The following is a 288,358-nucleotide window of genomic DNA, read 5'->3' as shown; positions in this document are numbered from 1 at the left end:
GCGGGGTAGAGGTATGGAAGAAATGATAGGCTTGTCATGATCTGTACCTAAGGCTTGCTCGAGTCCACCCTTATTACTGTGGCTACCTCACTATGTAAGCATCATGAATCAAAGTCAGGATTTAGGATCCACCAGGAGGATATGAGATATAAAATGAGACCTCAGAACTATTAGGTTAAGAGCTTATGAATGAGTTTGTACAAATGATATCACATAGCCAGTATTGTCAGACAGAGAACTTATCTCATGAAGTGGTTTAGGTGCCAAAAACATATTTAGTTAAAATCTTTTTTTGGCAGCCATGTGATTCTTCACATCATCTTGATGTGAGTAAGAATAACTTTCTAAACCATCAAATATTCCCTTTACACCTGCCCCCTCCTAGAATAGAAGCATCTGATCCAATCTGCAATATAAGTGTTGAGCCAATGTCACCAAAAAAGGCTATGGCTTTTGTTTACAAAACATCTGATAAGAGGGGTGACAGAGTTCAGTTATTTCTCTAACTGAAACAAATCATTTCTTTTTAAAAGGTGACAAATAGATTTGATTTGAAATAAATATAGGTTATTTTTATGTTGCTTATTTTTGACATGATGTTTAATAAATACATCCAGCTAATAATACAATAATACAGATAAATAGGGAACCACACTGCTAATATGGACCTGCTCTCTAAGAGCAATTACTCTCTCTCAGATTGCACCTGAAAGGTGAGTGTAGTTAGGTACCGTGTTTCATTTTAATGTTTATTTCTGTTGACCTGGAAAAGATGACATCATAAGAGATCGAGAGACAATACAGTATGAACAACACTCTTGTTTCCTATTATTCCTCATATTGTTGCCACAAAAAATAAACCTGAACATTTGTGGCATGTTATTGGAACAAGTGGAAGAAAGCTGTGACTTTCTTCATTCAGAGGTGCTATATTGATTGAATTAAGCCTGGAGTTCTCTGTAATTTCATCGTAGTTTGGAGTTTCAATTCAGTGGCTGAAGTTTAAAATGCAGAGCTGATACGCAAATGATCCCTAACAAATTTTGGCATCTTAAATCATCTTCACAGTTCTAATATACCATGAAACCCAATTTACATATGTCGTAGGCACAGGAGCTGAAAAGCAGAGGAGACTTCTGTTTCAAAAGGCATCAGGCACTCTACTTTATTTTCTTGAAGCACTATTAACTTCCACAAATCTGTTGCTGGAAACAGTTATTAGCTTCCAGGTCTTTCTTCTTTCTCTTCAACCTTTACTTTCCTTCCTCTTTCCACACACCATCCAGCTAAAAACCACTTTTTTTCTCTACTTCTCATCTCTTATTTTCTCATTTTTTATTTCATAGCTCTTTTCCTATGAACTAAGCCCTTCAGAATCATAGGCCATATGATTTGGATTTTTCACCTTTGTTTCTTTCTCTTGGTGGCAGCTGTGAGACAGTAACGGAAGATATAATGAACCAGGAGGCAGTCTGCTTGGATTCTAGATTAGACCATACCAATGTCACACCTGGATAATAACCAGGGTGTAACCCTCAGTATGACGTGCTATTATAAAATAAAACTAGTATCTATTGTCAGTACATATAATGGACTCTCAATCTACTATCCAGTTATTATTAGCTATGTAGTTTACAACCAAAGATTTCACAGTATGGACAGATTTCACACGTTGGCTCTTACCATCTCAGAATATATAAATTCTTTGAATTAAGCCAGTAAATAGTAAAACAGTACCTAATCATGTTCCTCAGACCAAAAAAAAAAAATGAGAATTTTTATGTTATATTAGCATTAAAAGAAATGCCCTCAAACATCAGTGCCAGTTGCTTGGCACCAGATAAAAAAAAAGACATTGTGCAAACCGAGGTTTTCCTTTTCTCCAGGGTCCCTAGATGAAGATTTCTCAACCTTGGCATAACTCACATTTTGGTCCAGATAACTCAGTATCGTGGAGGATTGCCTTGTGATTGCAGGACAGTTAACAGCACTGCTAGTCTCTACCCCATACTTTCCGTATTTGCAATTCTCAAAAATATGTCCTGGGGGACAAAGTCAATCACAGTTGAGAACCATAACCCTAAACCCAAAAGATTTGGATCTCTCTTTTCGTATTTCTTCTTCCTTCTTTATTTCATACTCAAGTACCATCCCTTCATTTTAGCACTGCCCCTACCCAGCCCCACATTCCCCACATACTTTCTCTTTGAAACTGATTCTTAGTTACATGCTAATGTCTTTGTAAATCATAGCAGAATATCTTCAGCCTCAAATATTACATATAATGATTCAGTAGGAAAACCTGAAGCAATGCAGAAGCAAAGTGTCAGAAATTTTAAGAAATTCATATCGAGCTCTTTAGGTCTCAATAGTGGAGAATCAAGCATGCATTGACTGCTTAGCGCTTTGGGGTGTCTATCTGAGACAATTTGAAAGTAATATTATTGGGTTACCTTGAAATTCCCCTGAAGTATAAAAAGGACTTACTTTTAAATTCTACACTTCTTTTTTCCCTGTGGAAGTTTATACCTCTTATTGATTTTCTGTGTAAGTTATTCACCATGAATTTTCCATAACTTTAATAAATTTGCTAAGTCTCACTCTACTTGACCGACGATATCCCTGACTCTAAACTATGGAAATATATGAGAAGACTGTAAGTCATCTTGATGTAATTTTTCTCATCTAATCTCTGTCCTCCTCTCTTTCTTAAAATTATCTTCTCCTCACACTTTAACCAAACTGATCACTTCTTAATTTATTCTCCCTTAATTCTTCCTATTCCTCTTTGTAAGCTTTTTATTTTTGCCTCTGGTCTCAATGGATCAGATAGTCTTCCTTTATAAACTAGTCCCTCCAACTCTGTTTGTGAATTTGAGCGTCTTACTACCTAATTTTCTTTGTATGTTACTTTCTATTGAAGTGTTTTACTCTGTCTACAAATACCGGTGCCCGTTCTGCCACTGTCCTTTCCATTACAAGAGAAGTTGTTCTCTTGTCCTCTTCCACTGCTCTGCTGTCTTCTCTTTTTTTCTCTCAACAGAATCAAAAGTATAACCTGCTTCCACTGCACTTCTTGCAGGTCTGTTTCCCTCTTCACAACTCTGTCAAAAATACTCTTGCTAACAGTGGCAATTTAGTCATTAAATATGCTGGATTTTTGAACTATCGCTATTAAGAATTGGACACTGTGGTCACTCTCTGGATGTTCAGACTTTTAGTTTTCATATTACTGAATTCTCCTGATTTTCTATCTGTTACCTTTGCTGCTTCTTTTTCCTGGTCCATGTCTTCCAGGAGAATGAACTCAACTCAGATGCTCTTCACTGTCTAATGTACTGGTCAACAGCAGTTCATTGAGTCAGGGAGTCAGGGAGTCCCTTTTGCATTAGGAATGGTTTCATTCTCCTCTGGGGAACTCCTTTTTTTAAAATCAGTACCAGGGATTGAACTCACGACTGCCTGCTTGCCAGGCAGGCACTTATGCCTCTGAGCTAAATCCCCAGCCCCTTGGTGAATTCCTCTTTATGGGACTGTTCATTGCAATTTCTTTAATCACCCTGAGTGGAACCTTTTGTGTTTAGAGACCTGTTTGGCCCCGGCAAAGGGCTATGGCTTTGTAATCCTGCCAGGCAGTTCACTATAAATACAGATGTCAAAGCTGAAGGAAGGAAGTGATGAAAGAGGACACAACAACAGCAACTCTTTTTTCCAGTAGAAGTCCACTATTTGGATCTAAGGAAAAGAAATTTGGTAAGAAATGGAGGCAAATTGGCAAGTCATAAATCATACTTAAAAGTCAAAATTAATTAATGTATAATATGTAAAACTATGTTTATCAGTATAAAAATTCACCTGGGAGATTGCAAGTATCTGGATAAATGGAAATACAAGGGTACAATGAAGGTTTGTTTAATTGTAGTAAGTGTTTAGGAATTGTTTGTTCCTTTCAACTATGTATGAGTAAATGAAACCTACATATATACATAATAAACAATCTGTCAACATAAACAGTTAACCATGAGGACTAAAGAAGAATGCAAGATCTAACATAAGGAAAGTTTCCTGCTATATGGAATCTTCCTGGACTACTTAGAAGAATGTGAGAATAGAGAAAGAACAAATGAGATGAGATGTGTGTGTGGTGCTGATTCTCTGACTTGGTCTATAAATTGTAAATCCATAAGGACAGGCAGAGACCATTAGATGGCTGGAGCATCTTGACAATAAAGAAGAATATGCTCCGTTTTCCCCTGGGAATTTTGAGTGTCTCCCTCTAACTTGGCTTCCAAGCAGAAAGAGTGCATTAGATGTCTTGAGATATCTTCCCTACTGTGTCAGTTTTCCTGATCGTTAGTTGGATAGAGGAGGCAATACTACCCTCAGATCTCTGTTTTAGGGATTATTCATTAAAAGATTTTATAGTACACCGGTCTTTCTCTGACTAGGTTCTGTCTTATACAAGTAAAAGTCCTTAAACCAAACGAACTTGCTTATTCAGAGATCAACCCACTCCTACCATTCTGGATCATGCTCCAGATACCTTGGGCCCCAGAAATTCTGCCATGAGTACCCCAGCCTGCATTCAGTCATGTGTCACTTCCCGTGCTAGCAGCTGGATGATAATCCATGCCACCGGTGTGTGAATCTCCAAGCCTGAGGGATGGCCAAGAAGTGGTTAGTTGTGTATGTATGTTTGTGCTTTTATGTCAAGTGGTTAGATGGGAGCTTAAATATGTAGTTTGGGATTTTCACACAGGTGTGCTAAAGGCCATTGGGAGAGGAGCCAAGGGTTAGAGAGAATGGAAAGTGGGCCATAAATGGGGACTTCCTTCTCTGTGCCAGTCCTTCTCATCATAAAACTATAAATAATCTAACAATTCTAAATTCAAATGAATTAAGCCATTGTAAAAGTATATTTGTCAAAATTAAAGAACATAATTCATTTTATTTCTTTAATTCACAATATGCAAATAAGTGAATTGTGATAGGTGAGCCTCTCCTTAAACCCTGGCCCCAAGCCAGAACACTGTTACACAGTAGGACTGGAAAAAATTTAAAAGTAGCTCTAGAAGTTAGCGGGGAAAGTCTATGTGCTGAGAGGGCCAGGGGGATGCAAATGCTGGAATCACAGTAAAGAAGGAACAGTGGTTAGGCCTTTATGACCGGAGGCCAAAACCCGGGCAGTTTTTAGTTGTGAAGGTCAAGAAGGACCAGTTATAGCTACAGTTGTAAACAAGGCAAAGACAAAGGCCAATGATCAGCTACTAGAGGCCACACAGCAGGAGATTGCTTAGATTTGTAGTAAAAATCTGGACAAAGAAGTGATGGCCAGAATCTTTCACATACACACACACACACACACACACACACACACACACACACACACACACAAACTAGGATATTGGATGAGCTTGTTTTAGACTTAAAAAAGGAGAAAGCAGAAAGAGATCTTTTTAGAGGCTACATTAGCCTTACTAAGTAGATTAGCTTTAAATTGAATACATTTATACCTTTAATATGAATAAATTGTTACCTCAAAGAGAATATTTAAAAGAGGGTGTCACTGTATAGACTACCTTAAAGATACATGATTTGTTTTCTTTTTTGTACTAAATCAAAGACAGATTTATGGGTAGGCTGAAGTCAACTATAGAAAAGGTAGCATTGTTGCTTTTCTGTTCATGTAAATTGTTAATGCTTTGAAATGTGAACTTATGATTGAACTTTGAATAAGTTCCTGAAGAAATGCACTGGGTCCTTATCTTAACAATAAGTCACTCGTTTTATCTAAGTTGTCAGTAAAGTTTAACTTAAAAGGTTCAGAAACTCTAGTTGATGGGCACAGGATCATTTTGAAGTTCAAATGTTTTGGAATACCTTCGTTAACAGAGTAAAGTTGAACGTTAAAGGCTTCCAAATAGGATTTTGTGACTTAATTACAAGGTTTCATGCAATCTCTACTATATCCAGATATGTTCTAAACCAAGGAACGATAGAAAGACATAGAGTTTCTAGATAGGGAGAACAAAGCCTGATACAAGCAGAACAATTACATCGCTTGAACTGGATATAATCAACAACTCAACTACACCCGACTATATCATATTAGGGCATTAGAAACATCTAAAATTTATACCATAAAGAAATGGAAAGTAACCTACAATTATGATTACTTGGTGTTTCCTCTTAAGATAACTGAGGATAGCAAGAATAAATATACTACTTGATTTTTTAGTATTTCCTGAAAAATGCTCAATATTAAAAATAGCGTTAGAAACTACATAGCTTTAAACTCTAGGGCAAGTATAAAAATACTAATAAAAGACAAGACAAAAATCCTGGCCGCTTTGTCTTTCACCCTCCAGTGGGAACAGCATATATTAAGTACTTAATAGGTATTTGTCAGATGCATTTGTTAAATATGTATGTAATAAGCATACAACATATCACATATATTATATATAACATATGTTGGATATTATTTACATTTTTATTTTGAAATCTACTATATATGGTAGATTTTTAAACTAATTATATATATGTATATATATATATATATATGAATATGATTTTTAAAACCTTGGAGGATACATTTGGGAAAAAAGAAGCTCAGCTGTTGGGACTCTGACAACTTTCACAATTGCTCAGACACTGTGTTGAAAATACTTTTCTTTATATATATTTTTTTATATGGCATCATTTTGGTCACAGAAATATGCTTATTTCTTTTTAGTTCACCAGTATATAAAATCTCAGAAGACTCAGAGAGTGGTGGTGCCTGCTACCTCTAGCTTCAACATTCTGGGAAGCCATAGAAGGATAAAGATTTCAAGCCAGTGTTGGCTACTTAGTGACTTAGTGAGACCTTGTCTGAAAATAAAGCTAAACAAAGGGCTGGGAATGTAGCTCAGTGTGAAGGCTCTAATTTCAATTTCTACTATAGAAGAAGAAGGAGGATGAGGAAGAAGAGAAGAAGGAGGAGGAGGAGAAGGAAGAAGAAGAAAATAATCTCAGAAGATCAGTTCATGATGACACCATTATAGGAAGCACTTTTCCTGAAAGTGGTGTGGTTATTGCAACATTTTGTTTTCATTTGAAGAGAAAAAGAAAGGCAACAACATGATGGTTGAGGGAGAGTTGTGAAAGCTTGAAGCACATTTGTGGAGTGTTGCATCCATTGGTGGAATTATCCCTGCAGCAGCACTGAGGCTCAGTCAGGATGTGGCCCCAGATCAATGTTGGCACCATTTCACAGTGCTATGGTGTGATTTTCCCTCAGCAGCTGGTGTTTAGCTGGTGTTTAGTGGAGGTGAGTCACTAATTTGAGCTAGAGTTGGGGCTTCACTAAATGAATTCATTGCATCAGAAGTTCTAGCGAGTATAAGGTCTGGCTCACGGTCTGACTTTATAGGAAGCTACTGACCAATGGAGGAGAAAATAGAACCATTAAATCAGTACAGACCCACATGAAGTTAAAAGGAGGCACAGTGGCCTTAAAGGATGGAGAAGGGTGAACTGGTAAGAAGGTATAGTTCAGTAGTGGCAAATGCATAGTGTGTATGCCACAGCTGGTTACCAGCTATTCAAAAGTTCTAAAAGGTTCACCATCATTGGTGCAGTCTATGAGTAGGATGCTGGCACTTAAGATTTCAGACATGAAGTGTTTCAGAATGATTTCAAGGACTATTACACAGCCATGTATGAGAGGTGGTTCAAGTAGACTGGAAATGAAAGATTTAAGTTAAAGATACCATCGGACTATGAAGAAAATAGATTAAAAATAGTATAGAAATGGCTGGAGTAATTCAGAGTGATATTAGAAATTATGCAGTTGACAAATTGGAAGAAAACCTTTGATGTAGGTTCCCAAAGGGGAAGTTAGGAAAAGGTAGCAACAAGGCATATGGCTACTGACATCATTCCAAAGAGCAGATTATGACACACAGAGAGGAAGAGTACTTTTCTGTAAACATTTCAGAGAAGAAACAAGGATACCAGCAATGCCCCTCTTCGTTGGAGAGGTTTCTATGGGAAATGAGCCTTCGATTAAGCCAGAGGTTGCAAAAAGCACTGTACACAGAAGTTTATGATGATAAGTTTTTACCGTGGAATGGAGTTTGCAGATGGTCTAACTGGCCAAGGCTGGGAGAAATGGACCGGCAGAAGTGAAGTTTGGGACTGAGGGTAGGGGAGAGGGCAGTTGGTCAAAGGTACTTCAAACTGAGAATAAACATGGGTGTGAGGTCTGGTAGGATTAACTGCTCTCCAGTTTCCAAGTAGAGTAGAGATACAAAGTGTTTTTGGTATGAAGATTGACTCAGGCCTTGAGGCTGTTGCCAGAGGATTTGTGACATGACTAAATTGTAATTTTCCTCAACTACTCAAGCAGAATCCTGATGAGAAAGAGTTAGAAGGTACCTCTAAAGGGATTCTAGTTCAGATCTGTGCTGATAAATTGTGAGGTCTCATGAAAATGGAGCATTCAGAACCTTCTCAGGAATTGGCTGTAGCCTGACTTAGCAGTTCTTCTGAAAACAATTCTAGCCGAGCATGAAGAGACAAATTGGGTCTTTCAACTTCCTTTTAAATCTAGTCATCATGAATGCTCAGAGTTATGACCAGAGCTGTCCCCAAAAGCACTTTAAACACTATGGTTAATCCTGCTCAGTTCTGAAGTTTGAGCTAAAATTTTGGCTTCTTGGTTGAACTATCACTCATTGAGTCATTTTAACTCAAGTCAAAGGCTAAACCAGTGGAAAAATATCCATGATAAGACAGGGTGGTACCTATCTAAGTTCAAGTCTAAGTAGGCCAGCTCTTGGCAGCAAAAATGGAATCTTAGACATTTGCTTTGTGTGTGTGTATGAAAAATATGACCTTGTCCTCTGTTCTTAAGCAGAGCTACAGAGAGGCAACTATATGACTAACGTAGAGTAGAACTCCTGAAAGACTTTTCAGCCCTGCACCTAAAAACCATGAGCATGTTTTACAAAAAATGACTCCTTTGTTCTGCAGGATAACTCAATTTGAAATAAATATAGATGGATTTAAAATAATACATTAATTTAAATTCTCCAGGTGGAAGTACTTTGATGGAAATTTCCCTTAAAAAAATAACAAATGATTTGCTCTGCATCTAATCAGCCAATCAGACATCCCCATGCTGATTACTTAATGAACTGGAATTTTAATGCAAAAATTTGTGACTATTCACAATTCTTCTCTGTCCTCTCCAAACCCAAACACTGTGTACTTATAATTCTTAACAAATTAATCTTTTCTTCAGCCATATAATAGAATTTGCTAATCAAAACTGAATTCCTGACCAAATTTCTCTGAGCAGCTTGCAAAGCATGAAGATAAGCACAAGTTGATAATGAAACAAATGATTCTTTTTAATACCAAGGTGAAATAATGCAAATAGCTATATGAAAAGGAAATAAAGGGTCCTGACCTATAAGAGAAGTCTCAGAGCAAAGTCAAAAGAAAGATCAGGATGATATGCATGGAGTTCACCTCATGCTATTTTGCCTGCTTAGTGTGAGGACCCACTGAGTTAATGGATATTAAGCATGTGAAACTGTATTTAGTGTCCAGATATATATGACAAACATTTGGTATTATCATTAGCACTGGTAAAAGAAGAGCTTGAATTTCAGAGCATTTTAGTGACTTCTGGAAGCTACAACTTAAATCATCGCATGGAGAGTGCTACTAATTACACTGAAATGATCTGAATTACTGATCTACTCCTAAATCTATGTGCAAACTCTCAAATTCAAATGCATGATTCAAATAGACTCTTAGGAGGGTTGTCTTAAATCACACTGAGCAAACTATTCTCAAATCATCTTTTATGGTAAGCATTACTATAGAAGAAAAAATTTGAGGTGTACATGTTCATGTTGACAACTCAGACTTCTGTTGATATCTGAAAACTTTACAAAAAGTACTCTTCAAGGGTCAGTTAGTATGAGTAGCCAAACCAGCCAAGGGAGGAACTCACTATGAGAAAACAAAGATTCAAGACATGAAACTGGTTCCCTAATCAGGTGCTGTCAGGTGAGGCAGAAACATTTGAATACTTTGGTGAATAATCTTTGTTTATCCCACAGCTCTAACCATCCCAAGCTATAATGTACCTCAGCAAAGTAAAGAAAGGAACCAGAAAACTCTAGAGACAGAAAAATCACTGTGCCATATTGAAAATTATGAATATTTGATAATGAAACAGTATTTACAGTGTGTACTCAAAGATGTGAGGAGATACTTTTCCAGTGGAAAAGGTAGCTGTAGAAAATGTTGGCATTCATAAAAAAGAAAAAGTTTAGAAAATGGAAAGAACATCAGAAGAGATCCTAGAAGTACTTGATGTGAGCCACAACTATTTTCACATCAGGGTAACAATGTAGCAGCCCAGTGTCTTGAAGCTCAAGACAGAGTGGAAGGGGTAGATATCCCATGCTAAGCAGGAAGAATGCATTCGTTGTACACAGAAAGTGGGAACTTCCTTAACAAATTAGAGGTGTTTGAGCTGGACTTCCAGTCTCTACAGTTCAGCAGGTGGAGGATGAACCAAATTTTGTTGGAACATTATTACAATTCCATTTTTCCCATAGGCTGTGGATATAAAAATCTGTCTTTATGTTGGCTTAATAAACAGAACTGTGCTAGTAGGGAGTGTGATAGAATAAAATAGTTACAGCTATTATTCTCAAGGAATTAAATATATGCAGAGGAAAGTAAAGTTCCATAAAGACAGGAATTTTACCAATTTTGGTCACTTGTTTATGCTGTAACTTCACACTTGAATGGCAAATGTATTAATATTTATTGAAATATTTATTGAATTTATTGAAAAATTTAGGTATCATAAGTTAAAGAACTTTAAAGATTAATATTTACTGTTCTTGGGAATATATACCCAAAAGAAGTGAAGATGTTCATGTAGAATTGTGTATACAAATGTTCCTAATATATATATTCGTAATAGTTGAAAAGTAGAAACAATCCAAATGTTCACCTATTGATGATTAGACAAATTAGATAGATGATTAGACAAATGTGTAACTATAGAACAGAATACTGTAGAGTCACAATAAAAAAGGCTGTAAGTGTAGTCCAGGAGAACATTTGCCTGACATGCCTGAGGCCTGGACTTAACTGGCAGCATTGTGTAAGAGAAAGAAAAATTGAACGAAATACCAATTCATGCCACAACAGGATACACCTTGAAAACACGATGGGTGAAAGAAGCCAGTCACAATTAACCCCTATATAACATCATTCTGTTTATATGAAATGCTTAGAATAGGGGAATCCTTAATGACACAATGTAGATTAGTATTAGTTATTAGCGATTGAAGGGAGGGGACTGGAAAACACAAATGACAGCTGATAGGTGTAGCGTTTCTTTTTTGGGGTGATGGAAATATTTTAAAATTTACTGTTGAATATCTAATAAACCAATGAAGTGTACATTTTAAATTAATGAATTCATCATGTGAAATATTACATTAAACCCTTAAATTAAGTGAAATAAAAAGTAGGGGGAGATATCTTTAGAGTACTACAAGGACATGGGAGAGATACTTCTATACACTAAAAGCAAAAGCAAAACAAATTATTCCCATTTTATACTTCATTTATTTTCTCAATAAAAGAATGTAGAAATGATGCTTTAAGAGGTTTGCTGAAGATGCTAAATGAAAGAAAAATCTCATTCAAAATCAATATGTTCTCTCAAATCTTCCTTCCTTGCATACGGGGTCATGTGGTCTCTGTCTGCAGACCAGGTCCTACCTCAGAAGCGAAGATCAATCTTGACCTTGACCAGGGGAACATTTATTGAACCTTAAGTTCAATATTCCAAGGTCTTAGAATCATTTCTACCTTCCTGTTAGCCTGGTTTTGATCTACTATTTGTACATCAGCTTTGTTAGTGAGTCTATTATGTCCTAGTAATTCTAGGTCTACAGATTTTCTTCTGATGGCTAAGCCATTGAACAGACTGAGCCTGTTTAGAGAGAGACTTTTTCTAGGCTCCTCCAAGAATGAGGATCTGTTTCCTCACTATAATTCAGTTGTGATCAGGATTCAGAGATGTAAGTCCCCTGTAGCCTTCGCTCTTTCATGCCTTAGCATTATTGGCTTTTGAGGATGCCTAATACTTGTTCAAGGGCCATGATGTATTTATATGTCTACCAACATTCCAGGGATCTGACTAGATTTATTTTCATATTCATGGATCCAACTTTTCTACCCAATTTCCTCACTATCATAGACTCATAGATTCTCAGAACACCTTGGTAAAACCAGCCCTTGAACAATTAACCTTTTTATATCTGTTATTCATCAAAGTAATTTTGGTTTTGATAAAAAATGCTTTTCATTCAATGTTTCTTTTTTTGTAAATTCACCAGATATAAATTTATTAATTCAGGAGTGAATACTTATGACAGGTGTTACCATAGACACTGTGCATACAAAGCTAAAATAAAGTGATGATTATCATAATTAATATATTGAGTATTCTCCAAGTGCAGTCACTAACATTGATTGATACAGATTTATCTCTATTTATTTTTCACAACCTTATATTTTAGATCATAATAATACATGCATTTTAAAGATGTTAAAACCAAAACCTGTAGATTAACATGCTCAAGATTAAAATCAATGAATAAATATTTATACTAATTTCTTTTAAAAAATTATTGTATATATTTGAGGCTTACAACATTTTGTTATTGAATAGATAGTAAAATGGTTATTATAATGAACCAAATAAACACCTCTACAGTCCCATAGTTACTTTTATTTATTTTCATGAATAGCTAAAATCTAGTTTAGAAAAATCCCTAGTACAATACAGTTTTATTACCTATAGTTCTCAGGTTGTATGATGTCCTTAGGTTTCTAGATGTATACATTCCACATATCTGCACCTTGTACCCCTTCACCCATTCATTCCTATTTCTACTCACCTAACCATTATTTTATTCTCTCTGTACATTTGACATTTTTAACATTTAACTTTATAAGTTAGAGCACATAATATTTTTTTAGTGTGTTTGGGTCATTTTGCTTGGCATAAAGTCCATCCATCCATGTTGTGGAAAATGTCAGGATTCCATTATTTTTATGGCTATATGATATTTCATTGCTTTTAATCTGTTAGTCTGTCTAGAGAAGTTAGATTCTGATAAGAACTTAGATTCTAGTTAAACACAATCACTGCTATCACAAAACAAAGATGACATGCAATCTTGAAATGCCTATCAAAAGAACTATGATTGGGCTTCTTACTCCTGATCCTAAGATGATTCATCTAGTTTCATCCAAGATCATAAAGTACAGTTTCACAAAATAGAGACAGAAATTAAAGGTCAAGTCCAAAGGTCTCATTAAAGTGAGGAGAATCCAATGATTCCTACATGTCCAAATAGGTTCACAGGTGAAGGATCTGGCATTTTAGAAACTTTGGAAACTTCAAAGGAGAAATCAGAAGTCAATCCAAGGTACAGTATTTCTGGATCACTAAGTAACAGACATGCGATTCAAGAATAATGATGAGCATGTTGAGGAACCAGGAATGGGGCAATGTGAAGATCCCTCAGAATTCCTTCTCAGGCCCAGTGAGAGGCAAGTTTCAGGTAAATATGAGCAGGGATCCTCCTTGCATAAGGGTATGAAAGAAACAAGTATTTTGAGAATATTTGTTATCTGTCTGTTACAGTGTAATACTATAACCTGACTTAAAGACTAACCTATATCTGAAACCACTGATTTTGATTCCATTAAATGATCCAAGAGAGAGACACAGAGAGACAGAGAGACAGAGAGAAAGACAGGGACAGGGAGGGAGACAGAAAAAGACAGAGAGACAGGGAGACAGAAAGAGAGACAGAGAAGGCCAGGGGTTTAGCTCAGTGGCATAAGCGCCTATCTGGCAAGCATGAGGTCATGAATTGGATCCCTGGTACCAAAAAAAAAGAAAAGAGAGACAGAGACAACAAGGAGAGAGAGAGAGAGAGAGAGAGAGAGAGAGAGAGAGAGAGAGAGAGAGAAAGAGAGAGAGAGAGAGAGAGAGAGAGAGTGTAAAACAACTGGAAAAATTGAAAAAAACCAGTCAAGTGACCATTAGAGATAATGGAATATTCTATTGGAGCAAAAATGAAGTAACCTTGGAATGCATGAAACAGTAATTCACCATTTTAGTACACTGTACTATTGAAAGGTGACCACAGCAGAATCTCCAAACATTCTCCTAGAACTTGCCACTCCTCCATCAAGAGGTATTAAGTCCTCTAAGTGAGCATCTTAATTATTCAGGACCAGCAAATCTTGAAAGAAATATTATCATGTAATTCCTTAAGCTAGGTCATAAAAGGCCGTGTACGTTTTATTGTTTGGTGAGAACATTCACCTTTAAAGCCCTGAGATGTTATTTAAGACTAAAAATGTCCTGAGGCTGCCATACTGGAAGCTACCTTTAAGCAGTGTGACTGAGAATTCAGCTGAGTTCCCAGATAACAACCTCCTTCAACTCCATTCCTGTGAGTCTACTATCTTGGACACTCTGTCCAGATGTTTTCTTTAGATAACTGCCAATGCCAACATACGATGCAGCTTCATGAGAGCTTTAAGTGACAAAGAGATTGCAAATTTTTGACTCACAAATTTGCGAGCAGAACAATGAGATCATTTAAAAACGCAGCAATAGTAATCTGAAACCCACATAAGAGAAAATCATCATGTTTCCAAGACAAATGGTTCCTCTCTTCCCATTTCAGCTTCAGGGATTATTGCTCAAACAGAGGGAAAGAGACAGCACTATGTGGAGAAAGTACAAGGTGCCAAAAAAACTTAATTTAAGTTCACCACTATGATAATCTGTCCATAAAAGTCCATTTGGTATTCATGCCACAGATTAAGTTTTATGTGCTCTCCAGAATAATGATTTAAAAATTTTTCTTAAGTAAGCTTTTCATCTAAGGAGGTATTTACTGTTCAACTTCAGTCATAGAAGATAAATAAACCTCCAGGATAACTGCATGGAATTTTCCTTAGTGTTAATGATCAGGGAGTCAAGTGAAATACATGTTTAGTACATTTATTTTTAACAGTACAGCCACATGTTAATGGAGATGGCAGGAATGAATGTCCATAGAAATGTTCTATTCCTTCTATGTTGATAAAAAGACTACTAATTATAAAAAGACATATTTGTAGTACTTGTTTTGAAACTCTAAGTGGTTATTCAGCAATCTATAAATCAAGATGCTTGAATTATCGTACTGCTTCCCTTTCACCTACTTTCATGATTAGAATTTTTGCAAATGATGCAACTTTTCCCTGCCTCAACTTCTCTTCCAGATAGACTCCCATAAACATGCCATCTGCAGAATTCTCTGGAGAAGAGAGAAGAACAATTTCAGCCATAACCTCCTAACCTATTCAGCATACCCTCAGCCAGCAACCTCATTCTCCTTCTGGCATTCAGAGGACTCTTGTACCCCTTGCCCTCAAAAATGCTATCAACCTAATGAAAATTGAGATGAAAATTAATCATTTAGCAAGCCTCCTCTTGAATCTGTTTTAAAACCTCCTGAGGGTAGGAGGAATCTGTAGGACCATTAAATTCTTTACTGGGCTTCACACTGACTGTATATAGTTGAATCTCCCTCTTCACACATTCTGCATCTGTGGAAATCAACTAACCAGGAAGTAATAAAAAATTGGGAAAATTTTTATCTGGGCTGGACTGGACAGATCAGTTTGTCATTATTCTCTAAGCAATATATTGTAACAACCATTTACATTGCATTTGATGTTATAAATAATTTAGAGATGATTTAAGCTACACTGAACTACATGTATAGGTTATATTCAGATAGTACCTCATTTATGAGAATCTGTGATTTTCAGTATCAAAGGAGTTACTGGAATCAATCACCCATGGGTACTATGGGATGGCTGTGTTACCCTGGGAAACCTGGAAAAGTCCATAATAAGTGGTCATTAAGGAGTGGAAAGGAGCCAGGATGTAGCTCAGCAGAGCAACTGCCTAGCTGGCAAGTGCAAGGTCATGAGTTTGATCCCTGTGTTTTGAATATCGCCCCTCAAAAAAGAAAGAAAGAAAGAAAGAAAGAAAGAAAGAAAGAAAAAAAGAAAGAAAGAAAAAGGAAATTATATTATTCTTCCACATGTAAGATTAAGAACTTCACTTTTTTACAGTCTTCCTCTAACTTTCCAGAGCTCTCTCTTCATGTGTCTCTCTTCCACTTACTATATTGGATTATCTAGTTGAGTTCTTTCCAACACTAGATTTTAAGCTTCTCCTATAAGCCATATATACTGTATCTATGTCGTAGTCGGTTATAATAAGAACTTAATGATTTTTGATGAATTAATAACACTTTAACTTAAGACAAAAATAGAGGTCATGGGTATAATAATGTTTGTAAATAAACATCCAAGTGTCTTTGCATCAAGGTTTGGAGCCTCAGCATTCATTTGATAATGAAATCAATTTAGCTATGTCCTCAAATCTCCTTCCAAATAAGGGGTGAAATAAATACAGTGATATTTTATCGTTTGTGTTTCTTATATTGATTTCATGGCACTAATTTGAGAAACTATTTAGAAAACTTGCTATTGTCACTTTAAATATTAAGAAACTAAAGCTTAAAGAAGTACAAATTATTAGCCACATTACATGACTAGAAAGTGATAGGCACCGGCCAGGGATCTAGAGTCCACAGGTTCTGACTCCTAATCCAGTGCTCTTTCCAAATAGAACCCACAATGCGATTCTGGAAAGAGTGGAAATGACTGTTTATATTAGAAGAAATTTAATCTTGGATCCTGGTCAAAATTTGATATTTTAGATTTCTGCTATTCACCTTAGTTAGGAGGGAGTCATTTTTCATCCAGGGGCCAGCACTGTTAGAGCTAAAAGCCTTCCACGTATTCATGTGAAATGAAAGATGGGAAGTTCCCTGAAAAGGTTTGAAGACTTAATTCAATTGATGTTGGCACAATAAACTCTAGGACTCATCCAAATCCATTACGAAGGCTTCTCGTGCCAACACATTTGCAAACCTAGATGTGGAGTTGCAACACGTTCTTTGTGCTATGCGTTTCACTGTAAAGTGATATAATCTCCTTTTCTTTACATGCGAGCTCAAGGGTACACTTCCTAGGAGTCTCTCTGTGTGGGAGACAATTTAAAGAAAAGCAAAAAATAAGTTCTTGGCTTCTCCTTTCTATGCATACAGCAAGGCTTCTTGATCCTCCTCACTGTAAAAATACATAGATGGATTTAGCAGTATGCAGTGGGGCCCAGAAGATTCCATTATTCCACATTCCCGTGGTCTTTGATCTGGAGTTATAAACCTCAAAGAGAAAATAAAACAAACAAAAAAAAAAACCTAGAATTATTTGTTGCTTCTTCCTAAAGTCAATCTTTGAGAATTGTGTGGACATTATAAGCTAAATATTTTGGCATTTCTGTTTTTGCTACAATTTTGCAAATAAACCCACCTGTGAATCAATCTCTTACTACTTATTTTTCATAACTTTCCACGAGACTTATGATCCTGAGGACTGAATATACTACTCAAAGTCTTGTTTTTAGACATTTCAGAAAAAAAGTAATATGGAATATTTTTTATTAGGATGATTACAATTGCAAGTAACAGAAAATGAAATCTATGTCCTCAAATCTCTTAAGTAATAAGAAAATTATTTATCCCTAGTGACAAGCTGTGCAGAGATGGAACAGCTCGAAGGCATGGCACAGTAGGGTCTAGCTGTTAGTTGGTCTGTGCCTTAGATTCTCTTATGTCAGAGTGCGACATAGATGGATCAGTCGTAATATCATACTTACCTAGTTCCAACATGGACCAAGGTCAGAATAATGCCACAGTTTTCATGTACTAAGTTCAGAAGCAAAGAAAAATTTTTCTAGATGTCATTTTATAGATCATTAGCCAGTCATATCTCACATTGCTGTGCTTACATGATTATTGGATCACCATATTTTGCTTAAACCAATTAAATCCCATTTGAGACTGTGATAGAATTTGTTTACTTCAGGTATGATACAGAGAAAGGTAGATATTTGAGAATGGAAGAAAGTGGAGTAATAGGAAATGTAAAAATGAATTGACCAACAGTGTTAGGTAAAAATTTTCTTATGTTTTACATTTTTAATTCTCACAAATTCCAACTTTATCATTTCCTTTGTCTCTATTACTATTGGGTATTTAGTATAAACTATATTAAGTGTGAACTGTATTTGAGAACTCTGTTAGCTTGTGCTGCTGCTGTAACAAAGTACCATAGACTAAGTACCTTCTAAACAGCAGAAGTTTATTTTTCACAGTTCTGCCCTCATGATCTAATCACCTAACAATGTTCTATCCCTATCCACATGGCTCTTATTTTCAACATGTGGATTTTGAGCCAATATATAACCAAGGATATTTGTACCACAGCATGTATACTACAATTTTGAAAGTCACTACACACAGAAGAAGGTAGCCATTTTTTATGTTAATGAGGAAAGACAATTAAAAGAAAAAAGTTAAACAGGAAGAAGAAACTAAGACTGTCTGTCTTTCAAAATGAAGAAAAGACTTCAGAACCTGCTGTTCTGCTAATTACTAAAAGTGAGATGCAGGACTTCCACTCAAAATAATAAGGGAACAAGAGAGTAGTTTTTAACCTATTTTCATAAGCACATCATTTACGACAAGTACAGATCAATAAAAAAGGGTGGAAGTTAACAGTAAGATTTCACTGGCCCCATATGGGGCCTATAGTATTACAGGACTAAAGAGAGCTGAGTTTTTAATTGAAAACAGGATAAGTAATTATCTTCAACTTTTGTTCTAAGAAGGTAGTAATTAGAATGGATCCCCAACTCCTGGGTCAATACTCCCAGCTCACCACCTGATAGAAATCCCCAACTTGGTGTTAACAGAGTAAATAGAACAATATATCTCCAAGCCTGTGGGGAAGGGGAGAACATGACTGGGAATCTTACTCCTATAATCACTGTCTTCAGAGGATAGGAATTACAGGTAATTTTAATAAGAGATTCCCACTCTTGAAAAATATAGCACCATGGAGAGTCCTTAAGAGGGAACAAAATATCTTATTAGTGGCTCAGTCCCATATTCCTTTAAAAATTTTCAAACTTCAAGATGCAAAATAATGGCAAATCACTCCCTATTCATGTAATTTTGGTCCTGAAGAAATACATTATTTAAAAACAGAAATTCCCACTGATGTTATGATGTGGAAACGACTTAGAATATTGAACAACATGAAAGAATAAGAAAAAAGAAAGGAAACTGGACATCAAACACATTTCTGAAAGTCAGATACAAGAAAGAATTCTCTGGATTAGTCAGGGTCTTAAATTTTTATTGTTGATAAATAACAATGTTTAAAGGAAAGAACTCACTTTTTCTGCAGGGAAGCACAGTTTTCATATTCAAGACCAACATAAATGCGCTGACTATATTTCTAATATAAGGAGTAGAATATAAATTGATCTTTCATCATGTCTTTTAACCATTATGAAACATTACTCATGTTGAGAGAGCTGAGAAGCAGGAGAAAATCTGATTTTCAGTGCGAAAGTGGATATGTAGTTTAAAAAGTTAAACTTTGAGACTTACAGAACATTGGGTATAAGGAGACTTTAAAAGTCATCTTATTCAACTAAAATTCTTAATTCTGTGACTTCACAATGACAAGTGACCTAGTTTATAGGTAACTTTGGTTCACTATTTGTAAAATTTCCTGTGAAGGTCAGTGTGAGATTCCAAGTAACAAAGATAGGAAGAAATAAAATGAGAAACTGGTCCTGAGAAACACCATTGCATATCAGTAACATTTTCTATGATTTTATTAGGAATGTTTAACACATGCACACAAGGTCATAAATGCTCAACCTTTCTTGATAACTGTTTTAAGACTATATAAATGGCTAGTATTTTTTAAAAGATGACAGCATCTGAATAGGAAAGCCTGTTGAATCTTGATAAAAACACCTATTCATTTCCATTTTTATTCTTTTTCTAATTTTATATGAAAGGCACATTTTCATTAAAGGAATTAGGCACTAATTCTCCTGGAAAGAGTCAGCTGTCAGTGAGTAACATAATCTTTTCCTTCCCTCCTCACCCAGGCTGGCAGGGATTTTGACTCAGTGGAGAGCAGCTCTGGTTTGCAGCAACTCCTCAGGCTGTGGTGACAGCTGGGGAGAGAGGAACAACAGCTAAGGTGTCAAGCCATGCCTTCCCAATCTCATTTGCTCTGGGAAGGTGCTAAATTGAAAGTCCCTAAGAGTGATTTAAAAACACACTTTATTAGTAGGTCCTAGAGGTTTCTGTTGCTCTTTACCACCCACTTAAAGAGAAAAATAATTTTTCTATTTCTTTTCTATTTAAGAGATTTTATCATTGATACAAATATCTTGGAAAAAAAATGCCCCAGTACATAGTTATCTAGATGTTCAAAAATAAAAAAAGAAAAAAAAAGAAAATCAATTTGCAAATTTTTTTAGCACTGTACCAAATAGATAATTTTTTCTTCACTAAAGGATCACAAAATTATTTGATATCTGATGTAAGAATAAAACAGATTAGGTTTTCAGCACTTGTAAGACTACATTTTCTGAGGACTGAAAAAAAATCATCCAGCAAGATTCTATTTTGATCATAGATGTGATGAGATGTATAGGAGGCTTAGGTAAAATTAAACGAGATGCAAAGAATCAGAATTGAGTTAAATTGAGTAGGGAATTATAATCCTATACAATATATTTTTTGCTTTCAAGGATTACCCTGAAAGAAAAAACAATTTTATGTGAGGGTCATGATGTTGAAATATCACCTCAGCAGACAACAATTTTTCCCTAAAGAATGCTTTGGTGATTTCAGAGGTAGCAGGGTTTACTAAAATGGTCCTCAGTTTGGAGTGAAATGCCAGAATATATGTTCCCATACTGGAGTTTATTAGACATTAAACATTCTGCATTCACTGTCCTCATCCCTAAGAAGATTGAACTAGTTTATTCCAAATTCAAACATTCAGTGATTTATGAGATCTTAAAAATATGTGCCATGCTCTTACTGTGGTTTACCATGCAACTACTAGATCAGATTAGCAAATTATTTAAGGTTTAATTAAATTGAGATTAATCAGAAAAGTTTTACATTCTAACAATGCTTTAACAATAATATGAAATAAAAACATCTGCTCCATGTGCTTCCCCACTGATTAAACATTTATAAATGAGTATGTTTTTATTATTTTTAAATGAGGCAAACTGAAATCATATATAAGGCCACTATTTACACACAAAGTGTTTGCTTTTTAGTTTATCTTATTGACTTGTGCCAATGCCCAAGTAGTTTGAACTGAAGGCAAGGTTATCTTGCCATCCTTGATTTGGGGCAATCAACCATCACAAAACAATTCTTGGTAATAAACATTAGAAGGAAAGACCTTCAAAGAGCTCCAGAATGATAAACAAGGATATCCTTTTCCAAATAGGAAGCAGGAGGAGGTTATTTTAAAATGAACCACTCTATGAGGTTTCTTACAGAGTTAGCATCACCTGCCTTTCAAAGTAGGAGTAATCCTCACGTATGAGGGCAATTGTTCATCTGAACATCTTGTTTCTGTCTCTGATTGTTCTCCCCAGGAAGAATACTTTTCAATAGGCCAATCAGTGGCTTTAAGCAGCTCTTCAAGACTATTTAACAGGATAATTTTGTCAAAGTGCACATGTTATAAATCGCCCTCCCGTCATTCTCCCTATCATTGTATGCATGTATGCATTCAAGAGTTTCACACAGGCCTATCTTTACATTCTGAGTTTCCCACTTTTCTCTAAACTTGTACAAATTGAATATGAATGAGTGACATTACATCTACTGTACTTGATAACTTCATATATATGACAATAGTGTTCATATGTATACAAAACCAGCATCATAACGAGAACATAGCAGGCACCAAATAAATGGTAGTCACTATTTTTCTAAACTTACAAAAGAATTTAGGACTTTACTTAACTTGAAAAGGCACTGATGGATCTTGTAATGCACATCTGTGCTCTTCTTAAAGAACATCATATTGGCGTTTTATACAGAAATGTATGTATTCCTGAAAAATGAGGACCACACAAATTTCTTTCTATATCTGGATTTTATTGCTAAATTATATTATATAATTGTAAAATTATTCCTGAGAAGTGAGAAAATGTCATTTTATTCATTACCCCATTGGCAGAACAATTCTACCTGGTAGCTGTGAGCCATGAAAATTGATTAAGATATTTGTTAAGCCCAATGAATTCAGTGAAGGGAAAATATAGGGTAATATCTGTGGGTAGGTGGTATATTTTTTGCAGCAGAAAAAAAAAAAAAAAAAACAAGACAGTCAGTCACTAGGAGCTCGAGATCTTTGAGGACCTCCTGTAAATGTCCACTGTGGCCAGGGCTGGCTAGCTGAACGCTGGAATACAATTGCTCAAGGTCAATGAAGGTAAGCATGCATTATTTTAACGGAGAGTAATACAATGCTTTAGATGCCAAGTTATCCCAAACCACATAATATTAATTACAAATTTATTTATACTTTCAAAGACCGATACCATTTTCTGAATGTTATTAAATTGTTTTTACACAAAGCAATGAAATCATTCACCAATATGTTTTTGTAGTATAGCAAGTTTTATATGAAACTTAAAATTTTCAGATTCATTTAAATAATACCACAAGTCTTCTGCTAAATAAAAAGAAAGGCAGGAAATATAACTGTTTTCAAGATGTGGAAGTCCATATAGATACTAAATAAATAATCTCTTCAACGACCTGTTATTAAGGTTGAAGCAAACCAGGCTGCCAAACCACTTGCCCAGTGAGAGTCTGTAGTAAGTCCTGCATGGTACTACAAAGATGCTGGCTTAATAAGACTACAGATATTCATCCGTTAGCATGGATTTTTAGAGTGACTCCATAAATATTGGTGAAAATAACAACTCTTTTCAATTAACCAGCTCACGAATCCTTGATATTCTTAGCTTATCTTTGTATTCTTTATTAATTCCATCACTTGTTAATGAATAGATAAAAATTCAAATAGAAAAAGGGAGATAAGGCCATATTAAACATCTGGAAATGTTATTATTTATAAGCAATCCCTTACAGAAAAAGACACTAAAGATTAATATCTTGGCTGAAAGTTTTTTCTTTTTTCAGTAACTCCAAAAACTCAAGTAACTCAAGAACTGATTGAAGTGGCATTTTTTTGAGATTAAGAAATAAGAAGAAAGTACAAGATGTGTGCATGTGTGGTTTTCTGCTTGACTTGGTAGCTAGGAAACACAATAACATCATTTAAAATCAAGAAATGGAGCAGTAGGCGCCACTCTGAAGAACATGGCATTTTAATGTTTCCTGAGATTTATGAATCACAGGAACAGCTTTCCAAGGAAGACTAAGAAATTATAGACAAAAGGAACTAGAAAAACGAAAGTACTGAGACCATTTATCCTGCTATCATGGCTAGATTTTACACTCCTTTCTGTTAGGGCTCTAAAACGGTGTTCCTGGACCTTGAATGTGTGCTCAGATCACCTGGAGTCCATGGTAAAACGCACATTCTGATTGTGTAATTCTGGACTGTGGCCTGAGACTGTAGTTTTAACCACCTGCCAAGTTATGTTGTTAGTCCTCAGACTTCTGTTTGGGTAGCAGGAATCTATATTCCTCGCATTTTAATGTTGCTTATAGTCTAGTGACTGTGCAATCTGTACTTTTCAGCACATATATTTGTTAGTATTTCATTATACTTAGCAAAGTAAATTAGTTAAATAAATGTATTTTTTATACCATTGGGAAGGTGGTCATATAAAAGATTTCCCTTAGTAGAAGATATCAAGTCAAACTAGATATCCTGACTTGGGATTTAGAAAATACATGAGCCTTAGCATAAGTGACCTAGGAAGAGTTTCTCTTTCTCTTTGAGGCTTCCAGTCTTGTTTCACTCTCTCTTTTTGCACCTGCACATTAACATGGCGGAAACAAAGTAACCAATATTTTCTACCAATCAGGGCAAAAATGAGTTATCCGTGACTCAAGACTGCTAGAATGGGATGGAGCCCTGCGCTGGGTGTTAGGACCACAAATAAGGAAGAATTTGACTTAGAAATTTTCTTGATGGTTAGAGAGATTTCATTCTTTTTAATCAAAAATAAATTGAAGAAAAGTCTTTTTCTGGTCCTTAGAGTCCAAGCTCTAAATCTTTATCTCATGTGTTAATGAAGTTATCCTACACTCAAAAGAATTATCTCCCAGGTCTGTCCCTCACTAATAGTTTAACCTTGTTCAAGCCACTTTATTTCACCTTTTTAAACTTCTGTTTTTATGTTGTTCTTTAAGCAGGAGAACAAAATTAGGGAAGTAATTAAATGACCTCTAAGCTCTGCTCCAACTTCTAAAAGAAAATATGAGGATATGCGCAAATTTGAGTGCCTACTGAATTCCTAAATGCTTGATAGTCTGATTAGGGTATGATGCTTATGATTAAGGTTTTACAAGTAATCCAAAGCAGCCACTTCAAAACTTTTTGTGCCCTCAAAGATGATAGAAAACCAGGATTATTGTCTTTGGTACCAGGAATTGAACTCAGGACCTCACGTTTGCCAGGCAGGCACTGTGCCACTGAGCTGTATCACAGCCCAAACCAGGATTGTTGGCCATATTTTAATTTTCAATAGTAATATCTTAAAATGCAGTAATACATTTCTTTTCCAATAATTTTTTTTGGCTGAATGCTACTTTTGAAACTCACTTTAGCACTCTTGTTCTAAAAACTCATCTCAGTAATGAGAACAAGCATTTTAAAGTGTGATGCTTAAAGTCTACTTTTCTAAATCCTAAATCACTGAGATAGCAACATGAAATAAAATAGTACATGTCATCTCATTAAAAGAAGAGGACAGAATGTGCTTGGTTATACATGCTAGTTTGGTTTCCTTAGGATATAATGAACTTCTCATCAGTCAATCAATGAGTCAACAAACCATACACAAGTCTGGGAGGACTTTGACAGAAGATAAAGTCTTTGGAACCTAAACTAAACCAGAAGTATCAGAATATTTGTTCAGCATTTGAAATCCTTTGAATTTAAATTTTTTAAGGTGAAAATGTAGCTGAATTTTAGAAAAATTGAAGTTCTGGGCAATAGCATAAAACAAACTACCATGTAGAAGGTAAAAATTAAGCCTTGAAAATTACCGCAGAAAGGGATCTTTTGTGAAAATGTATTTAAAATATACATTGAAAAGGAGAAATATTGATGGAAAGTGTCCCACTGAGCCACAAACATACCTGAATCCCTTAGCTCCATTATTCACGCAGGTGGCAAAATTATTAGCCTGCATGCCAAACACCCCCAACCCCCAAATTCGCATAGATGATTTCAGGTATCTAGAATGTGAGATACTTTTATAGGAACCTGTCACAGTGGCTTTCCCACTCACCACGAATTGGACCTCTGTATATTTGATTACAGGTTAAACTTTTCTTCCAGGAAGCAATTAAAAACTGTTTAAAGTATTTGAAATGTAAAAGAAAATCCAAGAATAAAAGTTGCTTGATGATTACATTGCTTTGTTTTCTAATTCTAATTTCTAGATGAATAATACCTGCATCTTCAAGATACCAAGAAATATGGTAGAGCTATTAAGCTCTCTTTATATATATTCTATATGTTATATGCTTTATATATTCTATACATTATAGAATATATATATATATATATATATATATATATATATTTTATATATTCTATATATGAGTGTTGGATTTGGTGCCTAAATGGAGATACAAGTTTCAATCAAGTAGGCTTACCTACATTTTATATTTGAGGAGTTTTTCAACTGAAATTGCCTGAATTGTGGTCAATTTCCTATGGTTTCCTAGGTTATTTTCCTATGGTTTTTTAAACCTATAAATCAGTCCCTAGATAAGAAACAAAATACTCCTTTAAAAATTATGGTAATAAGAAGGGCTGCATAACACATGTCTGTAATCCCAGTTACTCAGGAGACAGAAGTCTGGAGTTCAAGGGCAACCTGGGAAATAATATGAAGATCTTCTCCGAGAGAGAAAAAGACTGAGAGAGAGAGAGAGAGAGAGAGAGAGAGACAGAGAGAGAGAGAGAGACAGAGAGAGAGAGAGAGACAGAGAGAGAGAGAGAGACAGAGAGAGAGAGAGACAGAGAGAGAGAGAGAGAGAGAGAGAGAAACAGAGACAGAGACAGAGACAGAGACAGAGAGACAGAGAGACAGAGAGGGAGAATTAATTATGGGTAGAACTTGCAGACCAACTACAGGGTGCAAGAATGGATTCTTGAAACACAAACTTTCTTATTAAAGTTCTTCTAGTCACCTAAAGTGTTCTAAAATCAGTTCATGCAGCAATCTTTTTCATACAATGTCACACACTTAATCTTAGTAATAGAATAACATTACTGGATAGAAGGAATATGTAAAGAGAATTTAATTATTCTTTGACTGTCCATGAATTAATAATAGAAGCATTATTTTTCACATTGAATTTCTAATGAGTAGGGACTGACAATTGCTACTGAGCACAAATTCCAGGAACCCAGACTCACAATGAGTCTGTGAAAAGTTCTAAACATTTCCTACGCTTGAGAACAACTCAGTCCAAAAGGCTGCCACTGTTGATAAAGTTGGAAGGCCATAAATGGGAATAGAATCAAAGGGCTTAAAATTCATTTTAAAAAGTTTTGTGAAGAATATAATAAATTGTCTAATGGTTTGCCATATAGTTGTAATTTTCCTCTTACTACTTTAAATGTCCTGCTATTCAGAATTGTATTGGTAAAAACTCTTTTAGCTCAAACTTACCTAATCTGCTTCCTCATTCACTATTTTAGATCTGTTCTAGTACAAAACTTAATAATTATCTTTTTAAAATGAAAATGATGGTCTGAAAGATTATTTGGAATTATTTTATGAGGCATCAAGAGATTACCTCACAGAGTATTTTCCTGACTTTGAGTAACTCTCAGCTGGCTAAATTATTTGAAAAACAAAATATCCAGTTCTCAGTCATACAAACAGAATTTGCCCCAAATGTAGCTAATACCTAAACACTATAAGGAAAATGTCACAGAATTTTAGAAAAGGTATCTAAAGTCAAGTGGAAAGATAACAATATCCAGGTTAACAAGACTCTGAAGCATCTGCCAATTTAGATAGTAATGAATTGTTGAGTCCCTGAAATGAAAAAGGAGATTTAAAAGTTAAAAAATAGTGGTAGATGAGATCTGACCAGTGAATGAGTCTAAAACTCTCAGTTTCCAGATAAAAAACCAAAACGTAGATATTAAATGATTGATCTGGGACCAATATCCAATCCCATTCAATGTATTTTCCATGGAAAACATTTCTACAAGAGACAAAACATTGGCTAAAGGTCAGGGGAGAGCACAGGTGGGCAGGGATAGAAGTTATGAGCCTTTGGCAGCCTCTTGCTAGGTGTCAAGGATTGCTTCAGACACTTTTATGTGTTTATTGCATTTTGCACCACGCTTAGTTTAGAGATTAAGAAAAAAAAAAAAAACCCTGAAACTAGAAAGGTCATCATGACCTCAAGATCGATGTAGTTCCACTATATTCAAAATACCCAGACAACATAATCCTATTTCTTTGTTCATTGGTTGACTTTTAACCAGTTTATTTGCTCATACAACCATTCAACAAAGGTACATAGAACCTCTCCTTTGTGACAAATCCATTCGGAGTTGAGTGAGCAGTAATGAACAAAAGAGGATTGACCCTTGCCCTCAGAGAACTCTTAGGTAAAAGGACAGCTCTAGTATTTCCTATGCTGGTAGTGTCTCTCATCACCAGAGTAGGAAATCCTCACTTCACACTACTTTTTGAAAACTCTGATATTCATCAGATCTTCAAGAAAATCACTCAAAAACTGACTGTCAGTGTTCTATGCTTACATGGTCTCTAAAAGACTGTTAATGCAAAAGATTTCAATAACCATTGTCAAATATATTTTGCTTAGTGATTTTTTTTTAATTTTTGTATGGAAATATCAAATTTCAGAAATGTTCCAGAATTAAATATGTTCTTAAAGTTTATACTTGCATGTGATCCATTAATTTAAATGCACTAATATTTGAACATGTTAATATATTTTGTAACTATGTTGCATTCATTTTAGATTCTCTTCCACATGCATCAATTAGGAAAAAATATGATTGCAAAGCATTGACCTTAAGAATTGCATTGCAACAAACTGGCAGTATAAAACTAACTCTGAAAATGTTAATATCCTTATTTCATGTGCAGCATATACCCTAGAAACGAGAGACTTTCCAGAAGAATGAGTAGGGGTAGTGTACCATTTTCCCAGACATTTTACTAAAACTCATGTACCTCATTGGGTTTTGTGTTTTAGAACGGTGCTAACCATTCTGTCTTCAACCAGGCATGTATGTATGCAGCTCAGATAAGAATGATGCATGTCAGAGAGGCCTGTCTGCACCGCCTAGATGACATGGGTCCTTGATTTGCAGCCACAGCTGCTAATGGCAAAGCATGCTGCTATTTTCAAACACCGTACTTAGATTCACATTCTTCTCCACTCTAGAGCTTTAAAAAGCACGGAGATTCTTGCCTGACTCCACTGTGTCCTGGCAGGCCGTCATTCTATGGACCGATTTTAGTCTGAGCTTAGGCATGTCATCACAAGTTTGTGCGAGAGTCATCTAAAATCTTCTGAAATGTAATGACTATGTTCTTGAACCACACGTGCAGGATGTAAAAGATTATAGATCACTGTGAAGAGTTAACACTGTGTCTTAGAAGGGTGATGATGATACATCCCAAGAAGATATACCCCTCCACAGAGCAAAGATTCTCCATGGCATAGTAGGGGTAAAAAGTGCCACCCATCAACACTGACAAGGAAGCCAAATGATATCTCAATTCACAAATCTCCTGGAAAAAATACATTTTGTGCAAAGTTGGCCTGGGGGCAAGGGTAAAGGATACTTGACTTTTTAGTCTTTCAGTGGCAGTGGAGCCAGTATAAGAATTGCTTCTGTAAAGTCTCCTCTAACTGACCAAGAAGAGTTGGTCTCTTCTTCACCTGCTCCTTGGTTGGCCCTTACACATGTCTCTATGATTGTGTTAGTTTACATTCTCCTTCCCTACTAGATTTTTACTTATTGAAAGCAAGACCTTTCAATATATAGCACATCTCATAGAACTTGGTATAAAACTATTATTGATTAAATAAACACGGATGAGTGGGTAGGTAAGTGGGTACATGGATGGATACATGGATGCCTGGGAAAAGAAAAACTCAGACTCAAATGAAGGCTATTTGTGATTGACTGTACCTGTGATAGTATGGGGACTATTCCTCTCCTAATATGAGGGTCATTACTCTGTAGATATCCAGTGTGATATGTAAATAGATATGGTATTGAAAATAATCTCTGAAATTTGACACACTTAGGAACAAACTAGAATCTTGGCAGTTTCTATTTAATTGGTTGATTTTGGAAAAGTTTCTTGGTCTCACTGAGTATCTAGCTCTTCATCTCTAAATTCAAAAATCACAATATCATACCTAACATCATAGTTGAAAGAATTCTGAAGAGTCTGTGTGGTCTGACTGGCATAGAAATGAATATTCTCAATAAATATTTTTTATTTACAGTGATAATGCATATTATATTATTTTGAACTTATACAGTGGCCATTCATTTTATGAAATCTGATGTTAATGTTACTGGGAAGTGTTACTTTTGTTAACTCAGATTTACTTATGGAAAAAGAATTCTGTTCCTCTTTAAATGAGATAGGTATCCACATCGTATCTATCATTAGGCAAAATTCTGCAAAGAAGATTCGTGTGTCATTTGGAAAATGTCTAATAAAAAGAGTTGCCACAAAATAGGTCTGCACATGGAGAATTGAGCCGCATAGGCTCCGAAAAAGAAAGCTAGATTTGATAAGCATGGGAAACAAGCATGTAATAGATTCATATAGTCATAAACGGAATGTTTGTGACTCTCTGAAATTCATATGCTGAAGTAATAACACCAGTGTGCTGATGTTTGGAGGTGGAGTCTTGGGGACATAATCAGTTTATGAAAATGGAGCATGCATGATAGAATTAGTGCCAGTATAAAAGAGGACCCAGGAAATTCTCTCTTTTATTCTGACAAGTCTGCAACCTGGAAAGAGGCCAACCCATAGGTTGGATATGGAGTGATGTGACCTCCATGGGTTCATGTGTGGAAGCTCCTCACAACAGCAGCAATAAGAGGAGGTGGAACTTTAACAGTTGGGGTCAGAGGGAAGATCATCAGATCTCTGTGGGTGCTGGCATCATGGCTGGTTAATGTAGTATTTATGGAACCCTGGTTAGTTCCTGTGAAGAGAGAATTATTAAAAAAGAGCAAGACTGCTCCATCTTTGTATCAGGCTTTCTGAGTTCTTGTTTGTTTGTTTGCTTGTTTTTGATACCAGAATCAAACTCACAACCTCACACTTGCCAGACAGGTGCTGAGTGGCTGGGCTATCCCTGACCCAATCGCAGACTTTCTGTCTGACTATGTAATCTCTTTTGTGCATTAACTACCACCACTGTAAGGCCACCTGTCATGAAGTCCTCACCAAAGCCAAGCAGAAACCCATAGCTGTTGAGCTAACAGGATTGTGAGCAAAATAAGTCTTTTTCTTTACAAATTACCTACCTTCAGGCATTTGAGCATAGCAATTAAAAACAGATGAATACATTGATCAAACTGGAATGCTAACGTCAGCCTCCAGAACTGTGGAAATAAATTTCTGTTATTTATAAGCTACCCAATTTATATTTTGTTGAAACATTCTGAATTCACTAAGATATCCATACATAGGAAGGAGGCTGGAGTTGTTGTGGTCTTCACTAATAATATTTATGTATTCCACTCATGTTATTCTATAATTATATAAGGCTAAGTGTATATGAAGAATGTCTCTGAATCGGTTAATACTGTCTGAATCCTAGTACTTGATCTTTAGATATTAATCTTTCCTTTCTTCAGAACAAGTAAAATTAGTTATAAGGATAAATGAGTTGCCTAAAAGAAGTGAGCCTGATGAGTCACTCTGAATGTTGCTGAACAACTTACAGGTTGTTATAGTGACCAGGGCTCCACATCTCAATCTCAGCTATGTGACCTTGACTTTCACCCTCCTTCCCATTTACGCCTTCAGATGACCTTCTTCCTATGAGACAACAGATGCAAACACAGCCCAGCCCTGACTCTCCTTGTCATAGAAAGAACACTCCTCCCAAATCCACCGCCTTTCCGCAAAGTGACTTGTTCTCCACAACGACTTAATAACCAGTGTTAAAACCTGTTGTTTTTCCAGAAATCTAATGTCAGTCAGATACTAGATTTTATGACTTAAATGATTTAAAAGAAGGTCTAGAGGAAACAATACACTTGTATGATTTAAGGAGTCTTTTTAAATTGTATAAGTACTTAATTGCTTAAGTAAGATACATACTCAGGTCTGGTAAATTTTCCTTTCCTGGTCCATAAAAGGAGAAGGACCAGTAGATTGTTTCATGCTTTTAGATCTACATTAAATGAATTTAGAAGAAATAAAGATAAGATTTTGACTATTTCGCAAATTATCTTTGGAAGGATCATATAAAACTCAATTCTTTAGTAATTGAAAAAAGCCATCCATAAAACAGAACCATTAACTAAATAATTAAATCAATTGTCTCAAGGTTTTTTAATCACGAGATGAGCAAGCAACAGATATGTAAAATAATAAAAGATATTATAATTTTTTTAAGATGTATTATACAGTCCATCCCTCAAGAAGGTTTGTGCTAACTGATGAAGGCAACCAGAATTGGTTTGGAATTAAACCAGGGAAAGAAACGAAAACTTCTATGAGAGAACTGAGTGTGGTTCCAAAGAGTAGCTTAGAAGATTACCAGTAATTTTCAGACCACACCGAATAAACTCTGTAATCTTAAAATCTGCTGAATTGGTTGCAGAATTGAAGTTAGGGTATGGAAGAACATACATTTAAAAAAAAAACAAAAAACATTGCTTTACGTTCTTAAGACATAATAATCAGAATACAAATCGCCCATTGCACAAATAGTAGGGAGACACACACTTATGTAGACTGTTCTTAAGGAGCTCAGAATTTAGTGCTGGTGTCATTTATTTTTCATAAATACTCATAATAAATCTTGAAAAATGTGAAAATGGCAAATAAAACTATAGCACTTCACTTTCATGTTGATACTATGGGAACTATTACATAAAACTTAAATCATATTTTATATGTTAGTCCACGTAGCATGTTCATATTTTACTCAAAAGACTCAGGTTTCTTTGGCTGTGCTGAGGATTAAATTCAGGTTCTGCACAAACACTCTTTGTTTCTGTCTTGGAAACCATTTTATTTACCCTACCAAACAATTTTTTAAATGGAGAAAATATTCACCCAAAGAATACATCAAAGAGCAAAGAAAAGAAAGATACTGTTGATAAACTTAAGAAACCTTAAAAATATCATTTACAACAATTTCTAGTAGCAGTTTGTTTCCTTGTGTTCATGATTAGGCCTAGGATGAAGGGAAGATCTACACAATACTGGAGATTTGAGATGAGCACTGACCTCCATCCAGCTCAGAGAAGGGATAAAGGCCTAGCACCTCCAGATTCTATCTACAGCAGCAACTGATGTACTTTGCCCTGTGGGTCTTTGCTGTTCTTTTCCAAATTGCTTTTCCTGAAGATGTTGACCTGAAGGAGCTGCATCCACAATCTCTCTTTGCTCTAAAGTTTTCAGCTGGGTTCCACCAATGGGAGGCACCATCAGGAGATGCAAATTGGCAGGAGAGGGAAATTAAGACACTTATTTCCTCAAGTCTTGGCCTGCTGAGCTGTGAGTTGTCTGGGTGCCACAGCGAAAGTGTGCAGAAACCATAGGAGCCTTTTCTTACATCTGCATCTCTAGCTGCCCTGTTTTGCTCTTTTAACGATAAGAGTAATAAAACTGGCACCCTCAGTGTTTCACTGATTTTATTGCCTTCACTTTATGCTAAGGTGTGGTTTGAATATCTCCCCAAATCTCCTATGTTGGACATTTAATGTCCAATGCAACAGTATTTGGAAGTGAGGCGTAACATGAAGGGTTTAGGTCCTCAGAACTGTAGCTTCATGAATGATTTATGTTGTGGATTATTTACTGAGCGAGTGATTCCTGATAAAAGGAAGTTTGTCTGCCTCTCTGTATTCTCTCTCTCTCTTTCTCTCCTTCCCCTTTCCTCTCCATGTGATGATTTTTGCCGCACTAGGATGCCACAACATCCTCTCTAGATTCAGTCTCTCGATCTTAGATTTCCCAGCCTCCAGAATCATTAGTCAAGTAAATCTCTATTGTTTATAAAGTGATATTCTGTTACAGAAGCACAAAATCAATGTCTTTTACCCAGTTGATGTGTTCATCAATCACCTCATTGTTAGGGTCTTCTCAGTTACCCTGTTTGAAGGTATCACTAACAACATTACATGACACCATGGGTCTCAAACTGAGTATGTTTTTCCTTACACTGCTGAGTTGGAGAGAAAAGAATTGCTTTCATGGAAATGGATTTTACTCCTTTATTAAAAAATCGTTATTTTTTAGAAGCACTTTGATAGTTAAGAAGTGACCACAATCTCAGTCCCTTTTGTGACAAGATTGCATTTTCTTTGCACAACAATTCAGAAGTTATTAGAATTTTTCCTAGATGAATTGCTACATTCTTATCTTTCCTCTGATTATTCTTTGCAATATTACATCTGAACAACTAGATAAACTTAGAAATATCGAAAAACCAATAAACAAAATGTTACAAATATTACAAATACTGAAAACTTAAAAATAAAACAAGAGTTCAAAAATATAATATTTCAGTTAGAAATATTGAGTATAAGAGTATAATATTTCAGTTAGAAATGAAGAAATGGCAAGCTAAAAGAGAAATAGCCAATAAGGAACATATTTTACAAATGCTATACAAATTTTTCTTTTATAAAATTAACGAAATAATAGGTGAGGTGTGGGAAGAGGGAGAACAGGTGGGAAGATACGACATGCATGCCTGGTACTAAAGCAAAACCTCTTTGTATCTATTTTATTGTAGAAATTGTTCAAAAATTGTTCAACCGTGTAGAAATACAACCCTGTAATACTGCCAAGGTCAAGAGACCCATACTGATTGACTTAAAAATAGCTGGTCTTTTGAAATACCATTGCCCAAAGCCTGTTAGAGCTTATAACTCAAGTTGTTAGCAATTGGAAGACTTTTTGAAGCAAAGAAATTCTGATGTACAGATACTCTAATATAAAACTCATATTTTTCCCTGGGGAAATAAGACAAACTACCGTAAAATCCAAGTAGTCAGTCAGACATTTTAATCAACAAATTTTCATGATTTGTTTATCAATTGTCACTGATATTTTATTATGTATTTGTTTGGTTTTATTTTCCTAATAGATTTTAAGCTGTCTATAAACAGATGTCATATTTTTATTCACTGAGGGTTGAAAAATTTATTAAATATTGATGCATAAATAATCTACAAAGTGTCATCTGTCAGTCATGAAATGTATATATAGCAAAATGAACAATCATTAATTTCCATGTTAGAGTAACAATAAAGACTATGCATAAAGTAGGTTTAATATTATCTCATTTGTACAAAGAATAATCTTAAAACAAAACCATTTTATATTTTGTGTTAGATGCTGAAGAAATACGCACACAAATAAAAAAATTGCAAATCTAAAATAATTATCAATTTTTAATTAATTTTCTTTTCAAGAAATTCAATTTTCAGGATTTCACATTATTTAGGCTTCTGTATTATTTGATTTTTGCTACAAGGGACAGGAATTAAGTGTATAGTTTATAAAACAAAACATAAAACCAGGAGATAAAATATTGTACCATAGTGGCTCTGGAAACAACTTACTAGACTACCTTAGAATGTAAATTTAGAATGAATGTGATTTTATTTTCTGTCTCTTGATTTGTGCTTCTGTTATCAGGATAATGGAATTCCTCCATTATTTCAGTTCCAATCCCCATTCCATTCCTATCATTTGCAACCATTTTTACCCACGACCATATATCCTAGGATTTTTCTGTCTGGTATTACATCTAACCTAAGCCAACTTTCAATTCATAGTGGGTAATATGGAGAAGAAGGAATAATCCAGAGGCACAAGACAGATTTAAATAGAAAGAAAATATTTTGAGGAAATACAGGCTGCAAAAAAGGTAAAAAACTTTTTAAAAATCTCTTTCATTTTCCAGTTTTCCCCAAATCAGAGCACTTAAGTGTCTTTTTTATAGAAATCAAGGCAATATTTATTACAGTCATTTATTACTTGATACTGGAATATCAAATATTCCCCAATCCTGGGCTGGCATTTTGCCTACTAGTCTATGAACTCTTGGGTAAATCCTGAAATTTTCTTGGAGATTACAGGTCATAAATGTGCATGATTAATTGCATATGTTGAAACAAAAAATGTTTCCAGAACATCAGACTAGAGAATGGAGCAAGGTCCTGATGAGCATCAGTAAAATCTATGCTTGGGATCCTGGCAACAGAGGCTGAAAGAAGACTGAACACCCTGCAGCAAACTAATAAAAGTTTCCAGTAGATGGAATAACAAAAAAGGGTGAAACTAGACAATAAGAATTGTGCAGATTGTTATAGTACTCACATAGCTTATTAACCAGCTAGAAATCTAATATATTCCTCTTGAAGTGTTCTGCCTTTTTCCTACCTCACAGCTCCTTTCCTCCTGCAGGCTCTTCAGATGCAAGGAGAGGAGAGTTGACTCCCACCGAGTGCACAGAGACACAGAGGCAGATCAAAGCTCCGATGTGCTGCTACTTCTGGAAGATTAGGCCTACAGAGGGGGAGCAATGATTGCTGGCCCGAATGCTAAATCCATTCCACCTCAGTCCTAAAATAATTGGTATTTGGAGACCAAACAATTGCTAGTATACACAGATAGCCAGTTTCTAAACTGCAGTGTGGCGCTCACGGGCTGGGGCAGGTCCACTCTAAATCCTGGGCCACGGACCCCATGCCTTTTCCTCCTCGGTGGCATACCCAAGGGAAAAATGGCCAAGCTTTCAGATTTCCCCTGTGCCTACATTTCTCAGGGGAGCAAGCCGCAGTGATTTAGTCACCTAACACGATGTATCCATCTAAGGAAGCTTCCTATATTTCTATGGTTTCATATTTCTACTTTGGTGAGGTCTAAATGATGTCTTTGCTACTTCTCTCTCTGAAGAAGAGGAAAACACACATGTTTTTCTTTCCTGATTGTCACTGCTAGGTAGAGCAAGCCTGTACATGTGTAACTGGAGCTTTCAAAATGACAAAAGTTGTATCAAGGTGCAAATCACCAGTTATTGATATTTTAAAACCTTTCATGGTGCTCTGCAAAGTGCAACTTTGTACTCTTAGGGATTCTTTTGGATGGAAATGATAGAAATCTAACAACATCTACCAAAAGCAAACAAACACACAAATAAATATATAAAATTTGTAGGATACCTAACCGGATTTCAAGGAGGCCGATGTATTACATTACTGTCAGGGCTTTCTCTATCTCTCTGTCTCTCAGTCTCTGTCTCTGTTTCTGTCTCTGTCTCTGTCTCTTGTCTCTCTGTCTCTCTGTCTCTGTCTGTCTCTCTCTCTGTCTCTCGCTGTCTCTGTCTCTGTCTCTCTCTCTTAAATCAGTATGACTTGATTTCTCTTTAAGTATTGACTTAAAAGTTGTCATCAGTGTTGTTGGCAGGAAAGGCTGCCAAATTTTATACCCTGCAGTGTACAATACAAAAGAAATTTTATTCCCAGTTCCCATACGTCAAATTCCACGAGGATTCTTGGCGCTTATGCAGCTGAGCTGAATCCCCAGCCCCTTCCACGAGGATTCTAATTGGCCTTGCTTGTGCTGTACATGTGCTCTTGTAAGCCATCTGAGTGTGGGGTTGAGGTCCATGATTAGCCAAGAGGTCGTGTTTACAATTCAGGTGTAGACAAGACATAATTGTCAGTTTCACCAGAGGCTCATAAAAAGCAGAGAGGTATTTCCCCACTGGCCAGAGAAGAATTGACTTTAGAAAGAGATTGGTAAGAAGACATTAATCTACGTCTTCTTAAAACTGTTAGGAGTTGAGTTTAGGGGTTTCTAAGTGAAAGAGTATATCCTATTCTGTACATGGCTTTATCAGACATACAGATGGGCATGAGAGACCTGCAACACATCTTTGACCTCATATCCACAGATTTGTTAGGTTTTGTGGTTTGCCTGTAAACTAATTTAATAGAGTGTTTTGTCACAGATGTAAATTGGAATGTCAGGAATAGGTTTATTTGCTTTGGTGCCAGAGCACAAAATCCGAAAAGCCATTAATTCTGCAATCTTTCAGAAGGATGGTAGCCATGTAATATGATCTTCTACTGTGTCATTACTGGAAAAAGAACTGAATTTTTGTTCTGGTTCCATTCTCTGCTAATATGTAGCTGTGACCTGGGCAATTTAACTTCTTTGGATCTTGGTTTTTCTAATGTGTTAAATGAAGTGGCTGGAAAAGAGGAGAGCATGGCAAGAAGCAGGCCAAAACCACTAAACTAACAGTACAGAAACAATATCTACAAGATGTAAGACAGATAGTATCTTTTATTCATTTTAATTTCCTTTAAAAGGTAGCAATTCTAATTTTCATTTTTTTCTTTAAATTGAAAATACTACTTTGCTAATTTTAAGGATTTTTAAGAAGGCTTTTGTAGAAGTCTAATGAAGCAATTTCAAAAATACTAGAAAAAGAGATTTAAGAGTTAGAATAGACAAATAAAATAAGTTCATTTGATTTAACCCTAACTTGAACAAAATAATTTCAAAATAGGTATTACATACAACTGGGAGAATTTGAGTATGACTTGCCTATGAAGTGGTACCAAGGAAATACCAGAATTTTCTTAGATTCAGTGACAACACTGTAAGTATTACTGCAATGTGTAAGAAGTAGGAAATTGTTCTTATTTTCCAGTGATGTATATTAAATGTGCAATATGTCATGATATCTGTGATCTGCTTTCAGATACATGGGCAAAATTAGAAAATATGTACATATTAAATGTGGGGAAATATTGGCAACAATAAATTTAAGTGAAAGTTCTATGGCTTTTCCTTAAACTAAGCTTTCAGCTTTTCTGAGAATTTTAAAAATGTATTAGAAACAATTAATTATCCTTCAAAATTTCAAGTTGTATCTACCATATATCTTTATTGCAAGAAAGATTCTTATTTTTGGCTTTGCCAGGTGAAATGGAGCTTAAATGACTTTAAGCCAGCTAAAATGTGGCACCTAGACTTTTAGTTTTAGCAATGATAGTACTAATAGAGTAAGTCAGGCTGTTTTCCATACAAATAAGCTTAAATAGAATCCTTAATGTTAAGCATGTGCACACACACATTTAAATCCTTACAATTGAAGGATGAGTCTTAATAAATAGTAGCCATACATTCAGATTCTGAAGTCCATTATCTGAATTGGAATCCTCTTTGCCTGACCTGATCTGTTCCAAGTTGAATAACTTATTAATACACTGTATTTCAGTTTTCTTACCTGTAAAATGGGAGGAAATATTATCAGCCATATGATGGGAAATATAAATAGGAGTGTATAGATTCTGGCACTTGGCATTAAGTGTTGTACCCTAAGAAAATAGCTTTGTTATATGTGTATTATAGCAAACCTGTATAGGGGCTTACTAAATGTGTTTGTTTTATCTTTTTTCCCTAACTGATATGTTAAGGGACCTAATTGATCTGTTGAGCAACACTCTCCTCTGTAAAGAATTGCAAAAATCTCACCTAATTGATATGTTAACCATTGTTGCTCTCTACAAACTACAAAAGCTGTGCTAAAACAAGCTAACAAGGGTTGTTAATCACTGCTAGGAGCCTCTATTCTCCGCTAAAGAGCTAAGAAAAACTAGAATGGCAATTAATTTACATTTGTTTAAAGTAACCTGCTTGTGTGCAGAGAGATTTGCGTGTGAGTTTAACCCTTTACCCTGACCTTGACACATTACCGCCGTTTTCTGTTCTGTATGGCGCCTTATTGCCTCCCTCTCCCCTCACCTATCTATCTAGGCCATAAAGAATTTGGGTTTCTGGTGACCTCCCCCTGACCCGGTGATGATCTGTTGTAAAATGAGCCTGCCCCAATTTTAAGAACTGCTTAGCTTAAAACAAATTACCGGGTAATACTATGGCCCAAACCCCAATCGGTGCTTTCCTTTTGTTCTGTATATATCAAATGAGTTAGATATCAGGTCTTCGTAAAACTTAAGTTCCAGCGTCTCATAACTTGTGACCCCTTCGCACTCACTAGCGAAGACAAGCTGTCCTGAGATAATTAACTGTCCACTTTCTTCTCCAAATATTGCTGCAGACGTGCCACTCTGAGATAATGTCAGTCTGCAGGATGAAAATAATTTTTAAAAAACACCAGAAACTCCCTAGATTGTCAGAGCTAAATAGACAGCAATACAGTTTCCAGACTCGGCTCAACAAGTTTGATGGCTCTACAGGTTTCTTTGTTTCTCTCCCCCCGCCCTTTCCTCCAGCCCCTTTTTAAAGTCCTCCCTGCAGCTTCTAGGGGAGGGTCTCCAAATTGGCTCCCGGAGACTGGTCGCCAGGCCTGAAAATAAAGCCTTTGCCACTAAATTTTCGGTCTCTTGCCTCCTTGGATTTTATACCGGGGCTCAAGTTATAACATTTGGGGGCTCGCCCTGGATGGAAGCAAGACCCCAGACTCATTTCTAAACATTTGAAAGTAAGTGCTCTGGAGGATTTGTTTGGGCCGCGGTCAATTTGTAATTTTGAGGGGACGCCCTCAATTTGGGAGCGGGAACCACCCAAGGACAGAGTCAGTTGGTTTGTAGGACAAATTCTGTCCATTTGTGACTCTGCCCCGGGTGGGGAACAGCTCCGTTTGGAAGGGTACGCCCTTAATTTGGGAAGTGAAACCTCCTGAGGACAGAGTCAATTGGTTTTTGCCATTTGTGACTCTGCACCGGGTGAGGAACCACTCTGTTGGTTAATTTGTTAATTCCTCCAGATCCCAAAATTTGACTAATTTTTGGGCAAAGGCCATTTTTGCTGCAGCTTGTCTCGTCTTGTATGTCTGTTTGTTTGTCCATTTGTTCTAATTGTTCTCCTTTTGGTTACCCTAAATCTAACAGAACATTCTCTCCTAGGAACCCCTTCTATGAGCCCAGAATGGACAAAGGGATTTAGATATTGATGTGCAGTGTTTTTGTTCTTTAAAATTGTTTGCCTGTTTGGATTTGTTACTAACTTAGGGGCTTGTTGCCCATTTCTGTTGCAGGATCCATATGGCTTATTAGATTCAAGCTTCATAATAAGAAAAATTATTTCCTTTAGCTCACCAAACTGTGCAAAAAGCACCCTTTGTTTATGTCTTTAATGTTGTGGCGCCTTGTTTAATATGTAAGTCTTCAACTGATTGCTTGCAACCTTGGCATGCCTTTTAAAAGGAATATTTTTCTTTCTGGTTAAAAAGTAAATATATGTGCACATATATGTGTATATTTATGGTTTTTAAAAATCATATCAACTTTACCAAGTAAAAACCAGGTCATACTGTAATTGAGCCAGTTAAAAGGTTATAGCTTTAAAAAAAACCCAGCATTTTAATGTGGTAAAAAGACATAAAATTAATTAAATATGTTTTAGACTACTAGAAGGTAACTTCAAGGGTTTTGTTGAGAGTTTTAATGTTGTCTGAGAAGCGAAAAAAAAAAAAGATAATTGACTGGTGATAGTAAAAAGGAGGGACAAAAAAGGTGGTTTGTCTTCAAGTAAAATGTCTGCTGTGCCAAAATGTAAAAAAAGATAAAACTTAGAGGTATATTATAAGTTATAAAAAGCTTGAGATGATATAAATTTTGTCTTGGTTTATAGTACTGAAGACAACAGGTTTGACAAGAAGTAAATGTGTTCAAAGTTTGACAGTATTAGATCAGTTTTGATAGATTTATTTATAAGATTCTAAACCTTTGCTGCAAAGTGTTTCCATTAATATGAGATTATAGATGATAATAGAGATAAGATATAAGTTTTCACATGTGCTGTGGACCTCTGGGAGATTATATGGCACAATTTTGTTACCTATGAAAAAGCTTCTTTTTGTTAAGTATGTAATTTCAGTAAAATGATGGCCTGCCAGGTGGCACCCTGGGACAAAAGGTGGTGTGCCATCCAGATAAAGCCTGCTCTCTGATATGGAATGCCAAAACCATGTTGTCCTTTTGTCCCAAGCCGATTGGACATCCAGAGGTAAGGGGGTTTCCCTAGTATCGCCAGTTGGTCTCTTTGCAACTCAGTCGGCCCCACATGTTAAAAAAAAGATTACAAAGGTTTGAGAGTTTAAAAAAAAAAATGCCCCTCAGCCAGTTGATAGAGATAGCACAAAAGGTCTTTTAAAACTAAAAAAATTACCGTCTACTGGGAAATTTGTCCAGCGTACCTGAGTCCTCACAACTGACTTAGAGTTAAAACTGTTGGGCAAATGGAATCAGGAGATTCCAAAAGTCTGGGCAGAAGACAATCCTCCAGGGCTAGCAGTCAGCCAAGTCCCCCTTCTGATGGAGCTCTTACCCCAAGCATGCCCCTTCTGCTTGTGACAATGCCCGATAAGCCTGCAGGCCCGGAAAGGGATTTAAAGTCCACATGCAGAGGCTAAGAGACAATGATATTCTCATTCCTTGTGTCTCTCCCTGGAACATGCCCTTGCTTCTAGTCACTGAAGCCAGGGACAAATAACTATCGCTCTGTACAGGATCTCGGAGAGTTAATACATGAGTTCTGAGTCTATACCCAACAGTGCCAAATCCTGAGAACACCTGGTACTCTGTTCTGAACCTGAAAGATGCTTTCTTCACTTTGCCACTTACTCTGGTGAGTCAACTCCTTTTTGCCTTTGAATGGACTGACCCAGATACGGGGGTAAAAAAACAGCTGACCCGGACACATTTACCTCAGGGTTACAAGAACTCTCCCACTCTTTTTGATGAGACATTAACAAGAGATCTTTTAAAATTAAAAAAAAAAACCACCCTGAGATAGTGCTCCTCCAGCACATAGATGACTTGTTAATAGCCTCGACCCCCACAGAAGCTTGTAAGCTTGTCAAGAGACAACTGAGAAACTGTTAAAGACTTTGGGGCAATTAGGCTATAAAGTCTCGACTAAAAGGGCACAATTGCGCTGTCAGGCTGTGACTCATCTGGACTACAAATTGCAAAAAAAAAAAAAAAAAAAGGAGGATTTTGTCCAAAAAAAGTGTCCAGGCTATATTACAGATCCCATTCCCAGAAACTAAAAAACAGGTGCGCGAATTTCTGGGAGCTGTCAGATACTCCAGGCTGTAGATTCTAAATTTTACTGAAACAGCTCACCCCCTGTAGGGCTCCCTTAAGGAAAAAACTCACTAAACTGGACTGATAAATATAAACTGGACCTTGCGACAGCTCAAGTGGGCCTTGACAGAGGCCCCAGCCCTGGGACTCCCTGATGTTACCAAGCCATTCACCTTGTTCGTAGATGAACTCAGGGGCATTGCCAAAGGAGTCCTAACCCAGGACATTGGCTCTTAAAAGAGGCCTATAGCCTATCTTTCCAAAAGGCTCAATCCAGTATCAAGAGGGTGGCCTCCATGCCTAAAATTCTGGCCGCTGTGGCAATGCTACTTAAAAGAGGCAAAAAAAAAAAAAAAAAAAAAAAAAACCTCACTTTTGGACGGAAGATTTCTGTAGTGACCTCCCACAGTTTAGAGACTCTTATCAAAACCCCTCCTGAAAATGTGAGTGCTAAAATCTCACACTATTAGGCCCTGCTCCTAGACCCAAAATTGATAGTTTTCAAGACTTCTTCAGTTTTAAACCCAGCCACCCTTATGCCTGACAACGACCTGAGAAATTTCACAGATGGAAGCAGCTTCATCCAGAACGGCAGAGGCAGATGAGTGGCTGGGGCAGCAGTGACCACCAAAAGGAGGTACTCTGGGTTAAGCGGTTAGAGCCTAGCATCTCTGTCCAAAAGGTGGAGCTCATTGCTTTGACTGAGGTACTAAAACTAGCCACGAAAAAGAGGGTAAACATCTATACAGATAGTAGATATGCTTTTGCTACTATACATGTACATGGAGCAATCTATTAAGAGCGAGGTCTCTTAACCTCGGCCAGGGCAAAGATTTAAAAAAAGGGGGGGTGGCTCCACAGATCCTAGATTTGCTGGCAACAGTCTGGCTGTCGGCAGATTGCTGCTATTCACCTGAGGAAACAATTTGGCAGATCAGGCCTCTCAAAGAGTAGCAATCACATCAGAGGGGCCAGCCGAGAAAGTAACTGCTCTGATGCGAGTCCCCCCGACCTTGTCAAAACCAGTCTACACAAAGAAAGACTGCACTGGTTGTTGTGAGCCATCTAACAGATTCCAGTCCCTGTGACTAAAAGACAAGTGCAAAATTTCTAGGAGCCACAGGACTGATCCAGAGTTTGGGACCCTGGCAGAGGTCTGTTGTCTACCTTTCCAAGACACTTGATTCTGTAACAACCAGATGACCACCCTGTCTGTGGTGATTTCCTCAGTGGCCCCCTCATAAAGGAAGCTTAAAAATTGACTTTTGGACACAAACTCTTGTTTCTTCCTGTTCCCTGGAGACTCTCATCAAGGCCCCATCAGACTGCGGATGTCTAATTCCTGAGCCATACATTATCAGGCACTATTTCTGGAAACAGCGGCTTCAAACTCTGGCTACTTTGCTGCCTGAGGATGACCCCTCGTTGCCTCACTACAATTGTACTGAGGTCATTGATCACCTCACGGGACTTCGACCTTATCTAGTGGATAAGCCATTATCTAGAGTTCCATCCTACTTCTCTGATGGAAGCAGCTACGTCTATCAAGGTAAGTGGGTCTTGGGAGCTGCCGTTACACAAAATCTTAGGTTCTATGGGAACAAATCTTAGAGCCAGAGACATCAGCATAGTGGGCTAAACCCATTGCCCACACTGAGGCCTCAAGTTGTCTTTATCAAAAATGGGGTTTATTGTCTTCTGGAGTCAAAGGATTAAATTGCTCCCCAAATTTAGACTTGTTGGCTGCCATTTAGATGCCAAAGAGAATGGCTACTATCCGCTGTATAAGCCATTGGGCAGAAGATGATCTTGTTATAAAAAAAAATAATTTGACAAATGCCACCTTCCAAAAGATAGCCAGAAAGCCCCAAAATCAGTGGGGATTGAGATAAGCTTGACATTACTGCTGATCCCACCTATTTTCTTTGTCAGAGCCCATTTACACTTAAAAAGACCAGCATCTGGCAGCTCAACTTCCAAGAGATTCCCGGGGGCTAATATCAAGCTAGCCCAGTCTGTGAGCTTCAGATGCCCTCAGTGCCAATTGGTAAATCTAAAAGTACTACAACAAATAAAAACCACTGGTTATCGTGAGACTATGCCTAAAAACACTAAAAAATAGATTTTACAAAAATAAAAAGCCTAAAACTTCAAGGATATAAATGTTATAATGGTTGATACTTTCATTAGATGAATAAAAGCGTTTTCTACTTAGTCTGAGTCAGCTCTGATAGCAGTTTCCCTGATTTGGTCTCCCTTTTTATCCATGGGGTCCGACAATGGCCTGGCTTTTATAGCCTAATAACTCAAATTAACCTAAGCTTTGCAGATCAATTAAAAACTCGATTGGGCTTACCAGCCTCAGAGTTCAGGAGAGATAAAAAGATAAGTTAGATTTTAAAGACTATAATTACTAATGGCCTTAAAAACTGGCGAAAACTGGGTAAGTCTCTTTTCCTTCTGCCCCTTTGTGTGCGTGATGCATCCCCTATGTTGCAGATATTTCCTCTTTTGAGGTTTTATATAAGAGATCTTCCTCTTATCATTAAAGGTTTCTAAAAATTAGCTGATTTAACTAATCAAGATCTTATTAAGTCTCCCCCAGACTCGTTAGCCAGCTCTGACTTCCATCCACTGGTTATTTCGCTGCTGCCCACTGCGAGCTAAAGAGCCTAGACACCTGGACAAGCGACCTCACCATAAATCACTTGAGCTGCAATGGACTGTCAAAGTAGCTGAAAGCCTGCCTGGATTCAACGTTCCCACTGCAGACAGGTCCCAGCTTCAAAAGACCATTAGCCTGCGGATAAATAAACTGTCATTTCTTCCAAGGACACTTTAAAGCTTAAGATTGTCTAATATAACTGATAATTTTGTGTTCTCCTCTTTTGTAGAGACCCCTAAGATGCCTCTGTCTGACTTAAAAATTGTTACTTGCATGATAAAACAGAGTAAATTTAAATGTTGGTTTTCTTTCTCCTTTTGGTTAACAGCTTTAATGACAGCTACAAGACCTTTGTTAATCCTCCTACTGGGCCTTGTGTTGTAAACAAGTTGATAAACTATGTCAAAGTTCTTAAAAACTTATAATTTTAAAGACACATACAAGGTTATAAACAGATGCTAAAGAGTCAATGATTTGACACACTGACTAAAATCAGTGGGGAATGTTGTACCCTAAGAAAATAGCTTTGTTATATGTGTATTATAGCAAACCTGTATAGGGGCTTACTAAATGTGTTTGTTTTATCTTTTTTCCCTAACTGATATGTTAAGGGACCTAATTGATCTGTTGAGCAACACTCTCCTCTGTAAAGAATTGCAAAAATCTCACCTAATTGATATGTTAACCATTGTTGCTCTCTACAAACTACAAAAGCTGTGCTAAAACAAGCTAACAAGGGTTGTTAATCACTGCTAGGAGCCTCTATTCTCCGCTAAAGAGCTAAGAAAAACTAGAATGGCAATTAATTTACATTTGTTTAAAGTAACCTGCTTGTGTGCAGAGAGATTTGCGTGTGAGTTTAACCCTTTACCCTGACCTTGACACATTACCGCCGTTTTCTGTTCTGTATGGCGCCTTATTGCCTCCCTCTCCCCTCACCTATCTATCTAGGCCATAAAAAATTTGGGTTTCTGGTGACCTCCCCCTGACCCGGTGATGATCTGTTGTAAAATGAGCCTGCCCCAATTTTAAGAACTGCTTAGCTTAAAACAAATTACCGGGTAATACTATGGCCCAAACCCCAATCGGTGCTTTCCTTTTGTTCTGTATATATCAAATGAGTTAGATATCAGGTCTTCGTAAAACTTAAGTTCCAGCGTCTCATAACTTGTGACCCCTTCGCACTCACTAGCGAAGACAAGCTGTCCTGAGATAATTAACTGTCCACTTTCTTCTCCAAATATTGCTGCAGACGTGCCACTCTGAGATAATGTCAGTCTGCAGGATGAAAATAATTTTTAAAAAACACCAGAAACTCCCTAGATTGTCAGAGCTAAATAGACAGCAATACAGTTTCCAGACTCGGCTCAACAAGTTTGATGGCTCTACAGGTTTCTTTGTTTCTCTCCCCCCGCCCTTTCCTCCAGCCCCTTTTTAAAGTCCTCCCTGCAGCTTCTAGGGGAGGGTCTCCAAATTGGCTCCCGGAGACTGGTCGCCAGGCCTGAAAATAAAGCCTTTGCCACTAAATTTTCGGTCTCTTGCCTCCTTGGATTTTATACCGGGGCTCAAGTTATAACATTAAGTATTATTTATATATTTATTGTGTTATAGGGAAGCTTGTTGAAGTTTGAGTCAGTGTTCCAGAAGGAAACTATTTTTACATTTGAAGTGATAAAATGTGTTCAAGAGACGCAACCTGCCATGATGTGAATAGCACTGGGTGCCAGGGAGTCTTTAAGACAGAAAGGGCAACATGGTACTGTGGAGTCTCTCCCATTGTAGTAATTTTATCAAGTAGTTTTAGTTGAAGTCTTTCACAAAGTGCTAGAAAACCAGCATCTGAGGAAAAAAAAAATTTCTCAAGATGCTCTAAAAATACATTTTCTCAATAACTTCAGGCTAGAAATATATTTGATAGCTATTTCATTGTACTTGGCAAGCATATTAAAATTATGTGGCTGTTATTACAAAATACCCTGAAATCATTTTTAACAAAATAAGACTCCTTCATTATCCTATGTAACTATTTTAAGTGATTATTAAAAATCAAGGTTTTGGTCTCTTCGTCATATGTATGTTTCCTATTATCTATCTTGTAAAATTAAATATGGCTGAAGCACATGAAGAAAGGGAATACACAAATAATTTTATTCTTACCAGATCTTATTATAAAAATTCAAAGTTACTCAAATTTATCTGATAAAACTTTAGAGAAAACTATCCAAGACTTGAGTTTCATTTTTGTTGTCAGTCTTTATTTAATAAGGGCTCTTGAATTTTACCCTAAGTAAATCTTTTCTTTTCTTGCTAAGTAGTGGTTGACTTCTCTATTGAAGTTCCCTGGGGCCCTAAAAGTTCTCTGCCAGGCCAAACACATCACAAAGAACCATTTAAAATAATTTGTGTAAATGAAATCATCATACTGCTAGACTTGAGTAAAGAAATCTTTTAGTGCCTTGGAGCAGCTGCAAGAAGCTAACCTCTAAACCAGTCTACAAATTCTGTTGTCAAGGAGAAGCCGGATAAAGAAGACTCAATGACTTAGACTTGAGTCTCTTATCACTCTGAATTCAACTTAAATCAGAAAAATTTGGTCCCGTTGGGAAGCTGTGCATGTCCCTGTGGAAATGAGGCCATCTCTATTCAGATCCTGTCACTTTCTTTGCAGAACAATTCTCCTGCATTATGGTATGAGGTCAAAGCTGTTGAGGTAGGACAGCAGAGGAAAAAATGGATAATGGCTTCCCTCTGCTCTAGGGACTCAGTGATGGCTGGTATGGAGGTGGCAACCATTCAACACTGTGTTCCCAGCTTTGCTAAGGGGAAAAAAGAACACCATCTTCAGAACTGTCAACTTGAGCATTCCTTAAAAATAATGCCTCCCTATGTGAATATACATACTGAAACTTTTTAGTAAATGAATGTTCATTTGACAAAATGACCAATAAGTTTTATTTACCCTTTTCAGGTATCACTACTACTCTGTTTAATGAATTTTATGGTTTTAATTTTCTGCCTGTTTTAATATTAAGAAAAATATCCAAGTGTCTGTCACCACAAATATACTGTATAAACTAGTAAGTCATAGGGAATGCCCAGTTCCCAAATTATTGGATAGTTTCAGTTCCTTGAAATACTATCATTTTGAACTATTGATATATGCAATTTCTACTGATAGTCTTATAAAGTTAGCTATAAACTACTAACCATAAATTCATATATTTTCAAAAATACTATGAGCAGACTGCAACTTTGTGCCATTCTCTTAATTTCTCTAGGTTCATTGCTTTTACTAAACATTTTTCTAATTGTCTTTGACTACATTCCTTGATTCTGGTCCCAGATGGCTGCAGATAGATTTACAAACCTAATATAAAGGGGAAATAGCCCTGGTTCCAAGTCAGCACCTACTCGTAGCTATCTGTCCCTTTGAGGTCACATTCTCACAACCCTTGGCCACCGAGAGCCCTACAAAGAGTGTGAGTCTGATTTCTGACTCGCCAGTGGTGAAGCAGGGAAATTTGGACACAGCAGCTGCCTGCTCCTGAAGACAGCTGGAAATAACCATGTCTGATAGGATCAGCTATCAGAGGCAGGGCGACACTGTTGTGTGTAAACAGCATGCTATCTCTGAGACTCCGAGACAGTGACATAAGCAGCACCAGGCTCAACCTGCCTCAAAATAGCAAGAGAGACAGTTTACATCCACATTTACCCAAGTAGAATAAAGATCACAGGATTTTAAGAATAAAAAGCACATAGCTGATCATGTTTCAGCCCTGTTACTCTGCAGATTTAAAGCCAGCACCAAAACCCGAGGGCACAGGAAATACAGAGATGTGTGATATTTGTAATTGTCACATTTGCGTATGTGGATATACAACCAAGCACATCAGTGATTCATACAAATTCCTGTGTCATTCTGCTGTATTTAAGGTAGCACATTTGTTTTGTTTTACATAGATGACTGCACAACCAAAGACATTTGGATTTGCATATAGAGGTAAGTATCCTCAACCCAAATATGCCCTTGGGTTGAAAGACTTCAACAATCTTGTAATTACTATATGCCAGTCTTTGTCTGGGACCAGGCACTGGTGCTACAAAAGACAAATATCATTCATAGTCTTCAAGTGTTCATTCCACTGTGGAAAACAAATATATGAACAAATAACTAAGAGATATAAGTGCCATATGGGAGATTTATATAAAGTGCAATCAATATTAGCATATGAAAAAGGTGCTACTTAGGAGTTGGGGAGAGAGTGCAGAAAAACACATATTTAAGTTAAATCTCTAGTAACATTTGAATTCTGGAGAAAGCTGTGAGGAAGATGAAGTAAGGACAAAAAAGGGGTCTGTGCAGAGGGAAAATTTCAAGCAAAAAACAGTGTTTTATTAACTATTAATTGGCTTCTAAGAGAAAACTTTTTTCTGAGTTTTCTAGTCTATTAAACTACTGTACTTAAAATTTGTATAAGCAAACCCTGTTATTAAAAAAATCTCCTTTGGAGCAGTATATATGAATTTCACGATTTCCCATTTCTTCATTCTTAGAGATCATTGACATATTCTGGATCATGTTTTGGTTCTGTTTGATTAAGATGATCAGAAATAAGATCCTAGCACATATTAAAAGGCATTCTGGATTACAGGTGACCAAGTAAGGAATAAATATTAGCAATTCTTAAACTAGGAGGGATTTAGGGAAATTGGAGAATTATAAAAATAACCCAAAAGAAACAAATTCTTCACTGTGACCTCAGATTCTAAAGAAAACAAAGAAACAAATATTCACAAAGAAATAGAAAGAAAGGACTAAAGGACACAACTACTTTCAGAGTTCAGATTTATCAGGAATCAACAACATCCATATTACGACAAGAAAGTATTGCTTGAAAATTGAGTAGATTTTTTAAAAATCTTGAGAAAAATAGTAAGTTTGATTTTCATTTATTTCTCGTGATAATAAAAACTGTTATAAATACTCTGGAAGGTAATCGATTTCATTCTCTCTATATGCATGTATGTATGTATAATATATGCTGTTAAACAAAATATATTCTATAAATGTGTATTTTTTACATTTGTATGTAACTAATAAATGATAACCCACAGGTCTTTATTTCAAAAATATAATATATATGCTATAGGAGAATGAAATGCCCAACCAACTATATATCCAGTACTGGTTTGTGTTCTCTAAAATCAAAGAATGAATTTTAGGAACAACAGAGGTTAAGAACAGAAATATTTATTAAGAGAAAGAAAGCTTCTGTCTGAGAGAGACATAAGAGGTCCCAAGCGGGTTGCCAAAGACACTGTATACATAGATGTTCATGATATAGATGTTTATTAAACAAAAATGAGCTCATATCTTATAAATATTTCTTAATAAGATATACATCAATCATGAAATATCCATAGAATAGAATTCTATACAGATGGTAAAGTTTATGTTCTTTTAGATATTACAAAGTTTAAAATATTAAATATAAACTTCTCAAAACAGTACTTGGTAAAATACCAATTAAATATGTGTACATGCATGTGTGTGTGTGTGCGTGTGTAGGTTTAGCAAAAAGATACTGAATGTATTAGTTCCAAGTTCTGCTGTAACAGTACTACAGACTGAAAGTTTAAAAGAAAAAAAAAAAATACCGTCTCACTGTCCTGGAAGTCCAGGGTTAAGATGTCAGTGGGGCTGAATTTTTCCAAAGGCTCTCTCCTTGGCTTGAAGATAATTATCTCCTTCCTATGTCTTCATATTGTGTACTCAGGTCCCCATGGGTATCTCTCTGTACAACTTTCCTCTTTTTATAAGGACACTAGTCTTGTTAGACTATAGCCTAGTGAAACAATCTCACTTTAACTTCACTGCTCCTATAAAAGCCTATCTCCAAATAACATTGCATTTAGAAATACTAAATAGAATTCAACATTTGAATTTGGGGATAAAGGCATTTAAATCCATAATAGACTGTATGTGTATTGGTAATTTTGGTGTTATGGGTGATATTTGTTTTACTCTTTATCTGTTATTTTCTGTAGCTTAGTATTATTTTTACTAGTATTTTTGAAGTTATTCCATGCCTTAGAAAGCGAGGTAGCCTTTTAAAATTTCAGTGAAAATACTTTTAATTTCTCCACTGTTTCATTGCTCATTTTTAATTTTACCTCGCATTTTTCTTTCTGAGATTAGGTATGAGACTTGAAATGTTTCATATTCTTTATGCAAAAGGAAAGTTTGGAGGATGTCATATAAATTATATGATATAAATTGTATGATATAATTATATATTATGTGTGCTATAGAGTTCATGCATATTTCCCTTTGGAGTTTGTGTTTCACTGTGAATCTTGAATTACATTAGGGTAAAAAAGAATGATTATGTAATTTCAAAGTACAGGGGCCGGGGATTTAGCTCAGTGGCATAAGCACTTGCCTGGCAAGCGTGAGCTCGTGAGTTCAAGCCCCAGTACCGCAAAAAAAAAAAAAAAAAAAAAAGTAATTTCAAAGTACAGTTGATGTGGAAGCATGCTTATTATCTGTCCAACTTTTTTTTTCTTTTTTTTTTTTTTGATACTGGGGATCAAACTCATGACCTCACGCTTGCTAGGCAGGCCCTTACGTCACTGAGCTAAATCGCCAGCCCTATCTGTCCAGTTTTCAAACTGGTCAAATTTAAAGTTAGTATTACACATTTTTCATGAATATCACATAATTTTTTTTATTTTAAAGAGAAGAAAAGAGAAAAAGCAAGAAGTAAACTATTAAGAAACAATAACAAAAGCAAAATGACACACAAAAATATCTTGCATTCCTGAATCTGATAACCTGAGCAATTACTTTGAGTATAACAATATACAATATAGCAACTATTGTCAAATTTTTATTATCTTGTTTTTAAATCCTGTAGCACATGACAGTTAAGTTAGAAATCTGAGTGTTAAAAAAAATACACCAGAATTAAAACTTGCTTTATACAATGGATAGAGTTCCAGGTGATCAATGATCATTGTAGAAATCAGATATAGTAAAACGCCCTAGGATAGTTTTTCCTTTTGTACAATAAAGAATACATTTATAAGTGGGAAAAATAATAACTCATATAGTTTTAAACTTTACTACTCAACTGAACTTTGTTAAAACTTAGGTTTGTCTGATCTACGGGTCAGCTTTCCCTTTGCTAGACACAATAACCATACCCATGATTTAAAGGAAGAGAGCTTTGGCTTCGCTCACAGATTCAGTCCATGATCAGTTGGTTGCAAGGCAAGCATCATGATGGAAGGGTGTGGTGGAGCAAAGATGCTTAGTACGTGGAAGGTGGAAAGGAGAACCAAGGAACAGTGCCAGAGAAAAAGGAGAAAAACTAGACACAGACTAGACGCAAAGCTACACCTTCATTACACAGTCACACTGAGAATTACACCACAGATCCTGGGCTGGATCCCAAAGCCAGTCACAGTGAAACTCTACCTTACCCACTACACTTTGCTTACAATAATAGAATTCCTGAAATTTAGACATCCAGCGTAAAGATGAAATGTTTATATCGGAAAAGCTTAAACACAAACAGTGTTTACAAATCTATCGTTTGAAAATGCTAATCATTTGATCTCAAGCTTCGCAACTCATTCATGCACAGGTTGTTCGATAAAATCAATTCATTCTGTGTTAATACATAGCATCCACCTATTGTGTTAGGCGACTTATAATGTTATTGCTTTACCAAACATAATTATTGATTTGTTTTCATAAAATAAATCAGATACAAAAATCAGATTCTTTACTAATGTGCTTAATGATGTTATAGAACTCCAAAAATAAATTATTGAAGGTTTGGTGGCTAATTCCCTGGAGGGATACAAAAGTGTTACTTGTTATATTAAGGCATGTCTTACATCAGCATATAAATAACTTTAGTGATTGCTTGGAAAGAAAAATATTGCACATGGCAAATTAATATACCTGATTCTGAATTTATTCATGCAATTTAAGACTGAAAGTTTTGGGGGGCTAATAATAGATATACAAGTATGTTACTGAAGTTTATTGATTCTCAGCTGGGGACTATACTTGCAAATACAGCTTTACAGATTTAAATAGTCGCATGGTTGGTTATATCTGATAAGTTAAATCAGATAAGATCTTTAATACATAATTCTTCATGGTATGGTTGGAGAGAGTCTACCTATCTCTCTGTTTCTGTCCGTTGTAGCTTGGGTGAGAAATCAAAAAGTTAATTTTGTCTTTGTCCTTTTGTCTTTTTCTTATCAGCAGTGCCTGGGAGGCATGGTTAAGTATGCTGAAAGTGACCTTCAGTTAACACAGATCATCTAGACACAAGTGAGCCAGGCTCTATGCTTGTAATTTTCATTACAAGAATAAAGGCTTCTCACAGTAGGAAACACACATCATCTAAAGATACAGGTATTTTTACATCTTAGGTGGGGTTGTTTAAAGAAGGCCACAAGGGAAAACAATCAATAGAGAAGGTATTACAAGGAATCGAAATTATAGGCAAAACTTGTACCATGCAGAGGATGAAGTGATTTACCCAAGGTTAGCAGCAGACCTTCTGTTTAAGGACGCAGCGCAAGCAGGAGTCCTGGTTTGGGGGGCAGAATACATTCCCTTAAATCTTGTTGGACTCTATGGTCAAGCAAAGGATGTGCCCTTCTCTGAGGGGTTAGATATCTGGTGTAGGCACCACATAGCCATGTCAACATGGAGTAGTGTTCCTTTACCTCTGCCCTATTCATGTTTTTATTCCTCTTAACCAAAGTCTGAAACTCAGACTTCTGGGCACGAAGTGATTCCAGGTCAACTTTCCCCCTCTAAATGATTTTTATGAGCATACCAACCAAGGCATATCTAAAGCACGTGATTGCTGATTGCCTTTGGCATCTAAGCAACCCTTCTCCTGGCCACTACCTTGCTATTTCATGGATAAAAAGTGTTCATCCTTCTCCAATAGGGTTTTTGAAACTTCTGTAATGTATAATGCTCATACACCAAAACTAGGAAAGAAAAAATAAGTAGCCAGATGAAAGCAGGCATTTGAGATTTCAGGCTCCTGAAATTCACTCCCATTTTCTAGATATATGGAACACATGGTCTCAGGCTATTACTACATCATTTTTCTCCTTTCAGTAAAATGCTGATTTTAAGTGAATGTACTGTTTTGAAGTTATGCATTAAAAATGTTAGAACTTCAAGTTTCTATGGCTGAAGAGATAGGTGGATCTGCGAAGGATTCTGCTGAGTGTTCCAGCAAAGGTACTGTGTAAAGATCTTGACTGAGATTTACTGAGAAACCACTCATGTTCAGTAAACACAGCACAGGACATCTGAATTCAGCAAAGGACATGGAGCTGCAGTCTGTGCCCTTGGGAGTCTTCTTTATAAACATGCCAGAGCAGAAATGGTGACCTCATGCTTCACAGGGAACATCTTCACTGGGTTGTCCTGAAGTTACCTCAAACTCAACATGTCCAGAATAGAACACAATCCTCCTCACACGTTCAAAGGGTCATATCAGTTCCCTATTTGCTAGGACTGGAAATTTCATTTTCATGCCAATGACAGATTGATTTGGGGGTCAGCACAGACTCTTTTACCTAGACCTTCCCTTTCTCTCCCAACTGTACTATTTAATAGAAGCTCATCTTTAGCTCTCTCATCAACTTTTGCAATAAGCTTCCTCTATAGGCTCTGTAAAGGCAGATTCTCCTTCATGGGCTACTTTCTCTATTGCTAAAGGGATAGCATCTCTGTTGCTAAAACACCTACTCAGCTTAACCACTTTTCCCAAAGACTTCTGTTATTCCTCACTGTCTGCAAAATAAATCTGAAAATCATGAACCTTGAAGGCAAAATTCTTTCATAAGTTAGGCCAAACATTCCCCTTTCCAGCTCATCTGAGACTAAAATATTGTCTCATCTGAGACAAAATATAATCTGAATGTTTGTATCTGCCCCAATTCATGTCTAATAAGCAATGTGACAGTACTTAGAGGTAGGCTCGTGGGGAACTGATTATGTCATTAGTGTTCCATCAGCACAGAGTCGGCCTTGCCTTTTCTTCAATGTGAGGTTGCAGACAGCAAGTTCTTGCCAAACAGGGAATCAGCTTGTGCCTTGATCCTGGTCTCCTTACCCTCCAGAATTCTGAGTACTACATTTATGTTGTTTATAAATTACCCATTCTAAGGTATTTTATTACAACATTTAGCCTGAACTAAAGTAGTCACTAATGAAATAAATTTATTTTCTCCAAATGTGACCATTAGAACTCTCTTTAAGAGCCTTCCAAATTTCTGTATCCTGTGGATACAGAGTAATTGACAACATTTGGGGTACTTTGGCTCAGTCCAGGATGGAACCCTAGAGGATGCCCCTCGTTTCTATATATATAAAATCAAATCATATAAGCTTAAACATTCAAGGAAATATGATAACAGAATGATCTGCTACGTGGAGTGACATATTCTAGAAAGAATCAAACCATAAGTATGACTCAGGCATCAGTGCTCTTACAGACAGACCTTACAACATCTGATTGCACTTAAGGATGAAAGAAAGATAGAGGATGAAGTGAAAATTTGCATAATCTTTATATTTCAGTTAACCTAAAAAATTGGCTGGCTTTTAAATGATAGTTTAAGACTCAACATTCACACTGAAGCCTCGGAAGAGGAGACTTAGAGAAAAAACTAAACTTTCAGTGTCTTTATCCTTTTTATTGTTTCTTCCAAATATATTTATCACAGCCTGTTTTAAAGGAGGGGTGGGAATGCCGTTTCACAAGAAGAGCTATCCTCTGCCCGACTGAAGAAACTGTTCAAGCAGAGTGCATTCTTTCATAAGCAATGCTTCCTAACGTAGCCAGGGTCACTAAAGGCTTAGGTTATTAGTTATGTAATCTTCAGTTCCTCAAACTGCAGTTTTGATTTGAACACACAGTTTCAATTAGTTACTTTAGATTTTGCCTTGAGGGCTATTTCATTTTTAGAAGAAAGAGAAGCTCACATAATCGCAGCATTTTGGAGCCACTCTTGATTGCACAAATAACACATCTGACCCCTGAGACATAATTTTATCACAACTTTGAACCTCATGCTCTTTCCCAGACACTACCAATAGGTTGAAGTATTTTCCCCAAAAATATAGATTGAAGCTCTTGACTCCCGAATCTGTGAATGTGACATTATTTGAAAATAGTTTTTTTTTTTCTCCAATACAATAAAAACAGAAGATGCGAAGGGATTGTGTTAGAGAAGGATAGGGCCTTAGTCCAATTGGATTGGTAAAAGAAAGAAAGACACCAAGACAGACATAGAGGGAAGTGCCATGTGACAACAGATGGAAGTCAAGCAACACCAAGGACTGATGACCCCACAGAAAACAGAAAGGGCAAGCTCCACCCAGAGTGTTGGTGGCAGCTTGGCCCCCTTCACTCTGGCCTTTGCCCTTCTAGCCTCCAGAATAGCGAGGAGAATTCCTTATTTAGTTGTACTTCATTCAATTTGTGGGATTTTGTGACAGCACTCTAGTATACACTATTTTACCTCTTTTGATGGTTTCTTTTAATTTGCACCATGCGCTCTCAGGGAATCTCAGCACAATATGCATCAGGTAAGATCAGGATGCAGAGTCACCTGTTCTCCTTAGTGAGAGTGTCACAGCCTCAGCCCTGAACATTGTTTCTGACATTCCTCTCCTTGGACTTTAGAGCCTTCATTATCTAGGGTGTCTCACTGAATCTTATGTCTACCTATGTGTTTATGTTAAGAGCACTTAAATTTTGAGACCTTGATGTCCCTGTAAGTCATAGAATGACAGACACAGAGGCCTGCCAGGCCTGCTTCAGCTGTGGTTACAGTACAATGTTTATTAACACTATTTGGTCAGTAGCATACAAATGCTTTATATATGTCACATCCTAAGTTCACACACAAGCTCATAAACAGATATGATCATCATCTTTTGCCTATTTTATGGTTAACAGAAACTGAGACACAAAGAAGTAAAGTAACTTGCCCACAATCACATGGCAAAAAAATAAAAATACCAACAGGTTTGGGATTTCAGGCAACATTCAACAGCCTCCAAAGTCCACTGGATTCCCCTCAATCAGAAGCCATGTGACTATACACAACTGTTTAGTTTAAAAAATCACCTTAGAAACTTGCCAAATTTTCTAAGTCCCTTCAGAATTCAGCGTGGAGCTGTTCTTGGCCTTCTTCCTTGCCATTTCTGCCCCTTTCTCACCCTATACCTTAACCGTAGCCAAAACTCCTCATTTCCTGGAATCAACAGACTTTTCTCTGTTTTCCACAGTCTGCTGTTTAACGTCAGATGTGTAACCTTTGCCCTCTGTACACTGTACACATCTTCATGTTCCACGCTTCAGAGGAATCATCTGTTCTGTGTCTTACATTCCTCAGCACATAGCTGCTTCCTTTCTATGGCACCTTATGAAACTTGTAGCACTTGATACTGGGTGGGGGAAAGGGAGTTACTCAAGATATAACAGTTATGGAGGCTTGTACTCCAAGGGTCAAGTGATACTAATTTGCATTTGATCCCAGAAAGTATGATATCTTGGAGCCAATTTTGCTGGACTGTGGTGAAAGAAATAAAGAATAGAAGAAATGAAATGATTATTGTTTCAAGCTGGTAAGAGTTTGAGTGGGTGCTTTGAATAGCAGGGCCCAGGAAGGGTCTTTTCCTTGACAGAGCCCTGAAAGATGCAGACTACAAGATGAAATGGTTATTTATTTATCTCAAAAATTGTCCCTAGACTCCAAGCTCCTCGGGCCTCAAATTTCAATGACCCATGAATATCGTAGATGTAGTGGGGCTTCCAGATCTGAAACAATCCATCACAGTTAAAGCATGAACCACTGGGAATACGCACTGAGATTCAAGTTGAAAGGGGGTTCCTCACATGCTCTTGGCTGTGAAAAATCATGAGAACTTTGTATAACAGGCACAAAGAGGGAATGACTCAATAATTACTGTGATCAAATTTCCCAGATGTTCATAGAATGGGAGCTTAAAGTAGCATTTCCACTCCTTTAAAGAAAATAAAGGCACATGACACATATTGCACACAGTCTTCAACTTGCAAGTCATGATTCATAACCAAGACATAAGATTCCCTGTCTCTTTCCCCCAAGAGCATCTCCAGGGCAGTGACCTATACCTTTCATCTTTGTATGGTGACTATTGCAATGCAAATCCTCAACTAATGCCTCCTAAATGGATAAATGAAAATGTATCTATCAAGTAAAATTCTTATTGCTCTTCATGCAATTACATTTTATGAAGGATGTGGGTAAAATGCTAATCTTCCAATTCAATTTGTTGTATTTCCTTTCATTTTAATGCAGCTAAAATAAATCCCTCCTTACCAACAAAGCCTAAGTTTGAAGGAAGAGAAGGAAAGAAAGAAGGTTGCTAACTTATAAGGGCTTCTGTTTGGTTTTCTGATTCAAGAGACTAAATAAGTGAATGTTTTTCTCTTGTGTTTGGTGTGGCACTAAATTCATCTATACATTATGCAAAATCAAAGAATTAGGCAGGTCCTACATCCGAGTTCTTCCAGTCTGTTGGAAGCCATCAAAAAGTGTCCCTTTGGGAAATACTGTCAGGGACACAGTACTACTTCACTATGTTTCTTTATACCTACTAATGACTGGGGGCTTCAGTAGCTGCTTCGTTCAGTGGTATCAATTCTCAAACGACCATGACTGGGAGAAATGGGGTAATTTAGCTGAGAGATTTCACTCAGGAAGGTGCAGTTTCTGGAATTTTAGGCAACCAAGCCAGTAAGACACAAAATAATATTCTTTGATAGGTCATACACATTTGCAAGGTTTCATGTGATTTCTTTTATATGCAATTGTGGAGTTCCCTTCCACACACTGGAAAAAATATATTAATCTAATACTTAAACATCTGGAGAATACTTTCAAAGATAATTAGAAGAAAATTTCCGTGTAATTTAGTAAGCTAGAAGACTGCTGCCCTGTATTAGAGATCCTTACAATTCATGGTCCCCAACTCCCTGCAGCTCCCAAGCCCTTGGGAGAGTGGTGGAGTGCAGTGGGTGAGGATAGAAATCTTGTAAACACAAGTCTCTATCTCAAGGAACTCTGACTTATAGAAAATCTCATACAAATGGTGGTGAAAGGGTTTTGGCCCAGACAGGACACTGTAGCCAGGAAAGCCTCAACCGGAAGCAGGAAGCCCCTATCTCCCCTGCCCCTAGGAAGTTACCTCTGCCGCCATCTTCCTGCCCCTGGAAATTTACATATAGCGCCAAACCTAGGACCAATGGGCTGCCTGTGCATCCCTGATGCCTGCCTTAGGTTCCACCCCAAACAGAGGCTATTTACATACCCCCAGCCAAGTATCCCCTAGAGAGATCACCGGTAGCCAGCGGTGGGGGATGTGGCCATCTCTCTATGTTCTCAGAATAAAGGTCGCTTTTTATTTTATACTTCTCATCTTTTGGAAATACTTTTCATCTTTTGGAAATAATCCTAGCAGGTGGAATTTTACAATTCCTCTCTTCCTAAATAATGCTCATGAGATCCCCTTTCCTCTTCTATCCAGAGTGGTTTAGCTCCCAAATAAATTATTTTCTTTTAGACAAACTAGTAGAATGCTCTGTTAGTTTGGGATTTTCAGAGTTTCTGTTGAGCTAGCAATCTGTAAAGAGCTAGTCCTTTGACTTTTCTAAGAGGAACCCGCGGAGGCCTCCATTACCCTAGGGCTATTTGGCGGACTTCCCTTTCCTCCTCTTCACACCCTTTTTTGAGGTAAGAGTCATCCTACTGCTTCTTTCTAAATTCTGCCAGAGTCACAGGGATTAGGCAATGGGTGTGGACTGCAATAATCCAACCCCACCCATGGGTCAGGGCTCAGGGTCAGGTTACTCACCCAGAGGTTACTGTGGCTGTCTTTTGCTGCACAGCCCAAGCTGAAGCCACCAGCTACAGATTTCAGACATGCAAGGATAAAGACCCTTTGTCTGGCTTTTATTGGTCATAGGACCAGTTTGACGTGTGACTACAAATTCCAGTGGCTGAGTAAACCTCCTCTCAGGTTCAAGTACAGAGATACACATTTTAAAGGCAAGAAAAAGATCCTAGAAACCATAAGATCAAAGTGAAATACACTGTGAAATTTACAGACTAAGAAAAGCAATTTTCCCTCGAAAAGAGTGTTTTCAATTTCTGATAGGAATATAGTGTATATATTATATTAGCAAGCTAAATATTGCCTGACCATGGCTTTTTAAATAGTAGTGTTAGAATAAACATGTAATTCTTATATCAGTGATTGAGGTTAAATGACATTATATATAAACCATATAAAGTCATTAGCCTTAAAAATTTGCTGCATGCTTAAGGTTCACTTTAGAGTTTTGAGAGCAGTTTTTCTACCTTCTCATTCTCGTCCAATAAGACCTTGCTCTCCCTAAAGTCATACCAATTGTGACATTTTAAATTTGTTTCCAGCCAGCCACAGTTGTGCTCTCCTGAAATCCCAGCACTTGGGAGGCTGAGGCAGGAAGATGGGCAAGTCTGAACCACAGAGAAAGAGTCTTTCTCAAAGAAACAAAACAAAAATATTTTCCTAGGTTTTTCAGTTATGTCTAACTGATAATTTTTTAAAAACTTTTTTTTCATAAAACTGGATATGGATCTCTATTTTATGATTCTTGAATTACCCTTAGTATTTAAAAAGACACTTCGAAAATGTAAGATTTAGTTTACAACATTGTAGATTTGGGCAATCATCATTACATTTGTTGAAGAATTAGAAGTTGTTAATGATCTGACTTCCATCACTTCCACAGTTCCTTAAAATTTTTTGACTATAAGTTGTTTTGGACTCAAATTGCACTTTATTTTGTGAAACATTCTTTGGTGTTAATAGATTTCCTCAGTATTATTTATAGTAAGATACTCACCAATATCCTGACAGAAATGTGCTTCCAGATAACCTAGACTTGCATGATTTTACTTTATTTTATTTTATTTTAATTTTATTTATGTGTCATTGGCTCGTGGAATCCATTTCAAGCAAAAGAATGAAAATAATCACAAAAATAGCCTACATAAGGGAGAAGGAAGACAGAAATGCTTGCAGGCTGCAACCAGGAAAAAGAAATTAGGGCAAGAGAACTTTGGGAAGACTGCAAATACACCGGTAAGCATAGGCTGCCCTGGAACAGCCCCCTGTTTGGCATTGCTGTCATGATGCAATGGGGCCTAGTGGTTGGACCAGCTGGGAACCCAGGCCCTGAATTCTCAGCTTTGCCTTAGACATGCTGTTCTGGACTGAATGGCCTTGGCCTGAACAACCTTGAACAGGTTCCTGATCAAAGCCAGGTTTCCTGACTGGAAAGTTCGGAGTTTATAAATGGAAAGGATGCAAATGGTGAAGGGCATTATTACAGCAAGAGCCAGGTCTATGCTGTGGGAACAATCAATGCAAGGGGTTTTGTTTTCATTGCAGTATGACAGGCAATCACCAATCTTCCGTGCCCTGACGTTTGTTTGTTTGTTTGTTTAGCTATGTACTCATATCTATATTTTGTTGAGGTCTCTTGATATTGAAGGGCATTTGGAAAGGAGTGGAAAGAGGTGTGAATACCAAAAGGAATCATCATCTTTTGACAACTTTTTTATAGCTTCTTGTATTTCATGCATCCTCTTTCCTTGGAACCAATCTCTCGATTGTCTCTGTCACTGACTTTGTCTCTGTCTCTGACTTTGTCTCTGTCTCTCTCTTTTCTTTTTTCTCTCTCTTTCTGTTTGTCTTTCCTTAAAAATTTGTATTATAATGTGTGTCTGAGATTTTACAATAAGCATAATTAGCTATTCGCATTTTTCCCAAAATATGACTTTTGCACATTATAAAGCAAGATATTCAAACACATCTTTAAATGAAATTATTATTAAAGAAAGCTCCAGTTGTGTTAAAATACACTCATACTGGGTGAAGTTCAGATTAGTCATGCTTGTTGATGAGTGAAATCCATAAATAGTTAAGAGCCTCCAGTCCATGGTGAAGAAAAAGTCAAACAGACTGATTTCTTGACCCAAAAATACATCCAAAGTCGCAAAACAATTAACTTTTATTTGATATTTAAACAAAATATTATATAATAAGAATCTGGTTAATTTCTAATTTCAGATTTGAGTCAAATAAACTTGAAAATATTTCCTTTGATTTCAAGTTGCAGATTTTAATAATATCATTGCTTTTTAAAAAATTGTATCATCCCTGAAGAGAATCCATATCAAAGTTATTACTATTAAGTTTCATGAACATATTACAAAATATAAAGTTAATTCATTTTATTTATATTCCATGTTTAGTAGATATATTTAAACTTTTTTATTTTAAACATTAGTAGATATTGAACACTGTTTTCTATTTAGAGCCAGAGGTCATGAATCTAAATAGTAACAGCCTCTGTTGATTTGGCTGCTGCAGAAGGAAAAAAAAAAGCTATTCAGGCCCCTTGCTTATCCCAAACTTTGAGACTGAAGAAGTCAAATTTATTCTGGTCTCTGATTTACCAGAAGAATGGTCTGGCCCAGTAACATCCATTTTTCTTTCTTTCTTTCTTTCTTTCTTTCTTTCTTTCTTTCTTTCTTTCTTTTCTTTTCTTTCTTTCTTTCTCTCTCTCTTTCTCTCTCTTTCTTTCTTTCTTTCTTCCTTTCTCTTTGTCTATCCCCCATTTATTTTCTCCAGTATGTTTGAGTACCCAGCGTGTATCCATCACTCTGATGATAATGCTTTGAAATTAAAAGTGAGAAAGACCCAGAGTCTTCAGAGAACAGACTAGTAAAACAGAAGACAGGAAACCTACACCAGAAGGCACTGAGAATTTTAGGGACACAGAGAGAAGCCAGGCTGCAGAAGTTGTATTTTGGGGAGAACTTCATATAGAAGTAGAGCTTTACATTGAATGATATTAACAGATACTAAAAGAAAAATAGCCATTAGCCAGGAACATGAAGAGAAGTAAGTCAAGAAACAAAACAGCAAGAAAAGGCAAATCAAGGTATTTGTTTTCTTTGAGAGCAAGAGCAGAGGCCAGTGAGAGCGGGAGGTGCAGTTCCAGTCTGAGGTAGGGGCAAGAGCTTTTGGTTCTTGCTGTGGAATCAGGTGGACTCCTGTGGGCAAATGGGAGCCCTGGAAGGTGATCAGATGTAAGAACTATGTAACCAGTTTTGCATTTTAAAAAGCTCATATTGGTATTTTAGAAGTCTAGAGGAATTGAAATTAAGAGCTTCTAGGAAATACTATGTCAAAGGAAGGTACATTTTCTTTGGAAATGAACCTGGACCTATGCTTTCTTTATCCCCCAAAACCTTCTTAAACTCCTTTGTTATTCGAGGCACCTTAACACTCCGCACTATAATGAATATAAAAAGGGATAAAATACAATCACCAGATTCTCAGCATCCCATCAAAAATATCACCTTTTTGTCAGGCAGGCAGGCTTGCTTTCCTGACCTCACTACTCCAGTCCCATGCATCGTCTGCCCTAGTAGTGTACTGCTTAATTCCACTATTCTAAAACTCCTCTGTTTTTATTTTAAAATGCAACAGCTCCAGGAAGATTAGCAGCACCTATTCTTCCAGTTTCTTAAGGAATATTCTCAGCATCAGGTAACTCTCCTAATACTAACAATTAACACAAACTATTAAAAAACCGGAGTAAAATTTCAGTCTTCTAAATCCCTTGTCTAGGCAGATGAATTGTCTTCATTTCTAAGAATGTTCAAAGTGCTGAAAGTTAATTTGAAAGAAAAAAAAAGTGGTTGAACAATTCCACCCTAATTCCACTTGTAGGACATAAGGAAGGGTAGAAATTAGGACCTATTTCAGTGGAGTGTCCTGAGAAATCACTGTGTGAAAAGACAAGAGTGTGATCTCAATCACAGCTATTGCAATGAGCTTTGGAACAAATATAGCCCCCAAAACTTACTTGGTGCATAAGTGGAAACAATCAATTTTATGATTAAATTTCTGAGACTGTTAGATGAAAGAAAATCCAAAATAATCTTCATTCATATCTTATGCCAATTTTTTTAGGCTTTAGGGATTATGACACTTGACTATTATGCAATCTTTTTCTGAGAGCACTTATGCAAAACAATTCCATTTTCCAAAAATTCAAAAAATCTTTTATAATAAAATAGTTTGCAGAAAAACAAGTTTAAAAAAAATTCTACTCATGTGTCACTAGAAATAAGACCACAAGTTGAAAAAAATATTTATCATACAAGACAGTAAGAGAAAGCCAAATGGTGACCTTGCAGTTCTTGTATCAATAACGCAAGAACCACATACATTTTTTTCATAATAATTGACTGAAGATAATTTGCGGTGGAATAATTGAACCAGAGCTAATTCTTGTTCTCTGCTTTTTGTTTTATTGCTATAACCTGATATTATAAGGATTTTCATACTGAAATTTAATGCTGTCAAAATTCAATGCAGTATTAACGCATGAGTTTTATCTATATCTACAAAATACATTTGTCATACAGTTTATGAATAAACTGAACATAGGTACTGTTTAAAACACTAGGAAGTTTTCTCTTTAATTAAAATAAATATAACGTAATTACATAACAAATAGCCAAGTCATTTTTAATCATCAGTTATTAGTACACTTTTATTCCATTGGGAGAAAAATAATTCTGTTTATTTCTTTACAGAAATCCTCAAGATAATAATAGAAGATGGAGAAGCTATAAAAATAATAAGAAAGAGGAGATTATCAGGTTTAACAAATGTTTCAAACTACTCAAAATTGATTTACTTTGTCTAGCCCTACAGTAGGAATCCTTCATTGCCTTCTAGATTCTTCTCCACTGGTGATTTGGTGCCACAGAACAAATGGGATGCAAGGAAAGGCTAAAAATATAAATGGAAATCAAGACAACAGTCAGAAACATAAAACCACTGGGGCAGCTCTTGGTACACAAAGACTTTTGAATCTCATCTTCATCCTTAACTAGTTTTGAGAACTTGACTACATCAGTCACTTACACTGTTTCCTCTCCTCCTACCTGTAGACAATATTTATCCTGTATATCTCACTAATTGACAAAGAGATCAGTGCATAAGCACTTCTGAAATTGCAAGGTACTCAAACCTGCGAAAATGACAAGCACAGTTCTTCTTGAAAAGACTTTGCTCACTTCCAGTGGTTTCTTTTCTTAGCTTCTGAAAATACACAGGTTTTCCAAGAACAATTTGGCCAGAACATTTTGAAATAAGTATTTTTTTCAAATCCTTTATTCATCAAAGGAGTCATTTATCTTAAAGATACATCTTTGATATTAAGCTATTTGCGTAGTAGTTGCTTTTGGCATTCAAAGGTACCTGTGGACCACTTCCACCTTCTAGAAAGCTCAAAGTTCTAGTCCTGGTCATCTGTAGCGCAGCATTGACTGCCTATGTCATAGGCTCCTTGCCCATACCCTTTCTGTTAGAACAGGTTTTCCAATGTGCCACTACAGTTAGGTTAAAGCAGAGAACTGATGAGATGCCATCCTACATAACAGCTGTCACTCAATTCAATTTAGGGCAGTTAAGTATCTGTCTGAGGTTAAGTTAGTGTTAGGCATTATGCTTGACACAGACAAATCTGACAAAGACATAGACATGGTCTGTGCCCTCCAGGAACCTCCACTGAGTACATAATTTCCTTGAACTCCTTGGGATGACATTTGGTTGTCAGAAAATCTGTCTCTAGTGTAATAAACCAACCTTGTAAAAAGCAGTTTTGAAAAACTGGGGGAAATTTTATGAGTCAATTAATATTGAGAAGTATTAATTTTGCTTGCTATAGTGGCATGATAATTATATAAGAAATGGCCATCTTTTTTAGAGATACCTATTGGAGCAGAGAGGTGAACTAAGAGATGTCTGAAATGCATGTTTTAAAAAAGGACTTCTGAAAAAGGAAAAAGAAAACAACAAAATCAATGGAAAATAGATAAAAATTTAAGTAATTGTTAAATCTACTTGTTTAGGCTTTGAGGGATCATTCATTGCTTGAATACAATTCATAAAAACCAGATTTTAAGTAATAGGTTGCTCATACTACTGGCTTGCTTTTCTTTCCTTTCTTTCTTTCTTTCTTTCTTTCTTTCTTTCTTTCTTTCTTTCTTTCATCTAGAATAAGCTCCAGGGTTAGGGTTAGGGGTTCTTTCTTTCTTTCATCTAGAATAAGCTTCAGGGTTTTGTACCCCAAAAAGGGGTTACACACTACACCCTTGTCCCAGTTTCTATGCAGTGTGCACTATCTCTAGCACTATATCTGATACAGTCCTTGAAGGCCTCAGTGTCACCTCAGTTAGGAAGTGTTTGCTTAGTTTTTCCAATAGTACCATGTACCCATCTTTAGGTACTTAGCAAATGTGGTTCATATTTCTATTATACTTTTAAGTACAATTTTATTATATAGAATTGCACTTGTCTTTTTTTGCTTTCAAAGTAGAAACTCCTTTAGATTGGGCATCACATTTTAATTAGTTCTTTTTTAAAATGCCTTTATACAGTGGCTGATGCAGTCACAAGGTCCTGGAAAATGTCTATGAGACAGATGGTAGAGTGACCACAGTATTCACAGTGCACAGCATAGAGCACTTTTGTAACATTGGTAAGAATCAGTATGATTTTATAATTTCAGTAAGGACCACCTCAAAAGCATATTTTGACCAATACACTATGTAAACTGTATTTCGATTGTAAGAATATGGTACTATGCAAAACTTTGGTGTATTTTTTTAACCTAGTTACTTTCTGAGACTTCCTCATTCATTTCAGGTCGTGGGTATTTAATTCACCAGAGCCAGCAGGAACTCATTTTGGAGAGTACCACAAAACTAGGTCTCATTCTGGTATAGCGCACACTATTCCTAGCCGCAAAGTTGCTTTTGATATACTGGGGAAATTTCTGACTAAAGCGCTTTCCCTTTAGAGGAGTGTGGGTGATGGTTGTGAAATAGGACCAAGGAGAAAAAAAAAAAAAAAAGAAAAGAAAAATGCTTCAAACAAAGTACTAAAGTTCTCCTGTGCTGTGATGATACAATCTGCTTAGACAGAGCAGAGATGCCTTTTATTTGTGCTTCACAGGAATGAATTCTACAAATCTTTGTAAAGAGGGTTTTTAGGGGCAAAACAAACATGTGACAGTTTCTAAGAGGCGAGCTATATAAAATTTTGACCTTTAAAAATAACTAGTTATCGTGTGATGCGATCTTAACAGACACTTTAAAATCAGCAAGGACATACATTTTATTGGTTTAGTGTGCATGTCAGAACCAACTTGCAATACATAATTTACTTGGGCACGTGGTAAGTGTTTTGAAAAAGCAGCCTCCTTTGGGAATTGAATTTTTAATGTATTTGTTTACAGATATTTAAGCTTTCAAGTAGAAGATTCTGAGGCTCAAAACAGGAAAATGTGGATAAAGTACAGTTGTCCTGCAGTCTTTCTGTATGTGCATGTTTGACAGTTGTGATCAGATATAAAGGTGTCATTCCTCTCATTTGACCATCTGTTGCCTCTGCTCATCTTAGGGCCCATAACTCTACTGTCTTTCTTAGGAGCATAATGCTAATCTTCACATGGAATTGATAGCAGGCTTTTTCTTTCTTTTTTGCATTATCCAAAACCTTTACTGTTCAAAGAACAAAGCGCACTGTTTTGTGCAGTGTTTGAACACAGAGAGCCATTCCAGTCTTCCTGTGTCCTTACTCCAACTAGAAACTGCATCACTTTTGTCCTATGAACTAAGGTGGTGGCTCATGACATTTGATAAAGAGGCATCTTTTCTAGAGCAATTATTTAATAAGCTCTTTAGCATAACTAAGTTATAATAAAGCTATGATTATAGCAAAGTTCTGTATATAAAATTTTTCCAGGCAAAATTCATTCATCATGATCAAGAGTTCTTCAGTCCTAAAAGACTATGCATGCATAATAAATATATTTGGGGCAAATTAGCTTTAGGGTAAACAAAAAGCTTCTAGCACCTTGATGGAATGATGTGTCACTGAGTAAGAGCACTTTAGCATCATTATAAATTTAAGCCAAATGTATTGTTATATTCAAGATTCATTTTATTGGGGTATGAACTGTATATTTATTATGGAAATTATTTATAGGTTTGCATTGTCTGTAATAGGCTAACATTTATTATACAAATACTCTTGCTTTCATGAAAATACTGTTGTGGTACAGTCTACATGGTTATATAAGTTATGTGATTTAAAGGTAGAGTTAGCTTGCAGTTTTTCAACTTATAAATAATACCATTCTCTTAATAGCAATGCATTTTGACATGCAGAAAAAAGGTATTTAAATGATTAATCAAGATTCTTCTATTGAGCAGAATATGAATGAAGTGGGTGTTTGGAAATACAATAAAATGTTAGGAAGTATACTTTTAATCCAAAATATACATACTACGCACTGTGTATAAGGTATCCTTGGGGCTATACAATAAAAATAGTGACAAGTAAATGATGAAAAAAAGGAAATCAATTTACCAGACTCAGAAAGGTGAAAGCCTTTGATGAAACACAACTCCACAAAGAAACGTGACATGCCGATAGAACTGTTATATAACCTTCAATTTATTTTAATAACTCTGGAAGGGCAGATGTCATAGCAGTTCCTGGAAATCTTTTAGAGGGTTCCAGGATGTGTTCCCATTCTTGAAAAAAAAAAAGAAAAAAAAAAAAAAAAACACCTATTGTATTGTGCAACCCATAACCAACATTGACTAATTTGTATTAGATGGTCTCTTGAGGCTGACTCAGGTCCAGTTCTCTAAAAGGGTTTTGCCTGAGCAGTGCAGGAGTCATATGCAAAGAGGCTCCTCCAGGCAGGACCGAACACCACCTCAGGAAGGTCACAGGGTCAAGCTGATTACCTCCTCCAGCTCAGGAAAGCTCAGGGCTCAGCTGGGTTACCCAAGGTCACGGAGAGCTATTGACATTCAGCTGCAGCTCTCACTCATTACCGGATCAGCAGGGAACTGTCTGGGGCTCCTGTTAACTCTTCTGTGTCCTGTTTCCAGATTTCCATGAGGCCAAATAGGAAGCTGTAAGGTAGCTTCACTGCAACTGGTTCATGGCTGTCACTGAAGAAATAAACTTTTCAGCCAAGCCTAGAGGCACACCCCTGTAACTACTGCTTCTGCAGAAAGCTGAGGCATGAGGGACGAAGCTCCAAGCTCAAGGCCTGCCTGGACAACTTAGTGAGAGCCTGTTTTAAAATAAAATTAAAAATGGCTTAGAAGTATAAACCAGTGATACAGCACTTGCCTAGCATCCATGATCCTGAGTGCATCCTTCTCATATACATGCAAACAACCCAGCACAAAAACAAAAAAAAAAGGAGCAGAGGAAATCAATAAACCTTTTAAATCAATAGCTAATAAGGCTTTTACATAGGAAAGCAGCAATCATTTCAAAAGCACTGGATTAAAACACAAGTAAATATGTATGTACCATGTCTGTTCAAGATACAATGTAAGTTTATTTCTGAGGTGGTGAACCTCTTAATCTTCTAAAAATCTCACTTAATCTTTAATAAAGAGGGACACATGTGATTTTTAAAATGATAACCGCATTTGTAGTTCTTTGTCACTTAAAAGTGCACTTTCCACAGAGTTGCTGCTCCCATGAAACTAACCCCAGGGGAAAACTGACCAACTTAACATTTAATCATGAAGTCACAGTGCTGAGGAAGTCTTGTGCCCTCTATCCGGTAATGACACGGAGCTCTAGATAGGTAAGCCTGTTTCTTCAGACTTTCATCTCCTGCTGACACATGATCTTCCAGAAGTGACTTAACCTGTCTGACTCTGTCAACTCATTTGTAAGTTGAGAATAATAGTTAATGAAACCACAAAACATGTCTCTGTGGTCACAATGGGAAAAGTGACTCACTATTTAATCCAGGAGGCTCTAAATTACATCTATCACCACTAGATCATCCTTCTGGCCCTAAAACACACATTATACTGAAACTTGGTCTTCTTTTATTCCTAATTACTCCCACAAATGGTTGAGGGTCTACACATTGCTGGCTTGTTTTTATTCATTTACTATATTTAAAAAGTATTAAGCTTCTTTTGAGGGCCAAGCACTTGTAAGACCAAAGCCTTACCCTTAAGAAGCTTAGAGTTTAGTTTAGAACACATGGAGTCATAAGCAACATAGTCAGTTCTAGAAAACCCAAATAAATTACTCATAGTCCAGGTGGATTTGGGAGTTAAGAGTTATCGAGTTTGATTTTCAGCTTTGTCAGATGAACTAGCTAACTGCCAAATCTACACTTGACCTGAAAAAAATAAAAATAAAAAGACTTCTTGTAAAGAGTCTCTCAGTCATGACTTTGATCACAAATGCTAACAGAAACCTCCAGATCAGCTCCTTTCTGCAACATTAGACACACATGACCACTTTCTCTATTATGGATGTTCTCAGAACTGTGCCTGCCTCACTGCTTTAATTTAGTATAAGTAAACTAGGTAATGCTACTTTGGAATAATTTTTGGCTTTCTATGACAGTGCTTTTCCACTTGACGATTGCTATCAGTTCTACTTCCACCCAAAGCTTTAACCATTTCCCGAGTCTCTGGCATTAACTCTCCTCACCCCTTTTAAGTTTCAGTTGTATTCTTAATATATCTACTCTGAGTACTGTGTACTACATCATATTGGGGCCTTTAATTTAACAAGTCTGTAATAACATCTTTCCTCACACAAGCTATTCTGATTGTCTTTCTTTCTTTCCTTTCTCTCTCTCTCTTTCTTTATTTCTTTTCTTCCTTCTGGTACTGGGAATTGAACCCAGGACTTCATGCATGCTAGGCAAGTGCTCCACCTAGCCAAATCTCCAGTGGACCCTTTTTAATTTCCTGTTTTAAGACAGGATCTTGCTAAGTTGACCAAATTGGTCTTGATCTACCAGTCCTCCTGCCTCAATTTCTCAGACTAGCTGAGAGTACATACACAGGCTATCATGACTGGTTTGACTTCTTTTTTTCTGTGTACAGATTCATCTTTTACCCAGTTAATCAGGCTGTCAATTTTAGATTCATCTTTCATTTCTTCCTTTACTTTTCTCTCATCAGTGAGTCACCAATTCTGTTTTCAGACGGCCTTTTATTTAATATATGTCGTACATAGCTATCATCTTACTATCAATCTACTTGAGACAAAACTATAATTTTCTCACTTCTCAGTCACTCCCTCAGAGACCACAGGGCGAATTCCAAAGTCTTGAGAATTCCATTTAACTTCTATTTACTGTTTGTCAACTTTCTGACTAATGAGACGCTGTGTAGTTTTTCAGCCGTCTTCCTAAGGTAGTTGCCATTCCTAAGTATACTCTACATACTTCCATCTGATGTGCTTTCTTTACAGTCAGAATCCTATAATTCCTCCAGAACTCTTTTGAATGTCAATAAAACATCATTGATTACAAATACCTTTTTCTGATATCTTGCTTTCATTATTTTACTCTTCTTAAAGAACACAATATTTGTTACAGTACCAAGGTTGCTTATGCATTTACCTTACTTCTAAGTTTTATGAAAGGAGAGGAGATTGTGTTTATGGATATTGAATCCTTCCTGATGCAAAGCAGAATGCTTCAAAGATAGTGAATGGTTAATAGTATTTATTACAAGAATATGAAATGAAATACAATAAAGGCTATCTTTTCTGAACAGTGTGAAATTCTACAAGATCAAACTTTAAGGGAATCCTTTTTAGTTAATCATTTACATTATCCAAATTTCCTCCAAAGGACAAAGAAAATGCAAATTTAAAAAATGTATATTTAAGGACAGCATAGGACTACTAACTGAGGATAACAATTTAAATATAAAGAGTTAACAACATCAAGAGTGAAAATCCCATTGGATTGCAAATAGAATGGAAAAATCAAATAGTGTAATCAAACCATTCTCATTAGAATTTCAATTAATAAGTTGCAGGTACAAAGTTCTCCTCGGAAATATTAACAGTAATGTCCAAGTAGGATTGCTTCTGTGATCAGATTTATGCAGGACCCAAGAGAAGAAAATGAAATAGTGAAGTAGTTTCTAGAAAACAAGGATAAGTTACTATCATATTACTGTGAGATAGTTAACAAATTAAATATTAGAAAGCCAAATCCTAAAAGGACAATAAATTTTATATCTTTATGTATAAAAAGAAAGACTCATTTTTCAAACTTGTCACAGAAGATATTGGGAAAGTTAGATTAAAAGTGAAAAAATTCTCATCAACCCTTCAAGGATTCCTGGGTAAATCTAAAATAGGAATTAACAAAGATGGGTTAACTTAGGAGAAAATCATACCAAGTTTATTCAAGAAAAGTTTATTTGACACAGTTAGAAATGAAGACTCGAAGATTCAGGGGAAATTGACTATTTCTGTCCTTAAGTTCAATAAAGAATAAAAGTGGTGCAGAAAGACATTTGAACTAAAGGATGTGATCTAATGGTGGTAGACTAGAGGGGATGCTCAGTGTGGGCTGTGTGTTTAGATCCTCCTTGGTCTTTCTATGTTATGTTTCTTCCAAGTTTAGGTTGAGGCCTCTTTTTGGGAGGAGGGTCTTAAGATTCACTATCAGACAGTGTAGGTCAGTGAACTGTATTATGGCCAGTTATTACATAGAAAAGTGAGGGGTGGTTAAAGTAACATGTTCACAACGTCTTATAGGTGGTTTCAGGGAAGAGGGGATTCTAGTTTCTATGACCTACCTACGGGTGAAAAATTGTAGTTGTGATGGTCTGCTGTAGGGGACAGAGAGCAGCAGGAAGAAGAAAGAGGAAAGATCTTGTTTCTAAGAGTCTGTTCTTCAGTTCAAGGTATTCATCCTGCAAAGGCACCGTACTTTGAGGTATCTTACTGCAATTCCTTTCACAAATTTAGCATGATGATAAAATCACTGTTTGGAAAAATATTATAGAAAGCCTCAACTACTTCAGAAATATACATCTTTCATAATTGGATAAAGAAAAGAAGGAAATTTAGTTTTCTCTAATGGCTGCTTTTAACCTCTAAGGTTGACTCTGTCATTCCTGAATCACTAGAAACACATTCATTTTCTTCCAGGATTCTTGACAGAATATTGTGAGATTATTGGACATTTTCCTTCTGACAATCTTCTCATGGATTCTATTCAGAAATGAAGAACTGTTCCATTTGGGCAGATAGATGTGCGATTTGGAAGAGGTCTTGAGTCCAATGTGTGACTTCTTCACAATATCACTGACTTGTTGTTTGTAGTGTTTGTTTCTGTGTCGATGTCCGCTCCCGGCCGGCAGGAAGGACACACGACAAAGTCTGGTAGTGGACAACCTTTTCTTTTTATTTTCCTTCTCCGTACAGCCTGCCCTGGGTTCTCCCAGCTGAAGCCTCCTCTGGTCCGCTCCCCGCGGCTCCTTTTGTGCTTCAGTCTGCCCCAAAGCCTCTACCGGTCCGCTCTCCGCGGCTCCTTTTGGGCTTTTACTTCTGGGCTTCTACCTGGCTTCTTCTTCCGCCCAGGGGTGGCACCGGTATATATACGGGTACAGTGTCCAATCATGTTAAAGTAAGCAAGGCAAGCTGATTGGCTAACATCATCAGTTGCCAGGCAGACTATATTGTTGAGCGGGTTGTTTACGCGGTAAGCAGGAAACTAACATATTCGATGGGAGGGGTAATCTACCTCAGGCTTTGCTCTTTACCACAGGCCGCACGTCCGCCGCGCAAGGCGAGCTATCACAGACGCGGCTCCCAACATTTCTGCCCTGTTTTGTTCATGTGAAACTGCATTCTGACCAGGCTTTCATTCATAGCAGTGATCTCAAAGGAAGCTCGTTCACCTGCCTTTTGGTTCCCAGAAAACCATAATCATGCTACAGCTGAAATAGTTCAGAGAAGCAAAGCTTCCTCTGAGGACCTGGAAGTCCAGCATCACCCATTCCTATGTCTTCATTTCAGTTCAATTTAGTTGCAGTTAAGCACACAACAGTCGATCACCTCTGAACAATCTGTGTTTTAGTAAGCCCTCCTCATGATTTCAAAAAAGCTAAATATGAACTGTTGCTTTAGGTAATTAACAAAAACTGATATAACAGACTAACCCCCAAATTTCATTAGCTGCACAAAACAAAGATTTATTTTTGTCTTATCAATGTCATCCTTTAAGGCCCTTCTGTCTTCTAGCCGAGACATTAAGAACACTGGCCTCCAAGTTGCTGAGGAAAACAGAAAGTTTGGCAGGAGAGGTTGGGAAGAGCATCTAGCCCGGTTTTGTAGTGGCTTACATTCTATATGCTAGATTAGAATTCAGTACTAATTGTATCATGCAGTTAGGAAGGCTGAAAAATGTACAAGAGCATATGTGTCAGAGTTTATATTCAACTGCATTCATGTCAGAGAAATACTGTTTTCATCAGTCAGATAAGGTGTTCTGATTCTGGCTTTTTCATTTTTTATAAGACTCATGGACCCATCACTGAACTCCTGCCTTGAAAGTCATCTTTCACCTTTCAGCTAGCAGAAACTGTCTTTCATTCGTTCTCAAACTTCCTCTGAGTAAGTCTGTGGCAAAGACGAGGCTCAGACATGAAATAAACGTAGACACACACAAATAGTAATAAAATGGTTGGTTTAAACTCTGTTGAAGGGTAGAAATGAAAGATTGTTATCTCTCAAACCACATGCTTCCCACCTTTGATCCCATTTCCCGCAAGGTCCCAACCTTGAACCATGTGGAGCGCTCCTGGTGTTTAGCTCATAACCCTCAATCAGCAGTCGTAAACTCCACTCTCATAAAGGCCAGGTGGGTAACGTATGCAGCAGCGGCTTGATAAGAGTCACGTCGGCGGCGGGAGGTGCAGGGAGCACACTCAGCGGACCCACAGCATGTCTTCCGGCTGAGGAAGGCCATTTGCCACTGCAGCCAGTTGTTTCTAAACAGGAATGCAATCTTTCTTCCATGCTCCTCTCAAGGAAAGATGAAAATTTAAGTGATTTTTTTCAATTTTTATAAACATTGCATGGAAAAATAAAAATCAAAAGTGAATTTTTTTTTTACAGAGTTCACCTAGGGGCTACCACCTTGCAACCCCTATGCTAAAGTATACATTTATACCTCTATTTTAGATTTAATGAGTTGAAATTTTATAACAATCATAAACTCCCAATGTACAATTTGAATGATCTCTTTATTTGTTCAGATAGATGACGAATTTGCGGACACTTTTTTTACATCATTTTACCTCCTTCCTGAAATTTTTGCTTATTACGTTACAGTTAAACTTCACTTTTATTCATTCAAATTGACATTAACTCATGTCTCATTAAGATAAGAAAATTAGCATCTCTATACACCTTTTTTCTCGTCCTTTATAACCTCTTTATATTTGTTAGTTTTGCAATCATTTATTTTCACCAAGTTTATTTTTGAACTTTGTACTAAAATAATTTCATGTTTAATGCTTTATCTATATTTTATAATTTAAAATTCAAAAGCTATAAATATTTTCAATGTTATAATTGTGGTAATTAGTAATCCTCATAGGACCATGAAGGAGGTGCAAATTCGCTTTACGAAACCTGACCCACTGGACAAGCAATAGTCCAAAAATGAAGGTGAAATGGATTTCTTTCTTTACACTCCATAAGTTACTGGAAAACATTCCAAGTTGCATTTTTCTTCATATCTGGCTCAGTTTCTTTATATCGGTCTTTGTTCTTCCATGAGTTTCCAATTTACTTTTTCATTTCCTTATTGACATTTCCTAATCCTTCATTTCAGCACTGTGAACAATTCTTCCTTTTCACTACAATACGTGTTGGGGTTAAACCATTTGTTCTTGGAAACCTATAATCACTACCCTCCAAACTCATGTTCCAGCTTTGATGATTATTTTCTTACGTGCTTTAGAATCCACACCGAAAGAACATCTTTTCACCATAGTTTTGTATTAAGCATACATTTTAGGTACTTTTCTCATTGCTGGGACAAAATGCCTGACATGAACAAGTTAAAGAAAAAAGGTTTATTTTGGGCCACGGTTTGCAGAGATTTCAGTCCATAGTCAGCCTGTCACAAGGTCAGGGAGGCTAGCATAGGAGCAAGAGGGAAGAGAAACAGTTCACATCCTGGCAGGCAGAGGCATCAACAATCGGGGAGCTTTCCTTTCTCTCTTGTCCCAGGCCAATTAGATGGAGCTACCTGCACTTAGGGCAGACCTTCCTATTATCCACACCCAGGACCATGCTACACCAATTGGTGGATTGATCCAATACCACATCCTTAATCCACACACTCCCTAGATCCAGCCATCTCCCAAAAGCCCCATCTATGTGAGTGCATGAGGCTTTGGGGAGCATCTATATACAGATCCTAACAGCATACATACTATTAGTTCCATCCAGTGGTTTCTTTCTTCAATTCTTTTTTGCATTATTTCATAAAGAAATCACAACCTACTGTGCTTGAGGCCTTGGACTTGATTCTCACTACTGCAAAAAAGAAAGAACTAGAGGGAGAGAAAGGGGTGGCCAGAAGGAAGAGAGGGAGGGAAAAGAAGAGAGACAGAGGCTTTAAAGAAACTACAGTGACTTTTTTTTATTAAAACAAAAGAACAAAAATAAGTGAAGATGCCTTCTTGTGTATTCGAAAATAGCTATTGTATATACCCACATACACACGTTTTATTGATCTTGAGACTGAGAACTCTGATGGTAACTAAATAGGTATCTTTCACCCCGCAACCCACTTATAAATTGGGCCTTTCTTCAGCACTGATGGATTTGCTCCTCCTCTTCCTTTGACTCTCCTTCTTTCCCATTTTGTTCTGTATAGTTTTCTTTTCCTCTGTTTTTGCAGTTCTCTTTTTTTCTAGAAATTTCTTTTAGATAGAAACATTGGACCTCCTTACTCAAATTTCTTAGTCTCTTAATGTTTCCTTTATATATCTTGGGACTGTGGATGTATGTTCTATATTAAGATTTCTTGATTTTGATCCAGCACTTTAATGAATTTTTGAAAATTCCAAGTTATATATGTAATTTCTGAGAACTCTCATGTTCTGATTATTCCCTTTGCGTAGTAGTCTCTTTTTTAATGAGATGTTTTTCTGATAACCTATTATTGAAATCTGAACCCTCTGACAAGACTAACTATAGTTTCAGTCAGTGGACTGTTTCTCTCAGATCATTTGTTCTATTTGTACATGTTCTCTGCTGATCTTTTCTTTCCCCCTTTTCATGCTGGGACTGGAATCAAGCATCTTGTTCTTGCTAGCCAAGCAGACTATCTCTAATTAACACCCCCAGTCTGGTCCTTTTTATGAGCCATTGTTTTATTCAAATGAATGGTCTTGCTTACTTGTCTATTTAGTGTTGCGCATAGAAGATTTAATTGGTGGAAGTAAATAACAGAGGTTGGTTTCTTCTGCCAAAAATTTTGTCTATAAATGAGAGCAGGTAGATGTTCACATTCATTTATTACCTAGTCATAGAAGCTTTGATTTGCTAATTTTGAGTTGTTTATCATAAGGAAACTGAAAACTTTGCAAATTTTAACAGTGTCTTTATTCTTCTAAATAAGTCTATGTATATTAAGAACAAGATTCAATGTAATAGCTAATTCTGTCATTAATGGCTGGTGGATTATTTTGAAAAAGGCATATTAGGTATGAATTTGGGTGAGGATTTCCTGCTCTACTCCTTCATTCCTGTGAAATTCTTGAGATCAGAGGCTCTTGCTATGTGACAGTTTTGTGTATTAGAGCTTGCCTCTCTTGAGGTTACATGGTTTAATCGGTTATTCTGTGAACACACCAAAACTATTTAATTTGCTAATTTGGTCCGGCAGTGATTTGGGTACGTCCGTTTCATTTAGCCACTCTGTTATGACATAAACATGATTATAATATAATAAGAAAAGGCATTTCCTCTGCAGATTTTCTTTTGTTCTAGTTATATCGATCTGAAAATGTCAACCTATTTAGGGAAGTACAATACAGAAAAAATTACATGAATACCAGATAAAGTATAGATTCAGTTCTCATTAATGACTTCATAGTGGGTAAAAACTAGTGACTCACACTCTTTGAACTGAATCTACTACAAACTCATTGGGAACTGGATTCTTGTCAACACTGAGTATTTAAACTCCTAATGGAATTACAACATACAGAAATGTATTTATCACTTTTAAAAAATTTATTGTTACATTTTGGATATACATAATGATAACATTCATCATATGTAACTTGTGCCCGTATATGCCATGTCTTGTTTCATCTTTAAAAAAAAAAAAAAAAAAAAAACAAAAAACTATTTTTATGTAATGAAAAGACAAGATAAATCATGTGTGTAAATATAAAACTGTTGTGGATGTTTATTGCATTGACACTAACCTCCTTTCTGTGAGAAATTCACACTACATGTTTATATCTATTGTTGTTTCATTTGTTTTGGTTTTTGCTACTGACTGGTTGGAGATGTAACATAATTGTCCTGAAAAAATCAGATTCTTTCCCAAGGAACTAATACTCAGAATCATCTAGACAGTTTCTAAAAAAGTCTGTAGGTGAGCAACAAATAAAAAGCTCATGGATGATGCACAGTCACCTGCTCATCCCTCAACCCAATGAAAGAGAAACAGAAATGACAAAGGAGAATGACAGAGAGCAACAAAGAAAAGAGACTGTGGGGCTTGGAGGTAGACAGTGAGAGAAACACAGACCTGGTTCTTAATAGTTTTTATTACTGACTTCAACTCCTTTAATTATCTAGGGTTTGTAAGGCTCACTTGAATTTTTATAATGAAATCTCCTTTTTTGCTTAAGTTCAGTTCAAGTACCCTCTTATTTACAATCAAAATATCTAAAATACACAAAAAATGGAGAAACTTTTTCTTCTAGTACATGAATAAAAAATTTACATATTCCTTAAATTTACATCTGTGTGTAAATTGGAGCAAACTGTTGAAAAACTGGATGATTCTACAATGGTCTCCAATGACTTTTTTTCTTTATAACTACATAAGAAATACATATATTTTCAAGAATTTGTACAATAAGTCTTCCTGATCACTTAGATTTACTTAATTTACTCTTTTTGGTTAGTCTTATACATTTATATTTATGTACATTCAGGGAGTACATTAATAAAATTCACTAGAGAGCTGAATGAGCTTTGTAGAATGTATCACTATGTCTTGCACACAGTACAGGTATTCATTATGCACTAATTCATATTCTCTTTCCTTCTTAAATTCTAAACAAAATAAATATTTTGTTAATTGATTTCTTAACTTATTCAGAAAATACTTGAATGACAAGAAGCCTACTAAGTTCTAGGGCTATTGATGTCTTAATTTTGGAAAGGAAACCAGATAGACGTGTAGAGAAGATTCATATTGACAAATATTTTCGTTACTGTCTGGTAAGGACGAGTTACAGAAGAATGACAGGAGCATAGATAAGGATCAACGACTTCACTGTGATAGCAAGGTGGCAAATTTGCCAGTCTGCCCACAAGCAAAGGTTTTAACTCTGTAAGTCTCAATTTACTATTTGTAAAATGAAAGTAATAAAGATTTCCTCTTTGGCTTTTGTCATGGTTAAAGGAAGACATTTTGTCAAATGAAATAGGTGAGACTCAGAAAGACAAATACTACAGGTGCTCCCTCATATGTAGAAGCTTAACAAGTTAATCTCATAGTGGTTACCAGAAGTGAGCAGGGCGGGTGGCACAGGGAGCATGAATGGAGGCGGTCAATTGTAATGGGTGCAGTTGAACCGAAGGAATGACTTCTGATGTTTTGTACCTCAGTAGGGTAATTGTGGTTGAGAGCAATTAATTGTAACTTCAAAAGAATTATTAGAGAGAATTTTGTATGTTCCCAACACAAAGGCGTAAAAGTGATAACTGTTTAAAGTGATGGAGATGCCATTTACCCTGATGTATTCATTACACATCATCATGCCTTTATTGAAACATCACACTACTCCACATGAAAATGTACAATTATTATGCATTTTGAAATAAATAAAAATCACTCACTCTCTCTTATCACAATTTCTTAAAGTACACACACACACGCACACACACACACACACACACACACACACACACACGCACACACAGCCCTATGAAGAAGTTGAAGAAAAAGCTATAACCGAGAAGTGACTGTTGAACTGAGTCAAGTAGTGGTTCGGTTTCCCCTGCAAAATTCTGCAAAGAGAAAACGGCATGGACAGCTGGCTCTTGGCAGTCAAGGCAGCAGGCAACATGTATTCCACAGTTAGAGGAGCATTTGTATGGCCCCTGTAGCCTGTGAGGCCTACTACAGACAATGTTAGGGCCGAGTAGTTGAGAAAACAGGGAAGGAAGTTTTCCTCAACAGTCTGAGGGACAGTGGCTGGAACTGAAGGTAAAACCGATGAAGATGGATTAACAGGAGAAAAGCACACACAGGAGAATTCTCATTAGGAAAAGAAGACTCCAAAAATGATTCAAGTCACATAGTTTATGCTAAGTTTGATAGAGAAGTGGACAGTCACAGAGAAGCCTGACTAGATGAAAGGATGAGGATCCAGTGGTCCTAAACTGAGAGGAGGAAGGCCAGTGTGTTCAGACCCCTTCCTGGGATCTGTGTCTACAGGGGTAAAGATGTTCCTTCCCTCCTGATACAGGAAGGGTACTACTCACGCGAGGATCTCATAATCTGCTTTAGAGGTGGTTACAACAATTTTTGTGCCTTTCAGGCTTGTTTTACAGGAGAGGGTGGGAGAAGAATGTATAGTTTTGTTAAATCTCTTCAGGTTAAAATCTTCAATATGCCAAGGTATATATTTTGGCATTGTGTGTTTTGAGTACTGTTATGGCTCATTTGGAAAGGAATATTTATGAAGGCAGGGTTTTATTCCATCAATATTAAGAAAACAGCAGAGGTTTTATAACACAAGAATGATAATCAAGTCTGATTCTAAGAAAATAATTTGATTTTTGGAGAAAACACTAGAGAGGAAAGGAGGGAAGATCAGTCTAGAATTCTTTTAAGATAATAAAGCATCTATTCTCTGTTTTTTTTTCTTTCTTTTTTTTACTTAGAGAAAAAAACAAAACAGAAAAAGGGTAGAGATAATACGTAATTTCAAAAAAATAAACAGAAATCACTAGTTGATTATTACATATTGTCTTCTTAGAAATAGTCGTTTCTGTTTCTTAAAGACTATTCATTTTTGAGATTCAAAAGCCAAATAAAAAGTGTTATGCAAAATTAATACCTTCTTCCCAAAAGCTTATAAATCTAAAAATCATCCTGAAGATATGAAAGCAAAATTATATGGGCTACAACATAAAATAGGGAAGAGAAATCTTAATTATTTTAAAAACTTTTAGGGAAAACATGTAATGAGTAATATGACACCTTGAATGTAGTATGTAAGGATGGTTGAATGAATTCATTGATTGTTGCTTGACAGAGTCCAAGGCTGAACATGACCCATCCAACATGATATGTTCAGTTTACTATGACAACTGTTTGTAGCTCTGTCTTCTTCATTACTTTATGATGAAACTAAGCCATAACTTCTACTCGAATACTAATTATAAATCCTGTAATGATGTCGTACTATAGTTAAAGAAAACTCCAAAACCAAAAAGGCACTTCACAGCAATTAAAATTCTTTACCTGAATTTTTAAACATTAATTTTATTGGTATACTTTTGATGTAAAGATGATATTCATTCTGAAGAGTTAGTACCTGTTTATAATATAGCTTGATCCTTCTTTTCTCCGCACCCCTCCCTTTAAACCTTCTTCCCTTCCTTTTTTACAGAAGTTTTGTTTCTATTTTTTCTTCAATTCTCTTTTTTATTTTCCCTCCCCCTCTCCTGTTCTTCTTTGCATTTGAACATTTTCCTCCTTTTTCCCAGTATCTATCATCCATTTTGGTTCTTATTTGTGCTTTCTGTTTCTCACATAAGGGAAGCAATCTGGTATTTAAATATGTGTATCTGATTTATTTCACTTGAAATTATGGTCTCAAGGTGCATCCATTTACCTCAAAATATCTCGAGTTTATCCTTTATGGCAGAGTAGTACTCTATCAGATATAACAACCACATTTTGTTTATCCATCCACTTGATGATGGGCACCTGGGCTGTTTCCAAGATTTAGCTACTTCAGATTGTGCTGCTATAAACATAAGTTTGCATTATGTCCTTTTTCACTCTTTAGGTCACAGTATATAATCTTCATGATGATTTGGTCTACCCTGTTTACCAATATCTTATTGAGGATTTTTACATCTTTGTTCATTAGGGAGATTGGCCCATAATTCTCTTTTTTGGTTAGGTATTTCTCTCTTTTAGTATCAGGGTAATGGTTGCTTCCAGGAATGAGTTTGAAAGTATGACTTTCTTTTCGATTTCATTGACTGTTGTTGGGTTATTTACAATTTTTATATCTTCTTGATTCAGCGTTGGTAATTCATATATATGAAGAAATTTGCCATTTCTGCTCTGTTTTCTATCTTTTTTAGAATGCATTGATCTAGATTTCTTCAGTATCTGGTGTGATTTTTCCTGTTTCATTCCCAATTGCATAGATTTAAATCCTTTTCTCCTCTTTCTGGATAAGTTTGGCTAAGGGTTTGTCTATTTTATTTAATCTTTCAGAAAATGAGCTCTGATTCATTGCTTCTTTGTACTGCTCTTTTAGTTTCAATTGTATTAATTTGTAATCTGATCTTTATAATTTCTTCCCTTATATTCATTTTGGGTGTAATTTTTTTCAACAATAGGTTGCTTATTTTATATCACCTTGTTTTTCTGACTTGAGGCTTCACTGCTATAAATTTCCCTTTACTAACTAATATTGATTTCTTACTTTGTTTTGAAAGTCTGTATTATTGCTATTTTTTTAAAAAATTGTCTGATAGGACTCCTTTCATTGTATCCCATTAGTTTCATTATATTGTATAGGCATTATTGTTTAATTGTAGAAGCTGATTTCTTCTTTATTTCATCTGTAACACATTGGTAGTTCAGGAGGGTGTTATTTAATTTCCATGTATTTATGTAGTTTTTGTGGTTTCCTTTGCCATTGATTTCCAGTTTTATTGCATTATGATCTGATAATATACATGGAATAATTTCAATTGTTTGGAATTTCCTTAAACATGTTCTGTGGGCTTGTATGCAGTCTATACAGAATATCCTGTGTGTAGCTGAGAAGAATGTGTATTCTGTTTTGTGCCATAGAATACTGTAGATTTCTACTAAATCAATTAGTTCAAAGTTTTGATTAAGCATTGGTATTTCATTGATGATTTTTCTGTCTAGTTGTTCTGTCTATTTATGACACTATATTATTTAGATTCCCCATTATAATTGTACTGGTGGGAATTTGAATTTTCAAGTCCATTAATCTTTGTTTTATATAGTTTGTAAACTGGTATTTGGTGCATATGTATTTATAATTGTTATTTCTTCCTCTTGGATTGTACACAAGGATGTAATGACTTTTTGTCCCTCTCTTAATCAGTTCTGGCTTGGAATCTAATTTGTCTGCAAATAAAATAGCTGCTCCTGCTTTTTTCTGGGTTCTTGTTGCATGGAATGTTGTTCTCCATCCTTTGACTTTCAGTCCATGAATGCCTTTTGATTTAAATGTGTTTCTTGTGTCCAACATACTATATCTTGTTTTTTGATCCATTCTGTGAAACTATTTCTTTTGATTGGTGAATTGAGACCATTTACGCTGATAGTCAAAACTGATATGTATTGTCTTATCCTTGTCATACTGTTTTCTTGTGGTTTGTTCCCATTTTTCCCTTCTGCTTAATTGCTTGCCGTTATGGTTGATGCATCGTGTCAACTTGAGAAGTTTAGAAATTAAAGAGACTCAGCAGCAAGCTAGGGTTCTTATTTTATAAATATCTGTACAAGAGGAGGACAAGAAGATTTTGTGAATGCTACACCCATCATAGAGGGGGGTGGTCTGTGTAAAATATAAAGGAGGAAAAGAGGCTTATTCCTCATCTTTTGCTCTGCTTGCTTTTTCTGACTGTTGCCTTGAAGTATTGCCATGCCACCCTGCCTTGGAACCAATTAATTATGAACCAAAACTTCCAAAAAACAATGAGTTAAATAAACTTTTCCCTCCTCAATTTTGGTTGTCACATGTTTTGTCCCAGCACTGAGAGAAAAGTAACCAAGACAGAATTTGGTACCAGAGAAGTAGGATCATTTCTGTGAATGTATCTGACCATGTGGCTCAAGAGTCTTTGGAGATGGCCTGTTGGAAGAACTGGGAAAGGATCAGAGATGTCACCTGAAAAAGTAGAGCTGGAATGCCTTTAGCTATTCTATATGGGAGATTCTAGTCAGAGCAAAGAAAACCAGAAAACCAGTAATGATCAGGCTCAAGAGGTTTCTGCTGGGAAGGACTGCACCTGTTGTTGAATTCCAAGATGATGTGTGCTATGGATTGGCAGAAGGTTTATCTGAGTTTTGCTCATGTCCAGAGACTTTGCTGAGATTGAAATTAAGTGTGGTAGACTATTAATCTGGTAGAAGAAATTTCCAGGGAGTCAAATGTTGAGGCAGTGGCATGGCTACGTTGGGGGTTTTTAGCCAGATCTCTGTTGAGAATCAAGAGCAAGAGCCCAGCAGGATGAGTTAAAACATTGGAGTTTGGCCATAAAGAAAACTCCAATAAAGGTTTGGACTGCAAAGATAGAGCTAAAGAAATCCCAATTGTTGAAAAGGAATAGGAGAATAAAAACAATGGCTTAAAGGCATCACAAAAAGTAGCAAGTCTCAAACCTTTGCACCCTTAAAGCTGTAAAAGTAAAAGACTTTGTGACAAAACCTGAAGAATTCTATGTTTCTAGGATGGCAGTGACCACACCATGTTCCAGATCCATATGGTACTGTTTTTAGGTGCTACAGAATGCAAGAGTTCTGAAGTTTAAAAGACTTCCACCCCAATTTCAGAAGGCCTGGGAGGTCATGCAATGTGCCCATGAGAAGCCAGTATGTGAACCTGTGAGTGTGGAGCTGGAGGTGCAGTAGAGACATCAGAAGTTTGGAAGACCCAGGAATATGGATCATGTAAGGAAAGCTTCAAAAAAAGAGCAAAACAGGCCTAAGAGAGAAGCTGTGGGAACTACAACCACCAGAAGCACCACAGTGGCGGGTTCATGCAAGCCTTTTAGAACTCACAGTTTGCTACAGATTACTTCAGATGTTGAACATACAACTACAGGACTTAATGTTTTCCCTGCTGGATTTTGGACTTGCATTGGTCCCAATGCTTTGAAACCCCCTATTTGTAACTTTTGGAATGAAAATGTTTATATTATACCATTGAATGTTGGAAGTGTTTAACTTGGTTTTTCACTTGTACAAGAGATTGAAGCTAAGAAATTGCCTTACATCTCAGAGGAGACTTGAGACTTGAACTTTGAAGCAATGGTGAAACTGGTAGGACTTTTAACTCTTACAGATAGACTATATACCTTTTGTATAAAGGGATATGCATGAGTCATTGGGGGGGCAATGACAAAATGCTGGCTTCTAACGGGTAACATAATATTGATAGACTTAATGTTTGTTCTTAAGGATTGTTAAACCTGTGTTATAATAGTCAAGCTGTGAAATGATAAAAATAGGCATGCCTTTGTGTCTGGAGAGCTGTTTCTTAAAAAAAAGGTATGTTTGCCAAGTTGACAAGGGGTGGATTGTTATGGTTGATATATTGTGTCAATTTGAGAAGTTTAGAAGTTTAACTAAGAGATTCAGCAGGGAGCCAGAGTTCTTACTGTGTAAATATCCTTGTTCTGTGCAAGAGGAGGGCAAAGAGATTTTGTGAGTGCTACACCCATTGTGGAGGGAGGGTGGTCTGTATACAATATAAAGGAGGAAAAGAGGCTTGATCTCCACCTCCACCCCCCTCCCTTTTTGCTCTGGCTGCTTTTTCTGGCTGCTGCCTTGAAGTGTTGCCATGCCACCCTGCCTTGGAGCCAACTGATTATGGACTGAAAGCTCCACAAACAAGTGAGCGAAATAAACCTTTCCTTCCTTCATTTTGGGTGTCAGATATTTTGTCCTAGCAATGAGAGAAAAGTAACAAAGACACTTGCCTTGCCTAGTGAATTCATTCCAATCTCATCACCAAAAGAGGGGAAAAGAAAAGATTAGCAGAAAATAGAACAAATGATGGCAGAGAAAATGGTCCACTTATTGAAATTATAATTAGTCTTTTCAGAGAACTCAAATTTCAATCATATGTCTTCTAGGTGTAACTGGTTTTTGACTTTTGATTCTGTCCTAAGATCTTCACTTTTTAAGTTATTAGAGATGATAAGTTGCTGCTGCCTATGTGGCCTAGTACCCAGTTCTCTGGTGTTGGAGCATACTTTGGTACTGTTTATGACTCCCAGATAATCTTGATAATGGTATACTGGGAAGAACAACTGATTGCAACAGCTACGCTACCTTGGCTAAAGAAGTACAATCAATAATAACAATAGCATCAAGTATAGTCTAGAAAATGACAAACTATAATAGTTGTGAACTTGCTACCACGAACTATGGGTACAAGATTTATAGTTATACAATAAAACCTAAAACAAACAAGAAAGTTGTACATAGTAATGATCCCCTCACTAGAGTGATTTTACCCTCATGAAAGAAAATTTAAAAGACTTAAGCCAAAAACAGAGAAATAATAGAAGCAAAAGAGATTACAAGCGAGGATGAAGGACACAGGATGGTTACTCTAGGTCTGGAAACCTGGTGAGAAGACAGGAAGTCAAGAAAGAAGGAAAAGACAAAGACAAGAACTCAGTATAATCCCTCCCCCAAACCTCCCAAAACTAAACACACTGTTCACGCTCATGAAATAAAAATGATCAAGAGGGAAAAAAGACAAAAACTAAAAACCAAGGCAGAGAGAAAGCCAGAGTGATTTCAAGCCTGAGGTTATCTTCTGGAGTCCACAATTTTATGGCAGTGTCCAATTCAGGCATGTCTTTGGTGTCTCTGGTAAACAAAGGAGGCAGACAGATCCCCTGATCCATCCTGGATGACTTCAGCAAGTCTGCAATTAGATTAGGGCAGGATGCAGAATTATCTCAGCAAGCCTGCCATAGGGATAGGGCTGGGTAAAGACTCTGTTGCTTTCAACTTCACAGAAGTTCAGGCTGATATTGGCTTCTGACTGTGGAGTTCCAGCCTGAGTTGTGCAGCCTACAATACTCTGGGTGTCTCTTGTTGGCTTGACTTTCGCTCTCAGACCCTGTGTGTCTTCCATGGTTGTGCTCACCCAGTTTCTGGGAGACCGAAGAGCAAGCCAACCCCATATTTCTCTGAGTTCTGGGTTCAACTATCTCTTCCCTGATATGGCTGGCACCTGCTCAAATTCCCCCTCCAGGGGACACTGGGACTAGAGTTACTCACCAGACATCGCAGTTCACAGTTCACAGTTCACTGATACTTTTCTCCATGGTGACCTCTGAGATCACCCGCCTTTACTGTATCTATAGATATGAGCGTGAACCACATCACTTTCTTACATCGTGAATCGAGTCAGGGAGAAAGTGTAATTTGCCATCTCCTGTTCCTGCCTTGAGTCTGTCTCTTCACTTTCCCCATGAGCCCTGATTCTCCTTTCAGATCCTTCCTGAGTACTAGAAACCCACCTCCCTCCTTCTCTTCTTCCACAAATTACTATATTCCAATGTTTAGATTCGAATCTCAGAGAGTCCAACACGCTCCTGCTTACAGCTCTGCCATCTTCCCAGAGGTCTACTTGCATTTTTAGAATATAGTGAAAAAGACAAAGCATTGTCTTTCAAAACTGCAAAATTACCTCTTAAATCTCTCTCTGCTCTTGATTTTACACAACACAGTTGTCTCAATGCTTCGCACTTTCTAAACTCCTTGAGAGATTTTTCCCCAACCCAACCTAAGTACTGCGGTTGTTTTTATTTGCCTTACTACCACTTTCCTTCTGAAATTACATCACAGAGGCTCAGAAGAATCAGTGTGTTAGGGGCTGGGAAGAAATGAGAGCAACAGGAGAACCTCTTGAGCAAGAAAGGGAGAGAAATGACTGGAATTATTCATAAGTGAGCCATTTGTCTCTAATAGCAAATTTGACCACAGTGAATAAAGTTTTAGAAAAGGGTTACATGAAACCAATTAGCACATACTAAGAAAAGTTCTAAAAAAGGAAAAGGGTTACATTAGAAAAGAAGAAAAAGATGAGGTAAGAGAAAGTTGGCATATGTAAGTCTGTTTTTGTACAATAAACTGTGCCCCACTTTAGTCTGCACACTTGATTATTGACAAACTATAGGCCAAGATGTCCATTACATTCTCCTAGTTATTTGAGCAGGCTGTGATTTTACTTTTCTTGAATCTTAAGAAATTGAGGAAATACGAAGAACAGTTTTAAGTGAAATAAAAACTAAATAATAGTTACTATTTACTGAATGTTTATTAAAGGTCAACCATTTTGTTGAACACTTAGAAAAAGCCAATCATTTTGTAAGCAGCCTCTTGTTTAATTGTCACAGATATTTTTGAGATGTACTTTTTCAAGTTAGTAGAGCCATAGTTTGAACCCTGCCATTTTTAGGGTGGTGCCAACAATTGTAAAAGACAACGTGCTATAACATTTTCCTTCTATGTTAGTCTTAGGAATAATGAAAGAGAGAGTAAAAGACTTTATATAACATATTAAATTAAAATCATTGTTACCTCATGATACTGTCCTCTGAATTATTAGCATTCATAAAAATGACACTAAAAGTCTCAGGAATGTAAAAATTGGATAATCTTGGAAAAAAGCCTTACTAGTGGCTAACAGAATTAACAAACCATAATCATATCTATGGGACAAAATGGCTTTAAATATTATTTTTCTCAAATAAACAAGCATTTTGAACACCAAATGTGCCCTGCATTTTGGAAGTAATATAAGATTTGTAAAACATATATCCTGAGCATTAAGTGATCCCTGGGATAGTGCATAGAAAATAAAGAATACATTCTATGACTCACAGGCAGATCACTTGGTATTTCTTTCCATGTTGTCCTTCCTGAATTTAAGATCTAGTTGGAGAAATAAGACTAACACATCTGAGATGCACATAAACCAGTTGCCTTTGTTACTTTTTTCTCATTGCTGGGATAAAATACCCAACACCCAAAGTTAAACAGGAAATGTTTATTTAGCTCACAGTTTGTGGAAGTTTCAGTTCATATTCAGCTGGCTCCAAGGCAGGTTGGCATGAGAAGAGCAACAGTTCAAAGCAGCAAAAGACAGCAAAAGGGACAAGAGAAAAAGCGGAGAAGAGCAGGCTCTTTTTCTTCCTTGTAGTGTAAGCAGGCTATACCTACCTCTACCCCCCCCCCCACCCTATCCCCTGTTCCCTGGGAAAGGTATAGCACTCACATCATTCCTGTGCCCTCCTCTTGCACAGGTTGAGGATGCTTACAAAGTGAGCACCCTGGCCCCCTGCTAACACTTAGTTAATCTTATAAATATCTCAGCTTGACACAGTGAATCAGCCATTGCAACATCCAACAGCCACTGGACATGTCCTCTACACCCTAGGATGCAGAACTGCTGAATTACTTAGTTAAGCTTCTAAACTTCTCAAGTTGACATATTATTTATACCAACCATTACACCAATGAAATGTAGTTATATAGGTGATTTTTGCTAGATTTTCAGTAGAAGTAATTATTTAGGTAAGCTATCCCAAGAGAAATTAGACCTGCATTGAGATTTTGCTGCTTGCTAAGATTTGCTTCAATGAGGATAGATAAGTTGGGACCTTATTGAAGAAAGATAAATAATTAGAATGTATACTAGGTTGGAAACATTAAATATATTCATATATATTTAGACTTCTCTAAAGCTGAACAGAAATCATATAATTCTAGAAAATAATATTATTTTAAGTTTTTTGGGTTTGTGTGTTTTTCTGATACTGGGAATTCAACTTAAGGACTTGGTTTTTGTTAAGCTGGTTAGTGCTATTATTTTATTATGAGTTAGTGCTATTTTATTTTATTTTATGACAGAGTCTCGCCAAGTTTCCCAGGCTGATTTTGAACTTGCTAAAGATTCTAAATCTTTTGACTAAATTGGATTACACAGTATGATTATGATGGATGCTTTTGTGGCACTTTGTTCCAAGTGAATTAGTCATTGTGAGAAGAAACATCTGAGCCCAGAAGCTTTTGAAATGAAATAAAGGTACCTATCAGATGTCTAGTTTCACTTCAAAAAAAGCTTAGTCTGACTAAGAGGAAGTATTTTAGATATCGTTCTTAGGATAATAGCCCTAGTTTTAGGGCTCTTCTGAGTTATTCGGGGAATGACTTCTACAATATGAATATCATCATTAGGACTCTTAATGAAATACTTTATTAATATATCTTCACAATTGTAAACCATTGTTTTACTACTTTTCTTGTTTCTAAGATGAAATACCTGACACCTAAAGTTAAAGGAGGAAAGATTTGTTTACTTCATAGTTTGTAAAGATTTCAGTCCATAATCAATGGGCTGTAGGAGGAGTAGCATGGCAGGTAAGCATCACAGAGGAGAAAGAGTTCATGGCATACAGAAAGTAGCAAAGCAAGGAAGGACAACCACTGCTCTTTCTATGCCTTACATCTTGTCTAGGCCACTTATGGTAAGTAGTACCCACATCCTTATCCTAGTGCCCTTGATCCTAACATTGCACCACATCAATTCCAGCAGGACACACTTTAGATCCAGCCGCCCCTGCAAAAGCCCCATCTATGATCGTATGAGGCTTTGGGAAGGCATTTAAACACAAGCCATGAAAACCATTTTCCTTATTGTGAACATGGTAAGTTAATCATTGCATGTAGCTTTTACTACTCATTATATTACACCGAAAGTCACATACACCTTAGAATGTACAATTTTAACGGTGATGAATGCAACATTATTATACAGGACAACAGTTGTTTTATACTATACTCTCACTTTTTTTTGTTGTTGTTGTTGGTACACTCTTGGCATATCTTGTGGACTTTAAAGGGAATAATTTTATAAAATGAAAGCCTAAATCTTGAGAGTGACTTTATTTTAGAGGAGAAAATTGGATCTAGCTGAATTTGAGATGTACTGGCATTAGTATTACAGAAGCATATTGTGAAAAGACAAGAGAGTCACATCTCAAAAATTTATTGCTATTCTGTACTATGTGAATTTGAAATGTTCTGCACAGTGCTTAGTAGGTTCTAGAGGATGGAAAGGCTAAATATTATAACACATTAATAATATTAGATCATATGAATTTATCTTTGATACAGTAAACATGAGATAAAATACATAATCTTATCAGACTTAATTAAATTATATGCCAAAAATGCAAATATGTTTCAATTTTTCTAAATTGACCAAGTGCCTTTTAATGTCCAAAACATTTCACAATTAACTTCATTATTGATATATTGGATACTGTTTCTAGTTGGCATCAAATGAGGTAAATGTTCTGTAAATTGTAATATATCATGAAATACAAGGCTTTTACAATAATAGCTGTATTTGACCTGTGTATTTTTAAAAGAAGCTTGTGACATGTGCTCAGTATTTTTCATTATAAATTGCCATTTGATTATTTTGCTAATTAATTATTCCAAATTATTATCTTTGTCATGGTCCTATAACTTTTGAAATGAAAATTTAAAATGAAATAAAATAGGCCTAAGATTACAATAAGTTTTTCTCTAAACATTTTTAAAAGAAAAATAGAAGTTAATGTTTGTAATAAAACTAAAGTACAGATTTAAAGTATTTAAAGATGTTATCTTAATTTAATTAATGTCATATTCTGGATCTCTGCAAATACTATATGTAACATAATTTAAGGAAATTGTTGGCATCTGTGCCTTAATGTCACCCCTTACCAGGTCCAACTAATAGAATCACTGCTAGTCTCAAGACTGAAAAATGTCACTAGTGGGCCAGGTCATGATTATATGCAACGATAATAAAATTAACAGTTGATATTTCAATGGATAAAAGCATACTATTCTTCCTCAGAATACTTCTAAGCACAACTGAGTTTAACATTATATTTCCAAATGTGCTTCTGGTTTTCCAGATACTTCTTCAAACCTGTAGATAAACTTATTCACTTTCTTTTGTTTCACTTATGCCCATGGGTTTCTTTCCCACTCTGGTCTGTTTTTTTTGGAAGGGTGTGCTGACCTTTATGACCCACTTCTGAGCACTCTGACCTTAGTGATCTGATCTTTCCCTGAACAGACTTTTGACCTTTGCATCCTAATCTTTTAGGGTAGGTCTCTGGTTACTTCACATTTGAATTCTGATATCTGGAAATTTACAACTCTCAGGGGGAAGGTCACTAGGGCCTCCAGGTTGGACAGTATTTTTGTTCAATTAAAAACACTCCAGCTGCATCATATTCTATTAGGAAGAACAGCTATGTTAGAGGGAATGCAATGTTCGCCTTCACCATTCTCTATTTACAGGAACTTTTATCCTCAAAAATCAAGGACTAAGTTAAAGGGGTAAGCAAACCCAGCAGGAAATCCCCTTTGATGTGCAGGAGCTCAGATATGCAAACGTCTTGATCAGCAAAAGCTTGAAAAGTGCTTACTCTCCTCTCCTTTGGGACTGGGCATTAACTTACTTCTGGGCATTCTCAAGTAAAGCTGTTTTTCTGGTTGCTTCAACTTCAGAATCATTGAGTGGCTTTTCGTCTGCAAGTGTTAGTAACAGAGCTTCCCAAAATGGCCAAAATGAGCTCAATAGCATGTAGATATTAATATTTGGAAGAGGCATGCTTATAGCTACCCACATGGAGTTCCTGGTATACTGTAGTCCTTAGTACGTGTTCTCCCTGCCTTTAAATCACTTTCTACATTAAAAGATTATAACTGCAGTGAAACATCTTCCATATTTAGTTCTATCCCTTAATAGCTTTCACAGGAGTTCATGTTCCATCTTGAGAATGCTGCCTGCTGTTCAGTATCTCTCAATCCCTCTCAGCATCATCACGTTCCCATCTATCTACCCCTCTGCCATTATTTCTATTTGCATTACAACTTTATATTTTAAAATCTATTTTCCCCAGAATTTCTGCTGCCATTTACTTATTTTTGAACCCTACTTTTTCTATTCATTATATCAATATAGGTGTGTGAAACCTTTCCTTTTATACATAAATTATTCTTTAATAATAATGACAGTATTGATACCATTTTCCAGGAGTTATTGATTTCTTTCACATATCTCTTTTTATCAGAGCAATGATATCTCTACTGATTTTGATACTGAATTTGCCTCCCTCCATACAGAATGATCCATCCTGAGGCCATGGATTCCTGGTGTTCTTATCAGTGCAGTAATGGCACCATCAAGAAGTTGGATCCCTTATTCTGAAGCATGAGCGGGCCCCTGAAGACAAAGAGGTCTAACTCAAGAAGAAGTCAGTGGCTATTGATCAAGAGGTTTGATGCTTATAGAAACTGTACAGAAGTCATGACAAGGTTTGAAAATGCAGAGAGGCCCAATTGTGGTGTAAAAACAGAGAAGTGAAAAGATGAAACAGACATATATCATAAAAATTAGAATAGGGAAAGCATGAAAACCAGCAATTTCACTTTGGTGGGGAGTTTTTATTACTATTAAAATAAAATCACTTCTATGGATCACACCAGTGTGAATAGAAAAGCTTCAAGAGGCAGGTGATCTAAGTTTAAATGCACTATTATGAGAGGAAACTCAGGAAAATTTCAAGGAGCTTGGTTTGCAATTCTGTGAAAGGAGGCATAATTACATCTGTAATAGAGACATCAACCTTTCTTACTAGGAAATGATGAGTGGTTTTAAGATGCTTATAACCATGTAGTTTGGGGCTTGGGGTGTTTTAATTGTAAGAAGAAATGCTTTACTGCTTTCTGCTCTGTAGTGAATTATGGAAAAAGCTGGATAAAATGAACTTATATTCTAGAACATATGCTGGTCACCCACCACATGGGACACAGGTGTCTGGAACTCTAGGTCCTAGAAGGCTTGAGCGTAGAAAATGTGTTTATGGTTGCCTCTTAACTTTCTGAATAGTTCTGTTTAGTGATCTCAACTTAATAGTTCAGAAAAAGAAGGAATCATACTAAATCCAACTCTGTCTACTATATGACTGAAAATAGTTGTATAGAATTTCTTTAATAATGAAAATTACATACAAAGGTTTAAAATTCAATAAATGATGGAAAGAAAAAATTTAAAAGAGTCATTATATTATTTTAGAATTGTGTGGCAGGATGCTTCGGTATAAATACTTATATGGCTCACGACAGGGTGACCATGAGAAACTGATCAAACTCTTTTCTGTTTATTCATCTATTAGAGCAGGAAAAGGTATGATCTACCTCATGACATTGTGAGGATTAAACATGTTATTATGTGTAAAGTATTTGTTGACACAGGAAGTCCTCGCCAAATGTTAACAAATATTTCTTTTGAGTTTTAGCCTATAAAGCTCTCTTAGGATTGTAAAGATTAATAAAACACATGTCATTTGAATATATAATTACTTCCAAAATGATTAATATATTCAGTTGTTTAATAAATGCTTTGGTCTTTGAATGTAAATGTCTCTAAAAATTCCTATGTTGAGACTTATTCTTCATTACAAGTGTAAGGAGGACTTTAGTTGATAGTTAGATCTTCAGAGTGGAATCTTGATTAATGCGATTGGTAACCTCATATGAAATCCCTAAGGGAGCTTGTTTGCCTTTTCTATGTGACACATAAAAGGCACCACTCATAAAGCACAGAGTGAACTCTTGGCAGATACACAGCTGCTGGCACCTTGATCTTGGACTTCTCTGGTTCCAGAACTGTGAGCAATACATTTCTGTTGTTTATATGTTACCTGGTCAAATATAGAAACATAAAGCTGAATGCTATTCATATTTTACATGCACATGCTGAAATATTTGCTAACCTATCATCTCCCCTGTCAACCATAGGGCCTCTGTACAAAGGCAGAAAAGCTGGAGATGCCCAGTAACTTCACTTGTAATTTACACCCTTGGTTACTCTCATGCACACTAACGCTCATAAATAAATGCCATAGGGTTTTAAGTGAGGCTTAACTAATGCTGAGTAACCAAAATTTTATTATGCTCTGCTGTATAATATCTATCTATTTGGCACTTACACATATAAAGTCCAATTTCTAATTCTTTACGTTACATTAATTTTTAAAAATAAATTGTACTCTTTCAGTAGTACATGGAATGAGAGAGACAAAACAAACAATGAGAAATGTTTACAGGGTGAGTTCTTCCTTCACCAATGTGATTGAGTTTTGTTTAATAACGTTGATGCAATGGAATATTCATTTCCCCGTCACAGGCCAAAATAAAATATTTCTTGTATCCCATAGGGGAGAATTCCTGTGCTGAGTTTAATTTTTATGACTGCATGATTTTGTGGTTAGGTCAGCTCCTCTTGAAACACTCCCAAGATGAATATTTGCCTTCAAGGTTTTCCTCTGACATGTTGTCCAGTTTGAACCTCTGCACTCTAAAACAAGATCTTTGCCACAAAAGGGTTCAACTTCAGAAAAATCTGCCTTTTATGCATCTCATGAATATGAGACTGCTTCAAGCTTTCCTTTCTGACCTCTGCCCTATTTACTGCAGTTCAATTGTCTCACACATTTATTTAAGCTAATGATAGAAGCATTAAGCAAAAGTTGAAAAAAAGGACAAATGGATTCATCATGAAAATGCACTATGCCATAAAAAAGTCTACACACTAAGATGCTATTCATAGAGGGTAATAAATTTATGAATCCCATTGCCTCAAGATATTATATAGGCTATTATACATAACTAGGCTCAAGAAGTACAACAGTAAGCTAGTAAATAAGATTGGGATGGAAGTGGCAGGCTTATCGCTTACCTTTGGGGACTTTGTGGAGGTGAGTAGCACATTGCATCACTCAGAGAGGTGCTCAGCTGGGGCATATTAGCTTCTTGTGGCTGCTATAACAAATCACCACATATTTGGTTAAAGGAAATTATTTTCAGTTTTGGAGGAAAGAAGTCTGAAATCACACTGTTGAGAGTATACATGCTCTCTGGAGCGCTAGGGAAAAATTCACACAGCTTCTGATGCCTGCCTGGTTATGTCGATCTCTACCTCTGCATTCATGTTGTCTTTTCTCTTCTGTATTATAACAAATGATTGTACTTAGGGCGTGCTCTTAAGATCCCTCCCTACTGTAATCACATTTCGTGCCATATTAAGTAGTATCTTCCTTTCCATATAATGCCATTTTCACAGGTTCTAGGAATTAAGATCTTGTATATATCATTTTGATGCCATGCGTCAACTCCCAGAGAGGGATTTTCATTATAGGGTTGCTTTGTGTCCATTTTCTTTATAGTCAGAGGATGATACTACCCTCATCTAGGCCTTCATTCCTTTCATAGCCCTCTAAACTTGAGCTTTCTCTTGCCTCCCTCTCCATTCCATACATTAGTAATGAGCACTAGCTCTGCTGGATGATAAGAGAAACAAATATATTTGAGAACCACTGGCTGTAGGATAACACTAACACTTAACAGAACTTCTCAGAGGCTTACCATGCCAACTGTCTTTCAGATGCTCCCAGAAGACTTTTTCCAGATTCTTTTAACCATGAGCTCCCTAGATAGTATTTTATAGTAGGTATTTCGGGAAACCAGGCTCTAAGACAAATGTCTATAACATCAAGCACCATTTTATTTTTCCTCAAAAAAACAAATATGAGCCTATGTCTCTCCTCATTGCCTTTGCAGGTTATGATTTCCTCATAATTATTTGAATTAATATGAGGAACCTCGTTGCTTTTCAATTTAATGAGTTCTCTTTGGATTTGAGTAGAGTTTCTTACTTTTGGGTTTGTGTGAGAGTCAATAGCTTTCCCTAGAGCCATCTAGCTACTATAATCTAAACATACACATTGTCCAAGAAAAGCTGTATTAGGCTTCTGCAATTGTGCTGGCTCACTCTGGGTAGAGAGCCAAAGCTTCCTGTAAAAAACTTGTGTGTTCTCAGCTTGACACTTCCAAGTCAGGCTGCCAAGTTTATATCTTTTAGAGACTGAGCAGATCGAAAAAAGAATGCTATACCAACTCCCTTACATCTTTTATTTCTTTCTTTTGGAGTCAGGTAAGGAAAGAAGAGTATTATTTTATCATAACAGGTTGTTATATTTTTAAACTTGAATTCTCTTTCATTATAACAGGCTCTTTATAATCTTTTTATGTTTTCTTCATCTGGCTATTCAGTATGTATCTAATGAAACTTTCTAGTGTGCCAACTCCTGTGGTTGGTTTTGGAGGAGAAAAAGTTCTTAAATCTGGATGAGATTCTGTTTATTTTTAAGAACATTCTCTCTTTAGGACAGCATGAAAAATGTGTACATTATGAAGCACTTGAACAGCACTGTGAGGAATACATTTTAGTAATGAAGTATAGTAAAAGATAAACTATGCTAGGGAAAATTTGCAAAAACAATATTTAAATTGAATCTTGGAAAATGAATAGACGTTCATTAACTAAGGAAGTATAATCCATGATGGGAAAATAGCACACACAGAACACAGGCTAGCACAGTGTGTCTGAGGAGTGGTGAGAAGTTCATAGTTATTACACGGAGGTAAGAATGAACTGAAAAGAGAGGGTGAAAAATTTAAACTAATCTCTAATTCAGAGGGTTCTGCTGAGATGCTTAGGCACTGTATCGCAGAAATCCAGTCTTTGGAGAGCTTTACATAAAGAGTTGACGTTACATTTATTTTGAAAGATAACTACAGAAGACAAGACATGTGAAGATATGTTTTAAAGATTACTACTAAAGAAATTTAATATTAGTTTGTTTTAAAAGTTTGAGAACCTAATCCTAAACAGTGAAATCTGAGTCAAAACTAACAAGATTAAATAACTGAGTGACAATATTGCTGACTCTAACGTTTTGTTTGGCTTCACCCCCTAGAGATTGGGGGTGAATGTAGTAAACAGTGTGGCAAGAAAAGAAATTGCCTGAGAGTGGTTTGTGGATGAGCCTCGGTAGAGAACTACTTACTGCTTTGTGAGTAGGAACATAATGTAAGGTATTCATTGGTGGCCGACTACAGCATCTTAGCCGGTTTCCTGATGCTGTAACTAAGTATCACAGACTAATTTTTAAAAATAGGCTGTTATTTAACTCAACATTCTTGCACCTGAGAAATGCAAGAGCATGCTATCAGCATCAGGTAAGGACCTTCTTTTTGCCTGACATAAGGTAATGCCTGACAATAATTACATGATGCAAAGTAAACAACCACAGAGAATTTTTTTTTAAATAACAAAGCTATTGTTGTGATAAAGAACCTACAGCTATGATAGCAACATCATCCATTCATGAGAACAAAGGAATATGTTTCTAATGCACGAAGTTTGGGAGGAGACATTTAAGCCATAGCCAATAGACTTTTAGTCAACCTCCATTCCACTCCCCTGTAGTACATCTTGATATTTTATAGTGCACCACTATGTGATACTGCTAAAATCTACCTTTCCTCGACCCATTTGTCCCTACCCATCAATGTGTGCTCTTGACTGCTGAAAGCTAGAAGTAGACATCCTAGGTAGGGTCCGTGCTCTTCTGCCTTCCACAGTTTCCACTGGCAAATATGCCTTTGCGGGTACTTGTATCTTCCATGAAAGTTAGAGTAGCATTTCCTATGTTCAGTTTTAGTGTTGAAAGCGGATGGGGTTATTCATTTTGTGGGTAGAAGTTGTGGGAGGATTCAGATAATAGTTCTGGAGCTGGCAACCTGCTGCTTCTAACCCTGTAATCATGGTGGAGGCAGTGTTTCTCACAGAGGCTGGTTCTAGATGTTTGTAGGAATTGCTCCTGGTAGCTCTACTTAAAGTCTCTTCCTCAAGTGACTCTACAAATCATAAAATGTCAAAAAATTTTTTTCTTGCCTAACTAGAATGATTTCCATCATCTGTATCTGATTTGTGGCCAATTTACCTTCAAATAAAATATGTTATCAGGAAATTATTTAAAGATTGTTCTCTTTATAGGATATGTTTGGCATTATGTAAATTTGATGGCTACAGAAAGCATGCTAATCCTCTCAGTCATGAGATTATGGAGGACATGACCTTGTCTTAGAGATCTTTGAGTGCCTACTCCCTAGAGCACTGGCTTGTACTTGTTGTTCAATGAATTTTTAGGTTTCTTGGAATTAATTGAATTGCCTGAACAATTTGTGCTCTTCCTAATAGTGTCAGATAATATAGTTGGCAATCTCCCTAACTCTGATAGTTGTTTTATATGATAAATTGCCCATGTTGTTAGTATCTAAAATGCTTTGATCTCAATTCTTGAGAATTCTCAAATGCACACCATCTGGCTCCAATGACTCATGGAAATTTAATGTCTTGAGCTGTATTCACCACCTGTTGTTTCTTTTTTGTTTTGTTTTGTTTTAATGCTGGTAGATCACTTGCTTTCAATGAAAAGTAATTCTTTAGTAAAAATTCCACATTTATCCCATCACAGATGATCGCTGATTGAGTGATACAGAAAAACAATTCTACCTTCGCTAATTCTCAAATGCTCCTGTTCTCCTCAATGAGTACATCACTGCAGTTTTTACCTTGTCACCTACTACCTTTGAACTCTTCCACTATTCTTGTAAGAGAATGGCTTTTGTGCAATGGATTTTATTGGATTTGGTTGTTAGGATCCCTCTCACATTTCAGCGGTATTCATATCTGGTGTTTTATGTCAATATTGTTACCTCTACCATATGTTGTGTATCTTATTGTAAATGTTTGTAATGTCAGTTCTTTATAGGGTGAGCGCCCTTGAAAAGGCTTCCTACCCATTTCTGTGCAACAGAACAACTAACAGAACAACTATAGGACACATGGGATAGGGACATAAGTGCCCCTTCTGTACCACCAAGATGCTTTTTCTAGCAAGCTGAACTCAAACCAGAGAAGGGATAGAGGGTTATTGGTTCCCAGAACTGAGAAGAAAGGCTTCATATCCAGGTAAAATGGAAGGTTTACTCTATTTCTTCTTGAGTTTCTTAGTTTGCTTCTATGTGTCTTAGCTTCATCCTGAAGTTGGCTTCTGCATATTTGCAAGACAACTGTCAATAGTGGCATACAGACTTGCCATCCACTGCACAGAATTCAGAAGCTTTGCTGTGATTGGGACATTCTCTGACTAGAAGCATATGTACATTCCTGGAGCAACTTCATGCACTTTGTTCATGAATGTTACCCAAGGAAACAGATTTGAATGGAAGCTGGGAAAGAATTTATGATATCTCTTCATACTATGACCCAGTTTTGTTGTGGTTTGCCCTGGACTCCCAAAGGCCAGTTAGGCATACTTTCCACTATACTTAGTTCCAATATATATTATTGCTTCATTTGGACATTTTCCTACTTATTCCATTAACAATGATAATCTCAGAGAAGGCTTTATTTATTTTATACCTCTGTTATTGATGATCTTTATATGCTTTTGAAGTCTTGTCACTGTAGAAAATCAATAAATATTGGTTCTCTATCTATATGTCACTATGATTATGTGGCTTTGGAATAATTTAATTTATACATTTTTATATATCCCTGATGTGGTTTAGAGATAGTTTGTCTCCAGAAATCATGATGAAACTTAATTCCCATTGTGAAGTGTGAAGAGAGCATAAACTTAATTTAGTTGTGACATTTAGAGGTGGCATCTTTGGGAAATGATTAGGATTAGATAGGTTTTCTTAGGGTAAAATCCCATGATTCAATAATAGTGGCGTTATGAAAAGAGAGAGAGGGATCAGAAACAGAGGTACATATATTACCATGTAATGTTCTTCAATGCTTTAGAACTCAGCTAGAAAGAGAGGCACTTCCAGATTGACCTAAAAAAGCCTCTTTTCTTTATGTGTTACCCACCTTTGTGGAGTGCACGATGGTAACAAAGACAGACAAATACATGATTGATCTTTTGGGTTGTATTAGGCACAAATAAACAATCAATCTATCAGTCAGTAAACACATATTAGTCTGCCTGCATGAAAGGCATTTGGTTGAAGTTTGAGGGGAAATAACAAGGAGTATGATACATGCAGTGTCACATTAAAATATTTCAAAATAAATATAAATGTGTGATGTCTATCTGCAGGTCTGTACCCTCCTTCTTAGAATTCTCTCTGGTGTTTTTTGTGGTTCTTAGTGGTATTGTGCCTACTGCTCCCTTTCTGTGGCTCCATTTCTTCTATGGTGCTGGGGAGGCTGGTTCATCTTCTCACACAACTTTTGAGGATTTCAAGAAGAATGAAGCTCGTGGTTCATCTTGGGACCAGTGAAAGGTTGCACACAAATGATATCACAGTGCTGCAAAATAGCAATCAGCATCAGAAGCAACGAAAGCACTCAGAACAATAGAGTCAAACAAAAATGGATAAAAGTCAGCCAGGTGACAAATACTGTTAACAGAGGGAACAGTATAAGTAGTGTGAGTATTATACTGAGCTATTATGGAAGTCTGAGTACATCACCATAGCTGGATTTAAATATCTGAAAACTTACTGGGAAAAGCCTCATTTTCCATTTTCTCATTAAACTGGTAGGGCTAAAGCTTCTGGTGATCCTTAAATCAATATTTGACACTAAAAGGCACAATTTTCTTCATGAATACAAGATGAAGCTATAGCCAGAAGAGACCTTTTAGTACCTTCTTTGCTAAATAGTTAGAAAAATTCTGTCTCTAGAGCCAGGACTACATAAGAGGAAGAGGGTTAAAACAACTCTCTGCCTGGAGTGATTTCAGAGGGTCTCTTCACAAAACATCTTCCCAGTGGGGTTTCCCTCCTCTCCTACCTGCCCCCCAATTCTCCACAGCTAATGCACTGACTACCAAGGTCGATAAAAGTGGGGCATCCCTTCAATAGAAATTCTAAGTGATGATGCAGGCCTGCCGAAAGAACTCATTATCCTAGATTAGCTCATTATCTTTGAGATGAACTTCAGAAAAATTTCCTGTTCTCGGTGAAAAAAAGGATGAGATCACAGGGTGCAGAGGGAGGCAGGCTGGGCAGGGAAGGGGCAGCTAGGGTTCCATGTGAGAAATTCATTTAACAGTGTTAGTTTAGCTGTCTCTCTGTTTCTTGTGGGTCAAGATTTATTTTTTTCCATTTTATGGCAGATAGAAAAAATGTCCCACCCCATCACTCGAAGATGTCTATATCCTAGTTCTTAGAACATGGGAATTATGTTGCCTTCCATAGCTAAGGGGCTTTCTTGATGCATTTGAGAATTATGCAATGGAAAAGTTACGTTGGATTCTCTGGGTAGGTTCAACATATGTTATAATCACAAAGGTGCTTATAAGTGGAAGAGAAGTCAGAGAGTCCAAAAAGGAAGTATAATAATAGAAACAGGTCTCTGACACAAGCAGAACCCAAGAAATGTGGGAAGCCTCTAGAGACTGGGAAAGATTCCTTCGGAATCTTCAGAAGGCCTCCAGTTCTTCCAAGCCCTGACTCTTACTCCTATGAGGCTTATTTTGCAATTCTTACCTTGAGAACTATCACATAAAAAGCTTACTATAAGAAATAAAGTTTTGGTAATTTTTCACAGAATGCTATGGTTCGAATTTGCCTTCAAAATCTCATATATAGGAAACATAACCCTCAAACTTATATGCAAATAGTATGTGGGTAGGAGACTTTAGTGTCATGAAGACTCTGCCTTTGCAAATGATTAATCTTTTGTGGATTAATGGATTAATGAGTTATTGAGACAGTGGTTTTGCTATAAAAAAACCTCTCTCTAGCTTGATTGCTCTACTGCACCATTTGATACCCTCTACCACATATTAAGATAATGCCCTGACCAGATGCTGGCTCCTTGCTACTGGACTTTCTAACCTCCAGAACCATAAGATAGTTAAGTCATTTTTCTTTGTAAATCACCCAATCCACTGTGGCATTTAATTACAGTGTCAGAAATGGACTAAGGAAAGCAGCCATAGTAGATTATTACATCTCTATTCACCTGTGGCTCATTATCCATGAAGTTGTCACCTCCTCATATACCATTCTCTTCCAGCACCAAGTCTGTTTGATGGTTTTGGCTCTGTGGGTTAATTTCAGAACAATGTCTCTGGATCAACCTTTTAGCAGAACTAGAAGTTCAGTACAAGCTACAACTCTGGGGAAACCCAAGTTGGTGTATGGGACTCCAGCACCCAAGACTGAGTATGACACCACCAAAGTGCTGTGATGTAGAGCAGAGGCAAAGCATAACATGAAGCAGGTACACACAGGATTGGAGGAACCAGGATAGGCATGAGACAGGGAAAGTCAAGGACAGCTTCACATTTGACTGAAAGACGTGTGTTGGAATCCACACACTGAAGGACCCAGTGACTCAGGTGTAAGATATATGGATCTTGGCCAGCTGGCCTAGGATATTTTTGGTCAGAAACAGGGAGCAAAAGATTCCATTAATAGGTAGTTACTCTCTGGGTTAACACAACTCATACTAAACAAAAATAGAGTTTAAGACATCAGCTGTCCCTCAATGAAACCTACTGTGTGTCCATGGAACAAAATGAGCACGTACTTAGGAGTTTCTCAAGTGGATCCCTCCAGAGCACTCGTCCTGCCCTGCAGTTTATGAAAGAAAATCCTGTGATAAAGTAACTTTAACAGTACTGCCAATGTTATCTCACCTCAGAGGTTCCCAAATGTACATGAATATATTGAAAGCTTCTTAAGATAAACTCTTTCCTGAAGTTGGATTCCATCATGGAAACCTGTTTCTCTTCCCTCATGTAAATCAAAAGATAAATACAGGACATTCTACTCTGGTTCATCATATTAAGATTTTTCTGCCTAAAACTTTTTTTGTATATTTCAAAAGAAATATGCCAAAACAGAAAGGAGCCAAGGTGAGAGTGCTTACATCCTATTCCTGAGTGGGACTTTAGCAATGTCTAATATTTTGCAAAATTAACAGATTACATGGAAGTAATATTCATGTTTTCTTCAAATCTTAGGTAGAACATAAAGAATTTATCACCATTTGGTAGGTTGCATATGAAATTTACAGACAGCCAGTATTTTATTATAGCTAAAAAAAGAGAAGTCCTCTGAAAGATGAATGATGTAAAAACCGTGAGAATATAGACAGTTTACTTTCTCACAATCTAAATACACTGAGTTATTTTTCAAAGAGTGTTCTCATGAGAGAGGTAAAAATGTATTTGTTTAACAGCTATATATAGGATAACATGGAAAATACATTTCTGGGTTTACTGAACTTCCTTCATATATCTACTGACAATCAAATTACCTTAAAAACACACAGCTTAGAGCAGCGAGTCATTCAGTAACACAGAATAGCAAGTAATAAAGTCAGTTTTGATATTTTTTTTATCTCATTCCATTGCTAAGGGGGAAAGAAATGTGAAAAAAGATGTGTCTAGATCTAGAGTGTGTGGTGCTGGAACTGATTCATGGTACAGTTCTAGGACTGAGGGAATTATAATTCAAGGTGTGCTATTCACACAAAGTAGCTTGGATAAATATAAGGAATAGAAAGGGCTGTGATTGTCCCTTATTGCTTTTCTACCTCCTACCCACCTATGAACCCCTCTGCAGTGCCTGTGTGCTGTGCCACCCTGACTTGGAGCCAGCCAATTATGGACTGAAACATCTGCACACTGTGAGCTAAATAAACCTTTCTTCCCTTAACCTGTGGGTGCTGGGAATTTTGACTCAGCAATGAGAATAGTAACTGAGACATCTCTCCAGCCAGCATTCTTTGGATATAACATTCCTCCCGTCTCTACTTGTGTGGTGCTTCTGTTCTCCAAATTCACCTCTATCTAAATCTATCACACTATCATTAAAGATTTAATCATTTTCTCCAGGTCACAGAATGAGAAGCCACTATTTAAATCCAGGCATTTGGCTCCTAGACCCTGCAGGGTTAACTACTCCACTGAAATTATAAAATACTGCAATGATGGTATTGAAAAGGATGGACTTGAATCTTGGCTCTCTGGTTCTCAGCTGGGTGACTAGAGGATAGATATCTGAGCTCTCTCATCATCAATTTTCTCATCTGGAAGATGGGAATAATAATAGACCTTTTCTTCATGGTTTCTGAGAGGGATTAAATAAGACAATTCCTATAAAGTAGTTGGTCTAGTGCCTCATCTATAATGAAATCCCAGTAAATGCTAGATGTTCTATTTACACTTTTGTCATACAAGATAACTGTATGTATCTCTTTGTGTGTGGCAAGAGTGTATATTTCCCCACACTCATCTCCTGAATGTTTAAATTTTGAAGATGGAAAAAATGCTTGCTTAGTCATTTTCTAAAAATTCCTAGCACATCAGCAAGAGTTTTTGAACTTAAAAATTTTGATTGATTGACCATTATTTGACATCTATTCTTTGTGTTAAAAATTTCCAATTGCTTATTAAAAATACTACTATTAAATATTATGCAAATAATAGCTATAAGCTGTTACAGAATGGATATCTATTATTTGTTTAAATATTTTAAATGATCTTCTGGTATTTACTTAATTTAGTAAATATTTTATGCACTTTTCTTTGACAAATTGCATAGCTTAAGAACATTTATGTTTTCAATCTTTGATCTTTTCTCATGACATAGGAAATGTTTTGTGAATATCTCACAATAGCTGGGTTATATGATGAGTTAGTTTAGTATTCTTGGATAGATATCATGTGTGCTTTTCGAGGTATTTCATTATCATTTAGTTTTAGCTAATGGACACTTAAAGTCTTGCTGATTTTTCCCCTAAGACTTATAGCCATCTATAACATTTTTGAATAATTGGACTTTAAGTGAAAGTTTAACAAGGTAGACTATTTCTAAGATTATACAGAAATATTCTTGTTTAAAGTTGAAATTTTTATAAACTTCATGATATTCAAGTTTTTGAAAAGTCTCTGCAAAAGCAAAAAGATAAATAATGCATGAAAGAGTAAATTGGGATTTTTATTATTAGCTGCTATGTAGAGAAGTCAAGTTTGCAAAAGCACCAGTCATCATCATAGTAGATTTAACATCAAAACTACAACTGGAACCTAGAAATTCACACTGGAATAAATAAAATGTAACTTTAAAGGTTTTCAGGAAGTATTTATTTTTGGGCCATTCTCATTTCTGCCAGCTGTTACTTTATCCTTTATCCAGAAAGGCTGTGCTGCTTTCTTTAGGTCAGGATAAACATATTAACATTGACTGACAGTCTAAGAGCTGCTTCTCAGTCAAAGTAAAATATAATCTTTCATGCATTCAACTCTTTTGGAACTAAGGTAATAATTCCTACAATTGTGATCAGGTAAGGGAAGAGATGGATGGGAATATTCCCCCATCACTATCCCTTCCTTGCCTTTGGGTGATTTCAGTAGGAACAGGATGTGGAAAGAGAGAAGAAAGCAAGAGAATGTTTTCAACTGATACCCATCTACTCCCGCGACATATATTTTTCTTTCTTTTGGCTGGGGGAATGCCCTATCATGCTTCAAGAGCAAAATATCAGTAACTTCATATTTTTCCTCTCATATCATCTTTTCTAATGCCCCCAGTAACCCTGTGAATTTAGTAGGTTATTTTTTTTACAGCTAAAAAACTAAAGCTAAAATAATTAATTTAGGAAGATTACACATAATTCAGTGAAAGAATCAGGATTTTAATAGAGTCTTCTGACTTAACAGGAATGCACTTATTTTTCTGCATATTGACTGAGTAGTCCACAGAAAACAGACAATAAAATCACTGGCAAGTTAATGCATGCAATTTTCATGGTATTAAAATTATAATTATGCTACATGATATTATTGGCATAACAGACAAGCAATGCACATAAACAGCTGAAATTAGCATGGTTTTTAACCATAGCCATACTTAGTGTTTTTGGCTTCTAGGGGGAAGGAGAAAAAGAACGGGGCAGGGGAAGAAATCACTAAGATTTTTTTTCAGGATCTGTCACCCTCAGTTTAGTTTTGAAAAGAGAAGCTGCAAAATTTCATTTTCCTCACCTTCCTGTTAAAAATACTGATAATCAAGCCCATGCACTGATAAGATAGAACATGGGTTTAAATCAAATCTGCTGTTCTTACAGGGCAGGGTAGCTACCTGCACCGATCACTGAGTTATTTTCTAAGTAGGAGTCTTTCCTTTTAGTATTTAGTGTTTTTCTTTTAATCCTGAAAGAGAGAAGTAATGTTTAGCATTTGTGAAGAACAAGTCAACCAAGGCTGTTACTAGGTATGTTATTCAGTTTTCTCTTGGTACAACAGAATAACATGAATTAAGTCACAAATTCATAAAGAAAACATGTCTTTGGTCCATGACCTGGAAATCTGGGAAGTCCAAGGGCCTGGCAGCAGCAGCCAGCCAGGGATTCACAGCGTTACCATGGTGGAAAAATGAATAGCAAGTGGGCACACGAGTACAGTGGAGAAACACCACCAGGAACAGAATTAATTAACAGTCTGGTTTCTCAGTCAGTAATCCATGATAACTACATTAATCCATAAGGGCTTCACCCCTGCAATACAAAGACCTCAGCACTGCTGAAACCAAGTTTTCAACACCTGCATTTGAGGACAGCTACTAAAACCGCAGCACTAGTTTAGATCAGAAAGGTTTACCTTGACAATCGTTCGTCTCACTTTTCATGTCTATCACTTCTTTCCCGCTCTCCTTACTCTGCCTTTTTTTTTAAAGAAGAAAATGTCTTAAAAGTTCTGTTTTCTTCCTGTTCTAAGCTCTGCCTTGAGACAGCCTCAAATTTTTCTGATTCCCAAATTATTTTCACCACAAAGAAATCTCCTGATCCCTTAATATAGACAAAGATTCAGCAAACTTTTTTGGTACAGGGCCAGATAGTAAATATTTTCAGCTCTACAGGCCAGATGGTCTCTGTGGCAACTACTCAGCTGTGCAAGTTGTAGTGTGAAAGCAGCCACAGGCAATAAATAACCAAATAAGCATGGCTGTGTTTCAATAAAACTTTATTTACAAAAACAGATGGCAGGCTAGATTTGCCCCAAAAGTTGCACTTTAACAATCAGTGATATGAATTATCTCTTTCATCATCCTGTGCTCTATCATCACATTTTAAAAAAAAGAAAGAAGATAAACCAATGTTCATATTCATTCAGTTACATAGCAATGAGGTATCAGAGTACTCAGAGTCTGCCAAGACCTGTGCCCATGCTTCAGATTTGTTAGTGAATCATTTAGACTTGGATTCTGGATTCAGCTTCTTCTCTTCTTTTTCCCAGTAGGAAAAGGGAAGGACTACATTGGCAAAGATGACAATATTCCAAATTAGTACCTTTTCTTGGCAAAAAAAAAAAAAAAAAAAAAGCATTCTCTGTCAACAAATCCTTTCGTAAACTTGCAAAATTGATTTTTTTTATCTACCTTTTTAGAGTATTGTCATGACCCTTATCTTTAATCCCTTTGGAAGTCCAGACCTCATTCTATTTGTTGAAAGTTTTTTTTTTCTCTTTGCTTTCTATTCCTTTCATTCCTCCTGCAACACAGAGCAAAATATCTTCTTGCTTTATTCAATGCCAAAAGGTTTGAACTTTAGAAATGAAACTTATTAACACCATGTTATGAGTGACACAGGTTTTCTTGTTTAAATGGCAAGCTTTTGAACTTAAATTATACTGCAGTTGGTGGTACATAAATATTGTCAAGTGTGGCTCTCCATACCCTGCCCAAGCTGTCAAAGACTAAGCCTTTCTTTTCTAAGCATAATACAAGTTAAGCTGGGTCAAGAATAAATAGGGTCCTGGAAGTTTTTCTCGGTTTTCTGAAAGAAGAAATAAAAGAAAGCAGAGGTTCTTTTGATGGGAGCCCAGGCAGCTCAAGGTCTACCTGATTGCGCCAGCTTAAATGGAAGGTGTGTGACAGATTAATTTAGGCCAGCGCATATCATTCTGGGAAGTATGTACTAATATAGAAAAGTGAAATTAAATATTTAAATATCTCAAAACACAAATTTGCATCATCTCTATTCCTTTCTCATTTCTTCTCTCCTGATTTTCCACGGATAGCTTTTGCTTAGAGATCTAGGTCATCAACTCTGACTTCATTATAAATTCAAATGCCTTTTAGACTATAGTTATTGGGCAACTGATGACTGGGTATTTTGCATGAGAGATAAAATTTCAAGTGAATGCTTAATGAACACAAAAATATAACAAGCAGGTTTTGTTCACAGAAAAGAGATGAGTAGCTTCAATATCATGAAGAGAGAAGCCAGTGGTTACAGTATAAAAGGATGAGAAAGATAATATATATAACAAGAAAGGAAGTCTATAACCATCTGTATATTTGTTTGGTATCAAAAGAGAAATAAATACATGGTCTAATTCTACACTCACAAAACATAATGGATCTTGGCCTTCAGCCTACTCTGGCGAATTTGTTTTCTCTAGAGAGTTGTTTTAAAGTCCAGAAAATGGGTCTAAAAGGAGTTGGTGTTACTTAAGAAGTATTGATTTACTACTTAGTCCTGGAAAAGGTCATAATGGCTTAGAAGGCTAACCTGTATCTGGTTTACCTCAATGCACTTAATTCTCTTTCTTGATTAAAAAGATCTTCAGACAACAATGGCATTATTGGGCTAATTGTTTTATGAACTGACAGTGCTGATGTAAGGGCATCTTAAATTTGGACTCAGTCGAGCACAATTGAGATAGGAACTGTGTTAGTGAGCTTTCTGTCCTGTAACAAAATACCTTAGAAAAACAATTTATAGGAGGAAAGATTCATTTGGCTCATGGTTCCTGTGGTTTTAGTCATTAATCTCTGGGCCTGCAGTGAGGCAGAGAATCATGGTTAAAGAATTTAATAGAGCAGAGCTGCTTACCTCATGATGATCAGGAACCAAAGAGAAGGAAAGAGTGAGGACCAGATATAATCACCAAGTTTGTGGACCCATGACCTAATTCTTTCAACTAGGTACCACCCCCTTCACATTCTAACAATGCCATCAACCTCCATGATTTAATCACTTCTAAACAACCATCTGTAACCAAGTTTTCAAACATGAGATTTTAAAGGACATTTTGGATCCCAACTACAACACAAGTGCTATTAAAAATTTAAAGGTAGATATTCATCAGGATTGTGTCAGTTACCCGTACTTGTCAACTTGTCTGAATTAGGAAATTCCTAGGGAGGTGGCTGGACAGTGATGACATTCTCTACTGATGTTCACAGCTGAATATGCTATTAGCAAGTTAGATGCAGCTGGAGGGGAGATGGGTCCCTGAGCACATGCCTTCGAGGGGGTATCTTTTGCAGGCCCTCTTTCTCTGCACTCTGTTGTGTCAGGGTTTTTTTTTTGCCCAAGAAACAAGAAAGCTGACTACCACAGGGATCTTCTCTTCCGGATCTTATCTTCTTTATAGGGATTTGCTCCTTTCTTTTACTTACCTCATCTTTCCTTTTCCTCAGCTAAAGGGGTAATTGTTATTAGCCACACAGTTGTTCTTAGGATGGCCTTGGCTTTTTGATGAAACCATGTAACACATCTCAGAAAATACTTGCCATGCATAAAATACACACCAATGTACTAAACCCAAAAGTATTAAGAAAAGCCCAAATGCATTAAAACAGAATTTGAAAATATTTAAAAAATGAAGTTGTTGTATAATAAAAATATTTTAAAAATATTTAAAAAACTAGTATATTTGCTTAAAAATAATAAAAAATTAATAGTAGTTATTGTCACTATTAATGTAGTTTTGCCTAGATTCATAATGTGCCTAGTGGGTGGTGAAAGAAATTTAAATTATTAATCTATTTTTGCTCCTCAGGCAGAGACTAGAAAATTTTCAAGTTATTTCATAAGTTCTTGGAAAAATGCTAAGTCATCCTTGATGTGGCTTTGTCTGGTGAGTCAGATATCAAGACAAAAGACAATCTAGAGAAAAAATATATTCATTTAGAGAGAGGAACCACCAGTAAGAAAACTGGGCTATGGTGGAATTGATAGAGAATCATTTCTACTGTACAGTGAACACGTTAGATTCAAAAAAAGTTAAAATGAAGACTTAGACTATTGAAGCAACAATGCCTATGTGGTGGCAATTTAGTGATGCACTTTTAGGAAAAGTGTTAGCATTTTTTCAACAATAATCCAACCTTAACAATAATGTGAATTATGTGCTTAAAACACTTTGCTTAATCTTTTTAATAATTATTTCACTTACTACTTATGATGATTTTAAAATGTGCTATTTCTATGACCCTTATTTTATAGAGCAATAAATTGAGGCAAGATAACTTGCTCACAAACAGGAGAAGGGTCAGAACTGAGATTCAAAATTAGTTATAGTGCTTAGAGCACCTGTGTTCTTAACTATTATGCTACAATTCACATAATATTACACTATTATGGTTGAATGCATTGATACAGCAACTTAGTTTTCCTTAAATTTAAGTAGTTTATTAAACTTCTTATAAAGAAAAAAGATGTGTGTAAATCCTCATTTTGAGAAACAGTGACTTCATAACCTGAAGTGATGTTGTATAAAAAAAAATTAAACAATATTTTTGCCCCTCTGCCAAATTCATATCTTGAAACCCTAATCCTTGGAGTGGCTGTATTTGGAGATGGACCTTCCTAGGAAAAAATTACAGTTAAGTGAATCACAAGAGTGGGTTTCTTATCTAATCTGATTAGTGTTCTTTTAAGAAGAGATACTACATCCACCCCCATCATGTCCCTGCTTCTGCTCGGCTTCTGAGGACACGGTGTGGAGGCAGCCATCTGTAAGACAGGAAGATAGCACTCACCCTGGACCAAATTAGCTGGAGTGTTTATCCTGGCTTTGTAGCCTCCAGAACTGAGAGAAAATAAATCTCTCTTATTGAAGCCACGCAACCGAGGGCATTTTGTTCTGGCAACCCAAGCCAACAGAGACAGAAAGTTTGTTAGAATTTTTTTTAATACATGAACTTACATATTTATAATCTGAAAAAATGATTTTTAAAGATAGCCTTTAAAATGAAAATACATAATTAAAAATTTTCATGAAATTCATACCCTATTCTCCACTTAAAATTACATCCTCAGTTCCCGGTATTTACAAATTTTTCGCAGGTAAAAAGCTGAGCTGAACTATTCCTAGAAATCTGTTCAATAAATGTTGTATATTATTATACCTACATTACAATTTAATTTAGACAAATTATTTGTAAATAGAGAAAAATGCATGCATAGACTACTCCCATCATTTCTGAATGTTTGAGGTAAGGACTATTTCTCTTCTTTAAACAAAACAAAGCAAAATATAGGACAAAATTTGTAACAAGAATAGAATATTACATATAGTTAAAATATAGATAAGTCCAGCATAACTCAGAGTAATTTTTGAAGTATATTTCTCTTTCAGTTTACATGGGTTGGTTAATGTATAATTACTGTGTAACCCACTAGAGTATTAGTATTCATTTTATATAGAGGTGATGTTAGTATTATACATAAGTGGCCATTAAAATAATCAAAGGAGATAATACTGATAAAACCTTCAAAATTGCAAGTTCTATTAAAATGTTAAGTGGATCATTATTATTGGGTTGTTTACATGCCCAATATCACATTTTTAACTTAAATGATGCAGTTCTTTATCTAAAGAAGATAGTAAGCTTATAAATTTAAAAAATAAATTTAGCATTTTCTGAATAACCATGACCATTATTTTTATGAAACAAAGAAGTACTATGCAGTACGTAGTATAGTTTAGTGACAAAGTATACATAATAAATACAAGTTTTGATAAGGCTAATAGAATATTATGAAGCAGACTGATAAAGAATCTATTCCATGGGTAAAGTGATGCCTAGAATTCATGACAAACTTTTTTTTTTTGTCTTTTTCCTTTTTTTATCGGTACTGGGGATCGAACTCACAACTGCCTGCTTGCAAGGCAGGCGCTTATGCCTGCTGAACTAAATCTCCATCCCTGATCATGACAAACTTTTACAGAAAGATAATATTTAATTTCAATTCAGCCTGCATCTGGCAAATACCTGCCAGGTATAAGACACTGTGTTGGCTCCAAAACAAAAGGAGAAAATGCCTGTGCTTTGATTCAAAATAATGATCCTTTTCCTTAAAAGTTAATGTACTGAAAACTTCATAGTGGTTGAAAGGCAGTGTAGATTATGTGGTTTTGCCCATGAAAGAGATTAATGTTGGTCTCACAAAGTGAGTAACTTTACTTTGAGCTGTTATAAAAAGAGAAAGTTTGTTCCCTGGCTTCCTGATTGTCCTGTGATCTTTTCTGAACATATTTCTATCATGAATCCTGCCCTGTCACAAGCAGGTGAAGTGGTCTAGTTTTGGACATCCGTTTTCAAAATCTACACACTGAATCAACTTCTTTTCATTATGGAGTGCCCAAGCATTTTGTTATAGAAACAGAATGAACCAATGCAAGTTTGTATATCTATGTTTGGTTTGTATCATATGATGAGACTTGCTGATAACAGAGAGAAAGGCATGTTTCTGGAACTTTTTGTTAAAATATGCTAGGTGGTTAATCTACAAGAGTACATTTGGAGAACAAAACATAGTATTTTATGAGAAAATCATAGAATATTAACAATATATACATATTTCAATTGAACTGTCAGTCCATAGGTCAACTCTTCAAATATGTAGTCATGAAACAAGCAGTATTTTTCTTTTTGATTCTTGATACACAGAGCAACCAGTATCAATAATGCTAGACTAATAATGGAAAAGACATATATGACATTTTTCATTTCTTTATTCTGAGTCTCAGGAGTATATTAAATCTGGCTCTTCTGAAACAACTCTGAATTTTATGCATCAATGAAAGGAAATTTGTCTCAGTAATGAGAAAAAATTTTGAAATGATTTTTGCTTATATATATATATATATAATATGTATATTGTCACATGTATTTTGCATTCAGATTTTCTTCTCTTTGTTTTCAATATCTAATCACCAGTGAGGTGTTTTTAGGGTCTGTAGAGCCTGTAAAGCTCTGACCACTATTGTTTGCGTATTTTTACTTGCAGCATGTTTGGGTGGGTTGGTCCTTGCACAGTTCCCCTAGGTTTGACATTGTACTTGATATTCCACTAAAGCATGTCAATGAAATGTAAGTGGATACAATCAGTCTCCAAACAACAAACTCATATGATGGGTCAGTTTCAAAATGCTGAATACCCTAAATCTACAATTACAATTAAAAATTTCAGATTCCTTAACCGAAGGAGCTGATTATGTAGGATTCTTATGCCAAGAGGGAAATAAAAATAATTTTTTTTTGCACATCTGTCAAAAGAAAATATGCAGTGTTGCAGCTGAAACATGAATATTGTAAAGTAGTAGCAAATGCCTGTAATTCTTCTTGGCCAGCCGTTCCAGGCGTGTCCTTTACTGGCAGGGAAACACAGGGAGAGTCTAATTCTCAGTGCCAAGGAGTTAATTATGCTTTCCTTAGACTCTCAGGATTTGAGTGCCTTTATGACACTTCTTTCTTCTCTTTAGCATACAGCAGTCCAAATCACTTCTCATTTCTCCATCAAATTGTCTCATTTTAGCCAGGCATAATTTATATTTTTCTCTTGGTGTTCATGAGTAATGTTTGCAAAATTGAATCAAACAATACTTTAAAGACTCTTTACCCTCTATTTTCACATTTTTTCTAGGATAGATAAAGTGAACCAAGCCTCCAAACCAGAATGGACTATTCTCAGCGGTGTTGTAGTTAAGCACCATGCTTTTCAAACTACCGTTAGTTTGTGTTGTTTATACATTAAGGAAAATAAATGCAATTGAAAATGCCTAATGGAGCTGTCTGGCACATGTTACTGCAGGGTACTTAAATATAGTCTGATAAAAAATTAAAACCAATTTATCAAAATGGCAAAACATTTGGTAATTTGGAACACTCCTAATATACATTTAAAGTGCAATAGTCAGTAATTTATTTCATTTTGGAGATTTCAAGTTATCAGCATTAGTACAATTTATAGCCCTTTCTTAATTTTGCTATTATTTACTTTAGCAAATAAGAGAGTCTTACTCTGCACAAAATGTGCTGATTCTCTCTGCAGAGTATCTCAGTGTAACGGATTCAGTGTGGAAAACAAATTGACAGTTCCCTACCACCAAGCAAGAGTTTTAAACTTATTTTATGTCAGCCTTTAGATAAGTGGCTCCTACTCTTCAGCATATTCCAGAACCAACCTGGGAGCTTGTTAAAATGTAAATTCTTGGCTTCTAGCCCCAGGGATTCTGATCAGAAGGTCTGAGACAGGGCCAAATAATCTATGCTGATTTTTAATAATCACTCTTAAGTGAGTCTGGTCCTAAGATACATTTTGAGGCCTCCTCATAGTGGTGGAAAAATCTACAGTTTTTATACAGTTTTTTACATGTAAATTATCGATGAATAGGTTTAAAGATCCTAAAATTGATCACAATGTTTATTATATTCACCTATGAGGGTTTATATGATTTTTTGAAGATTTACCTTGGGAAATTACACTACTATAATGTAACATAACAAGTTATGTCATTAAGATCAAATCAAATCCATCAGATCAATTATTAATTTAGTAGACTGTGGTATGCACTCAAAGCTTTAAGTATTTAAATGTGTAAAGTCTCTTTAGTCCTCTTAACAGAATTCATGTGGAAATAATTATGCTTCACATAGTAAAACATATCACCAAAAAAACAAACATAACAAATAGCTAACATTCATAGACACTGGAAAGAGCAGGATGATTTAGTGCAAGTAATTCTGTTGCACTACAAAGACTTCTAAAAAAAGTGATTTTAGGAAATGTACTTAATGTTGAAATACTGATGTAATAATGTTTGTTAGATTCTAAAAAAATGTATGTGTCTTCAGAGACAGACAGACAGAGAATTTCTAACGTTAGAGAAACCATGCAATATTTAACCTTGTCTGATTTATTTCATGTAACATGGTCTCACATTAGATTCATATACCTACAAAATCCTCGAGTTTATCTTTCTTAATGGTACAGTTGTGCTGCATTAGATATAAATACCATATTTTCTTTACCATTCATCAGTTGATGGACATATAAGGTTTTTCCAATATTAGCTATTACACATTTTGCTGCTACAAATATTGGCAGGTATGTATCCCAGTGAGATGAAGTCTTTCCCTCTTTCAAAAAGATGCATAGAAGAGAAATAGCTAAGTTGAATGGAATTCTACTTTTAGTGTTTTGAGAAAGCTCCACACTGGATCTTTCCACACATTCCCATCAACAATGTAAAAGAGTTTCCTTTCCCCACAGCCTCACCAGCCTCTGATAGAGATAACGCCATTTTTTCCATTGAGCTAGAGATGGTACCAATATAAAAGAATGGCGTGCAAAGTGAAAGAAATAATCTTCGCCCTTATTGTGGAAAAGAGTGGGTCTCTAGAGAGCTTCCTGGAAATGTTTGTTAAATCTTGAGATATTTCTCCAAACAAAAAGGTGGTTATAGAGGAATGTTGTGTTAACCAGGAGATATGTCCAGTTTGAAGTGAAAGTTTAAGTAGAAATAACTAAACTTCTCCATGGTTTTGTATGCAGCTGCTTGTCAACTCATGATGAGGTTGTCATTAATAAATGCATTGCAAACTGGAAGGGTTATAAGTTAGGATTCATTAATACAAGCAAGCTGTCAAACAGTATTTATTAGCAACACAATATACTACAGAATATTGTGGTTTGCTCTCATGATGGTATGGTTGACGAGAGCTGTGGCCTGCTGCTAGTACCCCCACATCATGGAAGGGGATCCTATTGCATATTTCTAGCTTTAGACAAGATCAAAATTTGAAATACAGTTTCTACAGAATGTTTATCTTTTTCACATTATAGTAAAGTAAAAAAAAAATAGTAAGTAAAACTATTGAATAAACCTAATTCAAAGCACAAATGGAAACTCCATATAAGTCCTCAAGGACATGACAATGTAAATAGGCTAGTTACAGGTGAACACACACATCCTAGGTTTCAGGAAGAGCAAGGCAGAGAGGATGTAAATTTATGCATCAGCAAGGGTTTAAGCCTTAGAAGTTTAACTCTTTTGCCCCTAACTCTTGGTAGATTTTGGCAGATGAACACAGTTCCTGGGTGTTGAGTGACAAGTTGGAGAAAAAAAAAAAAAAAAGACAGTGACAGAAGAGTTTCTAAGGAATCTGGGGCCTAGGGCATTCTTGATCTCTAAAGATGATACTCTGACAGGCACTTTCACAGTTCCATTATTTTTCTGATACGCTATCTGAATTTTAAAAACCCAGAACACAAGAACAAGAAAATCCAGCTAGGACCTAGTTGTACATCCATTATCCAGGCAAAAGGCCACAGAATCAAATCTATTGGTGCTGTTTATGTTTGCCAAATGAACCATTTCAAATATTAAAATGACATCAATACAAGTTTCTGGAGAAGCTCACTGACATTAACAACACTGCCAAAAATGAAATGCAAACTTCTGAACATTTGTCATATATAGAAAGCTCTATTTTTTCAGTTCTTTTCCACAGGGTTGGAGAAAGAAAACATAAACTGATGTGGTAGAAGGGGAAGGAAACCAAGATTTAACGAGATCTTACTATGGGCTTCATGCTGTGCATATTCTTCAAATACCATCTCATTTGCTAAGTTTATGATACATGTGAAATGTGTTGAAGATGCAAAAGAAGTAATTCTGTGTTTTACAGACTTTAGAGTTTAATAATGAACATGCCACTTAAATTACTTTGCCAGCTCTATTTATTAATTTTTGAATTGAATGCCACTTTTGAACCAATCAACTCTTTGAGAGGTCTACAAATACATCCATATTCACATACATAATGCCCAAAGTTGGGAAAGGAAAGGTTTATTTCTTACAGTTTTTGGAGGTTTCAGTCCATACTCAGTGGCTTCAAGGCAGGATGGCATGGCAGGGCCACAGTTCATGGTGGCTGCAAACAGCAAGGCGGAAACTGGCAAGAGAGAGAGACATGTCTTCTTCCTGCCATTACATTGTATGCTGGCTCCACCACTATGTGGGTGTAGCACTGACACCATCAATCCAAGCACTAGGCAATGAACCAATCACAAATGCACAATGCAAACGCATGAGGCCTGGGGGCGACACGTAAACCATGACTTGCTTCTTAACATTTTTATCTATGTAACTTCTTAGAGACTTAAACAATTTTAATTACTAGCATTGGAAAAAAAATGGGAGCCGGGGATTTAGCTTAGCCTTGTAAACCTCTGCTTGGCAAGTGCAAGGTTGTGAGTTTGATCCCTGGTACGGAAAAAAAAAAAATGGAATTTGTCTCTAAATGTCTTCCTGACAACATGAGTAGGTCAGAGAGATGCTTACAACTCAGAGGTTGGTGAGAGCTGCTGGGTGTAGTGTTCTTATTTTCTCAGCACTCCGTAGGGAAGCATGCTGTTTCCAGGGTATGCCTTTTTCATTTGAGTTCTCATAGGATGCACACAGAATGACATTCCTGTGTTGGCTTAGATTCCCCTAAATGCAAGTCCTTGGACTTGGATGAAGATTATTTCAGTAGTGTCTAAAGAGTGTTATTTTTATGGAGACAGAAATAAAGGACAGGCAAAGAAATATCTAAAAGGAGGGAAAATGGCCCTAGATGCAATACCTCTTTGGTCAATCAACATTGTGGATCAACCTGAACTACATGCAACATATCTCAAGATCATCAGCTCAGAAAAGGAGAAAACATTTACCCATTGGCTTCTGTCTCTTAACGACCAGGAATTGTTCCAAATGGCATTAATTTGTCATGCACTTCTTAATCAATTTTCTTCAATATGTGTCAAAGAAACTCTACAATAGGCTCAAAGTTCTGAAGTTCAGTGCCTGAGAAGAGGCACAATTAAATTCCCTCTATAAAAAACTGACCAAAATCCACTGCTGGAATAACAAGTAATGTTTTGGTAATTTTATGAGATGCAATTTTCTCTTAAGATTGAAAAGTAAATAGTTTGGATTCAGTTACTAATAGGTTAGGTGCCAGCTGTTAGAGACCTTGGGAAACCATAAGAGATTGCAACATTTCCTGTTGGTGGGAAGCCACCTATTCCATGGGAATTCCGGTTTGCAATGGAGCTGGAGTAAATTTGAGGCTCTAGTACTATTGCCACATATTGAAAAAGGGGTCTCAGGGTTACATTTGGAATTCTAGATGATTATGGTCAGATATAGATATTTGAGATGTAAATTTTTCTTATACAAAATCACAAGCATTTTTTTTTTGTAATTAGCCACTTTTAGGCACAGATAGATTAAAAAATATATGTATACTGTTTCAATGATAAGCATTACATGTGTTGAGTCTAACAGAAGTCACAAAAAGAAGCCTCCTTTCATCTATTTCTTCCTTCAAAAAGTATTTATTGAATCCCACTGTACACAGAACACTGTTCTCTGTGCTGCGGGATATTGTAGAATGTAAAAGACCTGGGCCTCAAGAGCATGCAAACTAATGTTGCTAACTCCATTTTGTCAAGTAATTTTGGTGTGGGAAATAAGCAGTGGGAAGGCAAGTGGGGAAAGAAAAATAAGTAGAAAGTCTCTGAACAGATGTTCAACACAGCAGGAGATGGCATTGGAGACCTGGGATCCAACTTGTAAAAAGAAAAGTACAGACTAGCTTGCATTTTGAAAAGAACCCCAGACAAGAAAAGATTATAGTCTGTGGCAAAGACACTACAGGGAGACCTAAATGAGATCATGAGTACTTTCCTTGTGAAACCGTGGAGAAGAATTTGGGGTTATGAAGCCCATTAGCAGTGACATGCCCAGGAGCCATACTTAGCCAATGCCTCAGCATTTGTGGAGGACCGTGTTCATGTAGGTAGTTTATAAATCTCTGAATACCCAACTGCTTGCCTTTTTATTTGGCATTTTGTGTAGAAAATGATTTACACTTAAGTTTGTGTTATCCGTTTTAGAAAACTAGCTGCTTATTACATTATAGTAATTATATAAAAACATAAAATTAACAACTCACAAGATTTTTTTAGGGATTCTTCTCTTTTAATTATATCTAATATCAGTGTTCCAAGTCCACAGGAGTAAAATGAGATTCATTTTGCTGGCAAACTGGATTTTTGAATGCATTCAATTTCTTTGGGGACTAAAATTCAGTAAGAAGTCATGACACGCTGCATGAAGGGAAGGGCTGACCCACAGGAGAAGACTTTTGAGTGTTCTATCCTAGTGAAGAGAATAAGTAAAAAACAAATATCTACTTGCAATAAAAGCACCATTAGGGTGATCATTCAGAGTCTTTTTGCTGCCGCACAGAATCACAGGTCTAGGTCATTAGATAAATTGAATTCCAAAACGAATTTTGCAAGAATCGTATAACATGTGAGCTGAGTCAAAAGTCAGGAGGTTTTTCTCCAGGTGAATGAAAATAAGTTGAGAGCCTGATGTTCCAACTCTCGGAGGAGAATGTCCAGAGACTAGGCCAAGAAATGCAAGTGTTGGACCATGGGGGGAAATGATGATTTGTTGCATAGTTTATAGATGAAACAAAATAAAACAAAGCAGAAACTTACTTTCTTTAGTCAAGGTTATGTGACCTACCGGAGGAATTACCAGATCAAGTGATGTTGCTGGACAGCCCATTATTCTGAGTATTTTCTTGCTCTGGTGCATTTAAAGTAACATTTTCATTTTCTTGTGTGTGTTGTTTTATGGCTTATCTTTTGTTGAAGGGTTTTTTGTTGTAATTGCTGCTGTTTGCAGGACCTCGCACACGGTAGGCAAGTCCTTTACTACTAAAGGACATGTCCAGCCCTTCGAAGATTTTTTGTTGACTTGTTCATTATTCATTCCTTGTATTTTGAATGTGAGCTGAATAAGAGCAAGGAGTCTGTCCTGATCATCAAGGATCTCCCATTTATGGATAGTGTTGGATGCATCTCAGTGCTCAGCTGTTAAAAGAACGAATAAGTGAAATGAAAAATTTTTTTAATTTTTTTTTTGTCTTTTTCTTTTTTATCGGTACCAGGCATCGAACTCATGATCACACACTTGCAAGGCAGGCGCTTATGCCACTGAGCTAAATCCCCAGCCCCGAAAATTTTTCAATAACAATTTTGCCACACCATCACTGACGTATATTGTGTGCAAATGAATGGCAGTGTGATGACATTGCTGATTAAAGCTCAGATGATTTTAGTAGGCAGACATAGGAAATAGAGGCTTTCTGATAACACTCGCTCCTCGTGGGGACATGTAGTAAATTTTAATACACCTTCTTCATATAGGAGTATAGTCCTAAGTCAACGTTAACCTCACATTTAAAACACAGCAGCCTTAATCTACTGAGACATTTGTACGTTTCATTGTTGTCTCTTTTTTCCTAACACAGAATTCAATCAGGTTTAGGGTCTGATTGTTCCACAGTATTTCACAGAACAGTCTTTGAATTTCATGTCCAAATTTTTAGAAACAGAAGCTTGAGTTTTTCTTTTCTTCCCTGCCACAATTACTATGTAGATGTTTTAAAACAAAACTGAAATATTTCTGCATTATGCATTTTTAAAATGTGCTCAATTTTGCTCTCTCTCTCTCTCTCTCTCTCTCTCTATCTATCTCTCTCTGTCTCTCTCTCTCATTCGTAGCTTTACACACTTGGTAGTATGTCTTCTTAATCTGGAGATATGTATCCTTCAAATAAGTAACATTATGATTTTCTCCCTTTCCCACTGGTTATGACTTTACATTCTGATCTTTCAACTATGTTGTTGAGTTTTCATCAATTTTTCTCTTTATGCATTATGGCTTTCTTCATGGGTTCAACACCTTTCTTATGTTTCCAAAGATACTTAATTAGAGTGTTTCTCTATTCCCTGAATTTGTTATGATTCTTTTCTCACTTTAATTTTAGAGGTTTTTCTATGATCTTTGCAATTTTTTTATCTTTGCATTTTTTTATTTAATTGAGATCAAGAGCTTAATAAATAGGAAGTTTAGTGTGATCTACATTTTAAGGGTGACTGACTGGTCAGTTAGCTTCTGTATCTATTTCCTACTGGAGTTTTCTTTAAGGCTGTGCATTCATTCTTACAACTGCCCTGCAGGGCATTAGCTAAGCTGTCAGCTTTCTGGAATTTGGTGGAAAAGGAAACCCTAGTGTCCATGGTTCCATACATGTTAGCTTAGTGTCATTTCTGTCTGTGTGGTATTCTGCAGACCTCCATGCTTATTGCTTGTGGGACAGTAGAAGGGGCTGAGCATCTGAAGGTGTTCAGAATGAGTGGAGAGCAAAACTCAGGGTTAACTCTACAGTTTTTCAAATGCTTTCCTTGATATCTTAAAACAGTTTCTTATAATCTGAATTCCTGGGTCTTTCCAAAGTTTTGAGGGGACTAAAATGTTAGTATATTCACATGCATGATCTTGTTTTTCCCTAAGTTGTTTAGCATGCCTCTGTTTATTTAAGGTTTTAAGCACTGGGGCTTCTGATTATCAATGTGCACTAATATTTTTAAAAAGGTATTCAATTTATTTTTATTTGTTTTTGGTCTATATTTTTCAATTTTAAGGAATTAAATTTGGAGAGAAAAATGCATTGAAAGCTTTGACTCTATGTACCTAAAATCACATCTTTAGCGATCAGATTTTAAGGGAAATATTCTCATTTTAAAACAAAACAAACAAGTAAAAACAACTCCTCAAAATATTTTAAAATGTAGTAATTTATAAATTAGCACTTGAGAATATTATTATTAAATAAGTTAGATTATCTTGTTCTACTAGGAAACACTATTAAAGAAAATAAAGATCTAAATCATTCTGGTAAGTGTTGGAGTAGACATAGTTCAATTTTTTTTGTATATTGGAGATTGAACCAAAAGCCTGCACATGCTATACTCTATCATTGGGCTACATTTCCAGCTGTTTTTATTTTATTTTACACAGAATCTTGCTAAATTGCACAGGTAGAGTTCAAACTTGCTTTCCTCTTACCTTAGGTGGCCAAGTAGCTGGGGATTATAAACAAGCACCACCATTCCAGATCCACGCTCTTATGGAGAATGTTATCACATTGTTTTAGCCTAACGGCACATTTCTGTGTAATGAAGTGATTGTCAAAATAAACAGAATATTGGGCAACCAAGAGACTTTCATCATCAGGCATTTCTGAAAATGCAGATAATTTTTTTATCCTTCTTCTCTGCTTCATGAAGATTATAGATATCTATTATTACACCAACACATATAAAAACTTTTGTATGAGAAAAGTGCTTATGCTGTACCTTGTATATTTTTGTGTACTTTACACCATTATTTCATTATTATTTATCAGATAGTAAATACATTTTAAATGTGAGTCTTTGTAATGAAATTTCACAGAAATACCTGCTTTCTTGAAATTTACAGGATTCCCATCATTTACTTGAATCATTTCCTGGGAAGAGTTTCAATATGGCTAAGTCTAATTTTATAATGATTTCTAGCTATTACGTTAATTGTTGACTTTTCCTGGCATTTTTCACAATTCTATCCATAAACCTTTTATTTATCCATTTACTTTAAGTACATGTTCAACATTATTCAAACTATCTATTATTTCCCACAAAAGTAAGGAATACATGTCTTTGGGTTTGAAAAAGGCAAATTAGAATCAAAACTTAACCCAAGCTTTCATCTCATTTGATGAAAAGTCCCAAACAAAATGAAACAACCAAGCACACACACACACACACACACACACACACACACACATGCACGTATGTACACACACACAAACAATATGAACAACAAAGCCATACGTGTACAATCACTGCACACTCCATGTTCTTTTATTCTTTAGGAAGAACTACAGCAGAGGTGAAGACTTTTTTAGAGGCTGGATGCTCCAGGACTTTTTGCACCTGCTCCTGAGTTGAGCCAGGCTGGAAGAAAGAGAAGATAGGACAGATTCCAAAGTACTTTTCCTCAGTCAGTCCCCAGCATGACTGACCCTCAGGCAGAGCTCAAAACACAGATGACTATTAGATGTTCAGCCTAGCATTAAAAATGTTTAATGAATATGGTGGCTGATTCTGAGCCCAGAAAGTATGGAGAAGAAGAACAATAAGTTATCCATCTCTAAAAGTTTTATAAATATAGGAGCTGCTTAACACTGACTGCCGACTTTGAATTCTCTTCATAAGAATATGTCTACAGTTCTAAATTCAGCCACAGAAGCCTGAAAAACTAGTCATAAAGTGGCTATTAATAAATGATAGTATAAAAGTTACAAAAGTCCAAAATATGGAGACAGGTGTTTCAGTTGAATACTTCATTTCTTTATGTGGAAATGCCAAAGAAGTGCAGGTGCTTTGCATGCATAGCTCAGTCTGACAATGTGGCAGGTGAGTGTCTGTGTCAGTGTGAGCATACACGCTTGGGTTTTATGTACAACTTATGCCCATGTAATTTGAAAGTGTTCACTTGTGTGCATTCAGTGGTATATTAATGGTTATTAATAGTGATGATGAACTTTTTAGAGTTTTCAATAATACAAACAACCTGCTGTAGCATTCGAACCAAGGGTTCGCCACTGCTGGTTATTAAGTGGATCAACTTAGATTAGTCTATCAATGTAGCAATGACTTTTGATTCTAAAATCACCACCATATGCCTGGGCTTTCAGCAAAATGAAAAATTATCTTAACAAGACACTTAATAAAATAATATTGTATCATACATTTTAATTTTTAGCATGATGTTAATGGGCTAAAGGCTGGGTTGTTGTATGGGGGAGCATTTAGATTGACTTTATCTCAAAAGAAAGGAAAAATAATATACAACCAGTCTATATCTTAAAGATAGTTGGTCAATAGCACCTTCATATACAGGAAGTGGTTTTTCAATATTTAAAAACCAGTTACCTGGAGCACACATGTCCAAGAAGTTAATAAAATTAGAAGACCAAATGTGAATGTCCGCAGTAAAAATACTTTGATGAGTTTTCCTGTTCAATCTCAGTTTCATGACTGGATTTGTAACATTACCTTCCATTTTATTTTTTCATTTGTTTTCTTCATCCTTCATGTCTCTGGGCTGCCACCTGCTCACAGTCATTTTATAGAATAAACTGTAATGCAAAGAGCATCTTCAAGAAATTATATCCTATGGCCTCTCTTAAGGTAATTCAAACTTGTACTTGGCCAAAAAAGAACTGTATGCTAAATTTATGTATGTTCCCAGAGACACAGAGAAACTATTTTTTCTTGGTCCCCTTCATGAGACATTTAAATAAGTAAGTAACAGGTGTTCCATGCCTGGAACACACTGTACTCTGAATATTCTCCTAAGGAGCTCTTCACTCTTGGAAAAGCATTTCATTCCTAAGTCCTATTGAAAAACACCTGTGCTTGGTCATCACAGGAAGGATACAGCGTTAGCAAGGAGAAAAACTTTTATTGGACTGTGGATAGAATTGTTTCTCCAAATACTCAGGCAGGAAGATGATAAGTGCTTTAAGTATAACATGTTGGGTAGTAATTGTGGGACAAGTTATTTCACCTGTGTTTTGAATAGAAGAGTTAATGCAAGATAGAGCAGTACACTAAAATACAGTGGTTTAGTCTTACTCGGAAAACAGTTACTTTTTCTAATATGAAATGTAAAATCTTGTTAGGCTAAGTGGTGGTATTCATGTAGAAAATGGAAATTTATGATAGAAAAAAGAAATATTGGTAGTCAAATTAATGCAAATCTTCATGTGTTTTGTATTAACCTCAGAATTAGCAGACATAGCTCATGGACTTGACCTAATAAAAACAATTTGCACAGTGATATAAGTAAGAAAAGAGCCCTAGAGAAAATATTTGTCAGCCATAAATTACTAATACATATGTACTTATGATGAATAAATTATTTTGCAATATGTTGAGCTTGATCTTGCTTTGAAGGGAAGGATTAATTCCATCAAGTCCTTGGAGCATTTATATTTTCAAGTCATTTTATTGCCGAGAGCTTTAAGTATACAAATGTTTAGAAATTATGTGCTTGCTGTAGAGAGCATCCTCCTAAGTCATGTAGGAAGATCAGAACTGTTTTAAACTAATGCTGGATGAGTTTCATAAGCACAACAAGGAGTTCTTCTTCCCTCCAACAATCTTACCCCTCCCCAAGCACAGTGTGTGAGAAACACTATCCAGGTCCAAAAATACAATATTGTTGGTTATCAATTTACAGGTCACATAATTTGACAAAAGTGATAATTACACTGAATTTCATCTGTAGCTTTGTGCTTTAGTTTGTCTCTATGTCAGTATTTTAGGTTTCATTTATTTGTGTCACCACAGAACAGTAGTATAGTTTTTGAGTTGACAATTATTGGGGAAAACTAGATAGTACTGGGGGGTTTGTCCTACCCACAACAGGCCAATCTACAAGACCAGAGGCTGCTAAAAACAGAAGCCCTGACTCAATGGCATTTAGTTTTCTATTTTAAAATGTGTACTTTCATTAGTATAGAGAGAAGTTCACTTTCGTGTCTAATAATAACCAACTCTAAATTCAGATTGAAAACGGTTTTCTTGCTGCTCTGTTCCATTGTCATTTTCAAGGTAAGAAGCTAGGAATCTAGGCATCATCTTTGCTGCTTCTCTTCACCTTTCTCTATGTCTGACCTCCTAGTGAGCTTTACAGTCTTGCCTTTCATGATTACTTTATATTTACCCCATCCCTCTTTGCTTACAGTGAGCTTCTTGACACCACTAGGCTCTCACAGTTTACCTGGCCGCTGCATTCCCCATCTTATGCTCTCTGCCTTTGCTGATCTCTCCTCAATGACATTATGCTCATGAAAGATTGTCCTGCCTCTGGAGATTTCTGTATACTCTTTTTCTTATTTGATGTTTCCTTCAGGTTGCTGAATCTGACCATTCATTTTTTGTATCAACTACTTTCCAATTCAGCCTAGACATTGTGGTTCAATTTTCTAAACATGCTTTCACCAGCACTCTCTATTTTTTTGTATTTTTAGAAAAGCACATCCACTACTATCTACCGTGGCAGTAAAACACAGCTAAAGAGAAACTTATCCATCTTTTACATTTATAACCATCTCTTCTCTTTACTATTTGTCTTTGATACTGTAAATGTGTTTTAAAATTTATAAGTGTGTGTAACAATACCACCCCAGCTAATCAACTGATCCTTTAATACAATTGTACAATTCTTTTTCTTGTGTGTGATTATGGTCTTTTTCTATTTCTTGTTGTTGCTCTTTATATTTTTGTATTCCTCTTGATACTACTTACTTTGCATTTCTAATCCCACCTGTCTGACTTCTAGCAGTTGATTCCATCTGATTTTACAAACAAAGAAAGGTCTCTGGGTGTATGATATCATTCTCCCTAGCCATCTGCCACCAATCACAGAATGCATTATCCATCTCCTCTTGTCTTGTCTTCTGGAATATCTGGGATGGTCAATTCTGCATGTCAAATTGTCCAGGCCAAATGTTGCCTAGATTAGACTCTGATTCAGAATGTGTCTATAAGCGTTTGCAGGTGAGTTTAGTGCTTGAATTATCTGACTCAGTTAAAGAAGCCTCCCCAGTCACTTGACAACTTGGGTAGAGTGAAAATTAAAGGAAGCAGGGTTCCACTCCTTTTGTTTCCTGCTTACCTGCTTGAGCTAGGTTCATCTTCTCTGGCCCTTGGGATTTATCTCCCCCTCCCCCACACTCCACTAGCTCTCTGGGCTCTCAGGCCTTCATCCTTAGACTAGAATTATGCCACTGACTCACTCCATACCCCAGCTCATAGATGGCAGAGACAGATAGAGGGACTTCCTAGCTTCATCAAGTAAGCTAACTCTTCATAATGTATGTCTTCCTATGTCTCCATATCAACATCCATTTGTTTCTGTTTTTCTGAAGACCCGTAATACAAATATCCCTCCTACACTTTAACATCTTGATGTTATTTTAATTGTCTTTTTTTCCTGCATCTTTCCTTCAGAGGATATCAATAGATCCAAGTCTTTCTCTCCCTCAAATATAATTTATTTCATATTGATGTTCTCTTCAAATGAATTACTATTGCCTTTTCAATTTGAGTTTAACCTGATTGTGAGAGCATTTTTAAAAAAGAAAAGGCCATCCTTCCTGGCACTACTTTTTCAAATTTCGCACAGTCCTTAATTTATTACAATCTAGCTTTTCCTCTCATTGCTAAGATTATTTTCCCATTAGTCCCAAATGATATTTCCATCACCAAATCCTTTCATTTTATTCAATTGGTCTATATAGTTTCAGATTCAGTATTATGTCCTCATGAGTTTGAGGATATCAGTGTCTCAAGGTAGCATTTTCTAGATGAGTTTGGCACTTGAATAAGTGGATTATGTTAAGTAAGTAAACCTTCTGATGTGGGTGTATCACCCAGTGCACTGGGAGTTCCAACACATCCAAATGCATTCTGTGGTATGTTCTGTCAATATGTAAAGCCAATGTTTTTTTTTTACCTATTTGTTTTCTTCACCAAGACCCTAAATGATCACATCTCTATCCAGAGCTTTGTGTTCAAGCTGTATCTCCTGGTGCAGATGATTTATCTATTTATATTGCCCTTCCTCATTTCATTCTCTTCAGTTTATGATGGTTTTATCTTTTTTGAGTGTGTGCATGTGTTTTTTTTGTTTGTTTCAAAATGCATCACTTCTTATTATTATCTTGTTTAAATATACATGGTGCCTGTAAAGTTCCAGCTCATTAGTGGGGGATATATAAAGTCCACCTATTTTCTAGTCATAGTGGCATTGCTATGTTTGTGTACCATTGTTTTCTGCCCATTATCCCAGCCCAAGCTCTGCAAAGAATTTCTATGAGTAAAATTAGATAAACATAATTTTGAAAAATATTAATGTCAGTCTATTTTGAGATTACCTTATTATCATTTTGGGGCAAGAGAACACATTGAAAACATCAGTTATGCTTTTTCTCCTGAAAAACAAAAATATGATCATATCAACTATCCTGCGAACTTCCTCAATGTGTGGAAAGTAATAAGGTATGTCCTATTGGCTTGGAGATGGGAGAAATATTTCACTTCTTTAGTACTAGAAACTTCCAGGTATGATATTAATCTGATATCCTAGGTTGGGTTACCACAATACAAATTCTGATGTGAGAAGACTGACAAATAGTTTACTGAGAGAAAGTTGGAAAGGACACAGAAAAACAGGTTGGCTAAGGAGAAAAAGGCAAATGAGGGTGTAGTTTTAGATGAAGTCCCAGCCTTCCATTCTGGGAGGAGCATAAAGTGCATACAGGGCCGGAATTGAATCTTCCCTTAAAAGCAGTTAGTCATTGGCTACTGTTGGGAAGAAGGGCATGAGAGGGCATTTGTAAACTCCAGATATTTCTGGCTGTGTACCAGCAGTTCTCTGAGAAAGTTGCAGGCATGAGGAGTCTGGAGTAGACCTCAGAATTGGGCATGTGCAATAGACACGTGAGGGAACATGAACAGCATCCAGTATAGCTTCCTGGCTGTGGAGAAGGACGCTAGAATGTCTACAGAGCCTACCTTTCTGTTGTCAGCAGCAACAGAAGCAAGAACATCAGCAGAGCAGAGAAATGATAGTTTCCTAATCAACTTTGTTGTAGGGTGGAATGGGGGTTCTCTGGCCTCAACTAGCCATGCCTAGCCTGATTAACAAGTGATGATACACACAGAACCTGCACCCCTAGGGCTCCAAAACAAAGGAATCCCCAGCAGTCCCCACCACCCAGATGCATACAGTAGTGCACAGACTTTCTAAGAGTTTTTAGCAGCAGAGCAAAAGCATAGACACAAAAGGAGTAAGTCACAGAGAAATGCTCAGAAAAAGTATTTCAGCATGACACACAACACTATCATATGAAAGTTAGAAAAAAAGAACCCTGAGAAATATTGGAGACAAGCCAGGGAAATCTCTAAAGCCAGTTCAAGTGTGGGTTAGACTCCCTTTCAGACTAGGATTATTGGGCCCTAACAGGTTCTCACAGTTAATCTACTCATGAGCCAAGGAGATGAAGTTATAATGGGCCATCTTTTCCAGCTTCAAGGCCAATTACCAACATCCCATCTTGGATAAACTCTTTCCTTATGCTGTCTAGACTGTTTGTGCCTCTTTCTGTGCTTAAAGATTACTCAGCCACTTCTATTGCAGACTTTGTTGCACTATACTGTGGTGCTCTGTTTAGATGCTTGTCTGACACTATAAACTCTTTCAGGAAAGGGAAAACTACTCATCTATGCTTCTCAGTAGTTAGCATAATATTTGACAAATAGTAAGGTCCTAATAAATATTAGTTGAGTGAAGGAGTCACTGCAAATGTGATTTTCATCCTTTTTGGGAGACAAAAGCATTTCTAGGAGTGTGATGCAAGCTATGAAACTTCTCAGAACATACAACATCTTGTGTACATTGGCACAGAATTTCTCAAAACGGGGGGAGGGAGAAATAAAGTAATCCACATTATCTCCAAGATAGAACATAGTTTTCAAATTCAAGACCCATTCTAGAGATCTTCAAAAGTTATGAAATTCTGATGCATTCTCAACTCTTACAGTAAATTAATGAGGAATTTATAATCAATCCAAATATAGAAATTTAGGAGCTGGCTTCCAAATTACATGCACCAACTGTTTTGGAGGAAGTTCATGAGAATTACAATTAGCGTGAAGTGAAGCACTGATGGGAACCAAGCAAGAAAACAGAAGAGAAGGGAATCAAAAGAACCTTAATGATCAGGGAAACATAGGCAGGAGCAGGCAAGTCTGGTCCTGAAAATGAATGATGAGAGAGGCACTATTTCCCTTCAGAGTAGTATTACGTTCTATGCACTTCATTTGACCGCTGAATGAGTCATGTGTTAAGGCACTTCAGTCACGTAAAGGCAGAGTCTCCTCCTTCACAGATGTTGTCTTTTCCAAATGCCCCCCAGGACCCTCACGTTCTTACTCCATTCCTCCACACCGAAACACTTTTACTTTCCAGATGTTAGATGCTCAGTGAGAGATATTAATGTCATTTATCTAAGTGAAAGAAGTGTTCACGTTCAAGATGTTAATATTGCCAGAGTTACATGATGGTCTGCTGTGCTTCTACCTTTGAAGGAGGTGTAATGAAATAGTTTGCATATATTAAGGTTTGCATGTATTAAGTGTTCGTTGACTAGTTGAGTCTAAGTCAGGACAGATTTAATGAAAGAGAGATCAGTTTAGGAACTTTGATTCTAGTTTTGTGACTTTCAAAATCTATTTTCTTAGACTTTCTGGATAAGTTGCACACACAAAAGAGTTCATCATGATCTTTAAATGGACCCTAAAGTAAATGAGTCAGGGAGATAGGCAGAATTTACATACAGTAAGCAATTATTTAAAAGTAAATTAACAATATAATTGACTAAATAATATCCATACTTCTGGCTGATGAAGTACCCAGGTTATTGTGCCATAGCCATAAAATTTCTAAATGTGTGGGAAAAACTGAAAATAAATAAATTCAAGTGTGGAATAGTATGTTTGGAAGTTTATTTAAATTTATCTGCTGAAATGATTTGAATCAAAGCTGCCTTTTTAGCTTCAAGGTGTGTACACACACACACACACACACACACACATACATATACTGCTATGTATTAAAACTTTAACATTGAAGACAACAGCGTGCAATATATTAACCGTTGTTCACTTCTTATTATCCTGTTTTGAAACTCTCTATCATTGCTTTAACTTTTACATATTTTTCTCTCTTCAAAATAAAAGAAAAAGCCCAGGGATATAGCTCAGCAGCACAGTGCCTGAGGTGCCCCAGTACAAAACAACAACAACAACAACAAAAAAAAAACAAACAAAAAACCTTTTAACCTTTTGATTATAATTAATTCTCATGACTCAAAGAGTCAAATTTTGCTGAAATTGGGTGTCTCTTACAAATCCTATGAACAGTGAAAAGAAAAAAATATGTCTTACACTGATAGTACATTGCGTAGTCCTTGGAGCCTTAAAATGAAGGAAATATTCTAAAATACAATTTGGTTTAGCTTTCCAAGGTATTTCTCAGAGGTGGGGACATATGACTGATAATGTACAGATTCTAAAGTTTTTGGCCATTTTCTTTTTTTATCTTTCAAAGGCTAGTGTGTGTGCAGAACAACTAGGCAAGGACTTCAAAAATAATATAAAGTATTTTGTTAGAAAGATCTCAGTATCATCAGTAAATTAATAATAGATTCTCTATTATCACTAATTTACAAGTCATCTTCAGCAAGTCACTCCAGTTCCGTACAAGGTGTCATACAAATTTTGGCTTACACATTCAAATAAGTTGGTGCGTGATCTCAGACCAGAGAACTTCATTTTAATACCTGCCTGTACTTCCCCCCAATATAAATTTATTTGTGTTAGAATTGACTAAAGGGCTTGTCTCATTAGAGTGCATTCAACTGAAAGTATTTTATTAGTAATGAAAAAGAAAATGTTATGTCAAACTTACTTAAAAGGTGATGGGGGATGAAAGTTATTTCATGAAACAATGTGAGGAATGAAAAAGCTCTCTTTGATCATAGTTCATAATTGAAGGTTATTTCCATTTCCTAGGTAGTTATTTTGGCAATTAAATCTACTCAAAAGTTTTATCTCTAAAATATTAATTGTATGTTGGAAAAGTGAATTGGGACAATGTACTTTGCAAAGGTTAAAAGAGGTTATTCCAAATGTTATTTCAGTAACATTAGATTTGATATCATCTGCTGAAAATTTAAGATATTAGAAAGTATAAGGTTCCACTGAAAAGTTTAAGATAGCAAAAAAGAAAAGAGCAAAAATATTCTTTTCATGGGAAAATATTATTAATTGTATTAGTAAGAATTACTCTGTGCATATATTTATTAGCTCAATCTTCTAAGTTTCTGTCTGTAAGATAATACCAGTCTATGATGCTATGCATCATGTTCTTTGGATTTAGTGACTAGACTGTGAATTTCTTTAAGGTACTGGGCATATTTCATGTTCTAAAACAGCTTCATTGATGTATAACTGATTTGCAATGGACTTGTTTTATTAAAAATATAATTAAATATAATTAAAAATATATTAAAATTTGGTAAGTTGCCTCAAATTCCCTGATATCCTGTTTATTTTTTCCACTATGTGTTTTGTCCACTATGTGTTTCAGTTTGAAAGATTTTTATTGTGATGTCACAAATTTTTCTTCTGTGGCATTTCATCAGCTGTATGTCCATCACATCCAGTGTATTCTTCCCTCACATACTATAGTTTTCTAAAGTGGAGAAGTGAATTTCCTTTGGTAGAGATACCTAGAGCATCTCTAGATATTCAGGTTAGGTCTTTTAGAAATGTTTTCTGTGTCTTCACTTAACACTTGCATGTATAGAATACAATCATATTTGTCTAATACCCTTCTCCACCAATTCTAAGAACTGCAACAATTGTGGGTCAGTTTCATTGACTGGTTAAAACCTCCCTGGTGATTGTATTTTTCCACTTTTGATTATGCTGATAATTTTTCTTTGGATTCCAAGTATCGTGGACTTTACATGTTGGAGATATGTTTAGTGGGAGGCTACCATGTGCAAACACTTGACTTGTGTGGAGTCATTTTGCATTTACAATGACTGCATGAAGTAGTCATTTACTTATTTCAGCAGTAAAGAAACAAGCATTGAAGTCTGAGGTCACACAACAGGTAGGTGGTAAAGTAGGGATTTAAACCTAAGTGATTTTTACTACCATAACGTGCTTGAGTTCCGTTTTGGGATATAGTGTAGATTGATGGAAACAGTTTGGTGCTTTTGGGTCTCACTAATGAGAGTTGTTAAGTGGGACTACAGTAATATTTACCAGGAGTAATCATGTCCTTACTAATGAGGAAAGATTGTTCTGAGTTTTCTACCCAATGCAAATTATGAGGTTTTCCAGTTGGCCTGATGGGAACAGGCATAACTCCAGTTCCTGTGTGAGCTCCAGGCTCAATTCCAGCTAATCTTTTCCAAAAGTTCTTTCCATAGTAGCTTCCATTTCATTTGTTCCTCACAATTTGTGGTAATCAGTATTGTGCTGAATGCTCTTTGAGAGGAACTCTCAGCAGATTTCTGGTCTATCACTCTGCGCCTCTATCCTCTCCAGTATTCTGTCTAATGATGCCTTGGTCTTCTCAGACTCTCAACTCTTTTTCTGTATCTCAGGAAATCTGCCAGGCTCTCCAGGGTCCCTCTTCCCTGTGCTATAGCTGGGAACCCTCTCAAAGCAATAAACTGGGTGCAATCAAAGGCTTATCTCTTTAGGGTCACTTCTTTAATTGTCTGATGCCCAATACTTTGAAAGTCATTGTTTGAAGTATTTGTATTTTTTTTAGACATGAAGGTAAATTCAGTCTTTGTTACTCTGTTTCAGTCAGAGATTGAAAATCTGCATTTTCAGAAACAGAGAGATAGAGAGAAAGGCAGGGAGACAGAGATGGAGAAATAGGGAGAGACAGAGAGACAGAGACAGAGATAGAGACAGAGACAGAGAGAGTTACAGCCCAGTCCTTATCCCAGTGTGGCCTGTGCAAGACGAAAATTGACTTTTCCCCCTCTGTATTGGAGATTGAACACAGGCTCTCACATTTTTTAATTTTCTAAGACAGAGTTTTGCTAAGTTACCTCATCTGGGCTCAAATTTAAGATCTCTCTCCCTTAGCCATTCACAGTGCCAGAAATACAGGCCTGTGCCCACTATACCTGACTGAGAAATTGATACACTATTTTGTCCAGAAGAAATTTAGTAACATTGACACATGGTGAGAATTTTTCTCCCATCTTCTCAATCATATTTTTCCTTAATTCTCTACTTGAGGGTACCAAATTTCCTTTATAAAAAACAGCATAAGAATGTATTAAACCATTCCCATGTTAGGTCATGGTTTCATAAGTCATCAATTGACTTTTTCTAAGACTTTGAGGACCACTGGAAGGAAAAAGATAGTGAAAATAAATTGGAAAAGATTTCAGTTGCCTTAAAAATTGTCTTTTAATGCAAGTCATTATCCTGTGCCATATTCAAAACACATTTTTAATAAGGGGCTTGCTCTTAGGAATCACTGTTAAAGGCTACAAAAAGGATGTTTTCTCAAGAGTGGTTAAGTGTGGCTTCTAGGGTTTCATAATAAAAGCAGGGCTGTTCATGCATAATAGAATCAGCACATAAGAGAACTCAGACTTTTTTTCAGCCTGCCTTCTTTTGCTATTCTGGACAGGTGTTTCTATAGTGCAATTTAAACTACAAAAATGGCTCATAATTGCCAACACCTAATTTAACATTCTGAAGCTAATCATAAAACAAGCCCCTTTTCACAGCAGAGACAAAGTCTCAGCTGGGCTTTAAATCCTGATTATATGACAAGGTTCCAATTGAAATTTTAGCTATCAACCAAGTGACCTTCAATGACCACAAGCTGGGGAGCTAGGTAACTAATCTAAACAGATCTCTAGGCAAACTCCCACCCGGCATTAGTTTCTAGCCTCTTGCATTATTCACTTCATGAAAAAAGACCAGCCCAGCAGAATATGAAAAGCAAATGATTGTAGCAACCTTCAACCCTTGATTCTTAAAAGGCCAAAGGCAAGCTGTGAAAATATTCCCATGACCCTACTTCCTGTGTAGGCTCTCAGGATGCTGATAACGTCTTTATACTGTCAGCCCACACATAACAGTTAGTAATTTCTTCTGCCTCCATGAAAGTGTTATTTTTAAGAAACATTGCTCACATCAAAATTTTTAAAAAATCTTATCTTGATAGCTACTCGCAGATCATGCTAAAGGTATGCCTTCATTTTTTACTTCCTATGCCCCTTTGCAACAAGTAACTCAGTTTGAGGGAAGCTCATCTGTTAATCATCTTTTGGAGTTATCCTTCTCTTTATAACAAAATTTTCCCATAACAAAATTTTATTTTGTCTTTACAGGACTTCTTTTCCAACTTTTTTTTTTTTTTTTTTTTTAAAGAGGATAAAACAAACCACAACAAAACAGAATAAAAGCAGACCAGAAAAAAACAATGTAAGTGACAGGTTTCAAAGCAGACAACAGGAGATCAACATTGGCTACCATAATGTCTCTCTCTCTCTTTTTTTTTTTTAATAGTTGTCTATACTTTCACACGCAATGAATTCATACAAAACAAAATAGCATAAAACTTATCAAAACAGGCAAAACATTGAAATCAGATAATGAAGACAATGGCTTCATTTTTAAAAATCCTGGCATAATTCACAGCTACATAGAATGCTGCCGAATTGGAAAAAAAACCTCATTCCGTCTTTATGTAAGATGGGCGAACACCTTGGTTCTTAATTGCTAAACAAAAAAATTCCTTTATGTTGATCCATTTTTTGGTACAAGTTTATATTCTCCACAACAATCAACATGCTGCCTTACACAAATTTGGGTTGACTTGTACAATGAATGATCAAGTTGATATTCTCTATGACTATGGTGACTTTATGACTATAAAAATTCACCAAATGCATCTCATTAAATTGCAGGTACTTATACATTTAACAAGAAGCTAATTCTATATTAAATTCAACAGTAATTGTATGAAGCAAAACAAAAAATATATTGTTAAAATCTATATCATGTAAAGCAACATATTTGTAAATTTGACCTGAGTATATTCAACTACTTTCAAATACAAGTTTTAGCTCACTTAAATAAAAATTATTCAGTAACATTATTAGAATAAATTCAGAGAAAGAATGAAACAAGCATGCCAAACCACTGAACATAAAAATATGCATACTTATCTTTCAAACCAGAGAGAGAAAGAGAGAGAGAGAGAGAGACAGAGACAGAGACAGAGAGACAGAGAGAGAGAGAGAGAGAGAGAGAGAGAGAGAGAGAGCACAAGCAGATAATGGGGTTAAGTAATCACTAATAGAAAAAAGAGAAGAATTCACTAGTTTCAAGGGAGGCACATTTTTCCCCCCTGGTACTAAACTCAGTATAAGTTCTCATGTGGGTCTCAGGTAAGGAACATTGAGTAATTTAATGGGCAATGTCCTTACACTAATTTCACAGTAGATGCAGAAATGGGCCTCATGTGGCCTCTTTCTTGTAAGGGCCTTCAATAAAAGTTGAAAGCATAATATTAAAACACCAGGGAGGAAGCTGGTTCGGGGAGAACCCAGTGAACGTGGTGTTCCTGTTGTTCAATCCTGAGCCTAGGTTAGAACTCAAACCGCTGGAAGGAATGAAGTACTGAGATTGCTTCTTGGTTGATGCCTCCTGTTTCAGGAGCAGGATTGCAGCGGATTGCTCAAAGTTATTCTCATGATATAGGGAAAGAAACTCCTGACCTGCTAGATGTCTGGTACAATTTTGTGTTCTTTTAAATCAAAAAATGAATTTTAGAACAACAAAATATATTTATCCAGCGGAAAGAAAGCTTCTGTCCGAGGGAGAGACAGAAGGGGTCCAAAGTGAGTTGCCAAGGACCCTGCCTTTTCTAGGGATTTTGTAGAGCAAAACCATAAGGTGAGGTAGGTCCAAGGTAGGGAAAAATGGGAAATCATAAGCTGGGCAGGGGGCAGGACAAAACTGTGGTCAAGCAATAAGATTACAAGTGTGATTGTTCAGGTAAAATTGATTAGACTGGAACAAATGGGGACACAAGTTAAAGTGGGATCAAATGGGGACTTGGGTCACACAGCAAGTGGGTGTGAATCAGAACAGGGGCTTTGCCTGTATGTGCCTCTTCCTGCTTCCTCAAGGTGATTGATACCTATTCACATATCAATGCCTGATGTTTATCCTTAGGAAGTTATGTAGGTGCATTTGTTTTATCTTTTATCTTGAGGTCTGGCCCATAGCCAGTGTGTATCTTCCCAACAGTTGCAAGGCATCTTCAGCACTCTCTTCTTGGAGGCCCTAGCCCTGTTTAACTCTCTATAATATTTTATCTAACATAGTTGCCCGTAGCACTCAGATGAGGGTCATATCTGAAGTTTTATGTCTAGGACTACAAATAGGTAAATGAGGTTTAGAATCTCTATGAACTGGTGAGAAGCCAATCTATAACTAGAAAGCTCAGAACCCTAAGTAGGTTGTGGGCAGAATATTGTGTTTTCACAGATAAAAACGGTTCTACCCAGAATAGCTGAGCTTCTTGAACTTTTCTACAAAGGTACTTCTAGTAGTAGAGTCAAATTAATATGTTACTACTGGGATTTGGGATAAATTCTAAAATATGCCATAAATTCAACTGGAGATTTAAAACTACACATACATTCCATAAGATAGTTATATTTGTTTTAATATAGATAAAAATATTCTTAAATAAGCTTTAGGAAAAAGAGCTTTGTTTATTGGTTAGCCTTGAGTACGTCCTGGTATGTTTCTCTCAAAGGTAAATGCAATCTTGTACTTATATCTTTTCAGCCACTGAAATTGGCAGCAGTGGTTGTAACCTGAAAAATTGTTGGTGTTGGTATCAACTATGAATCACAGCTTTGAGCAAACAGAGTTGATGTTCTTATGGAAAGCTAAATTCTACATAACATCATTACCGAGAGTTTTCGAATCACCACTATCAGAACAGCTTAAACTATTGACCCCAATATAGATACTTTTATGAGTCTCACAGCTCCATTGTCCATCAAGGAAAATAGTTTCCTGTTTTCAGAGACAATACTGAATCATTCCTTTAGATAATAGATAAAACACTCAGACTTGGTCTTTTGAGACCAAAACAAAACAAAACTTATGGTAAAGATTTTGTCACTTGAAACTAATAAAATAACCAAAACCAATGAAGCTCTTGGTTTTGAACTCTCTCATTTAGTCTTCAGAGTCATCTATGAGATGGATACCGATGTAATACTCATTTTACAATAGTAGAAGTTGAGGCACGGAGAAAACAAGCAACATCATGGATTACATAGCTAGGTAGGGAATAAACAGGGATTTGAACCAGGTAGCATGACCCCAGGGTTTTAGTTTTAATGACTGTGCAAAATTGACTTGAGATTGTCCTTTTCAGAGTCTTTTGATTCTATGCACTCAAGTTGCTTCAAGCCCACTTGTAACCCAGATCTATCTCTGAAAATGCAGCAAACCTTCAACAGTGCCAATAGCAGGCTATAGATAAGCAGTCACTTTGATCTTTTCTTTTTTTTTTCTTGGCTTTCTGCTTTCTCCATGTCACTGATTTTCTCTGCCTTTTCATAGTTCTCTGTGACACTTGCATCTTGAACAAATCTTGTCGCACCCTCTGATATGTGTCCGTGTCTCCAAAATATCTTTTCTGTTTTAACTTCTATTTTAGCTGCTTTTCTTAATTAATGTCTCACAGTGCATATTCTGAAAATAATATAGGGTCAGCCCAAGATTTAATTCTATTTATTTATTTAACCTCAGGCCGTATCATAGTGTCCGGCCAGTCTTGTGTTTGGTGTCTCGGTCTGGTCTGGTCTGGTCTGGTCTGGTCTGGTCTGGTCAGAAGTGGCTGGAAGAATTGGTCTCTAGGGGATGGAAAACAAGGCTACTTAAGCAGCAGGGATTGTGGCTTAGCAATTGCCCTCAGCAAAGGGTGTGCATGCGGAACAGGCTTTCTTAGACTTGGCCTGACCCATACAAAGGTGAAGTTGATGCATTATTCTTTTGTCCTTACTTGAAAACTTTGCTTCTCCAGTAACAACTTCTCCTTTGTCAAATATATCATGACAGGCCACTATTAATTCATTTGTATCATAAAGCAATGTTCTGTAGTTTTTCTATTGTCCTCAATGGCCTGTCTGGGGACTCAAAGTTCTTGAGCAGTATAAAAATGACCTCTGGGTGGCCATGAATAAATCTTCTAATGCAGTTTTTAAAAGATGGAATGTTAGTGGGAATCGACGAGATCTTGATGCCAGCTCACTCTTGCAAACTTCTAGTTTATGAGCCACAACACTAGTAATAATAGTAATAAAAAACTCCAAACTTTGTTTTTGTTGTGGAAAGATACCTGCTTTCCAGGCATGACAGTTTTGCCTCCTTCCTTTCTCATAAGCTAAGTTCACAAGGACCATCCTTGTGCTATCATTTTATGTCTTTATGTTTTGCGGCATACCATTAATAACACATTAATGAATCCCCCTCCCCTCTCTCCCTCTCCTCTCCCCTTCTAGCTCTTGAACCATCACCACTGATACTGAAGGCCTGGAATCCTTATTACGCTTTGCTTTCTAAATGTTTCACATCTGCTTTGATGTATACTAATTCAATGCTGAAATAACTTTACATTTGGAGATGGACAAAACAGTCATAAGGACAAAAGGAGTGGTTTGTCTAATACCTATTAGAAAAGGCTTCTGGTTTCAGTACTAGTAACATTTTTTAAAATTTTTGTTTTTACATACGGTTATCTTAGAAGTGATTTTTCAAGATACAAAATTTAAGTATAAAAAATGAACAGACAATCAAGCAATGATAGTACAAATCATTCTTTTCGATGAACTAACAGAGAATTAGTAGTATGGTTATCTATCTTGCATATAAACATACATACAGTTATATATGTCTACCTACAAGTTGTTCTTTCCTTTTGAGCACTTTCTTTCCCTTTCATTATTACAATATATATTGTACATTTTGGGTCTTATTACTCTTTCGGTTTATTATTATTATTATTACACTAGAGAGACAATATGATATTTACAAATGTAAATCTGATTTATTGCATTTATGAATATAGTCTCAAGTTGCCTCTATTTACCTGTAAGAGGCTCAAGATCATCCTTTTTTATAGCTGAGTAATATTCAATTGTATAAAAATATATTTTTTCATCCATTCTGCAGTTGATGGGCAACAGTTGTATTCTCAGATGAATACATACAAATGGCAAATAAATACATGAAGAAATGTTCACCATCATCAGTCATTTGAGAAATGAAAATTAAAACAGCACTGAGATTCCATCTCACCCTCTAAGGAATGGCTGCCATCAAGAAATCAACCAATAACAAATTTTGACAGGACTGAGGGGAAAAAGAAACACTTCTCCACTGTTGTGGGAGTGTAGACATGTGTGGCCATTGTGGAAATCTGTATGGAGAGTCCTCAAAAAACTAGGATTAGAGGTCCTATTCAATCTAGCTCTTTCCCTCCTAGGTGTTTTCTAGAAAAACTGAAAATGTCATGTCACAGTGATATATGTACACTCATGTTTATAGCAGTACAATTTGTAATAGCTACATCTTGGACAAAAACAGTTGCATTTTTATGGATGCTTTGCTTTTGAGTTTGAAATTTTAGTTGCAAACAATGCAAAATACAATAAAGGTTGATACTTACCTCTACAATAGCTTTTCAAAGGATGATTTGCAATTCTTTACCAAATCCTATAAAAAGAGGATTATCTTTTATAAATTTTTTTGGATAAATCTCTAGAAGATACTGACTTAAGCAAATGCTGCTGGTTTAGATAGAAAGAACATAAGAGATGATGTCAAATTTCCAGCAAGAGCAAAAGTCATCTTCCTAATGCATTAGGAATAAAATACTGCCCAGGAATACTGTATTTCTTGAAAAATTTCATTTTCCTAGCTTCTATAAAAATGTTCTTTGCCTTGCCTTTTAGACAACTTTTTAACGTTAAAGATTTTAAGTAGTGTAGGTTTATTAAATAGCAAGTGATAAGAAAATAACTAGCATGGTACCTTGTGATACTCACTTTATCAATCATCTTGTGTTACTTTCTTGCTCTTTTTGAAACATTATGAACTGTCTTTATAATCTCAAGATTTTAAAAACCCCTGTATTTTTTAAAGCAGGGGTTTAAACTATGCATTTATATATATATTTAAAAATATTTATATAACTATATGTAATTATAATACTAGATATATGCATAAATAATTATAACTAGTATCTACATTTTCTCTCTTTTTTGGTATTAAATATTTCTTGTTTTGACTATTTTTATTTTAATATTAACTAGCTTATACAATTTAATTACTATTTACCAAAATACTGCAACTTCATGGCCTTTCTGATATTTCATGTGACCAAGGAAAAATTACATTTGAAATCAAAACCATGTTGGAATTTCTGATATATAATAAATTTTTACAATGCATTAAAAATAATTTTAAAAATACATGTACTATTTTTGAAGTGGGAGACTGTGAGACTTCACACATCACATTATTAGCTTTATAATTGGTGACCTCATTTTAATTTTTTTCAGCATACAAATGAAGCCATTATAGGTGATCTTTTAAAGAGAGGGTCTATGAAAGTTGGAAAATGCTTACATTGCCTTAGAATAAAAGCATGTGGTCATTTGGAAACACCCACTAAAGATTTAATCCCAGCCACAATATGAGAAAGGCGATTCCACGGACCTTTCCAAGAGTTGTGAGGTCAAGAAGGAGGAGTAAAAGAGGTTAAAGTGAGGCACATCTGGGATTGTTCAGAACAATCAGAGGCCATAACATCAAAAAGACAAAAGGTGAATGTGCCTTTCTTGCTCCATAGCCATCTGGCTCAACAGACTAAGTGTTGAGCTCTCATTTCAAAGATTTTATTTCCCCTCCCTCATTCTCCCACTGACCTAAAGTACTAGAAAACTACAGTTAGACAAAGTTAACCTTTTCATGAAATCCCCATTACTTCACGGATGGCATATATTTGAAGAATTTCCAGTTCATGATAATTTTACCTTCCTACTTACTGGATTCTCAGTGCCTAAGACAACTTTGAGTTCACTAAAATTACACTTGAATTGTCATCGTGTTGTGTGCTTGACTAAAAAAAACATAGTGATATAAAGTAAGAAAAAAAGGAGTAGTCATTTTGAACTCTGAATAAATCTCAAAAACAAATACACATTCAATGATTTTAAGATTTATGATGAAAACAGAAATTTTTTTTTTAATTTGTTAAGGAAAAAAAATTCATTTTCCTTGGAGAAAATTGGTTCTTTTTTTTTTTCTTTTTTTGTAGTGTAACAGTACAAGCTGTCTTTTAAAAATCAATACTGGTTAATTTTAGTGCAGTTTTATATTCATAAAGTAGATATTATATATAATTCCACATGTCCATCCCATTCCCAAAATTTCCCCTATTTTTAACATATTGTTTTAATGTAGTACTGGTGTTACAATAACTAAATGAATATTGACATATTATTATTAACCATAGTTCAGAGTTTAACTTAAAGTTCATATTTTCTGTTGTTCAGTCCTATGATTTTAGCAAATGCATGACATTTATTCACCATTAATTACAATTTCCTACCAAATTATTTTACCACCCTAGAAATCTGTGCTCTACCTGTTCATCCTTTCCTTTACCTTCCTTAATCCTTTAGCAACCATATACCTTTCTGCTTATTCTGGGGTTTTGCTTTTTCCAGAATGTTATAAGATTGCAATCATATAGTATATAGCATTTCAGAAAGGGTTCTTTCACTTAGTAGTATTCATGTAAGACTCCTTTACATCCGTTTATGAATTAATCACTCACATCTTTTTTGTCACCGAATAATTTTAAAGAAAGGCACAATTTCTATGACCTAAATCTCTATATCCCTGCAAAATAAAGAAATTTAAACTATATCTGAGTAAAATTGAATATCAAATTTTCTTGTTGCAAATGCACAAAAGGTTTTCAAGGAACATTAGGCTCAAATAAATTCATTTTAATTTGCAGAATCCATGTTATTTATGCTTTTCCAGTACCACTAACATGGCTCTGAGTAATGCTCAATTCCTTTCATCACCCATCTGGAGTTCTTGGCCATCTGCTAGTGCTCAACAGAGCAGTATACTCCCATTAACGAGAGCTGACCGATAATCAATATCCCATATATCACCGAAGATGTGAGACCAGATCCTCCTCCTAGCTGTCCTCCCAAATTGCTAGTTTACCTGCATACTCCGCACTTAGATGTTCATAATTTATCTGTTTAGAGATTTTGGAGACACCATGACCATGAAACTCTGGATGTTTATAGTATCTATGTTCTTTGCCTCTCATCTTACTGTAATTGATAATTAGCTGTTTCTAGAGTCTCCCAAACACATACATTTCCTTATAATGAAAAATACATGTAGCTAACAAGCAAAAAGAATTAAGAAAACTGAATTTTACTTTGGATCAGATGTTTCCTATTTATATTTTTCTAATATGTACTTAACTGTGGCTACTTAAATGAGCAATTTTAAAGTTATTTGACCAATAATACAAACTAATCTTTAAAGTAATCTGCTATTCATATGTTTAGGATCAGACTACACACTGTAGTAATTTTTATTTATATTAACAGGAATTGGTTAGTTTTGCAACTATTTCTTGAGCATCTTTTTAATTTTAAACAGAATAAAAGTAAGAAATAATAAAACAGAGATTCATAACAGGCTAGGAGAGTAACTTGAGCATATGTTTGAGAAACCCATTGGAATGATCCAGGCAAGACTGCATTATAGCTACAAAAGGCTGACATAAATTTAGCATACTGAAAACCATAATTAAATAGTACAATTAAAAGTTGATCTTTCTTGATAAATAATATGCTTGAAACAGCTTGTAAAATGGCTCACATCCAATATATATTTTTTTTGGTCTATTTTCTTTTTCTAGGAACCATATTGATTGCAGTTTTGGAAATAAAGCTATTTAAACAAAATCAATTAAAATGTTATTAAGAAGACCATGCACATATTTATAAAAATCAAATAATCTGTTAATTAAAAAGCACAATCCATTAGTAATGTTGCAGTTGAAATTTCCATAGCAACAGTCAAAAAAATTTAGCAGCACATATTTTATTTACTTCACAAAAAAGACAGACCCAGGAAAACAGGCTGATGACCTAATACAGGGTGAATTTATAGTTACATGTTTGATCGCATAAATCCAGAAGAAGTGTCAGCAAGATTGGCAGCAAAATACAGATTTAAAGTCACAGCAAAAATGGTACTGCATTGGAAAATAGACATAATACTAAAAAATTACTGACATACGTTTTTTAATGTCCACAAATACCTATATGCTGCAAATGCTAACATTTGTTACTTTTACAAAAATGGAATTGTCTCCAGAGTATCATCTCATTTTTACAATTTCCTTTGGGTTGACTGCTTGGAATATGGATTGTGTCGCATCTTTGGCATTGTTTTAGCAACAAAATCCCCCTGGCCCTCATAAACCACTTAAAAATCTTCCTCAAACTCTTCCTGTTTAATTTCATTGTATGTATTAGAAACAGTAAAAAGATAGCTCTTCTACTTATTTATCTTTTTTTCCTGTTCTTTGCTATGCTAAGTTCTAAATTTTTTCCAGTCTATATTTCTGGTTGTATCCAGATTTCATCTGACCATGAATGGAAAATGTACATGTAATTCAATGCATGCATGTTTATAACACATTTTTAAGTATTTATGTTTAACAAAAATATATGTAAATATCAGTATTTAATGTAGAAAACTCATAAACGTAAAGATATAGAAATTACTTGATAGTTCTCGAGAAGTACATGAGTTATTGGGGAAAATAATGTGACTATAAATGAAATTTTAACAAACATATGACTATGAATAAGTAGTGCTTAGAAAGTGGTCTAAACCAAAGGCCCAGGAAGAAGGCAAAGAAGGAAAAGGACAGTTAGTAATGAATGATCAGTAGAAAGCCTAAGAATGAGGATGGTGTAGTCTGTGAGCCTGAGGAATGCATGAAATTTAACTATTTGAAAATAAGAGCCAAAAGGAGTTCCCAGTGATGAGAACCTGTTGAACTAAGGCAAAGAGAGGTTTGAAAGTTCAAGGTGCCTTGCACACTCTGCGTAGAAAGGAGTAGAGAGTACACGCCTAAAAGTCCAGGGTGAGAGAAGGTTGCAAAGACAAAATCAGACCAAATTTCAGGCTTTTTGTGTCCTGCTGAAGGATACTGGTTGCAGACTCCGGATACTCATTTTGTGGATTTTCAGCATTTCATACTCGGTAGGCAGACTGATGTGCCTGCAGTCCACAAACTGCTTTGCCAGGGAGAGTTTGAGGCAGGGAGATAAATCTGTAGAACAATGCGAGTTGGCAAGAGGTGTCTGAGCTATGTTGATGGGTGTGGGGAGGTGGGGGATGGATGGGGCCTCGCAATGATTCCTTTTAGCAATATTGTATTAATGGTGGACGTCAAAATCAGTTGAAAAGAAAAATCTGTTTGAAAATAATTTTAGGAGGGAAAATTTAGATGTTGGAGATGTTCCAATAGGAAAGTTTGACTGAACTCCTACTGTTTCTTTAGAACTGTTATACCACTGAGACCACTGAAGGTAACCACCATTCCAACAGGTACCTGTACATACTTTGAGACAGGTAGTGCGTAAAGAACAAAAGGTGGAGATGACTGAAGTGGATGAAAAAGGAGTTCTTAGAGCAGGAGGAGAACCAGGAGAGTGTATGTAGCCTTCTAGAAGTCAAGGAGAGAGGTTGATCAATCCAAAAATACTTATGTCTACATTTCATAGACCAAAACAGCACATTTATTTAGTCATGATTTTTCACTGCATATTTCACACATCACTAAGAAATGCTCCATGTAACTCAATATTCTCCTTCTCAGCCAAGAAGTATCAACATCCCCGGTAAATTGTTACGGAGTGATTTACTATGTGAATAAGACCTAGAAAACTTGTTTTCCCTAGCTTGTGTATGCATGTCAGTCACAACGTTTAAAAGCCTTTCTGCAATCACATGGAGAACTCGAGGATCAAGTTTGCTCTTTACTTCCCTGTGTTGCTACTGCTTCTGGAAATTGCCTGCTAACCACAGAGAATACAGTCAAACAAATATCATCAGCGTGTTTTTGTTTGTGTTTTTGGTGATGGTTGTGGTACTGATAATGAAACCATGTCCTTAACACTGAATTATATCTCTGGGTCTTTTCTCAGTTTTTATTTTGAGACAGAGTCCACTTAGATCACTTAGTTGCCCAGACAGGGTTCAAATTGTGGCTTTCCTGTCTCAGCCTCAGGGCATGCTAAGATTACATGTGCCACCATATCCAACTCAGCAGGTCTTTTTAATCTTTATTCTAAACTGACCAGAAGTTTACTGAGGTGACTTACAGTGTGTGTCCAGATGTGGGTGTTGCTTCTGATAAAAGAGTAAGAAATCTCTTTGGATCCACATACAGAGCATGATTTTAGCATGCAGGATTAAAGCCCCTGAGCCGAAGAGCTGAGAGGGCAAAGCCAGGAAAAGACAGCAGAGGTGGAGTCAGCTGTCCAGAGAAGCTGTGCAGTGTGATTCCTGGGGTTGAGGCCATTTGTGGGGCCCAGAATAGCAACCACTGTAATAACCCATCAGCCTTTAGAGTGTAATGTACGACACTAGCCAAGGGACAGTGGCTTCTTGGAATTATATATTCATCCCTTGGGTTAAAGGTAAGAGGGAAGAAATTGCTGAGGTTAAATTATCATCACCTTGCCCTGATGACTTAGAAGATCAAGTGAGGGTTGCTACAGGCATCTTCCTGCTAAAGTTGTTGAATCAAGAGGAGAGCTTGGGAAGCTGGTTACGTAAATGACGCTGGCCCTGCTGGAGGAATCCTGGGCCAGTTCCAGTCCTGCCTCTGGCTCAACCGTGTGATCCCGAACCAGTCACTGATCCTGTTTTGTCTTTGTCTTTCTTGCGAAAGAAAGAGATCTGCTTTGTCTAAGAGTCTGATGAAATACGGGAATTTTTTCTTTAAGTAGAGAGCGCTGTGGGTGCGAACAGTTTTAAAAAGTGTTCTGATTTAAGAAATGCATACTTACTTTTCTCTAGATTTATTTCAAGTTACTAATTAAGAATAGCATATAAAAATTTTTGTAAGAATCCTTCAAGCAGAAATTTGCATTTCTGGAAAAAGGAAAGTTGTTCCAAGCTTGACATCACATTTTTAAACAGTGCAATCTGGTTTCTCAACAAATTCCTGTAGCTTTCTATAAGGCCTTATCTTACTTTCCTGTTTTTTATTATTGTGCTGTCCTTTCTCCTTCTTTTCCAGTCTGTTGTTCTCTCTGTCTTTGTCTCTCACTCTGCCCCTCTCTTTCTCTCTGTTGTGTAATGGTTTCATCTTTCAAACTACAGAGGTTCATTGTTTTGTTTAAATGACCTAAAAAAATTACTCTTTAAAATAAATTCTGAGGGCCAGAGGTTGCTGTGTAATTTTGCTAAAGGCAGGGCCAGGCAAGGCCGGGTTGTGTCCTGTTTACCTCGGGGTAGAATAACCCTGAGATTTAATTTGGGGGGTGATAACAGGTAGTAGGGGCTGGGCTGTGTACTACAGCAGTTTAGGTGTGGAAATATTTTTTTCATTAGTTGATAGTAATAATGTTTCTAATAGAAACTGAAAATACTAGCTCAGATCATAACAATAAGAAGGTAAACAAAATTTTAAGAAATGTATATAATCCTGTTAACTTCAGAGAACCCATCAAAACTAACAGGAACTCAGAAAATCTGAAAAAGGTATATTTATTCTTAAGTAGCAGGAGTATGTTCATATTGACTAGAAAGATTTAAAATTATATGATTACTGGACATCGAATGAACTGGAATATGAGGTAACCCCACCCCATTTCTAAAAGAAAATATTATATAAGGGATTTTATTTTATGTAGTGTTTTTTTGTCAATTTGAATATATATATTCTTCAGAATGTAACTTGAAGATCTATAAAACATATACACATATAAAAACATATATATTTAAAACCATAGGCAAGTGTTAAATTGCATGTTGCTTTAAATGATATGGTAATGGATACATGGTGATATTTTCCATATTCCCTTTCTAAGAAGCAACTGTATGAAAACTTACCACTTGCATAAACACAATGCCTTGATATGACTGGGACACTTTGAGCCATCAAACCCAGATAATTTCCATCTTCCAAGGCGCAGCAATTTTGTAATTTGTGGATGAGGTGGTGACTGGAAATTTTATCCCAAGTCACAAATATCCATTCAGTAGTTATTATTTTGACACTTTAGTCACTACTACTTTACTTTTCAAAGTGACATTTAAAAAACCCATGTTTATCCATACCTTGTGATTATTAGACATAGGTCAGGAAAATGCAATCCCATCATTGTTTGGGGTTAGTAAAAGTTTCACTATTAACATTTTATTATTAAAACAAAAGGATGCTATTTAATGAGATAGATTTGATGAGTTTCTAAAAGAATTCTGAGTAAAAATTTGAAAGCACATCTTGTATTCAACTGTATAAGGTATTTATTTTTAATGACTATTTTCAGAGTACTGTAATAAGACAAATACTTTCAAAATACAAATTACTTTTCTCAAGTACATATTGTCTTCCTGGTATTCACTTCTTTAAAGTTTATTTAAGTTTATTGGTACAATTTAGGTATAACTAATAATCACATTCATTATAAGGAATTTGTATCTGTACATGTTATAGCTTGATTCATCTTTTCCCCCCATTCCTGTCCTTTCACAGAGCTCAGTCTTCATTTTATCCTTCTTTTCTCACTTTTTCTTTCCTTTCCTCCCTTCCTTATCCATCGTACTTAGTTCCCTTTTTCTTTTGAACAGTTTCTTCCTATTTCACAATATCTATTGCATGTTTTTGTTCTTATTTACATTTTCAGTTTCTCACACAAGAAAGATTATGTGATATTGACATGTGTGTCCTATGTATTTAATTTATGGTTATGGTCTTAAGATACATACATTTAGAGCTGGAGGAGTAACGATGGTGGATAGATAATAACTGGCTACAGAGATAGTCAACTGGCTCCCTGAGATAGTCAACTTAAAAATTCAACATAATACAGGGTGGGGAGCCCCAAACAGAGGGAGATGAATTCGCTCGTCCCAAGAAGAAATTAAGGTGACATGCCGACCATCCGAGGTCCCACTGTGACTGGTTGACACCATGACTTGACAAGGTCGCGCTGCAACTTGCTGAGGTCCCACCGCACCTTGCCGGGTCCCTCTGTGAGTGGCCGGGTTCCTGCTACAACTTGCTGAGCTGTCAGAGGTCCAGCCTCGACTCACTGGAGACACAGTTATATTGAATGAGGGTCAGCGAGCCAAATGGAGAGCTGAGTTGGCAGGGAGCCTACATCGACCTGTGGTGAGTGACAGGCATGGGGCCATTCCATAAATAGGGGGCTTTGGCGGATGACATTCTGCAACTGGGCAGGATTAGCAAGTACAAGGGGCAGCAGTGACTTCAATCAGTTGTTCCCTTGCTGAATGGGATTGGTAGAGTGAGCTAGGCTTGGGTCATGTGACCCAGCTGAGACCCAATAAGTTATCTGAGGTCAAGTCCCTGCAGCAGTGGTGCACTCAGAGGTTTGGCTAGTCCATAGGGGAGGCTGCACAAAGTAATACATTAGTGCAGGCGACAGCAGCTTGACTGATCTGGAGGGGAGGAGCCGGCATACACTGTCCCTGTTTGCAACTCACTAGCACACTGCAGTGTGAAGGGTCATCTAGCCAGTGTGCTTCAGGAGAATTGTAACCAACAAAGAAAGAAACTGGGGCCTCCTGGAAGAAGCAAAAAAATATGGGAAGAGGAAGCAACAACAAAAAGTCCCCAGGCCCCAACCCTGAGATCACTGACCCAGGACAGGTAAATACAAAGGAGAATGAGAACAGCAAACATGCAATATCAGACACAGCACCAGTGGACATAAAAAGATATATTCGGGACTTCATAGATGAGTTCAAAAGTGAAATATTTAGCCAAGTAAAGCAAGATATAAGAAGATTAATAAAAGAGATGCTAAGCACCACTCAAGCAGACACAGAGGGAAGAAGGGAGAAACTCAATTACAGGAGCGAACCATTTGGTGAAGAATATTAAAAAAATATATAGAATACATGAAGCAGATTCAAAGAGATCACTAGGTGTCTTAGTTACTTTTTACTCATTGCTGAGGCAAAATACCTGAAGCCCAAGTTGGGAAAGGAAAGGTTTATTTCTTACAGTTTTTGGAGGTTTCAGTTCACACTCAGTTGTCTCCAAGGCAGGCAGGCATGGCTGGGCCGCAGTTCATGGCGGCTGCAAAAAGCAAGCAAGAACCTGCAAAAAGTAAGACACACCTTCTTCCTGCCATTACATCACATCCTGGCTCCACCCCTATGTGAGTGTAGCACTGACACCATCAGTCCAAGCACTAGACAATGAACCAATTACAAATGCACAATGCAAAATCATGAGGCCTGGGGGCCACAGACATAAACCATGACACCAGGAAATTAAAAACTCTATGGAAAGATGGCAAATCAGCTTGAGAGAAACTAAGGGTAGATTATCCAAACTGGAAGACAATTTTGCAATGTGGGAGTATGAAAGGGAAAATTTTTAAAAAATAATAAGGAAACAAGCAGTAACAATACAAAGGCTAGAAGATGACAAAAGGATCTATAACTTGAGAATAAAGAATGTAAATGAAGAAGCTGAAGTATAAACAAAGGAACTACAAAGGTTATTCACAGAAATAATTAAGGAAAACTTCCCAAACACAGGAAAAGGAAATGATATTCTGATATATGAGGCATACAGAACTCCAGCCACCTACAACCAAAACAGAGCTACACCTAGGCATATAATAATCAAGATCCCAGAAATTCAATGTAAGAACAGAATATTGAAAGCTGTTAGAGTCAAGAAACATATAACCTACAGAGGAAGGCCCACAGAATAACGACAGACTTCTCAACATAAACCATCAAACCAAGAAGAGCCTGGAGTGAAATATTCCAAGCCCTGAAAGAAAATAATCTCCATCCCAGACTGATATACCCTGATAAACTGTCTCTAGAAATTAATGGAAAAACAACATACTTCCAAGACAAAGAGGAACTTGGGAAATTTGCAACCACCAATCCAATTCTACAGAGAATACTCCAGGGCATTCTAGAGAGAGAGAAAAATACTAGGAACCCAGGAACAGTGGCAGAGAGGCCTCAATGAATAGAGCAGAAAACAGAATGAAGAAGATAAGCAAACAACTGATGGTAAAAAAAAAAGCATAACACTAATGAGGCAGAGAAGATTTTATTCAAAACTGATAGTATCAAGTCTGAGAGTATAGGCAACTACACTGAAGATGACAAGACTCAATGATACACATTCTGGTTTGATAACTGCTGGTTTTTGAAGTTCTGCACTATATACAAAATTGTGTTTTTATTAATACTGTTATGTACTGACATATTCAATTATACTATGTCTGATGATATAGCCAATTATATTGGAGATAACAAGAGACAACACAGGAACTATGGTAGAATGATTTGTACAACAGTCATATGTTTGTTTCATTTCATGTATTTATAGGAATATGTTTTGTTTTTCCTTGCTTTGTTTTGTTTTTCCCTCTAATATAGAAAGGATAGACATACATGTTAAGACTCATGCATGTATAGAATTGATAAACAGTTTATGAGAACTGATCATATGACACATGATGAAATGAACAGATACTTTGAAGAAAAAGAGACACTAAAATACCCAGTGTTGATCCTGGAGTGTCATAATGTGAAACCCAGCATTAGTATTATTCTTTGTACAGTTTTTGTTGGATAGTTGAACAGAACTGGTTACAATCTCACTGTTTGAATTCCCACTTTATAAGCCCCACTTTAATGTCTTGAATAGCTATTTATAAGATGACAATCTGTAATCATCAACTAGTGATTTCATACTGTTTATTTTTTTCTTTGAACTTACGTATTATTTCTACCCATTTTCTGTTTTGTTTAGTCTTTCTTTAAATTAAATTTTTTTAAAAAGACACTACAGTACCCAGTGCTAATCATGGAGTGTCATGATGTGAAATTCAGCAATACTATTATTCTTTATTCAGAATGATTTTAATCTGCTTTAGTTTGTTTAACCTAAACATAAATGAAAATATGGATAACTGCATGCATGTTTAAGTGTATAGGACTGACAAATATGTTACTAAGTTTTTGTTAGACAGTTGAACATAAATATTTGCAGTTTCACTGTTTGAATTCCCACTTTACATGTTCCATTTTTGTATCTTGAACAACTATTTGTAAAATGACAATATATAAACATCAACTAGTTATTTCTTGATGTTTATTTTTTCTCTGAATGTATGTATTATTTATACTCATTTTAAGTTTTGTTTAGTCTTTCTTTAAATAAAAATTTAAAAGAAGATACATCCATTTAGCTGTAAATGTTTCAATTTCATCTTTCTTTATGGCTCAGCAATACTCCAGTATATCAAAAATAAATTTTTTTTATCCATTCAATTGTTGATAGGCATTTGGGTTGCTTCAAAGATTTATTTATTATAAACTGTGATGCTCTACAAATGGGTGTGATTATACTGTCATGGTATGGTATTTTTAATTCTAGGAAAATACTCAAAAAAGGAATAATTAGATCAAATGGGACCTGCAATGCTTACTTTTTGAGGAATCTCCACTCTGATTTCCACAATGCTTGCACCAGCCTATACTCCACCAATGGTGGAGATGGGTTCTTTTTTTTCTCACAGCCACAGTAGCATTTGATATTTGTTGTTTTCTTGACAATAGTCATTCTTGCTGGAGTGAAATGGGATCTCAGCATTTTTAATTTGCACTTTTTGAATGACCAGTGATGTTGAACATTTTTTCATATATTTATTTGCCATTTGTATTTCTTCTTCTGAGAGTTGTCTACTCATCTCAGATGCCCATTTTTGGATTGGGTCTTTGAATTTGGAGGGTCTGATATTTTTTTCAATTCTTTATATGTTCTAGATAATAGTCCTTTGTCTGAAGAATATCTGGCATAATTTTTTTCCCTCTCTGTGGGTTGTCTTGTTGCTCTGTTAGTGATTTCTTTGCCGTGCAAAAGATTTTTAATGAAATGTGCCTTGTGACCCTTCAGGTAAAGTTGCCCTTGGGAAGCAGAGGAGGAATACCTAGCACGATAGAAGAAGGAGGACAAGGAAACTCTTGAAAGCAGGGAAAGGCAAAGACCTCTGACAGGAAGTTGGTGGGGAAGTTGTAAGACATAAAATTTCACAGCAGGAGTAATACACGAGGCCTTTCTTGTTCCATACTTTGGCTAAAAACCAATGGGAGAAAAGCATAGAAGTATTCCTATAGGCTTTAGGGGATGGTAAACAAGTCTTATGGGTACAGTAATTCTTTCAAAATAAGCTGACATGGTAAGTTTACATTCAACATGGCACGTGGAAGTGGATTAGAAAAAAATCAAGGTGACCATGGAGAAACCTTTGCCAAGCTCCATGTACTCCAGGTGAGAGTGGGAGCAAGCAATTGAAGGTTCAACATGGAGATGAGAGAGAGTCAAATGAAAAAAAAATCTGGCTTCTGGATGAAGAGATCTTAGCACACAGCGATCTCACAACTCTTCCTGTACTTTAGTAGTAGGCACCAGCATCGTGTCCAGGGATACAACCAGACCAGCCATTCCCAAGACATTGCTATGGTAGGTGCCCAAGAAAAAGACTAGATGACATTGGAATTAGTAGAAGCAAAAAACTTTGAGAAGAACACAAACATGAGCACCCCATCAGTTCTGCTACATATCTTAGAAAACTCCTTTCACTTATGTACAGGCTTATCCAAGAAGGTGGAAATACATCTCTTGAAAGCAGTTTAAATTTTTAGAGGTTTAAAATCCTCCAGATAATTATTCAAAACAGAAATCTAGTTAATGCAAAAAAAAATGAGTTTCAAACAAGCAGCAATAACAAAGTAAAAACTACTCATCACTGTTAGGTTTTCGGATTTTCCCCATTAACTGTGGGAATGGGATTTTCTAGTCATAATGTATTCTAGTTTAAAAAATGGAAAGAGCACATTTATATTTTGTGTTCCTGATTTACATGGTTTACACACTTTGAAACAATTTATATTGTGAGGTGTCAATCATGGTAATCTAGGCCATGAGGCAGTAAATCTAACTTCAATGTTTGTCGTTTGCCACACATGTGAGACTTGACTGGGGCTGTTATTCATAGTAGTTACTGGGAGTAAGATCCAAGCTGATGGATCATTCACCATCTTGAAGTTGCTAGTAAATAACTGTGATGAAGAAAAAGGGAACACAGTCTTAGGTGTTGGATTCTGAACTTTTTAAAAAGTGTGATGTGTGCTCTCTGTTCAAATTTCATTAGCCAAAGCAAGCCATATAGTCATCTCCGGCATGAAGAGCATAAAGTTCAATTTTTTTCACATGCCCGTGGAAAGAAACAGAAAAACCTGGTGAACAGGGCTAATAATCTGTTAGCCATTTGTAACACCCTGGATTGTTATTTTAATAGAGAAAACTTTCTGACTTGAACTAGATATGAGAAATAAAAAAGTTATCAGAGACTTTAATTTCTTTTTTAAAAAATTTTTTAAAGAGAAAAAAACAGAAAAAGGATACAAATAATACAGAATTTCAAAAAATAAACAATAAGAAATCACTAGTTAATAGATTACATACTGTCATCTTAGAAATAGTGGTTCAAGTTACAAAATTAAAGCATACAAAGTGGACATTCAAACAGTGAGACTGCAAACAGTTGTGTTCAATGATCCAACAAAAACTTAGTAATATGGTCATCTATCTTACACACTTAAATACACATGTAGTTATATCCTTTAGAGCACTTTCTTTTCCTCTCTTTTTTACAATAACACTTACATATTTTGAGTTTTATTATTCCCACAGTTCTTATTATTTTTTTGGAAGAGAATAAAACCAAATGTGACAAAACAAAACAGAGTCAGTCAAATTAAAAGGATGGACATAGTACATGATGTAAAAAGAGAATACAAGGTGATCAACAATTGTTACCATAATGCCTCTTGCTATCTTAAAAAGAATTGCCTATATCATCAGGTCTAATAAAATTGAACAAAACAGTACAGAACAAAACCAATAAAACCGAAACACTGGAGACATTACAGGACTTCAAAAGAAGATAATATTCAAACCAGAATGGGCATCATAGTGAATCTTATTGTCTTCAAAGTAGTTGCCTCTACCCTCAAACTTGATGCTATCAAGCAAAACAGAATAGAGTAAAATCAGTCAAAACAAGATGGTGAGAGCAATACAGGGCTTCAAATCAAGTTAATAGGAAATCAAAATGGTTACTATAATGTATCCTGCTTTTTAAATTTATTTTTCCCTTAATTAAAAAATAAATAAATAAAGGAGATTGAGATAAAAGAGGAGATAACAACACAATAGCACAGGTAAGAACAGAACAATTTAAGCAACATAGTGCTTTACCGCAAAATAACGCAACCTAACAGTAGTTACTATAGTATCTTTTTCCTTGAAATATTTGAGTATAACTTCGTATACTATAGCATCAAACATATCAAGACAGTGTAAAACCATTCAAGAAAATGAAAGTATTACAGGGTATTTAAAACCAACTAACAGAAAATGAACAGTGGTTTCTATATTATCTCCTTGTCTATAAAAATTTTTTTGTACTATCACAAATAATAAAATCCAATAAGATACAACATGATAAGACCGATGGAGACAGAAGAACAAAAGCTTGATGGGAGTTAAAAACAAGATGATATTAAATCAGCATTGGCTATTATGATGTCTTGTTTCCTTCAAAATAGCTGTTCATATCATCACAGACAATAAAATCAAACAACCCAGAATGTATTGTTTACAATTTGTGTCACTATTCTTGTTCATTTCATAATACACTAGCATCTATATTACTCAGTGTTCAGTTGAAATGAGAAAAGTTATGATAGATCAAAGTTTGAGAAATGTTTTGTGTAAAAGGCCAGATAATATATGTTTTCAGTTTTGCAAGTTATATAGTCAAAATTTCCCAATTTTTCTGTTATAATGCAGCTAATATATAAATAAGAATGGTGAGCTCTAATACAACTCAATTCATTTTGGCTTTCTGAGCTCAATTTATAAGCAATGAAATTTGAATGTCACCATTTTCAATTGTCAAAATATTCTTCTTCTTTTTTTACCTGTTTAAAATGTGGAAACCATTTTTAGCCTGTAAGCTGTACTATAACAGGCAGCGGGCTAGATTTAGCCTGTGGTCTGTACTTGCTGACGCTTGCCCTTGTTAAGTGGCAAGATCTCATATAGAGAACTGAGAAGTGACAGAACTGTTGGAAGCAATGGAGGTAGTTTGAGCCTGAACAATGAGGAACAACCAGCAGCTCCCAGAAATACTCTGCTTTTGCCATGAGCAGGTGAACTGCCGCTGCAGTTGCAGGAAGCTGACAAATTATGAATCTGTTTCTAATACTGCTGACTTCAGGCCCAGGCTACTCTGCCATGATCCCGAAATATGCCTCTGCTGCTCTAGAAAGCTGCTGAATCAGGAATCCACCTACCACATTGGAAGTCACTGCTACAGCTGCCACCTCAGCCTTGATCCTTGCCAGCAAAATGTTTGCCCCAGATTTGGCTTTTTCCTGCATTTGATTCCATTTCTAAACATTCTCACAATGGTATGATGGAACCTAAATCATATTCTAGTCTCCGCGGAGTGTGAGGAATGCAATTTTAACTTCCCAGCTGCTGCACATTAGCCATGGGTTAGAATGGATGTTGAACAAAGCAATTTAGGAGTCAGACACAGTCAGATAACAAGGAAACAGATCCCAGTACGATGGCTTCTTTGGTGTTTCCAAACCTTCTGTGAGCTTTCAGGAGGGTAAAGTCCTCTGTGTAATCATCACAAAATAGTATAAGACTAAAAATAATTGTATGCATGTTCTCTTTCTATCAGTGAAACCATGGCAAAACAATATTTCATAGCATCCTACCCTTGTATCTGTGAACTTGCCACCGTTATGACAAAAGACTTGTGAACTGATGTTCACGACATCATCCTGGTGGAGAAAAAATAAAAACTGTGGTACACTCTCAGCATATAGCAATTAAAAACTTTGGGTAAAATACTTACGTGGAAAGAGATTCAGGACGTATGACAAAGCCAGTTAAAGAGTAGTTATGAAGCATAATCCTATTAAAAAATCTTAAAAGCTGTATAGATTTAAAGCTTTTTTCTGATATTAATTATAATCCAAACACAAAAGTCTATTATTTTCCATAAGTAATATAAATTACTATTTCAGTGCAAATACGGCACTTAATTAATCCTAGATAAATAGGTCATGTACTTTCCAACATTAAGACTTGCATGTATAAACATCGTATTGTCTTCCTAGTGTGAAAAACTGAAAGAATAAATAAGATGCAAATGTACAATAGATATTGTGAAAGTGAAAAGGAAAGAAACTGCCCAAATGAAAGAACAAAATATATATATATGATAGATAACTATACTACTAACTTCTGTTCATCAGAAAGAACAGTTTATGCTTTCATTGTTCGATCATTTTTTTCATGTCTGTGTTTTGTAATCTGAACAATTACTTTGAAGATAACAATATGCAGTATATTAACTATTGTAAATCTCGTATTATTTTCTTTTGAAATTCTGTATCATTGTTCTTATTTTTTATTTTAAAATTTTAAAAAATTGAAAAAATAAGTTGGTAGCATATCTTTTATTAGGCCCTCTTTCTTGAACACTTACTGGAACTCTCAAATTTTAAGGTTTTTATACTTTCAATTACTCAAAGAAAAATTTCTATGTATACAGAAGCCATTTCAGTCGCTACTAAATAAAGGAGCGCCTCCTATGTTGTTTCACATTATGCAAATGAGTTAACCATTGTTATGGTTGAAATATGCTTAAAATGTATCAGTTCTGACTCTATACTATATTTATTTGCTACATCAACAAAATGTCCATGGATGAAGGCATGTCTAGACCTGACAGTCAAGGCAAAATGCTCAGTAGCAATTTAGCCTAAAAGTAATATGGCACAGAGATTAATTAGTTAGAGTCAAACCTTACTAATTCTAAATAAAATAAAACACAAAGTGGAAAACGTAGAACTGTACAATAGTAAAAGCTATAGTTTTCAAATCATCACTTTGAAACTCCTTTGTTTGTAAACTTTGAGAATGTCAACATAGAATTGCAAAATAAAACTAAGGCTGCCCAGTTAAATTTGAATTTCAGATAAATAATTATGTCCCAATATTATATAGGATATATAGATAGTTAAAATAATTTACGTGTATTATGTAATTCACACTTTCTGTCTGCCCTACATTTTTATATGATAAGTCTGATAACTCTACCGTATTGTTTATATTGGTTATGTCCATTCATATATTTCATATTCCAAATTAAAACTGAAAAAAATTAAATACATGTATTAATTTGTTTTAAGATTATAACAGACCGATTGATAAATGCCAATTTTATAAGAATACTATATTTTCTTTAAAAATAGTAAAAGATTTGGCAATGGACAATTTTGCCAATCTCTTTAATGTCTAGCTATACATACAATACATTTTCTAATGTGCTTATGTATTGAATCTGTGGCAGCATGTTGTTTTGTTGAAAGTATATGAAAGAAATACAGCCTCAGACAAATATATCATCTAGAAAAGCAATGAATATTATAATGCTTTCCCAGATCATTTTGGATACTTTTTTATGCTATGCTGCAAAACAATACCTTTTTTTTTTTTTTTTTGGTCTTTTTCTTTTTTATCGGTTCCAGGGATTAAACTCACGACCACACACTTGCAAGGCAGGTGCTTATGCTGCTGAGCTAAATCCCCAGCCCCACAAAACAGTACTTGATAATTTCTTCAAGATTGGTTAGAATATAGAATCAGAATCTCATGGCAGTGAATTTTTCTTCTCTGTCACATTAAAATTTACTTATATGTCTTGAACTTTGAATGGATGGTTTATTCCTGCCTTATTTTATAGTGTCCAAAACATTGATCTTTTGGAAAATAAGTGCCTTATTGATTTATGGTGTTCTTTCAAATGATCTTTATGAAATGTTAAAAAAAACTCACACATTTGTTAACATCACCAACCCCTCAGCAGTGAAGTCTTTAAGTATTAAGATGTTGTCAAGCTCACGGTGATAGATAGCTTTCCAAAAATACTAATTTTTCTTGAAAGTTTAAATTTTATGACTGGTAACAACATATTCAAACAATCACATTCTTTGAAATAACTGACTTACATCATATCATTCACATTTAAGAAATTGTCTGGCAAGTGCCAAAGTCTGAATAATGTCTATCATTTTCTCAAATAAAGATAGCATTCTATCAAAAAAATGGCTAGTTCAGCTCGAAACTCAACAATTTCCTGAACACAACATCATACTTGCTTTGTGTATGCTTCTCATTTTCATCAGGAAAATGTGTACTTATAACTCGAGATTTAATTAAATTAGTGTGAAACTGGCTGTCTTGTCCCAGTGAGTGTGACCAGGGAAGACTACATTGCCACTATCACAGTGCCATTGGATTGATTCATCTCAATGTGCCAGCACAGTGCTTTACCAACACCAGTTCAAATGTCTTCAGAGTACAGAGGGGAGTTGTTTCCTAATATTATTACAAAGACAGTTTTGACTTTGTGGACATCAGAGAAAGGTCTTGGAAATTTCCAAAATTCTCTATGCAAGAGCTGAGACTTGCTCTTCTACAGATCAAAGTAACAAAATTTTACTGTTTCTAACAATAGTTTACCGTACTTATAGTTATAATTGGAACTATGAATACATATGGAATTCAGTGAACTAAATGAAAAAATATTCTCAAACACTGACCAAACTACTGTTTTCTCTTTTCTATAAAAAGGTATACTTATGTCCTATAGCATCAGTGAACCATTTCCTGAGACCACTTTTTCAGTTGTTTCTCTTCTCTTGTTCATCAGTAATTCTATCCACTGGCAGCCAAAATAAACGTGCATGAGTGCAAGACAAATTTGCAACAGTTACAGAGGATATCTTGGTTTGCTTATGGAAAAACATAAATTAATGCCAGATACATCTTAATGCCAGAGTGGCATTGCTCCAACCAATCTAGTTTTGTAAGACTAATATTTCCTAACTTAAAATCTTAACGCCTCTGCATGGCAAAGGAAACAATCACAGACTGTACCCTAAAAACTGAAAGAAACTATTTGCAAGCTGTGCTTTTCATAAGGAATAAGGACTACTGTCAAAAAGACTAAAATTAATGTCATGGTTTATGTCGGTGACCCCCAAGTCTCATAAATTACGGACTTGACCAAATCTAGCATTTCTGATTGGTTCATTGTCTAGCACTTGACTTGGTTGGGTGAGTGTACACCTGCCTACAGGTGGAGCCAGCATACAATGTCAGGGTGGGAAAAAGGTGTCTCTCGCTCTTGCAGGTTCTTGGTTTTTTTTTGCTGTTTGCAGTGGTCATGAATGGCTGCCCCACCACACCACGCTGCCTTGGAGCCAACTGAGTATGGACTGAAACCTCCAAGAACTGTGAGAAATAAACCTTTGCTTCCCTACTTTTGGGCATCAGGTATTTTTGTCTCAATGGCAAGTAAAAAGCCACTGAGATGAGTAACAAGTGTTGACAAGAATGTGGAGAAAAGGGAATCCTTGCACACTGTTCTTGAGGATTTAATTTAGTACAGTCACAATGGAAAACAGTATGAAAGTTCCTCAAAATATTAAAAGTAGAGCTACCAGAAAAACAAGAAATTCTATTAAGGATATGTAAATACATTGTATCTTCACACCCATATTCATTACCTCATAGTCACAATAGGCAAGAAATGGAAACAACCTAAGTGACCATCAGCTGATGAATGGATTTAAAAAATGTGTTATGTGTACACACAGAATACTATTAGGTCATACAAATGAAATCTGCCATTTGCAACAACATGCATTAGAACTACAGATAATTATGTCAAGTGAAATGAATTAGGCACAGTGGACAAGTATGCTATAACTTGTGGAATCTAAAAGAAGCTAATCTCATAGAAGCTAAACATGGAGGTAGGGAGGATTGGAATGATGAAATGTCTACCGGTGGGTGTTGGTTATTGTTAGGAGCAAGAAGTCTGATGTGCTACTGCTCAGTAAGCTGACTACAGCTACTAATAATGTAATGCACATCTCCAAAAGCTAGAAGAATTTTTTTTTTGTTTTTACCATAAAGAAAGTAATACATTTTGAGGAGATAAATGTGTTTAACATTATTTATGCATTACAAAATGTTCACATGTATCAAAGCATCATATTGTCCTATTAAAATGTTTACATTTTATGTATCAGTTAAAATAATGAGAAAATACAAACTTACGGGTGACTTCACTATCCCGATTGGAACTTGGTTCCTTAGCAAGCTGCAAAGGATTCATCACCTTTGGTCTCTCTCCAAACTCTTTTACCTTTCTTCTCAACTTTCCAAGTATATGTGTAAATGCACACTCACACATACACACACACTCACTTCAGCTCTAACAATTTACTATTTCATAAACATACATTGTGTTGCAAGCATCCTTGCCTTTTTATATGCCATTTCCTTTGCCTAAAATGTTTCTTCCAAATTCTCATTTACTTGGCCAACTCTGGCCCTTACATTCTTTACTTACAACTGATCTTCTCAAGGTGATGTCCATGAACAACTTAGCAAAACTGCTACCTTTTTCAGTGCTGTGTGTCTTCTCCTCTACTTTAGTTTTATTCTTACTTTTCCTTATTGTAATTAATGTTTCTCTCGCCCATTATGACTTGTATACTCTGAGGGTAGAAACGTTACCCACAGTTGTATTTTCTGTTCCTGTTGGTGCTCTCCTATTACTTGTGGGTGCTTAGTAAATATTTTTTGAATGAATGATTGCAGGTGGAACTAATCTATTAGCTTCTTTCACTTTGGTTAGACAAATTTCATCACAGTTTCCCCTTTCTATTTGCAGGCTATCTATAATCCCTCTACTATTTACCATTTTGACTTTTACTATTCTTAACGGTGGAATTCCTACTGTACAGTAGACATCTTAACATGTATGACTTGATTTATTTGTTTTCAGCTTTTGGTGTAATAACTTACACTTAATAGGTGCTTTATGAGCAGCTGTTGAGTTAAAAACTAAGAAAATATAAAAATGCAGAAAATTTTGGAGTTTGTGTAAAATGGGATCTCTATTATAAGCATCTATTTTAAGTAAAATGGATATGGATATGGATTGGCCTTTAACACAGTTCAGAACTACTATTTATATCAAAATGAATGGAATATGTGTTCAAACATGGTTGATACTAAACCAAGCTGTTTCCAGAGATGTTTTCTTTAACGCAGGTAAATACTTCCTGCCCAGCTGCCCTCCTGGTTTGTCTTGCTCTCTCTTGCTCCCTTCACGAAAGAGGTGATTATCTAAATTGGTCATAGTTTGTTTTATAGTGTTATTCTTAGTAATCTCGAACTTACTTACAGTGTATCTTTTCTCCTTAAAGAAAATTCAGGCGCCGGCTACCTAGGAGATACCAGTCAGATGTCCCTCAGCCAATGAAGTCCTACAATATGAAGGTTGTGCCTGAAAAGGAATCTCGTTTATCCAGTTGCTTGGCACTGACAAAATGGTTGCATCACGTAATGTCCTCTTCTATATTATAGTAAAAAATAGAACTGAGGATTTTACCAGAAAGGGTAAAAAATCTGCCCGGTGGTCCTCATGCTTAATTGCTGGGCACCTTCGGAATGTAAGGAATCTTTTGCATTGATGAGGTGAAAGGAGCAGGCTGGTGTGCACTCTGGGAATACAGTGAGCTCCTGGGGTCTGAGAGAGGACTGCAGAGGTCAAAGGCTGCTGGAATGGGTTCACAGACTGTCAGCCTGGGGCCAGAAATGTCAGATGTCTGACCTCTTATTCTCCCATGTGTCTGTGGGAAAGGGTTTGCAATGAAAAAGACCAAAATACATTGTTTGTTCTCCTTGATTCTAATTTATAGAAATGAGATAACAGAGAGTGAAAAAAAATGAAAAATTAAAGTATGATTATATAAACTCAATAGTCACAATAGTCATTTACATCAATGTTGTGTAGTTTGTTGACAATGTACATGCATATAATGAAATGTGATTTATTAACCATTGTATAACCATAATTTGATTGGAACTGCTCAGGCCTTCAGAGTCTACAGATAATAAGCAGTGTCATGGTCCATCTACAACTTTTACGAATAGGTACATTGTCACAAAAGGGTTCATACTTAGTCACTCATACTGCCTGGAATTCTGATGTTTTGTGGAAAATATTACAATGAAAGAGGGCATGTGTATTTCTCATAGAACTTTTATATATTGTTTGCATTTTGAGATGCTTGGTAAAGTTTTCCTAGATGACCTGACGGGTCTTGCTATTTACAAGTTTAGCAATCAGAGATTTAAGCTCTTGAAAATACATACCTCAGAAATCTAGTGTGGTGTCCAAGAGATACTCTGAAAAATCAAAATATGCTCTAAACATGATGTTTGAAATTCAGCGCCTAAATCTTAAACTGAAGATGTGAACCTTCAACTTCCAAATCTTCATGTATCTTGGATGCTGCAAATTTTACCTTTAGAAATGTGTGGGGTAAAGTTCTTCAGCACTTCTAATCTGCTATTATATGTGATACCGCTATTTAGATTCTTAATCAAGGGAGTAAATATAGACTCTTTATAACTCTTGGAAACATTGAATAAAGGAGTTCACATTTTCTGAGATAAGCTAACAACTGCAAGTACATTCTTGCCGCCATAGTGATGATGGATATCATCCAGGATAGATGTATCCTTCCATCTGAAGTGGCTTCTATTTGCCCATTGTCAAAAAAGGGTGACCTTTTGTTCTGATCTTTTAACCCCAAAGAAACTAATTCTGCCTTTATTCCAAAAATGGGAAAGAGGTAAATATCTTACTAATTCATTGTTATTCCAAATTTAATAGAGGGCCCCTCTTTTAACGAAAGTAAAGATTATTAACACAATTAATACTTTTCAATTTAAGATTCCACAAATCTCAAATTATACTAAGCTACCCAATGTACTGTTAAAAATCAATTGACATGAAAGTGCAAGAGACACGTGAACATCATTGCCCATCAAATCAATAAATAATAAAATGGAATTGTTGTACAGCAAGCCTTGCCTTTTAGTACATCAAACAAGCTGGAATTTATACCAACAGCTCTGTAAGACTGTTGAATCCAGACAGAAATTGACTAGGGATTTTACTTGTACTTTCAGAATAAAAGGTAAAAATCTCTCCCATCCATCCCTGACAACCTAACCTTTGGAACTGGTAATCTGAAATAGAACATAATGCCCCAGAAGAGCTGTATCTGGAGGTCATCTCAGCTAGAGGCTGAAGGTCATTTCCAACAAAACAATCAAATATCTAGTAAAACCTTACGATCTCTTCTTTGGCATATTGACCAGCAGAATAAAGTAGATAAGAATGAAAAGACGTACAATTTTTTTTATTTGTGATCAGAGAAACATTCACTCAGAGTCATTATGTATCAGAATGAAGTTTGACTAATGTTCCTTAGGGCTCATTTAGCTTAATATAACTAATAACAAATTAATGCATTGAGATTGTATCAATTTATAAAATGGGAAAGTAAAGTTATTTTTTACTGTGCCACTGATTTGCAAAATAAATCTTTGCAAAAGTACTTTGAACTGCTCATTGTATTTTGTTAAGTTGGCTTTCTGATTGTCTCTACAAAGATTATTGCTAAGGAAATTATGAAATAAATTTTCATCTGTTCACTTAAAACATCAACTGGGATTTATCAGAAATGATCAAAATAGGTAAAATGAATTTTAACTTATGAAACTGAACATTTCTCCGTTGTGAATAAAAAGACAGTTGCTTTTAAAAAAAGCCTACGTTGTTTCTAGATATAGATATATTTCATAAATGTAGTCTATTGTTTACGTATGTGACTAATTTAGATTTTTATTTGAAATAGTCAACTTATAAAACCTGAAAGCATTGAATAAAAGCTAGGTGAGAATATTTGTTACACATACACTGATACAAGTAAGCGCAACTGTGCTCTGCATCTGTCAGTACATTTTTGAATCATATCGTGTAGAGTGACTTTAAAGCTACAGTCATACATATTATCAAACAAATTAAACATAAACTTTAAATTCTACCTTTCTCATAACATCTTCCTTCCGTTAAAGTCATACTAAAAAAGAAAATTATTTTAGTGGCAAATGCTGACTGACCATATCTCTCTCCAAATATTGTAAAGCTAATTTATTAATATATTTTTATAGTCATTGAGAATTTACATTTTCTCATTTTTGTATTCCATTGAAATGCATTCTTGATCTTTTGAAGCACTTTAGTTATTGCTAGATATTTTCAGAGAGACAAGAGCGAATTAAGACCAATGAAATGAAATTTCCTAAATACTAGAAATGGGCCCCAAATCATAGAAATCATCAAAAAGAGAATAAAATAATTTTAGACTATAAAATTCACAAGACTGCTTTTGTTTCTGTGTTTTAGTACATGTTTGTCACTTGTGCAGTCCATAGTCATCTCAGGACGTGGTTACACACGCATATTATAGCTGTTTCAGTGTTTTTCATCCCTCTCCTCTTCCCTCCTCACTCCTCCTCTTACTCCTCCACCCCTTTTTCCTATTTGTTGACAATATTTATCTTAGCTATGGCATATACCATTCCCATTAATTGGAGCTATTAGGGTCCTGTGCATGGCATCTCTTTATTCCTCTCATTTCCCCTTTCTTGCGTCCTCATCCTTGTATTTTTTCTCTTGTATGACTTCCACCACTGCAAGAGATTGGTCCTCATTTCCCTTTCTATGGATCTTTATCATTTTCTTTGTACTATCATTTACTTTGTACTTATTCAAATGAGAGATACCATACATTGATACCAAACATTAAAGTTTCTACGTCTGATTTATTTCCTTCAACACTATATTTTCCAGGAGTATCCTCCAAGTGTCTCAAATGCATCATCCTCTACAGCTTAGCAGTGTTTCATTATATAGAGAGAGCACATTTACTTTATCCAGTTATCTGTTGATGAGCATATAGGACTTGGCTATTACAAATTACACTACTGCAAACATTGGTATTCATGAACTGCTGGAGTATGATGACTTGATCAGTGTGGGGAAGATACCTAGCAAGGATCACTGGGTCACATGGAATTTCTAATTTCAGGTTTTTGAGAGATCTCCATACTGATTTCCATAATGATTATACTAGCTTGCATTCTCATCAGCAATGCAGGAGGATCCCTTTTCATCACAGTCACGCCAGCACTTGTTATTGTTTGATTTCCTAATGATTGCCATTCTTCCAGAGAAAGAGGGAGTCTTAGGGTTGTTTTAAGTGCATTTCTGTGGCTGTTGAATGTTTTTTCATATGTTAGTTGATCATTTGTATTTCTTCCTCTGTGAAGTGTCTGTTCATTTTTGTTGCCATTTCTTGACTGGCTTTTTAATTTTAGGTGGTTTCAATTTTTTTTGAGTTCTTGTATATTTTAGATATTAGTCCTCTTTGAGGAATAGCTAGTAATTTTTTCATATTCTGTAGGTTATCTCTTCATTTTGCTGATTGATTCTTTTGGTATGCAAAAGCATTTTAGTCAAATAATCCCATGTATTGTTTTTGGCTGCTATTTCTTGTGCAATTGAAGTTCTAATTAGAAAACCCTTTCCTAAAGCTATGTCTTCAAATATTTTACCTATTTTGTCTTCCAGTAAGTTTAAAGTTTCTGTTTTCATGTTTAGACTTTTGACTGACTTTAATTTTAATTTAGTATAGGGTGAGAGATAGGGGTCAATTTTATTCTTCTGTACACAGCCAGTTTTCCCAACACTTGTTGAGTAGGCTATTTTTTCTCTAGCATATGCTTTGGACCCTTCATCAAAGATCAGATAGTTGGATATGCCTAGGGAGGCTTCTGTATCCTCAGCACTGTTTCACTGGTCCATGTGTCTGTTTTGATTCTAGGACCATCCTACTTTTATCTCTATTGCTTTGTAGTATAGCTTGAAGCCAGGCATTATTGCCAACTGCTTTGGTCATATTGCCCAAAATTACTTTTGCTACTCTGGGTCTTTTCGGATTTGATAAGAATTTTAGGGTCATTTTCTCTAGATCTGTAAAGTATGCTGTTGTCATTTCGAGTGAGATTGCATTGAATATGTATAGCAGTTTTGGAAATATCATCATTTTGACAATATTAGTTCTGCCTATCCAGGAGCAAGGGACATCTTTCCATTTTCTGATGTTCAGAATACTATACTTTTCTTCAAAGAAGTCTTTTACTTCCTTGGTTAGAATAATTCCTAGATGTTTTATTTGTCTTGAAGCTATGATTAATAGTATTATTTTCATACTGTCCCTCTCATCTTGTTCACTGTTGGTGTATACAAATGCTCGTGATTCTGTGTGTTGATCTTATATCCTACTATGTTCTGAAATTGGTTATTAATTCTAAGAGTTTTGGGGGGAGTTCTCTGGATAAAGTATCATGTAGAGTATCATTTCATCTGCATCATTTGAATTCTTTTATTTCTCTATCTTGTCTAATTGCTCTGTAATATTTCAAGTACTATGTTGAACAGAAGAGGTGATAGTGAAAATCCTTGTCTTTTTCCTGATTTTCAGGGGAATGATTTTCTCTTTTTCCCACTTAGTATGATGCTGGCTATTAGTTTGTCATGAATATCCTTTACCATCTTTAGGCATGGTCTTTCTATATCTGTTTTCTTCAGGATATTTATCATGAAGTGGTGTTGGATTTTGGAAAGCCTTTTCTGCATATATTGATAAGATTGTGTGTGTGTGTGTGTGTGTGTGCATTTAACATTTTTTTCTTTCTATATGACGTATTACATTTATTGGTTTATGTGTGTTGGACCATCCTTGTATCTCTGGGAGTAACCTACTTGATAATAGTATATCATCTTTTGGGTAACATACTGAATTTTATTTGCTAATAGCTCTTTTTATATCTATGTTCATTAAAGAGCTTATCTTATAGTTGTATATTTTAGTTGACTTTTTATCCAGTTTTGGAATCAGTGTGATACTGGTTTCCATAAGTGAATCTGAGAGCTCTCCATCCTTTTCAGTTTCTTTGAAGAGCTTGCGTAGTACTGGTCATTTAACATCCTTAAAGGTTTTGTAGAATTTGACAGTGAACCTATTATCAAGCCTTGGACTTTTTTAGTTGATACATTCTTTGCCAATTTCATTGTTTGTTATTGGGTTACTAAGCATATTTTTGTCTTGCTTTAGTTGTGCTAGCTTGCTTGTGTCTAGGAATCTGTCAGTTTCTTTGAATTTGCTAATTTGTTGGAATATAATCTTTCAAAGTTGTTACTATCTTCTGAATTTCAACAGTATCTGTTGTTATTTCACCTTTTTCATTTCTAATTGCATTCATGTGAGTCTTTTCTTTTTTTCCTGGTGAGTCTGGCAAAGGGCTTATCTATTTTATTTATTTTTTTTAAAGAATCAGCTCTTCAGTTCATTGCTTTTTAAAAAAAACAGATACTTAGTCTCAATTTCATTGATTTCTACTCACTTTCTTGCAGTTTCTCTTCTTAATTTCAGTTTGAAGCTCTTTTGGTGTTATTTTTCAAGAATCTTAAAATTTTTCTTAAGGTTATTTATTTGGACTTGCTCTATTTTCCTAATGTGAGCACTGGTTGCAATTAATTTTCTTTTAGGACTGCTTTCATAGTGTCCTGGAGGTTTTGTTGAGTCGTGAGGTCATTGTCATTAACTTACAGAAATTTTTAAATTTTTGTTTTGATTTCTTTTGTGATCCTTTGGTTGTTTAGGAGCATGTTTTAATTTTCCAGGTACTTTTATCTTTACTGAATTATCTTCTGTTGTTGATATCTATGTTCACTGCAGAGTGGTCTAAGAGTATGTGTGGGGTTCTTTCAATTATTTATATTGACTTTAGCAGCCTTTGCAGATTATTATGTAATATACTTTGGAAAAAGTATCCAGTGTGGCTGAAAAGAATGCTTACTCTCTGTATAGGGGCCACATACTGTGCATATATTCATTAAGTCTACATTTTCAAGGGTATATTTAGCTCTGAAATTTCTTTATTGGTTTTTTGTTTGATTAGTTGACCTGCCTCTTTATGAAAGTGGAGTGTTTAAATTCCCTACGATGATTGTGTTAATGTCCATTTGATCTTTTCATTTGAGCAGTTTTGTGAAGATAGGTGCCTGTCTGCAGTACACATTTATCAATGTTGTCTCTTCTTACTGGATTGTTTCTATAACTAGTACCTAGTGATCTTTGTCTCTTCTAATCAGTTTTAGCTTGAAGTGCATCATGTCTGGTACTAGAATTGTTACTCCTGCTTATTTTGGGCATCCTGGCACATTATATTTTTTCCATTGTTAATTTTTAGCCCATGAATATTTTTTTGGATTTGATGACTTTCGTGAGTGCAACAGATTATTAGAATGTGTGTGTGTGTGTGTGTGTGTGTGTGTGTGTGTGTGTGGGTTTTTTTTTTTTTTAATCCAATCTGCCAGGTTTTTTTTTTGTTTTGTGTTTTGCTTTTTTTTTTTTTTTTTTTTTGATTGGAGAGGTGAGAAGTTTAACATTGAAAAACATTATTGAAATGTATTGACTAGCTACTACCATTGTCTTCTTTGTCTGTGGGTGTATTGTTTGCTTGTTTGTTTTCCTTATTTTCTTGTTGCTATTTATTCATTGACCTTTTCATCTTCATTTTTAGCTGTGTCCAGTTCATTGTTCTGTCAAGAATATTCTTGAGTATTTTCTCTAGAGCTGGTTTAGAACTCATAAATCTTATGAGTGGGTCATTTTCCTGAAAATACCTTACATCTCCATCTATTATGAAGGACAGCTTTGGTGAGCAAGTTACTCTGGGTTAGAAGGTATTTGTCCTAGGTCTTGGAATACTTTACTTCAGATTCTTCTAGCTCTTGCGGTTTGTTCTGCGAAGTCTGCACAATTCTAATTGGTTTACCTTCATGTGTGATAGCTGTTCTGTTGTTCTCTGCCTGCCTTTAAAATTCTGTCTTTGTGCTAAATACCTTTGAATTTAATGAGGATATGCCTTGTAAACTTTTCTACTCATCATAATTGTTTAGTGTACTATAAGAGTTACTTACTTGTATTTTAAACTCTTTTCTTATGTTTGGGAAATTTTCTTGTACGATTTCTGTAAGCACGTTAGTGACTCCAGCTCTGCTAGCTTCCAACTTTTCTCTAACTCCCATTAGCCTTAGATTGTTCTTTTTCTCATCTAGAGGCTGCTGGATAGTCCTCTTTTGTTCTCTTATTTTCTTCTTGGCTTCTTTAAACTCTTCACCATAATTCATTATTTATCCTCAGTATCAGACACTGTCTTCACACTAGTCATTTCTGCAGTGTGTACATTTTATACTGTTTTTTATTTCAGTTATTTGTCTGACATCTTTTTGAGGGTTTCATGCCCTAATTGAATCTGTTGCTCTCATTTTGATCTTTTTTTGGTTAGGTCATCCAGTATTTTTACCTGTTTCCCTAAAATTCACCAGAAGCATATTTAGTGAAATTGCTGTGAACTTTTGGTTCATTTCCTCTTTGAACATATTTATTTTCTTCATTCCTTCTGTCATATTTACTGTTGTCATCACTGAGACACAATACCCAACACCCAAAGTTAAAGGAGGAAAGGGTTGTTTGGCTTGCGGTTCCTAGAGGATTCAGTCCATAGTTGGCTTGTTCAAGGAAGGGTGCCATGGCAGAGTGGCATCACAGATGAGAAGCAGTTTATGGCAGACAGAAAATGATGAATGCAACAAGAAAGCAAGTCCAAGCAACCTTAGCAACTTCTTTTCTTTTTATATTCAGTGTAGGCTACTGAGCTTAAAGCAAGTGCCAAATCAGTCAGTGGACTGATTTAGTTATCATACACATTTAATCCAGCATCACATGTTATATCTAGCCAGCTCTGCAAAAACCACCATCTATGACTACATAAGTCTCTGAGGAGGCATCTTGATTCCAGAGCGTTCCACCTCTGGTCCTTCAAAAACACACGCACATTCCTTCATGCAAAGGCATTTAGTCAGTCTCCAAGAGTTGCCAAAGTCCTGACCGTTTCAGCATTGCTGAACAGTCCAAGTCCAAAGTCTCCTGAGATTTAAAGCGATGTCTTTGCTGTGAGCCCCTATAAAAGTGAAAAGAAAATTAAACACTGCCAAATTTCAGTGGCTCCCAACAGACATTGCTATTCCCAAAGGTGTAAATAGGGCAATAAAAAAAATGAAACCAAGTCAAGTCAAAATCCAACAGGGCAAACATCAAGTGCTGTCCAACATTCTTGGCAACTTATGGCAAATTGTGAACTGCAAAGGGTTTGGGTGGCTCCAACAATTCTGAAAGAATTGTTTCTATTTGTAATAGCATCCACAGATTCAATGTTACCACTCTTCTGTGTGTTAGTCCTTGCAATTGCCCTTCCCCATTCTGTCTATTGTCTAGTACACTGTAACAGTTTATTATCTGTGGCTGCTCTCAGTGAGGCAGGTGAGGTGGGGTGGAGAGAATGGTAGGCTATTGTGTAAGTGGTGTCAGGCGTTAAGGAGGAAGTCTGAAGGGGAGAGTAGTGGTAGATGAGAAGAAAATATTGATGTAGGGTCTGAGTTTTTTGGAGTATTTTTAGTTGAAATGAAAAGTTTAATACTGAGAGTTTTCAGAGGATGTTTTGTGGGGGTAAGGAGGAGGTATGGGAAAAAGGAGCTGCACTTTGTGATTGAGGAAAGCTATGTGGTTATCAAAACTTGCTTGTAAGCAGAACAATAAGCTAGGTAAGATAGGCTGGGATGGGGAGGATGAAGGAATTATACTTGCTAAAATAGGAGTGACTGTGTGGGAACTAGGTATGGTGAAGTTTGTGTGTGGAAAAAGAATAAAGAAATACTTAATAATATTATCTCAGGGGTTTGAGATGAAGAAAACACATAAAAAGCTGTGACAAGGGAGAGAATCTAGACACCTATTAAAGCAGAGCCAATGAAAGAACACACATACAAGAGTAACAGTTGCTAAACACATGAAACCATAAAGAATATGACATAACTCCAGGCTACTAAGTAACCCAAAAAGCATACAAAAACTTAAACCAGTAAGATGTCTGATGGGAACACAGATTAGATATTCCTGTAAGACATTGCTATTGTGATTCCCTAGCAGCTTCTTTGCTGGAGTCTGAGTGCTCGCACCCCAGTAATTCCTGTGATCCCTCTGTTACAATAATTAACTCAGACCAGGTTGCAGGCATTCTTGCAAAGCTGGATCCAATCCAAGTTCTTGGTTAGGGATTCTTGCTAACCTCTTCTTGGATGTGTTGGTGGACTGGGTAAACAAGTTCAATGGCACCGTATTGTCCCCTGAGTCAGGATATTCCCATGCAATCAATTCAACTATGGACAAATCCATTACAATGGTATCTGTCTTAGTTACTTTTTACTCATTGCTGAGACAAAATACCTGAAGCCCAAGTTGGGAAAAGAAAGGCTTATTTCTTACAGTTTTTGGAGGTTTCAGTCAGCACTCAGTTGGCTCCAAGGCAGGCAGGCATGGCTGGGCCGCAGTTCATGGTGGCTGCAAACAGCAAGCAGGAACCAGCGAAGAGCAAGACACACCTTCTTCCTGCCATTACATCACATCCTGGCTCCACCCCTATGTGGGTGGAACACTGACACTGTCAATCCAAGCACTACACAATAAATCATGACAAATGCACAATGCAAACTCATGAGGCCTGGGGGCCACAGACATAAACCATGATAGTATCTATCAGGACTAGTTGAGAAATACCATACCATAACACCCTGTTTTGGTTCTCTCTTTAGGAGTGGAAATATAATGCCAAAGTGCACGTCAAATCCTATGCAGCTCAAGTTGAATCTGGCCTCCAACAGCAGGAATGAGTTTGTTATCAGCTGTCCTTGTGTCTCAGTGAGACTCCCCTTAGTCTGTGCTCCGGCTTGTCTCCCGTAACTGTCTTCCCCATCCACTCTGGGAACTTGGCAGTGTGAAGCAACCCACAGGGCTCCACATTTCTTCCTGTGTCTCCAATTGCACACCATTCTCCTGGTCCTGGTGTATGTCTCCGTTTCTCCATGAGCAGCCAAGTTGTCAGTTTCACTTTGCTTCTGAGCTGGTAGATGGTCAGTCACTCTGGGAGGCAGCACTGGTGTCTCTCCTGCAGCGTGGTGCACCTCTTCTGTCTCACTTCATCCTATTTTCTTCTTTCTGTCGGTTCCCTCATGGTTCACATGCATTCTCCTCTTACTTTGGTTTCATTCTAAGCTGCTGTTTTCTAAATTCTAAACAGTTTTTCCCGGACATGCCAAGTTGCTGCCTCTCACCTTTCTGCCATTTTGTTTCCTATCACAGGATTTTGATTATTGCCACTCTAAAGTTGACAATTAACTAGTTCATCTTTATTCTAGAATTTTCTAGAAAGTAGATGAGTGCAATGAACTTTTATCTATTTTAATACTCTAAGTTACCACATAGTACCATCATGAAAAGAGAGCATTTTTACATTGATAACTATGTTCATATATCTTTGAATCGTCTTTGGGAAATAAAGCAAGCATTTTATATGGATATTATATTTGTTCAAATACTGGAATTTGAGCAGAATAAAACTGTGAAATATACTAATTTATATTGAAAAAAATTCATTATAATACTAATAATGAAAAACTAGGAGTCTTTGATATTCTTGCTAAAATTTTGAGAATTCTATTCAATGCATCAGTTGCTGTGTTGTTAGAAACTGTGACTACTGGAGAGCTTAAGCCGAAAGCAAGACATTTATAACGTGAACAGCAATAGGTATTGTGTGTAGCCTGACTTATTTTGATTCTAATCATTCTGAGCAGAGGGTTGCATAAGAAACAAATGGATTGAGAAATCCATACCCTAATGCTGTAAAAACTAAATCACATCCATGTAAAATAGAGATGGTCCAAGAATTTAATGACTAGTGATATTCGGATCCAGCTTGAATTGTTAGCAGAGGAGGGCAGATTAGAACAGAACGGCAGATAGTTCATCTCTCTGTAGAATCCACTGTCATTACTGGAATACTATTAGTTGGAGGATGATAAAACCTGATTTTGACATATCTGAGGCTATTTCTTTCAGCATATTTTGGCCTTTTCAGAAATCTTTTTCAAAAATGTCTTCCAGGGGATCCAGGTGAAATAGTATTAGTATTTCATGTAAAGCAAGAAAGATTGTGTTTTATTGTATCAAAATACACTGCAGTTTTCAGAACAGAAATATGGCTCTTGGAATAATAGTTCTAGTTACTTAATATATGAAGTTTGAAAATCAATAGAAAACAAATTAAGTCACATTCCAAGTGTATTAAAATTTCTTTTTTGATATCATAATTTCAAACAATAAGTTCTCATTATTAAAAATTTAGACCATGCAAAGAAGGAGCAAGAATAATATGATATATGTATATATCATCTCATTGTCACAGCTTTGCAATATTAACAGGGACATTTTTCATCATTTACTTTTTTGTACAGTGCATTATGAGAAATGTCAAATATATACAGAATTACATTGGATTACCCATTAACCACCATCTAGTTGCTGAAATTAACATTTTTTTCTCTCTCTCTGCTCTCTCTCTCTTTCTCCCTCTCTCTTCTCTTTCCTCTCTCTTTCTCTTCTTGTTGTTTCTGAATTTGCAGTGTAGCCCAGGCTGCCATCAAATTCTCTACAATCCACCTGCCTCTGTCTCCATAGTACTAGGATTACGGGGCATTTGTTACCATGCCCAGATAGCATTTTCTTTCAGATGTCTTAGTACTTGTCTACCCACATATCTTCCTTCTCTGAATTCTTTATGCTATTTTATGCACTGCACATATCACACATTTTCCCACGCACCCAGTCAGTACATATTTCACTAATTACAATTCAATGTTTATCTACTATTTTACCCTACTGATACAACATTTGCATTCAATAAAATACCTAAATCTTAACTTTGCTATTCAATAAATTCATTCATTCTGACAAATTCATATACCTTTTGTCTTAGTTACTTTTTACTCATTGCAGAGACAAAATACCTGATGCCCAAAGTTGGGAAAGGAAAGATTTATTTTTTATAGTTTTTGGAGGTTTTAGTTTATATTTAATTGGCTCTAAGGCAGGGTGTCATGGCAGGGCCACAGTTTATGGCGGCTGCAAACAGCAAGGTGGAAACCGGCAAGGGAGAGAGAGACAGGCCTTCTTCCAGCCCTTAGGTTGTATGCTGGCTCCACCCCTAGGCAAGTGTAGCACCAACCCATCAATCTAAGGTCTAGAGAATGAACCAATCACAAATGCACAATGCAAATGCATGAGGCCTGGGAGCCATTGACATAAACCATGACCCCTGTATAACTTAATCTCTTACCAGTGCTTTCTACAGAAAATTGTCATCCTTCTAGAAGGTCCACTCATGTCTGTTCCAGGCATTGTCTTCCAGTCTCTGAGAGGCAACCATACTTTTTAAATTTTTTTCCACCACAGATTTGTTTTATCTGTTTTAGAACTTCACATAAATGTGCTTATAAAATATATACTCTTTTAAATCTCTCTTGGAATTATTCTTTTTTATTGGCAGTTTATTTTTACAAACTCTTGAGTATTAGCTCATTTTATGAATGCATCCATTTGTCCATTATTCTGTCAACAGGTACATCATCCAACCTGGGTTTAGTTATACAATAAAGCTACCACAGATGGTCCTGTACAGACATTTTGTGGTTCTGAGCTTTTGCTTATCTTGGTAAATATCTAAGAATTTAACTGCTAGATGATAAAGCTCAGTGTTGTAAGAAGCTGCCAGATTTTTTAAAAAGTAGTTGTAATATTTAGTGTCCCTATTTACGTACATGAGAATTCTGTTTATATAGTATCCTTGATGATATTTCCTGTTGTCAGCCTTTTTTCATCTAGTGATTCAGGTTACTATAATGTTTACAAAGCTATTTAAAAAGTTAATATAAAGTATGTAGTTTGTGTGCTATTTCCCAGAATAACTAGGCCTAATAGCATTTTTAGAATTGTTTTGATATAATGGAGTCAAGTTGGACATTCTTGTTCAAATACTTTTTATTCCTTAGCACTCTTTGGAATATATTTTTCCAGTTATACATTTCATGGTAGTTTTACTTGTCTCAGTTTGGATTTTTTGTGTCTTTTTTTTCTCTCAGTAAATTTAATCGTTCTTATACCTAGTAAAGTTAATGTGTTAATTTTCCTTTCATTTGATACAGTTAATGTTTTAAATTTCTTTAGAATTTTACTTTAAAAATATTTATGTTTATTTTTAAATCTTTGTTTTCTGCTTTGTTGGCATCTGACAAAGTACATTCAAAATCTTTGATGTGATGATTTGAAATATGAGTACATTGTGAAATTATTATCATTGTCAACTGACAAATCCATTATTACATATTTCCTTTTGTGTGTGAGAGAGAAAATGTTTAAAATCTGCTTTCCAAGCAAATCTCCAATATACAATATACTATTATTATCTGTAGTTATCATGCTGCAGTCTGTAAATTCTCAGAATTTATTCAACTTATAACTGACAGTTTGTATCCTTTGATAGACATTTCCTTTATTTCCTTTGTAAGCACAAGTCAACCACAGCTCAATGCTCTACTTCTATGAATCTGGTATTGAATTTGTGTTTTTAAAATTTCATATATAAATGATAACAGAACTATCTGCCCTTTTTTCTTACTTATTTCATTCAGTGCAATACCCTCCAGTTTCATCCATGCTGAAACAAATTGCATTAGATCTTCCTTATGACTCATTACATGAATATGAATTAATCACATCACATTTTTCTTATCCATTGTTCCTTCAGCGGACATCTCAGTTCATTTTCTGTGCTATCACAGAATACCTGGGTCTGCATGATTTGTAAGGAAGGGGATGTGTTTTAGCTCATGATTCTGGAAACTGCAAAATCCAAGTGTATATTTTTGGCATCTGGCTGGCTTCTGGTGAGGGCCTTTGGCTGGTTCATAACATGGTATAAAGGCAAGCAGGAATAGGAAGAAACAGAACAGATTGGACACTATAATACTGCTTTTGATATTCCCCATGGAAATTACATGAATGCACTCATGAGGAAAGCAACACCATAACCTGAAACATTTTCCATCAGGTCCCATTTCTCAACAATGCCATATTGAAGACAATGCTTTGTATACATTCGTATGATTCAAATCACAAGAATGAAAATTCAGTTTATTTCTATAACTTGGCTATTGTAATGTGCAGTGAACATGGGAATGCAAACATGCCTTTGAGGTTTTGATTTCACTGCTTTTGAAAACACACACAGACATATATTAGTTCAAATTTAGCAACTATTAACTTCTATATTTTTTCTATAGGTGCTATATCAATTTACATCTCCACTGAAAGCATACAGGAGTTTCTTTTAGGTTATTCAATTTGTTGACACATAATTCTCATACTAGTTTATTATGATGCTATGTGTTTCTACAGTATAAATTATAATCTCTTTTCTTTCAGTTTTAAAATCTCTTTTATATCTAATTAAAAGTTTGTAAATTTTGCTTATATTTTCAAAAGTCTAACTCAATTTTATTGTTTTCCTCTATTATTTTTCCTGCATTCTATTTTATTTTTTCCACTCATATGTTCTACCTTTCACATTGGATTAAAATTTTTCTAGTTCTTTTTGTGTAAACTTGCTTTTTCATTGAGCTCTTTGTTTTTAATGTAAGCATCTATTAATATAGACATTTGTCATAGAACTACCATTATAACTTCTTGTAAGTTTTGATATGTTATATTTCAAATTTTGTTTGTCTTAAAATATTTTTGTATACCCCTCTTGATACTTTTATCATTATATACTTACCTTATTTGGTTTTTGTGAGAGGTTTTCACATTTTGTTTTATTTGACATTAGCATAGCTACCCTTATTCTATTTTAGTTTTGACTTATACAGAATATCTTTTTCAGTCTCTTGACTTTGACTCTGTGTGTTTCTCTAAAATTGAACAGAGTCTCTTGCAACACAATTTAATTAATTTATTTATTTACCGATTTATTTATTTTTGAGATGTAGTCTCACTGTGTTTCTCAGGCTAGTATTGAACTCAAAGACTGTAGCAATCCTCCTGCCTCAGCCTGGGTCGGTTGGGACTACAGGCACATATCACCAAGCATAGCTCTGAATATTATTTTACACTTATTAAACTAACTAATAAATTATTTTAGTTAGAACTACCTTTAACATTTTTGTCTTAATTTTTATACTGGAGCTATAGATGATTTTTATACTACCTTTATGTTATTAAAATAATTTAACTTGACTACATATGTCTCAAATGTTTTCATATTATTAGTATCACTCTTTCTGCTAGAAGAATCTGCTTTAGCATTTCTTACAAGACAGGTCTAATGTGGAAGAATTCTATCTGCTTTTGTTTGTCTAGAGTATCTTTTGCTCATATCAGAAAGAAAGTGTTGGCAGGTAAACTATCTTCTTTCATCATTGTAATTATAAAATATAATTTAAAAAGAAGAAAATAGAAAGAAGTAAAAGTTGAACTACTTCCCTGTCTCACTTAATTCAGAGATTTGCTATTGCTACAATTTAAAGGTTAAATGTTCTCCAAAGACGCAGGTAATAAGGCTTAGTTATCAGTTTCATGCTATTGGGAGGTTGTACAAATTTTAACAGATGAAACCTACCAGAAGGAATAGGAGACCTCAGCCCTTTCATTTAGCTCTCTCTCTCTCTCTGTCTCTCTGTCTCTCTGTCTCTCTCTCTCTGTCTCTGTCTCTCTCTCTGTCTCTCTGTCTCTCTCTGTCTCTCTCTCTCTCTCTCTCTCTCTCTCTCTCTCTCTCTCTCTCTTAACTTTCCAGCAGGAGAGAAGTCACTTTCCTCCACTATACATGTCCTCTCATCATGAGTTGCCTCACCACAGATTCAAAATCAACTGCTGACCAACTGAAATCCCTACTAGAACTGTGAGTCAAAATGAACTTTTACAGTTGTAAGTAGATTGTTACAAGTATTTGTCACAGTAACAGAAAGTTGAATAGCACGGCTACATGTCTTGTGAATGTTTTAGCTATGAATTCCTAAGTGAGGTATATCAATATCACTTCACAAAATAAATCTGACTCAAATTTATTAAAACTGAAATATTTTTCCACAAGATCAGGAAAAAGACATGAATTTCTCTCTTTGTCACTTGTTTTGAATATTGTACTAAGATTCTAGTCAGGATAATAAGACAATAGAAATAAATACGAAATTAGAGAAATTGGAGAAAAAAAGATAAAATTGTATCTGTGTGAAGATGATACTCTCCTATATAGAGAAAGCCCTAAAAATTACGTGCAAAACTGTTAAAGCTAATACACTAATTCAGTAGAATTACAGTATGCATAATCAGTGTGTAAATACTAATGTTATATCTACACATCAAAGGTAAAAAACAGATAATTCTAGATAAGCAAAACAGATAATTCCATGTATAATGCAACCAAAAGAATAAATAATATAAAAACAAATATATCCAAAGAAATACCATATTTTTAGCCTGACAACTGTTTAACATTGTTGAAAGAAATTAAATATCTAGATAAACAGAACAAAATCTTGTGCCATGGACTAGAAGACTTAGTATTTTTTAAGTGACTACATTCCTCAAAATATTCTGAAGATTCTAAATAGTGTTGTGCAATCAAGGTTCTTTTCAGAACATCCTTATCAATACCTACTACTTTAAGAGTTTTACCTATTTTTCCTTTTAGAAAGCTGTTACTGCTTTAACATTTAGTTCTCTGTTCTATTTTTATTTTTGTTTAGTAAATAGTGAGAGATACGGGTCTAGATTCAATTTTCTGCATATGGATAACCAGTCCTTCTGGCACCACTTATTAAAGATGCTGTCTGTGCTGTGTTACTATGCATTATAATACAGAATAAACATTTTAAAGAAAACATGACATAAATGAGTAGTTAAACATTAAAAGCCCAGAATCCTGAAGATTCTCATCATCACATCAGGAAATATCCTCATGTCATACTCTCTCTCCTTATCCAGTACATACTAATCAGGAAATAACTTATCCCTCCTAAGAAGAAACTACAGCCTCTTGGCTCGCCATTGCTGGCTTCAGAGTCAGGGCAAAGGAGGTAAGAGCAATCGAGGAAGAAACAAGGATGAACAGAGGGAGGGTACGGGATAGCTCTGGAAGGGATCAAGCCATCACTACTCTCAAGTGGCTGTTCACAGCACTATCAATAGCACCCCAGGTAATGTCAAAGGGAGGTACCAGGAAATAGTGTAGATTAAAAACCCACGGACCAAAAACTCTTGGAATGATTAGAAACCAAGATCACAACAATCTGCAGAAACAAATAGGAGCCACAGCACAGAAGGTGGCATTCTGCCAGTGAGGAACATGCAGACGACAGAACTGGAGTAACCTAAAACGGAGAATATCAGACCTATGTCAGTGCTCCAGCAGGCTAACAGAGAGATTTCTATAGCTGTTATCTGTTACATTTGCATATCTTAACTGTATAAAATAGTCAAGATTGATGGAGCACCCACTATGTGCCAGACACCGTTCTAAGAATTTAACTTGGCAATTTCAGGCTCAGTGGGGCACCTGGGGGTATAGGGATTTGATATAACTTAAAGAAAATCTTCATTCATAGCAATCAAAAGAACCTAATAAGACATCAATTACTACAACTGTTCAGTTTTTGAACAATGCCATCTATAAGTAATTTTTTAATTGTGTAATTGACACAATAAAAATGTAATAATGCAAAAATTGTGTAATGTTACAGTTAGGATAAATATATCTATCTTAAATAATTATGTTTATTTGTCATATAAGCATTAAAAATCCTGTCTTCTGGCCTTCTTGAAATATACAGAACAGTATCTCTACCAGTAGTCGTATACTCTGCAATAGAGCATCACAAGTTATTTCTACTTTGTGCCTATAACAGTACCAGTTGACCCCTCTTCTCCTGTTCTTTCCTCACACACTGTCTTTACTTTCTGGTAATCACTATTTGACCCTCACTTTTTGCAACACCAACATTTTTATATTTCAAATACGACTGAGATTGTTCAGTTCATGTCTTTCTTTGCCTGGCTTATTTCACACAGCACCGTGTCATCCAGGCTATTCAGGCTGTGGCAAATGACAAGTTCTCAGAATAAATAATATTCCATTATGTATCTGTACCACATTTACTTTATTCATTCATCAGTTGATGAACATTTGGGTTATTTCCATTTTTTGGTCTCTCATAAATGATGCTACAAGGATGAGAGTGTTTCATTCCTCTTATCCCTCCAGAAAAAACCTGAACTCCGTCACATTTCCAGCATTTCTCATCACAGGAAGTAACATACCATATTTATCACTTATGTATTTTATGCATTCATTACCTGCCATATCTAACCCAGCTCTGTAGAGTTCATGCTTTGCAATTGGATTGTTATGCACCCTTGCAATATGGGTAATGCCTTAGGAGAGGCACAGATTATCATCTCTTTATAAAAGAACAAGTATTTGCACTCCTGCATGTGCCTAAAGGCTTTCCACACCAGCTCCCTGAAGTAGATGGTCGAATTAGGGTTTTAATTACTAGGATGTAAAGATGCAAAGATACAGGAGAAGTTAATGATTGCCATAGTGGTCACAATAGAAGTGAGATACCTTAGCAGTCTATTCCTATGACAAGTCTTTGCTTTTGTGGTTAGCAACTCACCTTTCTTTTGCTCTAAACTATGTTCCAATTTTCCACATTTCTAATTTCCCATCAACTTTGCTAGAGACTTGATTTCTTTTGAATAATTCTTTTACTTTTAAGGCTGCTTTCTCTTGCTCTCAACAAAACATTTGATCAGCACAATGTTACTTTCATTTTTTTTCCTAATGGTCTTTGGAACTTTCCACTCAATCTCCATCACTACTACTATCCAACTCCAAGCTACAGCATCATTTTTTTCCTTGTAACAAGGCAGTCACTTCCTATACCTGTTATCCATATCCATATCCATTTGTTAGAGTTCATCTTCTGCACTGCAGCTGGAGGGAAACCTAACATGGACTTATCACACTGACACAATCTTTCAAAGGGTTCTTATTTTTTTAAACGAATACCAAATCTTGCATGGCATTGTTTCTACTCATTTCTGTTCTGTTAATTGTTTCTGTTCTATGCTACAATCTCACAGACTTTTACTTAGGTTCTTTCAGATGAATCATGTTGCCTGTTGCCACAGGACAATTATCTGCAATTTATTCCGATCATTCAACAACTCTCATTTGAGAATGCCTTTCACCTAGTTAATTTTGATTCAGCTGTAATACAAAAATCTCTGGGTCCATTATGAAAGCCAGGTTTCATTTTGATAACCCGGTTCCCTTTCTTAACCCCGCTGGTATCATTTGTAACTGCACACTCACTGACATTGTCTTAGGAGTGTCAGCTTCACTGGCCTGCAAACTCCAGGTGACCAGGAATCTAACAGATCTTTTTACTTCCTTGCTGTTACCTGGTTTGGTGCCTCAAAATTGATAAATATTCTATTAATATTTCTTAAATAAAAAATTCATGAGATAATTCACAGAATACGATTTAGATTTAGTGAGCTATTATTACTCAAACACTCTTAAGTTAAATATTTATAGTATGATTCCTTTATGTTATTCTATCTTGTTCAACTTTGTGATTTATCCATTGATTTCTAGAAATAAATATTTTCCAGTCATCTATGTCTTTATTCATGTTTTTGCTACATTAATTCTTGCACAGTTTTTGCAAAAGCAAAGCTGGAGATAACATACAGGGATTTTATTGAGATTGCTCAATGTAAAAGCAATCATCTTATATCCTTCTAAAGGCTCCCAGGATGACCTACAACTAAAGGAAAGAAAATGTTTTTCTGAAGAAAAAGTGGCAGCAATTCATGTTGAAGATTCTTTATCTAAGCTTGACATATAGAAGTATTCTCTCATCCCCTGAATTTTACTTAGTCATAAGTTTTTCCTGCAAGTTTCAATTATAATAGCTGACAAACATTGAATGCTGAAAAGAATGAATGGCTGCTTCCAAATAACACACTGTTCTTTCAGAAAGATCACTTAAAATATCAAATTCATCTAAGCTCTATTATTGGTTGTTCTGAAAACCTCCTTTGGGTCATATATCTCTGTGATCACTGTTTTGATCCATATATCGACATTTAGACAGGTAGGACAGATGGACAGTATCTAAAAAAGTACACATGTATAAAATGCACCCATTGTACCCAGGCTAAAATATTTATGATAAAGGAGCCAAACTCATTGCGTTCATTTTTAAATAACTTTAAAGAATTCATGTTTAATTAAAAGTGATATATAAATCATGATGTTTGCTAGCACTATTGACTGTGCCGATCCCATTCTGCCAACCTTAATATAAAATTAATTGTTAATTTTCAGGCCAGCAATCTGCTCTGCATCAAGACATGTGCTGGTTGTACAGATATGAGTCAGTGAAATATCAAACTTTATAACTGGCGACTTTTTTGATGTCTTAAAGTCATTCTCATATTTGACACTACTCCCAGTGTAGAAGTTTGCCTCTTTCCTATACTGAGACAAATGTTTTGTAATGTATCTTTCAAGACCTGTCTGTGTAGAAAGTCTATTTTACAGTCAGTTGAATGGTTACTATTTCAGTAAAGTGCACTTAGCATTAAGAGTACTGTGACCTTGCATGGTGGCAAAGAATGACTTAATCTTCTTCACAATCACACACTACGGTGAACTAATCTAAACTTTTTCCCATTCTGCAATACTTAAAGACCTCTGGGTTAGCCTGACCTTCCATAAACAAATACGGCATTTCAGCATCCTGTTATGAACAAAACTTGGAGCTGAAATAGCCGCCAACTTGAGGGAGTGATGATTAACCTAGGGAGTACTTGGCTCCATCCTGAAGAGGGTTAACGTGACCTCAAAGTGACAAAATGACATACCCTACTTATATTGTATGCATTTCATGTGCTGTTAGAATAACAGTTACTCTACTTTTTGGATACTGGTCTGAAAAATAAATACATATATACATACATACATACATACATACTTGACCAGTAAGTGTTTCTGTGGCATCTCCAACTGTACTAAATGCCTGTTTATTTATCTTTTTTATTTTTATTGTGGACTGAATAGTAAGATATATTGACTACTTCCTTAAAAATGCATCAATGTCTTCAGGTGAAGGCAAAGCATCATTTCCCAGTATTTTCACAGCAGGCATGCCAATGATGAGACCTCACCTTTTTATTTCTCTACACCATTCGCCCAGGGCATTCCTTTCAATCAAACAATGCCAACGTATGTCATCACTTAAACTAAGCTCATTCCAGCCTCTGTGCTGTCATATTTCCTAGGACCTGGGATAACTTCTTTGCACCTAATATCTCCCCTCCCCACCTCTAGTTACCCTGATTCTGAAAGTCTCTCTCTCTTTCTTTTTTTTCTTTTTAAAAAAATTCTTTAATTTATTTAAGAATTTTACAAAAAAAATAAAGAAGACCCTAAGCAAAAATAAAATGAAAAACAATAAAAATCTAAGTGCAGAATGTGCTATGCTTCATGGGTGATGATTTTTCTCGCTGAGTGCAGTCCATACCCTTGTATTGCATGAGAGCAGTCTTAGAGCAAAGTTCCTGTGAACGCGATGAGGACACGTGCTCCGGACACTCACACTGTTCAGGAGCAGAGGAGAAAGACAGCAGTGTGACAGAGGACGTGGAGGGTGCATCTTACAGCGGTGAAAGAGAGGGAGGCTGAAGGGGCGGGAACACAACACCCCAAGAGTCTGCATTCTCTCTGCTTCCAGTAGTCTTTGTGTTCCCTCCACAGATGACTGGAGATGCACCATGTCAGGTTAGTCAGGGAACAAGGTGTTCATAGAAGATCATGAACACCTATCATGAAAGACAAGATCACCCTGGAAACATCAGCATACTGCATGCAATCATGGGGTCTCCCATGTTTCTTAGAAATTCCATTCTTTCCACTGATTATTCATTCAGGAAATCAAGTCAGACCCAGAGGATGAACGTAGTTATTATATGACATTAATTCAAACCATTTTGGATGAAACAATTGGCAAATTTTATTGAATTATTTTAGCTGCAAATTGTTTGTGCTCTAGCCCACAGATATTGTGTCATAACTTTGGCTGAATTGCATTAATCCAGTCAAAGTGAATCCTGTTTATTTATCAAGCTGCATCTAAAATCCACTGTAACTGGCTACAATCATCTGTGGGTTAATTCATTCACTCAGCAGTTATTCATTGCCTAGACCAGACATTGCATAAGGTGTGGAGACTACAAAGACAGAAAATCCCTATGAGGGTTAATCTAGATTGTCAACTGGTTTGGCTGGAGAGACACCTTCTGCTAGGAAATTAGTAAAGCACACTTCCAAGTGGTCTAAGTGGGTCATGGGAATGTGACCTTTGGGGCTATGCTTAGTCTCTGGCCCTTTCCTCTCTGGAACTCTTCTCTGATGTGCTTCTTCCTGTTCTTCTTGAAGTGAACAGGTCTGTTCCACCGCATTCTTCTACCATAATAGTCCTATTTTGGATTCTTCCTGCTATGACCGAAACCTCTGAAACCATGGGTCAAATAGACTTCTCATCCTTTACTTGGGGGTGTCTAGCACTTGTCCTAACAGCCAAAAAATGGACCAGTACAGTCCCTGATTTCAAAATGAGTATGGTGCATTCCCCAGATATTTATGGAAGGTACTCCTGTACTTTTAAATTGAGCTGATACACAATCTCAGAATCCTTCTGAATGAAGCTCTCCAAGCAATGGCAACCAATATCTTCAAATAGGTGTCCCCATTATAGTGAAACAGACATGTAAATTAATTATCAGTAAAATATATTTTTTAGACTGAACTTCATATTGTAAGAGAAAAACTTATACATCAATTTAAAATGTATGCCTTCTGTAGAACACCTTTAAGTGAGGGTCAAATAAAACGTCTAAATAGAAAAAACAGCTAAGAAGGTGAGTAAAATATACTCCCAAATAATGAGAGTACAGTCCAGTGCCGTTTTAAATATAGTCTCCATGAATTATTTCTTAATCATTTTTAACCTACTGAACCCTGATTTCTGATCTATGTCCCAATTTTAGGTCTTACTCTCATCAGTAATCATTTCCTAGTTTCCAGGTACAAAAGAAAAAGCATTTTAAATTCTGAATTTTATTTGACCATTTCATGGAATTTAATAATGATTATTATGGCTCATGATTGCAAGCATAGTAGTTCTGATTTTTCTTTTACCTCTCTGAAAATTTCTATTCGTATGGTTATTATTTTTTCCTTTGGTCCCTTAAACTTGGCATTTTCTTTATAGCTCTTTGATTGCTTTTCTTTACATAGTCTGTTTATTTTCTCCAATCTCACGGTAGTCATTGAGTAACTCCCTTATATACCACTGACTTCACAGTCTAAGTGAATGGTGTTCCTGGAGCGGCACTGGGCATAATTTGCATGGCTAAATGTATACATAATTCCTTTCAAATCTATTTCTAGTGCAGAGACTTGGCTCTACTTTCTCGATTTCTCTATGGTGGTAAGAATTACCATCATTTATAATTGTACCTAGACATTCATAACCAAATTTATATTTCAGCTCTGAATACTTCAAAACCCTAGGTTCATGTTTCTAACTATCCCACTGGACGTTATAAAGGTTTCTCTCCATATTATGTTCCAAGGTGCACCTGTCATTCCCTTCGTTTGACCTGATACCCCTACTCTGTTCATTATTTTAGTATGTTGCACGCATTCTCTTTCCTAAGCTAAGAATATCATAGCCAACTTTAAAATACATTTCAAATCTGTCACTTTTATCCATCCTTACATAATTTCATATATAGCATATTTTCTGTTCTCACAATTTTTTGCACAACTCACTATATTCTTACTATGCTTAAGTACACAAATTGTTTTTGCCTACTTTTTTTTTTTTTTTTTTTTTTTTTGTCTTTTCTCACTGTTTCCTGGAATCAGGCCTTTGCTTTTGATTTTCTTTCTGTCTTTCTTTCTATGCTTCTTTCTTTCTTTCTTTCTTTCTTTCCTTCCTTCCTTCCTTCCTTCCTTCCTTCCTTCCTTCCTTCCTTCCTTCTTTGCAGTGCTGGTGTTTGAACATAGGGCTCTACACTGAAGTATATGCCTAGCCCTATTTATTTATTTTTGAGACAGAGCTTCTCTAAATCACCCAGGTTTACCTTGAACTTGTGATTTTCCTGCCTTAGTCCCTAGACCTCCCATAGATGGATTATGTGCAAGTACTATCTTGCCCAAGTTTCTGATGTTTTCTTTTTGGTATCAGGACGTATGCAACTCCCTTTATTCCAGTTACCTGTGTTTGTACTCAGTTTCCTCTGAGAAACTCCAGTGTGGTCCTCCTTTATTTATCCCTGTTGAATACCCCCCACCGTGTTTTTATACAAGTGACATTTATTATAAGATTTTTATGATAAAATAATTGCCAAGTTCAACTCAAATGTTGCTCCCTTTAAAACTTTCACTAATGTTTTCTTAGTTTGATTCTCCTTCATAAAATTTTACCATCTTTCATATTACTCATAAAACACATTTGCTAATAATGACCTTTTGCAAATGCTTTTGTCTTTTATTAGACTGTAAATTCCTTCAGGTCAGAAACCAGGAGTCTTATTCATTTATGTATCTTTATAACACTAATAAATGATTAATATATAGAAAATACTCAAATTAAATTTGAGAGGTATTAAATTTTGCTCACTTTCATGAGTTAAACATCTAAACATATTTTTAATATGTACAGCACTTGATACTAGATGATTCTCATCTCAAAGTCATACATATTTTAATGTAAAGTATTAAGTTGTTCTATTTAGATAATTAATAGGAAATTGACAAAAACATATAATATGTCTACTAATCAGTGAAACTTGCAATTATCATTAAGCCACTCAGTGATTTGAGGTGGTATTATTTACTACTTCAGCTTGCAATTCTTAAAAATTATTTTAGAAAGTAAAGGTGTGTATTTCTTTGTTTGTTCATTTGTTTGGTGCTGGTGATTGAATTTAGGGCCTCAAACATACTAAATAGACACTCTACCTGAGCTGTACTGACAGTCATTGATGTGATTGATGATCTTGTGAAAACTGTAAAGGAACAGAAATAGAGCTGACTACATTTTTCGGTGATTAAACATAATCTTAGTCACATTATTTATAACATATATATTATTTATAACATATATTTTCTTGAAGTTGGTTGTTAGATTAATCAACCCTTTAATCTACTTCTTCCAAAAACAAACTGGTGCATATTTTGAAACTACTTTCTAACTTACTTATTTTCATATTACCTCATTGACATTAAATATAATGACTTTGGAGGACTATGGCAAATTCTATAATTACCTGAGTGTACTGTAAACATAAGATCAAAAAGACAGAGATATTTTTGAAGTAACATAGTATTTATAAGATTCTGCATCTCACCAGAATATGTTGGGCAGAATAGTGGCCCCCCAATATATCCATGTCCTCCTCTCAGGAATCTGTGAATATGTTCTAACCTTAATAAGCAAAAGAAACTGCAAATGTAGCTAAGTCAAGGATTCTGAGAGGGAAACAGTCCTGAATCATCCAGGAGAACTCAAGTAGTTGCATAGGTTCTTAGAGTCAGAGAATGTTCTTGTCTGTTCCTGTCCTTGACTTAAGCCTAGGAGGTCAATGTCAAATTTTTAAACTAGAAAAGCATGAGATAATTAGTTTTTGTTCCTTTAAGACACAAATTTGTGGCAATTTGTAATGGTAGCAATAAAAGGCCAATATGCAGTTTCAAGAATTTTTTTAAATGATAATTTAATTTGAATGCAGATCAAAACAACCCTGAGATTCCATCCTACCCCAGAAACAATGGCATCATCAAGAAACCAAGTAACAACAAATACTGAGAAGACTGCAGATGAAAAAGAAACCCTTCTACCCTGTTGGTGACAATGTAAACCAGTACAGCCACTAAGGAAATCAGTATAGAGACTCCTCAAAACACTAAAAATGGAAAACCATTTGACCCAGCTACTCTCCTTCTAGATATCTTCCCAAAAGAGTTAAAGAGATGATATTGCAGAGCTACATGAGTACCCATATTAACAGCAGCATAGTTCACAGTAGCTAAATCTTGGAAGAGCCTATATGTCCATCAAGAGATGAATAGGTAAAGAAAATGTGGTATTTACACATGACAGAGCACTACTCTGCCAAAAAGAAAGATAAACTCGAGTTATTTGTAGGAAATTAGATGCACCTAGAGACCATAATGTTAGGTGAAATAAATCAGACAAGTAGGCTTCAATATCACATTTCTTTTATATTATACATGAAAAGCATAATTAAAGGCAGAAAATAGGAAACAGAGACACAGATCTCTCTTAAAGGAGAAGGGGATTAAGAGAAGAAAGAATGAAAGGGAAGGAAGGAAAGGGAGCTAAAAAATTAATTATGATGTGTACGTATACATATACATATGTACATATACATTTGTGTATACATATGATGTATATGTACTAACTCCACACATGTAAACATCATGTTCTGCAAATATGTACAAAAGATGAAGACTATCAAGAGATAGGGGCTAGGGAGGGGAGTGATGGGATGAAAAAAAAAAGGAATTAAGGTGCATTGTATATTTGTACCAATTCCTCACAAGGAATAGTAAACATTATGTACCACAAACATGTACTAATAAAAAATAAAAATGTTAGAATGAAACTTGTAATATCTTCAATGAAAAACAGTTTTTGTTGTTGTTTTGTTTTTGTTTCTGTTTTGTCCTTTTAGGACAGGGTCTTGCTATGCAGTTCATGCTGGCCTTGAGTTTACTTTGTGGCCCAGGCTGGTCTCAAACTTGCAATGATCTGCCTCAGCCTCTCAAGTGCTGGAATTACAGGAGTGCACTACCATGCCTAGCTGAAAAGCAGTTTCTTTCTCTTGCATTTAAATGTCTATGGTGCAGTACTCTAGACATGCCTGTCTCCACATCCTAATGTACTGAGAAGGAAGTATTTTTCCCCCTGTTGCAAATTAAAGAGCAGAAACCGAGAGATTAAATACATTGCTAAGACTATCCAAATAATCAGAAGAGTCCTGGCACCAAAGTCCACCGTTTTTTCCACCAGCACATTGGGTCAAAGGCTTTTCAGCTTTTCCTTGCCTTGTATGCTTATGAAATCCAAACAAAATTGAAGAGGATGATTGCAAACAATTTCCTTTGGCCTTCACAGTTAGGAAGTAGGTGCATTTGCATGGTCATCTTAACGTGTGAAAGGAACACACTAATATAATCTAATCATCAAAGCCTGCTGGAGTCACAACAGAATTGTCTGCCCTCTGAGACTCTCCTTTTTACCTAAGAGCAAAACCAATCATTTGCTTTAAAAAAAAAAAAAACACATACATTGGCTGCACTGAAAGATAATAGTTGGCACTCTCCTTTGACCTTCCTGTCTCCAATGTTTGGCTGGTAGGGAGACAAAATAATCAGTAGCATCAGGTGTAAGTTGTCCTTTGAGCTAATTAACAGCACTTGAGAAACCTTCACTATCCTCTCTCTTTTGTCTGGTTATTGGCAAGAAATTGAATGGCCAGGTGGTTTTGCAGTGCTGTAGCTTTGCTAAGGAGTGCAAAGATTGGAAAAAGGTTCTAACTTCTTGTAGATGCTTGGGTTCAGATAGCTTAAGCTTTCAGGGCAGATTTCAAAAAAATTTTTTTCATTCCATCTTCATATCTGTTAAATATAAGCTGATCAATAATATCTTTTCAGTTCTAAGGTTCAAATTCAGGAAGTTATAGTGAAACTCAGCTGCCTGACTTTTGTGGGATGAAGCCGAGTTTCAGTTAGAATACAGTTGCTGTACCTCGGAGCTGTTTGAGCAATTGCAAGGATGAGCCCAGGGCATCTCTCTCCCTATTGCTTGGTTTTACTGAGTATTACCTTTGGTAGAAGTGGTTTATATCTCATTACAGACAGAGCATTGCAAGATTACTTATTTCCTGTACCTACAGAGTATGGAAAAAGTTCAATGAAGCAAGTAGCTAAGGTTGAGGCATTTAAGGGAAAGGAAATAGGAATATTTGTTTGTTTTGGCTATGAGGCAAGTTCAAAAATGGAGACTTTTGTTTTGTGAAACCATGGCGAGCAGCTCCGGTTTCATGTCAAACGTCAGGGTTTTTCATGCAGGATGTAAACATTTCCTGCTGGCCAAGTCTGTTTCTATAATGGTAACCCCATAGATTCTGTGCTACTTGCACTGTAATTGTGCCAAGAGATTCTGTATTCAACAGGGGAGGTTAAAAGTCAGTCTGGTTTCACAGCTGTTTTTTAGCAAAAACTGGCTTTCCAACAGCTCAGGAAACATACAGTTACCCTCCTCAGGCAAACATTAATCAGTAGCTTTCGCCTCACAGGAGCCGAAGCAATGAGGAGCTGTCAGGAATGCAACTAGCAATCTGCCTGGGTGTGTTTGTCACCGTGATGTGTGTGTGCTGGGGAGCAGTGCTGGTGGGAATCAATTCTAAGAGGGCAATTGATGAATATAGATGACTTTAGAGTTTTATTTCATAATTTGTTCTGGCATATTTTAAGGTAAAAATGAGCATAGCTGAGAGTTTCAATGGTGAATCTTAATTTTCTTTTGACTTACAGTAAATTTCAAGATAGTTTATCTTCATTTTTGATTCATCTCAGTTTGGCAACAACTCACAGCACTTTAGATTTCATTTTGTTTTTCTCTGGTTTCTCTGTAAAGTAGTTACGGATTTATAAACAAATACTTAAGTGATAGGAAGATGGAGAGACTTTGATTTAAAACAAAGTCTTGATTTGATTTTAAAACAAAGTTTTGATGTAAAACCACAACCTGTGGTTGAAAAGAAAAATAACTTTAAAACATGGAGCAACCCCTTTTAATGACCAATTTATGAATCCTTTTTTTACATTTCAGATTTTGTTAAATTGGGCAATCCTATTTCCTTACAAGTTCTATAATGTGTGCCCTAAATGATAGCATTTGATAAGCCCATTTTAGAGCCTACTCTGTGATCTAGATCACAAAATTGACACTGAGAATTATGTTCTTTTACTTTGATAAAAGTAGCTAGAAATGGCAGAACAAGCATTAGAGATTTTTTAAAAGTACTTGAAAGAGAGGAGATCCCACGGGCTTTCTAACTAATAAGGTTTGCTGTGCACATCTCTACCGAGAGGGGAGATTAAAAAGGAAGATTGGGCACAGACATCACAAATATTTTAGAAAGACCATAATGTTCTAAGGACAGCCAAAGCTGTAATTTTTAAAACACCATAATGGAAAATACCAGCATAAATGATAAAAGCTGCAGCTTTTTCCAGCATGAGTTGTCTATAACTTTTGATTTCTCTAGGAGAATATAAATGAAAAGTTTCATGCTCAGGAGATTTTTTAGAGATGTAAGTCTTTGTCCTCTCTCATACAACCCTTACCAAACATGGATTACTGAGAAAGTACACACTAATTTCTATATAGATAAAGATTTAGGTTTTTCACAAGAGAAGGATTTAAAGTTTCTACTAAAGCACTATTTTTCAAGTTGAAAGTGTTCAACAAATACTCTAAAGTCCTTTTAACATTCTCATTGATGAAGAAAGTTTATCTAAAATGTATGCTTTCCTTGTTTAATAATAGTACTTGGCACAAAAATATTAAGTCCTTTGTGTAGACATAGTCTATCGTCTGAGGATATGGTAACCTCTAAGCACATGTGGCTTGAAGCATTTGAAATGTGGCCACTCTGAATTGAGATGCCCTATAATGTGTGAAACATACATATAACTTCAAGCCTCACCCAAAGATGCAAAATATTTCAATAATAGTTTCATATCCATATGTTGAAGTGGTAATTATACAGACATGTGTTAAATCAAAATATTATTAATTTGTCTCAGATTTCAACATTCCTATTAGAAAGTTTCAATTTATAATTTACCCTTACATTGGTAGCTGAAGGTATATTTCTGTTAACCTCTAGATGTAGACCTAAACCACTGTGGATGGCAGTGATCTGTGGATGACAGTGATCTAGAGGCCAATCAGGTTGAAAAGTTGCTTTAAACAATAAACAAAATAAGACTTGAACCCTAAGAGATGAAATAACTGTGAAGAGACTTTAACTTGGAAAGACAGGGGCTAGAGATTTAGCTCAGCGGCATAAGCGCCTGCCTTGTAAGCAGGCAGTCATGAGTTCGATCCCCGGTACCGATAAAAAGGAAAAAGACAAAAAAAAAAAAAAAAAAAAAAGGAAAGACAGAGAAGAAAGTTTGAGACAGAAAAAACAAAAGGACAGCAAAAGAATTCAAAGACTGGAGAAAGTAGGAGTAGATGAGCCAGATGATGAGACACTAATATAAAATAACGAAACTGCAGGACACAGACACACCACACATGCACTGTCTCACAGAAGATCCGGCACCCTCGTGTTTGTCACTTGGTCTGCAGGTCTCATTTAACTCATTTCAAAGAAAATATGAAATCATCAGTGACTTTGCCTATTACGTATGTAATTTCCTGCAACTTTAGGTGGACCTACTTTAATTGTGTAGGTTATTATTATTAAACATCCCCTCAGCATCATATATCTACTGAAATGTTCCTTGCTCAAATTTTTGTTATCCTTGTTGGCATTTTCCTTGTACTGTATTTCAGCCAAAAACTCTAGTTCTGAAATGCCAAAGTGATCTGATAGATCACAGGCCCATATCTTGTCCTCATCTGAACCGTGAAAAGGGTATGAAAGAAATACAAAAATCGATTCCCTAAGCACAACCTTCCTTACATGGTCCGGATAATGAAAGGATACGTACTATCCAAAAATTCACTTCCACAACTCCCTAACTCTTGGATGAATTAAAAACTGGAGTTATTAGTTTTTTGGATCTTCTAGTCTTTACTAACACCAAGGGTTTGAGAAAATTGAACAATTAATCTTTCTTTTAATTGTATAGGAATGTCAGTCAGTGAAGTAAACACGACTCTTTCCACTCTAGCTCAATGAAAGTTATCTGCTGTGAAGGATTAGCTGCCATGTTCAACAATAACAAAGCTCTTGTTTTCCAATAAAGAGGTTAATTGGCTTCAGAGAAAACACACATACAGCGCACATAGGCCTAATATTGGTTTTGCAAAGGCCCTGTGTGAAGGAAGTTAATGTTTCCTGTTTATTAGCCATTTTACAACAATCTGCCCTTGACCAATAATTATGCTTACAGAGCTGATGCTAATGTGTGTCAGCTCAACAGCTCCTTAGCATGTCCCCAGCACCTGGTGCAATTGAGTTTGTCATTGCATTCGGCCTCTCTTGGTGGGTGTTTCCTGTCTCCAATACTGTGATGCCTGCACAGTGGAAACACCAGTATCAAAAAACAGGCTGCTTTCCTGGGAGCTGGGATTTGTTGCTGTTGTTGTTGCTTTATTATTATTCAAAATATAATCAGCCATTCTGAAGTTTAAACTATGTAGTTTAAAAGTCAGAATAACAAAAGTAGAAGCTTTCTAAACCTCAGAGAATTTTAAAACATGGTTACATAAATGTCTGGCACTTGACCAGTGGGGAGGGGCTTCTTATTAATAACGTATGCATCCCTGAAAACCTGATTGAAAGGTGAATTCTGATTCTCTAAATCTGGGGCAGGCCTGGAGATCCCATAGTTACATGGTTTCACAGACTAGCAAGGTACTGTGGCTCCTGAGGACTGCAATCATCGTAATAATTACTTGCCAATGTTTACTGAGAAAAGAAGGGCAGGTTATTATTTTCTAGATAGGAGCCATTTTCTAGTCTTTTTGAAAGGGCTCCGAAGGCTGCATGTAGTGTGGCTAAGGGCAGAAACCTTCTGATGGACAGCTTTGTGATCATCAGCTGAAAACTCCCTGAGACCTATTTTTTTATGAATCTGCTCCAAGTCACTTACAGTAATATGAATTGAATAGAAATCTGGGCAAAACAAGTTAAAGAAGTATGGTAATGAAATTTCCCAATTGGAACAATTAGTATCATTAACTCCTGGAATTCCTGACTTTGACCTTCTTTACCTTCTATTCCCTGTCTCTCCCATAGATTATTTGTTCTAATCTACTCAACCTGTTTCATTCTGAAAGCTTGCTCAGTGGGTTGCAAACAGTTCTTTAAAAATCATCCTATAAAAAAAATGTAATCTACCCAATGGAAATGTTGCCCAGTTTTAGAGTAAAAATGAAATCAACAAAGATCTTCCTTTATACTAAAGAAAGAACCCCTCCCCCAATTCTATACCATAAATAAGGCACATCTTGTCTATCCGTGACAATAAGCAAGCATCAAGAACAATAATGATGCCTAAGATTTGCACTTTTTCTGTAGAAAGGAGTGGTCCCCTTGTTAGATATTTTTGATGGCTTTGGGAAATAATTCAGTTTAGTTTCTAAAAAACTGATGCCCAAGTTAGACAGGCTAAATTAAACTAGACTGAGGGACAGTCACCAGGCCAATTTTATTTCACTATACCAGTTTTCAGCTGAACTGGGACTTTTCAATTAAACCCAATCTGCCTTGGGTTGGGCTGGGGAACGGGAAATGGGGCCCACAGTGTGTGCTGGGAGACTTGGCAAGACGGTGGCCAAGTTAGCGGTTTTTAGTGAGAGCATTCTTTATTTGTATAAGTCATTGTTTAAATAGCACTAAATATTTTTATGCCTTTGTAGGCATTTATGCCATTAATTCGTACAGTATACAGCTAGGCACTGGCATGCTGGACTCTGCCTGTATCTCTCTGAGTTTGTCTTGGTGGCAGCACAGAAAATTATAAAACAATCTCTTCTCCCCATCTTGCTCTCTTTGCCACATTGGGAGGAATTTTTGTCCTTGAGAATTTTGTGTCCAAATCATTTCTGAGCCCAGTTCGTTATCAGCACTTGAAGGGAACAGTGGGACACGTGGGAGCCTCTTCAATCATCCGACCACAGGTCCACTGCCATAAAGAAGACCGGAAATAATGTGTCTCTCTCTGCTCCACACTGGATGCCATTATTGTTACTTAAAGTAACTTCTTGGACTATCCTTAAAAGTTGTGGAATTATACATTTCAAGAGACTATATTATTTGTTTTTCTTTTCATGAGTATTGGGAATTGAACTCAGGACCTCACACCTGCCAGGCCCTGGCTCTGAGACTGTGCATTATTATATAACAAGGTTTGTACCGTAAAAGAAATTGAGGATACAAATTAATGACATCAATAAATCCTGGAATGAAACATTAGCTATCTTTAGTTAGAAGCGTTCCTATTTATATTGTTCTGATAACTGGGACCTTGTTTCTTCCTGCGGTCCTGCAATTTGGAATGGCTGTATCATTAAATTCTTAGCACAAGTCTTAAAACCCAGCTTCAAGGGCATATCAGTCATTTTGTGTTTTTTCGCCTCTTCTTCTTCTGTGTCCCATCTACTTTTCTCACTTGTGCTTCTGTGTAATTATTTCATTGAGAAAGCTTGAACTTTTCTGGGAAATTAGCTTACACACACCTTTAAGCTTGCAGGTAGCATCTCACTTCTTCATTCTCACTTGCTCAGTGTAAGGTGCTCAGACATAGACAAGGTGAGCGGGCCTCCGACAGCAATATTCTAGTGAGGGCAGCTACCCCACAGTCTACAAACTGGAGGATGTTTCTTGATTTATTTCAGAAGTGAATCTGAGATTTGTAATTTCCATTTACAAACTTTCAGTTTCTGGAATAAATTTAACAACTCAAAGAGTTTTTCTTATTGTTCATGTGCTAGTTATTGTTTAAAGTTTAAATTTCCTGTTTGGGATTCTCGGCATGTTCCTTCCTCTATTGTCCTGGGGAAAAAACTGGAATTTTTATAAATAATATAGCAGTGGATGACCCATGTGGATGTGCACTGTTCTGTGGGCACGCAGTGTGATTTAGAAGTTAAGCCCATAAGTAACACTGAGGGAAGAAAGGTATCTCTGTGTTGGTGCTGCTGAATTTTGTTCAAGAACAAATTGGTCACTTTGCCAAGGCTCATTTGAGCTCCACCATAAGAACACAAAGCAAAGATATGTCATGCCTTTAGAGCACATTTTGTGAAACATCAAAAGGTTTATTTCAAGAAACTAATTTAAGAGTGGGTGATGCTAAATGCTATGCGAGGACTTGCAATATTGCACATATGGACTGACTGTGTGTCAGCATATATAAATATTTCATTAGCTAATTTCTGTTAGTTATCAGATCACACATGCACAGACCAATGTGACATATGAGAAGTTCCAAGAACACTGTGTAACAGGACATACAGCTGAGATATAGTTTTCTCACACTTGGCAAGCTTTTGAGCTCAGCAAAAACAACTCTTCTTTTATTCATTAATTAAGATTAAACTGTTTAAAAATCACCAAATCGAGAACATCATTATAGTGTCATTTTTGAGGATCAATGCCAAAAGAAAAGTAAGAAATAAGAGCCATTAAGCCACCAGCCTCACAATTTTTTAATGATACTTGGAATTGTTTGAGGGGGCTCAACATCTATTTTCTCCCAAAATTAAGTATCTAATACCTTTCTTTCTTTGGGAGTTCAATTTGTGAGGTAGTTAGAAAGGAAACATAAGAGAAAGCAGAACAATAATAAACATTACAAAATCTTTGAAAGTTGAATTCTAAATTCAACTGTTTATAATTCTTAAGACAAAATGAAAAGATTAGAAACATTCAGAACTGGAAAGGAAGAAACTATAAAATAATTTAACACATCGCCTAATCTACACAGGACTTAGCCATAAATTTCTCTTAGATTTCATAGATCTCTCCAAGATCAAAACTCTGGAATGTCAGGGATGAGACTAGAAATCCTACCTTCCGGACCATAGCTTGTTGCAACTTTTTATGCTGTCCTGATACTGGTAGCAGATTTTTGGGTTTTTTTGCTTTGTCTCTAAAATACAATTTGGGAGGTAGTAGTTTAGGGAAATGAAGCTGGGTTGTTTCATTTATGACATTTAAATCTTCATTACTCTGATTTTCTTCACTTAGAAAATATAAATAATTAGATATTGTTTGCAAAAAAGATTTGAAAATTATAGATGAAGTACTTATAAAGCACAAATCCAAGAATTTCACAATATAGTATTTCTTATGGTTATTTTTTGCATCTTTTAGCCCCAAGGTTTCTTATATGCTCAATAAATAACCAAGTGTGGTAATAAATAATAAAATAATAACTCAAGAATTCACAAGTAAATGAATGACTATAGTAAAAATTACCACTAAATGACAAATTTCTTCAGAAATTTATGAATATTTCTCTAGGTTTTGTCAATCTATTTAGGAATGCTTTTTTCCTCTCAGATTTCAACGTATTTATCAAGTTTGCTCTTTTGAGCCTCCATAGTATTTGAAAATATGACCCAGAAAATTAGAAAATCAAAATGCACTGAATCACTCAAAAATGCGTATCAGCTCAACACAGTCTAAATTGGAACATCTAATTGGACACCTATCCAAACACAGTTTTGTAAACCTTACCTGCAATGCCTATTCAAACTGAAGCAAAGAACCTCTCTTAGGAATAGGCCAATTTAATTAAGTTTGCTAAGTAGTGAGGGCAAATGGCCTTGTGCCTGAATATTCCTTTTTTATTTTTTAATTAACATACACAAAATCACCCCCTGTCCCATTTCAACAACCTGTTTAATCAGACTTCTGTAAAAGTTGGGAGTCTCCAAATTAACTTTACCAAGTGCTCTCAAGATCAGAGAGCAAGGAGATATCAGCCCCTGCATGTGTAATTACTAAAAGGAATCCCGCCCCTTCTGCTCCAAAGAGGCCAAACTCACACTGCAACACTGCAGAGGGTTCGTGATGAGACAACAGAATGATCAGAAATAATAGCTCTGTTGCGCTCTTTGGTCTCACAATTTTTTAGCAAGCAAAACATGAAGAGGAAGATATGAGAGAGATTTTTTAATTTTAATATGATCTGGCCTAAAGATAGGAAATAAGTCAGATATGTTCTTAATCTTCCTTACATATCCAAAATTTTTAAAGAAAAGAAGTAACAAAGCAAGATGAAATATAAGAAACAAAATCTGCACAGAAATTTTTAGAAAAGCTTTTTAAGATATAGATTTTTTTTGCATTAAATAAGGGATATTTGCATATAAAAAAATTAAGAATGACCAGGGGAGAGACAACAAGACCACACCAGTAAACAAGCTCAGTCTGGGAACCAGCGCCATGTGTGGGCCGATGCGGACTGGGAAAAGCCAGACCTCAGCCCCTTCTGGTGAGCAGGCTGGCATACAAGAAGTACCAATACCCACCCACATCCCACCTATGAAAGGGACTAGTTTATCCCGAGGAACACAGGCTGTGATGATTTCTGCGGAGGTGAAATTCAATTGGATGCTTGTGATGCTTTGATGTTTCACTAACATTGCAGGTCTAGGGCCAGAGGTCTGATCATAGGTTCAGAGGATAGTGGTACACAATGTAGCATGTCCAGGGAATCCCCTTTTGAGGATGGTAGCCACTGTTGATTCCCTATGGTCTTATTTTGCGGTCCTGCATTGCTTCTGTTGTTTTGTTAGGTTGGGTTTTATTCTCTTTTATTTTGTTTGCTTATGTTAAATCTGATGGCATGAACTGCTAATTCAAGATAGCAAGATATGTTACGGTAGCAATTTTGGATTGGCTATTGACTTGTTTTGAAATCCTTTATTGCATTCTTTTTTAAAAATTGTTTGTATTCTATTCCATTCTGTTTGATTCTTTTCTGTTTTTGCAGTTATCTGCAGCTATTTGAAGATATCAAAAGGCATTATGGTAGCTATTGTTGATTTCATAATGTTTTGAAGTCCTGTGTCTCTTACATTGGTTTGTTTTGATTGGTTTTATTGTTTTATCCTCTTTAAATTAAAACAATTAAGAATTAGAGGAAAAGCTATAAAACAAGGGGAGAATACAATCCCACACTCTAGTTCATAAGTATGAAGCTGATCTTGGTAAGTTTTTTTTTAAATCAGCCTTTCAGAAAAAACTCAAGTTTGATGAAGTATAATTTACATATAGTAGAAAGTATCCTTTTTAAATGTATAATTTAATGAGTTCTGACAAACATATATAACCAACAAACCACCAGCAAGGTAAAAATTTCCTGGAAGTTTACCTTTCTACTTCCATTCCTGGTTCTAGGAAGTCACTAATACACTCTCCATTCTATAGTTTTCTCTTTTGTAGAATCTCATATTATGGAATTACACGGGATGAGATCATTGCTTTATGTAGACTTCTTTTCCTCAGCATGTTTTTGAAACTCATTTATATTGCCTATCAGAAATTTGCTCCAAAGAAGTATTGAGTTGTAAGGACACATCACAATTTGTTTACCTATTTACCTCTTGATAGACATTATAAGTATCTAGATTTTGTACATTATAAACACAGTTGTGAGTGTTCACCCGAGTCCCCATGTTTTGATTGCTCTACTGTAAATACTTAAGAGTAGAATTAGTAGGTGGATACAATAGGTGGACATTCAATATTATTTTAAAACACTGCCAAAGTAATTGCAAAATTTTACATTCCAGTAGCAGTGATAAATTTTAGTTTCCTCATACTCTACGATACTCGGTCCTACCTGTTATTTCATCTTTATCTACTATATGAAGCAATGTGTCTTGTTGCTTTACCATTTTTCATTTCCCTGATGATTATTGATAGTAGCATATTTTTGTACGCTTTTTGGATAGTTTGCAATTTTTGTAAGATTTTTGTTCAAATCTTTTGCCTGTGTTTAAACTTTGTCACTGAGCTGTAAACTTTAATATACTCTGACTGTAAATAATTTGTGAGAAATATTTGTTGACATTGTTTCTCTCAGTTTGTAGCTTGGTTTCTAATGTCAAAATGAGACCTTTCAGTGAAATTTTTAGTAAGGTAACTGTAGATAACAATGCAGACTATGCATTTCAAAAACTGAAGGAAATTATGCTGTAAAGAAATGATAAATGTCTGCAAGGCTGAAACAAAAGAATAACAACTTTAAGCCCATTCTAGGCACTTTAATGATTTAATAAGATCCTTTCTAAAAAAAAACCTTAAAAGGGCTTGGGATGTAACCTAGTGCAAAGTTCTGGGGTTCAATCTCAGCCCCACAAAGAAAGGAAAAAAGAAAGTAATGATAAATATTTCAAGAGAGAAATTTTTTAAGTTGATTTAAAGATTATATAATGCATACATAAAAACATCACATTAGCTTGGCAAGTATTTGTAAACCCAGAACTCCAGAGGTGGAGGCAGGAGGATTGCCTTGACTTTTTGGCCAGCCTGGCCTACCTAAGCAGGTTCAAATACAACCTGTACTACCTAGTAAGACCCTGCCTCAAAAATCAATCAATCAATCAATAAACAAAATCACATTATCCCATTAATATGTAAAATTTTTGTGCTTTTGTCCATTAGCATAAATTTAAACTTTTAAATTTAATTTTATGAATTCCATTACATTTTCTTTTACATTTTATTTTCCATGTGCTTCAGATTTTTTGTTACCCAGTCAGGTAAAATTTTTTTCTACATTTCTTCTAGAGGTTTTAGAAAAAGGTATAAGGAATACCTTAATTATATCTCTAAAATACTGATATTTTTATTTCTATTCAAATAATGCTTTATTTTTCACTTTGATTTTTTCTTGATGCACTTTTCTTAAGCAGGGTGTTTGGGGGCATCTAATATGTAAGAACTTTCCAGAAAACTTTTCATTTAGATTTTTACTTTCATTTTATTGTGGTTGGAATACAGGTTCAACTATTGACAATATTAAGACTTTTTAAACTTGGCATAGCTATAAAGTCAGTACTCGGGAGCCTGAAGCAGGAAGATCACTGCAAATCCAAGACCAGCCTAAAATACACAGCAAGACCCTGTGTTGAAAAAAACAAAAAGAAAAATAAATACATACATACATACACACACATACACATTTCTGTATTTAAGACTTTTGGGGGGCCTGAATAAGAACTGTCTTGGTGAATGTCATCGTCAAAGTAGGAGACTAAAACAGAGAAAGCTCACTGTAGCCTTAAATTTCCAGTTGATAAACTTGTTTAAATATAAAATATCAAATATACAGTAACAGCATGAAACTGAAATTCTCCAGAAACAAGAAATAATTCTAAGAATAAGAAATTGATCTAGAAATAGCACAGTACATGATGAATATCTGGAACCTTAGCTCATCAAAATTCCAGGAAATCAACAAAACGAACTTTGCTAAGACTAGTCTCATATTCAAATTATTACTCATTTTTGTAGGATAAATAATCTTATGCCTCCATCTTTTAGTGATGTTATTTGATGTTCCTTTGTTAAGTTTAATAATCTGTCTTCCACAGAACTCTTTTCTAACAAAGTGTTCTCAACATTTGACTGTATCAGTTAGGAAGCAGTGATATTAAAAATCTTGAATGGAAAGAAGAAAATAAGAGACTAGTTTGCTTTTAAATATAAATTAGCTGCTTCAAACCACCGCAGAAAAAAGGTTAGGATCTACCTTTCAAGTCATAATGTTTTTCTCTGCAAGTTTGCTCTACCAAAGTTTTCAAGATAGCAATGAAAACACATATGCTTTACGCAGAAGACAGGATTCTGCGTTGGCACTGTGCAATGAATTTGGGATTCTTTTCATAATTTTTCAAAACTACAGGTTGATCACAAGTGTATACAGCTGGTTAATTTGCTTTGGTTTCATTCCCTTTAACTTTTTCTTCTAACTACCTATAACTTCCAGCTTTTCCTGTGACCAATATGATCATTAAATAAAATAATGCCTATAAACTAATAGTCAACATAAGTTTAATACTATCTCTTTTCTAGATACTAGGGTCTGTTCTTTACCCTCATATCACATCCGAGACTCCAATTAGCTGAGAGATACGATATTACATGCAAACCCTCAGAGTGGGTGAAAAGATCGTATCCTGGAATACGGGCTCTTACACACCAATCTGTTAAAAACAGGATGTGACTAAATCAGTCTTTCATTCATTCATTCGCTTATTCGTTTGTTTACCACACTCAGCACTGATTACATGCTTGGTATTATTTAAGATATTCACAGAATTGAATGGCATAGAAAGATTTGAAAACCTATCAAATGCCTCACAGTCTTTAGTGAGGAAAAATCTCATCGATGTTTTCCATGTGATGAAATCACTTTTTCTATTGCTTAATATTCTGGATTATATTTGTCTAACTGTACTTTTTAAAATTTTACTCTATTTCAGCTTGTCTTTCTACCTATAAGGAAAACAGTTACGTTTTAAAACTAGAGAGCTATTATATGTAATATTTTAGATAGTTTCTATGGGAATGATTTTCTACAAATTTTATTTTATTATATCCCATTAAGATACTGATGACATGGATTGAAAGAATACTTAGGGCTATTTCTCTAAAACCAAGGAAAAGATGGAGAGTCCAACAAATACCAGCTGCTGTTCTTTACAATCCACCAAACAGTGGGCTACATGAAAGCATAGGACAGGCTACACAGATCTGCAGACAAAGGTTTCCTTTGGCAACACATATGATAGTACTATAAAATGTAAATTATGCTGAAAGTTTAGCTTAGCCCCTGTGCAGGAAGGCAAACTGATAAAGTGTTCCATATTTTTAAACCAGACACAGAAAGGCAAACATTGCATGTTCTTACTTATATATAGAAGCTAATAAATTTCACTTCATAAACATAGAGAGGAAAGTGGTTTCTAGAAGTTATGAAAGATTGGAGGGGGAGGGAGAAAAGGGAAGTTGGATAACAGCTATCAAACCACAGTTAGAAAGAGCAGATACATGCGGATGTTAAACAAAACATGATGACTATGGTTCACAGCAATTTATCGTGTATTTTACAAAGAATTAAGGAATCGAGTGTTTCCTGACACACAAAAAGTAAGAAATGTTTAAGAAGATGAAAATGCTAATAATTCTAATTTGATCACTACAAATTATACATGTATATCAACATTTCACTCTATACCCTATAGGCAATTCTTTAAAAAAAAAAACAGATGAGGACAGAAACAAAACGAGACATAAAGTTTAGAAACTTTTATCCTTCTGCATGGAAGCATGAAATTTTTATTTTAGTCAAATGTTGAAAACTCAGAATTCCCCAAGCGATCAAAACATTACATCTGGATTTGGATTCCCCAGCCAATCTATTATCACAGAGATCCGAGTTGTGGGATGATTAACTGAGGAAAGACTGGATGAAGAAGAGAAAGAGAGACTCTTCTCTTTCTTCTGGATGCAGTGATGATCTTAGACATTATCTGAAGTAGATTATAGTTTAGTTTTCAGCAATTATATTGAGGTATAATTTACCTATATTGAGTGGCAATTCACCTTTATGAAATGTACAATTCTGTGGTTTTTAGCGTATTCATAGAAGTTTGCAAACATCAATACAATAAATTTTAGAACACTTTTATAACCACAGAATGAAACTCTATATTCTTTTGCTACCATTCTCAATATCTGTGTAGTCCCCAATACTAGGTAACCACTAGTATAGTTTCTATCTGTAAATTTGCCCATTCTGAACATTTTATACAAATTGTATCATGAAATATGTGGTCCTTTGTTAGTATCTTCTAAGTAGCTCAACATTTCAAGGACTCATCTACACCATGGCATGTTTCAGTACTTCATCGCTTTTAATTGCCAAATGGAATTTCTTTGTTGTGGAGATAAATATTTCATTTGTACATTCAACACTGGTGAACATTTAGGTTGTTTCCCTTTTGGGTCTCTTATGCACAATACCACGATGAACATTCATGCAGAAGACTTCTGTGTGGACATATATTTTCATTTCTGTTGCATACGTAACTAAGAGTGAAATTACTAGGTCACATAATGATGTTGTATCTAATTTTTTAAAGAAATAGAACTGCCAAACTCTTTTCCAAAATGGCTGCACAATTTGGCATTTAAAAATACTTTATATACATTATTACCATGTGCTTTTTTCTAATTGTTAGAAAAAATATAAAATACTTGACAATGCTTACATGTTTTTCTATATTCAGACACTTGTATTGGAAGATGCTTATTAAAACTAATAGTAAGAAGAAGGGCTTTTAATGCATTACCAACCAACTATATTACTAAAACATCTGTTATCAGATACTGTCCTTCTCTTTGACTAAACTTATGTGTCTGTTAAATGACTGTAATGATGTATTCTATCTGAAAACATGGTTGTTTTAAAAATAATACAGTCTCTTTGATAATATCAGTGCTTTGTGTAATTGTAGGTTACCATAACTATTACTGTTTTTAGCTATTATCTATTTAATACATTTTGCAAGCTTTTTCATTTACATTTCTTTGCATTTATACATTGTTATTTATTCTCTTCATTTTTCATGAATTTCTCTAGTATCACATCCCACCTACCTCAATGGAAGGTAGTCATGATTCATTAAGCATAGTGATGGAAGAGAGAATTTATGACTAAAAGTAGTTTTATTTAGTAATCTTACCTTGATTTACAGAAAAATGTACTGTATTTTTAGTAGAAGGGTCAACTTGGTGCAATACCTACCAACAGATTCCACAGCTCCTAGTACCCATATGTTCATATAAGCCTTGTCAATCATACTGTCTTCGTTGAAACACACTCCCAATTGATTCAATGTCAATATTTTGATTCTCTGAATGAACTCTCTTTTCTAATTAAATCTAGAGCTGGTTAAATCTAGCACTGGTTGCTTAGCATATTTTTCCAGTTTTACTTCTTTTTGCTTTAGTTTAAACTTTTAGTGACTCAAGGGTCTCATCCAGCAGTCACAGCTGCCTGTTGGGAAACTATTTCCATTTTCCCACTGCGTTCAGCAGTGCTACTGAGCCCTCTCTGGCTTGTTTTCCCCGAGACTGTTGATCATGGTTGAGAGAATCTGGGATAGAATAATACGATGATTGTGGCGTGGCCTGGATCTGACGTATGGAAGTCATTGTACTTGTCCATGATCTGGCTGGCCTTTTACATCTTCTGGAAGAACTAGACTAGGAAAACAAAAGGAGGCAGAAAGCATGAATCATATTTGTAGGTTTAGTCTTTTTTAAAACTGGCTCTTGTATCCGTTGAAGATGACAGACAGGAGAAGGCTGATCCTGGAGGAAGTGTTATTTCTGTAATTTAAATAACTCAGGATCAAAAGAGAAAAGCCATTGTTCAGGGTGTGCTTGAATTACATATGGCATATGGTACATATTTAATTATCAGTCTTTCTTCTCGGCTATTTTAACATTTTATTAATCCTGTACTCAAAATACCTCCATTAATTTACAACCACTAGAAGAATGAAATGTGACAATTTGTTTTCTTTGTGCTTAGTAGATGGCATTCCCTTAACACTATGGGTCACTGTGACCTTAACTTCAGTTTTATTATATAATATCTTCAATAATGTCTTATCAGTGCCTTCTATTCTTTTTGTGTTTTTATATTTTTAAAAAATCCCTGTGGATCAGTGGACCTTAACCCTTAGTAACAAAAATCAAAATATGAATCAGCAGCAATTATTTGCTTAGATTTCTTTTAAAGTGAAATTACATTTTAAAAAATCACTAGACAGAGAGGGGTACGAAGAAGAGAAATTAATTAGTAACTAATAAGATCAGTAAATATTCATTGCTTATCTCAACTTCAAATAACAGATGTCAATTAATACAATACTGCTAAGGCATGGAGTTGATGTTAAGATAAAAGTAAAACATGTTAAGATATTTACGAATGAGACTTACCTGTTCTGGGAGATAATTTTTAATATAAACGGATTCTGCTTTGGGGTCCTCTAAGTATGGTCCCCAGAATGGCAGCAATAACATAAAAAGTAACTTGGTAGCTATTGGATCATTCTGGATCCACGTTCTGGATCATTCACACCTACTGTGCCAGAGTCTCTGGGGATGGAATCCAGCAAGTCTTTCATGCAGAGCCTTTCCCAGCTTTTGATATTTGGAAGATTTTCCTGAGTTGATCGATTCTCAGAATGGTTTTTATAAGAATCTTCTAGAGACTTCATAAGTAGAAGAGTGCATTTATTCAACCCAAGACCACTGAAATTAGAATCTTTCAGGGCTTGAAACCACATATTGGTATTTGTATAGTTTCATCCATTAACCCCATTCAGCATTCAGGGCAGGGTACAGAAGAGTATGTCTCAACCCTGGTACACAGCACAGTAACATAGGGAGACTGCCAAGTACACTGATGCCAGGGGATCCTCTATCTCCCACGGTAACATTGAGCCAGAATCTCTAGGAATGGGGTTTTGTAGTTGGTATTTTTATAAGAACTCCTATAAAATTCACCTATCCAACCAGAGTTCAGAAACACTGCTTTAGCTGAAGCTCTTTGAATGGACTAAATGATCTTTCCGTTTCTGTTCTCTTGGGTGTAGTTCCTTTTGTAAAGGCTGTGCTAGAAAATATAATCTAATTTAGATTCCCACTTAGTACACTTTAAATTTAGTTCAATTATTTTCCTTTCCTTATAACATTTTTTGGTTTATTTTTACAGATGGGATGGGTTGTCTGAATGAGCGCCTGTTGTTAACACAGAAGGGGCTGCTCTGTAATCTACTACTAGTGAAAGAGAAAACTGTGGGGTTCGTTGGTCAACCAGAGAAGGCATTTTCAAATCACAGGGAAACTGATCTGAGGGATAGAGCCCTTTCTGGCTGCAGACGCTATGTCCTAGGCCGTATCTTTTAGGCTCTGACTTCACATGCAGAAATAGATACCAAAAAGAAAAAAAAAATTCTGCCAGATATTTTTCAGAAGACTAAACTTTTGCTTTTTTGGGTATTGGGAATGCTGGGGATCAAATCCAACGTCTTGTGCATGTAAGTTGAGTTCCACCACTAAGCCGCAGCCCAAGCCTCGAGGACTAAACTTCTAATCAATCAGTCAAACCTAATCAGTTAAAAATGGGAAAGGAAAATGAGTAGACATTTCTCAGAAGAAGTACAGATGGCCAGGAAATACATGAAAAAAAGTTCAACATCACTGGAGTTTAGAGAAATACAAACTAAAACAATGTTGAGGTACCATGTTACTTGAGAAAGAATGGCTGTATCAAGAAATCAAATGATATCACAAGCTGGTGGACTGTAGGGTAAAGGAAACCTGGTAAATTGCTGATGGAAATTGAAACTAGTACACACTGCTGAGATCACTGTGGCCATTCCTCAAAAACCTAAAAATAAACATTCTACTCAACCCAGTTATTTCTTTTCTCGGTATCTTCCTGAAAGCATTAAAGACATTTTATTACAGAGTTACATGCCTGCCCACATTTATAGTGGTGTGATTTATAATAGCTGAATCTCAGAAACAACCTATATGACCATCAAGAGATGAATGGATAAAGAAGGTGTGGCATTTATAGGCAATGGAGCACTATTCTGCCATAAAAAAGGGTAAGCAAAAGCATTTTTAAGTAAATGGGTGCACCTAGAAATCATCATGCTATGTGAAATAAATCAGAAATACATGTGTAAATAACATTTTCTCCTATATGAGAAAACTGAAATACAAATAAGGAACAAAATAAAAGATTATATAATAGGAAGTAGGGACTTCCTTTGCACGTGGAAGGAAGAAAAGAGAGCAGGAGACAAAGAAGCAAAAGAAAATGAATAAAAAGAGAAGTGATGAAAAATGGAAATGAAGCTTTCGCTAATAGGAAACAAGAATTGGAGAGACCACAGAGATGGGAGAAGAGGACAGGACATGAATTAAGATGTGGTACATACAGGTACCATCTTCCCTGATAAGTATAATTATTAGGCACTACAAACATGTACTAATAAAAATTTGAAAAATGAGGTACACTGTTGGTCTACCTCACTCATCACTCAGATTTCACAGAAGGAAAGTTTCAGATTTTCTTGGTGTGTAGGATGAGCTTTTTCAGTTTGATGCGAAAATGATCATCTAGGTCATCCATGTTTGTAACCTCCTCTTAATTTCCTGCTTTAAATGTGTCCCCAGCCTCCTTGTTTGCTTTCTTGGGAATGGCTCTCAGTATCAGCCTTGAGCAACTATTCACATGTGACATTACTCCAGGTCTTGCTCTCACACACCAGTGTTACTATTACCATCTTTTAGAATCTACTTTTCTCTATTGCTTTCTGAGTCTAACATCATCCTGCATTCTTCATGGCTCAGAAAACCCTAACCCTAACCCTAACCCTAACTGACTTAAAGGGACTCCACATTTCCTACTGATAAAGTGGAAGAAACTTGTATATTTTAAATATTCCCTAAATGGTTGCAAATCTTCTCTCCATTCTTTTTATATTAATCCGTGAGGCAAATTCTCAATTTTAGTTCATTGATCATCTCACTCCTTTTTATAGACAAAAAAAAAATCATATCCTTAGAACATAGTAGCTTGGCTACTCATCCAGCATCTCCACCTGTCCAGTGTGGTCCATACTTGAGAGTTAAAATGAAACCTGAAATCCAACAATCCAATTTGCTTTTGTTTCAAGGTGCTTTGAGAGCAAAAGTTCTCTTCACCAGGATTCACTGGCTTTTCCCTGGTCCATCTTCCCGGTGCACGTGAAATGGCTATCATGGATTAAGCCTTCAATAGCCTTTCTGTGCACAAAGGGGCTCAGTAGAGCCCAGTTCTCCAGAGCTTCTCCTCCAGCTTCACGTGTGCCCCCTCATCTCCCACCAACTTTAACTTCCATGATAACAAGGGCCTACATTTCTCTCCAGAGTTAACTGTACAGCGGTCCTGCACTCTGGGTTTTACATGGGTTGTTTATACTCTTACAGTGTTATACCCTTGCGTATTGTTGCTGTTATCTGAACTTAGCAGATGGAGCAGAAAGACAGGCAGGTTTTTTTTTTTTTTAAGCCAGACTTACACAAAATAAATAACTATCAAGTGGAGAAGCTGGAATTTAGATTCTCACCCTTGATCTTTCCCCAACACCATCAAATTTTCCAAAACATTCTTTAAATCTTTGTGACCAAGTTCAATTTTTTTAAACTTTAAAACTAAATACCATTTTTAAGGAGTGTTTTTTAAACCCTCACTAGGCAAACAACAATAGCAGCCAAACGAGAAAAAAATGAAATTTATTCAATAAAACACTTAATTTTATACTAAATAATGTTGCTATATATGTATACTATAGCTAATGTTGATGATCATGGCATATCACCAGTGTATAATGAACCTGAGAATTCAAAACCTGAAGGACCAAATCAAGCCAAGACCCTGCACTGGCTAAATGATATATTAGAAAGGATACAAGAGAAGTGAAGCTCAAGAGTGAGACTTTTATGAGATTAATTATATAATCATTTAGGAACAAAGCAGTGAGAGTTAGGAGGGCTGGCATGTGACATATGTGGAAAGGCTGTGACCAACACACGGGAGGTAGCCGGCCAGTACGGTTCATTATTTAAGAACACATTACCCTCTGAATTCTCTAAATGTCAGGGTCAACTTTATACTCAGACTTTGTTTTCGTTCTTTGTTAATGTCAAAATGGTCTCGAGAACCTAAGCTCCTCATTGTGTAGTCTATACATATTTACATGAAGTCTATAAATAGCCTGTAGACATGCTACTGTAAGTGTTCAGATTACTCAGCCAACTTTACTGAAGTGTTGGTATTTTCTTGGTATTGTGTAAGTAACATAGAAAGTGCATAAATAAAAGATATATTAGATAGATATTATTATTGAATACCATATGATAATACTGAGTACTTTTTATAACTTTATGGTAATTGTGCAATGTAGATAGTACTGGTATCCATTGTGCAGATGAGTAAACTGAGGTGTAAGATTTTTTCTGGGCTTCTCAATAGTCACATTGCCATGGACCGACAAATCCAATATTGAATTCAGGTGCACCTCCCTCCTGTGTATAATTATTAATTCTCCATCTATTGTACTACAGTGTACCTCAAGATAAAGCAGATTATGCTGTGGTAACAAACACATGTTCCCCAAATCTCCACAGCATCACCTAGTATAAGTGAATTTGAGGTCACACTGGGTGTTCCTGGGCTTGACAATACCCCAGGGCCACTGCCCTCAGTGTAGAAACTCAGCATTCAGGCTGCTTTGCAGTAAGGTATTCCCACATCTGCGTGGGCTCCCTAGCAAGGAAAGAGTGAAGGGAAATGCATGCTGGATTTTAGGTATAATCCCTCGAGTCAGAGAAACACACACACTTCATTCCTGCTCACATTTTGTTGCCTGAAATAAGTCACATGGGTGTATACTTATTTGCCTATAAGGAGAACAGAGAAAAACAGCTTAGTAATAATTACTAATTTCTCTGTCCATAATATGCACGGCATTTCAGTTCAATAGTTACTAAGGCTCTACTTCAAAGTTTTCTAAGGGCAAAGGCAATAGCTCTTGTTTCTTGCTATGAAGGAATGATATTGTTTGATATGGAAGGCAAGCTCTACCACAATATTATATTGACACAGAGAGACAAAGAATATTGACACTAAGAGAAGAAAAAGATGATTCTGATCTAGGGAAATTAAAGGATATTTAAAGCGTTTATACTGGCATTTGGAAAATGAATATGAATTTTGTTTGGACATATAAAGATGAAAGTCTTCTAAACGAATAAAGAAATGGTAAAAAGTTGTGATAATATGCTTTGTCCATAGCATAAAATAATTTCAGATACTCTAAGATACCTCCATACTGATCTCCATAGGAATTATACTAGCTTATATTTCTACCAAGAATATGGGAAGTTTCCTCTCCCCCCTCCACCCATGCTGCTGTAACCACTATAGAGATCAGTGTGGAGATTTCTGCAAAACCAAAATAGATATTCCATTTGACTCAGCTAGTCCTCTGCTAGATATCTTCCCAAAAGAGTTAAGATCTTTATGTTGCAGTAATATATGCATATCCATTGTTATAGAAACAACATTTTTTTTATTTTAAAGAGAATTTAAAAAAAACAAAGCAAAACAAAACAAAACAGAACAAAATAGAGCAGAATAAAACAATGCAAATAACACAGGATTTCAGAAAAAGACAGCAGGAAATCATCAGTGGCTACCACAATGTCTTTTTTCTTCAAAATAGTTGTCTACATCTTCACACACAGTAAGTAAATACAAATCAAAATAGTATAAAACAATCAAAACGCAAGAATGGAAGACTTAAGTACTTTCAAGATCAGACAATCAAACTAGAAACTCAATAATGCCTACCATAATGTCTCTTATTTTCTTCAAAACAGCTGTCCAAATCTTCATACATATTGGAATCAAAGAATTGAAAACAGACTAAAACTAATCAAAAGCAAGAATAAAAGCAATTAAATTAAATACAAAACCAAGAATAAAAGCAATATTAGCTTTCCAATCAAAATGATACCATGGTGTTTAATTTTCTTCAGTGTAGTTGTTCATACTATCTCATATACTAAAATCAACTCTTGTAAGGTGACATTCTAGGCATATATAAGCATATACATGTACACATACCCTCTCTGTATTAGAGAGAAAAACAAAACAACAAATAAATAACTGTATCTAAGAACCCAAAACAATAACAATGTAGGCTTTCAAAACAAGGTGGTAGGAACATAACAATTTTTGTTGTTTTGTACAGTTATCATCAGAAGTTTTATTTGAATTACTATATATGGTCATGCAAAATTTATCTAATCCTATGTTATCTGTTTTGTTCCAAGAACTAGTAGAATTAATAGTACAATCATCTTAGTAATCTTAAATGTATATATACAAATTTATATCTTATTTCATTTATCTTCCTTCTTTTCTCTTTTTCCATGTCTGAGTTATTTTTTTCTGAGTAGTTTCTTGTTGTTTTTATCTATGTCAATCTCTCTCTCTCTTAGCAGAAAATGTATTCGAATACATTGTAACTTTAATTCACACCCTCATTTTGAGTGGGTAAGACTTTTATTTTTGTTTTACTTTCCTTTTTTCTCACCACTGATCCTTGCCTTATTTCTGTACTCAAAAAATATTTACTGAGAACTCAAGTATAGTTATCAGAGTCCTAGACAAAAAGAATACTGTAGTAAGTAGCTGATTAAATTTATTTTTTAAAGCTCTAATTTTATCAAGGTCATTTTCTGTCAATGGAGAAATAGGCCATATATGAATTAATATGTTACAATAATTAAGTTAAGTGATGTTTTATGAAAAAAATAATATAAGAAACAATTAGGTTATGTCTCTGATAGAGCTTATAATTTCTAATAGATCGGAGAAGACTTAACTGAAAATAATGTTTGAAAACACTTTTAAGAGGGTGACAGGGGAAGTCCTGTGATCTTTTAGGGAAAGAACTATCTGGTTAGAGAATGAAAAACAAATGCAACTCCTGCAAAAGAAGAATGCATGTTCGTGTTTAAGGAATAGCACAGTCAGTGAGGCAGGATGAGCAAGGAGGTAAAAGAGAAAACAGTTTGGAACATTAAAGACTTTGGCATTTACTCTGGAGAAAGCATCATTTAAAACACTTTTTAAGCTACACGGGACCACAAAATGACTCATACAGTCTCACTGAGGTCATCATGTTGATATTATACAATCGATGGGCAGTTGCACAGCCACAGGGCCACAGTGGCAATGCTGCCTCCAGGTGAGAGATAATAGCGTACTGTACCAGAGAGGTAACTGCAGAGTTAATGAGAGGTGCTAAGTGAGGAAAGCTATGCCAAGAGCAAGATTTGTTGGTGGAATGAGGAGCTGCGTTTTGGAACATTCAAATAGAGATAGCTAGTACACAACTAAGTGTGTTCTGGAAAGAGGTGCCCACTTGAAATATAAAGTTAGGAGTCCTCTGGGTATGGGTAGTACTTTAAAACATGAGCATGGACTGTATCACCAAAGAGTAAATATAACTGGAAGACACGCTGTAAGGCAGAGCCTGAGCGTTCCAATATTTGGAAGTCCATCCTGTACGTGAAGTTGAGTATAGAACAATATTTTAAGAGAGAGACTGGTTTTTCTGGGCCATAGTCAGATGCTGGTTTAAGTCTTAGTTGTGTGACTGTGTCTTTATACAATTCTAGATTAAATATGCTTGATGTAAGCCCTGTCCCAAACAATCACTGTGAGCCACATTTTTAATGCCCTTCCCTGCTCTTGATTTAAGTGAGGCTGAGCTTCCTTGGGAAACCCCAGAGCACTTCAAATGAGCATTCTTAGATTTCCAGTTCAATTGTTTAAGCTACACTAATCACTTTGCATTTTTTCCATTTACATTCTTGGAAATACTTGTGAACTTGGCTATGTATTTTTCACTTTATAATTGTGTGTGTTTGACTCAGAATATTACTCTGTCTCAACCTCTTGGCTTCTACTGCATCCTTTCATGAATACTCAAAACAGTTAACTTCTCTTTCTTGCTAAACACTTCTCTGACCCTGGGACCTCTTCCACATTATCCTGATTTTTCTCCAGCTTCTCTGGTTATTTCTGGCATTTTGAAAATCTCTCCCCCTTTCCCAGAACTCTCAATGTGGAGATTTCTCAGGTCATAGTCTACAAGCCTTCTTCCCAATCTATACACTCTCTGATCAATTTCATGAGTATTTCTATTTTAAAATACCATTTATATACCAAGGACTTCAATATATACATCTTCTCCCCTGACCATTTTAAATTCTAGACTTGTGTATTTAATCTCATATAATCTTGGTTTTCTAAAACATCTGAAACTTAACTTACCCAGATCACCTCCATGTTTCTGAGTTTGGCATCCAATAATGGCTTATGCTGATACAAGTATTTGATATTTGACATTTCCTTCTTTTTGAGTTGCACATTTGTATCACTATCATATCTCACTACTTTAATCTTCAATATACATGTCAAATCCATCCTTCTGAAAATACTTAAGTATGAAAGAGTCCAATTTTTACAAAATATGAAACCAACAGGAGCCTAGGAACTTCTATAATTTTTCTTTAAATAGATGTCATTTGATCTTAGATGAGAAAAAACTAGAGGTATTATACTGAAATGCTTACTTTTAAAATTAGAATAATGAACTTTTAAAGTTAACACAGTTCTTTGTGATATTCTACCTTATTTACTGTCTTCATAACAAAGAACTGGAGCCCAGAAGATGGAGTATGTCTTATCCCAAGTTCTTACTGTTAGTAATGAAAGATAAGCTTGGGGCTTTTTTGTGTCAGTTATTTCCTGAAAAGTAAGACAAAAGTGATTTTGTGGAATTGTTTTGCTCTGTAATGGTAGTATCAGTTTAACTTTTGTGTTAGCATTAATATCATTTTATTTATGAAACACTGCTTTTCAAATAGCCTGCTTTAAATACAGCCCAAGCTAAAATAATGCAGTTACTTTTGGCTAATGTTATTTGTGTATTTATGCAAGCTCTAATATTTTTAGAAGAAAACTTCTGAGAAATCATGGCCTTTTGCCATCTCTATCCTTCGTTGTCCATCCTTGGTCTCCCTGGACTCCATTACTGCTTTCAACTCTATTCTTCTGTAAGCTTTAAAGACTTGAGATTATCATGCTTTATTTAATAAAGCAGATGATCCTATTGATGTTTCTACAATGAAGTTGTCTACAGCCCTGATCCACTTAAATAAATATGATAACAAAATTGTGCCTTTCGGTCTCCAATGAAACTGGGAGTAGAATGAACAAAATGTAATTGAGGTAATACAAGAAAAGATCAAGGCAGTTGATGAAAAAAAATATTTTCCTACAGAATAGAGCTGTATGTTTGAGTAAAAGCTCAAATTCTTTTCTCTTTTCCTAAGCTTAATACCATCATTGCTTTGATTTGGTTGGATCCGTGCAATTAAACTGCCATTAATAGAAAGCTACCAGAGTCAATTCTTTGGTTTTTAAATGCAAACAGTAAAACCTTAGACACAAAACTTTTATTATAGAAATAGTGTTAACCAACTTCTATATTAAAGAAATGAAATTAACTTTCACAAATTCTAAGAATATCAGTTTAATTTGACATCTAACGTCTTGGTTTTGCCAAAAGAAGCATTGCAGAAACTAATGCTATTCTTATTACTAAATATTTAATTTTTAACCATGTGTTTTTAAGTTATGTGCTGTGAATAGACTTTAAGAGCATAGACACTGGATTCAAGAATTAGTCTAAATTTTGTCTCACTTCCTTATAACTTTGAACATATTAAATAAGTCTCAGTCATGTCATCAGTCAAGTTATAGTAATTATTTCTCCATAAAAGAATGTGAGTATGCAAGTACCTAATATGTTTAGAGGCCTTAGCACAGTATTCAGTGAATAAGAAAAAATAAAAACTTAAATATGAATAAATAAATTATACAAATGATTCTTATATTTATAGATGGCATTAAAATGTACTTGAAGTATAATATATGAATGTTATATTGTGAGAATTTGCATTCTGCTATGGTAATCATAGTGATAGTATCTATCTTTTGGTCTCTATATTAGGCTTCTATGATTGCTGTAAAAAATATTCACCACAAACTAGGTGGTTTAAAGTGACCAAAATCTCCTCTTTCACAGTTGTGCTGATAAGAAGTCTCAAATCATGGTGTTGCCAAGGTCCTACTTCCTCTGGAAGTTCTAACAGAGAGTCTTTTCCTTGCCTCTTCCAGGTTCTGATAACTGGTCATCTGCTTTTCTCTGTCACATATACCTCTGGTTTACTCTTCTAGAGACATTTGGCATTGGATATGGAACCACTAGCTATTCTAGGATGAACTCTTCAGTTGCACAATGACATTCTCCAAAGAAGATAGCATTTACACATCCCAGAAATTAGCATTGAGATAGATGTGGGGGGAGGCACTACAAATAACCCACCCACTATTGTCTTCAAATCTGGCATACAGGTGTTTGGAACCAGTGATCACAAATTGGATATTGCTTCAATCTCACAACTCAACATTAATTGAAGTCACCACGTAGTATAATGTGTTGTTTACAATGATTTACAACATGCTATGGGAAGAGAGATAATAGTTTGACTAATATTATCAGGACATCCAGGGAGAGACCATGAAACAGTAGCATTTGAGCTGAATCCTAATGAGTTGATAGGTACCTGTCTAAAACCAAAAAGCAAAATAACCATGTAAATCTTAGGAAACTCTTCAAATTACTATTTTTAAAAAAACATAGTGGTTTATGTAATGTTGTGACTCTATAAGCTTGGCTGGACTCACCTGGATGGTGCCTTAGATGGCAATAAGAAGAATTTGAAATATATCTGTGGGCAACACAAATCTCCTGATTTTTTTTTATCAAAGGAATAATGCCTCTGGTAGAGATGGTGATGGAGAGGGGACAGCATAGAAACTAGGAGGTAACGTAGAAAACTTTTTTCATAGTGTGGATAAGACATGGGGTAATGATAGTGCGAACAGAGGCAGATGTTATATTTAATTCAGGGTTGTAACTCAGGTAAATATAAAGAAAAGCTTTTGATTTGGGTGACTGATTGATGTTAAGCTTAGAATATTAGTGATTCTGGACATATGTTCAGTGGTGCCACCATGCTAAACCACTTAGCATTATCAGAAGCCATCGCCTTCCTCCAGACGTCCACGTAATGGTACCTGATGCCTCCTCTTTCCCTCATTTGAATGCTCTTTTTCTTGTCCTGCCTTGTACAGTTAACTACTCACTTATAAAAATTTAGTTTATGTGTTGCCTCATTTGTGAAGTTGTCTCTGACTTATTAAAACTTAGTTTTTGACCTGTGATGTCTTGGTTTTCAGCCTTACTAAAGCTTCTTTTAGTAGTCTGCTCTATAGTTTTGCCGTGAGTTCCTTCAAGGCAGGGAATTGGGCATTGATTTTTGCATTTCTTAAACCTTATATTTGATGTAGCCCTCAATTCATCTCACTGTAGTTAGACAAATTGAAGAAAAAAAAAAAAGAAGGCTGGAGATTAAGATTAAGTAGAGTCAGAAAAGTTAACAAAATTTAAAACTAAAGAACTCCTGATGTGTATTTGGATCTAGAAAATGCCTATTGGTCCATGCCTATTTATGTAATGTTGTGACTCTATAAGCTTGGCTGGACTCACCTGGATGGTGCCTTAGATGGCAATAAGAAGAATTTGAAATATATCTGTGGGCAACACAAATCTCCTGATTTTTTTTTATCAAAGGAATAATGCCTCTGGTAGAGATGGTGATGGAGAGGGGACATGCCACAAGAGTTAGAACATAAGACAGACTGTGTCACTGACATGCCACAAGAGTTAGAACATAAGACAGACTAAATGATTCAAGTTGACGTTTTTCTTTGCTCCTCTTATTCTGGTCTGTTTACTGGCAAAACCAAAGTATTTGTATTTCTAATTTTGGAATCCACTTCAAGGCATGTCTTCTAGTCATCTTCTTTTCTTTTTCCAGCTGTGTTTTGGACAGACAAGAAAATAATAACAAGTTACAAAATATCATAACTTTCTAACTATTGTTCCCTCCCTTTTGCATTATAAACCACTAAAAAAAGTTTCTGCTCCATGGATAGAACCATTGAATAGATAAATGTTTGATGCCAGCATCATATTTAGAAACTCAACATCAAAAAAAGAAGCAGAGAATTTATGAGACAAGTTTAATTGGATGAACAAAGAATCTGTGAAGAGAAAGCAAGCATTAGCCCTGTTGTAGGCAACAAAAATGATTCTGACTACACTTCACCTACAAAGCCCATCTTGCTATATGAACTAGGACATGCTAATAAGGAGATATTTTGGTGGAACTTCTATCTCTTTGTAATTAAAAGAATGCCCAAGGTAAAGTTACTTCCATTTTGGCATTTAGGATATTATTTTTTAAAAGTTAAGCAAGATAAAGTAGATTGAAGGAAATCACAGTTTCAAAATGTAAATGCATGACATTTAGCATCTGCATTTTTTAATGAGTGAGAATTATGTTTTACAATGTTCTAATGCTGCTATGCAGATTAGTACAGATTTAGCGACTGAAAGAAATAAACCATACCCTAAAGAAATAAATTAGGAGTCAATTAAAGCAAACTGTTAGATTAGGTTATGATGTTCACTGCCCTCAGACATGCTGTTATTAAAAATGAAAAGGCACAGGTGAATGTGTTTTTCAAGGCTTTCTATCAACTTCAGTCTAAGACATTTATTAGATAAGATTAATTTTAATTTTAGAATAAAAACAAAATGCTGCAAGTTCAATTGTAGAATGAACTGAAATAAAGCAGCAAGTCATCCTAGGACTTAAATTAGCCCTGCTCCTCAGATTTTTAAATTGATTAGTAGAGGCCTAAAATTTTGGATCCAATCTTAAAATTATCAGCAAGGAAATAGTATTTTATATTTGGTGGGGCTTTTTTGTTATTTTATATTTCAATAGAATTATACCTTTCATCTTCTCATCTAGTTCCTATTTCTCAATAATGAAGCCACTATCTATGTTTTGTAGCTGCGTTTGAAAACACTGTCAGAGTGATGTCTTCTGGATCATAAAGCTAGGAAAAAGCCCTTTTGACACAGTCCTAGGAGAGTTTGAAAGATGCTAACTTCAGAGGCTGCGGCAATCGAGTGATCTTTTGCTCAAACTACATGTGTGTTGATTCAGGTGTAAGAGGGCTCTAAAAGGAATTTTCTCCTGAGGTTTTGAAAGTCTTAGTGTATATACTTAAGGACAAGGAGAACAATAAAGTACCTCTCTATCATATTGGCTCAATCTCCTAGAAGAAACTGAAGAAAACACTTCGTCTACAGAAGATAAGGTTCTATAGGACCATGATGCTGCCTCAACTATTTGTAGGGCTATTTAAGGAAAGGTTAAGGGAAGGGAGTGTTAACTCCTTTAAGTGAGGGCTGAAAAGGTAAGACTGGGATCATCTGGCGGCTAATAAAAGTGTTCTGTTGACAAGAATATTTTCATCTCTTTCTGAGACGTAAGCACCCCTAGGAGGTAATGATTTCATTGTCACTGAAGGTGATCAAGTATATTTCGAATAGTCACTTACTGGATACTCAGAAAAGGAAATTCAAATCCTGTCAGGAAAGGTTAACTAATCTAGTGATGACTTGCAAAAAAAAATTGTTTTCTAACTGTGATAATCTGTGAATATTTGAAGAACACAATGCTATGCAAAAAAATTACACTTTTGACTGTCATGAATAAATGAAACATTTGGCCTATATTAAACATGTAGCCAAACATCCCAAAAACTAAATCTTTCACCTTATTAAGAAACGAAACAAACAAGGTGAGACTGGTACATGGAAGGGAAATATAGTGCACAACACATGGGCCTCCCTGAATCGAAAAAACTTTGATCAGAATCTGGGGAAGATTAGATGGTTAGAATTTATGGGGCAGAACAAAAGAAAGGAATGAACAAGGAAAAATCCCCCACATCTGCAAGGAACTCTCATAACGCTTAGTAAATACTAAGCACAAAGACATAGGGTGAAACACTGCAAAGCACAAGAAGAAAGAATGCTTGGAGAAAATGCAGCGCTGGGTGATTATAAACTGAGTGACAGTATAAAGTTATGCCTGTAGAAGCAGAAGGCATTCAGGTTCTAATCTTCTCCAGTGCAGTGGGGTCGCTGAATGGGCTGGGCATCCTGTTGAGATAGCAGGAAACTTAAACAGAATTCAAAAATAAGCTAACCCCTCAGTTAAAAAAAATACTTTAAATAGCAATAAAGTCTTTTTGATCTACAAGCAAATGAATTGCTTTCTGTGATTCAAATAAATGTTTTCTTTATCTATGTATCTATCTATCTATCTATCTATCATCATCATCATTATCTATCTATCTATGATGGAAGATTTAAAAGAAACCAAAAGAGAAATGGAAGATCTAGTTAAAGATTTATGTGTATTTTACATTTGTAAAACTTGAAGCCTGCAATACCTCAAGTAAAAATGTTCTAGAGAGGCTTGAAAACAAGAGAAAAGATTCAGGAACTTGGAGTCACCGCAATAGATATTGAATAGCAAATAGAAAAAAGTACAATGGAACTCATAGAACAGAGTTTCACTGACTTGTTGGATAATATGAAGTAGTTTAGCCAACAAGTAATTGGATTTCATGGAGGATACAGGTAGGTGTCAAAAATTATATTTGAAGAAATGCTGAGCAAACATTTTTATATTCATTTAAAATATCAGCGTACGTTTCAAGAAGCTGAACAAGTTCCAAGAAAAATAAAAAGTCACAGGCATATCATAGCTAAACAATGACACAGAGAAAATCTTAAAAGAATCCAGAAAAAAAAAGACAAATTACCAGCAGAAAAAAGAAAAAAAAAAAAAATGGTTTCTCATCAGAAACAATGTAAACTAGAAAACAATGAAATATTATTTTAAAAGTACTAAAAGGAGAAAATGAACAAAATTTACTACTTTATCCAGTAAAAATATTTTCTAAAAAAGAAAAATATTTTAGGAGCCAGGGGTTTAGCTCAGTGGCATAAGTGCCTGCTTGGCAAACGTGAGGTCATGAGTTCAATCTCCATTACCAAAAAGAGAGAGAGAGATCAAGATCATTAAAAACATAATTAACCCAGGAGAAATCTAGCAAAGAAAAATATTTTAAATAAAATTTTTAAAATCAGAGATTACTGAATTCTAAATAACCTATGGATCAAAGGAAAAATAAAAATCATCCTAAACAGCACAATGATAAAAATAGAAATTACGAACTTTGAAATACAGCTAACAGGACTTACAGGTAAATTTATAGCATTAAGGCTTGTATTCACAAAGAGAAAGAGTTTAAATCATCAAACTTTTCATCTAGGCTTGAAAAAAACAGGATAAAACAAACAAAAATGAAGTGAAAATAATTTCAAAAATCATAAATCAAAGAAATAATACAATATACAATAAATAATCGAAAGAAAATTTTTTTGATTCTTTGCAAATATTGATGAGGATCCATTTCACAGCTATCAGTTGGGCAAAATTACAAGCTTTTGTGAAAATATATAATTTGAACTCACTGGTCACTGGTAGAGGTATGAATCGCAATATTTATTTTAGGAGAAAATTTTGGTGATTGCTATTGGATTTGAACAAATGTAACAAATTTGTGATTATATGTACAAAAAAAGTCTCTCAAGAAGAAATATATTTAATACAATGCAAAAAGAAAAATCTTAAGCAAAGTAAAAGGTAAAATTTGTTTGCTGAAACAAACAAAACAAAGCAAATAACTATATTAACCTTATTTGAGAAAAAAATGAAAGATATAATTAAATTGACAACTGTTACAACAAGCAAGACAGATATGTGAGAGGCAAATTAATTGCAAATAACACAGATTCAAAATAGTAAAGAGAAACTATTTGAAGAACAAGGAGAAATTTATAGAGATCTGATGGTTTTGGTTGGGAAATATTAGTAAATCTTTACTAATATATTTTGTGATCAATAAAGCTTTGTGATATGGAGCATATGATCAGTAGTATTACTAAGCATCAGTTCAAACTATTTGCTTTAAAAATTAAATATACTTTCCTTTATAGCATCCAAGAACATTTTACCAAATTTAATTATTGTACCTCAAAGAAAACCTTGATAAAATTTCAAATACAAACAAAGAAGGCTTTCAGAAAACCTAACATAAAATTTAAGTATAGCAGTGGAATATACTATTTATTTAAAAAACCCTGTAACTTCTGCATATGAAAACAATAACAATACGAAGGCGTTATGGAAACTCTCTTAGGGATCCTGATCCTTTCCTTCCAACACTCAGCGTCAAACTTAACCACAAACGGTAAAGCTTGTATGCTGGGAACTTGGTAATACTTCAGATAAAGGTAGAGGCTTAAACAAATAGAAGAGGATTCATGTTCTTGAATAACGATTCAATGTTATAAAAATATCAATTTTCTCTAGTTTAATATGTAAATTTATTGCAATTCCAATACAAATAGCAAGTTTGTTTGTTCACTACCCTAAAATAAGATCTTTTAAAATATTACATGGAAAAGATAGGCAAAAATAACTTAGAGATACCTAGAAAAGAATACATATTCAAATATACTATAAATTTCTGTTTAAGGAGTATACTAATGTCATATAAGTTAACAGATGTGTCAGAGAAATGCAGTGGAAAGCTTGAGAATAAACCGAACCACATATGAAAACCTCAAATCACCAAAGGAAGATATGGGCATTTAATAAATGAATTGGGATTCTTCGGTAGCCATTGAGAAAGCAAAAATGAGACACATCATGTTATACACCAGAAAAATTTCCAATTGTATCTGAAATATAAATACAATCAGGACCATATGCATACTCGTGAAAATCATGATTGAGATTTTTACAGTTTTAGGGTGCTGAAAAAACTTAATTAGTAGGACTCAAAACTCAGTTGCAAAAATAAGAGGTAGATGATAGGAAACAAAGAAGAAGACCTTTTGGACATGGAAAAGGAGTCTACGGATCTACAGAGAGGATAGAAAAAGGGAAAGTAAAGAGCACTAAAATGTGACCATTATGTGTATGTAGCAACTCCCCGTGACAGATGTGTTCATTCTGCATTATAAACAGGCACTAATAAAAAAGAAATTAAAATTTAAAAATATAGTTGCAATGAAAGATTAGTAAATTTTAATAAGTAGATATGCACAGCTTGACAGAGAAATCATAAAATATAAGGAAACTAGCAATGAGAAAAAACATTTGCAGTAAAATATTTCAGGACTACCTAAAGAATTCTTCACTATCAAAGGAAACAAATCTCAAAATCTGAAAGAAAAATAGTATTTAAACATAAGGAATAAACTCAAATTTATTTATAATTAGAAAAATGCTTGTTAAATTTACTATGTAATATGATTTATGCCTATTAGGTTGACAAAAAATAAAAATCTTGACAAAGCACTCTCTCAGTGAGGCTGTGAGGAAAAAGACACTCACAAATTACCAGAGTACATGCAAAAACATACAGGCTCAGGGATGGGAATTTGATAACACTTAGCAAAGCTACATGCACATTTACCCCTAGATACAACAATCTTGTTTCTAAGGGTTTTCCTAAAAAAGTATTTCCACAAAGAACAAAGCCAAAGTTACCCATATATCATTATTGATGACAGCAATACACAGAAAACAACCCAACAGCTATCAGTGGAAGACTGAATAAACCATAGTACAACCACAGAATGATGGACCAGGGAGAGGAAAAATGAGAGGCTTATTTTAAAGAACTGGCTCCCATGATTATAGAGGCGGGCAGGTCTAGCTAGACAGTCTGAAAGCAGAATTCCTTCTTCCTAGGGGACCTCAGTCTTGGTATGTTAAGACTTTTAAGTAATTGGATAAGTCCTGCCCACATTATGGATGGTAATTGCTTTCCTCAAAATCTGCTGATTTAAATGTTAATTTCATTTTAAAAATACCTTCAAGCAACATCCAGATGGGTGTTTGACCAAATATCTGGGTACTGTGGCCTAACTAAGTTGACACAATCAAATTAACTGTCACAGCATGTCTGATAAGTACTGTACAGCTATTATTATAGTCATTGTTGTTACTATTCTGATATAAATTTTTGTTTTTCTGGATTCTCAGGGACAAAAAGTTTTCACAGGAGCAAAGCAATAAATGCAAATTATTTAGGCAATATGTTTTCTGCACTACACCTTATGCTGGGCTGGTGAGATCTAGATTAAACTATAAATTTTCAAACTATGACTCAGTGGCTTGTACAGGAAATATAGATTTCCAGGTTTCCTCTCAAATAGAGAATGTGAATAGTCAGCAATGTGCAGGGGCTCCCCCCCCACGTGTCAGGTATATTTGTATGATGGGGTTTTGTTTGTTCGTTTTAAGCTACCTAGAATCAATTTGCTTTTGTCACAGCAGAATTACCTTTATTCACTTCTGAAGAACAAGACTTTAAAAGTAGCTCCAAACTGTCACCAGATGTACTCTAAGGTTGGAATGGGACTAGAGTAAATACATGAAATGGCACAGCCTGGTACACATTTGATATCAAGTTCTACATGAGGTTGATGCTATTTCTAGGTTTCCAGTTATCTACACCCATAAATTCCTCTTTTTGTTTAAATCAGATTGATTTAAGCTTTTTGATCATTTTCAAGTAAAAAAAAAGTACTAAATACATTGAGATTAATACATTAATCTGCTTAAAACATGAGCTCTGGAAAGGGAGCCTTTTAAGGTTACTGCACCTTTTTAGAGCACACTTTATTTTGGTATGTTCCAGGAGTCTGAAGATGAGTTTAGGCTCTGACCAGAAACTTTGTTTAGCAATCACCTTCCCTCAACCAATCTCACATCATAGGTTCAAGGTTTTGCAATACACCTTGCTCATTTCTTAAACAGAATTCTGTAAAAGAGAACTTCCATAGACCAGAATCGGGAGCATTGGGGAAAATGATGATGGTAATATCTCAGGGAACAATGCCAACAGATTGACTGACAAAAAGCTTACCCTGACAGACCACTGAGTCACTGGCTTTTCTGCTCATAGAATTTGATGCACATTCTGAACTGGGACTCACTGTTCATTGTTTTCAATCATGTTCATGCTTTCCACCCATTTTTTTTTCCCAAATAAGTTTGGCAGTATTTACTGGGTGTTTTTTGGGCACTGGATGTTTTTGACTTGGTTAAACTTACTTATTGGCCTTTAATCAATGGATCTGAATGACTACATTTTAATCTTCCTAGGGCTACATCTCTCAAAGATTTTATACTTAAAATGGTTATACTAACTAAGCCTGGATCCACCTCACATTAAGATTACACTTTTTGCACAAAACAAAGAGAATTCATGGAAGTTTCATCTGTTATTTCATCACTTACATATTCTTTTGTCTTATGAACATATTGTCTTCATTTCCCCACATTTGGCTCATGTGCTTGGCATGAAATGTCTCTACCTTAATCTGCAGGTCACAGTATGTGCCCAAGGTTAAATCAATCTGCTCATTCCACTTCCTGATCACAATGTTTGGATTAATGTCCGGGATGTAAGCCAAGCCCATCCAATCAGGACAACATAACTCAATTCTGGGACTATTGGATGTGGAAACAGATACTTTCTTTTGGACTTCTGATTCATTTACAGAGACTGAAAATAGAGCTAACTTTGAAAAAAGTAGAACCAAGGCATGAACCCGGTGACATTTGAACCAGGAACCAAGCTCTTATCCAAAACTCTCTTGCTACAAACAAATTTATTGCTAAATATATCAGTCATACATTACTTAAATCCTTTTGGCTTAGGTGGTCAGTCACTTGCAAACAAAAGTGTTGTAACTTATCCTATAGAGTGACTTTTGCTGGAATGGGTGAGAGAATGAAGCACGGTTGAGCAAAAGGCACTGTGACCTGATAGTTTAGCTGCCAACATTCTCTGTGATAGGAATTATTAGTTTCTGCTTTTGTAAACACCTTTCGCAAGTAAGCTTTTTCCAGCTCCTGGTATGATTTATTCCCAGACACACTAAGCTTTTCATCACCTCCACATGACAACTCATGATGGGCCTATGGGAGTGGGTGCTACAAGGCTACAAGGCCCTTTGCAGAAAAGAATTGTTTTGTTTATTCTTTTTTGACTTGTAGACTTCACAAAAGTATACCGATTAACATTAAACTATATTTAACAAAGATTTGAAACATGGTAATTTAAACAAGATGAATGAAATACAAAGATCAACTGTTTTGGGAGAGATTAAACTTTGATCAATAGTAAAATCCTACCCTGGGATTATAATAAAGTTGATGGATACAGGAGCTGATTGTCCAGCTATCAGTACCTTTGTTTCCCCCAGAATTCTACTCTGATCCATAGTCTATGGTCTCCTCAAAATGACATGAACACAGTGATGGACCCCTTCAGTCACTGAAGATGTAATTACTGTATTCTTTTTTCTAATTTTAATATGAAAAAGAATAAAGACTATGATACAGAGTTTCAAAATAAAATAATAGGATATTAATGATTAATGATTAATATATTGCATATTACTATCTTCAAATTGGTGTGCTTTCATTGTTTGATCATTTTTTCATGGCTATATCTTGTAATCTTGTATACTTTTTAGCCTCACTAATTTCAAGACAGAAAGATAAATGCAATTTAGCAGCCAAGTGTTGAGGTGGCCAGTGTGTTCTACCAGACTTGGCCCTCTGAGTGGTTTTGAGGGTCACTTGCTTTCCTCTGTGATACAGATATGAAGTTTTAACTTGTTCTAACTTATACTGAGGGACTAGTTTGTACTGAAGCATGATCTTTCTCTTTAGAATCTCAAATCCTTCAATCCTGTTGCTTTATTTTTCTCGGTTTCCATCAAAGACACTTCCTAGTCCAAAATACCTATTGAATTGCTTTCCAGAATATTTTAACTATCAAGAAAAGGAATGCAGAATGGCAAAAGAAATGGCACATTTCCTTTCTAGAAGACTTCCCACCAGCTCTGTACTACATTTTCATTTATATCTTATCAATAGTGTAGTCACTAATTTTACTGTGCCATAAGGGAACTGTAGCTTTCACTGTGTGGAAATGTGCTCACGTATAAAATTCCAAATAGTTTTATACCCAGGGAGCATAGCTAGGGAGAAACAGAGGGAACACAGCAATAATTCCAATATAAAGAGGAAATTAGTCTTCAACTTCTTATCAAAAGAAAAAAATCAACACTGAAGTTCAGTATAGACATGCAGAAACGGAGAAGTCCTCTTGGAACTGTTTCCAAGCTGAGTCATCTGAGGATCACAATAAGAAAACATGAAATCTTTATTGACATTTTTGCTACTTTGGGTCTCAAGCACCCATTCCATTTCCAATGCGTGAATATTAAAAACAGACCCAAACAGGCTATAAACCAGTGAGCAGCTCACTTAGGTCAAACCACCCCAAGAGCTTGTCCACAAGGACAGTGAAAATGAAAACCTCCTAGGAAGAGATTTTTCTGTTTGTTTGACCAAGTAAAGGTCAGCATGCAACCAACACCACCACATAGGGTCACCAACCCTATCGTCCTTCTGAGAGGTTTGATCTAATAGGACACCCTGTCCAAATTTGGCGGTAGGTTTTGTGTCCTTTTCTACTTCTCATTCTTCCTCCTTGAAAGGAGGGTTCTCTGGGGTTTCTCTTGATTAAATAAGAGAAGCCTAGCAAGGTGTTCAGGCCTTCAAGTTATCTTCTTTTCCTCATAAGCATGATCACAAATTCTGTGTTCTGATTTTCTCATCCATCAATTTTTTTCAGTTGAGAGAAATACTCTTGATCTACTCCACTACTCACCTGACTATCACACTTCATAATAAAAGGCAGAAGCATTGTAATTTGTTCTTCTAAAATATTTACAATTTTATTTATTTTCTTACTGTGAGATTCTTTGTATGTGTAGTAACTAACAAGAGGATGTCTGTAATGCTTTTACCTCTATTTCCTTGCCAATGACAATAATGATATGCTATGTGCAGACTTTCTGCAGATGTCCATACTGCTCTGGCTTTGACTTTTGCATTTTACTTAATCGTCAGTGTCTTATAAGGAATGAGTTATTGATTCCATTTTATTGATAAGAAAGCTGTGAATCAGAGAGAAAACTATTGTGATAAACTGTGTAACCAAAGTAAACTGTGTTCCTGCAGACTGTTGAGTGCTTTGAGGCAGGAAGATGGCTTGTATTGTACTATTCTGCCGAGTACCTCTAGGACTCCTCTAGTTATCCAACTGTCCTTCTCAGCCCAGGACAACTCTCAGTGCCCAGTTTTCAATTTTCTGCAGCTGCAACTTTGAAACTCAGTTCCATTTAATTCATTCCAACACTCACAATATAGTCTTCATTTTTTGGGGAAGAAAGTAAAAAAAAAATTACCAGATTATACTCTGTGATGTATAAAGCTTCAAAGTACAATAGAGACAATCTACTCAGCCAAACACAGAGCAGCTGGCAAGAGCCCTGCTCTCAGTTCCCCTGGGTCTCTGTCCCACGCTGATGCCATGTTCTAGAGCCATCCTGCTGTGAGTACCCACGAGAGCTTGTTAAACAAGACAGGTACTGATATTTTCATCCAGTATGTCCTCTTTTTGGAAATACTGAATGACTAGTTTTGACATCTCCCATAGCATACTTTTTTCTCTTTTAAGGAAATGACAATAAAATGTTTGACATTTACTTCACAGAAATTTTCAGAATATTGAGGAAAATGCTGAGTGATTTTCTAAACTTACCAGCAGGAATATGGAGTAGACATGTTCCCTAACCAGTGAGTGGTTTTGCTGAATAGTTGGTCCTGGCCACACTGTTATACTCTGAGAAGAGAGACCAAATGGGTATACTATGGAGAAAAGTAGAAAAAACTACCTGACATGGCAAGAACACACACTCCCTATTGGCCGTGAACCTCATTTCTATTACACTATCTCCAGCACTGGCCTGGATTTGCTGCCTTTTTGGGTGGGCCGGTAGACTCTTGACTGTGCTTGATTCTTATTCTCTCAAGGAAGGCACTTTTCCTGGGTAGAAAAGGGAAAATGAGGCCCTAGGAACATTTTGGATGCACTCAGTTTATCATTTTGCAATAGTTGAAGGGTTTTCTATATGGTCCGAGTGGAAAGAACTCTTGAATATTTTTTAAAATTACATGAAAACTGAGAAAATTGAATAAGAGATAGCTAGCTAGATAGTATTGAGTAGCTTAGAGGCCAGGCTATATTTTACAGTATCTGATAAGCACTAACAAGGCAAAACCAGCTTGGTATTCTTACTTAGATATTTTATATGTATTGAAAACCTAACGTGTACAATCCAACTATACCTAGGTTTGCCCATTTCCTTCTTTCTCCATGAATTTCCCTTACCATCTTTCTGCTTGCAAGCCCACATAACTGGAAATTTCTCTTGACAGCATCCTCATCCCCATTCCTAGTATTCAGGCTAGCATCACATCCTTTGCTTTGACCTCCAGGACATTGCTGGGATTTATACTCTTTTTTTTTTTTTTTTTTTCATCTCTATAGGCCACCACAGGCCAAATGTTTCCCTGGGTTTCTTCCACACTATTCTGACTCTCTTTTATCATGCTTTAAATGTGATTCATAAGGCCATGGAAATACCCTGTGAAAAATACAAGCCTTGCTACAACTGGTCTTTCATAGTCAACCAACTGTGAATGAAAAATACTTGAAAAAAATTACAATTGTCCTCCTGAACATGCAGACTTTTTCTTGCCCAAAGTTGCTAAACAATATAGTATAACAACTATTTACATTACATTTGAATTGTCTTAGGTATAAATAATGTATAAATGATTTAAAGTATGAGGAAGGATGTGGGTAAATTACATGCAAATACTGTATCATTTTACATAGGAGAGTGGAGAAACTACAGATTTTGTTTTCAGAGTAGGGGTGTATCCTAGAACCAATCCCCTAAGAATATTGAGGAGAAAACCCTATGTCTAAATGTGTTTTCTTGGTTAAAAACCATCAAAGACTTTCAACTGCTTTTAAGATAAATATCAAATCCTTTTTCATAGTCTTATGGCCCTGAGAGATTACATTTCACCTACTTCTAAAGCTTTCTCTTGGGCCCATTTTCTACTTGTACATTTGTACATTGGAATATGTGTGCTGGGGTTACTGGTGTGTGTTTTAGCACTTTACATAATTGTTATAGAAAGGATCGAGGATTATCTATTTCTTTCCCCTCCATCTGTGTTGTTGCCTTGTTGCGTTGGTGCCTTAATTCTCAAGAAGCTTTAATGTCACTGAGAATTAACAAACACTGCCTGGTGGCCTGCCAGGATCTTGCAGGTCAGTGATCCTGCACCACCAGGTTCCAGCCCAGTGACGCACAAGTCATTTTAGCTTCCACTGTCCACTGCACACCCTCCTAAGGAGCAACCTTCTTGTCTAGAGTGTTAGCTTCTGGAAAGTCTTATTAATCATCACGGTTGCAGTTCCTGGGTTGGCTCTTATTGCTAGGTGCTGAGAGCTGTTTCTCAAGTGTAATGGCCCTCAACCTGTTAAGGAGTCCCCCTCCCCCCTTTTTAATATCCTGTCATAAGATTAATAGTTCAAACGTGATGTCACATGCAAACATCCTGATAAGATCTTACTTAATGAAAAGCAAGCAGAGCCTTTCTTTTGAGAACATATGTCTTTTGAGAAATTCAAAGCAAATTGGAGATAACATGTAAAATGTCTCAGGAAAAGAAAAAGTTCTAAATGAGAACATTTATCATCATCATAGATTCATGTGGGCTGTCAGGACACAATAAAGATTTTAACTCATTTTGTCTCAGGCAGCCTTTTCCAAGAGGACCTTCATTAGCAGTACTCCCTGCTTGACCTATTTCCGCCCAGCCACATCTCCCACTGTGGAGGACAGGGTGTGAAATATATCTTTTCAAATGGATGTCATTGATTTTAATATACCTCTAATCATACTGCTCCTCCATGTTTTAATTACTCATACTTTTTTGGTACTTCCGCCCTCAAGCAATTTGATCTAATAGACCTGATAAGTGTCGTAGACATTGACACCCAGATATTAGAGATATAGATGTTGTGGGGTGCCCATTTCCTCCGTGGAGACTCAGACATGGGTGAAAGGTATGCTCTAAAGAATCCAGGGTGAGGCTTTCATGTGCTCAGCAACAGCAAGACATTCTTCCCTGCTCTGTGACAAGAGAATCCTTGATAATGTTGTTCAAATGACAGCTTCATCCTGCCACCAGCCATCCATGTCCAGTCTACCCCAGTCACAATGCTACACTGCTCCCTGTGTGTGTGCTGCTTTTTAGGCCTTATCTTTAATAATAAGCTTTTAATATTTTATTATAGTTAATTCCATTTTTAGGTTTTTCCATGGTTTTATGCTGAATTCAGCCGCCCTATAATTCATCTGTTGAATTGCTCACCCTCGACTCAGAATGTGACCATATTTAAAAATAGAGTCATTTCAGATGTAATTAGGTAAGATGAGGTAGGGTACATCCTTAAGGGAGGGTGTGACTGGACACAGACACCCAAAGAGGAAAGATGACATGAAAATTCAGGGAAATATCATCACCTCCAAGCTAAAGAATGCCTGGATTACAAGAAGCTAGGAGAGAGATACAGAACAAATTGTCTCATGGCCCTTGGAAGACATCAATCTGCTGTTACCTTGATTTTGTTTTCAAATTTCTAATCACCAGAGCTGGGACACATAAATTTATGTTAGTCTGAGTCACGCATTTTATGGTGTTTAGTTACTATAGTTCTAGGAAACTAATATGCCCACTGAAGTACAGATTCCTTAAGGGCAAAGATTTCATTTTATTCATCTTTGTATATCTGAAATAGCACCAACATGAGACAGTTACTCAATAAGTGTTCACTGAACTTAATTATATGGGAAGTGATGAATGAAAGGCAAAAAGCTGAGGTACTGGAGACTAAAGAAGAAGAAAAAAGGAGGAAAAAGAATGCTTCTATTGCTGGAAGAGATGATTAGAAGAAATGATAACCAAGAAAACAAGAATATTGTACCAAGAAAGAGGACTAGGTCTATAGCCAGAAACAGCGAAACTTTGCATACCTGGATGGAATGGCTAACAATCTCAGGGAAGCAGGCATACAAAAATCATGTAAGGCTGAGCGTTAGGTTCCAATTTACATTTATTCAGCTTGCTTAGGGTGGGACCGCAAACTCAAAAACATGGTGCCATGGCTTGAGGACTATCAGTGTTATGCCTTGAAAACACTGGAAGACAGTCACAGGCAACACAATGGGACACAGAAGACGGGACTGATATCACACTGCTGGAATTCCTGAGTGCCTCAGGTCTATGAAATGAACACGAGGAGTACGTAGGAATTATAGATGAAGTTAACTGCTTGGTGCTGAAGCCTTTGAGGGTCTGCTTAAAGATAGCTCTGTCATGAGATGATTCTTAAAGAGCACCCATATTTTTGCACTGAATTGCTACAGTGTCCCATAAAGTAACCTGATACAGACCATCTGTTCTTAGTATTAGTTCACATATAATTGAAATGAATAAATACAACTGTAAACCAGTGACTGATTGCAAAGTGGCTGTTCTTATTCCGAAAGCAGCCCACGGGTTTTTCCATTAGGCCTGTACATCTGGCCCATCTTCCTTTTTTAAAAAAACTTAGATTCATGTGGGCTGTCAGGACACAATAAAGATTTTAACTCAGTTGCAAGGTGTTGCTTTGTTGACTCGTGGCTCTGGCTCAGTCTCATCAACATTTGTGTTTCTGATGGCAAACTTACTGTGTGGCATGGGATATACAAATTAAACCGCGTTTATTTAGCAATTCAAAACTTCTTTTAAAGTAAGACACAGAATGACGTTGATCTAAACATTTTTAATTTGCCTCTATCTAAATACAAATTCTAGGATTGGATTCCAGAGAAAAATCATAACTTTCCCACTCTTAACAAATGTTTGCAATGTAAAAATGTCTAGATAGAAATAAAGCACGACTTAGCCAGATGGGCAGTAAGTAATATAGCTAATAAGCATTTAAATAAAGTGACTGGTTTCGTGGTTTTGTAGGAAACAAATGAGACAGGAAACTTTAAAAATACTTTGAAAATTATATAGAAAAAAATCACCCACAATTCTATTTTCCAGAGACAACTGTTGAGATTTTCCTTTGTTTTTCTTTTGAATGTGGAGTCTCTCATTCTTCTTTGTGTTTAAATCATATTAAATTTAAATCCCCACTATCAGGGCTGGAGGAACTCTCCATCGTTGTTAATTTCTATATTGGATGAAGTTTTAAGTGATCTTTTGTAATTGAGAATTTTCTTTAAAGGATTTTTTTTCGTTCTCTGCTCACCCACAGAGTTATCCAACATTTTATTGCCAGACGGAGGGGATTTTGATACAGGCTTCCAATCCACAGGTCTTCACATTCCCCTTGCCTCCTCCTGATACACCTGCTCTTGACTTCCAAAAGTCCTGTCACTGTTGTGGGTATCACTATGCCTGTACAATTCGGCCTCTGTTGAATGAGGACAATGATTAAAGAAAAAGTCTCAGTCACTTCCGAGTGATGAAGTAACCTCCCCAAACTTTCAATAATATGACTGTGTCCACATTTTTGCATCCAAAACCCTTGCCTCGTTGCCAGTGCTTACGTTCATTTAGTATAGTCTTTTCTATGCAGCTGTGATAGAAATGGGCAAGGTATCTTCTGAGTACCTAACAACTCCTACTTTGGTTCCTCACCAAAAATCTCCATTTAGACATGAGAATGCAAAAATTCACAAGTTTTTGAAACAATGAGATAAAAATAAATCACAGCAGTAGGAGACCAAATACACTTCTTATGAACATTTTCTCTGTATATATTTTATGTAATTAGAATCATACTATATAAGCAATTCTCAACTTATTGTGTAGTTACATTCTAATTAAGCATTACAATGTTATTAAAAACTTTAAACAAACATGATTAAAAGTTACATAGTGTTTAAAGATGGGTATTTACGAACATAATAGTGAGTGGGCAGTGTAATGTTAGTCAAGAGATAAGACAAAGCTGCAAATTCAGTTTGTCCAGGTGCTAATCCGAGCTCCACAATCATGACCATACTCTTGATACCTTACTGTCACCATTCCTAAGTTTCGTATCTTTAAAATGGGGCTGGTAACAGTCTGATCATGTTGTTGTGCATATAAAATAAGTCACTATAAGGGAAGCCCTGAGATAACTGTTTGGCACACTAGACAAATTCTAGCTATCATTTCAGCGCACTGCCCTGCTGCATTGTTAAGATAATGTACTCTAGACAGTCTGCTCTAGGGTTCGCATCTGAACTCCACCCCTAATCATTGGTGTGACAACTGGGAAATTATTTAGTTTGTTGGAGCTTCAGTTTTCTCATGTATAAAATGAAAATAGTAGCATAACTCTTTCGGGTTGTTATTACAGTTAAACACAACAGGTGAAACCCTCAGCATAATTCATGGTATAAATTAGATGTTCAGTACATTGTGACTGAATCTGTTTCTCCTGTACCTTTTAAGTAATCTGATCTGCTAAATAAATGCTTATTGATTAAAGAACTAGGGCATCATGTATTAATGTAAATACAAATGTATTAAAACATCTGAAAGTATGCACACAGACTCAGTAATAGAAAATTCTCTAAGGGATAAGATTGGGTAGATTGAAGAGTCTATCTTATCTCCGTTTAAAGTTTTGATAACAATAAATTATCTTATTTTACTATTTAAAATAAGTTTTAAAAATAATTAAGCCTAATTTTTTTTAAAAACCACAGAGCAAGGTCTTGCAGTCCTATACTCGATGGACAGTAGTAGTGCTACAGATGGTAGGATGGAATAAAATAAATATTTTAGAGCTTTTCAAGAATCTCTGGACATCACTTTCTTTTTATCTTTGCATTCAAATGTGTAGCTTACCAGACAGAAGATGTTTTCCTGAATGGGATTACATATAACATCATACAACATGTAAGATATACAAAACTCTTTTAGAAGATTATTTTTGTATCATTGTTCCAAGGGAGACAAACTCTTCTTTGAGTATTAGCTTGAGATTTGACACACTATTCTCCAGGTGAACCACTTCCATTAAAAGTTTCTTCATGCTGGAGCAAAATGGTGAAACCCCGTTTTCTGCTTCTATAGGAAAAGAGCTTAGTACAGCTGGTGAGATCTTAAGTCTTCCAGGCTCATCATCTCTTCGTGCTGTTGTTTGCCTGGGGATGGCTAACAGCCCCACTGTACAGGGGGCATGGTGAAGAAGTGATTGGTTAGCTCTACAGTAAGCCCTCTTGAATGAGCAGTGCCACCCAAACTACTGCTTCAGCAGCAGCTGTTCATGTATGAGGACACTGTTCCTGGAGCAGGGCATGATGCCCACAGGAGGGGCTGCCCATTCATATCACTTGTTAGGTCATGGGTGGAAAACCCTGGCCATTAGGTGTGCTCACATTTCTCCCACTGCAAGCTTCCAATTTAGAAAAACTCATCTCTTCTGCATTGTCACCCAGAGCTTTCTGTGGAGGGACCTGCCGTTTAGTTGCAAGTGCATTTGAAATTTTGGTCTGAGGCCTGGGAAATTCAGACGTCCCAAAGTAAAAAAGAGAGCTCCAGGTGACAAACTGATATGAAAGACCGTGTTTTTGACAATGTGACAGAAAACTCTCAAGCATTGTAGGCCCCTCAAGTTAAGACTTTGGTGAAAATGGTGCTAATCAATTTAAATACACTACCAAGTCAAAAGTAAAGAGAAAGGTGGGCTTAATGCCCTTGAGATGGTGGAGGAAGCACAAGTCTAGTGATTAAACCAAAATTGGTGCAAATGTTGGCATTGCCATTTATTAGCAGTTTGGCTTTGGCTATGTGCTTTGTCATAGACAGCACTCAGCTTGCTCAACTACAGTAGAGAGATAAAATATGAAGTGTGGTTAAAGAAACAAGGTGAATGCTTAAATTTTAAAAATTACAGCAAAAGAAACATTGCCATTAATCCTCTTCAAAACACTCAAAATATTCCCTCACTGCCAACACATTTATCCTCTCATTTTCGGTAATGTGACTTTTACTGTAATAATTTTTTTAAAGCATAAACATTCACTGTGGTTTTTCATCACCCCTTGTGTAGACCTAGAGGTGGGGTGTATCTCAGTAGTAGAGCACTGCTTGGCTGTGCACATCGGCCTTCAGTTAGTTCATCCTTGGCACAATGGGTGTAAGGGGTAATCTACCCCGGGGAACTCTGGTGTAATAATGAGGACATAAAGCACTTAGCATTTTGTAGATAGGCAACAGAGATAACTAACTGGAGGAGGTTTCATGTACCTTGAAGGACAAGACCAGTCAACTCAGTAATTTGAGGTTTGCTAAAGGTCACTCAGTTCTTTGATTTAATAACAGATTTGGGGTAATATTTTCCTACAGACATTATAGTTAATTGATGGCATTTACAAAAGTTTTTTTAAAAATATAAACATTTTAATTGGTCAGCTCTAGTAAGGTACAGTTTCATTCCCACTAGGATGGTTATACTTAACAGAAAATAGCAAATGCTGATGAGGATGTAAAGAAGTCAGAACACTTGTACATTGCTGGTAGGAACAGAAAAGACACAGAGCTATGAAAAACAGTTTGACCATTTCTCAAAGACCAAACATAGTATTACTTTATGACCCAATGATTCCAGTCTTCTGTAAATGGTCAAAAGAACTGAGAACAAGGCATGCTAGGGTTCACAACAGCATGCTCACAGGAGCCAAAAGGTAGAAATAACCCACGTGTTCACCGAAAGATGAAGAGATAAACAAACATCTACATGCGTCAATGCAGTATTAGCCAAGAAAAAGGAAGTTTTGATGTGTTCCACGACAGAGATGAACCATGAAGGCATTATGAAAAGCAGAATTAGCCAAACACGAAGTGATCAATGTTGTATGATTTCACTGACACGAAATATCTAGAATAAGCAAATTCTTAAAAACAGAAAGTACTTTGGAGGTTGCTAGGGGATAAGAAGGGAGAACAAAAAGTATTGCTTAATGGATACAGAATTTTTGTTTGGCATGATAAAAAAGTTTTGGAAATTGATTGGAGTGGAAGTTATATAATAATGTGAATGTAATGTTGCTGAGTTATACACTTCAAAATAGTTAAAAGGAAGTATATTGTAATATCTTTTAGTACAATAAAATGTTTTACAAGACAAAATAATACATGGCCTATAATTTAAAACCTTTTTGAATATATTACACTTTCACATAGCTCAAAATAAAGGCAGTATGCAGTAGGAGTTGTTCTTTTCCCCAATCATACCCATCCTGTTCCCCTCACCACTGCTACATGTAATCTCTGCTTCTTACTTTCTTTTGTGCCTTTTCAATATATCTTTATGCAAGTAGCAAGCAAGTGTAAATCTGAAATTTTTTCCTATTTTTTTAAGTCTCATCTTTTTCCTTTTAAAGGCCCAACCTAAAGACATTTCTAGTACATAAATAGCAGTCCCTTGATTTTATACTGCTGTATGATAACCCATTGGGTGGATACACCATGGTTAATGTAATCAGTTTGTCATCTTAGTGATAAGCCTTGAGCTCTTGTGAATTTCATATTTTCTATGGAGTTTCACAATAAATGAATTTACACATTTACCATTTGTAAGTGTAGTTTTTTTTTTTTTACTATAGGATCATTTCCCAAAATAAGATTGCTAAAATCAAAAGGCAATTGTATTTGTAATTTAATACCATTCCTAATGACTGTCCTCTAGATTTATAGCAACCAACTATATTATAAAGATCCTATTTTGCTCAGTTTAACACAGATAAGTGTTAAATTTTCTTTTGCCAGTGTCATTGGCAAAAAAATGCTATCTGATATTTTTCAATTTATTTAACCCTTTTTAGAGGTACAATTCATAATCTTTTCATATCTTTATAGGTCATTCATATTTCTTTTTCTATTGATCTAAAGGTTTCCAGAATCCGAAAGAACAAATCACTAATGGCAGTGTCACTGGACAAACAGAAGAGAGATCATTGGCTGATAGAACACCACCTAGACAATTCACCTTTCTAGTGGAAAAGGTACTTCTTAATATGTGATGGAGCCTTCTTTTGACTGGAAGATGGTGATAATTGGGGGAGAAGAATCTTTCCAATTTTATGTACTGGATCACAATTGTATGAAAAGTACACTACGAGTCCATACCCTAATAAAACACTTTGTCTAATACCCTACTGACCTTTTCATGCAGTTTCCAAAGGGCTGCCTATGAAAATATCCTCGAGAAAGACGATCACCTGAGCTTGCAGATTTCATACTATATGGCTTCACAATTTCTTAGCAAAAACCACAAAGCTATTCAATCATTCCCTTTGAGATGAGAATAAATAACAACAGTGCCACATAAAGAGCATAAACTGGTTGTGGGGGTAAGTTGTCATTTTCAGGAGAGAGGTGTGGTTTTCAAATCAAGGGTACAGCAAATGATTATATTTAAAAATTCCAAAGATGGCAAAATTCAAGCAGGTCGGTTTTGTCATTAAGCTGCCTGCAGGTGTTTCATTTAGATTAGTTGCCACATTTGCAAAAATTAGAAGGAAAAGAGTGGGCTTTTGCTTAATTCATTGAATCCCAGAAGAAAATGATTTTTTTCCCCATGACGAACTGGAATTTGCCTCAGATCAGCTTGACATATTACCAGCCTGTGGTCTAACTTTGCCTAAGAATGTCGCTTCACTCTTCCAAAGTCACCAGGATCAGAGGCCAAAACGAAAAAGAATGGGGCTTTTCTAGGACTGCTGGATGATATCGTCCCCACAATCCATCCTGATGTGTCACTTCACGCATCCAGGGAACTGAGGTCAGAGAGAAAACAAAGAGGTATTCTTAAGCCCAGAAGTGGCTGCTGGTAAGTTGAAATAACCGAAGGACATGATAGATTCAGGACACCTCTAACCAACCGTGGCTGGCTCAGCAGTTCTAAGTTTTTAACCAAGAAATATTGATTTATGTTTATTATGCTTTATGGCACGTTAGAGCAATTCATAACACTTACATTAGGGAATGGATGGACTGGGAGAAAAGCCAATCTGGGCAGGAAAAAAGATGAAGTGCTGTCAAGAATAGTAACTTTCAAGTATCAGGTGCAATTTCTTGCTTTTGCATTTTTATCTAAACTATTTAACATGAAATAAAGAAAATGAATATTGATTAGTCACACAAAACAAAAAAAAAACCAAACACGTAAATTGAGCAAGACGAAAATAATTTTTATAACACATACATACCTACTTAACCATAGAAATCAAAAAGCCAAAATAAAACGCTTCTGTAAAACTTACATTAAAAACACATTTTTAAAAAGCAGTTAGGTAAAATAAAGAGAAAAAATAGTATTGTACAAAACACGAGTTTTAATTTCAAATATGAATCATTTTAATAAAAACAAAATAAATGTAGCAAAATATTATAGCTGTTAGTCGAGATAGTCTTTACCTTCCCTGATGAAGCAGTAAAGGCTTCAGAGACAAGATATACTTTCTCACAAAAGTCACACAAGAACAATTCCAAAACGTTAACATTAAAAAACAATGAAAAAGTGGACGGGAACCTTGTCAAGAGACCACAGTAGTTTTACAGAAATGGAAATTGTTCGTTCTTCTCTGTTAATATCACCAGTAGTCATTATTGGCAAACAGTTTGAAAGCTAGAAAATTGCCAGATGCACTACATTAGTGTTACCACTAGTAATTTTACCCAGTTAGGCATTTGCTACAGTGTACTGTACACCTCCTCCACAGTGTAGCCCTGTGTCAGGGAAGAGTCCACCCCAAGATAAGGATAAAATATGAGAAGGTCATGGTAAAGTGAGACACACTAGAAATGTTAGAGTGATGTAATTTTCAATAATTAATTTGTTATTTTTAGGAGAGTACCTGTAAGTCTATGGAGATGCACACATTACAGAGCTATTTTAGCTTTGAAAGTCTTATGTAAAAAAATTTGATGGATGATCAAACAAGGTACATTTTTGTGAAAGCAAAAATGATATCAGAAACTTTGTGTATGGGACTTTTAATAAGAACTTTCTCAAAGCATTCATAATGGCAGCAGAAATAGAAATATTATTAGACAATGTAACACTTGCATAGGGCGCTCAAGATAAGATTAAATATGATTTAATGCATACGAAGAACCAAACGAAAATACGGAAGGGAAAGAACTGAATATAAAGTTAAAGAAAGAAGAGAAGAGAATGAAACTTAAAAGAAATTGGTCCGATTTGATTTTGCAAAAATTCCCATCTATAATAGAGAAATAGATGATAGGAAAGAAGAACACAAACTCCCACTATTAAAGACAACGATCGTTCTCAATCCTGTATACACATGGGTTTCCCTGACTGGCACTTTTCACAGAATTTAAGTTGGCATTTAGGGTCCATCAAAGTTTGGTCCTAATCTAATCCTCTAATCATAGTTCCCAAAGCTTCCCAACATTTCAGGCAATTCACTCTATCATTCATCAAAGCACAGAGGTTCTCCATAGACGGGCATTAGTTGAGCAATTACTAACTGATATTTGGCTGCTGCTTTCTGTGTTGGCTTCCTACTCCCTCCTTTCCTCCTTGACTCTAGCACTTCATCACATATGAATGCCACTACTACTGGGGCTGCTTGCTTTCTTGATTGGAGACTATTTCAGGATGACTCAAGTCCAGTCAGTTTGCCCCTTGGGGAAACTCAGCCTGTGGAGGAAAAGCCTTTTCTCCTCTTTATCTCACCTTACCTGCCGGAGGGTGAATATCCCAAGTCAGTCCTGTGATCTCCAAATTGCTTAAGCTTGTGTCTGACTGCACCCCTTATATTATGTTTCCCCTGAACTCAAGCTCTACATTCAAAGCTTAGCCTTGGCTCAAGAGGGGGAAACAGAACACTCTAGGTGCTGTTCTGCACTTCAGAGGCTTCAGATGAGGCTACCTTTCCCTCATGTGGGAATTAAGGATCATTGTTCACTCATATTCTCAGATGCTGCAGACAAACACTGAGTTTAATGTTTAGTTACATTACTATTGCACATATTATTATAAAATGTACCTCCTTTCAAAGATAATAATGTACAATAAAAGTCAGCAAATTATATATATATATATATATATATATATATATATATATATATGTATATATGTTCATTCCACTTCCACAATTTTGGAAAAGATAGCCATGTTTGTGTTTGTATAGGAAAGATGGCCACAGTCACCCAATGCAGAATTTGCAAATGAAAAAAAAAATTTTGCTAAACACTTGCGTCTGCAAAAAGTGTTTGTGAACTGAGGCACCACCATATGATATTAAATGTGTTGCTTCCTTGCTGGATACCTTGCATGGCTAGATTTTTCCTTCAGCAAAGATTTTGTTTCTCTCCCTATATTTTCCCCTATTTGTCTTAGTACTGCCTTCTGGAATATACATCAAATTTTCAGTGTTTACTCCTCGGATTGTTTCAAATACAGTGCAATGGAAAGGCAGCTGGCTAGGCAGCTGAGAGCAAATGGCAGAAATGGGAAGAAATGACTCAGCTGAGTGAACCCAAAGGAACATGGTAGCCCAGAATCGGAATTGAGGCCAACCAAAGATATAGTAATCCAGTTACAAGTAGGAATAAGTGATGATGACAATGTAGTTGAATGTGATTTTGTTTATTGTTCTGTTTATTGATAAGAGGATTCTATCATCTTTGTACCATGACATGTAAGTAGACAAGGCACATTTAAATGACTGAGTGCACGGCCTGATGATCAGCTGGTTTCACTAGGTCATTTCATTCAGTTATAGCTTAAAGTTGTTAGAAAAGAAGAATTTGTGGAATTGAATTAACCATATTGTCCCACATAGCTCACTTTCATAGACAAGGTATTTTCTTGGTTGTCTGCTTTTTAACTAACCTGATCAAAAAAAGTTAAACACTTTGAAACCTGACCCGAGGCCTTGAAATTTGTGTTATTAGGTCTACTTTAGCTATTGTTAGGGTGCCAGTCAGCTTGGCCAAATGTAATGTTGATCCTATTTAGTATTAGGCAATTGACGTCCACCTGTGTTGTGTCTTCAATATTTTGATGCTGAGAAAGAATATCCTACCTAATTTTCAAACAAGAAGTCAGTGTTTTTATTATGCAAGCTAGGAAGACCAGGACCACCGTAAATATAAACTCAGCGATAAATACTAGAACTCTACAGATAAGACAAGGCTCTAGGAAAAAAATCTTTACTCAGGGAATTTGTGTCTTCCACCAAGGTAGAAAAATAAAATGCATGCCAATAATTGACAGTGCACTCCCCAAAGGCACATCATGGGTCATCTTCAGAGGGGCTTCATCAGTATTTGGTTCAGCATCATGTCATCATGTTGGCTGGAAAAAAATGACCCAAGAACTCCATTTGGATTCTTAAAAAAATATTTCTTTGAATTGGTCCTGAGATGATGCTTTTCTGTAGGCATGAGAGTCTCAGAAAGCTGGATTCATTAAACAGATCAGGATTTTGTCTAGACAAATGATGAGGAGCCCCAGACCTAAGGCACCTTGCTAGAGAAAGGACACTACCTTAATGGCATTCAGAGTTGCTAAGGGATGTCTGAACGTCTGCTTTCCATTCAATGCCCTTGTAGACCCAGACAAGGTTGCAGGTGCCCCGAATATCCAATAATTAATTCATCAGGGAAACAAGAGGCCATTGCACCCGGATAATATGTCTTGTTTAGTTTGGTATAAATGAGTGTGGAAGACACAAGAGAAGGAAAAACTCTTCCCTCAGGAAGGGCAATCGTTTCTGTGAATGCACTGAAAACCAGGTGCAGAGAAATCACAACCAGCATCATGTGACCTCAGCATGAGACAGGCAGAGTCCCAAGAGAGCTTACTGAGTGTGTTAGCCTGGGCTCTGGTCTCTAGGGAGGGACACCCTGATGCACAGAGAACTGTGTGCAGCTGCTGCATAGATGGCTGATGGCGGATGGTAAGAAATGACTTTGAAACAACCACAGAGAAAGCATCTAATGATAAAGGAACATCCCACCAGATACAGAGAGCAGGGGCCCAGGAGGTAAGGGTGGCTGCCAAGGAGGTTGTGAAACGGAATGCGGTTCTCACAGGAGCCCCTGAGAACGGAAAGGAACTCTCATGGGATCTGGGATGCCAGCAGAGACATTACTCAAGGAGATATCAATTGAGAAGTACGATATGCTTTTCCCTCACAGATCATCTCAGTTCTTTCCTTTGTCTGTAGTTAGCTTTCTCAATCTATTGGCCTGTGAAATGATTTATTGTTTTGCAAAACAGTGTTTAATCTAAGCGAGTTAGTTATCTATCTTATTGGAATGCTTAGTTTATAGAAATAACCCTCCACACACATACCAGAATGGTACTAGTTGCTTCTCCTTATTCTCATCAGTGTACACAGAGATTCATTATATGCAAGACCTCAGTTTCTAGCAGAGTGCCAACCTGTAACTTCTTTGCCAAAGGAAATCTTGCCAAATTGAGATCAGTTTTTGAAAAACCAAAGATAAATGTATGTGTCTTAAAGGTTTAATTGTATTATTTTCCTCTTTATCCTTTGATTACTTTGACAGATGGGACTTTCACAATATACTCATTGTTCAGCTGGAAACCCCACGAAGTTGTAACCTGAGCCCCTTACCCTGAGGGCACTCAATGACCATCTCCATCCAGGGGTGTCCGTGGACTCCAGTGGAGAGTTAGGTAAAGAGTTATTAAGTCATTTGAAATAGCTTTGAGCACACTGAAAAGTGGTTGGGCCATTTCAGGCCATAGCAGTGTGGCACAAAGCCCAACTGCCTACGTCAAGCAGTGTTTATAAATTAGAAATTACCAGCCATTTGCTTCCTTGCTGATCAGTCAGAGTCCCTGGAAGACTGTGCAGACGTGCCTGGGGCAGAGTTGTTATTGGACCAAGAAAAGCATAGCTCTTGGTTAATCAGTCATGATTTGTCTACCTGGTGCTGTTATTGGAAGAGATTTGGAAGTATATGTCTCTTCAATCTCACTGCTATGTGGCTAATTATCCAACCAAAGGGAACCCTTAAAATACAAGCACACATGAACACACAAAAATGGCCATAAAATTCTGAGACAAAGATAGCCCAATATGATTCTCTCTAGATGTATTAAAATGTTTATTAAGTACCTAACATGTGTCACACTTCTTTATTGAGCCATTACTTGAAACTATTAAACCTTTTATGATGTTAGCAGATTTAATCTTCACAGCAACCTTAGGAAAATGTTATTGGTAATGATCCCATTTCACAGTTGAAACCAGGGTTCAAAGAGCTATGCATGGTTCTCAGATAGAAAAACCATGGTGCTAAAATAAGAATGCAGTAGACAGAGTTCATTTCTTCCTTCCAGCTGGTTACCACAGCTACTTTAGGATAGAGTCTTCCTTGACCAACCCTATCAATGTCCACAAGGCCAAATTTCCTTCTTCAGCTACCTTGGAATCATTATTCCTCAGTTACTTCCAACCTCTGATCAGCCCATTGCCCCTTCTAATGTGATCTCTATTCATAACCTATTCACAGGTTGAACTACCTCTCAGTTTCTTCCTCTCCTCCTGCCATCTTGAAAATAAGTTCTATTATGACTTTGCTGTCTATCTCACAGATCAGTGTTGGGCAAGGGTCAGTGTTCTGAGACACTTGGAAAACTGGGAAGAACGAAATGAGCGGAAAAGAAAACAAGTGGATTAAAAGAAAAATAGCTAGATAAAACTATAAATTAAATGTAGATGATTTATAAATCACATTCATTTCCCAAAAGATCCTGTAAGGCAAAAACAAAGAGAAGAGGGGGAGACAGAAAGCAAATGAGCCACCACCAAGTGTTAAAACTTACTTCGATGTGAGTTTTCTGGGAATTTACATGCCTAATGGAAAGAAGCCAAGAACAGACCAAAAATCTTTCTTGAAAAATCTCACAAACAGCAGGTACCCAGATTGATAACAAAGATATTTTAGGGAGTGCTTACATGTCCAGGTGCCTTGTCTCATTCCATATAGCTTATCAACTACCCCTTTAGGTTACCATTAAAGGATTTAAGATTATCATCAAAGGGAAGGTCTGGACACCAGAAAAACTTAGCAAAGACAGAAAAACAAGCTTGAAAATGAAGATACTGGATGGTCAGACACTGGATGAATAACCTGGCTCACCCTTTCTCTCCTCACTCAGGATACAAATACAGACTACTTGATTTACATTCCATTTGGAAAGATTATGCAAGACTGTTTTTAGCAAAAATCACCATTCTGATGGAAAACTGCAGTCCATGAGCTTGGCCTCTCTTATTACAGCCTTGCTGTGAAATTGAGTAATTTCCAATCATTTCAGAAAAGGTATTACCATTAAATATGGTATTCAAACCATAAGAGAAAAAAATACTTAGAGGAAACAAGGAAATGAAAAACAAATAGTGGATATAATCAAATAGCTATGAGGAAAAGTTGTGATTTCAAAAAAATTAAAAGATAATTTAGAATATTTTTGAGTGGTAGAATAAATTTTACAAATGAAAATAAGTTAGAGTTAAGAGATATAGAAATAAGAGAATGAGTAAAACAGAGCCATAAAATGAACAGATATTAGAGATTGCATAAATTAAGAAAATAGAAAATAAGGGGTAAAAAGTGAGAAATAATGAAAAATCTTAGAAACCTAGGTACAAGTTCTAAAATAGTTTCTGCATATGGCAAGAACTTGATAAACATTTGCAGCACAAATTCTAAATGATTTATTTGCATACATTGCAATGAATGAAAAAGCAACCTCATCAGAAAAATGTGAGACAAATAGAGTGCTTTAAAATTTTACCAAGAAGGTGTACCATCAATATGGTTCAGACTTCCCAATGGACTCTCTCTGGAAGGTAGAATTCACTGGAAATAGAGATCAAGTCAAATCTGAAAGAAAATGATTCACAACATAGAATTCTTTACCAACCAAAGTATGTCAGTTATGAGGGTTGCATAAAGATATCTTCAGTCATGCACCAAATCTCAGAATAATCACCCCTTAACCTTAGATTCACCACTTTCCTGGGAGGAGCCTGGTACATGAATTATGAATCAAGGAAGATGAATTATTTAGGAATTAGGATCCAACATGGGAAAAAAATCTAAGGGAATTCCCAAGATGAAGACTAAGGAAAGTCCCAGGAAATAACTTCTGGGAGTCAGCAGAACCCTTTGTCCATTCAGAAGGGGAAAACACAGCGTTCTAGAAAGGATCGTATGAATCAAATACAGAACCAGTATTCTGGCTCCCATTTATAAGAGCTTAGAGTTCAGCTGGACAGATTACAGATACACTGATATGAGCAAATAAGTGAGGCAAATTAAATTATTAAACTCAGGAAAATCAAGGAGTTATACAAGAAAGGAAATATAGCCATGTTTTCTACAAGATTTGATACGAATGAAAGTATGACTCAGGTGTAGCAATATACAAAATACAACTATTGCTTTTTTAAAGTCTCATGGAATTATCACAAACTCATGAAAGATGTGTTGCCATTAACGTGAGAGCACTAAAGGGTGGTCTCTTTAGAAAGAAGTGGACGGACAATTTATAAAATTGAAAAATGTATAGAAGTAGCAGCAAATGCATATTATTTAGAGATGTGAAGGTAAATGGCAGAAAAGACAATCAGAGAAGAGTGTTACTCTGTATTAGGGTACTAGCAGGCGGGAAGATGGAGGAAAGCACTGTTGTTTCTAGTTAAAAGATTTGTATCACTTGACTTTTAAACCCCAGTGAGCGGAAGGAAATAATGGTTTACTTAGAAAGGGGGAAAACAAGAAACAGGAAGCCAGGGAAAGAGGAAGGTAAAAGAAGTTGAAAGTAGGGAAGGGATGTAATATATGACTAGGAAAGGATCCCATGAACTTGTAGTCAGTGCTCAAATGACTATACATGGGCAGGTGGCAAGACCCCAAGAAGTAAGTGAAACTGAATATCCAGACGGTTTTAAACAAGAAGGGAGGATCACGATGCGGAGTGTGCATGGCGAACAGGCATAATGTGATCATGGCAGTGTAGTCAAGCCTCCCAGGAGCCCACAGAATAATGGCTTTGTAGGAAAAGACAAGATTTGGCCACTGTTTAAACTGAGTGATAGCATTTGGAAACTCAGTCTTTGTGATGTGGAAAAATCTCTAGTTTTAAAAGAAAGTAAGAGACACTTTCTTGAAATAGATGTAACCTCACTCCATTAAACAAACAAACAAAAAAACATTGTGAACAGATAATCATAAGCAAATTTGAATGCCACTGCTTTTTTGCTGTGGGCACGACGGAACCCAGGGCAGATAGGTCAGGGAGTAGACTATGAGCAGGATCCCACTCCCTCTGACTCTCGGGGCTGAGTAATTTTCGACTTCACACTCCAGTCCCTGACTCATACTCACAAACCCGTGCCTGGAGGAATCAGAAACCAAAGTAGTGAGCAAACAGTTATGCTTTTCCACCCTTGTCTGCTCGACTAAGTAGGCATTAAGCCTGGAGATTTGATTATGATCCGTCCTTTAAACCAGTGAATGAGATCTACTTGTAAACAAAACTCACTGGATGCATTTTTATTGTGTGAATACTTGAGATTTCATCCAAGTGGCAGGAAAGAAGAAATTTGATGGCCGGGTTTAAAAGAACACTAGACAAGAAATCAAAGTTATTTTCTCTATCCAGTTGGTGCATTAAAATCATTATAAAGCAATTTTAATATACTAGTGGAGATATATCTATAAGTATTGGTTAGAGGAATAACAGATATATCAGATGTTGCCTATTACCATTTGCTGGATATTAGGCCTTACTAAGACAGACTAATATTATCACAATCCTACACACCTACAGAGAAATTCAGATGAAACTTTAAAATTTCACGTGATAAGTAGAGAAAGTCAAACAATTTTGTAATGATACAATATCACTTTGGCAGACTTGACTTCATTCTGAGTTTATTCAATCTAGTTTCACTTAAATAGAAAAGTAGTTGGATTTATGCAATAAATTGTTCAAATGCTCATGACCTACATCTTTTTAAGAATACCTATACGTACAAAAAAATCTCAGAGATGCAATGGGCTATGAAATTTTCACCAATATTTCCTCAGGTCCTTTATAGTTTTACTAGTTTTTAAACATCCTTTATTAAAATGGAATTTATATACCACAACATTCATCAAATTAACTGTTTGTAATATATTCTAAGAATTTGGTGGCCATCTCTGTGATCTAAACTTAGGATATTTCATCATTCTCAAAAGAAATCCCTTGCCCCTAAGACACATTCCCATTTCTCACCATACAATGCCACCTCTGGGGGTCCCTTTTGCACTCTGTCAGCATAGACTTGCCTATTCTGGAATTTCACATAAATGAAATCACATAAGGTGATTGGCTGGTTTCAATTAGCATAATATTTTAAGAACTCATTTCTTTTATAATATATACCAGCATTTCATTCCTGATAGTCCCCAAATTTTATTCTCTTTTATGGACATACTACGTTTTGGGCTATTTCTGCTCACTGGGAACACTTTTGAACACATTTTCATATATTTTTGTTTCTCTTGAGCGCATGTTCAGAAGTGAAAGTGCTGGGTTATGGTGTAGTTAACTTTATGAGGAACTATCAAACTATTTTTCAAAATGGCCACCTACAAACAATGTGTAAGCATTCTAGCTTTTCTATATTTTCACCAACACTTGTTATTGTTCTTTCTTCCTTTTGTTTGTTTTAATTATAGCCATCCCAGTAGGTATGTTGTTGTTTCTTCTATTTAAATTTTCATTTTCCTAATGAATAACAATATGTAGTATTTTGTGCTTTATTGGCATTTCTACATCTTCTTGGAAAAAATGTTTATTCAAATCTTTAGTCCAGTTTGAACGGGATTTTTTGTATTCTTATTACTGAGTTGTGGGAGCTATACGCTGATGGTAAACGAAGTTATGAACTAAATGACTAATACAGGTCAAGAAATATATTTCCCACATGCATTCTCTTATCACTTCAAAAATTCATTATGAAATAATACCAGAATTAACTGTCTTAATTGATGCAGAAACTGTTGCTCCCAAATGTTAAGCAAGTTCCAAAAATTTTATATCCAATCTTTTTCTAGAACTAACATTTCAGTCCAAGGCTGACTCCAAAGCTAAGAAAGAGTTTGGTGTTACTTATATATTGATGATGAGTCAGGTGATATTTTTAAAAGAAGATAGTAAGCCTTTATATTATACATGAACTATATAATTTCTTTTCAAAAATCTTTGTGTGATTGTTCAAGATAATAAATTTATTTCATGTATAATTGATGTAACTGTGGGAAATTTTTAGGAGAATATTGGGACATATTAATGAAACTGAGACAAACATGGTCTTTAAGTTTATGTATATTCTTTTTTTTTCCATTTGTGTTAGAATTTGAAATCTCAATCTTGTGTATACTAAACAGGCACTGACTGTTGCCCTATCTATATGTATTAATAAGGAACATGCAAAGATAGAGAGGCTCACTAGTAAGAACACTTACCAGTCTTCTCAGAGGATTTGCATCAGAGAATTAAATACAGAGACTGCACATTGACGCAGCACATCCTTAAGAGGATGAGGGCTTTTATAATAGAAGGAGGGAAATATTGGGGCCTTGAATATTTCTCTAGAACTGGAATTCAAAGATAAAAAGATAAAAGATATAAAGAAGTTTTCATATTCAGCACATTTATATTTGAGAAAATCATGCATAAAACATAAAACTATAAAACATAAACTATGTTTCTTAAAAATATGAATATGAGTGGATCAGTGTCATATGCAATAAAACAAGCTATATTAGTGATGGTGGGTACTGAAAGGAAAAAGAGAGATCCATCTGCCTCATTTGGTGAGTATTTCTCTGGTGTGCCACAATGATGAAAAAGTTCCCACCACTTAAAAACTGGCTACTAGGGAGGATGAACCCCCTACATCACCTCAGCAATAAGAAAAGCCAATAATTTTTATATTCAAATTTCGCCTGCATACAGCACAAATGGTCATTATAATTCTGAGGGACAGTAATCATTATCCCTTCATACAGAATCAGAAACTGAGAGTCAGAGAAGTCACATAAGTGGTCCGAGTTCAGGGCTAGAGAGTGACAAAGTGCAGGTCAAATTGAAATCATATCTCATCACTCTGATTTTTCCAGGGTTATTCCCAAGTCTCAGATTTCTTGGTCTCCAGCCCTTCTTTTAAAACACTGCTTCAAACTGTGCCTAGATGAAAAGATAATGAGCTGAGACACTGAATGCTTACACTGAGATTTTAGTCCTCTTCAGGAAGAATCCATTTATCAAGAACTGGAGCAAACTCAAAAGCTCCATTTTTGACAATACTAATATCATCGCCCAAAGTGGGCCTCCCTTAGTAAGAACTGGCACAAAATAAAACTTGCTCTGATCGCCTATATTTCTCAGGGGTAATATTCCATCTCACCTCCACTAAAGAAGCCATATGACATCTTTTATGACCTCAAATCCAAAGTCTGATCTTTCCATGGTCATTCAGAGCACATTCCCTGACACTGAGCATTCTTTTTATTGAATCATTTCATATTCTAAACCTCTTAACCAGAAAAGATTGTGCATGTAGAAAGATCTAAGAAATGAAATGACTCTTGTTTTAACACTGGTCTAGAGTAATGTTGCTGAAGTGATAGGTGTGTGGTGACGGAAAGCCAAGCACACAAAGTTTTCCTGGGAATCTATGAAAAACTTAAATCTGGCAACAATTTACAACAATTTCAAGTTTGTAGCCATAAATGTATCTGGTCACTCATGATGCTGAGCACTTTTTGGGGAGGATCCTAAATAGAAACTTTAAACAACAGGAAGCGAGCCAGAGACTATTCTGAGCTTGACACTTCCTAAGGACCTCCCGGAAGAATCACAGCCATGATGTCACAGTCTCTTGGGACTTCCACTTTGAGGTATTTTCCACAGAAAACCTCAATGTGTCTTTGTTTTTCTGCTTTATCTGTTTCTTGCTATGGTCCATTCTTCTGTAGCACATGAGGTTTTCAAAACAGACTGTCTGCTTCCTTGTCTTTCTGTACAGCCTCTCCTCTCCTCGGGTCTGCACCATCAGGAGGTAGGGGAAAAGTTAACCTGCAGTGACAGGGCTGCTGGACCATCCTAGAGAGGGGCGCGAAGGGTGAGATGACTTTTCAGTCTCCCTTCGCCCTTCTTTGTGGCCTTGCAATTGGGCCTTTATGTTCCTGCTCACTCACCTTTGCTCATCACTGGATGCTGGTGACCTAAAGATAGCAGGAGCCCTCTAACACTGCTCTTATTGCATGGCCAGCTGGGGGCTGTAGGTTGAGCCCCTGCCCCAAAGCTAGGTGGCATCTTTTTCTCTCCTGGAAGATGGGCAGCATGCCCAAGTGATCGTTACACCTCTCATACCACTCCACAAAATATACTGCCCCTTACCACACACTAGTTTATGCCTATTAAAATTCGCAAATATTCCTGCAAAGTAATCTTTTATGCTAAAACCTGTTAATTTCTTAGTGAAACAATGTCCTCCCATTTACAAGAGAAGACTTAAAGATGATCCTCATAAATAGAGAAAAAATGTAGAGCAGTGTGGCATTGTGCGGGGAACACAAATAAATAGGGCCATCCCTTGGCTTTTAGAGGAGGAGACCAGTGACAGAGATGTGAGTAGGCTTATACAGCACCCTCCACTGGTGAGATTAAACACAGCTGCCTCGTGTAAACTCTTCCCTCCCCTTAGCCAATACTATGGGGAAAAGTAGGGACTTTATCAGCACAGGTTGAGTATTTCGCTTTGATGTGTAAATGATTCCTGTACTTTGCAAGAGTCATTTGGGTTTCACTGCTCCTTTTGTAAACAGAATCAGAATCAAGCTGTAATATCGGGACGAACACATTGCTATGCATATGCAGACAGTAAGGAGTTAATGGTTTAGCAGTGTGGGAAAGCCACAAAAACAAGAGCTCTGCAACCTCTCTTCTTTATTGCTCTGGTGTGGATGATCAATCTTGCTTGCTTATTTTTCAGAGTGGCTATGAAATTTTAAGGAGGAGTAGTGAGCGTAGAATATATTATTATTTAACAGCAGACAAGCATTTATTTTAGGAATTCCAGTGACAATTAAAATATTAAAGAACTGCCTGCGTTCCAAACAATTTCAGGGAAGCCCAGCAGGAAAGCCTCCTCCAGCTACACCATTAGTGACTGCTGGGAAAAACTAGACTTACGTTTAGGGTTAAGATCCCAAATCCCCCACACGTACAACCCTCACCACTGTGATACTTCCTGGAGTGTTTATCTAAATGAGATCCACAGGGCTGAGAACTTATTTTGTACTGCTGTGCAGCAACCTTTGTATTTGCAGCAACCTCACTTTACGAAGGGTAATTCCTAAGGATTTGGTTTTTTCCAAAACGATGCTTTTCTCAGGATTGTCAATCTCCCTTTTAATGAACATTCGATATATATTCGAGATGTGCGTGGGTTTAAAATTCTTTTTAGCACATAGAACAAAAGAAAATTATGCTCTAACAAATGGAACAATAACCCCAAAAGCAACAGCAGTTGCAGTAAAAGCAGCAGATTATATCTAGAGCAGGTGGGAAAAGAAGTGGTGGGAAGATCCCCCTGCCCAAGGAACCCCAGGAGAGATCCTGACTATTGACACTAGATCTGCAGCCTTCTGTTACTGTGGAGCTCTGTGACCTGAGAAAGTTACCTCAGTCACCCTCCCCACCCTGTGCTCATACCACCAGGACCAGTTCAAATTCTAGCAAGAATTTCACACCAGTGTAAACATTTATATAACACAGAGTGTTGATCTTGGCTCCAAAGAAATGCAAGAATCTTTTGGAGCTCACCTGTCCTTAAAATCAGGCTTAAATTTGAGATTACTCCTGTGTTGATATATTTGATGTGATTCAGGATTTTTTTTTTTTTTGGAATAGCTATTTTTCAAACATAATGCTCCATTCTTTTATCCAAGTCTAATGAATGAGAAATAAAAAAGGAGCTGGGTATGGTGGCACACTCCTATAATCACAGCACTTTAAGAGGCTGAGACAAAAGGATTATACGTTCAAGGTCAGCCTGAAATACATAATGAATTTGAGGCCAACCTGGAATACAGTACAATCTTGTCTTTTAAAAAATGAGAGAGAGAGAGAGCAAAAAGAGAAGTAGGATCATGAGGAGAGACAATTGGGATGCCGGATTGTTTTCCCTTTCAGTACAGTAGTGCTACACAGAGATCTGCAAGGACTTAGAGTCATGACGTCTTTTGTGTAACACAGTGATGCTTAGGACTTGCTGCAAGTGAGGTCTAGGCAGTGACTAGATCTTCCAGGGCTACAGGAATCTTCTGCCCTCTCTTACCCTCTCAGTAGAACCCAGAAAAAAGTTAGGAGGCCAGAATAAAAGGACATTGCTTTGGCCTCATGCTCAAATCAAGGAAGGAAATTGGTGTACAGAAGAAATTTCATTTTCAATTCTCAAGCAAAGATGATCTATAAAATTTATCTATATGGACTTTATGCCAACTGATGTAAAGTAGAAGAATAAAGACCATTCCTTTGTCACTAAAAGGTAGAAAGTTTCAAATTGCAGGAAAGGGAAGAAATCAAGCTTTCCAAAAAGTAATCTCTAAACTTCCTGAAATTTATGAAACTTGAGTGTATGTGTCATGGAATATACAGCTACAATCACTTTAACTTGCAGCACAATTCTTCAGCTCTAAAATCGTATGATTCTCAAACACATTCCAAGGAGTATCTTTTCTTACAGAGATGCATTTTCTTTATTTTTGATACCTAATGACCTTTTTTTAGCACAGACAAGGAATTTTATTCCTGTTGACACATGTATTGTTCTGCCATTCATCAATTCATCAGACACGTATCAAGCAGAATATTGCCAGTACTTTAAATCACAGTTCCTGTCATTGTGAATCTTACAACATAGAAATTATCCATCGATACAACTTAGTGGAAATCCAGCCAGTAAAAGTAGTCTCTGATTCTCTCCTTCACATCAAAGTCAGGCATCACCAAGTGTTACAAAGAATCAGGCCAATGTGTGTCCACAGCACTGACTAAATATGCTTCTTTTCACACAGGAATGTGAGTGATGACATGGTCCTATGAGGTACAAGTTTTGCTGCATATTGTTATCACCACACAGGGCTTCTTGACCTTCTTGACCCTTCTAGAATGTTTAAAAACTGGGATTGGCGCCACAATAAAAAATATAATTTTTTTGTTTTGTTTTGGCAGAGTATATCCTGCAATCAGAAGAACACAAAATGACCTGTCACTTCAAAACATGTAATCATGGTCACATGGTTGTAAAACAAATGTCTGGGCCATTGGAAAGTAATGTAAGGGCTAAAGCACATGCTGAGTAACTCCACGACTTTTACTTTTTCTGTCTTTTTTTTAAAACTTTGGTAGTTGTATAACTTAAAAGGTTCTTAATTTTAAAATGTATTTTTGGCCAAGACATTTAATGTTGAAAATGTCTACTCAGCATGCGAGAGATCCTAATTTTTGTAAGAATTTTTATTGTAAAGCAGCATGTTCTTTAAAAATTGCTATTTATACAGAAGGCCCAAATGGATATAATAGCTTATTAGATCAATAATCAATGTTCTTAAAAGTCACTTGAATGTAACTTACGGAATCTGCATTTTAAAAAGATCTTATACACATATTTACTTCATGTCTCTCAGCAATTCCTTCATAACTATATCTGTGCTGGGTGTCATTTTATGAACCTTAGTGATAGAAATATTTTAAAGTTACATTGTTAGGATATCAAAACATTATTGCATAAACCAGAACCAAGGTTGTGACTATGTCACTATAATAAACATGCATTTGAGTCTCTGTTCTTGTAATTGTGATTATAAAGTCTAAAGAATTAACAATTGTGGAGGCTAGGGATTTAGCTCAGCAGCATGAGCACCTGCTTTGCAAGCAGGCAGTTGTGAGTTCGATCCTCAGTACCGATAAAATAAAAAAAAGATTAGACAAAAAGATGGAAATATAAAACTTAAAAAAAAAAGAATTAACGATTGTGACGAGCATAAGAAAAACCAAAGAATCATAAGAAGAGTTTACAAAAAAATATTTCTAGTATCTTAAGTGACCGTCAAAACAACTTACATACATTTTGCTAAGCATCACACTGATAAAGGGAAATAAAGGCCACCCTAACAACCCAAAATTTTCTAAGAATCTCTAGACATGTGGGTTTGCTCTGTGTGTTTCAATATTTACTGAGTCAACGCTCACCTATCAGCTTTATAAAACTTGCATTGGCTCAATACAGCACACATATTAAGGGCATTTGAGAATAATAAACAAGTCATTAGACCTGCCTTTAAATCTTTTATTTATGTTCCTCAGATTATGTGTTAAGTTTTGGATTTGGGAGGAATAAAATGTATCTCAAATCCTACTTCTTTTCCTGGCCCATATTTGAGATACTTTTCATTTCTCCACATTGTTTGGCTAGTTAGTACCATTTTCACCAACATAAGTCCAAAGGCAATTTGATGCAGAACAGCCTCTTGAATTTCCTATAACCAAAACAGATCTATTCCTATTTGCGCTGAACTGTAACGAGTGCATGCTGTGATACGCCACCCAACCTGGTCCACAGAGTAGCCCTGACAAACAACTCTAACCTTTAGGAAACATTTGGTGTTTAGTTACAGGGTCTTTAAAGACTGTTTAAAACCTGAAATACTTTATTTGGCTTTTCCAGTCTTCAAAAAATACGTGATATTCTCCCTCCCACACAAATAGAACAAAATGTAAACACCTCTGAGTTTTTTAATGACTTTCTTTTAACCTACCCCAACTCCACTCCAACACCAAACTTTGTAATTCATGTCCCTCTAAGAAATGTTGTTATCCATTCCTTCTCCCTGTCAGGAGCTGCCCCACACCAGGCCTTTTATTTCTTCAAGAGCCTTGTAAATCATATGATTAACTTTCAAACCAAGACTGCTTGATGTGAGTAAAAGAAATTTAATTGGAATACAATTGCCCCCCTACAGCTCTTAACATTTTTTGTGCATCTAAATGTGATCTAAATTTCAGATATGGCTTTTTATTTGACATTTATTTTCCTCTAGCATATATGTGCTACATCTTTACCTAAATTGGGTTGTTATCATCTCTGCCTTTTTGAACTTAATGCTATAAATTAACTATTATCCTGCTGAAATAAATTCCATTGCAGATTTTATGTATATGGAGAGTATTCCAATTTCATTCAAGAATACCAAGTTCTTATGTCCTGTAATTTATTGATCTTTGAGATCAAAAACCTTCAGTATGGAATCAAAAAAGATTTCACTATCACTTTAAAAAACAATATTTCAAAACACTCTTGACTTAAGGGAATATATGCTCACTTTTATCAGTAAAGTAAAAAATCTGTTGGATGGAAAGATAGAAATCTGACATTTAAATATGTTCTTATTAATTTTCTTTTTCAAAGTAAAAGGACACTGGCCAAATACAGCAAATTTTGCTGATTCCTAGACCCTTGACTAGACTTGCTTTAGAATTTCAATCTCTTTGTTCCTCTCCAGTACCCATTATAAATCATTTCTTCACTAACCCTAAATAATAATCCTGTAATCAGTGAATCAAAAATAAAAGATTCATTATTATTAAGGATTTTTGTTTAAAAAGATTAAAATAAATCCTCATTCAAAGTCAAAAAATAACAACGTACTTTTCAATTAATAATGATGAAAAAAATTGATATCTACCCTGTTTCTCAAGCAGGGAATTTTAGTAAAATTAGCAAAATTACAATATATTTCATTTTGAAGGTGAAAATGAGACAAAGTTGTGATTATATAAAGAAGCGTTGGAGAAATTATTTTATCATATATAGTTATACACCCCATATAATCTTAACTTCAAAAAGAACTATACAAACTAAGTTTTAAACTTATTTTTCAGCTACTGTTGTCTCAGTTTGGGGCATTACTTTGGAATTTATAATCATCAGGAAATCATGGTTTATTTGAGTCCTTATATACCAAAAGACCTAAAAATTCAGTTAGAGTTGCATAAACACAAGTAATTCCTTCCTACTGTACACATGTGCACATTTCTGGTGTTTAACAAAACACATGCTAAAAACTATACTTGGCCAAGAAGGTAGATTTATAGCTGTTAGAAATCAACCACAGGGAGCGTGGGGCCTTTGCGGTTCAAGACATCTAAATGACAATAAAGCAGTATCACAAAGCAGGAAACAGACCTTGACTCTCTTCAATTTTAGGTTATTGGGGTTTGGAGAGGGAAACTTATGTCTCCTGCCAGACACGATTTTTAAACATTTATAACTTGCTTACCCCTTATCACTTTAAAGCACTTTGTCTAAGAAGGGTGACACTTATATGGCAAGTCATATTTTATTATTAGGGGAAAAGTTTTCTGAACAAGTGAAAACATTTGTCTTTAATAGTGATTAAATGCCTGACAAGTTAGAATCTTTATAGAGAACAAAATGAGCTAAGTGCAAAAACAAGTTTCTAATGCTGTTTCCAAAAATGAATAAAGATGAATGCACCAAGTATTTCTAAATCAGGAAATTCAAAACATCTTTAAAGTGGCTTAATAACTTTATGAAACCCTGCAAAATAATACAATAAAGATATCCCCATTCACTTTAATGTATGTGATTATCAAAATATTGATCAATTCTTGGTTTGCTTTTTATACTGTTACAGTATAAAGTATCTATTTGTTAGATATTTTACTCTGGCAGTGTATAACACCCAGTTTATTGGTCAGTGTAACACTATGCTCTTCAGTAGAGAAACATGCCCATGAAATACCTTTAACTTGATCTTTTATTACATTAAACCTATTTGAATGCAAACAAAGCAGTCATTTACACCCTGAGAATGTATTTGTATAATGCAAATCACAAGAAACACTCTTCAGAGTAATTTTTGAAATTTCCTTCAAAGTATATGAAGCATAGCTTTGGTTTTTAAAAATAAGATAAAAACCTGTTTTAAGTACTAGGCAAAAGAGATTTTTTAAAAAGTTCATGTTGGATATGGATAGACTTAAAGCTCATTAGTAAGCTTGCAGCAATTTTGAAATTATCGTATTTTTTTTAATTGCAGTTGGTCACAATAATCAAATGAGCTTAGTCTCACACTATCTTTATATCTCTAGTCTGCATTATAGCTAGAAAACTCTACCCTAGGAGTTTTTGTTTTCTAAGAAAGAGCCCTGACTTTGACATTAGAGTCAATGTTCATTTTACAAGAGTTAATGGGCCTGGATCTGATTATTTGTAACATTTACTTGGCTGATTGATGGATAATAAAGCAATATATATTAATTAGGCACGAGTAAGAGTGGCATGAAAAATGAATTTTACAGGTAGGCCAAAAACTTTTCTGAGAGTAGAATTTTAGAATTGCTTGCATAGACCTATTAAAATTGTCCAAATACACTATTTTAAGGCGAACCTACATTTCTCATAAAACTACAATTTTTTAATGGGACTTTAAAAAATTCTGTGGGTGTAGTTTTGATCCCCAATAACATTTTAAAAGCTATTTATTGCATACAATTTTATGTTACTATTAAAATTTATGAAAAGATATATTTTTAATTTCTTGAGGGATCTCTGAAACTTAATGAGATAAAGAAAAATCAATACACATATGTTTTTTAAGTCTGTACTTGTATGCTCTTAACTGTGTTAAAGTAAATAGAGCCATATCTGACAATCAGTATGTCCAGAAGTGGCTGTATAATTTTGGAAAGGAAAATTTCACTCTTCACAGGCTTATTTATTTAATTGCTAGTAGGAAAATAAATGCTTCCAAGCTAATAAAAAAAGTTTTTGTGTGCTATAATGATTTTTAAAATTTTTTTTGTCATCTTTAAAGGTTAGATGTATGTCTATTTTGTATTTTTGTCTCCGTGCATATAGTGTCTTTTTCTATCTTCCATTCAGATATTTGATGAACACAGAGCCCATATGGCACCCTTTTGCAAACAGGAATAAAAGCATACTTTCTCAGGGAAGATGCTACCTTACATCAAAAGTGGCTGATTGGCAAGTATTGTTCACAGACTTTGAAATTAATTGCATAAATTCAGAAATAAGTGAGCTCAATCCCCAGTACCAATAAATAGATAAATAAATAAACAAATAATCAAATTCAGAAATAAGAAGTGATGGTTTTAGAATGGATTTTCTGGAGGAAAGTCATGAACTGTGTCAATGTTTCTTAAATTCAGGTTTAAACAATGGGCTAAATCATAGGAGGAAAAAGTCCCAGGAGATCTTACTGTTTTTACCATACTAAAAAATAACTACAGTTGAATAGTGTAATTATTTCTTCCTGAAGTCTTTGGTTATGAAATCAGAGAGTCTCCTAGTTTAGAAGTGATGGACTTTTATCTGAATGTGCATATTCGAAGGGCCCTTGCTTTTGCTGAAGCTACTGTACTTGTAGTAACCCTCAGGTCAGTCGTATCAGCATCTAAACAGCTTGCCTTGGAGAGTTATGAAATTTCAGAGTTGATGACCATGATTGTGTTTTGGCCAAACGGCACAAACTGTTGTCCTCAATTTTCTAAAGTGGCTGGGTCTGTTCTAGAAACAGTGAGATGAGAAGAGTTATGTGCGTGTGCCAGCTCCCTGCAATGAATGTAATCATTATATACCGCAAACACATACTAATAAAAATTAAAATTAAAAAACATTGCAAAAGAGAATTGAGAATGGACTATAAGCAAAATATAAGCAGGTACATGCCATTTAAGAGGAATAATGGTTCTTAAGTTAGTCTTTTTAAAGTGGAAAAATACTTTATCTTGTGGAAAGCTAAGCTTCAGATGTCATAAAGTCATAAATCATTTAGTACAATATTTTGAGATAAGCAAAATTTTCAATATCTCTAAATTCTTATGTATAAATTACTCTATAGTCTGATTATTAAATGCATCAGCAATTTATGACCATTATTTTATTAGTGCTCAAGTTTAATTTCTTTCTTCTATTTAGTAAACATTGTGCACATTTATGTATTAATGCATATACATACCTTTAAGTGACGTTAAAACTCTGAGTAGAATCAAGTTTATCTACAACATATGCTTAAATGCATAAAATGTTTTATGTAGAAAGTGGACTCTTGAAAACATCCAACTGGATCATACATATAAAACATAAATGACAAAATTTTCAGTTATTCATTTCATCACATATTGTATTTTATAGGTGGTATTTATTTGCTACATATAACAAATTTCACATTATTTATTGACACATTACCTCCAGAAATTTAGAAACATTGTTAGTTACAAGAACACAGAAACAAACAAGTAGCTTCACTAACTATACCAAACTTCTTAAATTTCAGAAAGGCTTACTATGTCAAAGGCTAAATTTGTTTCCAAATCAAGAAAGAAAAATACTAAGGTTTAGTAGTATACAGCAAAGTGAAATATTCAGAAGTAATTAGAATTGGAAGGAAAAGAAACATTGGCCACCTTGTACTATTCCAACCCTCATCCTCACCTCCCTTCACCTAGGCTAGAACATGCTGAACAAGCACCAGAAACAACCAGTAAATGAAAGGAAACTCGAAGGGCACTCGGGGTCATTATTTTCACATACCTTTGAATAATGAGAGCATCACATGTCAGCTAGAGGAGAACAAAATGTCACATTCTCCAGCTAAAGGTCAGCTTTGGTCAAAGGTCACAGAGGGAGGCCAGGAAATAACCTAAGAGGTTAGGCCGAGTGCACAAAGAAAGGTCACCAAATGTCAATGAAAGAATGCAGCTGTTCCGAGATGAAACAACTGAGGCACCCTTTTGTGCTGACATCGGCTAGAAAAAAATGTCTCTGCTGACATTTTTTGAGCTGGCAGTTTTATAGGGTATTGACATTAATGTACCCAACCCCGAATTAGCCTTTTTAAAAGCAACAGTTTGGAAGTTAAGTGCAGCAGTTTCCAAAGAGTCATAACTGTGACATTTTTATTCCAAATGATTAATACAGAGATGGACTTCTAACACCAAATTTAGATTTCACCGGCTCTGTTTCACTGTGACGGTGTGTTAGTAACTAGGCTTCAGGATGGGTAGCCATCAGTAACTAGTGTTTTCATGATCTTAAGAACTGTTATTATTCCTTTAACTACAAAGTACTCAGAAGCCTCAGTGCGTCACAGGTTGGATGATATGAATTATTTTACATTTCCCTGGGTCTTGCTGTTGGTAATTCTTGATCTAGTAATAAAATCTATTCAAAGGAAAGAAAAAAAAAATGGCTAATAAATATGTAACCCCATTTAGAGGAATTTGTGCAAAACACTTGTAGCATTTATCTGTCTGAGCATTGATTCCTTTTTTTTAAACTAATAATTTCTACTTTAAAGGGCAGCCCTAAGGGCAACAATTCAGACATTAAGTCCCTCAGGAAAGACATTGAAAAAAAAAAATGACACCTTGAATTATTCAGAGACTTAGCTCATGGGTGATCCCTGTTAGTGGCTTTGGTTTTCTGGGAGGTGATGGGTCTATTACACACTCAGCTGATAGGACCCATCACTAGCAGCCTCCATTTCCAGACAGCACCAGCACATTCCCCATCTACAAACACCTTTTCCTGATCCCCAGCACAAGACTATCCCTTAATGTCACATGGACTTGATCCTCTTCAGTACTCCAACAAGTGGTCCCCATTTATGACACAGGAAGCTTGACTTTTTCTAAATCATTTTGAAATAGTTGAGCCATGTTAATGTCATCTTTGTCATAATTTTACATAGTGCTAAAAAGAGTATTGTATATCTGTAAAAAGTGATATAAAATTTCTCCAAGAAAGAAAACCCTAAAGCAAGAGTAAATTTGCCCTGCAAAATCTCTATTCCCAGCAACTTTTTTTTTATTGTTGTTTTTGCTCCTTCATAAGCTTCCAGGGAGGCTGCTGAATAACAACACTCACCCCAGGCTGACTTCAGGACTCACCCAGAGGTGAAACTATCTTCCTACCTAATGGCACTCGGCATATGAAGCCTGTCAGGAGAACATCATAAATCGTGGAGATGGGAAGCAGGAGCTGCAGCAAGAGCCACGCGAACCCTTTGTACTTAGGCGAACGAGTTATTTAACACATCAGGGAAGTGCATTTAATAAATGAAGTCAGTGACTTGAGCGTGTCCTATTCGATCTATACAGAGGTGGCTGAACTTTCTTTAAAAAGTCACTTTTATGCTGGATGCTTTTCTTATGAAATTTTCTACACCTCTAGTTTATGAAATAGATGTGTATGCAACTGATTGAGAAATAGCTAAGGTCAAAGCCAATGGGGAAATGTGTATCCAATAAACATAGCCAGATTTAATGTGTATCTCTATCCTGAAACTTCTCTGAAAAACTACTCCCTACATCTTCACATGTGATAAAGCTTGATATGAATATGAACCTCTCTTCAACTTTGAAACAGAAGCCACCTATGAAAACACACACACACACACACACACACACAAACACACACACACAATAGGATAAACAAAAACCCTAAATATTGCAAAGGGAAAAAAAAAACTTACTTGATTTTAGATTTGAAAAACTATAAATATCTTATTTGATATACTTGGGACTCATTGACAAAACAAATGTAGAAATTTCAGTATCTGGAAACTTTTATATTTGTACATTGATGTGCATGTTATCATCTAAATCACTTCAAATAATTGACTTCTGCTTTATATTAATTTGACATGCTTTTTTCTTGTCAAGTCATAGTTCTTTTTCTAGTATCTGAAAATGTGCCAAACTAAATGTCAGTGGCTCCATGAGGAAGATTTAGAGTTCGTTTTGGAACAGATAGAAGCTTCAAGTGACAAACATGCTTATCGTGAATGTCCCTCCTGCAGGTGTGACTAACCATATAACAAGGTCAAAAAAGCCACCAGAAAAGAGCTATGATTTGTTTGACTTGACATTCCCTGATATTTTTCTTTGTTATCCGTGTACCATCATTGTGTATCAGAGAGACAGTGAGGCAAGCGGGTGTTTTTAAGTGTATCTGGCTGGTAGCCCTGCATACCACAGAGAACTGCCGTGAATTTCTCAGTATGAAAAGCTTCCATTTGACTTTAGTGCCATTAAAGCCTTGCAGGAGCAAGTTTTGAAATGTTTCCTCAGGACAAATGCTAACAGCAAAGCTCACCTCATCCTCCTCCTCCTCCTGGAGCCACTCCAGGGGTAACTCCTAGTCTGCAAGTTAAACTTTACCAAATACACACTGTGCTAGAGAGGCTTGCATGGCCAGGGGAGCGGGGAGTCAGTCTCCTTTGGTCCTTCGCTTCTGAGATAAGTGGTGCCAAAAGGAACAGAGTCAGGCAGAGAAACGCTTTTGCAATTGGTCAACAAACATTCACTGTTGGAGAATGAAATTCATTCTGTACCTTGAGAACAGTCATGAAGTCATGCTTCCAATCTTCCAGGTGTTTAAGAGACAACAAACTGGACCCGGAACATTCTACCCTGAGGTCCCAGCATACTGCTAGCTGCTTGCCTTCCTTTTTGATGTACCACCACCTTTAGGGATGCAGGAGGCAAGGAAATTATCTCAGTGATTGCACTGTCTATCGGAGTCATTTCTCTATTGCCTCGGCCTCACATTTTAGCTCACATTAATGGTTTGGGCACATGTCAAATACAGTGCTAAAAAGGGATAGAGCTAGATAGATAGATACATACATACATACATACATACATAGAACTTAAGTCATTCTCCTTTATTACATTTCTTTAATTTTATGACATTCCATAGGTAAGTGAAAAAGAACTTTCTCTCAAACTGTCTTCAATCTCAGCACAAGAAAAAGACTGTCACCACAAGAAATGTCTTTTCCCACCTTAAGCCATGTGCTCCTCTCTTCAGACCCACTTTCTTGACCAAAGGACAAAGTTGCAGGTCTGAATCTGTACTTGCCTGTGGTCCATTTGTATTGCTTCTCTGTAGAGGTGATTCCTAGTGCTTACCCTGACATCCTGCCTCTGGGCTTTCATGACTTATTTCTCTAACAAAACAATTCCAACACCTGTTTACCACAGAAAATTCCTACACTGAGAAGGAAGAATGAAACTGATTTTGAAACTTACTTACACTGCTTAGAGGAACTCCCTGCATAAACCCAATCATCCAATTTAGAGAAGTAAGAGTTCTCCGAAAAAAGCTGGAAGGAAAGGACCTGTTTTAAACTAAAGTATGAAAAATTTCTACTTACCCTTACTCTGGAGGGAAAAAAACAAAAAGAATGAATCATGAAGAAAATGAATGATATGTTCTTATTAACTTTTCATTAAAAGAATGGGCAATACTTGGCTAATGACATTCAATTTATTCACAAAATGACAAAAGGGCAGTTATCTGTATGGTTTCCTGCTGAGGGGCCTTTGCAATGTGGAGGTTTTCTAAAGGTATAAAGGACAATTTTTTTATGCAGGCTTCCAAGGTTCCCTTAATTCCTTCTAGCGTTTCCATCTATTCTTTTGTCATTTCCTTTTTATGTGAGATGGATGCCTACCTACATCTTCTTTCCAAAACTAATGTGGAATGGTATGTGAAGTGGATTAAAAATTGGCGGTCAACTTACACAGCAGCTGAACAGAATCAGTGTGGTGCTAGGTATGGATGGCCCACCTAAGAATTGTTGTCAGATTAAAAAGGAGACCTGGAGAGGAAGCGTAGCATTGTGGATTCTCCTAAATGCTGTTGTTTGGAGCTGTTGGTTCTCCTGGATGAGACTGTCATACTGCATCCCCTGATATGAACTCAGCTGCTATTATCAGAGGAGCTCTGGACCTTGTCGCTGAGAATGGCTGCGGTTCACTTTAGGAGAGCTCTGGTCCTTATTTTGAGCATCACTTCCTGGCTCCAGAGAGGAAGGTGGTGTATTGTTCAACCTTGAAGTGAAGGTTGTCACGCTGGCTTTCTGATATGAACTCAGCTCTTCTCATTGTCAGAGGAGCTCAGGACCTCATTGTCACTGAGAATGGCTGCGTTACTTTTTGGGGAAACCCTGGTCCTTATATTGAGCACTGCCTTTGGCTCCAGTGCAGAAGTCTCAACCTACTGGCACAAATCCTTCGACCTGCTGGCATAGACTTTCTAGCTTCCACCACTAACCTTTGGGCCTTCCCAGTGCAGACCCCTGAAACAGACTTGCATGAGTCATTGTCATGGGCTCTAGGCTTCAGTTGAACTCATGGTGTGTGTGGGGGGGGGACATTGTCATGGGTTCTAGGTCTTCAACTGGACTCATTCAGACGTTGCTCTGGTATTTAAGCCCTCAACTGGATTCTCTAGGGCTAGTGTGTGGACAGATTTCCTACACTTTCTTTGTATTTGACTCCTTGGGTGACCATTATAAATAATACTATAAATCATGTGTCCTGTACTGTCTTGTTCTCCTTGCAAACCCTTGACTATAACAGTATATGAGTCTCTACACTTGAACATTAAATTGAAAACAATTTATAAGAAAAGTTGCTCAGGTTCTGGGTTCCAGGAAGAACTATAATTTACCATTCATGAGTTTTAAGTAAAAAGATGTTGATGGTACGACTCTTTATGGGGATGTGTGTGAAGAAGTCATCCAAGAACTAAGAAATAGCATCACCTTCATACTGAGCAGCAAAGAAACCAGAACCTAGGGAGGAGTGGAACAGTGGGGGAAAGGTTGTCCAGTTAGAGCTATAGTTAGAGAAATATAGACATTCTCCAGATGCAATGCTTAAACAAGGAAAGAACAGAGAAGGGAGGAAATACCCTAGCTTCTCTCCCATCCATGCCATTGTCTCCACTGAGTTTGTACCATGGATCAAATGCAATCAGTTACCAGTCAGCAAAAAGATCCAGTCACAGAACAGGAAAGACATAGCCACAGAAAGAATTTGGACTAGAAAGTAGGAAAAGCTGGCACTAAATTTCCCCTTAAATATACAAGGAATAGAATGAATTCAATCATGGGATCCCCTCAGAATGGAATTTCAGCACTTTGAAACAGCTGTTTTGCTCGAAGCAGGGATTATGGACTTAATTGTGTGCCCTCTACCCAAATCCCTATGTTAAAAGTAAAATCCTCAATGTGACTGTTCTTGAAAGTAAGGTATACTAAGTCTGTGATTTTGATACCCTTGAAGTTCATGTTCATGAGTTTAATTCTCATTGTTAGGTGTTAAGAAAGAGCAAACAGTTGCTAAATATTCAGAAGGAGAGTGTGGGTGGTGATTAGAAGTAGATAAGATTATCAGGATGGAGCCCTCATAACTGATATTAGTTGGTTTACAAGGGGAAAAACAAAGGTCAGAAGAGATGCACTCGCCTACAGGGGGCCTCTGTCCTCTGGCTGTGGGAACTCCCTATACCACCTCTGCTAGCAAAAAGGGCATCAGTAGATGCAACACCGTAAGCTTGTAACTCCAGAACTGTGAACCAAAATAAACTTCTTTTCTTTATTACTTAGTTTGTGACAATAGAAAATGAACAAAGCCAGAATGTTTAGGAGGTAATTAAGTTTAAATTAGTTCATAAATTTTGAGCTTTAATCTAAAAGGACTATAGCCTTAAAAAAAATTGCACTAAAAAAAATGGTGTCTGTCTCCTGTCTGTGTGTCAGTCTCTGTCTCCTTCCCTTCCTCCTTTGCTCTTCCCCTCTCTCTCCCCCCCTCTTTCCCTTCCTCTCCTTCTCCCTCACCTCTCCTTTTTCCCTTTTCCTCTCTTCCTCCCTAGTTCTGTCTCTGCTTCCATCTCACTGGGTTCTTTGAGAAGAGAAGGAACAAAAGTGGCCATCAGTAAGCCAAAAAGAGAGAAACTCAACAGAAACTGAGCCACCTAACACTGCCCAGCCTTCAGAATCATGAAAATATGTTTTGTTGTTATTATTGTTGTGTAAGTGACATAATCTATGGTATGTTCTTATAGAAGCCTAAGCTGATTGTATGAAGAAAATACAGGCTTTGAGTCACATAGACCAAAGCAGTAAAACTCACCAGTTGTAAAATTCAGGAAACACTCCAAACTTCAATTTTCAGGTTCAGATAGTAAGTACTATAATTTCTATATCATTGAGATTTTTAAAAAATCATCATTCTTTCTAAATTTTGTCTCAAGTACATTTTAATTTTTGCTGAAGTACTGCCTTTATAGCACAGTTAGTGAAATTTGTCTGTAACATTTAGCTTTAGTTTGTCTTATAATGGCTTTATTTCAGTTTCACTAACTATATAATTCCTTGATAGTCATTTCTTTTGGCTCTTTAGAGGTATTTTCCATTGTCTTCTGGCTTCTATTGTAACTACTATCATTTCTCAATAGGTATTTCTTTTGTGGTTTCTTTGGTTTGGGTGAGCTGCAATATCAAAATGTGGTGTGCTGTTAGCTACCTAGATTTAGTGAGGTCTTGTGACTCCATATTCTAGTATGGCATCAGTATTGGAAAATTCTCAGCCATTATATCTATATGATATTCCTCTGCTTTCTATGTTTCTTTGTGAATTTATAACCAGATGAAAGCTGGGCCAGGCCATCCAACTTCAGTGATCCTTAGCCTCTATTTCATGTTTTCCAAATCTTTATTTATGCCTTATTCCTGAGTCATTTTTCCTACTCTTATTTTTCAGTTGTAAATTCTCTCTTCATCTGTGTCTAATGCACTATTTAAACTTGCTATCAAATTATTAATTATAAACTATATTTTTAATTGATAGATTTTTTATTTTTTAATAACTTCATTTGATTTATTTCCATAATCTGTTCCTGAGTCAAATGACAAATGCATTCTTTTTTTTTTTTTTAATTGGTACTGGGGATCGAACTCATGACCATGTGCTTGCAAAGCAGGCACTTATGCTATTGAGCTAAATCTCCAGCTCCAATGAATGTATTCCTTTAACTTTAAACATATAATACATTCTTAATTTTTATATACTAAAGTCAGTAACTCAAACATCTAAGATTTTTATGGATATGAGTCTGCCCTTGGCTGTTTATATTCTTTCTTGATCTTGATGCTTTTATTTCCTATTACATTTTGTTACTTTTGTCATTGGTTTGAGGTCAGGTTTGATGCAACTTTCCTGTGAGTCTATTCTAAGCCTTAGATTGAAAGTGTATTTCTCCACAAAGTACTTGCACGTCTTTATGCTATCCAACAGCTTGTACTATAATCAGGAGGTAATATAAATTCAGAGCACAAACCCACATTTGAACCAATATGTGTTTATGAATTTCTAGTAGATGTATTGTTTCTTGAGTTTCTTTTTGAGATAAAATTTGCATCATATAAAAAAACACTTTAAAGTATGTACTTAATGGCAGTTAGTATATTCATCATATTGTGCAACCATAACCTCTATCTAGTTCCAAAATATTTTAATAACTCCCAGAAAATACCTTATATATTGTAGCAAGCAGCTTTACCAAATCACCTCCTCACCTACTTTCTGGCAGTCACTGGTGTGCTTCCTATCTCTATTGTTTCTGAAAGTCATATAAATGGGATCTCACAATATGTGATGCTTAATGTCTCAGTTCTGTCATTTTACATAGCATTTTTCATGTTTTCCTATGTTGCAGCACTTATCAACACTTCATTCTTTCTTATACTTGTAGGTACATATCACGTATTGTTTACCATTCATCCACTGACGGACATTTGGGTTATTTCTGTATTTTGATTACTGTGAATAGTGCTACTATGACATGTAAGTATTGTTTTTATTTTAATTTATAGATCAATTTGGGTAGCATTGCCGTCTTAATAGCACTGTCTTTTAATTAATGAATATCAGATGTTTTGCCATTTATTTATATTTTCTTTAACCTCTCTCAATAATATGTTGAGGATTTTCATGCATGAGTCCTGCACTTATCTCACTGAGTAAACTTATTTCTTAGTATTTTGCCCTTTTTAATGCTTTTATAAAAAATAATTTTTAAATTTTATTTTTTATTATTCTTGATACTGTATAGAAATAAAAGGTCATTGTATGTTGATTTATATCTTTTTATTTAGTTAACTTTATTAATATCAAACTGATTTTTCCTCTTACAGCAAAACAAAAAAAAAGAATCAATCTTCCTTGCTAACAACTTTTATGTGATGATGTTATTTTCTTTGTTTCTACCTACTCATTTCATTGAGGATCCTTTTGGAATTGTAGATTTATCTGAAGTTCTGGCATATACTTGAAAGCCCAAGGCTTGATCTCTTCTAACTACACATGATCCATTAATATCAAAGCTCTTCAGATGACTGAATCACCTGCAGTTCAACCAGTATTTCTTGTTCAAAACTCATGCTTTGCTTTACTTCGACATTGCTTGCCTGTTCAGCAGTGTAAGTGTGGAGGCTTGCATCTGTTTGCATATTTTCTTCAGTATTGAATGTTTCCATAGACAGGTTTTGCAAGATTATTTTCTCCATTATATTATAAGAAATTGAAGTCCTTCCTAGAGAGTTTTGTGGGAATTAAAAGGGCCTACGAATACAAAATAAATAAGAAAAGGCCTGTTATGTCAACAGGTCCTACTAGATGTCATTTCACAGACACACAGAGACAGGTAAGGAATGTGTAAAAGGTGTACAATAATGTATATCTGACCATTGTGTTTGGAGGATATAAAGAGTTCCTTGAGACTGCTCTTGTGGGAAGTTCAGTGTAAAAATACATTTTGTGTGAGATGTATTATGTCACTTGAGGTAGCTTTTTTTTTTTTTTTTTTTGTCTTTTTCCTTTTTATTGGTAGCAGGGATCGAACTTGTGACTGCCTGCTTGCAAGGCAGGCACTTATGCCGCTGAGCTAAATCTCCAGCCACACTTGAAGTAGCTTTAAACATCACTGCTTCCCCATAAAATATATCACTGACCACAAATAATAAGAGCATTGTACTATTTTTTGTTTATTTAGAAATAATTACTCTGGTTTAAAAGTTTCAATCTACATATTTTACTTTTGTCTATTAACTGATGTTGAAGGTAAAGTAACAAAAAGCTAAAGTAAAAAAATTATGTTCAGATATGTTACTCTACTGCATTTCTATGTGTGGAAGCATAGGAGCATTTTAAAAAGTACAGAAGAATTAAGTCCCAAGGAAACCTCATGGAGGTCTATCAATAGGAAATCTCAGCTTAAACCAAGATAATCACAGTCCTAGGGAGATGTAATTTCATCATGAAAATGACTACAATAACCCAAATGAATTGAGCTTCTATACTAGAAAGCAAAGGCTCTGCTGAAGCAGACTGTACATGTCATTTACTTATTGATCCAGCCCAAGCATTGATCATCCCATTTCTGCTCAACCCTCTAATTTTGATCTACTAAAATTTTTAAACAGAGATTTCTCTATAGTTAAAATGCTTTTCATTCAGTGTAGCTAACAATTTAACTGTTTATCCATATGATTTTAGTTTTTTAAATGAGATGATATATATTTATAAAATACATCAATTGGATCACAGTGCTGATGAAAGTGCTTTTATTGAATGTCTAATAAGATGTTCATAAATGAAGTTACATCATTTGCTTAACCAATTTTAGATTGAATTTCTTTTATCTACCTATGACTTCTTTGTTCCACGAACAATAAATGTCATTGTGTACTTTAAAGTGTGAGACATTTGGGATGTTCTTTTGCTTGTTATTACTACTTTGGTCCAGGCTTACTGTACATGAATGCAAGTTATATCATTATATTATAAGCAATTAATTGTATTGCTTATACTAATGAATTATTCATGGTATAATCACATAAATTTACTTCATAGTGATACTTTATTTTGCATGCTAATTTGAATGTGATGCATTTTTCACACTTTGATCTGGAGATGATCTTGGATAATGACCTGTTTGTGGATATTGGGGTTTGCATTGACCTCAATATTCCTCTTTTCTCTAAACATTTCATAATGTGTGTATTTCACTGGAGTGGTTTAGGTCATTGAGTGTCAGGGCCACGCTAATAGTTTCTTTTTAAGGAACTCCCTTTATTTCTTATTAACAGAATTTCAAAAAAAATTTCCAAAAAACCAATGTGTTACTTAAGACCTTCCAAATAGCAGACATTCTGCCTTTTATCTTCTATTTTAACCCTTAATTCCTGAGCTCCATCACTTTCCCCAGTCTTATTCAATCCTGGACTTTTCACTAATCACTCTTTTTAATTTGTTCACTTACCTGATCAAACCAGTGAATCCCTATAGGTAATCATAAGTTTTATACATTATCATGATTCCCTTGGGCCATGGCCGAGTATCCTAACAATCTTATCCTTTTTGCCTCAAAGCCTTCACACCGTTGTCTGGTTAATTCTTCTACAACCACTGAGTAATCAGGTGCTTTTCTACACCAGTGTCAGCAATGGTATACTCACTACCCATGAAGCACCTCTGCTTAGTTTTAAGGTCTTCCTTGACTCATCCTCTTCTAGTGATCTTATCTCATATTGTATTCCACAGTGATCAAGTTATTTATATCTCTATGAACATAGTAAGTTCATAGCATTATTGAAACTTTTTTTATCCTGCCTGAAATTGCCTTAGTTAACTTGTACCCATGCTATAGGGTTCTAGGGTTCAGCATAGATGCAGTGTAGGTTGTGAAACTTTCTTGGACTATCATAACCTTCAATAGTTTTCCCTAGTTCCACTTACTACTTATCATGCTTCAACACTTAATTGTACACTTCCTTGTTTTTCTTAGGTCTTATTTCATGTGCTTAGTTTTACCATTCTTACAAGTGTATTTTTTTAAAAAAATCTAATCCCCTCCTAATTCCTCTGTCTTTGAAGTTATAAGAAAATTCTCATTGCCCGAGGCATTATGGTAACCATTGTTGATCTTCTATACCTTGTATTGAAATCCTGTATCACTTACATTGTCTTGTTTTGATTGGCTTTATTTTGTTTGAGTTTATTTTCTCTAAAATAAAATTTAAAAAGTCTCATTGCCCAATGAAAGCTGACACATTTTAAGTGTTAATAATCATTTTACTTTATTTTATTTGACTCATTATTAATGCCTATTATGACAAATAATGACATGCACATTATTATACCATTAAAGTGAATCCAAATGATCAAGGTATTTTTCAGAGTGTGAGTTTTACACTACAAAACATACTTATCATAAAATGTAATAGTGATTACTTATGAGAGTCTGGAGGTGGAAATTACTTGACCTTTCTTTCCCAAATTGGAGATATCTGTCAACCTTTAGGATGTAAGAGTGATGTACACTCTGCTTTCCATTTAGTGTCTGGGTAGATTCAGTTCATCTGGCTGGTTTGCCAGGTGTCCTTTTCATTTCTAAATGCTGAAACTGTAAGATAAAATTGGAAAATGAGCATCTCATTCAGAAGAGAAAGATTACACTACAGTCCTGCAAATCAAAAATGCTGCACTTTCCACTGCCATGTTTTTGAAACAGTGTTTCTACACACAAAAGTTATATATCTGTCTAGTATATGGATTTTTTCAAGGTCTTTATTTTGAAACCCTTGGGTTTTAATGCTTGAAATTAACAAAAATATGATTTTATAATAGTGAAGTTTCCTTTGAATATATTCAGAACTAAAACTACAAGTTCTATTAAGGTAAATTAGAGTCTTGGTGTATCTAATTTTTAACATGCTCTCAAAGCAAAGCATAGAATCTAATACTTAGTAGGTGTTCAATAAACATTTTTGGATACTTTCATGGTAAACATGTGAGGTCGTAAATTTAAGTATAATCCAAGTGCTGTGAACTCCATCTACTAGTTAGTACAAAAATATTCTCATTAGTATTAATATCCTACCTTTATTTTCGTGAACCACCCTCCTGCTCAATTGCATGATGTTAACTGTTTGATAGATTCTCCATAACAAAATATTTTGACTCCCTATGCGTCTTGTTTACTTGCTGCCATAGCTAATAAATCAAGACTCTCCAGTCTTTGACACCTTGATCTGTGGAAGAAACGATCTGAGATTAAAATATTATTCCCATGGATACAACTGTCATGGCCACAAAGAGACTTTCCTATGCATCTTTGCCAGTGAAATTTGATCTGTGTCTCCATAATCAGAGGTGGAAGGTCTTTGATTAAAAACAAGGCTGCCCCTTTTTATTAGGCATGGTTAGCACTCCTAATAGAATTTTGTTTTAACCCCAAAGATTAAGGCACTCAGTATCTCACAAACCAAAAGGAGTTAAATTACTCCATTATACTTCCAGAATTTTGCAGATAAGGCAATGACTTACTTTCTAGCATTTTTAACTGAGATTTTTTTTTAAATTGATGACAAATATTTTACTACATTGAAGCCCATGCTTGTACAGTTTTTATCTGACACTTAATGAAAATTTCAGTTGATTCATTCATCTTCAACATAAGTAAAAATTTATCTGAAAACTTTGTAGAATTTGGTCAAAGTTTATTTTTAGGTAATACCAAGTATCAAGAATAAGGAAAATTAGCAGGAACATATTTTTCAGAGGAAATATACAAGTATGCAAAAAAATATAGATGCCCTGGACGCAAGACTTTTGTTTTATTGGTTGCCAGGTAACTTACTAGATTAGAGAAAATCAGTCTCCATACATCTTTTTTAGACATTTGGCAAGAAGAGAAAAGAACATTATAAAATTTAGGGCTCTAGAATAACTTAAGATGCCAATGATTTGTAGCAGAAATGGAAAGAAATGATGGACGATGTGAATTATGAAGTCCAGAATTCATTACAAGAAGCAAGGATCAACTGCTGAATCTTGTGCAGTTCTAATTGCCAAATATTTTAGTGACTAACAGCAATTGCTATGCTGAGGGATGTTTATTTGGTACCCATTATATAAGGCCAAATTTTTTCCATCTATTTTTACCTCATTTAATCTTTATAAATTCTCAAGTATTTTTCCTCCCTTCTTCATACACAGAAACTGGTACTTAGAGCAATTAAGGGATTTTCCCACAGTCTCAGGAAACAAGAGTCAAAAGTAGAGTTCTAATCTGGTACAAATTCTAGAATCTATACTTTTTTGGACTTAATGTAGGAGAATAACTCAGACATGTAAACATTTAACAGTAGTGAAAAAAACCCTGGTCTCCAATTCTAAAAATCTATTTTCTAAAAAGCAGCCTCATCATTGTCATCATCAGGAAGAAAAGTAGATCAATCATCTCAATGCACTTGGCTTAGTGCTAGCAGTAGCTTTAAAGGAATTAATAGATTAAGTCCCTTGACTATGATTTTAGAATCACTGAAAAGGCATTTTCAAAAACTACTTTATTTAGATAGTTTTCTCATGATTTTGAAAATTAAAATTTTAGTGGAAACTTCTAAAACTTTTTGTTCAGATTCTTATGATTCAGACTATGACTTAAAGTAAAAATAAATTTTTCTTTAAAAATTTGAATGATTCTATTACGCATACATTCCCAGGCTGGTTAGTAACACAGATATGTTCTAAGAACAGCATTGTTAAACAATTTTGTCCTTGTCCAGAGAGTGTACTTACACATGTTATAATGGTCACCATGTCACCAAGTGATATAATCTTATGAGATCACTGTCATATTTCAGTTTGTCATTGACTGGGATATCATTAAATGGTGCCTGGCTTTGTGCGTGGATATTGGCCTTAATTTAGTTGCCTTAGAGTGGTCTCTGTTTAGGTTAAAATACTTCAAAGACTTTATTCCATTACCAAAAATGCCTAATGTTTAGATTATTTGGATAATAATCAAGTAAGAAGTAAAACAAACTTAACTAAGCCTTTGTGGCCAGCCTTGTGATGAAGGAAAAAAGACAGAGAAGAATTTAATTAAGGTCAGTGTGTACATGGAAAACAAGGGGTACTATTTGCCAGACTTTGTAAATAAAAGTACAGGACACCTGCTTAAATTTGAATTTCAGATAAACAAGGCATAATTTTTAGTATGTTCCAAAGTGTCATTCTATCTCCTTTTTGGCAACTATAGAAAAAGAATCCTGTAGAACCAATGTAACTAGCATTGGGTACCAACTGCCACGTGTCTTTTCTTGAACAGATCGGCAGGCTCCTCGTAGACTGAAGTAGAGGCTTAAAATTGAGGCCTCTTTTGCTCACTGCTTAAAAGTGACAAGCTATTGATAGCCAGGCATTGCCAAATTCTCATTAGTGTCTAAAAGTCAGGAACTACATTTAGAAAAAAGCAGCTCACTTATGGAGAGGTCATCTGTCTAATAACCTCAAGTACCAGGAACACAGCTGAAACCCAGGAAGCAGGGGGAAAAAGGGCCTCTAAGGAATCAAAATAGAAACCATGTGCTAAAGCGCAGGCGCTTGTCTCTGAGAACAGCCCCTTAAACCTGCGCTCAGTGAAATTTACTCTTTTTTTAGACATCATCCAAACAAGTTTGGATGTCTGATCTCCCAACCAACACAGATAAAAAGGAAGACATTTCTAAAAGGGAGCCTAAGTAACTGTTGTATGGAACATTCTGGTAAACATATACACTCTACAAAACCTTCCATCTATAAAATATCAGGAGAAACTATACTAAAATATCATCAGCAATTATTTCTCAATAATGAGTTGAAAGTAGTTTCACTTTCTTATCTTCGTTCATAACTTTTCACGTGAATATTTACAATCAGAAAAGGCAGTGCAGATATTTTCAGTTAAGAGTTAAACTTATTTTTGGACTCTTCCAGAAGAGCTCTCTTACCATATCTATTAGGCATATTTATCAAATGGTAATGATAAGCCCAAATGATTTGTCTCTCTTCCCTACTACATCGTAAGCTTTATAAGGGCAGCACTCATGTCTTGATCACTCAGCATTCATGCCTCTGTCCTAATAAACAGTATAATGCTTAGTACACCAGTGACCAACAGATTTTCATTTCAAAAGAGTTAAAAGTCAAAATGCGTAGTATTACTCTGGGAAGCCAGATGTAACAACTTTCCACACCTCAGTCTCTCTCTCCAGGACAGGGCTGCGCTACGGACCACATGGACCATTGACTGTTATTAAAACAGTCTGACTATGGTACAAGTTCAAATTCACGTTACATTCTCTGCTTTGGAAGGCATGGGGAAGCATAATTGACCCCTGCAGAGATTCTACTGACATGGTCAACATCTTTTAATCTTTTGGTTTGGAGGAATAAGTGTAAATAATTTTGAAAATGCTTTCAAGCAGAACCCCTCATTCATTCAGAGGCCTGGGGTATCTGTCGGTTGACAGTGAAAGAGCAGGGAAATAGGATCCTGTTTCTCAGAGTTGAATTCAAGGATAAAATAAAGGATAAAATCAAAGGATAAAATCACTTGTGATCTACTGGTTGCAGAAGATAGTGAATGGGAAAGAAGAAATGGTGGGCCTCGGTGGGCAGTGCTTCATGTGGTTGCTTGTAAGGAATGTGTATATTTTCAAAATAGATATATGTGAAAATGTCAAAGCTCTACTTTCTTTGTAACCAATTTCTTGAAAAACCTCCTCACATAGGACTAAATGAGGTCTTAGGATTTACTCCCTTCCAGGGGCTGAGGATTTAGCTCAGTGGCTCAGGCACTTGCCTGGTAAGTTCGAGATCCTGAATTTGATCCCTGATACATACATACATACATACATACATACATACATACATACACTCTCTTGTGATTAGCATTTGTGAATAGAATCCAGTTATCCTTCTTTTTAAAGAATTGGATTAGCCTTTGTTTGTGTTTGTTTTTAACCAGAAAGAAACATATGAATTACTGCACAATGAATATCATGAAAGAGAAATCTGACAAGAACAGAATGATTCAGCATCTATTATTTTTATCGCCCAAATGACTTTGAAGCACATTTCAGTAACTTGGAAGGCATTTTTGAAGTGGGAAAACAGCGATGCTTTCCTACAATCATGTTACCAGGAAAGAGCTTCCCAGCTTAACCACAGAGGAAGCCCTGCCAACAGAGTCTCTTAACCCCAAAAGGCAGCTTTGCAAAGCCAAACTGTACATTAGGACATTTTACACTGCATGTGACTCCAGTGTCCATGCTGGTGAACACTAGGTTTAACATTGATAAATCAATCCAAAGGTAACTTTCTATGCTCGTGATTAAGTTTGACTCCCTTTCCATATCGTTTAAGTTAACTTCAATAGTAAAATTACCTGATTTGACTCTCAGCTCTTTCTCTTTTCACTTCTTGGAATAATATTGAAGGAAAGAAAAGTAGTCCAAAGCAAGTATAGGAAGAAGAGGAGAATAATGCTTAATTCCTAAATAACCTTCATTTGATGATGTATGCGTGTTACCCTCAGCTAATAAAAGGGACATCTTACAAACAGAAAAACTAAGATACTTAACTATTAGAGCTTATAAGTCTACATGCATGAACAGTATATGGAAAAGTTTAGAGTGTTGTTTTGATTTTTAAAATGACTGGAGAACTATGATTTTTCAAAGTAAAAAATATGTAATATATGCCTCATGTCTCAAGGAAGATATGAAGAAAGTTAGTGAAGACTTCCTATATTACAAACCTTTGTGTCACTCCCTAAATGCAAATTCATAGCTCTGAAGTGACTAACCTGAACTGCTCCTGCCCCAAACACCACTAATGGGGAAAGGTTGGTCTGACACCAATCGAGAGACAGTTAATGTTATTTCAGAAGGAGCATCATGTACCAAAGGTTTTCACTACTAGTGATTCTCTTTGATCAATATATTCTGAACAGGTAGTAACTTTTCCTATCAAAGGAGATTTAAACCATCCCTTCCACACTGCTATGGAGCTTTGAATGCTGAGTCTACTGCCACCAAATGAAGTATGTATAGCACTGAGAAGCAAGCACTCTTCCTCCCCAGAACTTTTGAAAGTTCAGCATTTCCTAAATGCTGAGGAAAACCAAATCTTCCATAAAGTCAGATAAAACTATAAATACTTAACAACTGCATATGGAATATATGCATATCAGGAGTAATTTTGATCAGCAACGAAGCAGTTTTTTTAAAAAATGAGTGAAATATCCCAAGGCAGACTTTGTTGGCAAAGAATCATTTTTGGAAATTCCTGCAGTAATGCTAGAGACTGTCACTAGCTTTTTTTCTCTAGACGTAGAAAGCCAAATTTCAATGCCTAAATCTATATGCAGTTTATCATGTCCAAAAAATTATGCAAATTCTGCACAGCTCTGATTTCCATCCTCTGGGTCAATCACTATTAAGTCTCTTTGTCTTAATTTAAATTCCCATTCTTAGAGTTAAATGGACAGATACCTAGAATGACAGACCCAATGAGTATTTTCTGAATGAAGGAATCTTGAATTTAGCAGCTCTCCATACTAGACTCATGTTTTTGATATTCTAAATGGAAAAAAAAAAGTACAGAAAACCCTTAAGGTATTGTCTTCACAATAGATTTATTTCTATCTTACTGTGCTACATACCCTATAATGATCTTCACATTTGGGATGAACTGAAGAGCAAATGTCATCTCTCTGGCCTTGAGCTTTGAAGTATTTTGGTGTATTTTGGCTCAGGTTTTGGTTTTTCAGTGTCTATGCAGAGCTCGTTCAGGCTGGCTGCAGATAAAGCCCAGTAGAGGCCCCTGAGAGATTGTTGGGCTTGTCAGCCCTTTGGGCCCATTTTATCTGCAAAGTTAAAGAATTAGACAGGTCGGGTCTTTTTTTTTTTCAACTATTCCCAAACTGAGTCCCCAAATATTTCTTCAACCTTTTCCTCTTTTTCTTTTTCTTCTACTTTTCTTTGACTATTTAAGATTTTTCGATCAGGGAAAATCAGTAGGTGTATTAGTTTCCTAGGACTATTACAAATAATCACTACAAACGGGTGGCTTAACATAACAGAACATTATTTTTTGAGGGTCCTGGAGGGGAAAGTTTGAAATGGATGTTTGAGCAGCGCCAGGTGCCTTTTGACTCATTTCTGCTTCTCTGGCATCTGATGCTGCCCATGTTCCACTGCTTGTAGTTACATATCTCTGATTTCTGTCCTTCATCACATGGCCACTGCCTTGTCTTTTCTCCTCTTTTCTATGTAATTAAGACATTTGTCATTAAATTCAGGGTTAATCTGAACGATGAAGGATAATCTCTCCTTGTGATCTTTGATGTAACCACTTGTGCATACCTCTGTTTTTCTAATACAGTCTAATTCAGTTTCCAGGTGGACGTATTTTCTGTAGGAACCCCCATTGGATTCACCACAGCGGGTGACTTTGAGCTCACTGCATCTGAAAGCAAAAGGGTACAGTATTTTAAAAGCTATCTGCCTGCCATGGTTATGTGTAAATATTCTCAACAGCCACTTTAACTTATTGTTGTCTTCCTTTGCTGTTCATATAGACCAAGGTTTCTCAGACACATCAGTACTGACACGTAGTGCTGGATAATTCTTTCTTGTGGGGAGCTGCCTTATTCACTAAAACGTTTCTTACATTATCTCTGGCCTCTCCTAAATGTTAGTAGCAAATTCCTCATCTCTACCAATATCAGCTCTTCAGACATTGTTGACTGTGTCTTGGATCAGAGTTGTTCTTGGTTGAGAATCACTGTTACACCTTATGACTGATCTACCAGATGGACCTATTAGAAATTACACTAAAATAGTGAAATTCTCCTTGATTTACTTGCCTAACACTAGTGACCAGAAAATGTTATAAAAAATGTTTTATTTCTTTTTGGCCAAAATATTTGAAAAAAAATAGAACAGTTTCCTAATGCAGTCGTATATTTAGATAGCTCAGTCAACATTTCACACCAAGTAACAAGAAAAGAATCTAACTCAAAATATGCTTTCCAATTTATCTCTGTTATTTAAGAATAAGAAGCAAACTGCATATTTTACCACAAAGGAAAATGAATTCCTTTGTAACAGGGCTTGATGGAGAAATATACATTATATCCATTAATGAAAGAAAATGTTAGGAAAACCTTTGTTTTATGCTAGAGTGTAAACACCAAAGATTTAATCTTTCTTACTTTTAGATTCAATACAGGACATTCTAACACTTTAGATTTTGAAAAACGTGAGCATGGGTCTCAACAAGAACTCATTCTTTTTAAAAATTATATATTCTTGATGAACTATGTTGTTATCTAACGGAATTACTTCCAGCAAGCAAATTCTCATTTTAAAGATTTAATTTTGCTACTGTTAGAAATAATTTTTCTTTTTGTACCAGAGAAGGAACAACTTACAACCTCATGCTTGCCAGGCAAGTGCTTATACTGCTACCCCTAGTCCAGAAATAATTTTTAAATGTCCATGTTTTCCAAGACAATTTAAAAACAGAGTACAAAAATATGGAGGCAGTAGTAACATTTTATAGAAAATTCAAGACCTCACAAATTGGCTACTCTAAGAAAGATAATTTGTATTCATATTCATAATTTTGGTATATTTTTTTAAAAAATATCATTCACACAAACTTATAGATTCAGTCTACAGACTATAAAGATCAGTTTTCCAGTACTTGCAAAGCATGAAGAGTAGGCTCAGCATGTGACTAATGCTTACCAAATTAAGATTATTAATGTTACTGCTTCACTCACATCCCATTTTACCTAAATTGGACCACTTACCTAAAGATTTTGATGTCCTGAACCAGAAAGGCTGTTTATAATTTCTTCTGCTCTATTAAGAAATGAAACATTTAAACCCCAGAGATTCGCTGCAACCATATTTCTTATGTTTTAGTTTGTCTTTATTAACTTTGGGGTTCATGCCTTTCTTTTGCATTTTACAGATTCTATTTCAATCCCTATTTACTTTCATTATATATTAAAGCATATTGACAATATAGGGAAAAGAATTTTGTTGGCACAGAACAAGGAATTTAAATGTATTATTACTCAGTTAATACAAAAAGAAAGGGGAATCATTTGTATAATATAACTCAAATACAGTGTAAAAATTCAATGATTCCTCATTGAAGTAGGTTTGAAGATATTCAAATCTGATAAAAGAACATTTTTTCTTTGATATTCTCCATTCTACTATACATTATTTTTAATTTATATATTCTACTGTATATATTTTAAAGTCTGCAGTTTTGTGATTAATATTTTAATCTTAATATAGTTATCAACTCTAGTAGAGGGCAATGCTTTTCATCTGTAAATATCACCTGGTATTCTGTTTTTGCATCACGTGCTATGCCCACCCTTCCATTCTAACTGACTCTGTTTTGCTTAGTCACATTTGGTTTTATTCTCTTCAAAAAAGTAATAAGAACCGTGAGAGTAATAAAACCCTAAAAGTCTAATTGTTACTGTAAAAAATAGAGGAAAGCAAGGAGGACTAAGGGATATAACCGCAGGTATGTTCGAGAGTGTAGGATGGAAAACCATATAGCTGAGCTTTTGTTGGATCATTGAACGGAACTGTCTCCAATTTCACTGTATGAATGTTCACTTTATATGCTTTAATTTAGTGATATGGACAACTGCTTCTGGGAAGATAATATGTAACCTATTAACTGGTGATTTCGTACTGTATATATTTTTTTCTAGAAATACTGTATTATTTGTACCCTTTTACTGCACTGTTTTTTATGTCCTTTCTTTTTTTTCTTCTCTCTTTAAATAAAATAAATAAATAAATAAATAAAATGTAACACATTGCAAATATTATTTATGACATACTGAAATCAAACTTCTACATTCAGCTTTCTCTAAAGCAACAGAAACTGAGCAAAAGTACATTTATTATATAGACTATTACTATTCAAGGATTAGAATCCTTTTTCAGCAGTTTACCTTGAAGAAGTTACAGTTTTCAAGCCTACAAAAGACCAGCAAATTTTTAATTAATGTAGCAAATTTTTAATTAATGTACCAAATATCTTCAGAATGAAAGTACCAAATATCCTGAGGAAGAAATACAAATTTGAATAATTCTGCTGTCTCATTACCATAGAAGTTATTTTAGTGAGGAGCTGCTTTGATTCAAAGGATAGCAACCAATTAAAATTATCATTTGAGGCAAAATTTCCAGAATGTAAGCAATTCTTTCAACTTACTTAGTTGGTTTCTTCAAGGGTTTATCATGAACAAATATAATTTTAGTCATGTCTTTGTCTGAGAATATCATAAACTGTCATAATGATACACTGAAGCATTTTAATAATGGTTTTAAACCCCCCAAAATATCATAAAAGAGTCCTTTTTTGAGGACTCACTATCATGCCAAGGCTGATGCACAATCCTGGGTTCCAGAAATCTTCTCATGTCAGGGTCCCAAGTAGCACACATTACAGGGACACAGCACGGCACAGCAAAGTTGCTTAAAGTACCCTGAATTGGGAAGTCTTCAGAGATTTGGGGCTTGAGGCTGGAAGCTGCTTCAGAATGACTGTAAAATTATAGACAAGGCAGGATAGAAACAAAGCAATGAAGAAGTTCCATTTGTACTGAAGAAAATATGAGATCATTATATCGTTCCTATTTAGAGCTTTTCCCAAAGCTCAAAAAAGACTGAGGGATGAAGAATAGTTTGATGCTGTTTTTACTCCTTTTAATCTCAGGTCCTTTCAGCCTGAGTTTGTATGACTTGAAAAATGAAGCAGAACACAGATATATTTGATAAAATAATTGGTGCCTAACATGTGTGATGCAAAACATCTAAAATACTATAACTGAACAATGGAGAGACAGAAAACCAAATTTTAAAGAAAATAAGGGATTTGAATATAAATTTATCAAAGAAAAAATTCAAACGGTAAGCATATGAAAAGACGGTCAATACTATTAGTTACTACAAAAATGACAATTATAAAAATCAAACAGGGATACAATTTTACCCATATTACAATTTTAAAACCTAATAAACTGCTGGTAAGTATGGCCTGCTTCTAAAACTCATTCATTTTGCTAATGATAATATATGTTATAACAATGTCAAAACAATTACAGAAATAAACATGTACATGTTGTCATGTGACTATTCAATATCTGTTCCAAGGATTTCCCTAAGTGTAATGACATGTCTACACAAAGATGTGTGTGAATGTTCATAGAAGGTGTGTTAGTAATTTTCCTAAACTAGCACAATCCAGATGCTCATTGCCTGGTGAGTGGGTAAACAGATTATAAATTCTGTAAAAGAATGTAATACTTAGAAGTAAAAGAATGAACTATTGATGCAAAATATGGATGAATTTCTAATACACTATTGAAATGAAAGAAGCTAGATACAAAAGGTTTATATACCACTTGATCACATCTCGAAAGAACAAAACTTAAAGGACATAAATAAGCAGTTGACAAGGTGTTTCAGATAGAAAAAGACCATTTGCTTATAAGGGTTTACAAGAGAAAGTTCTAAAGTGATGAAGAGATTCTACTTATATCTTAATGACAATAGTGGTTACACAATTACATATATTCATAAGAATCTATAAAACTACATGCTTTAAAATGATTAATTTTATCAATGATGTATGATACTTTAAAAAAAGATATAGTATATTAAATCACAGATGGGACAGTTCATTCCAAATCTGAGGGCCAAAACAAGATTTCCCAGGGGAAAAGATATAGGTTTTTACTTTTTAAATTTCTTGTAAAATTTTTCATATTGAGTATCAGTATCTATGACTGTTGCATTTGATTAAAAAATTAACAGCTTTTCCAAGGTTCCTGCACTAATCAGGATAACTCAGGTATACTAGAATAGCAAACCCAAAATCTCAGTGGTTTGATAAAGTAAACATTTATTTCTTGCACCTGCAAATTCTGCTGCCGGCTTCTGGTGACCCTCTACCATCTGTTGTCCGTACAGTCACAGACTATCTCAAGTAGTCTCAGCTGAGCTGCTCTTCACCATGCCAGAACTACATCATCTGTAGCATGAACTTTCTCAGTCAGTGCATCAGGAAAAGAGAATGTTCACAGAAACAATTAAAGACTTTAGGCTAGAAGTGACTGCACAGCATATGTCGCGACTTACAATACTTTACCAGGAACTAATTGAATAGTTCAGCCTAACTGCAAGGTTAGGGAAGTACATTTTCCTTTGTTGTGCCAGAAAGAAGGTAACCAGTAGTGACAAGCACAAGAAGTCACTATAATCTTCTGCTGTCTAAATAAATACAAGTCAATATTCATTTAAACATTCTTCCAGACTGCACAGTGATGATACATTACTAGACAGAAGTGACATGATGGCATATTCTTGCTGAAAATTTCATCAGTTGAGCCTCAATATGGTTGTACTAGGGCAAATTAAGCCTGCCATGGGCTTAATATTTTCTCCTGGAATTTCCTATTAGGTGTTCACATCTAGGGGCTGATGGAAACTAGCTTTGCATGCACCTCCTTAAACTTCTTTCACTTGGGAATTTGGAAACAATAATATCATCTTTTACTGACAGAAAGAATTAACTCTATTATTCTCTATTTTGGCAGAATATGGTCAAAGCTTCAGACAGCAGTTTGAACTTTGAGCTTTGGTGACCACATGTATACTTAATTGATTAGAGGTCCTCTAAGAGAGAGGATGAATTTTTTTAAAAGCTTTTTTTTCAGCATTCATATGAGAAGTTTTGAAGTCGCCATGGAATGAAGCTGAGGATCCACTCAGAGTCTCCACACTACAGAGAGAGGGATTAAGGTCAGATCACTGGTGAACTGGAAGCTTCCATTATGACTAATGATACAAAAGTATGGGGAAAAAAGCTGTTGAAAAATGACACAGTGGATTAATAGGAGGAAACAGATGTGGAACAAGCAGACATTGATCTAAATCCTCAAATGGTGCTTTTGCAGAGTCTAGGGGTCCTTGAATATATCCCAGTTTATCCTTCTACCATGGTAGAGGGGAAGCAGTGAAGCATTTGTCTTTGAAGTGCATTATACACAGTGGGTATAATTGATGTGTGGTCAAAAGAAAACCCATTGATGTAGGTATAAATGATTATTTTCTGCTTAGTAAGTCTGTAATTACAGATCACAGAATTCTAGTTGAGACAACAACATGTAAGTGCATGTGTGCCTGTGCGTTGTGCAGCAGTAATAGTACACATAAGCCTAAAATATGCGAAAGACAAAAAACTGAAATAAACTTCATGGAAACTAGCATCACTTCTATCATTGTGTAGTAAAGGAAGTAGCCATAGCATAAACTGTAGAAGAAGGAGTTATGGTGCCAATTTCACCCCATTTTTATGTAACATACCAGTGGTAGAGCTACCAAAAGAGCACGGCACTCCATCCCAGAGTCCAGACTAGGCCACAACACCCTTGCCCATCTAGCTCTGGAAATATTCACCACATAAAGCAATAACAAATAACTAAACTTTACATTCAATGTGAAAGCTATTCTCTGTCAGAGACTGGCAGCAGATTTCTAAAATGGTGAATGGTGGTAACTAGTCATACAAAGATTGTTTAACTAGTTACCATAAAAGCCTAGTAAGAAATCTTACTTTCTTCTCAATTTTTTCATATTCTCTTCCTTCTGTCCTAACCTTGGGCTGGGAGCTGGAAGCACAGTGGTGATCAAGACACACAATGAGAAAACTAGCAAAATTCAGTAGTGGTAACCACACATTTCTGATAAGATCTTCTTTGTTGGAAACTCTATGGACCCAGTTCCATTCCAACATTGCAGAAATTCTAATACATCCCTACTGCCATCAGCCCATTTAAAACTCTCACACCTTCCCTCATTAGCTGCACAAGTCACATTAGCAAGTCTCTGTGTTCATTTTGACTCCACCCGACCCATTCTCTGCACTGGATTCATAGAAATTTCGCCCAGGATCATGTCCCTCCC

General features: G+C 35.8%; 1 long non-coding RNA gene across 1 annotated transcript; it reads left to right on the top strand.

Annotated features, from left to right (window-relative positions):
• Positions 1 to 100,415: 100,415 nt before the first annotated feature.
• On the top strand, positions 100,416 to 264,827 carry LOC134470558 (uncharacterized). The gene is made up of 4 exons (XR_010039501.1): positions 100,416 to 100,552; positions 240,365 to 240,477; positions 246,026 to 246,155; positions 264,496 to 264,827. It is a non-coding gene; the product is annotated as an uncharacterized LOC134470558 (long non-coding RNA).
• The last annotated feature ends 23,531 nt before the right edge of the window (positions 264,828 to 288,358 follow it).

This window comes from Cavia porcellus, unplaced genomic scaffold, assembly GCF_034190915.1.
Source record: "Cavia porcellus strain 051 isolate PalLab524CR breed Dunkin Hartley unplaced genomic scaffold, mCavPor4.1 scaffold_15, whole genome shotgun sequence".
Classification (NCBI taxonomy): Eukaryota; Metazoa; Chordata; class Mammalia; order Rodentia; family Caviidae; genus Cavia; species Cavia porcellus.
Note: the sequence above shows the minus strand (reverse complement) of the source record. Positions and strands in the feature narration are given on the sequence as shown.